This window comes from Rousettus aegyptiacus, unplaced genomic scaffold (assembly GCF_014176215.1).
Source record: "Rousettus aegyptiacus isolate mRouAeg1 unplaced genomic scaffold, mRouAeg1.p scaffold_m13_p_12, whole genome shotgun sequence".
Lineage (NCBI taxonomy): Eukaryota > Metazoa > Chordata > Mammalia > Chiroptera > Pteropodidae > Rousettus > Rousettus aegyptiacus.
Genome location: NW_023416287.1, coordinates 40,798,501 through 41,086,858, shown reverse-complemented (window position 1 = coordinate 41,086,858; position 288,358 = coordinate 40,798,501). Strand labels below are relative to the sequence as shown.

Here is a 288,358-nt window from a genome sequence, read left to right as displayed (position 1 = left end):
TTTCCAGTCATTTTTTTCTTATGTAAATTCAGAATCTAATCTTTTTTTTTTCTCAATTGAATTCTGTCTTCTTTTATTTGACCAGACTACCAACCTCCCAAGGTCTTTTGTAGATTGTGTTTGGCTTAAACATTAATTATTTTCCATAGTTCAGAGTCATGTGGAATTTGAGCATGCTATCACTTGTCTTATCCATGTGTTTCATTAGTGTAATTAGATATTTTCATAAATGTCATAACGGAGAGACAAATTTAGGACTTTGAGTATTCTTGTCGTAGTTTGACATTAGTTCATTAAAACCTTTCTCGAAGTTCAACCTGTTTCAAAGCAACCAAAAATGGTCATTCATCCTGTGTTTCAGTAATTTGTTAATATATATAGATAGATATATAGATATAGATATATAGATATAGATATATAGATAGATAGAGATATAGATATACACACACATGCACATATATATGTAATGAGTAATCAATGACATTAAATTATAATTTATGAATATGAAATATCTTCCTTAAATAACCTTTATGATAATCTCATTCTAATCATTTAAAAACAGAACTGCACTTTTTAATTAAAATTTTTTATTTTTCAATGAGAACTGACATTCAATATTGTTTTATGTCAATTTCAGGTGTATAGCATGATGGTTAGACATTTATATAATTTACAAAGTGATCCCCCTGATTAGTCTAGTGCTCACTTGGCACCACACATAATTATTACAATATTATTGGTTATATTCCCTATGCTGTAAGTCACATCCCTGTGACTATTTTTGTAACTACCAATTTATACTTCCTAATTCTATCAGGTTTTCACCCAGTCCCAAGCACCCCTCCTATCTGGCAACTGTGTTTGTTCTATGTATCTATGAGTCTGTTTCTGCTTTGCTTGTTTATTTTGTTTTTTAGATTCCACATATAAGTGAGATTATATGGTATTCGTCTTTCTCTGTCTGACTTATTTCACTTAGCCTAATACCCTGTATGTATCTTCATTTCATTGCAAATGGTAAGATTTTATTTTTTTAGGACTTAGAAATATTCTATAGTATACATGTGCCACATCTTCTTTATCCAGTCATCTATTGACAGGCACTTAGGTTGCTTCCATATCTTGGCTATTATAAACAGTGCTGCTGTGAAAATAGGGGTGCATATACCTTTTTGATTTAGTGTTTTGGATTTCTTTGGATAAATACTCAGAAGTGAAGTTGTTGGATCACAAGGTAGTTACTGTGGTTTTAATTAGCATTTCTGTTCTCTTTCTGATAGTTCATTATTGGTGTATAAAAATGTAAACAATTTCTGAATATTAACTTTGTATTCTGCTACCTTACTAAATTCATTTACCAGTTCTAATAGTTATTTTGGTAGATTCTTTAGGGTTCTTTCTATAGAGTATCATGCCATCTGTAAATAACACTGTTACTTCTTCCTTTACTTCTTCCTTCGACCTTTTATCTTTTTCTTGTCTGATTGCTGTGGCTAGGCTTTCAATACTATGTTGAATAAAAGTGAAAGTGGACATCCTTATCTTGTTCCTGAACTTAAGGAAAATGCTTTTAGGTTTTCCCCATTGAGTCAGCTGTGGATTTGCCATATGTGACCTTTGTCATGTTGAGGTATATTCCCTCTATTCCCACTTTGATGAGAGTTTTTATCATAAATGGATGCTGGATTTTGTCAAATGCTTGTTTGTTTTACATTTGTCAAATGCTTATTCTATTGGTACGATCATATGATTTTTATCCTTCATTTCTTTTATGTAGTGTATCACATTAAGTTATTTGAAGATATTGAACCAATCTTGTATCCCAGAAATAAATCCAACTTCATCATTGTATATAATATTTTTAATATATTGTTGAATTCAGTTTGCTAATATTTTGTTGAAGATTTTTGTATCTATATTCATTAGAGATATTGGCTTATAATTTTCTTTTCCTTTTCTTTTTGTAATGTCTTTGTTTAGTTTGGGAATCATGTTGATGGTAGCCTTTAAAATAAATTTTTTGGAATATTTTGAGACGAATAGGTGCTAATTCTTCTTTGAATGTTTGGTAAAATTCAGCTGTGAAACTATCTGGTCCAGGAATTCTGTTTGTAGGGAGTTTTTTGATTACTGATTTAATTTCCTTAAAGTAATTAGTCAGTTCAGATTTTCTGTTTCTTCTTGACCCGGTCTTGGGAGATGATATGTTTCTAGGACTTTATCTATTTCTTCCAAATTGTCCAATTTGTTGGCATACAATTGTTCATAGTATTTCCTTCGTATTTCTTTGGAGTTAGTTGTCACTTCTCTTCTTTCATTTCTGATTTTATTTGATTGGATACTCTTTCTTTCTATTGTGATGAGTCTGGTTAAAGGTGTATCGATTTTGTTTATCTTTTCAAGAAACCAGCTCTTGCTTTCATTGAACTTTGGTATTGTTTTTTTTTTCAACTCTATTTTGTTTATTTCCACTATTATCTTTGTTAGTTGCTTCTTTCTACTCATTTTGGCCTTTGTTTGCTATTCTTTTTCTTATTCCTTTAGGTGTAAGGTTAGATTTTTTTTTTCTTTTTGATATTGTTTTTGTTTCTTGAAGTAGACATGTATTGCTATGAATTTCCCTCTTGGACCACTTTTGCTGTATCACATAGATTTGGGGTCATTGTGTTTCATTTTCACTTGTCTCAAGGTATCTTTTGATTTCTTCCTTGATCTCATTGTTAATCCATTCATTGTTTAGCAGCATTTTATTAAGCTCCATGTGTTTGTGTGTTTTCCAGTTTTTTCTTATAATTGATTTCTAGTTCCAATCAGAGAAGTTGTGATCAGAGAAGTTGGTATGATTTAAATCATCTTAAATTTATTGAGACTTGTTTTGTGGCCTAACGTGCAGTCTATCTTGGAAAACATTCCATGAGCACTTGAAAAGAATGTACATTCTGCTGCATTGGGGTGAAACACTCTAAAAATATCAATTAAATACATCTATCTAGGGTGTCATTTAAGGCTACTGTTTCCTTGTTGATTTTCTGTCTGGAAGATCGGTCTGGGTGTCAATGAGATGTTCCCTACTATGAGTGTATACTGTCTACTTCTCCCTCTATGTTCACCAATATTTGCTTTACATATTTAGGTGCTCCTATGTTGGGTGCACAAATGTTTGCTAGGGTTATGTTCTCTTGTTGACTCAATTACTTTATCATTATAAAATGTTCTTCTTTGTCTTTCTTTCTTTTTTAGATGAACTTTTATCACAGTAAAGATTTTTTAAAAGTGTACAGCTGAAACTTATTGAATTTCATTAACCAATGTCACCATAAAAATAATTAATTAAAAAAAATTTTATTACTTTTTATTTTTATTTTTATTTTTATTATGGTGACATTGGTTAATGGAGTTCAATGAGTTTTGGGTATACAATTCAACAGTAATGTATTTTGCATTGTGTATTTACTGCCCACAGTTAGATTTCTTTCTATTACCTCGTATTTGACCCCTTTGCCCCATCTACCTCCCCCCGGTCCCGTCTTTGTCTCTTATTATCACCTTTGTTTTAAAGTCTACTTAGTCTGATATAGACATTGCTACCACAGCTTTTTTTATTTGCATAAAATATCCTTTTCTATCCATTTGCTTTCAGTCTCTGTGCGTCTCTTGATCTGAAGTGAGTCTCTTGTAGACAGCATATGTAAGGGGCTTGTTTTCTTCTCCATTCAGCTACTATATGTTTCAGATTGGAACATTTAATCCATTTACATTTAAAAATGATTATTCAAGGTACATAGTTATTGCTATTTTATTATCACATTTATATTCTTCTTTTCTTCTTCTTCTTAAAGAAGTCTCTTTAACATTTCTTATAATACTGGCTTGGTGATGATGGACTCCTTTAGCTTTTTCCTATTGAAGAAGCTTTTTATCTCACCTCCAGTTTTAGTTGATAGCCTTACTAGGTAGAGTAATACTGCCTGTAGGTCCTAGGTTTTTCACCACTTTGAATACTTCATGCTAATCCCTTCTGGCTGCAGAATTTCTGTTGAAAAATCAACTGACAGTCTTATGGGAGCTCCCTTGCAAGTAGCTAGCTGCTTTTCTCTTGGTGCTTTTAGGATTCTATCTTTGGCCTTATCTTTGGCATTTTAAATATGTATCTTGGTGTAGGCCCGTTTAGATTCATCTTGTTTGGGACTCTGCACTTCCTGGACTTGTATGTCCATTTCCTTCACCAGGTTAGGAAAGTTTTCCATCATATTTCTTCAAATAAGTTCTCAATTTTTTTCTCTCTCGTATTCTGATACTTCTATGATGTGAATATTGTTATGCTTAATGTTATCCCAGAAATCACTTAAACTTTCCTCAATTAAAAAAAAATTGAGGGCACTGTTGCAGGTCTTGGAGATATGAAACAGGCAGAAATTCCTGCTCCCATAGAGCTTATGTCCTGAAGAAGTAAAGAGTGAACAATATTTTAAAAGGATAATATATCATACGTTATATGGTCAAGACTGCTGGGAGGAGAGAAAAAAACGACGTAGATGATAGAGGCTCTGTTCATCCCTCTGGCGACCACATCAAAGTTGTGAAAGAAACAAGGAGCAACAGCAAGGAAAAATTGCCTGGGATCTAGATGAACAAGCCATACAACTAGGAAGAAATTCAACAAAGTACGCTGCAATGGCAGAAGATAGGATGGGGCGAGGACGTGGGGCTACCCGGTCTCGAGTGGCTGAGTGAGACAGAGGCTGTGGCAGCAGCAGCGGCAGATGCCTCTTAAAAGTGCTGCATCTGCAAGTGAATTTTTGTGGTGATGGGCCTGCTCACCCTGAGCACCAGTGCCAATTCAGCTGCATTCAGGGAGCATCAGGGACTTACATGGAGACATCGATTGAGTGAGAGCGAAGGCGAGATTCACTTGGTACAGAAGTGCGAGCATCCATTGTTCCCTGTTGAGCCCTCCCCGTACCAGTGTGCTGGACACAGCACCACCATAACCGTGACATCATCAAACTGGATAACAGAGGTTGCTCTGCCCAGTGGATTCCCTGAAACCCCAACTCGTGGCCCCAACAAGCCACATCGAGGTGTGTCCTCGGCAAGTCAGGTGCTCCTTGCTGAGCAGCACCCAGACTCACACTGGAGGCAGCTGGCCTCGGTTTCTGGTGTGGCCTTTTGAGGCAACTATAAGCACAGCATCTGTGGATTGCTTGCTGAATCCTCACAGGTGGCCCCAGACGGGTAGAGGCTTGGAATAAATGTGGCCTGCAGCTGAACCCCTCTCCAGGTGTCCAGGACTGTGCCGCTGGACACCTACCTCACTAATAAGACTGGGAGACTAAAGAGCTTTGCTTAGTGAATAGAAACAGACACAGAAAGGAAGCCAAAATGGGAAGACAAAGAAGTGGAAACCATATGAGAGAACAGAACAGAGATCCAGAAGTAATGGAGTCAAGTAACCTAACAGATGCAGAGTTCAAAACACAGTTTATAAAGATGCTCAGTGAACTTTTGGGAAATGCAAAGAACTCCAACAAAGAGATAAAAAAACATAAAAATGGAAATGGAATTTATGAAAGGGAACCAGTCTGAAATGAAAACACAATATCTAAGGTGAGAAATATATTAAATGGAATAAACAAAGAAATAAACAAAGTGAATAAAGAAGAGGATCAAATAACCTATCAGAGGACAGGAAAGCCAAGGACACTCAATCAGAATGGCAAGAAAAAAGATGCCAAGACTATAAAAATAATTTAAGAAGGGCATGGGACACTATTAAGTTTCCAAATATTGGTCTGATCAGTGTAACAGAAGAAAATCAAGATGTTGAACAGCTGTTTGAAGAAACAATGATGGAAAACTTCCCTAACGTGGTGAAGGAAATGGGTATACAACCTTAGGAAGCTCAGAGAATTTCAAAAATCAGGGGTCCAAAGAGGCCCACACCAAGACACATCATAATTAAAATGCCAAAGGTTAAATACAAAGAAAGAATATTAAAAGTAGCAAGAGAAAAAAAAAATTACTTATAAAGGAACACCCATAAGACTGGCAACTGATTTCTCAAAAGAAACTATGCAGGACAGAAGGGTTTGGCAAAAAATATTCAATGTGATGAAGACCCAGTATCTACAACCAAGAATACTTTATCCAGTAAAGCTATCATTTAGAGTTGAAGGACAGATAAAGAGCTTCCCAGACAAAAATAATCTAAAGGAATTTATCATTACTAAGCCAGAATTATAGGAAATGTTGGAGGGACTCCTTTAAGAAGAAAAAACATGCATCAAAAACAGGAATAAAGAATGGTAACAACTACATTCCTATCAATAGGTACCTTAAATGGAAAAGAATTAAGTGCTCCAAACAAAAAATAGAGTGGCTGAAAGGATAAGAAAAACAAGACCCCTACATATTAAAAGGAAGGGGATGCAAAAAGATATTGCTTTAATGGACCTAGAATGTATTTAAGTCAGACAGAGAAAGATAAACATTATATGATTTCATTTATATGTGGAATCTAAGAAATAAAAAGAACAAACTAATAAAAAACAGACTCACAAGTATAGTAAACAATTTTGTGATGAACAGAGGGGAGGGAGATTTGGGGGGCTGGGAAAAAATGAGGTGAAGAGTTAAAGAAGTATAAATTAGTAGCTAATGGATGGTCATGGGGGTGGGGTGCATGGCATAGGGAATGCAGTTAGCATTAATACGTTGTCTAGATGAAGGGTCGGGGGGGAGGGAGCAATTAGGAGGGTCATTTTATGAACTATATATATACGTCTAACCAATGTACTGTATACCTGAAACTAATTAAAATTTTAAAAATAAAAAAATGAAATTAAGGAAAGAAACTGAACTGAAAAAAATATTTTTTTCTCTTCACTGTTCTGACTGGGTGTTTTTTGCTACCTTATCTTTCAAATCATTGATTCATTCCTCTGTTTCATGTAATCTACTGTCGATTCCTTCTAGTGTATTTTTCATTTCAGTTATTGTATTCTTTATTTTTGACCAGTTCTTTTTTTATGGTTTCTGTGTCATTTTTGATGCTTGATATCTCTTTGTTGACGTTTTTACTGAGATTATCTGCTCTTCCCTTAAGTTCATTGAGCATTCTTATAATCACTGCTTTGAACTCTGCATCTGGTTTGTTACTTGCCTCCATTTTGTTCAGATCTTTTTCTGGAGTTTTCTTTTATTTTTTCATTCAGAATATGTTTCTTTGTTTTCTCATTTTTGGCTGCCTCTTTGTGTTCATTTCTATGTAATAGGCAGATTCGCTAGTCGCCGAGTCTTTGCCAAGTGGTTTTATGTAGTAGGTACCCTGTGTGATTCAGTGGCACAGTTTCCCTGATCACCTGTGCTGGGTGCTCCAGGAGTATCCCTTGTGTGGGTGTGTGTTGTAGTAGTTAAGCCTTTGTTGCTGTTGGCTCATCAGTGGATGAGATAGACTCTCAGGCGGACTAGCTATGGGGATTGGCCACACCCACAGAGTATGAGCTTCTGTGTGGTGGCTTACCTCCCTGAGTGGTATTTGTCCCAGTGAGCTCATGTGTCTGTTGAGACCACCCTTTTGGTGTGCTACTTGGGGAGTAGCACTCTGTTGTGGTCTAACACCAGCTTTCAAGAGTGTTGGTTCTAGGCCCCTTTGGGATGGGATCCTGTGCAGGCCAAGGTCTGCCACTGCCTGTGACCACATGGTGCTACCTGATAAGAACTACAAAGCCATCCATGGTTGGTTCCTGCCTGTGCTGAACCTGGAGGCAAGTGGGAGAAGCCATGCTGCAAACTGAGGCTGGTTCTCAGTTATACAGGGCCTGGGGCAGCTTAGAAAAAGATCCAGTACATTCCAAGACCTGAGGCTGCCTGCCAACTTCCTGTAAAGCTCAACAGCTGACAAAGTGGTACATGAGTTGGGTTGGGCAGGGTTCTAGGGAGTCACTGGGTCAAAGAAAGTGAATTTCACTAGCTCAATGTAGATTCAGATTTGGTGCCAGTGCTAAACCTGTGACCACTCACAAAAGTCTCAGATCACACTGAGGCTTGCTGCTGCCTGCCTCAGGCCTGAAGACCCCCAAAATTTTTTCAAGAGATACTGCAGCCAGCTTGGACCAGGGTTTGTTACTAGCTACTGAAAGTGTCTTATGAGGTTAAAGAGCTGAGACTTATTTGTTGCTGTCAAAGAAGCCTCTGGTAGAGAATATGAGGTCTAGTCAGTTAGTTACCCAGCAATGAAACTGGCATGGGCAATTTGTGAGTTGAGTGGGGTCCCAAGGAGTCACCAAGATAGAATGAGTGGATCCCACGAGGCCAGTGCAGATTCAGAATTCACCTTGTCAAGGGAGAGAGCTCAACACTGGCAAGATGGTACCAGCCTGTAGGCTGCAGAGGAGAAAGGCTCAGTAAAGAGACAATGATGGCTGTCCCTCTAGCCCTTACCCTGCAGTCACACAACTTAGTCTTTCTCTATGTCTCTGGTGCTCCCACAGCAGCTGTCTCTTTACTGGAGCCCAGAGCAGGTGCCTATGAGCAACTGAATCTGTGCAGACCTTTTAAAGGGTCATCTGGATTTCCAGCTTTCTTCCATCTCACCCAAATGGTTGGAATCCCCACTGATTTTCACAGCCAGAATTTGTGGAGACTCCTCTTCCCAGCACTGGAACCCTGGGCTAGGGAGCTCCAGTGTGGAGCTGGGGCTCTTTGCTCCTCCAGGGGGATCTCCGCAGCAGAGATCTCTCTCTTAATGTTCAACCTGTAGGTGCAGGGCCAGCCTGTTTTGCATCTCTGCCTCTCCTATCAATCTTGATGTGGGCACTTTTTTATCCTTTGTTATAGGAGTTATACTCACTCAGCTAGTCTTCAGGTGGTTTTCAGATTGATTATTCTGTATTTTAGTTGTAATTTTAATATGCCATGAGAGGAGGCAAACACAGTGTTTTCCTATTCTGCCATCTTGCTCAGAACTCAGAAGTATTTCTCTTCATTCATTCAGAAATATTTATTTACTTACTCATTATTATAAAAACAAATAATAAATAATAAATAACAAAAAACAAAACTTTGCAGAAAACTGAAGAGTAGAAAATAAAGATCCTCTGAATTCCCTACCTTGTTATCACAGCCAAAGGATAATCACTAACATGCAACATTTTCTTTTGTATCCACCCAAACCTTTTATATGGATTGAGCTGTATCAGTAAGATTCTTCTTGCTGCAGGCAGTTCAGATGAGCCCCAGCATAAATAAGGAAGGCAGCGTATTGACTTAAGTCGTTGAAAAGCCCAGAGGCAGATCTTGTTTTGTATGATCTGGGAGCTCGGGACTTTCATCAAGACCTGCTTTCTTTTCTTCTTTCTGCTCGTCTTCTGAGAGGGTTGTCTTCAACTGAAACTGGTTTCCATCTTGTTTATCTGCTCCTGAGACCATATAATTTCTTATTCATGTCCAGCAAGAAAGAGAAAGCACTATTTTTCCCCAGCATTCCCAGCAGAAACCTGAGACTCACTTGGATTGGACTGGCTAAAGTTATACCCCCAAACCACTTATATGAGTACACTTGTACTATGCTTATATTCACTTACTTGCTTTCTTATTTTGTACCTTAGATGTATTCAGCCCATGTAGCTCCTTTAACAGTGATCTCTGCAACATAAAGATACAAGGAGAGAATGTCTGAGATAACTGTGTTAAGTTAGACAACATCAGCCAGTGGGCATTCATGCACTGGGAGCTAACAGCTTCTTTTCTTGGGTTTGCTTATAAACTGGGCAACCATTCTGTACCTTGGTCTCCCAGGTACAAAAAAAGGGGGTTGCTGGACTCCATGATTCCAGCTCAAAGATACCATGAAGAAACCTATATCTTCATAAAGACACCTGTCTTTTAGAAGAGGTAAGTTATTTGGGCTAGAGGGTGAGTAAATAATTAAAATAATAATAATAAATATGCCATAAACTGACAGTGGTGTTAGTGTTTAGTTATTTTACTCAAACACACAGTCCCTAATAGTCTAAGTGCCCTCCTGTCAGGAAAGAGACACAATAGCTTTCCTTTTCAAGGATTGAGACAATGTCAGAATACCTCAATCCTTTGGTTCTTCTTGGGTTTAATTTTTATCTTAATTTTTTATCCTAAATTGAATGTTTTTTCATCAAGACTTCTTGACTCTCACCACAAAGTAGTTTGGTTTATTTATAATCCAGAATTTAAAGCCTGAGGCTCATACAATTAATCTGGTTCTAACCGCTTGGGAAATAAGGTATGCATAATTCAAGCATCTTTCCTTTGCAGTTTTTCCCTAGCTGTCCATTTTGGGATTATAAGTGCCCAATCACAAAAGATTTGTGGAAATGACTCTTTCCTTGAGAAGGAGAAGTAGTTCAATGAATTCCAGGAGGAAAAGGGTCACACCAAATAGATAGTAAGAAAAAAGCCAAGAAGGCAAGAGAAGCGTAAGTTTGAGGGCACCTTCCTTGAAACTTCCTGATTTAAAAAGCTGAGAATTGGTTTGAAAAGAAGAATGTCTCTTTTGGAATATCTGTACTATATGGGTCCACAGCAACCCTCCCCTGTGTCTATGGGTCTGGTTGTGTCATAGCCAGGGGAAAAGAAACAGTTTGCTGTATCCCAACAAGGAGAGGGTTGAAGAGGAGGGAACTGACCAGTCACATGACTCTTCCTGACCCATGCTGTGGCCGGGGAATGCCATGTACTTATTGGCTCAGGCAAAGGGAACAGGATCAGCTGATGTTATGCCTGGGGTCAGCCTCTCCTATGGTACATAGGCTGAATCTGGAGGAGAGACTTCCAAAAGAAGATCAGGTGCTGCAAGGCAGGGATGAGGGAGAGTGTGCACTGAGCACACAGCCAACTGAGGGATTCCAGTGGAATCGAGATGTCTATGGAAAGAACCTAGAATGCTATTTCAAACCACTTGGTAAACAGTCGATCTGTCTATTTTGTGAATTGTAACAAAAAAAATTTAAAGATCAAATCTTGAGGAGGTTTTAGAAATTATATTTAATTAAATCCAATCATTATTTTATATAATCATTATATTAAGTGTGATTGTGCTGGTCACTGAGGACACAGAGGTGTGGTTCCTGCCCTCCAGGAGTCAATATTCAAGTCATCAGTATCTTGTTTATACGGGACACATGTGGAACAATAGCACCGCTTCCAGTATAGGCAGTGCCTTCTGTCCCTCTGTTCGTGGGAGGCTTTGAGCTACAGCGGACTCTACTCAGTTAGGACACAGTTGCCTGGGTGCTAAGTTACCTATCACTTAACCAGCTCTGTGACCCTTGGCAAGGCAATTTACTTACCCTTTAACCTCTCTGTTGCAGAGAAAGAGAGAGAGAAAGAGAGAGAGAGAAACAAAAAATAATACTTAACCTTCATAATGTTGCTGTTGTGACTAAACGTATGACTAAGAGTGTTTGAAACAGTGACATTTAGTAAGTGCTTATTGAATTCTATTTGTTGTAGTTGTTATTATTATTATTTTATCATTATCAATGAAGGAATTCTTTAATCCACGAGACCAAGATCTCTGGTTCTAGACCTGATAGGAGAACTGGGCCAAGTGGCTCTTGTTCTGTCCCATGTACTGTTCATTTTCTTGTTGGGTGAGGAGGTATATTTGTCTCTCTCTCTTTTTTTGTGGTAAAATATATATAATGTAGCATTTAGTCTTTTAATCATTTTAAAGTATACAGTTCAGTGGCTTAAGTACACTGATAATGTTGTGTAAACCTCAGCACCATCCAACTCCAGAACTTTTTTATCTCCCCAAAATGAAACTCTGTCCCCATTAAACTCTAACTCACCAACCCTGAGTAACCACCATCCTACTTTCTGTTTCTATTAACTTGTTCTTGGCATCCCATATAAGTAGAATCATACAATATTTGCCCCTTTGCCTCTGGCTTATTTCACTTAGTATGTTTTCAAGGTTCATCCATGTTGTAGCATGTCAGAATTTCATTCCATTTTAAGGCTGGGGTGGATACGAACATACTGGCTACTATGAATAATGCTGCTATGAACATTGGTGTATAAGTTATCTGTTTGAGTACCTGATTTCCACTCTTTGAGTGTATACCCACAAGTGGAATTGCTGGGTCATATGTTTAATTTTTGGAAGAACTGCCAAACTGTTTTCCATAGTAGCTGTACCATTTTCTATTACTACCAGTAATGCACAAGGATTCCAATAGTTCCATATCCTTTCCAACACTTATTTTCTATTTTTTTGATAACAACCTTCCTAATGGGTGTGATGTTTCTCTTTTTTATTATGCTACTACCACACTCCAGCCCCCAAGATACTTATAATTCACTGTTTTTCAATATTATACTTTTGATTAAATATTGAAAACTTTTACATATGCTAACTTTTTTAAAAGCATATTTTGCCTCATAAAAAGGTAAAGTATGTTGTGGAGACGGTTAGGAAGAAGAGTAGGAGTCTGGAAATGCATTAACTAACATGGATAAGGGAGAGGGGATGAATGGCAATGCTAGCTCTCCCAGCCCCATCTCCATGGTTTTTTAGTCTCTCTCTCACAAAGCTGGCTTTTGTTATTATTATTAGTTACAATCAGATTAGTAATTACAGATTACAGTCAACTCCAAAATTCAGCCTCAAGGCCACCACCGTGTTATCAGCTACTCCCTCTTCTTATCCTTGTGCCTAGAGCAAGAAGTCCCAGAATAGGTAAGGCGTGTGCACCCTCCCTGCAATGTGTCCTTGTGTGCAAGTCCATATCTGATCTGATGACCTTGTTGCTCCAAGCACCAGGCATCCTGCCAGGACTGCAGGTGTCTCTCACAATGAAGTAGGTTCAAGGTGCATGACATGTTGATTTAATACATTTCTATATTGCAAGTGATTATCACCATAGTGGTTAGCTAACACTTCTATCCCATCACATATTTCCTTTTGTTGTTGTTATTGTTGTGAGACCATCTAAGATCTACTCTCTTAACAACAACTCAAGCATATAATACAGTATTGTTAACTGCAGTCACCATGCTGTACATGAGATCCCCAGAACTTGTTAATCTTATAGCTGGAGGTTTGTACCCTTTACCGACATCTTCTCATTTCTCCCATCCTCTAACCCCTATTCTCTGTTTCTCTGAGTTTCAGTTTTCCAGAGGTCACATATATGTGAGGGGCAAATCTGGGCCTCCTGAGAATTTAGGAGCTGATGATGACCATAGTGGGCAGTAGAAAAGCATGGCGATGTGAATTGAGCTCTGACTGCCTGAATTTAACTCTGTCTTAACAACATTCGCTGTGGGCTCTCAAACTTATTTCAGCCTCCTTTTCCTCCTCTGAAAAGTGATGATGATGATAGCACCTACCTCATGACTTTTGTGAGGAATAAATTAGCTATCTCACCACAAGCATTTAAAACAGTGTCTATCACAGAATAATGCTCAAAAACTGTTTGCTATTATTATCATTCATGTCAGATCTTAGAATTTTTGCCATGAACCATAAGATTTTTATTGACTAGATTTTGGCCTGATGTCCCCAACTCTCAGAAAACGTTGATGCAAGTATATATGAGTAGACATAAATAGAAAGAAGGATAAAAATGTTCAGATGGGTTGGACACAAAGACAATTCTCCTTTAGCAATTATGAAGCTATAAAAAGAATGAGAGCAACATTAGTCTTCTCAACACATTTCCAAAACAGCTTGGCTCAAGGATAAATTACAGTATAGACAATTGCTAAATACCCTGAAAGCTCCTTTGCACAACCCTATGAAAGTTTCAGGGCTGAATGCATTTTTTTTTGTTGTTTTTGGCAGCAAGAAAAATCTGTCAAGCAGGACTTTGAAAATTGGAATCACCAAGACTGAAACAAAAAGCAAACACATTTCATCATTCTGAGGAGGCATCAAGGTTGAGTTTTGCAGCTGTGTTCCTATATGAAAGAAAATACAGGACCATGGCTAGAAAAATGAAACAAAATTATGTTATGATGAGCTGGGAGAAAATGGCAAAGAAAAATTGTCATGCAAAGTATGATGAATGTTGTTTTTCAATTACAACTCTGCTGGAATGCAGCAGTGAAGCAAAGTGGCATAATAACTTTTCTCTTCCAAATTGGCAAACAGAAATAGAGTGGAATACCACATCTTTTTGTTTTGTGTTTTTTCTTGACATAATTATGTCAGGTTTGTGGAATAGAATATAGAATCAACAATAATGAAAACAAAGCAGATACACCCCTTTGAGGCACAAAGCTATAATTCCATTGAATAGATATATCCTTTTGCTTATTTATATTTTGAAAATTATACCACGATGACAAACTATCCATCTTTGAATACATGGCTTCCTGGTAGAATGGGTTTTATTTACATTAAGTCAGTGCTAATCACATTTTAAATCATGATTTATGTCAAAGTTAGGAAAATTCAACTCGAATCATTAATCAAAGAAACTCGTTTTCTGTTAGTTCATCTGCAAAGGGTGCAGTCTAGTGGTTTGGTTTGGTGGTAAGTTAATGCTCTTCACAGAGGTAGAAGGTGTATCCTGTTTTAATGCAGCATTTTAATTTCATGTTTTCAGATTAATAATTTTATAACTAAATAAGAAATCTAAGTGATGACTTAGATATTTGGACTTAACAAAATTATTCAAAGCATACTTTTAAAATTTACTAAGAAATTAATTTCTAAGTTAACAGAATGACTATGGGTACATGGAAAATATAATTGTCATGCTTTATTTGAGAAATAACTAATGTATCTGAACCATTTCATTTAACAGGAATAACAAATATATATTAAATGTGTAGTTGTATATTTTAAAAGGTACCTTTGAAGTCCAGCACAGGGGGGCGAATTGACAGTTGAAAAACTGGAGGCACAGAGATCAGTTAGGACATTATTTTAATGGTCCAAAATGGAAGCAAGCAGTGCCCGATTCTAGGCAGTGGTGGTCAGCTGGAAGTGAGGGGACAGCCTTGATGGACAAAGAGGAGAGACCTCTGAGTATTACAGATAACTAGCATAGGAACAAGTCATGGGATGCAAGGTTGCATAGGATGTTTTAGAAAAGACTACATCAGACTAAAGTCTTGTTTTCAATACATTTTTTTTTCATTGGGTTGTTACTGTGCTTAAAAATGAAATAATTATTATTATAGTATTTAAAGATTCTAAGCATCTAGTGGCCTTTATTCATATAGTGTTTACTGAGTGCTTTCCTCCATCTTTGCTAGGTCTTTTATCAGTTCATTAAAATTCCAGAATTTTTAAAAATTTATTTATTTTAATTAGTTTCAAGTATACAGTACATTGGTTAGACATATATATAGTTCGTATAATGATCCCCCCAATTGCTCCCTCCCTCCCCTGGCCCTCCACCTAGCCAACACATTAATGTTCACTGCATTCCCTATGTCCCCATTCCCATGACCATCGCCAGCTACTAATTTGTACTTCTTTAACCCTTCACCCCTTTCTTCCAGCCCCCAAACCCCTCTCCCCTCTGTTCATCACCAAATTGTCTATTATATTTGTGAGTTTCTTTTTTGATTAGTTCATTCTTTTTATTCCTTAGATTTTGCATATAAGTGAAATCATATAGTGTTTATCTTTCTCTGTCTGACTTAAATAACTTCTAGGTCCATTAAAGCAATATCTTCTTCCAAACCCTTCCTTTTAGTCTGTGTGTGTCTTTTCATCTGAAGTGAGTCTCTTATAGGCAGCATGTAAGGGTCTTGTTTTCTTATCCTTTCATTCACACTATCTTTTAGTTAGAGCACTTAATTCTTTTCCATTTAAGGTACCTATTGATAGGAATGTAGTGGTTACCATTCTTTATTCCTGTTTTTGATACACATTTATTCTTCTTAAAAAAAGTCCCACCAACATTTTCTGTAATACTGGCTTGGTGGTGATAAATTCCTTTAGATTATTTTTGTCTGGGAAGCTCTTTATCTGCCCTTCTACTCTAAATGATAGCTTTGCTAAATAAAATATTCTTGGTTGTAGATCCTGGGTCTTCATCACATTGAATATTTTTTGCCAAGCCCTTCTGTCCTGTGTAGTTTCTTTTGAGAAACCGCCAGTCTTATGGGTGTTCCCTTATAGGTAACTACCTGCTTTTCTCTTGCTGCTCTTAACATGTTTTTCTTTGTATTTAACCTTTGGCATTTTAATTATGATGTGTCTTGGTTTGGGCCTCTTTGGACCCCTGGTTTTTGGGTTTCTTGAGCTTCCTGGGGTTGCATGTCCATTTCCTTCACCAGGTTAGGGAAGTTTTCTATCATTATTTCTTCAAATAGATGTTCAACATCTTGTTTTCCTTCAGGTATGCCAATAAGACAGATATTTTGACCTTTAATAGTGTCCCATTGGTTCCTTAAATTATTTTTATAGTCCTGGGATTTTTTTTTTCCATTCTGATTGAGTGTCCTTGGCTTTCCTGTCCTCTAGATAGGTTATTTGATCCTCTTCCTTTGTTTATTCTATTTAACATACTTCTCATCTTAGATAATGTATTATTCATTTTAGACTGGTTCCCTTTTATAACTTCCATTTTCATTTTTATGCTTTTTTATGTCTTTGTTGAAATTCTCACTGAATTTATCTACACTTCCCAAAAGTTTATTGAGCATCTTTATAACCAGTGTTTTGAACTCTGCATCTGTTAGATTATTTGACTCCATTATTTCTGGATCTCTGTTCTGTTCTCTCATATGGTTTCCACTTCTTTGTCTTCTCATTTTGGCTGCCTTTCCATGTTTGTTTCTATTTACTAAGCAAAGCTCTTAAGTCTCCCAGTCTTATTAGTGTGGATTTGCGAAGTAGGTGTCCAGAGGCACAGTCTTGAGAGGGGTTCAGCTGCAGGCCAAATTTACCCCAAGCCTCTGTCTTTCTGGGACCACTTGGTAAGATTCAGCAAGCAAGCCACAGATGCTGTGCTTATAGTTGCCTCAAGAGGCCATGCCAGAAACTGAGGCCAGCTGCTTCCAGTGTGAGTCTGGGTGCCGCTCAGCAAGGAGCACCTGACTTGTCGAAGACACACCTGGATGGAGCTTAGGTGGGACCACAAGTTGGGGTAGGTGGGATTTCAGGGAATCCACTGGGCAGAAGGACCTCTGTTAGCCAATTTGATGATGTCATGGCAATAACAGCACTGTGTCTGCACACTGGGAAAGGGGAGGGCTCAACCGGGAACATTGGATACTGCTGGCACTTCTGTACAGAGCTGGTCTTACCTGGGCCCTCACTCAGACAATGTCTCCCTGTAAGTCTCTGGTGCCCCCTGAGCATGGCCAAATCTGCACTGGTGCTCAGAGCAAGCAGGTCTGTCATTGAGAAGATCTGCTTGTAGACACAGCCCCTTTAAGAGGCATCTGCCACTATCTCTGCTGTAGCTGTCTCTGTCTCATTTAGCCGCTTGAGACTGGGTTGCCCCACATGCTTGCCCCATCCTATCTTCTGCCATTGCAGGGTGCTTTCTTGGATTTCTCCCTAGTTGTATGGCTTGTTTATCTAGACTGTTCCTTGTTGTCTGCTCCTTGTATCGTCACAACTTTGATTTGGTTGCCAGAGGGATGAAGAGAGCCTCTATCATCTACACCATTTTTTTTCCTCCTCAGAATTTTTTTTGAACACATAATCATAGTTTCATTGATTTTGCATATAAATAATTCACATTCTATATGTATATAAATATACTTGCATATGCAACACTGTTGAGGATAAATTAAATATCTAAATAAGTGGAGAAATATACCATGCTTATAAATGGGAAAATTTGATTTAGTTAAAATGTAAAATCTCCTCAAACTGATCTAGAGGTTTAATCTGATTCAAATTTTAAAAGCCCAGCAGACTCTTGGAAATCATTGTTGAGTGAATTCTACAACTTACATGAAATGCAAAAACATAGAGTAGCTGAAACAACCTTGAATAAAAGCAGCAAAGCTGAAGGACTCAAGCAGTCTCATTTCAGGACTTACTCTAAAGCTAGTCAAGAGACTCCATGGTATTGGTGTAAGAATGGAAAAAAAATGGATTATTGGAATAGAACAGAGAGTCCAGGAACAGACTCACACATAGTCAATTAATTTTTCAGCAAGAGGTACTAGAACCCAATTTTCAAAAATAGAAGACTTAAACAGACACTTCATGAAGAAGAAATACAAAGAGCAAATAAGCATGTTAAGAGATGCTCACATCTTAGTCATCAGAGAAATATAATTTGAAACAAAAACTAGGGCGCATTATATGCCCAACAGAATGAGTAATATTAAAAAGACTGACAGTGTCAAGTGTTGACAAGGATGTGGAATAATTAGAACTCTGACATATTACTCATGGGAGTATAAAATGCTACCACTACTTTGGAAAACTGGGTATTTTCCTATAAATTTAAGTATTCACCTGCCCAGAAGTTCACTTCTAGGTTTTACCTAAGTTAAACAAAAATATATGTTCACAAGAAGACACACAGAAAAAAATAGTAATAAACAAAACAAAACAAAACAAAAAAACCCCAACAACCTGGAAACAACACAAATGTCTGTCAACAGGAGAATAAAACAATTTGCAACATTCCTACACAAAGGAACAAACTACTGATATGTACAACAGCATGAAGGAACCTCAAAAATATCATGATGAACAAAAAAAGTTAGATACAAAAGAGTACACGCTGTGTGATTCCATTTATATGAAGTTCTAGAACAGGCAAAATAACCAACAGTGAATAAAATCAGAGCATTTGTTGCTTGGAGTGGAGAGAGTTGTCTAGAAGTGGGTATAAGAGAATTTTCTGGGGTGATAAAGATGTTCTCTATCTTGACTGAGTGTTGGTTATGTGGGTGTAGATACTTTTCAAAATGTACTAAATTGCACACTAAGATCTGTGCATTTTATTGTATATAAATTTTACCTCAATAAAAAATGCAAAAATTCCCAAAGAATAATCATTTTATCTAATATTTACATCTTAGGTTTTTAGAAGTCTTCTGATGGAGAGCCTATGTTAATCATGGAGGAACCACTAATAACTATAATTCCATATATCAAAACTAAGAGAACATGGATGTGACCAAAGCTGTTTTAAGGAAAATTAGTAACTTTTATTTAACATTTGTTACTGTATATTAGTACTCTGGATGTCATTCCATCCTCCCATTGGCTGGTAAGAAAACTCTAAAACCCGCTTCCTCAAGTCAGTATTTCCAGGGTTCAATTGGAGGGAGTAATTATAATTCTCTTGATCACTTCTGACTTTAAGTCATTGCCTCCACTGATTTTGTGATCCATCTTTTCGATTTTGCTTTCTTTGCTCTATGCATATGGCTTCTTTTTCTTGGGACAACACCCATAAAACTGGCAATATATTTTCAATTTTCCAAGTACCACTAACTCAAGGTTGTGTGTAGAGCTTATTTGAATGAAGTTTTGCATTCGTGGAGTAATTTAATATTACAATGTAACACATCAAATGAGAAATATGCTTCAGTGGATCTTCCATTGGTCATTTTTTTACATTTCATATCCAGTATCTGGCCATATAGCTGGGCTGTTTCCTTCCTGCTTTTAATATTTTCTCATCTTCCCCTTAGCTTTCTGTAGTTCCCAACACTCTTTCTCATCTTGTGGTTTCTCTACTCACCAATGTAGGCTAGCCTCTCAGATCTAACTTTTGACATGTCAGATGGTCCACTAAGGTATTTTACTGAGCTCCCTGAGACAGATTTTAAACTAATAAATATCTTCCCCTTCATCTACTTTGAAATCAGGAAATATAGAAAATTCTCACAAACGTCCTTCAGTTTGAGGAAAAATGAATGGTTGTGAAGCCTCAGGGAAGAGAGAAGAAAAACCAATGGAAGTGGAATATCTTACATATTACCACCTGATTATAGAAGAAGCCAGAAGAGGTCATTTTCTAGGCTCCTTTGCCATGTTTAGGATCCTTTGCTGTGTTGAGAAAATGACTCAAAGCCCATCAGAATGGGATACATCTCCGTGAGGTTGTTAGTCCCCAATATAAGACACTAAATGAGTGCTCAGAAGAGAGAAGAGTGTTCAGGTAAGGGAGTCAAATGATTCCAGTTGGCTCAGCATTGTCCCCCACCCCCACCCCACATGTCCTCCAGTCAAACAAAAATTGATATAAAGTAACTCTTAGGCTACAGATTGTGGCTGAGAAGAGAAGGTGAATGACTGTCAGATCAGGTGGAATAAATATTAAAGAGAACTTATCCACAAGACAGCAGAGCAAACAGAAGATCTGGGCAGTTGGGTACCATCATAAGTATGTGTAAGATGAAAAGAAATGACATGAAGCTATGAAAATTTGTAACCACAAAAATGCATAAAGTTTACATGGCAATAACAGTCAAATCACTCAGTCTGGAGGAAAACAATCTAAGGAATAGAAGATAACTTCTAGTTGTGTTTCATGATATGAGAGAACTAAAACCAAGATATGAACTCAATAAAATAAGCTCAATGCTAAGGCAATAAAATCACAAACAGATGAAAAGGAAAGAGATAAGGAAAAACAATGAGATGCCAAACACTATTATAGGTCTAATTAATAATTTAGAAAGAACAAGAAATTGAATGGTATGTTTGGAAATCAAATTCTTGATATAGAAAAAAGGTTGGAGATAATCACAGTAATTTCAGAGGAAAAATACAAAGACTAAACCAGTTAAGAAGAAGGTGATAGATTTGAAGAATGAAAAAATGAACTAATACAAGGATAATTATAGTCTCTCAAATACAAAATCCAAGACATTAAACAGGAAAAATATTTATAAATATGATAGAGTAAGAAAAAACCATGTAAGAGAACAATTAAATCTTCTGCTTTGGGGGCACACAGTGTTTAAGGGGGAATTTATACAGAACAATCACCTTAGACCTTGTTAATTTATTAAACTTTAAGATTAAGAAATAATTCTTCAGGCATCCAGAAGGATAAGGAAGTCATTTATGAGGGAAGAAATCAGCCTTGTATTTCTCCACAGCAGCATAGCCAGTAAACAGCAGCAGTAGAGCAATGTTCTGAGGGGACCCACGGTAGTTATACTCAAAGAGTTTTTTGAGCAGAAAGGAAACAGTAAGTCACATTCAAACATGAAAGAATCCACAAAGGTCCAGGCCACAGGTGCTGAAAAACCAACGCAGAGGTGGCGGGCTCCGCGTGTATGCCAGCAGGCCCACTCCCAGAGCGCTCACCTGACCGACCGCCTTTGCCTAGCCAGTGTGAGGTGGCGACAGGTCCAAATGGCCCCCAAGACTCTGGCCCACGGGCTGACCTCACTCTACTTACTTGGGATGAAGCAGTGCAGCAGTGGCTGGTGATAGAGAGGAAGGTGTACAATGCCAGCGAGTTCACCTGCCAGCACCCCAGGGGCTCACAAGTCATCAGCCGCTAAGTAAGGCAAGATGCCACGGATCCCTTTGTGGCAATCCACATCAACAAGGGCCTTGTGAGCAATTCATGAACTGCCTCCAGACTAAAGAACTGTCTCTGGAGCAGCCCAGCTTTGAGCTCACTGAGAATAAAGAGCTGACTGACGAGTTCCAGGAGCTGTGGGACGCAGTGAAAAGGATGGAGCATATGAAGGCCGTGTCTTCTTCCACTTGTAGCTGCTACACATCTTGCTGCTGGACGTTGTGGCTTGGCTCACTCTTTGGGTCTTTGGGATGTCCTTCATGCCCTTTCTTTTTTGTGCAGTGCTGCTCAACACAGTTCAGCCCCAGACTGGCTGGTTGTAGCATGAGTTGGGGCACCTGTCTATCTTCAGCACTGCTAAATGGAACTACCTGCCACATCATTTTCTGACTGGTCACCTGAAGGCAGCTCCTGCCAGCTATTGGAACCACATGTACTTCTAGCAACAGGCCAAACCCAAGTTCTTCCACAAAGATCCAGACATCAGCATGCACCCTTCTTCTTTGCCTTGGGTAAGCCCCTCAATGTGGAGCTTCAGAAACAGAAGAAAACAGTGCTTGCTATACAATCACCAGCACAAATAGTTCTTGACTGGACAGCCAGCCTTGCTGCCTCTCTATTTCCAGTGGTATAGTTTCTATTTTGTTATCCAGCAGAAGTGGGTGGACTTGGCCTGGATGATCACCTTTTATGTCAGCATCTTCCTCATTTATGTGCTGTTGTTTGGATCAAAAGTCCTCCTGGGTCTTTTCTTCATGGTCAGGTTCCTGGGAAGCAATTGATTTGTGTGAGTGACACAGAAGAACCATATCCCCATGCACACTGATTATGACTGGCATGTGGACTGTCTCCACCCCGCCTCAAGCAACATGCAGTATCTACAAGTCTGCCTTCTATGGCTGACTTCCAGATTGAGCACCATCTTTCCCCCACGATGCCATAACACGATTACCATGCAGTAGCTCCCCTGGTGCAATCCCTCTGTGCCAAGTATAGCAGAGAGTACCAAGCCCCTGCTCTCAGCCTTTGTCAACATTGTTCACTCACTGAAGAAGTCTGGGAAACTCTGGCAAATGCTTATCTTCACCAATAACAATGGCCTCCCCATCTGGAAGAGGAGCCTCTGGAGCCAAAGTAGAGGGGAGCTTGAGGGACAATGTTACTACAATTGTAACATTCAGAGGGAATAGATTTGAGGAGATAAAGGCTCTGGCTCAACTCCTTCTTTATCTCCTAGGAAGATTTATAACCCCAAAAGGGTGAAAGAACATGCAAGCCCCTGGAAAAAGGGATGAAGCTGTTGGGGTAGGGATGTGAGTTTTATTGTTCCTTTTTTTTCTAGTTTGTCAGATGCAGATGGTTGGTGAACAAAGAGGAAGTCAGGAGGGTGTTAGAAGAATAGGGAAGACCTACTAAGCCCAGAAATCAGGAAAGAGACTTAGTACTAAACTTCCAGGAAGGGGTGAGCTCATCTTACCAGTCTACTTCTCAATGCCTTCTTCATCCTTGCTTGAAAACCTTAGAAATTCACAGGATCAAGGGAGATAGAGCTGAACATTTTGAGAAAGATGTAGAATTCTGAGGCCTGGCAAAATGCAGAGCCTGGAAGCAAGCTTATTCTAGGCTAGGTGTGACTTATGTCTGTCTCAGGCTCCGGGAGAAGCAATATCTCCACTTTTAGAAACAGGAAGAGCAAAGGCCAGGGCTGTGATGTTGGAGGCATCTGGTCTTGAAGAATCCTGCCACTATTGATTTGGTTTCATGTTCCATCCAGGGTAACAAGAGAGCATCAGGAGCTAGGTCTTGCCAAAATGGCTAGCAGAGAGACTTCCTGGCCATTAAAAATCCCTTCAGCTTCTGATTCACCTCATCTAACTAGTACCCAAGGAACAAAACGCTCCTAGAACAGGGAGTCCACGTCTTGCTCCATAAGTAAGTGAGCAGACAAGGCAACTTAATCTTCTCCTCCTTAGAAAAAAATAGGGGCTCCTAGTGATCTCTCCAAGTTTAAGACAATAGCAGTCAGTGAGCACAAGTGACTAAGTTGGAGATACTGAATTACCAGTTATGAGGAAAACACAAGTTTCAGTTATAAAAAATATAAGGGCTGTAAGAAATTTTCTATAACCTGAATTGTGTTATAGCATTATTTTTGAGCAGGAGCACTTCAGGCACTTTATAGCTCTAAACCAGAAATAAGAAGACAAAAACACAGAAGTTTGTGAACATCTGTGATCATCTTGTTGTCATTAGGCATCTAACTGTCACCTCTGTTCAAGTGTCTTTCTCTGCTGGAGACTAGGTAGGTATTTAAGATAATCTCTTAAACATTTCAGTCTAATACCAAAATGCAATTTTTTAATCTCCTGGTTTTAAAAAACAGTTTAACCTATTCTAGAGAGCAAACATAGGCACATGCCCCAGGATTCTCACCTGAACTCCAGGGCTTGTCATCAGCATTTATACCCTCTTCCTTTCCCAAAATCATGACCTTTCAGTCCAGGTGTGGGGATTATTCACCTAGGTGTTCAACAGCATCTACTGTAAGCATATTGAACATTTTGGAAAGAGGTGGTAGGTGGCAGGGGGAACCTCAAACTAGAAGGACAAAGCACAGCCCTGGGAGAATATGTGTTTGGTTTTTAGAGAGAATGGCAATCAGGGAGATAAAGTATGTTGGGATGGGACTGCAGGTGCCACCTGTCTTGATTTATTAGAGGTTTGTTAAAACAAAGACAGAAAGATTTAAAAACAAACGGATGGGGAGAATAGGTTGCAGAATGTTCAGATTTTTTTCCATTTGGGCAGGACCTGATTTAAAACAGCATAGGTAGGAAAATTAGAAGCAGAATTGAAGAATTCTGTTTTTACTGTCATCCTCACTCCAGGGTAGGTGCCGTTCCTTCTCTATCCCTCTGTTCCTTGCTACCCGAGGTTTGCGTTTGGTGTCACCAGCCTGCAAGCTGGGCTTTGGGTCAAGGCTGCCCAATCTGAGCAAACCAAGTAAGGATTGTCGAGCCAAGTCCAGATCCTCAAACACCTTAACCACTGTGGTCTTCTTTCCTCAGTGTGGTCTCACATGGCCAAAAAGGGACATATCAGTGACTAAAAGTTCAGACTGTTATAACGGTAACACAAGTGATCTCAAATCCAATGACAGATGAGAAAAAGGCTTAGATAGAACAAGCCACCTCTGGTCACAGATTGTGGCAGAACTAACATTTGTACTCATTTTCTAAAAACTCTAACTTTTTTGTTTATCTTTGTGGTTTTCATCTTCTTATTACTTATCTTGAGGCATTTTATTTAATTAGGTCCAATATCAGTACCTTTTTGTACGTGCCAATTTTGTTACATCTTGATGAAGAAAAGATGAAAAAGTGAATTTTGACTAAAGAAAAAAGAGAAAGAATTCAATAAATGTTGCATAAGGTACTTCTTATAAAAATGACTTGTTAATACATAGAATCAATGATGAAATTTTTAAAAATTATTTTTAATTTTATATAGTAAAAAGGGAAAAGGTCGGTGTTATGTGTTACATTCATATAAACACAAACTGAAACTAAGTGATTGTAGAAATGTTTATTGTAAACATTTCTAAATATAAATGTTGTAACACTTGACAAAATAAAAATGAAATATAGCTAACAAAATGTTAGTGGAGAAAAAGTGGAAGAATAAAAATATTCTCATATTTTATACCAGGGAATCAATTGTTTTTATTCAAAATTGAGACATGTAGATAAAAACTGATAATAAATTCAATTTTCTAATAATGTTATAACCTTAAGGAATAATCTTAGAGATGTCTTTTAGGGACATCTTATTTTTAAAAAGAATATTTTCCTAAAGTTCAGCAATTCCTTCAATTTCACACAAGTTTTTATTTTCCTAGTAAAGTCAAATAGTAAATACAAATCTTTTGATTTGTATATATCTTTAGACAGATGTCTAGAATACTATTCATCCCATATTTAACACTGTTTTAGTTTCCTGCTTGGTGGGATTTGGGGAAATTTTCTGTTTTGGTTTTATTTCTTTCTTTTAAGATTTTGTTTATATTTATTGTTTAATTTTTATTTTTCCTTTTATGAAAACTTTAATATTTATTTTTGAAATATTTTGTATGGCCTGCAAGATATAAATAACTTTTCAATGGGAAAGGCCAATGCAATTTAGAAAAAACAACAGTGAAGAGAAATGACTAGCCCTGTGAAATAAAGAAACGTTGGACTACAACTACAGAAAATAAAACAATGTGGTACTGAAGAAAGAATAGGTAGCTATTTCACTGGGACAAAGTGGAGCATATAAACTAACTCATGTTTATATTGTAATTTATATCTGTTAGATGTGGCATATTAAATAAATGGGATTATTTAATAAATTTTGTTAGAAACAATGCTAGATATTTGAAGAAGTTAAAACACTATCTATCTCATTACATATGATACATTAAGTCCATAATGCTTAAAATTTTAAGAGTTTACAAAAGGAAAAATAAGAGAGAGTGGCAAAATGGCATAGATGATAGAAATTTCATTCATCTCCTCATTCAACCATCTGAAAGCTAAGATAGAAACACGGAGCTAATAGCAAGCAGAGTTGCCTGGGAATCTAGATGAACAGAAGCCCTACGACTAGGGAGAAAAATAAGAAATCACCCTGCAACAGGTGGAGGTAGGAGAGGGTAAAGATGCAAGGCTTCCTGGTCCCTAGCTGCTGAGAAGCTGCGGCAGCCAGCAGCAGCAGACAGCTAACAAAGGGGCTGTATCCGCAATCGGACTTTCGTGGTGACAGACCTGCTTGCTCTGAGCACCAGCACCAGGTTAGTTGTGTGGTTGGGGTGGGAGAAGGGGCACCAGGGACTTACAGGGGAACACTAAGTTGTTGGAATGAAGGTCAGAAGTGACATTTTCTCCCTGGCTGAAGTACTGTTGTTATCCATTGCTCCTCTGTTGAGCCCTCCCCTATCTCAGGGTGCCGACGCAGTGCCTTCATAGCTGAGAAGTCATCACACTGGCTAACAGAGGTCTCTTCACCCAGAGGATTCCCTGAAACTCTGTCTCCCCCAACTTGCAGCCCTACCCAAGCCATATTCAGTTGTGTCCTCCTCAAGTCCTGTGTCACTTACCGAGCAGCCCCAAGACTCACACTGGTGGCAGCTGATTTTGGTTTCCGGTATGGCTTCTTGAGGCAACTATAAGCACAGCATCTGTGGATTGCTTGCTGAATCCTAACAGGTGGCCCCAGAGGGGTACAGGCTGGGGCTAAACTTGGCCTGCAGCTGAACCTCTCTCAGGACTGTGTCGCTGGACACCTACTACACAAAGCTACACTGATAAGACTGGGAGACTTAGAAACTTTGCTTAGTACATAGAACAGACACAGAAAGGCAGCCAAAATGGGAAGACAAAGAAGGAGAAACCATATGAAAGAAGAGAACATAGATACAGAAATAATGGAGTCAAGTAATCTAACAGATGCAGAGTTAAAAATACTGGTTATAAAGATGCTCGATGAAATTAAGAGAAGTGTAGATAAATTCAGTGAGAACTTTAACAAAGAGAAAAAAACATAAAACTGGAAATGGAAATTATAAAAAGTAACCAGTCAGAAATGAAGAACATATTATCTGAGATGAAGAGTATGTGAGAGGAAATCAACAGAGTGAAGGAAGAAGAGGATCAAAACACCGATATAGAGGGTGGGGAAGCCAAGGACACCCAACCAGAATGGCAAGAAAAAAGTAATCAAGAATATAAATACAATTTAAGGAAACTATGGGACAAAACTAAGGCTAACAACATCTGTGTCATAGGGGTATCCGAAGAGGGAGAACAAAAAAATATATTTGCAGAAATAATGATGGAAAATTTTCTTAACCCGTTGAAGGAAATAGACATATAACCCCAGTAAGCTCAGAGTATTCCCAAAAATATGAATTCAAAGAGGACCACACCAAGACACATCATAATTAAAATGTCAAAGGTTAAATGCAAAAAGAGAATCTTAAAAGCAACAAGAGAAAAGCAATTAGTTACCTACAAGGGAGCTCCCATAATACTGGCAGCTGATTTCACAAAAACTTTGCAGGATGAAAGGACTTGGCACAAAATATTCAAAGTGTTGGAAACTCAGGATCTACAACCAAGAATACTTTATCCAGCAAAGTTATCATTTAGAGTTGAAGGATAGATAAAGAGCTACCCAGACAAAAATAAACTAAAGGAATTCATTAACACCAAGCCAATATTATAGGAATTATTGAAGGGACTTCTTTAAGAAGAAACAATGTGTATCAAAAACATGAATAAAGAATGGTAATAACTACATATTTATCAACAAGTACTTCAGATGGAAAAGAGTTAAGTGCTCCGACCAAAAGATAGAGAAACTGAATGGATAAGAAAACAAGACCCCTACCTATGCTGCCTACGAGAGACTCACTTTAGATTAAAAGACACACAGAGATTAAAAGAAAGAGATGGAAAAAGATATTGCCTTGATGGACCTAGAGGATATTACACTGAATGAAGTAAGTCAGATAAAGATAAATACTACATGATTTCATGTTATGCGGACTCTAAAGAACAAAATAAATAACAATAACAAAAAATGGAAACAAACTAATAGATATAGAGAATATTTTGAAGGCTAATAGATGGGAGGGGAGTTGGGAGGATGCTGAAAAATGGCAAAGGAATTAAGAAGTACAAATGGATGGATACAAAAAAGTCATGGAAATGTAAACTGTAACATAAGGAAAATAGTCAACAATGTCATAAAAAAATGTGTTAGGAGAAAAGGGGTACCTGATTTAGTGGGGTGACCACCTCATGAGTTATATAGATCTCTAATCACTATGCTGTACAATTGAAACTAATATATTATTGTATGCCAGCTATAATTGAAAAAAAAACTCATTGTACTATACAATGTAAACATGAGCAAATAATTGTCTATTATACTTCAATAGAGCTCAGGAGAAAAGCAAAAAAAAAAAAATCCACATAGTCTCCCATATTTATACATCTAAATAAAATTGGCATTTAGAATAGAAGAAAAAGGAAAAAATAAAAGAAAGAATATTTTTTAAAAAAGAAAAATTACAGGCAATTTCTGGGTAGAGAAGGACTTTACTATGATACCTAAAGAAAACTAAAAAAAAAATGTTAATAAGATTGACTACTTGAGATTTAAAAAGTCTAATGTAAACTGGGGGAAAACTTGCCATTTCACACAGACATGCAACTAATTAATATCTTTAATATAGAAAAAACTTCTACAATTCAATAAGAAAATAAATGGATGACATGAACAGATCAGTTACAAAAAGAAGAAACAAAAAAAGTAAAAAGTGAAGAAATACTTTATTTCACCTGTAGACAGATAAATGAAATTTCAAAACTGTGGAAATTTCAAAAATTTTACAACCCCATTAACCCTATGATTATTTTGTAACTACCAACGTGTACTTCTTAATCTCGTCCACTTTTTCTCCCACCCTCTAATCTCCCTCCCATCTGGCAACATCAAAATGTTCTCTGTATCTATGAGTTTGTTTCTATTTTGTTTGTTTATTTTGTTCTTTAGATTCTACATGTAAGTGAAATCATAAGGCATTTGTCTTTGTCTGACTTACTCCACTCAGCATAATACCCTCTAGGTCTATCCATGTTATTGCAGATGGCAAGATTTCATTCTTTTAGGTTTTTTTATGGCTGAGTACTATTCCTTTGTATATATCTGGCACCTTTTCTTTATCCATTCCCTCCACATCTTAGTTATTGTAAATAATGCTACAGTGAACATATGTATGCATATATCTTTTTGAATTAGTGTTTTGTGTTACTTTGGATACATACCCAGAAGTGAAATTACTGAGTCCTTCTTTGTCCCTTGTTACAGGGTTTATTTTAAAGTCTACTTTGTTTGGTATGTATATTGCAACCATAACTTCTTTTGTTTGTTTGTTTTCATTCTCATGAAATATCTTTTTCCATCCTTTACTTTCAGTCTGTGTATGTCTTTCGATCTGAAGTGAGTCTCTTATAAGAAGCATATGTAAGGATCTTGCTCTCTCATCCATTCAGCCACCCTGCATCTTTCGATTGGAGCATTTATACCATTTACATTTAAAGTATTTGTCAATAGACATGTAGTTATTGCCTTTTTGTTATTCATATTTTTTACCTTTTTTTTTTTCAGGAACTCACTTTGACATTTCTTGAAATACTAGTTTGGTAGTGAGCTCCTTAAACTTTTTCTTCTCTGGGAAACTTTTTATCTTTCCTTCCATTCTAAATAATAGCTTTGTTGGGTAATCTTGGTTGAGGGTCCTTGCTTTGCATCACTTTGAGTATTTCATGCCAATTCCTTCTAACCTGCAAAGTTTCTGTTGAGAAATCAACTGACAATCTCATGAAAGTTCCTTTTTAGGTAACTGCTTTTCTCTTGCTGCTTTTAAGAGTCTCTCTTTGTCTTTAATCCTTGGCATTTTAATGATGACGTGTCTTGGTGTGGGCCTCTTTGGGGTCCTCTTTCTTGGGACTCTATGCTTCCTGGGCTTATATGTTTATTTCCTTCACCAGGTTAAGGAAGTTTTCTGTTATTATTTCTTCAAGTAGGTTTTCAATCCTTGCTCTCCCTCTTCTCCTCTGATATCCCTACAATGCAAAAGTTGTTATGCTTAATGGTATCCCAGAGGGCCCTTAAACTATCCTCATTTTTTTTAGATGATAGCTTTTTGCTGCTCTGATTGGGTGTTTTCTGCTATTTTGTCTTCCAAAATGCTCATTTGATTCTCCACTTCATCTAATCTGCTGTTGATTTCATTTAATGTATTCTTCATGTTGGTTATTATAATCTTAATTTCTGACAGGTTCTTTTTTACATTTTCTGTCTCTTTGTGTAAGTTCTCACTTAGTTCATCTATATTTATCCTAAATTCATTGAGCATATTTATAACAAGTGTTTTGAACTCTGCACCTGGTAGATTGCTTGTCTCCACTTTGTTTATTTCTTTTTCTGGAGCTTTGTTCTGTTATTTCATTTGAGACATATTTCTTTGTCTCCCTAGTTTGGCTGACTCCCTGTATTTATTTCTATATATTAGGTAGGGTTGAGCTATGTCTCCTGTCCTGGTCTTAGTATACTGGCCTTGTGTGGTAGTTGTCCTATGGGTCCCCAGTGGTGCAGTCTCCTCAGTTACCTCAGCCCAGTGCCCCAGGTATGTCCCTTGTATGGGTTGTGTGTGCCTTCCTGTTGTTGAATCTTGTTGCTATTTGCTAGTCAATGGAAGGCTGATTTGTTGTAAGGACTAGCCACGACTACGATGGAGGAGCTTTAGCAGGGCTCTGGTGCACTTTGGGTATGTGATTTGTGCAGGTGATTGGATGATACTCTGGTCTGAAGCTGACCACCACATGTGTTGGTGGTCACTTAAAGTAACCAGTTAAAGAAAAGCAAACAAAGCTCAAAGTGAGGAGAAGAAAGGAAATAATAAAAATCAGAGTGGAAATGAACAAAATAGAGTCTAAAAAAATAATACCAAAGATCAATGAAGCCAAGAGCTGGTTCTTTGAAAAGATAAACTAAATTGATAAACCTTTAACCAGACTCATCAAGAAAAAAAGAGAGGATCCAATTAAATAAAATCAGAAATGAAAGAGACGTGATAACTGACACCACAGAAATACAAAGAATTATAAGAAAATACTATGAGGAATTGTATGCCAAAAACTTGGACAACCTGGAAGAAATAAATACATTCCTAGAAACATTCACTCCCCCAAGACTGAATCAAGATGAAACAAAAAATCTGAACAGACCGATTACTATTAACAAAATCAAATCAATAAAAACCTTTCTACAAATGAAAGTCCTGGACCAGATGGTTCACAGGTCAATGTTACAAAACTTTCAAAGAAGCGTTAACACCTATTCTTCTCAAGCATTCCAAAAAATTCAAGAGGAAAGAGGCTTCAAAGCTCATTTTATGGCACATCATTACCATGATTCCCAAATCAGACAAAGACATTACAAATAATAAAAAAAAAGTATAAGCCAATGTCCCTGATGAACATAGTTGAAAAAATCTTTGACAAAATATTAGCAAACCAAATTCAGCAACACATTAAAAAAAATCATATGCCATGATGGGATGATTCCACCTTGCAAATAAATTAATGTGATATACCACATAAACAAAAGGAAGGATAAAAATCATATGATCACATCAATAAATGCAGAAAAAGCATTCGACAAAATCCAGCATTCATTTTTGATAAAAACTCAGCAAAGTAGGAGTAAAAAGAACATACTTCAACATAATAAAGGCCCTATATGACAAACCACAACTAATATATTCCATGAGGAAAAGCTAAAAGCATTTCCTTTAAGATCAGGAACAAGACAAGGATGTCCACATTCACCACTTTTATTCAACACGACCAGAGCAATCAGACAAAAAGAAAACAAAACCAAGAGACAGAGACAGAGACAGAGAAAGACAGACAGAGAGAGAGAGAGAGACAGAGAGAGATTGAGCTAAATAAAAGGTATCCAAATCAGAAACAAAAAAGTGTCATTATTTGCAGATGATATGATCCTATATATAAAGAATCCTAAAGAGTCCACTAAAAACTGTTAGAACTGATAAATGAATTCAATAAATTAGCAGGATACAAAACTAACATTCAGAAATCAGTTGCATTTTTATACACCAATAAGAAATTATCAAAAAGAGAAATTAAGAAAACATTCTTATTTACAATTGCTTAAAATGATAATAAAATATCTAGGAATAAATTTAACCAACGATGTAAAGTCTTGTACTCAGAAAATTATAAGACATTGAAGAAAGAAAAAGATGAAGATACAAAAAAATGAAAGCATGTACCATGCTCATGGATAGCAAGAATTAACATCATTTAATGTCCATAATACTCAAAGCAATCTATAGAGTCAATGCAATTCCTATCAAAATACCAATGACATTTTTCACAGACTCAAACAACAATTCTAAAATTTATATCGAGCCATAAAAGACCCTGAATAGCCTCGGCAATCTTGAGAAAGAAAAACAAAGTTGGAGGTTTCATGCTACCTGATATCAAACTATACTGCTAGGCTATAGTAACCAAAACAGCATGGCATTGGCATAAAAATGGACACAGAGATCAATGGAACAGAATAGAGAGCTCAGAAATAAACCCATGCCTATATGGTCAATTAATCTATGACAAAGTAGGCAAAAATATACAAAGGGGTAAAGACAGGCTATTTAATAAATAGTATTAGGAAAACTGGACAGATACATGCAAAAAAAAAAATGAAACTAGACCACCTCATTATACCATACACAAAAATAAACTCAAAATGGATTAAAGACTTAAATGTAAGACCTGAAATTAGAAAACGCTAAGAGGAAATATAGGCAATAAAATCTCTGACATTGCTTTTAATAATATCTTTTTGCATATGTCTCCTTGGGCAAAGGGAATTAAAAAAAAAGTAAACAAATGCAACTACATCAAACATAAATGTTTTTGTACAGCAAAGGAAATCATCAACTAAATGGAAAAACAACCTACTGAATGGGAGAAGATATTCACCAATGATCTATCCGGTAAGGGGTTAATATCCAGAATTTATAAATATCTTTTGCATCTTAACATCAAAAAAACCTAACAATCCAACTTAAAAATGGGCAAAAAACTTGAATAGATATTTTTTCCAAAGAGGACTTACAGATGGCCAATAGACATATGAAAAAATGCTCAATATCACTAGTCATCAGAGAAATGCAAATCGAAACCACAATGAGATATCACCTCACATCTGTCATAATGGTCATCATCAATAATAAATCAACAAAGTGTTGGTGAGGATGTGCAGAAAAGGAAACTCTTGTGCAACGTTGATGAGACTGCAAATAGATGTAGCCGTTATAGAAAATAGTATGGATGTTCCTCAAAAAAATAAAAATAGATACCTATGACCTGGTAATTCTATGTCTGGGTATTTATTATTAGAAACTCTAAACACTAATTTGAAAAGATGTATGCAGCCTTATGTTCATTGCAGCATTATTTACAATAGCCAAGATATGAAAACAACATAAGTGTTCATCAATAGATAATTGAATAAAGAAATTGTGGTACATATATACAATGGAATATTTCTCAGCTATAAAAAGAATGAAATCTTACCATTTGTGACTTGGAGACGCTATATAAGTGAAATAAGTCAGACAGAGAAAGACAAATACCATATGATCTCACTTATATGTGGAATCTAAAGAACAAAATAAACAAATAAATCAAACAGAAACAGACTTATAGATGCAGGGAACAAGCTGATGTTTGCCAGATGGGAGGGGGATGAGGGCAAGGTGTAAATGTGAAGGGCTTAAGAAATACAAATTAGTTGTTATGAAATAGTCATGGGAATGTAAAGTAAAGCATAGGGAATATAGTCAATAATATGATAACAACTATGTATAGTGCCAGGTCAGTACTAGACTATTCAGAGGTATTAGTTCAGAAATTATAGAAATGTCTAACCACTATCCTGTACACCTGAAACTAATATAAAATAATATTGAATGTCAACAGTAATTGAAAAATCAAAGAAAGTAGGGGGAAATGTGAAGGGAAATAAGAGCTTCCAACTTCCAGATAAATTATGGGGATCTGGTTTATAGCATAGGGAATATAGTCAATAATATTTTGATAGCATTGTATGTATCAGAGCTTGCTGGACTTACCATGGTGATCACTTCTTTCAATATATAAATGTTGAATTGAATAACCAGTGTACACCTGAAACTAACACAATATTGCATATTAGCTATATTTTAATAAAAATCTTTTCAAAAATTAAAAAATAAAATGAAAAAGAGATACAAACAGAATGTTTTACAGATAGCTATGATGACTGAGATGTGCCTTAAAATAATCTTGGGTGGGAGTGAGTGGGATTCTCAATGGAATAAGATTGGTCATGTGTTAGTAACTGTTGTTAGTAACTGAAGTTCAGTGATGGGTGCATGGGATTCATTATATACTCCCTACTTATGTCGATGTTTGAAATTCTCCAAAATGAAAAATTAAAAAGGCAAAATCAAAAGACAAATGACAAATTTGGGGAAATACTTGCATCACATATACTAGATGAAGGGCTAATCTTTTTAATATGGAGTGTCTAGAATTCTAGAATGAAAAGAGGTAACAATGCATTAAAAACTAGCCAATTCACAGAAAAAGAGAGATGAATGGCCTTAAAATATATAAAATACACTTTGCCTCACTCATAGGGGAAATAAGAATTAAACTGCATAAAGAACACTTTTCTCACCTAGCAGATTGGTAATAAAAAAATCCAGATTAACAGCATACTCTGTTGGTAAGTCTGTGTGGGAAACAAGACCTCTCATACAATCCTGGAGGAAGTGCAAAATGGTCCCCAAGATGATCTGGCAATACCTATCAGAATTACAGATGCGGTTACCCTTTGACTCAGTAACCCCATATGTATCCCACATCATACAAATATGCCTGAAACACCTACGAGATATAGCTTAGTTTATAATAGCGACAATTGTAAAAGCAACGCAGGTGCTCATTTATGGAGGACTGCTCTAATGCACCATTGTACATCCTCTGAATGAAGTAGTGCACCGTGTAAAAAGGAATGAAAAAGCACTCTATGTATTAATATGGGAATACCTCCAGGAGCATATTAGTAAGTGAAAAAAAGAAGAATGATATTATAATTTCATGGGTTGAATTGCATCCCCTCAAAAATTGCATGTTCAAGTCCTAACCTCTAGGACCTAAGAACATGACCTTATTTGTAGATGAGATCTTTAAAGAAGAGACCAAATGGGTCATTAAGGTGAGCCCTAATCCAACATAACTGGTGTCCTTACAAAAAGAAGAAATTTGGAGACAGACTTACGTACAGGTAGAACACCACGTGAACATGAAGATAGCCATAATGAGAAACCTGGAACATATCCTTCCCTCACAGCCCTTAGAAGAAACCAACCCTACCAGTACCTTGATTTCAGACATAAACTCCAGAACTATGAGACAAGAGAAACCTGTTGTTTATACCACCTAGTTTGTAGTATTTTGTTATGGCAGCCCTCGCAGACTCATACATATAGCACATCATGTTTTGTGTAAGCCAGGAAGGAAAATAAGTATACATTTTTTTTTTTTAATATTTGCTTGCATTCGCACACAAACTAATAAAAGTGATTACTTGTGTGGTGGAAAGGAATGAAGTTGAGGAGCAAGTGTGGAAGAACTTGCTCTATGTATTTCTTTCTTTTCTTTCTTTCATTTTTTTGAATCATGCTAGTACAGATTTTTTAAATTAAAATAAATTTTAACTTTCAAAAATCAAAATAAATTGAAGATTTATATTTTGATTCCTTCAGGATCAGTTATCTATTTCAAATTTCTCTTCATCTTTCTCTTTCTTGGTGGTGGTTTTCCTCAAATATCTGGTGACCATTAGTTGTCATATTTATTTGTTAGGGAAGGATGATCCTGGTCAGTGTTGGTGGCTCTGCTGTAGGCCTCTGTCCCCCAGTGCTGGATCTTCTGATGGCAGTTCTATATAACAGGGAGGGAGTACCCATGGAGGGCAGAGGTACCCTGGGTAGTAGAGGTCTAGGAGATGGCTGGCTGATGGAGACCAGGACAGACACCACAGCAAGAAGGGCTGTGTTCTGAGCTGACTCCCCCTTTTCCTCCTGCTTCCTTTCTATGTATCTGTCTGTGCTTTGCTCTGCTTTTATTACAAGGACCTTTTCTTTGGCCCTTCCCTGTCTTTGGCTCTCCTTCACTGCTGGAGACTGTATTTACAGAGGAGAGAAGAGGGGACTTTGATATTCTCAGCAGATCTGGATGCACCTAGATGCCCAAGAGTGGTTCGCTCCTGCTCTCTCTACCTGTTGATACCCCTCAAAGGGTTTCTCCATGGCTCCCTTAGGAAGAATGCCTTTAAACTTCTGTCCTGATTTCTCCATCCATAGGGCTACAACTGCTCTTTCTTCCTAGAATTCTACTTTTCTTATCTGTAGGGGACACTCTTTGTTGTTTCACAATACTATTATAATTCATAACTTAAAAACCAATTTTCTCCCATCATTACAAAGTGATATTAGGGAGCAGGGGTGGCAATTATGTGTGCATCTTAAATAGGTCCTGACTGTGGCATCATGATTACCCTACATTGGTCAAGTCAAGTGTATACACGTTCATTATATTCATTTGACAAGACAGGAAAATGTAACATATTTAAGTAACGTGTCAGAATCATTCAATATTCAAGAATAAAATTAACCTAAATAAACAGAGAGGGACCAAACAAGGGAAATTGGTTTTCAACTAAGGAAGGGTTGGAGGTATGTAAAAAGGGTAGCTCTAGTGCCCAGAGACCAGGGAATAAATGAAGATGTTGCACCCCCATCAGTGTCCACCATGTGATCACCATGTAGTCTAGGAGTGCCTGTTGGTTGTCTCTCTAGATGCCGAGGCTTCCTTTGCTGCTGCAAATGGCAGGTACCTGCTTTTGGCATCTGGGTCACATGAGCACCTTGTTGAACACCTGCAGTTCTGGTGGGATGCCTAGTGCTTGGAGCAACACTGTCATCAGAAGCACATGTGGACTCACACAAGGACACATTGCAGGGAGGGCGCACACGCCTGACCTATTCTGGAACGTCTTGCTCTAGGGACAAGGATATCACAGTGACAACAACAAGAAAAGATACTTAAGAGGAGATAGCTGAGAACACAGAGGTGGCTTTGAGACCGGATCTGGGAACTAGCTATAGATTGTATCCAGCTAATATCTACTGACCTTAGAGTAACAATTGCTTAACTGCAAAGCCAGCATTATTGTAGAACTTAACAAAAAGCCATGGAGCCAGTGGTGGGGGATGCTAGCATTGCCAATCCTCCTCTTCCTTATCCATGTTAGTAAAAGCATTTCCAGACTCCGACTCTTCTTCCTAACTGTCTCCGCAACAATTGGCGCCCAACGTGGGGCACAGAGAAGAGGGTGTGGAACTATACTGGAAACCGAAGGGGTAAGTTGCTCACTGCAAGCGATACCTTCAGCATAGTAGTTTTAGCACTGAAAGGGGCATATCCGCTCAGAGTAAGTGGTACTTTTGGCATAGTTTTTTTTAGCATAGTTTTTTTCTTAGCACATTTCCAGATTACACTGGAAACTGAAAGGGGCAGGTTCGCTCAGAGTAAGCAATACCTTCAGCATAGTTTTAACATAAGGAACGAGTATATGTGAAGAAAAGTCAATTTCATGAATTGTTTTTGTATATAGGTAAACATTGCTACTGGTTCAAGCCAGAAGGAAAATCCCAATTAAACGCTAAAGTGTGGAAACAAGTCATAAGAGCTTTACAGAGACCTTATCAACAGGGGGATCCTATCCCTGTTTCTGCTTAATCTTTATGCACTTTAATTTCTCAGGCTTTACAGCCTCTGCAATCTGACTCTGAGGATGCTGCAACTAACTTGGCAGCATGCCAAGAAGAACCTGAACCTGTTTATGAAAATCCTTAGAAATAGAGTCTAATAATGAGCGAAAGGAATCTACTGAGTCCTCATCTAAAGAGGAATGTGCAGTCCACATTCCTCCCAGTAAAGAGTCATATCAGGTTCTTTTGGCAGAGGTTAAAGCAGCCACAATTAGGGCCAACTAGAGGATATTTTCAAGAACCTAGAAAGCCCTCTGCACCACCTGTAAATACTTTATTTGGGGCCAAGCCTTCAGTTGCTGGTCCTGTTTCATTTACTTTTCCCCTTTCACCTGATTTGACTAAGGAAATAATGGATGAAGAGAGTAGTCGAGAAAATCCTCCTAGACAGACAGCTACTCCTCAGCTGATGGGGTTCCCTATAGTGAGACAGGATTTTCCCCCCAATAATCAATTTCTTCAGGGGGGCATCAATGTACACTATACCCCATTGGACCATAAATTCCTGAGAATGCTTAAGGAATCTATCAATCAATATGGTATGCAGTCCACTTATGTGACAGTCTTTTAAATAGTATAGCCACAGAACAATTGTTAGTAGCAGATTGGGAAGCTATTATAAAAACTGTGTTAGAACCAGGTCCTTATTTGCAAATGAAAATCTGGTGGAGAGAGGAAGGCCAACAGGTGGCTGGTAGAAATGCAGCACGAAACTCTCCAGGGGCTACTCTTGAAGAGCTGACAGGTTCAGGAAATTTTACCACCATTGAACAACAATGCCATTCGACTGAAGAAACCTTGTTTCAAGTGAAATTAATAGTGTTAAGAGCTTGGTCTCAAGTGGAGCCACCTGGGAAGCATCCTCAGTCGTTCACTAAAATTATGGAGAGTTACACTGAGTTTTTGTCTCAGCTAAATGAGGCCTGGCCATTGTCAGGGAGGTGGCTCTTCCTGAAGTCCAAGAATTACTCTTAGAATCTCTAGCTTATGAAAATGCAAATGCAGAGTGTCAAAGGGCTTTAAGGCCTCTGAAAGCCCAATGGGCATATTTGGAAGAATATATTAAAGCTTGTCATGATGTTGGCTCTTTAACACATCAAGCTAATTTGTTTGCAAGAGCTTTACAGAAAGGGTTTCAAAGTTCTCGAATGAAATGCTATCAATGTGGAAAACTGGGGCACTTTCAAAAAGACCTCAGGACAGGGAATAAGGAAGGAGGAAAAGTGGTGTATACAAACCCCCTAGTAGGGAACAGGCCTCCGACAAAAGAAAAATTAGAAGCATTACAGCAACCAATAGATGAACAGTTGGCCAATAATCATATTGAAACTTCCTCTTCTCCATGGAATTCACCAGTATTCGTTATAAAAAAGAAGTCAGGAAAATGGAGAAAGTTAACAGACCTAAGAAGAATCAATGCTGTTATTCAACCTATGGGAGCTTTGCAATCAGGGCTCTCTTACCCCACATTAATTCCTAGAAATTGGTTTTTAAAGATTATAGATTTAAAAGATTGTTTTTATACTATTTCTTTACAGCCTCGAGATAGAGAAAAGTTTACATTCACAATTCCTACTTTAAATAATGCTCAGTCTACTCAGCGATATCAATGGAAAGTGTTACCCCAAGGAATGCTTAATAGTCCTACCATGTGCCAAGCATTTGTGAATATACCTTTCCAAGAAGCGAGGGAAAAGTTCCCTTAGGGACTAGTGTAAAAATATTTTTATTTGGAAAAATTGCTCTGGAAAGGTATGGCTCGAGATAGCTCCTGAGAAAGGATAAGATTCTGTTCCTTACCGATATTTAGGATATAAAATCTTGCAATAGAAAATTACTCTTCAAAAGATAGAAATTAGATGGGATGTTCTCAAAACTCTTACTGATTTTCAAAAATTATTAGGCATTATAAATTAGCTCTGTCCTTCCCTCAGTATCCCCACATATGCTTTAACTAACTTATTTTCTATTTTAGAAAGGCCCACTGCATTAGATAATCCTTGAGAACTAACACCATTGGCCAAAAAGGAATTTTGAATGTTGCATTTTTGAAAGACACTCTTGTAGTCACAAACTTGCATTGCTCGAGTTTCATTATTGTGTGGTAAAAGTTATTCCTCTAACTTGAAATTTAAAAACTATTAATTATTTTCTCTTTCCTCTATTGATTAATTCGTCTAAAACTTAGAACATTTTAGCATGGAGTCAGCAGTGAAAATAACATGATTTTGTATTAGAGGTGAGAAAAGTAATGACTAAATTAGAAAATTCAGTGCTCTTTCAGGTACCTTTCTGTTCCTGTTTCTGTTGACCGGTCTCCAGGGGTCCATAGAGAAACTGGATGCAGTTATATCTCCCGGACCATGGCCAGGCTGCGGGACGCCGCCTCCTGTGCCCTGTTGTCAAAGTCTATTTATTGTCTTTGGTCTTGTCTGGGTTGTAGGTGGCGAACTTCTCTGGGCCCACCTACACCCCAATAATTGTCCTTGTCTGAGTGTCTGTTTCATATTCTCTGTGCAAGCGATGGGGGAAACCAGAGTTCACAGAAGACACCCTTGGGGTGTCTCCTGCAACATTTCAAAGAAGGATAAGCTTATAAAACAAAAAAGGGGAATATGGAATACCCCGAGACAAAGGCTTAATAGAGCATTATATATTTTAAATTTTTTAAATCAAGATGAACAAGGCGGCACAGCGGCTCATCGGCATTGGGTGAAACAGGCCAGTGAGCCTTTGCAGCAGCCAGTATACTACAAGGATTTAACAGGGGGATTGGGTGCCTGCTGAGGTACTGAAATGGGGCTGAGGTTTTGCTTATATCTCTACAGGGACAGAGAAGCTTTGAGTCCCAGCCAAGAATGTCAGGCTCTGGGAGCAGAGAGAAGTGGCAGGTTGTCACTGAGTCGGGGCAGGAGATAACTCCAACTTCTCTATTCCTTGCAATGACAGCCCTGATTATAGTACAGGTAAGTGGGGTACAAGCTGAGACAAGAAATTATTCATATTGGGCGTATGTGCCCAATCCCCCTTTAAATAAGGCCGTGGGATGGGGAGATGCTTCAGTGGTAGTTTATGTTAATGATTCTAACTGGATGCCTGGGCCTTATGATATTAGAGGCTTCTCAGGCCTGAAGAAGAAGAGAGAGTGATTGAGAACTATACGGTGGGAACAGAAGGGATGCCAATTTGCATGGGAGCTGGAGAGCACTGTTTACAGCTGGGTGCTCAAGCATGGTTGACTATTTTGCAGACTTCTGAACAGAATGCTGGGGTAGGTCACTTGTTTTTGTTAAGTATGGTAGGATTTAAAAATGTTACAGAACCTGTGGGTGACACCTCTCCACCTAATTTGCCATGGTGTGCCACTCCAAAAGTTCAGACGCTTGAAAATTGGGTCCAGTGGACCCAGTGTCGAGCTAAACAGGCTCAGGTTTTAGTTAATACTTCCTATGGAAGAGTCATTGATTGGAGTCCTTCTGGCTCCGCCCGAGCAAAGGGAGGAAAAGTAAATTTGCAGTGGCACCGAAAGATAGAGAATGGTTCAGTAAGTATTTCTTCAGACAGAACTAGTAATAACACAAGCGTCTGGCATGATGGAGGGTTTTCCCCCCCATCTCCTCAACTACCCCATCACGGGATACAGAATCATATCTGGAAGTTAGGAGCTGCTTTATTTCCCATGCATGCATGAAATGGTTTCATAGTTCAATCTGGGAGTTCTTCTCATATCACCTTTCATCAGAATGTTACTCACTTTGCTCGAGCCTGTTTTCAGCTCCTGTATATTATTATGAAGGGAAAGGTGGGGTGGAATGAAACGTTAGGTTATGTTTCATGTAAATACTGTTCTTTTTACACTTGTATTAACTCTTCCATTCCTTTTAACAAGTCACATGAAAGTTTATATATTCTTAGAGCTAGAACTGGAGTATGGATGCCGGTTGATTGTCTTGACCCTGGCAGGACTCTCCTGCCACTATGATATTGCAGCAACTGATGGCCCACGTTAAAAGAAGAGCTAAAAGATTCCTTGGCATGCTGATCGTGGCTGTTATGAGTATCATCACTGTTACTGCTGCTGCCGCCGCGGCTGGAGTGGCTCTGCATCAATCTGTACAGACTGCTGATTATGTTAGAATCTGGCATCGGGATGCTGAACAGTTATGCACTTCTCAAAGACAAATTGACTCTGTATTGCAAAGTCAAGTAGCAGATTTACAGCAAGCAGTTATATTGTTAGGAGATCAAATTTTTAGTTTGCAGAAACGTGTGCAACTTAAATGTGATTTGAATACTACTTCTTTTTGTATAACTCCTGTATTATATAATGAAAGTATGTTTAAGTGGGATAAAGTAAGACAGCATATTTTAGGGTATGGCAATGCTTCAGGTTTAATTGCCAATTTGCAAACATATATTGCTGACACTTTTCAAAAACAGCTTCCTGAATTACAGAGGATCGCAGTGCTACAAAGCATGGTCAATAGTATTGAAGACTTGCATTCTATTCCACTAATTCATGGGTTATTGAACTCATCTATCGTTTCTTGGATTGTAATTTGTTTGTTTCTTGTTTTTCTGGAAGAGATTCTCAAGAAGCCAAAGACTAAGAAAGACTCAGGCTGCTGTGTTCTCAGTGATGCTGAATAAAATTCAGCACAAAGAAAAGGGGGATATGTTGTGAGAAATGCCTGCAGTTCTGGCGGGATGCCTAGTGCTTGGAGCAACACTGTCATCAGAAGCACATGTGGACTTACACAAGGACACATTGCAGGGAAGGCACACACGCCTGACCTAATACATGTGGACTTACACATGATGCATTGTAGGGAGGGCACACACGCCTGACCTATTCTGGAACGTCTTGCTCTAGGGACAAGGATATCACAGTGACAACACCAAGAAAAGATACTTAATAGGAGATAGCTGAGAACACAGAGGTGGCTTTAAGACCGGATCTGGGAACTAGCTATAGTTTGTATCCAGCTAATATCTACTGACCTTAGAGTAACAATTGCTTAACTACAAAGCCAGCATTACTGTAGAACTTAATAAAAAGCCACGGAGACAGTGGTGCGAGATGCTAGCATTGCCAATCCTCCTCTTCCTTATCCATGTTAGTAAAAGCATTTCCAGACTCCGACTCTTCTTCCTAATCATCTCCGCAACACACTTTCTACTGGAAAAACCCTTCTGCAACCCTGCTGTTAAGAACATCTGGACAACGGGATTTCTTGCTTCCCTCCCCTACAGTATAAGGAAGAAAAAGAAAGAGTAAAGTTGAAAGACCAAAAATAATCAATTCCCCTGAAGCAACTAAGTTGCATGTAGAATTCATAATAAGATAGTATTGAGCATTGGGGGCTCAGCAATAGCTCTGGAGCCAGACTGCCAGGTTCAATCTCTGCCTCTTAGCAGGACAAGGATCTCTATGCTTCAGTTTCCCCACCAGAGTAGTGATAAGAGAAATACCTCATAGAGTTATGGTAAGGATGAATTAATGTACATGTGGTCCTTAGAACAATGTGGTCCTGAAATATTCATTTTTTTGGTTGCATTGCGATTCCATTTTTAAAACTCTCGTTTGGTGGAAATCAATTTTAGAGAAGGATATTTTGATACTCTTTAATGAAGTAGCTCACATTTTCAAAATTCATAAACTCCTGGGATGTTCTCTCTGAACAGAGAGCCACATAACATGAAATGTGTATGACTGAATTATACCATAGACCTTAAGCTTTAACCATTCCGAGTAATAGTTTTTCCTCATTTTTTTTCACAAAAGCTCTTAAAATAATACAAATGTTTAAAAAATAAAATTAATTTTTACTTATACCCTTCTCTCAAGAAATGCGAAATATAAAAAAGAAATGCAAAATACTGTGGATTGAGAAAAAAATGATAGCTGACTATAATGATGTAAACATTGAACTTGCAATTGAAAACTTGGATCTGGGTCTCAGTCTTGCCTTTTACTACTGTGTAACTTTAAGTCACTTAAATATTGCCTAGTTTTATCTTCTTTCACCATAAAGTGAGGAGGGAATTGATTTCTACAGTTCTCTCAGCCATTTTAGGTTGCTGTTCTACGTTAACCTAGTATACATTGAGATCTAATTGATTCAATCAAGAGATGTGACCCCATACATATGTGTAATCAAGTTGCTTACTGATGAAATAAAGACCATGTGAGGGTAAGGGTCTTGATTTGAGTCTCAAAGTCACTAACTGTACAAATGCTACCCGCTAGTTGTCTCCTGTGCTATCGACCTAAAATGCTCAGCTGTTGATAACTGTGAACAGGCTTGGTTTTGTAGTTAGTACGCTTCACTTTAAGAAGGCAAGGTATAGGTTATAATTTCAAATTTGACATGAAAAAAATAAAGATTAATGACTTTCAATACAAAATAATTTTTGATGTTCAGAACTCCCGTATCATTTTATAAATTTCAAAATAGCCTGGACATTTCATAAAATGTTTGAAAGTTAAAATAATTTGCACACAACTTTTCATAAGGGCTTAGAGATGTCTGATAATTTGAGAATAGAATTCAAGCAACATAGCATGACATAAAATATCAGATCATGATCCAGCCTCTGTTCTCTATTTCTACTCCTCATCCACTCCTCTCCTACCTCCAAAACTTCTCATTCTAACTATTAAGACAACCCCTAGGATTATTAAAACTTAATTACTCTCTCCATCTCCCACAAGACACTTCACCTAGACCTTTCTTAGGGCACTTAATCATTCTCCCTAATGTAGTCTCCTTTGTGGCCACATTTTATGTCTCATTGGCCATGAACGCCTCTGAAGATAGACTTCCTACCTATTGTATCCTTGGATTTCCCACAGCTTCTTCCCATTGCAAGAAGCAGAAGCTCCAAGTTGTTCAAGCAAGGACTGAGGATAGGTATAGAGAGGGCTGAAGTGCCACGAATATGCGTCTGGGGAAGGACCTGTTCAGGAAGAGCTGGTGAGAGCTGACTTTCAGGTGTGTGCTTGTTCTCCTGATCTGTAAAAATACCCACAAACAAAGCATATCATCAATCTGCAGAAGAAGCCATTTCAGCCACCTGCTGAGAGTATCATAACGTGTTGAAAGGGCAGGTGGGGATCAGAAATATGATCTGCATAAAAAATGACAGTTCATCAGGATGTGCCAAGTATGGACCAGGAGAAGGGATGGCCTTTTCAATACCCCTGGTCACTTGTCAGGTGTCGACCCACCTGTGACTTTAAAGGGATATGATCTCTATATTCTCCCCATGCATTCTCAGGGTCCTTTTCTTTAGAAATCACATTCACCAAGATCACCTCTTATTTTTGCTATTTTCCAAGTAGTCTTCTCTGATGAGAAGAAAATTAGGCAACCTACTGACATGAATACTGCAGCATGCTTGTCAGTTACAGTTAGTTTTAATAGTGCTTATTTTTTCAATTATAAAAATAATACATGCTTATAACAGAAAATTGAGAAGTGGTAAAAATTAGAAAGGAAGAAATAATTACCCACAATTTAATTGCCTAGAACACCCATTGTTAACATTATAGTGGATTTCCTCCCAGTCATTTTCTATGAATATTTATATAGATGAATTTATTTTCTGGTACACTCTTATCTTGCACTTTTAACTTAAAGTTGTAACATGAGAATTTGTCTGTTATGGGTAACTATTGTAGATATTTACTATCTAGTTCTTTACTTAAACTTTTCAAAAACATCAGTAAAATTAAAAGTATATATATTTTCCTTTTTACCACAGCAATACAAGTGCATTGTAACAACAACAAAAATCAAAGACAATAGGAATATGTAATTTGGAAAGAGAAAGTTCATTATACTCCCTCTCCACAGATATAATCATATAAACATTTGTATATTAATATACACATAAAAATTTTTAAATTTTGTATTTAATCAGTACATTGTGAAATCATCAAAAGATAGGTGAGTATGCAGAAGAAAATGTGAACAGCTCTGGTGTGCTTAGCCTCAGCACTGACTCTCTTCTCTAGAGATGATAATAGTTAAGGATTCGGAATGTGTTCTTCCAGTTCTTTCCCAAAGCATTTACATATATATGTATATATTCATTAACATATTGTTAATGGCTGCTTTTGCATTAGAGTGGCAGAATTGAGTATGTGTGACAGAGATGGTACAGCTCCCAAAGCCAAGTGACTTGATCTTCACCACCTAGTGTTACACCCATGGATATGTCACTTTCTTCGGCAAAGGGACTTTGCAGAGGTAATTAAGGTTACTAACCAGTTAACCTTAAAATAAGGATGTTTTCTTAAAATCAGGAAAGCTCTCCTTGCAAGAAAAAAATTGTATAACTATGTGTGGTGGTGGACATGAACTAGGCTTTTCCTGGTGATCATTTCACAATGTATACAGATAGGAGTCATCATGTTGTATATCTGAAACAACGTATATATTATATGTCAGTTATATATACCTCAGTTAGAGTTATATAATGTTATATGTCAATTACACCTAAATTAGAATAAAAGCAAAAGAGAAAAGTAGAGAGATTCCAGATATAAGAGGGCTTCAATAGAGAGGGGCCATATGCCAGAAAATGGACCCTCGGTCCTATAACCACGAGTAGCTGAATTCTGCCAGCATGCCAGTTGAACCAGAAGCAGGTTCTTCCCCAGAAACTGCATATCAGAGGGGCCAGCTAATACCTTGATTTTGGGCACGTGAGACTCTGAGCAGAGAATCCATCAGACTTCTGATCTACAGAGCTGAGAGAAAAAAATAGGTGTTGTTTTAAATTAACTACCTTTGTGATTATTTGTTATGCAGCCTAGAAAATGAATCCAGATTTATTTTATATTGTCGTTATCTACTATCTGGCTCTTTGTAGGAAAGGTTTGCTGACTTTGTACTGAACGGTCCCATTTCTTCTCCTCCAGCCCAATTTTTCATCGCCTTTACCTCTGTGGGATGATTATTCTGGTATGTGCCTCCATGTCCCTAAAAACCATTCTCGTATCACTTTTTCCTGCTTTTTCAGATTTCTCCTTATCTACTGATCCTCACTTGGAAACTTAAGGATGGCCTTGTTTTCCTCTCTTCCCCATTCATTACCATCTCATTGTTGTTTTAGCTTGATTTTGGTTAAATTGATGATCAGTATTCATATTATCGTGGCTATGAAATATATTTGCAGTTATGAAACTCCCAAATGTAGTAAGCTGTGATTAACTTTTCCTGCACAACTTTCGTTTTCCTTGGAGTTAATAATCATCTTTTATTTTCATGTGCTTCGTTTTCCATTAATGTATTGTTAACTCAATCCCAAGGTCCTTACCCATTGTCTATATTTCCTCATAATAAGGTACACGCATCAGATACACACTCGGTTCATCTTCCTGGGGCAGTCTCTTCTGGAATCTTCTAAACTGTTCCAATTCGGACTCTACACAGCTGTCTTCTGGAATGTCTCCTCCCTGTCATCTTGTTAATGCCCTTTTGTTCATCTCTATATCGAATCTGCTTTTCTTGTTTCCGTAGTACCTTTTCTTTCTTGGCTGAGTTATTTGTTTGAGGACATACTCCAGGAGCTTCTTGAGAAAGGATGTGTGGGAGGTAAATTTTTTGAGACCTTACATCTGAAAATATCTTGATGTTATCCTTGCACTTGATTGATAGTTTGGTTGGGGAGAGAAATCCCAAGCAGGAGGTGATTGCCATGCAGCATGGAGAGGGCTGCTCTACTGCAGGCTAGGTTTCGCTGTTGCTCTTTAGAAGTCCAATGTTGTGGTGGGCAGAATAATGTCCCCACCCCAGAGACACACAGGCTGTAATCCCTGGAACCTGTGAACATGCTACTTTACAGGATGAATACTTTACAGGTATCATTACATTAAGAATGTTGAAACAGGGAGATTACCTTGTGGGTCGAATGTAATCACAGGATCCTTATAAGAGGGAAGTGAGGGGATCAGAGTCAGAGAAGTAGATGTGAGAGTGGAAACAGAGGTTGGGATGAGGGAACAGAAAGAGAGAAGAGAGAGAGAGACTTGAAAGTGCTACACTGCTAGCTTTGAAGATGGTGGGGCCAAAAGCTAAGGAATGCAGGAAGCCTCTAGAAGATGGACAAGGCCAAGAAATGGATTCTCTCCTAGAGCCTTCAGAAGGAATGCAGCTGAGTCTACACTCCAACTTTAGTTCAGTAAGAACCATTTGGGATTTTTGATCTCCAGAACTCTAAGATACTAAATTTATATTGCTATAAACCATTATTTTTGTGGTTATTTTTTTTATAGAAGTGATAGGAAACTAATTCAAATGCCATTAAATTTGTGGCTATTTTTATAGCAGGGATGGGGAATTAACATAAATGCCATTCTATCAGTCTAATTCTTAACCTCCTCGGTCTTTCTCTGTCAGTAGAAGCTTGTAGGATCTTTTCTGCTTCCAACATCCTGAGGTTTCTGGATGCCATGCCTCAGTGGGCACTTGGTGGGTCCTTACAGTGTGAACACTCATCTTCTGGGAAGTTTCTTAGACCTCTATCCAATCTTTCCCCGCCCACCCTCTCTTTCCTCTGTTTTCTTTTTTCCAAACTCCTATTATTTAAATATTGTCTCATGAATCAGTTCTTTTATTTTCTTAACTTTTCTCCTTTATTTTTCAACTCTATCTTTTGTCTACTTTTTGTTCTTACTTTTATATTCTAAACCTTATTTCAGCTACCATGATTTTAATTTCCAAGAATTCTTTTCTGTTTTCTAAATGTTAATTTTTATTACATGCTGTCTGTTTCATGGTTCCAATATTTTCTTTTATCTTTCTGAGAATATTAATGATTTTTTTAAAAAGCATTTTCCTTGCAGAAGTTTCTTTGCAAGAAAACGAGGGTTTTAAATCCTTTCTTGAGGTGTAGTTTCGATACAAGTGCTGTGCACATTGTAACTGACAGTCCATGTCTTGAATTAGGAAGAAAGCAAATATTTGTTGAACTTCCTCTATGGCTCACATATAATATCTCATTTAATTCTGCCAACAAAGATAATCATCATTCCCACTTTACAGATGAGGTAGTTAAAGCCAAGAACTATAAGTGGTTTGCCCCAACTAGCACCCTAAACCATCTGCTGGGATTCAGACCCAAGATAGTATAAAGTTGACATCTGCCTCATTTCTCTGCCCTCCCCTGCATAGAATTCTGTTCCTGTCTCCTTACTCTGGGGCAGTGCTCATGACTTGCTTTTATAAAGGTAGGCAATGGGTGCAGTGGAGCCCTTGAAACTTCTGCAGGCCAGAAATGTTAGAAAGTGTTTTTTAAGAAAATGCCAGAATTTGTGCTTACAAAGCAGTTGTGATTGGGTCAGCACTCATTTATTACTTGCTGGCATTGAGTACCCTCTCACATCCTGACAATTCTAGTTTTGAGAAATCAAAAAATCACTCTAAAGCCAGCATGTCAGAATAAATTAAGCAGAAAATAAAAGCTGTTACATCAGTTTCTCCCCAAAGCATTCTAAAGATCTCTGGTATAGCATACAAAAGCTGAGGTTGCTAAAGGCTATTACAGTCTTCAGTCTCCTCTTCTTTGTCATGGAAATAGGTCCTCCCACTTTTAATTTGGAAGATGACAGCCCACATGGCTGCCCAGACAAGAACTACATTTTCCAGGTTCCCCTGCATCTAGGTTCTCCTGAGTCAGTATACCATGTGACTGGTGCAATTTCCAAGTTGTACCCTTAGAGGGAAGAGGCTAGTCCTACACTCTGACTTTAGTTCAGTTCAGTTCAGTTCAGTTCAGTTCAGTTCAGTTTAGTTTAGTTTAGTTTAATTCTAGCTGGAATACAAACCGTGAGTGCATGGAAGTAGTAGGGGTGAATAGAGAATGCCTTGTGGCTACAGCCATGGCAAGGATAGAATACAGAGGTGGTAAGAGTAGAATGTAGATGTGCAGGGGTTAGACTTTTTGGACCATATAGACAAGAGCCAACCCCCAGCATGGTGGGGCACTGAGATAGAAGAAGTCTGGGTCTCTGACACTGAGAAGACTTCCTGTCAGCCCTGGACTGCTTATGTCCATAATATAAACATCTTCATTTTTAAAGCCACTTTTATCTGGGGACATTCTTTTTAGGACAGCTGAACCCATGTCCAAACACCCTGCCCTACAATGAACTTTATCTTACCCCTGCTTTCCTTCCTCCTTTCACACTGCAGTTCTCTAAGGGCACATACTTACATACATGTGTTTTTGCTTATATGTTTTATATATACTGCTTCCTCTGCCTGAATATCCTCTCCTACCTGGTAAACTCTAACTCACCCTACTCAGATCTCTTCTCCTCCAAGAGCCTTCCTTTGATGTGGGACAGGCAAATTCCCCGAGTAAGGGGAGACCTAGCTCTGCACCGAGAGAGAAGAGGGTTCTTGGCTGAGAGTGTGGAAAAAATTCGAACACATGCCAAAGTTAGGGTCAAAAGGAAGGTTTATTAGAGAAGGGGTAACACTCCACAGACAGAGTGTAGTCTCCTCTCAGAGAGTGAGAGGACCTCAAAGAGACTCAGAGGGACAGAGACAATAGAGACAAGGACAATGAGAGAGACATAGTAAAGGCACTGAGTGTAAAGACACTGGGAAGGATGGAGAGAAAGACACTGAGAGGAACAGAATAAAGACAGTGAGAGAGACCCCTAGTGTTTAGGGAATTCAGTTTATATATCCTTCATTAGTTCCTGTGAGTTATAGTTTAAAGACTTTGTTTACCCATTTTCCTTTGATATGGACATACAGTGAGGAAGAATAAGAGTATGTATTGTATAAAGGGAAGAATATGTAGGGTGAAAGGCCTGCTGGCAGTTCCCAGCCTTTAATCCATAGGTTCCCCATGATTGTAGCCACAGGGAATGAATGATTTTATTTTGTGTAGGGTGCCACTTAAGGACTCTGTTTCTCCTGCTTTACCTTCACAGGTGAGGGAAATGAGTGTGCTAGCAATTCCAGCAGAATTCTTCCTTTGTTCTGCAGGTGTCCTCCTGGTCTGGCTGCAGGATTGATCAGCATAATGCAGTCTCTGAATATAGCTTAATTTAATATTTTAGTTTTCTTCCTTACTCCCTGACTCCCCTTTCTCCCCAGGCAAGATCATTATTTTCTCTTCACGGAGTCTATAATAAAGTGTCCAAACCTCTATTAGCATTTACCACGAGGTACCATAATTATTTACTCATATGGTGATCTCTGGAACTAGACGTGGTTTTCTTAAAGTCAGGGACCACATTTTATTCATTTTCGTATCCTCAATACTGAATTTGTAGAAGTCATTAATAGAACTCTGGCAAAGAGATGAATGAACACAGATGATATAATTACATGTGTACTTATACAAATCCTCATTCTTAAAGTGTTTCCTTCTTTACTAAGACATCACTTGTGAATAGCACATCCATTCCTCCTAGAGAAATTCAATGATCACAAATTTACTATTATATAATTTATAAATTGGGAGACTGATTATACATGGCCTAAAACTTGCATCATAGATTTGTCAGTCTCCTAAGTAAAACAATCTTGTAAACGGGATCCCTACTCTGGGATTGAATGAGTGCAGAATTCTAAATCAATGCCTTTGCTTGGTTTATTTCTGTCTCCTTTCAGCTCAGAGCAGGCGATCTGGGCTACAGTACTAGCAGTTTCCAGAAAATGCTCAGGCGTGCTCAAAGCTAACAAAGAGACCGGCATGTTGTCCTCTAAACAGTAGAGTTCAAGGGCTTTCCGGCTTACATGTTCTGTTTCAGTGGGTGTCATGTTTTGCTTTTCTTTCATCCTGTGCCAATACCATATCAACTCTAGCAATTCTGCAGGTGCATTTTATACTACTTTTGTGCTTATGCTAATACTAGTATTAAAAATAGGGTTTTTTTTTCCTCTAGAAATACAATTTTAGTATGTCTAGGTTTCAACATGCAACAGGTATGACAAGTCTTGAAGCTGTCTCATGGGAATCTACATTTATTCTGCATATTCCTTTAGATGGTGACCTCTGGATTCTCATATTTAGCCTGGGTATTATTTTTGTAGAGATTTATCTAAATATCCTTAGTTTGTAAAAATCCTAAAATTATTCTCCTAAAAATTTCCCACTGTCTAACTTCATTCCCTAAGCTGTGGATTTAAAAATTGATCAAGAGCATGGATTCCCTTCTCTGAGCATGCAATAATAAAATATATAAAATACAGATAGGATATATTTGTGCACTTATGTCTGGAGGAGACAGAAAATGAGCTCTAATAAGAGAGGCATCTTGTCTTTCATTCTCTGTATCTCCAGCACCTGGCACATAGGAGGTGACCAGTAAATTTATGGAATGAATGAATGGTTGTATCTCTTCTTTTGCAGATGTTTTCGCTGCATATGCCAGTTGCTTTGAGTGAGGGATGCCTGGAATAACTGAGTAAGCAGAGATCTAATCTCCGTGTCCCTCTGCCTCAACCCCATCTTCGCTCCTTAACCTTTCCTTGTCAGGCATGTAGCATCCTCCTGACCCCAGGCCTTTGCTGTCTCTCAGCTGCTAGGCCATGCTGTTTCCCATATATAATGCATGTTTGTTAGTTTTTCTTTTGCATTCTTCCAGGTGTTCTCTCAGGTTAATTAGGATGGCTAATTTGTCCATAAAATGGGTTATTGAAAATGCAATAACTATTCTAGAAAAGGATTAAAGTTATTCTCAGAAAATAGTGTTTTAAAAACATGATTTAAAATCTACCTTAGAAGGGGCTAAATTAGGACAGGGGCTTAGTAAGCAGACAAGGAGGTCTGTTGATTTCTTATGTAATGAATTAACAGAGAGGGAGGGAGAGAGAGGGAGAGAGAGGGAGAGAGATACTGCGTCCAGAGGGAGAGGCTGTATATAATGCTAAGTTTTCAATGAACACAGAGTCCCATTCAACCAAAGTGTACTAAGCCTGTGCCCTTCTAGATGCCAGAACAAGACAAAGTCCCTATTCTTGTGGGATGTTCATCATAGATCACCACTGCCCAATAAAATCAGAATGAAGATCACAAATGCAAGCCACATGTGACATTTAATATATTAGGTTAATCCAAAACATTATTATTTCAATGCATAAGCAAGATAAAAATTATTAATGCTTTACATTTTTATGCTAATTATTCAAAATCTGGTGTGTATTTTACACTCACAGCACACCTCAACTCAAACTAGCCATATTCTAAGTGCTCAATAGCCATGCATGGCTAGTGGCTGTCATATTGGATGACATCATTATAGACAATAAATAAATAAGCAATGATGTAATATATAATAAAGATATTTATAAATCATATAAGTTTAGTATTGAGTATTGTGACCTTTTACTAAGTATGTAAAATAGCAAGGGTATTATGAAGAAAACTACAACAGGACAAGTGACAGAGGGTAAGGGATCTTTTTGGCTTGAGTGTTCAGAGGAGGCCTCTGTGGAGCTGATGCTTGAGCAGAGACTGGAGGGAGCAAGGAAAAGAGCTATGCTAAGGTTGAAGAAGGAGCTATCTAGGTGGAGGTCCCAGCAAAAGCAAAGGTCCTGAGTCAGGACCCAGATAGTGTTTCAAGAGTGAGAATGGGGGAGATGAGTTCCAAGTCATCAGGGCTAGTGTCATATTCCATGGAACCTTGCAGGCCAGGCAAGTAGTTTGTCTCACCATGTCCATACATTGTCTTTGGAGAATGAATCCATGCTAATGTCCCCTAGATGTTCCATTTTCTTCCATGTTGAAGGGTAAAAGTCCTAAAAGCCTTTATCTGATGCTGTCTTAGGATCTTAATACTTTAAATGTAGTTGTTAGTATGTCTTCACTTTTAATATCCCTAATGATGTCTATGTTACAGCAACTGCCATGAATCCACCATGCTCTGGACACATAGACACTGTATCTGGGGTTTGGAGGACATCACATGCCAACCCACACCCACTTAAAGGCATTTTTTCCCTGCAAGATGCCATTAGTCACTAGCAAGTCCTTTGAATATCTTTATTTTACACATATCACAGTCATACTTAACAAGATTGTTTGTAAATGCATTATCAACTTTTCTCTAGGATCAAACAGTTGGAGAGTTTTGTCCTTTCTCTTAACAGCTCTTTTTTATGTTGCAATTTAACTTGGGTCCCCACAGTCTTTGAACATTCCCTGGCATTTGTAGTACTCACAACAACAGGGACCAATAGAGACAGCCCCTAAGGTTGTGCAACAAGTGAGCAGCAGTGGGCACTTGCGTGCTGGGGTACGCATTCCTAAGAGGCTAACTTTCTGCAGAAACTCCTTCCATTGTTTTCTATAGACCTCCTTAGTATGTTACAGATACATTTTAGTCGCCCTTTCTCTCTTCGTCTCCTTCTTTTCCAACCCCTTCTTTTGCAAGTGCCCTTGCTCTCTGGTTTTCTGAGGTGGGAGGTCAGTGTGCATGGATGCCTCCACCTGCTGTTGCTGAGCTAGTTCTGATCTGTCCTAAGGTTGTCTGCCAAGTCATGCTCATCACTCTTAAGGAAGAGAAAATGTTTGAGGGCACCTAGCACAGTGCTTGGAGATAATAGAAGCGTCATAAATGTTAGTTAAAATGTATTTTATTTTGGGGGTTTAAGATGTTACTGGGTCATGTGCTCCCCTTATCTTAGGGGGGACCTAGTATTCCAATTACAACAGCTGCTGGCTATATGAAAACAACTCATTTTAATCCCCAAAAGAAATTCCAAATGTTATAATAATAGCTTTGCCTGAGCTATTATTATAGCTCCTTTCCTACCAAGGCCACCATGTCTTCATGATCTGATGTGCCTGTGGTACTTCATTACAGTACTGTTTTTGGTGCTCAACGCTCCTACTGTTCTGGTCTAAATTCTAAATAAATGCAGGAGAGTTTTAATTTAAGAGGTTATTTCTAACATTTTTGAATTTGGTCTTCGTGATCTGCTTCAGGTGCCAGAATTGAAAAGTTTTGTCTCTTCCAGCATTTTGTTCTCCTTTGTTACATGCGCAGGTCCTCCTTCTCATGTTATGTCTTCTGAGTGCAGAGGGGCAGTAGCCTAGATGTGGGTTGGTACACACCTATCTAATTAGCTTCAAATTTGTGTGTTCTTTTATTGACATATCATACACACACACACACACACACACACACACACATATATTGATATGGTATGTACACTAAAGTAAGAAAGAACAAAAAGATTTTAAAAGTTTCCTGTTGGGATAGCGGCAGTTCAAATACTGTTTTGTTCAGAGCAAGTATTGCTAGATGCTGTAAGAGATGAAACTGAATCTCGGTGGCTTAATGAAATAACAGGTTGTTTGTCATTTTCTTCACACCCCAATGCAAGTTGTTGCTGGTAGGATTTCTCTTTCCATGCAGTCATGGAGGAACCCAGATTTTTCCATTGTGTGGCTTTGCAACATTTTTTAGGAATCCTCCACTCTTCATCTGGCTGGCAGACAGGGGAAGAGAAGAGAAGGGTGGGGCGGCAGGGGGAGGAGAGAAGAAAGGAAGAAAGGAGGGGAGAGAGAGAGAGAGAGAGAGAGAGAGAGACAGAGACAGAGACAGAGAGACAGAGAGAGAGAGAGAGAGAGAGAGAGAGAGAGACACTAGGCCTGGCCAGGGCCCAGATAGCTTTCTCCAACATTCCATTGGTCAAAACAGCTGAAGGAGCCCTCTGAGCTGCAAGGGTGTCTGGGAAATGTAGTCTAGCAGTATGCCCATGAAGAGGAGTGCTGGCAACCACCACCCACCACAAATATGTCTTTAATCCATCATGTGCATCACAGTTTTATCCCATGTAGTACAGGTAGGCAAGATAAAGATGGTTTAAAAACCATAAGGAATGCATTTGTTCTTAAGGGGACACTTTGCCTTAAGTTACTTTGCCAGAGAGTTGTTTAATTCCTAGCACCTGAAAGGTGGGAGGGGCAGGTTCTTGATACCAGTGGTTTTCTAGTAGTTTTGTGGTTTCCTTTTTATATTCAGATCTCTGATCCATTTGGAATTTGTTCTTGGGTAAAGAGGGAGGTGAGGATCTAATGCTATCTTTTAAAACAACTAATCAATTGTCCAGGGCTACTGGTTAAAAAGCTCAACTTTGCCCCAGTGATTTGAGATGCCAACTTTATTAACTAACACATTTCTACATGTGCCCAGGTCTATTTTTGGACTTTCTGTTCTTTTCCATTAATCCTTTGGTCTATTTATGTGCAAGTTACCACACTGTCTAAAAGGGTATGCTTTAATGTCTGGCAAGGCATTCTTGCTTCTGAGACAGTAAATGCTGTTCTCGCATTTTTACAATTAAGATTTTTAGTATCAATTGTCTAACTCCACAAAGCAGCTTGTTATTTTTACTGGAATTGTTTAAACTTTATAAATTAATTTCAGAAAAATTGACATATTTATTATGTTGTCATCCAATCTAAGAACAAGAAATGTCTTTCCATTTGTTCTCATCTCTTTTCTGTGTCTTTCAAAGGTGTTTAATAAGGGTTTTGTATATTTCTTTTTAAGTTTATACTTTATCTTCTTGTTACTGTAAAAAGGATTTTCTCTACCTTAATATCCTTTAACTGATATATGTACATATATGTAACATTTATATATTTTAAGTCTATTGAGTTCTATATGCTTATTTTATATCCTGCTATCTTATGGATTTTTTTAAACATCAGTATTTCTCAACCTGTGAAATTTCTAAGAGTCATCTAAGGAATTTTTTCAGATAAAAATGACCATCTGAAGTCACAGAAAAATGTCAAGGAAGAAAGGGTGGCACTTTGCTTCTCTGGTCAAAATCCATTGATTATGACCCAGAATATGAGTAGCTCAGATCACCAAGTCAAGGAGAGTGGTTCTGGGCTGACCATCCTGTGTTTGATTATGTTGTTCCATGAGACCCAGGGAAAGAAAAACACCTTTCAGTGTGGGAAGCAGGGCATGCGTGTGCAAACTGCAGAGAGACAGAACTGAAAAGGTTCAGCTGCCTTGGCAAACAGACCTGGAGGCTGAGCAGAGCAGAGCACTAGGACTGGGAGGCTGGGCTCCTAAGTGCTGGAGGGAAGTGAGAACCTATGGATGAGCCTCAAAGGGACCACTGCAGTAACTGTAGACACCTGTAATTACTTATTTCTACAGTTACATGTTTAATTTTGGACTTCAGGTGCAGAAGGCTGAGCCTCCTCGTTTTACATCACTTTATCATGGTTGGTTCTTTTTATTTTATTTACGTTTTATTTACTTATTATTTAATTGTCTGCAATTTACTTATTACCATCTATTATTCTTTTTTACTTACCATTTTCTGTATCTCTGAATCCCTCTTCCACTTCTTCCAAGCAAATACAACCTTTCTATTTTGTTTATAGTTCAATTTTCAAAAATACGTTTTGTTTGGCGTGCATGTGTTTTTGAATACATATAAATAGAAGTGTGTTATTTCATTGTTTTTTATTGTGTTTCATTATGTTTTCACTTTGTGCACTAAGTGCTCTGCAAGATCCGTTTTATTACTTGGGTATTACTCTGTCCATTGCTTTGAATTCCGTGTTATTTTCCGTGGAGCGTCCACTGCTCCAGTGATGGCTGCTCAGGATGCAGGGTCAGCCCTCCACAAAGGATTGTGATGCCCCTCTGGACCAGTGTGAGAATGAGACTGTGAGAAGCTGGCCATGAGGGTGCACACAGTTAAGGTGCAGGGGGAGGGGGGCTGTCCACTCACAACAGGGAGGCAGGATCTTTCCTGCAGCCCTGTCCCTGCCACCACTTATCTGAATGCATGTCCCATGCAATACTTGAGACACAGTTATACTAAAAAGTTATTCATTGTTCATCTGAAATTTAAATGTAACTGGGTGTCCTGCATCTTATTGGGCAACTCTGTGGTACATCCAGCCCATTGAAACTTATCCTGACAGTCATCCTGCCCTCCTCCACCCCTCTGTCATGGTCCCTACTAGTAAAAAGGACATGGGTTAGACACTATTCCTGGCTAATATGGTTCAGTTTCTTATCTGAACGCTTTCAAATAATATATCCTTAAATGAATAGCTTAAATTTTGCCTAAGGGTTTAACTAGACTATTGCTTCTCAAGCGTTAACATACTTATAAATTACCTGGGAACCTTCTTAGGATGCATACTGTGGTTCAGTGGATCTAGGGTAGGGCCTGGAGTTCTGTATTTCTAGAAGCTCCTAGGAGATGTTGATGCTGCTGGTCTATGGATCAATTTCAGTAGTAAGGAACTAGGGTCCCTGTGCATGTTCCTAGAGAACTTGGGTATTAAACCATCATGTCTTTTCACCAGAGTGAAAAGCCCAGTGTGACCTATCCATGCTCCTTTCTTCCATGCTGAAACCCTAAAGGGACAGCTGAGTTAAAGGAAAGCTGCAAATCACACCCTAGGAAAGCTCCTGGAGTCTGTTTATACCCTCCTCCTTTTGTCGAAGATGGACGGTGCCATTACATGATTTCTTGTATGAATAATTACTTGCTTCTTTGTAGCCTAACCCTTCCTCCCACTTTCATGGCTATGATTATTTGTTTTATTGTCCCTTTTTCTCCCTGGACTGTAAATCACGTGAGGGAAAGGACAGTGGTCTTTAGCTCTATAGCCTAACATCCAGCCCAATGTCTGGAATATAGCAGCCACTTAATAAATGCAAGTTGCATGAATAAAAGAAAAAAATAAATGAATACTGACTTCTAATTATCAAGACTGTCCTTAAAACAATTTTTCTTTGCATTTTTAAGGGCTTCACGTACAGCACCATTTTTCTGTAGCAATTAGTGGAATTTACTGAGGAGGGAATGAGCCCCTGGAAGTTTTCCTCTTTCAGTTTCTCATTTTTCTGTTTCCCAGTTGTCATCTACAGCACAGCAGCCCCACAACACACACACACACACACACACACACACACACACACACACACACACACTCTCACACTCTTAGGGACTTAAATATGCCAACTTCTTAGTGTGACATAATTCCTATTTCTCATTCTTCCCAATGCTGAGACTTCTCCAGGACTGTCTAAAGAGATTACTCAGTGTTACTCTATTCACAGCTCTTTCTTTTCTTTCCTTACAGACTTTTATATGGCACGCCCCTCAATTCCCACTCCCCATACCGCCAACCATCTTTCAACCTGCTAGGAATTTTCCCAATAGCCCTGAAAGGTTAAGTGAACAGGGTAAGTTGTATCTGTCAAGGTTCTTTGATTGCAAGCAAGAGAAATCAAATCTGGCTGACTTAAGCCAAAGGAGATTCAATGGTGGTCTGTTGGGTTGCTCATAGAATGTACTAGACTGCAGACAAGGCTTGGAAAGAACAAGATATGCACAAGGCCTCTCACAGCCCAAACATGCAAGTGGGAGAATTAGTAAGTGCCTCCTGTGCCTTCCATTCCATGTGCTCTGCTCAAGAGTCAACTAAGGAGAATCCAGGGGACTATATTGGGTCCTGGGCCAACCCCTTAGTTGTGGAGGGTGGGACACTTTGTTCAACAGTTACCGTAAGAATTTACACAGTGGTAAAGAGTTCCTTAAAGGAAGTACAGCTATTTTTAAAGAGAAAGTGTTGCCTAGGGGTCAAAACACACAAAATCAGAGAAAGCTAATGTCCACAGAGACCTCTTATGAATTTAAGGAAAATGAGGGGGAAATCTGACATAGCCCTGTGGCAGAGTGTTAGAAATTCCAAGCATCCTAATTCCTGGTTTCTGATTGCTTTTCATACCTGAAACACTCAGAATCCACTGGGAATGAAAGGAAACAATGGAATTAGTATCAGAGATGCAAAAGGAGAAGCCTGGACTCTTGTTCTAATTCATATTTCATCAATCACTTACTGTGCAACCATGGGCAAGTCACCTCACCTCTCTGGTCTCAGTTGCTTCATCTATAAAATGATGGCTTTAGCCTAGTTGATGTCTAGGACATCTTCCTGCTGTAAAATTCTCCCCAAGGCTTGACAGTTTTGCTTAATGTACAGGGAAATGTATATTTAACATTGTATAAAGTAACATGATCTCATAAGACACAGGTTCTCAAGTATGTGGTAAGTTGGAGGTGAGAGTTGATGCTGTTTTACAAATAATCATAATGATATAGCTTACACATAAAGCATTTGCTATATGACAGGCATTGTACTAAGTACTTTAATGTGTTAATTCATTTAATCATCACCACAATTCTATGACACAGATACTGTTATTACTGCCATTTTACTGATGAGAAAACTGAGGCACAGAGAGCCTAAGTAACTTGCTCAGGACACAGAGCTTATACATCCAAGAGCTGATTCAGATCCCTGAGTCTGTGCCCTTAATGAGCACACCACATGGCCTCTCTGACCAAAACCAGCCAAATAGAAGCAAACCAAAAAAAAAATGCTGTTGTTTAGAAAAGTTGTGTATTGTACTCCCCCTCCTCCCTCTGCCCCCTCTCCCCAACACACACAATCTTGCCCAGATTATCTGGAAATAGCTATACATATGTAGCAGTTTCTGCACTGTTACTCAACTCTCACTGGACTTTCCCCACCTAAACATAACCACTGCCTCATTTGTCCTCAAAAGCCAAACTCTAATGTTAGGTCAGTGTATCTATTTCAAGAGAAGTCAAAATAATGTTTTTCAAAAAATAGAAAGATACACATGTGACTATTACCTACTAGCAGACTCCATTTTATTTGCACATACAATGACCCCAATGAAATATTTTTCAGCATGTATAACTTTTAACAGCTCCATTAACCAGATTAATCAGTGGAAGAATTTTTCCTTTACTGCTAAGTGCAAATTTCATTATAGTAATTGAGCCTAGTTACTAATTGCTGACATTCTGGTTTTGTCAAATGCATTTAAAGAAGGTGGAATGTGGGTGGGAATCTGTGTTTTCATCTTCGTAAATTTGATTGTACTTAATGGTCTTTTCCTAGTATGCCTGGCTCTGGTACTTGACTATATAGCAAAAGTAGACATTCATAGAGTGACTGTTTCTGAGAGGTGGGAGACCATTTAGGCCTTTTTCCTGACACATAGGAAGGTGAAGAGAAATATTGGCCAGAATGGAAAGAGCCTGACCCAGGAGGTGCTGCTGCAGGGTAGAGGAGGAGGGGAGGGCATGCCCGTGTCCACCTCTCCCACCAGGCCAACCTCTGCATGTCCCCAGCCCCAGTTATGGGCACACCATTGACATGATCGATGTCCCAAATCCTCTGTTATTTACTTAATCTCTTTCTTTAAATTAATCCATGTTTTAAAATTCAATTGCTATTTTAAAGGAGATTTTTAAAAATAGAAAATGAACACTTGTCACATATCTAAGGTAACACTACAAATAAATGTATGAGAACAAAGCCAAGCAGTTAACGTCTAGTGACACATGGTTGCCTTTATTAAACAGGGAAATGAGCAAGCGTTGGAGAGTGTTACAGACCCATAAATCCGAATGAAGGCTTTGACTTTTACTCATCAAAAAGATAAAAGAGAACTGAAGGGGACTTCCTCACAGTGATGTTGAATGTGTTTTAATTCCTTGGACATTGGATGCCGGCATCCATCTTTCTCAGCAACCTTGGTCCGTACACCAGTCTGCAGGAAAGGGGAGAACACAGGAGATGGGCAGATGGGGCTCAAGGTTAGGTTCTGCCACTTCTCTACATCTGGCCTTGACCAAGTAAGGAAATGGGTGCAATTTCCTCAGCTATAAAAGTCCATGTTAGAGCTCCCCACAGGATCTGCTGACAATAGTAGCGGCACTGGCATTGGCACCTATTAATTTACTTTCCTGTTTTGATTCCAGTTGATGTAACTTCCATGGAAACCACACTAAAAGAATTCAAAATTCACTGTTTTGTCTTTCCTGCATGATTCTTAGTGGTCAAGGAAAGGCAGGAAGGTGCCTTTGACTGCCCTACCTGCCCCCCTGATACATTTGCTTCCAGGGACTTTGACAACTGTGTCCTCATGAAAGAGTTAAGTGAAAGACTGAGAACTCTCAGGAGCTCTTCTGCACCCAAACACATTTAAGAAATTATACTCGCATTTAATACCCAGCAGTCCTTTCTCAACCATGGGCATCAGTGGCCCCAAATCTCCCATCCAGGAAGAATTTACAAAGAAGAAACGTGAGACTTTATGGAAAAACAAGGAAAGGGATCTAATGCAGAAACAATAAGCACATTTCAATAAGACAGAAAAACAGAATCAATATACTCTATCATAGCAACATTAAGAATATTTATAACCTTTTTAGTCACAGCATTGGGTATAGCTTGTTAATTTGTTTGTTCTGTTTGTCATTTGTAAATTCTTTTCTGTAGATAGTATGTAGTACAAAGTGGTTTCCTTTTTTTCTTTCTCTTCCATCTAAACTTTCAGTGATTTTTAAAAAATGTTTAGATTTTGAACTGTCAAATCCCTTCTCCCAGGTCCCATGGTGATTACGGAGAAAGGATAACTTGGTGTAAAACGGCAAATGTAATGGTTACCTGCTGCATCAGTTAGCTATTGCTGCATAACGAGCCATCCCAAAACTGAGTGGCTTAAAATAACAGCCACTTTTTTAGCTCACGGGCTCAACTGGGTGGTTCTTTCAGTCTCAACTGGACAACTCAGGTATCTGTGGGCATCTGCAGGTCAACATGGCACATGGCGGTTGGCTGCTTATCTGCTGGGGAACCTCAGCTTACTCTATGTGTCTCATCTTCCTTGTACCTTGGTCTTTGCTTAATCTATTTGGCCAGGCTGATTCACACAGCAGAGGAAAGTAAGAGAGATAGGAAGCCTGTCAGGTATTTGATGCTTAGGCTTATACTAGGCATGGTGTCATTCCCAACACATTCTATTGACCACAGTAAGTCACTGGGCCAGCCCAGATTCAAGGCAAGGGAACTACACCCCATTCTTGATGAAAAGAACAGCATAAGCACAATACAAATCTCATGTGGACAGAGAGGCCATTCATGGGCCATTGATGCAACAAACCTCACACACCACTGAGTCGTTTCTCAAACTCTGTTCATAACACCTTTACTCAACAGTCTGGTCCTGCCTCTTTAGGCAGCCCATCGATGTGGAGCCACCAGAAATTCAGCTACTCTCATTCTTATCTGATGCCCTTGCATCTTACTTCCTCCTGTTCTCCTCATCAGTACGCCTAGCCTGCTCCATTCTTCTCAACCTCAGAGCATCTTTGGAAGGCCATTCAAGGACCTGCAGGGCTGGTTGCCTTTGCAGATAGGAACCAGGGCACAGGATGGGAAAGAGACTCATAAGTCATTGTTAACTTTTTGGTTCTCACTGAAATTTGTATCACATGCATATATTATCTTAAGTTAACAATGGTGAAATTTTATTGCACCCTATCTACCAGGTAGGTGCCAGGCATTGCTAAGTAATTAATTTACACTATCGCGTTCAGTCCCATGAACTAGACAGTAATCTGAATTATCCTCGTTTTGTAGAGGAATAAAGAGTACATCAGATGCTCAAGATCATGGTGTTACAGTCAGCAGAAGCAGGATTTGAATGCAGGCTGTCTGGCTCCAAAATCCATAGACTACCACTGCATTCTACTGCCTCTTCACAGAAAACATCTTGAAGAGGTGTCTACACTTGCTGTCCGCACTTATTTCCCACTCACTTTATAGCTCAGAGTAGGTGGTCTTTTGGCCTCATTAATCCATTCACCGGGTTCTCTCCAAAGTCACTTCCCTGTTATTAAACTACTAGACATGTCTTTGTTCTCTTGTTTGACTTCTGGACACCATTAGACTCTGTTAGTCCTTTCTTCTTACGACATTCTTGGATCCTATGAAGCCACAACTTCTAGGTCTTCTCCTCTGTCTCCATCACCTTTGAAAACTCCCCTCCCCTTCCTCTTCCTCCTTCCCCTTGTCCTCACAAGGATCTCTCCTAGGCCCACTTGTCCCTCCAGTTCTCATGTCTCAGGCAATCTAATCCATTTCCATGACATCAATCATCAGTGACTTCCCAACTTTCATTTCTATTCTTAGTCCCACACAACACCTGCTACTGCCCATCATGCCTTTACTTGGATATCCTAGAGAATTCAAACATTAATCTTCAGACATTAACCTTTCTACACCAGTCAAACATCACAGGAAAAACAAACATGGCTCACACCCGCACCCACACCCACACAGGTTTAACAGGAGACCTAGGCTTCTACCTCTGCCTGGAAGGAATGATACAGCCCCAACCTACCCATAACCCCCAGCCTGAAGCAGAGGAGTCCAGCTAAAACAGAAAATTTAAATACGATCCAGAGTCTCACGACATAATACAAAAATGTCCAGGTTTCAACAGAAAATCACACATCTTACCAAGTACGGTAATTGAATTAAAACAAAATAAAATAAACAATGACTGGACGCCAATAGAAAGAACAGGGATTTTAAAGCAGCCATGATAAAAATGCTTCAATGAGTAATTATCAACATGCCTGAAACTAATGAAAAATAAGACGTCTCAGCAGAGAATAGAAGAGCTAAAGATGAACCAAATGGACATTTTAGAACTGAAAAATACAAGCTCAGTTGTTGGGTTCAAAAGAAGAATGGTAAGGACAGAGAAAACAATCAGTAAAGAATCAGTAAACTGAAAGAATCAATAAACTGGAAGATAGAACACTAGAAATTACCCATTCTGGACAACGGAGAGAGAGGAAAGGCTGGAAAAAAAAAAAGTGAACTGAGCTTCAGTGACCTATAAGACTATAAAGAAACATCTAACATTCATATTTTTAGAGTCCAAAAGGAGAGGAGAAAAGATGGTGGGTCTGGAAAAGTACTTGAAGAAATAAAGGCTGAAAATGTCCTACACTGCTTCTCAAAGGCTATTGTTTTATTTCTTGTTAGGTCACAGGGCAAATGTGAACCCAGATGATCTGGACTCTCAGTCCAGTGCTCCTGCTTGTACCCCCTCAAGCCACATTGTCAGTTGTCCTGGACAGTATTCAGACCTTCCCCTGGCCTACGCAGATGCACCACCAGTTTTGTTTGGGGCCCAGCTCCTGGGAGGGTATGCAGGGACAAGGCTTACACCAACCAGTCGGCCTCTGCCTTACTTCCTGGAGATTTGTGCACCCTGCCCCGCCCCCCACCCCGGGAGCTTTTTATGTGTGTCTGACTGTGGATGTCTCCGTGTGGATGTGAGTATGAATGTCTATGTGTGTGTATGATATGAGTGTCTGCTTATATGTGTGTGACATGTGTGTATGCCTAGATATGTCTATAAGTGTCTCTCTGCGTCTGTGTTCCTTTCTATGTGTCTCTGTGGATGTCAGAGTATGTCTGTGTGTCTGTGTGTGTGTGTGGTGTGGTGTGTGTCTGTATGCGGTTAGTATACATGTGTGTCTGTGGGGAGGTTCGTATGCATGTGTGTGGTGTGTGTGTTCCTGTGCGTTGTCTGTGTCTCTATCTGTAATGTCTGTGTGTTATATTCATGCACGTTGTGTGCGGGTCTGTGTGCGCTCATGGTGTGTGCGCGCGCGTGGGTATGGCGTGTCCTCCTGCGCTGAGACTCCTGAGAGCCCAGCTTCTTCAGGGTCCTGCGACAGTTCCCCAGCGGTCGCCCTGGGGCGCGGCTGCCTGAGAGCGGGAGGGAGGAGCACATGGCCGGGTCTGCGGGCTGCGCTCCCGCTCCTCCCCGTGGGCCGGGCACACGTGGGCCCCCGGCACCGCCTCCCCGCGCGGCCCGCCGCCCGCCAGTCTCGCGCGTCCCCACCCACCGCGGGCCACCCCCACCGCGAGCCAGCCTGGGGATAAAGTGGCGGCGCAGACGCTGCGCCCTGTCGCTACAGAGCAGGCAGCGCGCAGCTCGGCCGGGCCCTGACCCGCCTCAGACTAGGACCCGTGGCACTCCGGGAACGCGACAGCGGCGCTCGTGGCCCCGGTAACTGCCTCCCGGTCCCCGTCCCAACCTGCAAGTGCCGTCACCAGGGGTGGGAAGCAGCCTTGGGGTCCTCAGCCCGCTCGGCGTGGGCTCCCGCACCCGTTGTGCGCGCGCGTGTGTACACCAGTGTGTGCGCGCGCGCCCTCCCTGCTCCCTCGCACCAGCCCCCAAACCAACTTATCCGCATCAAGTCCATCTTCCCACTCCGCGCCGCCCCGGTGCGGCAAACCATTCGAAGTCGCCTGGCTTTTCCGGTGGCATTTCCACTGACAACTGCAGGGCTCCATTCTCTGAGAGGTCGGAGACAGGCAGGAAGCAAAGTTTGTTAGGAGCCGCGGGGATGACCTTACCTCGGGGACCCGCATTTGTGCGTGTGAGAGCGGCCTCGGTGTGTCCGGAGCGGTTCCCAGTTTCCTAGGCAGTGGGTGCTGGGTTCCCTGCCCCTCCCTTCTCCAAGCCTCTCAAGCGATTTGTTTAGGAAAAGTGATGACACCAACTAGTCGTGAAGGATCGCAGGCGCTTGTTCCCCTCCCTGGAGAGGGAGGGGAGCCCCGGAGAGCTTGTCAGTGAGAGCTGGAAGCAAGCTCCCGGGCTCAGCACCCCTACAGCCTGAAAGGCAGGATCTGGGGGCCGGGCGTTGTGTAGGAAACAGGGGCTCAGGCTGCTTGATGCCTCGCTATGATCGCGGCGATGAGGGAACAGCCCTTATTTGCCTGGCTTTAATTCTCGAGGCTGTCGTGGTTGTGGAATGCAAGAGCCAGGATATGATGGAAACAGGTTCGTCCACCCGGCATCTTTGGAATTTCAGGCAGAGGAATTAATGAGAGCACCGTCACTTCATTACTGTTCCCCCTTGAAACTTCCTGGGGGGTTTGAAGGTGGCTGGGTTTTCTTGCAGCTGGTCTTTATACCCACAGAGCTGACTATAATTTCCACTTGATTACAGCTAAAATATTCTTTAAGATGAAGTTTCCTGAAATGATTTAAAATAAACACAGATGGGAAGGGGGGAAAGCTGTAATGAGGCACTTAAAAATAAAGTGAGCATTTTCTTAAGAACAAATGGGATTTTTCAGAGTTGGAGAGATTGCAAGAAATATATATATTTTAAAAATCTTTGAATGGGAGGGTTTTATTTTAACTGCTTTTTTTTAATTTAAAAAAAAAAAAAGTGTTACTGACTCTGAATGAGGCTTTTCTCCCTTATTTCTCTCTCTCTCTCTTTTTTTCCCCATGTTTCTTACTTTGGACTACATCCTCCTTTCTTCCAAGGACTTGGAGATCCTTTCAAAATTATGCCCGAGGAAAGTTCTCCCAAGCGGACACCGCAGAACATTAGGTACCAGGACCTCCCTCACTTGGTCAATGCCGATGGACAGTACCTCTTCTGCAAGTACTGGAAACCTGCAGGCACTCCCAAGTAAGTCTCCCCGAGATGCACGGGCACCTTCACACCTACCTCTCCTCCTTTTCATGTAGCATCTCCTGCAGGGCCACCATCTCCATGACCTACTTCACATGCCACTTTAACATTAAGCACAGCCATGTTAATGAAGCTGAGATGTATACATTTTCTTTTTTTAATTAAGAAGCAGGAGTTATATTTTTGTTATAACAACTAGGATAAGGATTCTACCGTATGGCAGTTAACAAAAATTCCACATGATTTTATTTTTTGTAATGGAATTGATTTCCTGTTGCACAGGAATTTTCTTAAAATTAAATTCAACAATTACAGAAAACCGCCTAATCAGATAAGAAAATCAATTATATTTATATATAGTAACCTTTGTTCTCTTTTCCTGTTTGATTATGAGCTTCAGAAGGTGCCATACATTAACTAGGAAGCAAGGGATCTGGGAATTTCCTTCTGATTTCTTGCTAGCTCAATTACTTTGTACATTTTCCATCAAGATTGCCTTGTTATTAGAAACAGGCATTAGGACTACATGCAATACGACAGCTGGTCTCCTGCTGCTCCTCTTCTCTTGTATGAAACAACCCTGCTTGTTTGTGTTATGTAGAGAAAGAAATTATTTGTGGTAACCAATTGGCCTAGTAATGAGTGAATAGTTTCTGTTTCATGGACATTTTACCTGCTTCTTCCAAGGCCTCATGCCTCCTAAGGGAACATAGTGTGGTATGATTATGCCTCCCTTTGGGTTTTGGCAATCATTCAACCCTAGCACAGGTATAAAATGTCTCCTATATCTTCAACAAGGTGTATGATCCAGGTAGCTGCACTTAAAAAAACCAGAGCTAAGGACTGTTAAAGATGTGGCTTAAACTCATAGCTTCAAGGCAGCTATACAAACCGGCTATCATAATGTGTTGCTAATTGTTCCCACCAGTTTTAGCAATATCTTTCTTAAAAATTTCTTCTAGAAATGTGTCAGATGGAGGAAGAGAGGGTCGCCAAGCATTATCTTTATGCTCCATCTGACTTATTCTCCACTCTGACTTAACTGGCTGTAAAATTGCATATTCTTGGTTTAATTTTTAACAACTTAGTGGTGAGTTATTTTTTAATATATAGAAAGAGGACAAAGCATTGAAAGAAATTCTTAATGTCCAAGTCTCAGACTCTGGGTGCTTTCTCAGTTGAATTGGAAGGTTGTCCTAATTCGAGGTCAGTGAAAGAAAGAGGGCTGACAGTCCTAAAATGGAGGCAGGGTGGTGGGTGAGTGAGTTGGGAACAGCTGTGAGTGGTTTTCACAGTCTCCAGGCTTGTGCTGCCTTGCGGGGAGCCCTCTGCTGCTTCACTTTTTTTTCTGTTAGAGATGGCAACCCAATAGTTTAGACAGAGCTGTCTCTCAGAAGTCAATGTTTGTGTGCGGAGTTGAGGAGAATAAGAATAGGGTAAACGGTTGAGGCAGTTGGGTCCTGGGCTTTGGAAGAGAAATGCTTCTGGGGAGATGAGGTGACAGCCAAGGTCACAGGGCCAGCATTCTAACTCAGGTGGCTTGGCCCCAGCTCCAGAGCTCACTGGAGGACCACCCACCTCCAGGGGCTCTGTCTCTATTTCGTGGAAATGATGCAGATCAATAAATTCCCTTTTGGGGTCGGGGCGCCCCTCTGTCAGGGATTATAAAACATTTCACAACCATTATGGATCAGTGAGAAGGTCCTAGAGGCCCGCTGTGGTGACATATGTTAACCCTGTGCTTGCTGCATCTTGGGGAGAGCTGGGGGCCTTGGAAAAGGATGATGGCAGCTAGAGAATGAGGAGGAGGCAGTGAGGGCCTCAGGGCAGAGGTTTATGATAACTGGTACAAAACATCTCCTTATCTTGATAACTGAGACGAGGTGCTTTGTTTCAGCTGCTGGGCAGTCCTGTCTCTTACCTGGTCTGAGCTATCTCTGCTATTGCATTTTAACATTGCTGCCTGCTGCTTTTAGGAAGGGGGAGGGGACCACAGATCACCAATGACTATAGCCTATCCACTCCAGGGACTGTCCTCCAGGCCTTTCCCTCCATTTCAGCTCAGGGTCTTCCCTACTCTACCATCTACCTACGCACAGGCAAACATCACCTTCTCCTCACTCGTCTACCTGCTCCTTTTTGTTTGCTTGTTTATTTATCTTTCTCATACAGGCCCTTGGGACTTCAGAAGCCGCCCCAAGAGACCATCTTACAGTGAGGGGTCTATGCCTGCCTCCATAAATTGGCACTGGTTTGGGGTGGTTTTCTGGTTAACAAGTTGCCTCCATCTTCTAGGGCCTGCTCAGAGTACCTGCTAAAACATTCTGCCCTCAGGAGACTTGCTGAGCTCCAAGACTGGCTCTCTAGGTGGCTCAGAACAACACTGGGTTACAGGTGTCAGCCATGGCTGAGAAACTGGCTTAAATTGCTTATGGAAACAGATTACGTCTTTATAAATGCCAGCCTCCTCACACCAGATCCTGAGGAAGAAGCAAGCATTTCTTGGTATAGTCGTTACAATGTGTGGCCAAGCACAATGCTGTTTTTAATATAGCAGGCCAGAGGCTCATGATTTAGTCATTACGAACCAAGGCAATACCAAGGCAAATTCATCCTCATGTAGTAGCATGGCATTTATGATAATAACAAACATTAGACTTAAGATATAGAAGAATTATCTCATAATAATTGAGTATCAAGTATGTTATCATGTATGTTCTGAGGAGGTCTGTACAAACATGATCTTATTTTATCTTTACATCAACTTGTGAGACAAATATTATTATTGCTCAAGATGACCCAGCCAGCAGTCACGGATGTGGTTCAGATTTTTCTGGCTCCAAGTAAATGGCTCTTCTTAATTGTCTTATAAATAGTGTCTTGATAAATTCTTACATTTTTTTTGTTGGTAAAGAGTAATAGAATAATCAATTCTCCCTAATTATTTGCTCATAATATATTTAAAGTGGGAAATAGCTTCGAGATATGTATTTGTTCTGAAACAAAAGATCTTATGATGGCCTGGGGGACTGGCTGCCTTATCGAGGTTCTTTGGTACTTTGGAATTCTGAAATGTTGGTTCTTCGGCAAATTTTCACTGATGATATTGTCAGGGTAGTGGAGACTGGCCCAGGTGGGGGCTGAGTTGCTTTGCAGACTCTAATGACCTTGAGTAATAGTTAGCACCTTTGAATTCAGTCCACCGAGTGGCCCTCAGTCTATTTAAAGGACAACTTTAAATTAATGTCTGAATATTACTTAACTATCCTCAGAACAGTGAAGATGCTCCTGCTCCGCTTGATGAGTGACTGACTGCATGACATTCTCGGGAGGATGCCGGGAGTGGTCTGAAACAATACTCTGTTTGATGACTCGACTCCCAAAAAGTCCTTTGATTCTGTCTGACCAGGAAGACTGGAGAGCATGCTGTAATTATATGATTATACAGCTGCCACCCGTAGCACAGTTAGTTCCAGATGTGGACCAAGTCACGTTCATCTGTTCATCAGTAAGGCCCAACACGAAGTAAATGAGTGTTGAAAAATACTTCAGTATTCTTCATCTTTCTTTAAAGCCGATACCTCCCTCATGCCATGTGCACTTTGTATCTGGGTAGCTCTTCAACTCTAAAGAGCTGATAAGCTTTCCTTTCTATAGCTTCTGTTTGCAAGAACAACCAGTGTACTGAGGGAGCTGTTTCAACATGCAGTTGTCCCTTTGCTTGCAGATTTCCTAATACAAACCCCTAGGGAGGCGAGCCTTCTCAGCCTTCCGTGGAGAATTGCAAGTGACTCATCTTTGAAAGTTCCATTTAGCATTTTATTCAAAATTCTGCTACATTTACAGAGACCTTGTAGAACACAAGCCACTGGAATTCCTTCTCTAAACTTTGCTGGCTTTGCCCTCTTTTTCTTTCTTGCTGCCAACTTCAGTAATCTAGCTTTTCCATCCAGGAATTCTGCAGCCATGCCCTCACCATGGATGCTTCCTCTTATCTCTCTGGCTCTACCAGTCTCATCTGCTTTGGAGGTAGTCTGCTGCTGGTGTAGTTTTCCGGATTTTCCTCTTGGGGCTGGGATGGGGGGCACATCGTGGAGGATGGACTAACAAGGGAGATGTGGCATCAGTTCTGGAACATCCCCAAGTTTTGAATGGTGGCCATTGTCAGTGGGCCCAGGGTCGGTAAGCCAAGGGTCGCTGTTCTTTATTTCTTTCTCCCCGGAGTGGAGCTCAGTGCACATCCCCTACCTCTGCCTTGTTCTTTCCTGGGTCACATTGATCCCTTTCTCCAAGAAGTCTTCCAAACCTGTATTTGGAGTTTTGGGTTATGCCTTCTTAGGACACTTCTTCCCACCTATGAAAATTTACCTGGAGAAGAAGCAAGTCCCCTAAACTGGGATATATTTAAATGTTAAAAAACATTCTTCCTCCTGCCATTCTCAAAATGTTTTCCTCACATCAGCCTCTAGCTATTAGGGTGTGGCACCAGTGGCTCCAGAAGATAAGGGCCCTTCCCAGCCAACTGGATCCAGACCTCAGAGATGCAGAGTACTCACCATCCGGCTGGACATAATTTCTAAACTCACTGCCTTCTGGAGATTTTGTTTTCATAGATCAGAAGGGCATTTGATTCTTCTCTCCCCCTTAGGCTTTCTACTCAGGTTGTAAGTTCGTTATATTATGCCTTTCTTTTCCCCAACTTAGTTTGCTCAGTGTTCTGGGCAACTGTGCTGCAGGTTCTGCTTATGTCATTTCTGCCTCCTGCGTGGCCCCTGCTGATTCCTGCATGACTAGGTGTTACTGCATTACTTATCTTTATTGATACATTCCCAGAGTTGACCAAATTGCATCCCTTATTTGTCCATTTTGAACTCCATTCTGCTGGTTTCCAAGGGTGTGAAGACAGCTGAGCTTCTCCCAAGCCCAGCCTTTGATCCTTTTCCCTAATTGGGGGTAGCTAGGATAGTTTGGGGGCTCCCCAGAGCCTCCGTAGCAAGACGGGTTTCAGGGGTACAACACTGCGATTGCCCCTGCTTTTCCCACTTAGTTGTAGTCACCCTCCCATTCAATGAGTCAGTTCGACAAACTTGTATTTATGGAAGTCTACGTGTTCCAGGCATTGTGTTGGACACCAGTGTCAAAGACCGCTTTGTTTGATGAAAGGGTCAGGGAGAGGTGAACACGTGGACAATTATCATACGGTGTGACAGGTTCCTAAAGATAGGACCACCGCTTAGCCATGCAGAACCTTTGTGCAAATTAGAAAAGGGAGCCCACACAGCTCTTCAAGTGTGCGGCTTGGTGAGCAGAGTGTGGGTTGGATTTCAGCTCCTACCCACCCTTTCATCCAGAGCCCTTAAACAGTATTCTACCTGAGAGATGGATGTGGCAGGGCAGGGAACCAGGGCAGAAAAGCAGTAGCTGCATCAGCGCGGCTTTACTGGGCATAAAGCAAGGGCAGAAACCAAACGAAGCTAGAAAGGTAGGAGGAGGCCAGGTGCTGGGGGGTCCTGCAGGCCAAGATACAGGATTGGACTTGAACCTTCTGGGGAGGGGGCAGTTTGGACAAGTTTTAAGAAAGTGGTGTAGTCAGATTCGTAACTTGGACAACCAGCTGGTTGGAGGTGTTTGCAGCAATCCAGGGGACCGGTGAGGAGGGCTGAGTCATGGCCTGGTGGCTCATGGTACTACGTGGCAATAGCAGATGGGGAGATGAAAGTTGATCATACAGTGATGATGGGCAGTGGAGAAAGCAAAAGAAAGCTCCCAGGTGTTTTCCTGAATGATGAGCGTACATGGGACGTGGGCTTCTCCTTCCCAACATACACCTCTATTCTCTGCTCCAAAAATGCCAGGGCTGCTCTCTGACATTGAAATCAGGTGAAGCCACCCACTGTGCTGTGGGACACTTCATTAAAGCAGGCCTGGAATACACTACTAGGAGAAAAGGAGGAGAGGGAGTGTGGTCAGGCCACAGAGTTGCATTTCACATGTCAGCAGTAAAATATCGGTGACAGGGACAAGCTCATTTCAATAGAGGTAAGAAAGGAATCATGCCTCACACTGCCTCCCCACAATGAGGGATCAAAAACCAAATGCCTTTGACTTACACGTGTTGTTTCATGAAATTTACACCCAAACTCTGTGAAAGTGGACCTTGCTGTGCATCTTATAGCAATGTCGCATTATTTTTAACCAGATTACTGCCTCTCAGTAGCACCTCAATTTCTTTTGCCTATTTTAAGGTATGAAGCTGTTATTTCTCCCTCTGATGCTTCCGCCTTTGTTGTAGCATAGCAAACTGCCTTATTTTTAAATGGGGCATCTCTTCTGGGCTTCTTTTTAAAGACTCTTCAAATAGCAAAGACCTTTTGATGGCAAGAGGAAAGGCCGGCTGCTATTCTTGCAGTTGATTTTTCCAACAGCTTCGTTAAGGGATAATTTCTTCCGGTTGCTATAAGAATGTTCTGCAAATACAAATCTGGCTTTGTTTTGCAGTGGAGTCCAAGGAAAAAAAAAACAGGAAAATAAGCTGCTTTCTGAATAGCAACTGTTGTCCACCATTGTCTATTTATTGGCACCTTTTTAGGTTTAGATCTTAGTCCTAGATGTACTTTGTCCATGAATGCAAACCAAACCATTGGTTATTGTATAAATGCAGGAACCAGCCTTTAATGATGTGAATTTACAGCTGAGATTACAAGATGACCCTTGTCCCATATTTTAGGGTCATCCAAGGCTCTCGATGGTAGGATGTTCTTTTCATTTCGCACAGCCTCGGGGGAGGGGTGGAGATGCTGATGGTGGTCATTGAGTGGTCCTGGAGGTAACATTTGAGGGTCTGATCAACTACAACAGGGGGCTGTAGGTAGCTAAGAGGGCTGCAGGAGAAGCTGTGCACTACACGACACTATTTGCAGCTGCCCAATTTCATATTTGTAGCCTTCCCCTAATTTGCCTCTCTCCTTGGCTCTGCTGACTGTTTCTTTTCCTGGTGTCCAACAAATTCTACTGTGTGCAGTGACAAAAAGGTTTAAATGCACTGGTTCTCATGAGGTCACAGCTCTATCAGCATTCTGGAAGAAAAGGAGGGAGGGAGGGAGGGAGAGAGGGAGGGAGGGAGGGAGGGAGGGAGAGAGGGAGGGAGGAGTGAATAGAAGGAGAGAGAAGGAAGAGGAAAAGGGGACGAACAGTAGGAAAGAAAGAGGGTTTGGAAAAACATATCCTCAGCTGATGTTTGGTTAGGGTAATTTGACCTTTCCTTGAACAAGTTTTCAAAAACAGTAATACTTAGAAGGTTCAATGGAGCAGAATTAATAGAGATCAGAATGGAAGTAGATCACTCTGTGAAATTACGCCTGTGCAAATTTAAGGTACTTGTGCCTCAGTCATCTCATATTGCTACCTCTGAGAGCAGATTTTGAGGGTGAATGACCCAATAAAGGCTTATATTACAGAGATTGTGATGCACTTTCCCACCAAAATTCAGTCTTCCCAGTGTTTTGCTTCACTATGCATATGTTGTGTCCTTGGTGCTTAGAACAGTGGCCAGCCCTTAGTAATAGCTTAATAAATACGTCGAATGAATGAATCTGCTCCAGCAAGGGGAAAGAGGCATGTGAGCATGTTACTAACAGAGCTAGATTTTTTTCTGGTGGAGAAACTCAGACTAGAGCACTAAGGATACTTTAAGGTATTTTTAAAGCAACTCTCCCTAACCTTAGGGACTTTCCTGAAGTTTTAGGGGGGTTAGAGTCTGTGGACCTTCTGACATCATGAATATGTGAAGAATATATGCACTTTTCTGGAAAGGAAGATAGATAAACTCTACCAGCCTCTCAAAACAGGGAGCCCTATGACCTCAGTGCTCTGTACCAACTGTATTTTGCAGATGGAAAGACTGAGGTTCAGAGGATAAGCATGATGTCTTCTGGGAGCCTGACATGGGGCCAAGGGCAATCTTCTGACCATGTATTTCTTCTGTTCCACACTGTCTCTCAGGTGTTATTCCCATGCCTTCTTATTGGTTTAAACCACAGCTTAGCCCTTACCAGTAGGGATTTGAACAAATGTCCGGTTTGGATCAGAGCTTGGAGAAGTCTTAATTTCACTCCCTTCTCCCTGCCAGAAGCCATTTGACACATCTCCATTTGGGTGGTTCTGTTTTCAGTGGTTAGAAGTATGTGTGGGCACTAGGTTATGCCCAAGGAGTCTGTATAATGGGTGTGGTAGAGGGACTTTAGAAAGATAGCAGGAAACTTACCTAGAGACCAAAAATTGGGATGGGAAGGAGGAAATGCAAGAGGAAGAGAAGCCCAAGAGGCCTCTGGGAAAATAAGAGAAGAATGTGGCAGATGAGGTAAGGAGTCCTCAAATAAAAAGGGGGCAAGCAAGGAAAAGAATATAAAGAGAAACCTTGACATCAAGGAGAAAACCGCAGATTTAGCCATACGTAGACTCTGGTTAACTCTTTTTGTCAAAACAGGTCAGTTTCTCCTGGACATTAACAGCCTACTGGAATAGAGATGAAAGGTCCCTGGTTAGAAAATTACTGCCTTTAGACATTTTAGAAAGTTTTTTTTTTCTTTTTATCCTGTTCAGCTGAGCTTGAAGAGACATGTTTCAGGTAAAACTGTTCCTTTGGAAAGCAAAGCAGTACAGTACAATGGAGAAAAGCTGGAACTGGACTACCGGGACCAGAGCCGGTCCATTTGGACAAGGCATCTGTCTGTGGAGACATTCCTTGACCAGTATGGGCATCAATTTTCATCCTTTAAAATGGGAACTATTAGTACCTTTCTCCCAGGGTGGTGGTACATGTTAGAGATAAGTGTGGAGGACAATGCCTGGCATACAGTAAATGACATGTGTGTTGGTTCTTATCACTTAGTTTGGCCTCTTTGGCTACTTTCATGGTTAATCTGTTGGGCTCTGAGGACCATGTGTCAATCTTGTTTGTTACCTGCCATTATCCCTTTTCACCATGCTAGTCAGTCACAAAGGCCTAGAGCGAAAGCAATAATGGTCTTCACAAACTCCCCTTTACTGCTCTCCCCACTTGATACAAGTCTTCAGGTTATTTCCTTCCCCCCACCCCTTAATAGTTAAAGTCAGTTCCATTTCAGTGAGATTTCAAACTCTTGATAAACTTCTACAGATGCTAGGTGCATAGTTGACGATGTAAATGAAACAAGAAAGCCATAGGAGAAATCGTTAGGGGTGAAATTCTTTTTTGAGATAACACAGAGTTAGGATAATTGGGCACTTTTCTTTTATCTCACATAAAAAAAACCTCTGTGACGTTATTTGAAGTATGACTCCTGACTGGCAGGATAACCAAATAACCTTAGTGGGTGTAGTAAATCTCGGTAAAAGCATCCACTTCGATTTTAGTGGTCTGTGTCTTTGGTTACTTCAGTCTGTAGTGTGTCTTTCTCATTCAGTCCTCTTTGTTAATCAGGGTAGTATGGAGATATTTGTGCTGCAAGGAATGAAATTGTTGCTGCAAGTGCCATCCTGCCATTTACTCCAACACAGTAAGCAGGGTGGGCTGGGTGCATTAGTAATTTTGCTTGCAGTTCTATAGGTTAGGAATTTGAGCTGAGCTAAGCTGAACAGTTCTTCTGCTATTATTGGCTGGACTTCCTAATGCATCTGTGGTCCGCTGCTGCCTCTGCGGGCACTGACAGGCAGACTAGATGCTTGCTGGTCTCAGATGGCTTTACTCACTATCTGGCAGGCTGTTGGTGGGAGCACCTCAGTTCTTCTCCACATGGTCTTGTCCTTTAACAGGCTAGCTCAGCTTTGTTCTTAGGGTGACAACATTTCAATAACAACAAGAGAGCGAACCCCAATGTGTCAGTGTTTTTCAGGTTACTGCTTGTGCCAATTTTTCAAATGTCCCACAATCAAAACAAATCAGCCCCAAGGTGGTATGTGAGGAGGGCACAGGCAAGGAACAAGGACAAGGAGGGAGATTAGTTTGTGGGCATATTTGAAATCTACCAAGTGGGGAAAAGATCTTTGTACTAGGAGTTGGGAAACCATGGTTGAAGGTTTAATTCGGCCTCTTTCTCTCTGAACAATTTTAGACAAGATACATTCTCTTAGACCTTCCAGCAGGTTCTCAGAGGGTTTTGCCTTTTCTGTAACTCTGGGATAATTTGCATCTCATGGTGATAGAACAACCTATGAGCTTCTCCGGGACTTTTATTTTATTCCGTCTTCTCCAGTACTTGGCCCTTGTAGAGTTTCATGTCTGGCACAAAATAAGGGATCTAAACATGTTTTTAATTACTGGATTAAATTACCATATTTAGAGTGAGATGATCTGGCTAGATAATTCTGAAATGCCCTTTTGGCATGGTTTTCTAGGAAAAGAGCAGAAACATTTTCACCAAGTGAGGCTAACATTTTGCGCAGGAAATGGAGCTCTTAAATCCAGAAGTATAATGGAAGGAGTTAATAACACTCGGAATGAGATTGTTCCCTGAAGGTAATCCCATGAGACAGTAGGTGGCTATGTTTTAGCCAATTTATCTTTGAAGTAAAATTCTATTTGTGGAAACGCATCTATGAGTGGGAATTGTAGGATGACAGGAAGTGTTTTCCAGTTAGCACAGAAGTCATTGTGGACACCAGAATCTGGAGATGAGGTCTGTTTCCTTTTCTGATGTAGGAGGATGATTAAACAGGTATTAACTGAGCTCGAGATGTAAACCCAGCTCCATGCAAGACAGCAATGGAGGGTCTGCAAATAGCATGGAGACTTGGGGCCCACTTGAGAACAAACTTCCAAATATATGAGTTCTTTCCGAATACCTTATCTGAGCCATATCTCATTTTAATTTTGGAGCTATTGAAATGAAGATACTCTTTCTCTGCCTTTGAAAACATTTCTGCCCATTTACTGGGGAGGCAGTTCCAACACAGGGGAGTTTGCTTGTGAGGGCAATGCCTTCTGTGTAAGAGTTTTAGAGAAAAGTTTAGGTAGTTTTAATCTGGCTCTTAAAGGTAAAATGGTCCATTCTAGGTAGGAGGGACCACTTTCCCACAGGCATGGAGATATGTTTTAAAAACAACAGTAATTCTTGGAAACTATAGTCTAAAGTACATGGTAGAAAATGACTTTGGAATGGCTGGTTCAGGAGCCTGAATTTGAGGCCATAGTATTAGTCTGCTTGGACTGCTATAACAACATACAACAGAGCCGGTGGCTTAAACAACAGAAAAATATTTTTTCTCCTCTCCAAGATCAAGATGCCGACAGGGTTGATTTCTGGTGAGAGCTCTCTTCCTGGCTTATAGATGGCTGCCTTCTTGCTGTGTCTTCACAAGATCTTTCCTCTATGTGTACACATTCCTGATGTCTCTTTCTCTTCTTATAAGGACCCAGTCCTATTGGATGAGTGCCCCATTTTTATGACCTTGTTTAACCTGAATTACCTCTTTAAAAGCCCTGTCTCTAAATACAGTCATCTTGGGAGTTAATGCTTCAACATATGAATTGGGGGGGGGGGGGCACAGTTCAGATTGTAACAGCTATATTTGACATGTTAAGGGATTTAGGCCTTATTGTGTAGGTTGTGTGGGAACCATTACAGAGTCAGGCATCAGGTTGGGATGGTTATTATTTATAGTCGAGTACATTAGAAGCAATTGGGAAATCTTCCATCCTGACCTCGGATAAGGGCCCAACCTTTTCATATTTGTGCTTCTCTGTGATTTCATAGGGATGTCCAGCCTGTCTGAAGTTGCTGTGTCCTTTTCCTTGATTTCTTGTGTCATTTGCAGCCAGGCTTGGCTATAGGACCAGTCTTCCACCTTAAGACACTAGAAAAAATAGAAAATTAAACCTAAAGCAAGCAGAAGGAAAGAAATAATATAGATTAGAGTTGAAACTAATGAAATAGAGAATAGAAAAACAATAGAGAAAATAAATGAATCCAAAACTTGGTTATTTGAAAAGATCAACAAAACTGACAATTTTGGACTTTTGACTTCTGGTGAAGATGGCAGAGTAGGTAAATGCTGTGCTCACCTCTTCCCACAATTACATCAAAATTACAAGAAAATTATAGAACAACTGCCCTTGAGAATCAGTTAAAGACCTGATAAATAGAATTCTTACAGCTAAGAATATAAGGAATAAGCCACATTGAGACTAGTAGGAGAGGTAGAGACATGAAATTAGCTGGTCCCACTCCCACATGTGGAAGTTAAGAATCATGGGGGTTATCACAGCTATGGAGCTCCCTGCAGAGGAGTGAGGGGTCCCAGTCCCATACCTGGTTCCCCTGCCTGGACCACCAGTGCTGGGAAGATGAGTCCTTATAACATCTGGCTGTGAAAATAAGTGGAGATTCCCTCAAGGTGAAACAGAGGATTGCTGAAGTCTGAGATATTTCTCTTAAAGGGCTTGTGCATGGATGCACCCACTCTGAGCTTTAGCACTGGGCAGAAGCTTGAAAAGCACCAGGGACATACTAGAAGAAATAAACTGGCATCAGAACAAGGGGTGAAGGGACAGCTCTGTCTGCTATTTTGTTCCTTTGCTGAGCCCTCCCCTAACCGAACCTGAAGGTGCCAGCTGGCACCAAAGCTGAATCTGCATCAAACTCACCCGACTCTGGTGATTCCCTGAGGACCCACTCTATCTAATTTCAGCATATGCCATAACTTCTTTCAGTGGCTATTGCTCATAAGCAGCTGACCTCAGCACATGCTGTGGACTTTTCAAAAATCCCTGAAAGGTCCACAAGCCCCAAACAAGCAGTAGCTGGCCACGGCATGCCACATACTTCTTGCTAAATTATCCCCAGCTAGGCACTAGTGGCAGCCATCCTTGGTTCACAGAAGAGCCTTTCCTAGGGGCCCCCAAGTCTAGAACAGGCAGATAAACATCCAAAGGTCACTTTGTAGCTTCTACCAACTGGTCCTTGGCCAGGCACAGGCAGCAGCTGACTTTGGACTGCACTGGAGCCCCTTCCAAGAAGCCCCTCAAAACAATACACCTGGTGACCAGCTTCAGACAACACCAGAACACCACACTACCACTTCTACAAATGACACACCCAAGGGGCAGACTCAGCAGACAACAGGGCCCCACTAAAGAAAATCTTGCTCCATAAGGTCAGCCCACACACAGCAGCTTGTTCATTATAATCACAGCATGTCAGTCACCCACTGACATGTCAACAGCAGTCAGGCTCAAATACAACAAGAGGGCACACACAAGGGACACGCCTGGTACATCCAGCTCAGGTGACAGGAGAAACTAGGCTAAGGTCTCTCCATGACACCTACTACATAAAACCACCCTTCCAAGACTGGGAGACATAGTATATGTACCAAATGCACAGAAACAAACACAGGGAGGCAGCCAAAGTGAGAAGACAATGAAACATATCCCAAATGAAAGGATAGGACAAAACACCAGAAAAAGAACTAAACTAAATGGAGACAGCAATCTGCTAGATACAGACTTCAAAACACTGGTTATAAGACTGCTCAATGAATTTAGGGCAAGAATAGATGAACTAAGTAAGAACTTACACAAAGAGACAGAAACCATAAAAAAAAAGCCTATAAGAAATGAAGATTACAATACTTAAAGGAAGGATACATTAGATGGAATCAACAGAAAATTAGATGAAGAAAAAGAGCAAATCAGTGATTTTGAAGACAAGGTAGTGGAAAACATTCAATTGAAACAGAAAAAGGATTTTAAAATGAAGATAGTTTAAGGGAACTCTAGGACAACATCAAGCATAACAACATTCACATCATAAGATTGCCAGAAGGAGAAGACAAAGAGTAAGGGAATGAAAATCTATCTGAAGAAATAATGATGAAAAACTTCCCTAACCTGGCAAAGGAAATAGACATACAAGTACAGGAAGTGCAGAGACTCCTAAACAAGATGAACACAAGGAGGCCTATACCAGGATACATCATAATTAAAATGCCAAAGGTTAAAGACAGAGAGGATCCTAAAAGCAGCAAGAGAAAATCAGTTAGTTACCTACAAGGAAACTGCCATAAGACTGTCAGCTGATTTCTCAGCAGAGCCTTTGCAGACCAAAAGGGATTGTTATGAAATATTAAAAGGGAGGCAAAGCAAGGACCTATAACCAAGATTACTTTATCCAGCAAAGCTACCATTTAGAATCAAAGGACAGATAAAGAGCTTCCTAGACAATAAAAAGCTAAAAATGTTTGTCATCACCAAACCATTATTACAAAAAATGTTAAAGAGACAGGGAGAAGGAGAAGGAGGAGAAGAATATTAAAATATGAATAATAAAATGGCAATAAAGACATACCTATCAATAATTTCTTTAGATGTAATTGGATTAAATATTCCAATCAAAAAACATAGGAAAGCTGAATGGATAAAAAAACAAGACCCACTTATATGAGACCTAATTCAGATTGAAAGATACACACAGATTAAAATTAAAGGGATAGAAAAAGATATTTCATGGAAATGGAGATAAATAAAAAGCTGGGGTGGCTATACTTATACCAGACAAAATAGACTTTGAAAAAAGGCTGTAACAGGAGACACGAAGGACATCAGATAATGATCAAGGGATCAGTACAACAACCCTTGTCATTATTTATGCATTCAACATAGGAACACCTAAATACATAAAGAAAATATTGACAGACATAAAGAGAGAGATTGACAGTATTACAGACATGGTTGAGGACTTAAACACCCCTTTGACATCAATGGATAGATCACACAGACAGAAAATTGACAAGGAAATAGCAGTCTTAAATGATGCATTACAACAGATGGATTTAATTGGTATTCTCGGAAGATTTTACCTCAAGCAGCAGATTATATATTGTCTTTCAGTACACATGAAACATTTTCTAAGATAGACCACATGTTAGTCCACAAAGTAAGTCTCAATAAATTTAAAAAGGTTCGACTCTTACCAGGCATCTTCTCTAATCAGAACAATACGAAACTAGAAATCAATTATTAAAACACACACACACACACACAAAACACACAAACACAGTGACACTAAATAACATGCTACTAAACATGAGTCAAAAATGAGATCAAGGAAGAAATCAAAAGATACCTTGACACAAATGTTAATGAAAACACAGCCGCAAATCTGTGGGATACAGCCAAAGCAATTCTAAGAGGGAAATTCATAGCAATGCAGACCTACCTCATGAAACAAGAAAAATCTGAAATAAACAACCTACCCTTACACCTGAAGTAACTAGGAAAAGAAGAAACACAGCCCAAAGTTAGTAGAAAGAAGGGAATAATAAAGATCCAAGCAGAAATAAATGAAATGGAGTCTAAAAAATATGAAGGATCAATGAAACCAAGAGCTGGGTCTTTAAAAAGATAAACAAAATTGATAAACCTTTAACTAGATTCATCAAGAGAAAAAGAGACAGGACCTAAATAAATGAAATCAGAAATGAAAGAGAAATGACAACAGACACCTCAGAAATACAAAAGATTATAAGAAAGTTATTTGCCAACAAATTGGACAACCTGGAAGAAATGAAAAATTCCTTGAAACATATAATCTTCCAAGATTGTATCAAGAAGAAACAGAAAAATCTGAACAGACCAATAACTACTAACAAAATTGAATCAGTAATCAGAAAATTCCCAACAAACAAAAGCCCTGGAACATATGGCTTCACAAGTGAATTTTACTAAACATTCAGAGAATTAACACCTATCTTTCTCAAACCATTCCTAAAAGTTGAAAAGAAAAGGAGGCTCCCATGCACAATTTATAAGGCCATAATTACCCTGATTTTAAAATCAGACGACATTACAAAAAAAAAAAGAAAATTATATGGTGATATCTCTGATGCACTAGATGAAAAAGTCCTTAATATGATATTGGCAAACCAAATCAGTGATACATTAAAAACATCATATATGTTGATCGAGTGGGATTTATTCCTAGGATGCAAGACATATTCCACATATTCCACAAGACAATTAATGTGATACACCACATAAATAAAATGAAGAATAAAAATCACATGATCATATCAATAGATGCAGAAAAAACATTTGACAAAACTTACCATTCATTTATGATAAACCCTCTCAGCCAAGTGAGGATAAAGAGAACATACCTCAGCACAGTAAAGGCCATATATGACAGAACCATAGGTAACATCATACTCAATGGTGAAAAGCTAAAAATATTTTCCTTACAATATAAGGATTCCACTTTCACCACTTCTATTCAACATAGTATTGGAAATCCGGAAAAGACCAATGAGACAAGAAAAAAAAAGAAAGGTATCCAAATTGTAAAGTTATAAGTAAAATTGTCATTATTTGCAGGTGGCATGATACCATACAGAGAAAACACTAAAGAGTCCACCAAAAACTGTTAGAACTGAAACGAATTCAGTAAATTAACATGATACAAAATTAATATTCAGAGATTGGTTGCATTTTTGTACATGATAATGAACTATCAGAAAGAGAAATTAGAAATAAATTAACCAAAGAGGTTAAAGATCTGTACTCAGAAAATTATAAGACATTGAAGAAAGAAATTGGAGAAGATACAAATATAGAAGCATATACCATGACCATGGATAATAAGAATTAAAATTGTTAAAGTACTACCTAAAGCAATCTATAGATTCAATGCCTATCAAAATACCAATAGCATTTTTCATGTAACTAGAACTAATTGCAAAATTTATATAGAACCACAAAAGACTCTGACTAGCCAAAGGAATCTTGAGAAAGAAGAGCAAAGTCAAAAGTATCATGCTACCTGGTGTCAAACTATACTACAAAGCTATAGTAATCAAAACAGCATGGTAGTGGCATAAAAACTGACACAAAGATCCATGAAACAGAATAGAGAGCTCAAAAATAAACCCACACCTAGAAGCCCTCTCTTCTGGATATTTACCCTTCAAATTTGAAAACATTCATCCATAAAGATAAACGCACCCTGACATTCACAGCTGCGTTATTCACGGTGGTCAAGACATGGAAACAACTGAAGTATCCTTTGGTAGATGATTGAATAAAGAAGTTGTGGTACATATATATAATAAAATATCACTCGACCATAAGAAAAGATGAAATATTGCCATTTGAGACAACATGGGTGGATCTTGAGATTATCATGCTAAGCAAAATAAGTTAGATAGAAAATATTGAGAGCCATATGATTTCACGTATGTGTGGTATATAAATCTGAAAGCAACAAACTACCATGGCAAACAAAGAAACTCACAGATATGGACAAAAGTTTAGTGGTTACCAGAGAGAAAGGGGTGGGGGGAAGGTAATAAGAGTAAAAAGGGTCAAATACATGGTGATGGAAAAAAATTTAACTTTGGGTGGTGAACACACAATGCAATATACAGATGAAGTACTATAGAATTATATACTCAAAACCAATATAATTTTATTAACCAATGTCACCCCAATAAATTTAATTAAAAAATAAACCTATACCTATAATCAATCTATAACAAAGGAGCAAGAATATACAATGAGGTAAAGATGGTCTCTTCAATATGTGGTATTGGCAAAACTAAACAGATAAATGCAAAAAAAAAAAAAAAATGAAGCTAGACCACTTTCTTATACCATATACAAGAATAAACTCAACATGGATTAAAGACTTAAATGTAAGACCCCAAACCATAAAACTCCTAGAAGAAAACAGGCAGTAAACTCTCAGACATTGCTTTTAGTAGTATTGTTTTGGATATGTCTCCTCGGGAAAGAGAAACAGAAGAAAAAATAAACTAATGACACTACATAAAACTAAAAAGTTTTTGCACAGTGAAGGAAACCATCACCAAAATGAAAAGACAATCTACTGAATGGGAAAAGATATTCACTAATGACATATTCAATAAAGGGTTAACATTCAAGACATGTAATGAACTCATACAGTTTTATACCGAAAAGACAATCTGATTTAAAAAATGGAAAGAAGATGAAGAGATATTTCTCCCAAGAGAATATACAGAAGGCTAATAGACATGAAAAGATGCTAAACATCACTATTCACCAGAGAAATGCAAATTAAAACCCCAATGAAATACCTTACACCTGTCAGAATGGCTATTATCAATAAATCAACAAACTACAAGAGCTAGTGAGGATGTGGGATTGTTGTAGCAAGGATGTGCACTGTTGGTGGGATTACAAATTAGTGCAGCCACTATGGAAAACAGTATAGAAGTTCCTCAAAAAAAAAAAAAAAGAAAGAAAGAAATAGAACTACCATATGACCCAGCAATCCCATTTCTGGGTATTTATCTGAAGGAAAAAAACCAAAACACTAATTCAAAAAGATATATCCATTTTTATGTTCATCGAAACATTATTTACAATAGCTAAGACATGAAAGCAACCTAAGATAAGAGTCTATCGATAAATGAGTGGATAAAGAAGATGTGGTACATGTATACAATGGAATATTACTCAGCCATAAAAAGAATGAAATCTTACCATTTGCAACAGCATGGATAGACCTAGAGAGTATTATGGTAATTTAAATAAGTCAGAGAGAGAAAGACAAATGCCACATTATTTCATTTATATGTGGAATCTAAACAAAAACAAACAAAACAAATGAGCTCATAGATACAGAGAATAAGGAAGAGGGGGATTGGGATGATGGGTGAAAAAGGTAAAGGGATTAAATACAAAATGACAGTTACAAAATAGTCATGGGGATGTAAAGTAAAGCCTAGAGAATATAGTCAATAATGTTTTAAGAACTATGTATGGTGTCCAAGGGCTACTAGACTTATCAGGGAATCACTTCGTAAGTTATTTAAATGTCTAACCATTATGTGTACACCTGAAACTAATATAATATTGACTGTCAACTATAATTGAAAATTTTTTTTAAATTAAAAATAACCTGACAATTTTTAGCTAAATTAAGGAAAAAAGGAAGAAGACTTAAATTACTAGAATCAGAAATGAAAGAAGGAACATTATTACCAACATTTCATAAATAAAAAAGGATTCTAGAGGAATACTATAAATAATTGTATGCCAATAAGTTAGGTAACTTAGGAATGGACAAATTTATGAAATACGAAAACCACCAAAACTGACCTTAGAAGATAGAGAAAATCTGAATGGACTTATAACAAAGCAAAGAGATAGAATTAGGAAACAACAACAACAAAAGGCCCAGAAAGAAAAGCCCAGGCCTAGATAGATTTACTGTTAAAATATACCAAACATGTAAAGAAGAATTAATACCAGTTCTTCACAAACCTTTCGGAAAAACAAGAGGGAACACCTCTCAACTCATTCTAAGCAGCCAGTATTACCAAAAGTAAACAAAAACATTGTAAGAAAGAAAACTAAAGTCCAGTTATTTCTTACGAATATTGATACAAAAATTCTCAATAAAATACTTGCAAGCTGAATCCAGAAATATAAAAAAAATTGTTTACCATTACTAAGAGAGATCTTTCCCAGGAATGCAAGGGTGGTTTAATATCTGAAAATCAATTACTTCAATATACCATATTGATAGAATTTTAAAAAAAGATATGATCATCTCAATATATGCAGAAAAGCTATTTGACAAAATCCAACAAACTTTTATGATAAAAACACTCAACAAACTAGAAGGGACCTTTCTTAACCTCATAAAGGAAATGACAAAAAACTCAAGCTAATAATATACTTAATGGTGAAAGACTGTGGTTTTCCCCTAAGATCAGGAACAAGACAAGGATGCCCACCTAACCACTGCTAGTCATCACTGTACTGGAGGTTCTAGTCAGGGCAATTAGGCAAGAAAAAGAGATAAAAGACGGCCAGATTGGAAAGGAAGAAGTAAAACTATATCTATTTGCAGATGATCTTTATATAGAAATCCTAAAGAATCCACTAAAAGTATATTAGAACTAAGTTAATTCAGTGAGATTGCAGGATACAAGATAAACTTACAAAAAATCAATTGTATTTCTATATACTTACAGTGAACAATTTGAGAACAAAATTAAGAAAACAATTTCATTCACACAAAGAGAATAAAAATATATATGAATAAATTTAACAAAAAAAATGCAGTACTTATACTGTGAAAAGTGCAAGATAGTGCTGAGAGAAACTGAAAAAAATCCAGAGGAATGGAAAGACATCCTGTGTTCATGAATCAGATGACTTAATATTGTTAAGATGGCAATACTCCTCAAATTGATGTACAGATTTTATGCAACCCCTGTCAGAATTCCAGATGAATTCCTTCTAGAAAGCTCTTCCTAAAATTCATATGGAGATTCATTATTTATTCCTTTGTCTATTGATGGACATTTAGGTTGCTCACATATCTTGGCTACTGTTAATAATGTTGCAATTAACATAGGGGTGCATATGTCTTTTCAAATTAGTGTTTTAGATTTCTTCAGATGAACACCCAGAAGTGGGATTCCTCATTCATATAGTAGTTCTATTTTTAATTTTTAAAGGAACCTCCATACTGTTGTCCATATTGGCTGCATCAATGTTCAATCTCCCCAACAGTGCATGAAAGTTCCCTTTCCTACTCATCCTCGCCAGCACTTGTTTGTTGATTTATTGATAGCCATTCTGGCAGGTGTGAGGTGATATCTCATTGTGGTTTTAATTTGTATTTACCTGATGATTAGTGATGTTGAGCATCCTTTCATATGTCTGTTGGCCATTTGTAAGTCCTCTTGAGAAAAATGTCTGTTCAGGTCCTCTTCCCATTTTTTAATTGTATTATTAGTTTTGTTGTTGTTGTTGTTGTTTTGTTTTGGTGTTAAGTTGAATGAGTTCTTTATACGTTTTAGATATTAACCCATTATTGGATATATCATTGGTGGATATCTCCTCTCATTTAGAAGGTTGTCTTCACTTTGTTGATGATTTTCTTTGGTGTGCAAAAACTTTTTAATTTAATGTAGTCCCACTTTATTTTTTATTTTTGTTTCCTTTGCTCAAGGAGATATATACAAAAAGATATTGCTCAGAGCAATGTCAGAGAGTTGATAGCCTATATTTTCTTCTAGGAGTTTTTATGGCTTCAGGTCTAACATTTAAATCTTTAATCCATGTTGTTTATTTTTGTATATGGTGTAAAAGTGGTTCAATTTCATTTTTTGCATATATCTGTTTAGTTTTGCCAATACCACTTATTGGAGAGACAGTCTTTACCCCGTTGTATATCCTTGGCTCCTTTGTCATGGATTAATTGATTTATTTGTGGGGATCTATATCTGTTCTATTGATTTATATGTCTGTTTTTATGCCAGTATATCACTTTGATTACTGTAGCTTTGTAGTATAGTTTGATATCAGGGAGTACGATACCTCCAAATTTGTCCTTTCTCAAGATTTCTTTGGCTATTTGGAGTCTTTGTGGTTTCATATAATTTTAGAATTAGTTGTTCTAATTCTGAGCAGAATGCCATTGGTATTTTAATAGGTATTGCATTGAGTCTGTATATTGCTTTGGGTAGTAAACACATTTTAACAATATTAATGTTTCCAATCCATGAGCAAAGTATATCCTTCCATGTATTTGCATCTTGTTCAGTTTCTTTCTTTAATGTCTTATAGTTTTCAGATAACTTTCACCTCTTTGGTTAAATTTATTACTAGATATTTTATACTTTTTGATGCAATTGTAAATGGAATTGTTTTCTTAATTTTTTCTTCTGACTGTTCTTTGTTGATATATAGAAACACAATGGATTTATGTATATTAATTCTGTATCCTGCAAATTTACCGAAGTCGTTTATTAGTTCTAATTGGTTTTTGGTTGGGTCCTTGAGGTTTTCTACATACAGTATCATGTCATCTACACATGAGATGATTATATATGTGAGTTTTACTTCTTCCTTTCCAACTTGGATGTATTTTATTTCTTGGTTTTATCTGATTGCTGTGGATAAGACTTCCAATACTGTATTGAATAAAAGAGGTGATAATGGACACCCTTGTTGTGCTCCTGATCTTAGAGGAAAACCTTTCAGCTTTTTATTATTGAGTGTGATGTTAGCTGTGGGTTTGCTGTATATGACCTTTATTACATAGATATAGATTTCTTCTGTACCAACTTTGTTGAGAGTTTTTATCATAAAAAGGGTCTTGAACTTTGTCAAACGCTCTTTCTGCATCTATTGAGATGATCATAGGGTTTTTATCCTTTATTTTGTTAATGTGCTGTATCACATTAATTGCCTTACAGATGTTGAACCATCTGTACATCCCTGGGATGAATCCCACTTACTCATGGTGTATAATCCTTTTAATATGTTGTCAAACCCGGTTAGCTAAAATTTTGTTGAGAATTTTTGCATTTATGTTCACCAAGGATACTGGCCTGTAATTTTCTTTCCTTTTTCTTTTCTTCTTTTTTATTTTTTGTAATTCTTTATTTGATTTTGGTTTCAGGATAATGCTGGCTTCATAAAATGAGTTTGGAAATGTTCCTTTTTCTTCAATTTTTTTTTGAGATAGTTTAAGTAGGATAGGCATTCATTCTTCTTTTAATATTTGGGAGAATCACCTATGAAACCATTTAGTCCTGGACTTTTATTTGTTAGGAAGTTTTTTTTAAAAAAAAATTATTATTACTGCTTCAATTTCATTGCTAGTAATCAATCTGTTTAGACTTTGTATTTTTTCTTGGCCAGAAATTTGTCCATTTCTTTTAGATTTTTTAATTTGTTCGCATATAACTGTTCATAGTCTTTAATGACTCCGTATTTCTGTGGTGTTGGTTGTAACTTCTCTTTCATTTATGATTTTATTTACTTGGGGTTCTCTTTTTATTTGATGAATTTGGATAAAAGTTTGTCTATTTCATTTATCTTTTCAAATAATCAGTTCTTAGTTTTATTGATCTTTTCTATTGTTTTATTTTTTAATTTCTGTTTCAGTTATTTCAGCTCTGATGTTAACTATTTCCTTCCTTCTGTTTACTTTAGGTTTTGTTTGTTCTTCCTTTTCTGTTTCCTTTAGGTGTAAAGTTAAATTATTTATTCAGGGTTTTATTGTTTCTCAGGGCAGACTTGTATAGCTATGTACTTCCCTCTTAGAACTGCTTTTGCTGTTTCTCATAAATTTTGAAAAGTTGCGTTTTCATTTTCATTTGTTTCAAGATAGTTTTCAATTTCTTATTTGATTTCCTCTTGATCCATTGGTTGTTTAGTAGTATGTTGTTTTGTCTCTACATATTTGTGGGGTTTTTTTTTTCAGTTTTCTTTGCGTAGTTGATTTTTAGTTTCATGTCTTTGTGGTCAAAAAAGATGCTTGATATGATTTCAATCTTCTTGAATTTATTGAGGCTTCTTTTGTGGCCTACTATGTGATCTATCCTGGAAAATGTTCCATGCACACTTGAAAAAAATGTGTATTCTGCAGTTTTGAGATGAACTGTTCTATAAATGTCTATTAAGTTAATCTTGTCTAATGTGGCCACTATTTCCTTATTAATTTTCTGTGTGAATGATCTATCCATTGATGTGAATGAGGTATTAAAATCACCTACTGTGACTTTATCCCTTTATATCCATTAATAATGGCTTTATATATTTAGATGCCCCTGTGTTGGCTGCATAGATATTTATGATTATTGCAATATAACAATGGATACATATCTTTAAGTCTGTATCATCTTTGCAAAGGGGAAGGAGACTAATCTTCAGAAGACTCAAGCCTGGCACCTTGGTAGATCTTTGCTTTCCCACCCTGAATCTCACAGCACCATAAGGTAGCTAGCATCATTCTTGCTATTTTATTGACATAGAAATGGAGTCACAGAGAGCCACATGCTAATAAATAGCAGAGCCAAGATCTGAACACAAATCTGTTTGCTTCAAAGGCACCAATCTTTCTCCAATAGCCAGTTCTGCCTCGTGAAATACTTACAGAGCCATTCCTATAACCCAGCTGTGTGCACGGGTGCTATTTAAGCTCACAACAACCTGTGGAGGTAGGATGATAACCTCATTTACAGATGAAAAGGTAGGCTTGTTCTGATGAGGTCCCACAGTAGATTGATCAGTCTGTGACATGAGCCCATGGTCCATTGTCTGTCCAACATTCATAGGTGTCCTACTCCAGTGTCCACTCTGATTATGGTGGCTTGGCTGCACTTTCCCATTCATTTTATAATAGAGCTCAGAGGCCTCATTGTGCACATAAAATTGTGACCATTTTCCTTAAAATCTTCACTGTACAATTGTCTCACCTATCCTGCATTCTCAATAAGTTCCTGATTATTTATTGCCATCCGTTTGGCATTTCACCATCCAGAAGAACTTAGAGCCATCTGCAGACTTGGAAAGTTCATGCTGTTCTCCTTTCAGGAAAAAAAAAATGTTACATAAGATGGAACCCAGCACATTCTTTTAGGAAGATTAGGGAGCTACTTCTCTGACTAGAGAAAGTTCCTGTTACCTTTACCTGTCATTTCCTGTTTCATCCAGGTCCAAAAATTCATTGCAGCTATCTTTTTAAACCATTTTTCCTTGGGAAGACTTTAACAAGAATCTAAAGGGCATCCCCATGTCTACATGGAATTGCTCTCTCTTCAAGGTCTCCTTTGGATTCTATGAGGAGAGGTTTCTCTTAGAAAACTCAAGCAGCCTTCTTCCTCTCAGCAGTCTGTGCAGGCCACTTTGTCCTTTCAGCAGGGATGGAGGTTTTCTCTGGGGCTGAGGGTCCCTGTGGACCTTCACTCACTTCTTTCTAGCACCTCTCCAAGGTTGCTGTCCTGGCCTGACTGTTGCCATTTCTCCCATGGCTCTAAAGATAGGGACACTGAGGCACAGAAAAGTTAGGCTCATTTATTCCCTGGAACTGGGGGGTCTGAGTTGAGAGCGCCAAGGGCACCATCCCCAAGAAGCCAGAAGTTAGCAGGCAAGCAAGAGGACAATTGAGGGATAGGTGATCAGTGGGGAAATGTGATAGAAGTGACAAATGAGCAGAGAGGATCAGCATAGATGGCTTTGAGCCAGAGATATCTGAGTTGGTTCTGGACAGGAATCTTCTGGCCAGTGACAGAGACAAGCCTGGAACTGTGTGTCCTCCTGCCATCCATGCTCATCGGCTCGACACTCAGTCTAGTGCTTCCCTCATTGGCAGCAGGGCTTTCTGGTTCCTCAACCCCCTATGACCATTTTGGAAGTTTATCTCAACCAACCACATCTCATTCAAGTCATTTCTGTCCTAGGCCTCACTTCTCGATCTCTATTCTTGAGTGAGTCTTCAAATGTTTCCCTGCCATAGGGAGCAGCCCAGTAGTAGGAGAGGGATCTGGTGACCCTTGCCAGTCAGTTTTGTTGGCTCATCACAGGGGGAAACCCTATGAGCCTTAATTAGATCTGCTTTCCCTGCATCTTGGTTGTTCACATGCCACTTATATGATTCTCACTGCAGCTATTTGAATTTAATAAGATCTCTTCATAGTTTTCTTTGGTGCAACTCTCTTTTTTATTTCAGATCTATTTTAAAAGGAAACATGATTCTAATTCAAGAAATAGGAAACCAATATCAAATGCCATTAATAGAAGGTGACCACAGGAGAAAACAAAACCATGGTACTAAACTCCGGCTCTATACTGGGCTTGCCCCAAAGCTCTAAGCCTGTGGCTTCTCTCTCAGTCCTGAAAATGGAGATTGGCTGGTCTCGAAAAGGTGTTTAAGACAGACCAGCACCTAGCTGAGACCCTACCTTGCATATTCAGAGATGAGAATGGGGTGAACTAAGGATTAAATAATGTTCGCCTGTGCACTTCAATGTTATTTAATGCTGTGCCACCAAACCTCTAATTCATCCTGAGTACCACCAACATGGGAATCTTACAGGTTAAGACTTGTAATATGGGAGTTCTCTTCCCCCAAGATTCATGTTAATAAATGTTGAGGGTTTGTATCATTCCTCTGAGAAACTGATGGTCTAGCTTTTTGTTTTTGCTCTGGTATATATGCATATCTCCTCTTATAAGTCACCCTATAAAAGAGTGTGCCGTTCTCTTTTCCTATGGAATGTGCCTGCAAAAGCATCCAGATGATGCGAGCTTGCATGCATCAGTGAGGTTGCTACAAGTCTGGTTGGCACCTGGGAGGGTGCAGAGTTGCAGCCAGAGGCCAGGGCACTCACTGTGCACCTTCAGATGCCCAGAGGTAGGCATCCCACTGTTGGGAACAAGAGCAAATGCAGGCCCTTTTCTGTGCTATTAAAGAGACTCGAGCATAGAAGATGGAACTCAGAGCTCTCTCACAGAGAAGCCACACCAACATCTGGCCTGTCAGCCTTCACTTTCTGGAATCTTGGGACAGCTGTGAAACTCTTCATTATGGACCATCCTAAAAATCACACCATGTGCCTTCCACAGGCCATTAGTGATTTCCCAGAAGACCAATTCCAAATATTGATTTAGTCAGTGGCCTCTGAGTAGCTCTTTGGCATGAGAATCTTTCTAAAGTTGGCCAGGGTATGGCTGCCAGACAGGTCTCAGAAGAGATTATGCATGTTAATGAAGGTTCTGAATCTCTTGACCTCTTTCAATACAGAACTGCTCTGTGATTAAAACTAAATCATTCCTAAAGGTTGCATATTCCGAAGCATAGGGAATTATGTTGAGGCAGGATATCTCTGATGTGTAGACACTTATAATAATTCCATATAAGTGTCTAATTGAGTTTACATAAGGCAGTAATCCATCTCACTGCACTGGAATGCACTGGGAGATCACATAAGGAAGAGAAAATGTGGGGGAGGCTAATTAAGCCTAATTAGGGAATCCTGGATGTCATTTTTGCTTATTATTCTGGGCACTAAAAGTGTGGGCGCTAAGTTTCTCAGTGGGCCCATATATTTGGTTGCTTTTGCATTTTATTGGCAACAATAAAGTCATGTACTTAAGGAGTGAATTTTTTTCTGACCAATGTCTTTTCATTGTTATTGTTTTTCAGTTTTATTGAGATATAATTCACGTGCAGCACTGTATAAGTTTAAGGCTACAGCATAATGATTTCACTTACATATTATGAGATGATTAACACAATAAGTGTAATTGGCATCCACTATCTCATATAGATACCAAAAAAAAAAAAAGAAAAAATGAAAAGAAAAACAGGCATTTTCCTTGTGATAAGAACTCTTAAGGTGTACTCTCTTAACACTTTACTATATACATACAGCAATGTTAGATGCAGTCATCATGTTGTACATTACATCCCTAGTGCTTATTTATCTTATAAGTGGGAATTTCCACCTTGGACCACATTCTCCCTCTCGCCACCCCCACTTCTGATAACCACATATCTGATCTTTTTTTTCTGTGTTTGGTTTTTTTTCCTTTCTTATTTTTTTTTTTAAGATTCCACATGTAAATGAGATCAGACGGTATTTGTCTTTCTGTGCCTGACTTATTTCATTTAGCATAATGCCCTCAAGGTCCAGCCATGATGTCACAAATGGTAGGATATATTTCTATTTATGGCTGAATAATGTATCATTGTGTGTATATATACCACTACTTCTATATCATCCATCGAAGGACACTTAGGTTATTTCCATGTCTTGGCTGTTGTAAATAATGCTGTTATGAATTCAGAGGTGCAGATATCTCTTTAACACCGTTTTTTGTTTGTTTGTTTGTTTCCTTTGGCTATATTCCCAGAAGTAGAATTGCTGAATCATATGGTAGTATTATTTTTAATTTTATGAGGAACCTCCATACTGTTTTCATAATGACTTTACCAATTTACAATCCTACCAGCAGTTCACAGGGTTCCCTTTTCTCCACATCCTCACCAGCACTCATTATCACTTGTGTTTTTGATGATAGCCATTCTGACAGGTGTGAGGTGATATTTCGGTGCGGTTTAGATTTATATTTCCTTTATAATTAGTGCTATTGAGCATCTTTTCATGTACCTATTGGCCATTTGTATGTCTTTTTTGGAAAAATGTCTGACCAAAGTCTTAAGGCTAATATCTCTTGTATGTCTAGTATTACAGGAAGCAATTCTGTTTTGTGAAGGATGGAGCAAAATATCTCCCTATCCCTCAGCCTATTTTTCTCCATAGTGCTAAACATGGCCTAGCATATATTTATTTGCTACATATTCTTGTTCTGGTTCTAGAATTAAATCTCACAAGGGTATAACTTTATCTAATTTAGATATGTTCCCAGAGCCTCAACCAGTGCCTGGCACAGACAAGGTTCTCAAAAACTATCTGTTAATAAAGAAATGAAGGGCTGAGAGTGTGGCGAGCATCAGGCTGGTGACAAGCAGTCCTGCTGCCTCTTCGTGTCGCACTATGGATATAGTCACAGCAGTCTTCTGGCCTCTTTCATGGGGCTTCATCTTTTCTAGAAAAAAAATGTGAAAATATGTATAAAATATAAGTATACATATTTAAAGGAAATAGATGCTTTGGGAGATATTCTAGAACTTTACATGCATCTGAACTTTACTCTGCACTTCTTACCTGCATGCTTGTTAGGGATTTTGTATTAAAATGGATATGAGGACAATAAAATCAGTTGTGGCAGGAAGACAATAGCCAGCCACACAAGGGATCAACATAAAAGCTGGCACAGGATGACTGACACAGGGTGGCCTGGCTGCGGCTCTACTGGCAGAAAAACATTTTGATATAATGATAATGAAACATGTAGCTTTGTTGTGTGTGTTCCATGTCGTTTAATTCTCACTGAAGGTCCTATTTTTATTCTCATTTCACAGGTAAGGAAACAGAAGTTTAGCAACTTTCCCAAAGTCGAAGAGTTAGGAAGTAAGAGCCTGAATTTGTACCCAGGTCAATATGTTTCTTCTTATGTGAAGAAACTTATTAATGCAACTTTGCATTTATCAAGTTATAGGCTGAATATTGTTAAAAAGAGAACCCCAACTTTAGTGGCTTCTTATATAAGATAGAAGTCCATTTCTCTCTCCCTACCAGTCCAGAGGTAAGCAGTCCAAATCGGCAGGGCCACTCTGCTCCATGTAGTCATTTGGAGTCCCAGGTTCCTTCCATCTAGTTGCCCAACGACTGCTTAGAGTATGGTCTAATGCCGGGTCATTGTCATTTTTGCGTTCCAGACCATGAGAAGGAGAAAAAGTAATTATAAAGCAAGCAAATTGTTTTCAAGTGGGTATTGTGAAAACTACATATATCAGTTCTGCTTATATTCCATTGGCATAAATTAGTCATGGAGCCACATCTAGATGCAAGGAAATCTGGGGAATATGGTCTCTGTATGAGCAGCTGTATATCTGGGTAAAATTCTATTACTATGGAAGAAGGGAAAAATGGAGTTTGGGCAGTCAATTTGCAGCCTGCCATGAAGACCATCTCCTGTCATGAATATTAATGCTAGTCTGTCACAAGGAAAGTGCTATATGTATTCATTATTTTCATGTTGGCATGTGATTATTTACTTATTTGATAAAGATCATTAAGGCTTTCTTTGGTGGGCATCTCTGTGGTGAGCCATTTGGGGATTGCCAAGAAGCTCAGTTCACTGTCTCTGCCTGTGACATAGCAGGGAGATGAGACATTGGCCGTGAAAGAGGATTGATTCATGTTTCATTCATTTGATCACTATCATTTATTTACACATGACTCATTCTAAGAAAGGACTTGAAGTAATGTAATTGCAGTAGTATACAGTTAGTGAAGTGCTGCGTACATGCATAATCTCATTTCTCTTATCTGCCACCCTAAAAGAGGCAGGGTAAGTTCAGAGAAGTTACATAAGCAGCAGAAATCACACCACTAGTGAGGGCTGGAGCCAGAATTAGGAGCTAGATTTCTCAAGTAGGGTAGTGCATTGGGCAAAGTGCAGATTCAAGGTCAGATGGCTCCAAATTCCAATTCCAGCTCTTCTGCTAGCAAACAACCTCCCCTCTTTGAGCCTCAATTCCCTCATCTGTAAAATTGGCGCTAAGGTTACTTATGTTAGAGAGCTATCAGGAAGAATCTCTGGGAAAACAGACTTTTCTTTGGGTAAGTGGACATTCTCTATGTGCGCGTTTCTGTCCTTCATACTTCTTTGGAGCTCTTGGTCTCTGACAATTTGTCCTGCACGCTTGATGTTCCAAGAATTCACTGGGAGAACATTGATGCCATAGATCGGGAGAAGCTGGGTAGATGGCCCTGCCTATTCCTTGAAGTCCTCACTTCCTTGTGAGAATTCTGTTGCTCTCTTTTCCCGACTGTTATTTGTGCCCTTCTGTGGAACTCTTCCATTTTTGCCTGCTCCACCTGTGATTTCTCTTGGTGCTCCCTGGCTTAGCCACCTCATGCAAGGCCTCAGCTCACTGGACACCCTGACCACGCACACCCACACCAGGTTCCCAGTGGCTGGAGCACTCTTGGAAGGCTCGAGAGCAGAGTCCCTTACAATAGGAAGCTTTGACAGAGCTAAAGAGGAAGGGCAGGAAGCCCAAGGTAGGGGAGAGAGCCTGAGGATGAGTGAGAGGCAGGAGCAGAGCCGTGGGTGACTCTGGCTGTCAGCACAATAGAAAGCGGGCTGTGGCAACACAGACTTGAGTGGGAGAGGCTGGAGGGAGAGTGTGGAGTAGGAGCCTCTAACTCCTGGTTATACAGGCCAGGGTGGTTAGGGGTAATGGAGAGAACAAATGCAAGGAAGGTGAGGGTTGAATGAAGGCCTGTCTGGGGAGTTCATCCTGGAACTTGGTGTCCAGCAGCCAACTTCAGGAGCAGAAGCCACAGTCACAGAGGTGAGAATGAGGTAGAGTATAAAACTGGCCCTGAGAAGACAGAAGAGCCAAGACTTGGGGTTTAAAGCAAAGCAGAGGCTAAAATCCCAAAGAGGGAACTCTGAGACCTGTTGCCTATGACAGTATCCAATGAATTCACCTATGTGCTAGTCTGAGGTACAGAAAGCTAGTAAGGAGTTCACACCTGTCTTTTATCTGAATCCAAACTTTCTTTCCACCTAAACCCAAACTGCTCTCTGCTAGAAAGATAAGATTTCCTCTAAACCTGATAAAACCTATCCACAAATATAGTGAGCAGCCACTCTGTGCTAGTCACTGTTCTGAGCAATAGAATCAAGGGAAATAAGGGAGACTGTGGTTTGCTGGCAGAAATAAGGCAACAGGGTGATCACAGACTGTGACACAGCCAAGCCCAGGGGTATGGGAGCCTAGAGAGAAGGGTGACCAATTCTTGCTGGAAGAATTGGAAAGGCAGTGTGGCCCAGAGGGTCACATTGAAACTGGGTGTTGCACAATGAGCAGGAACTCATCAGGCAGAGAAGAGAGAAAGGATGCTCAAGCACATATATGGTCGTGGCCATGTAAGACTGCATCCTGGAAAGCTCGTAATGTACCAGGAAGTGTTCAACCTCATCTATAATCAGGGAAATGGGAATAAAAACTACAGCAAGATTCCATTCACACTCATTCCATTGGCAAATATGAAACATGATATTACCAAGTATCGTCAAGGATGTGGGCAAGGGGATGCTCATTTGCTATTGGCAGAAATGTAAATTGGTCCAGTCTCTTTGGAAACAATTTGTCATCACCTGGTAGAACTTAACATTTTCATGACTTATCCAGTGACTCTACTACCAGATATACATAATAGGGACACTCTTGCCCGGGAGCACTAGAAGACATACACAAGAATGTCTCTAGCAGCATGACTTGTAATATGCCCCAACTGGAAGCAATCCAAATGTCTATCTGTAGGAGAATAGATTAATATTTTATAGAATATTCCTATAGTAGACTATTATACAGTTGTGAAAAATCTGCTTCACATGTCCATATTGAATATTGAATAGAAGAAACAAGACACAGAAAAACTGTTAGAATGAGTATATTTACATAAAAGTTCAAATATAGGCAAAACTAAATAGATCATTGTTTATCTATATCCACAGATGATGAAACTATAAAGAAAAGCAAGGAAGTAATTCAAATAAGAGTGAGGGAAAGTGGTACTTCTGGGGGGAGAAGGCACGCATGTGCTTCTACAATGCCGGTGATGTTCTGTACGTGAATGTCCACTTTTTATGATTATTTAATCTGCATATAGAAATTCATAATGAGAGATCACACTAGCCTTTCTGACCTAGCAGCACTAACTTTGGTGTAATTGTTGTTGAGGCTGGGATGAGGCTGGAGACAAGGGTTGAGAACACGTTGGGAAGGCTATCCTGTACTCTGTAAAAATTTTGATTTTACATTATTTTTCTAATCTGAAATATTTTAGGTTATTAGTGATATTCAGAATATATTAAATCTTAGGCATATAAATAAAGAGTTATGAACAAGCATAATAAAAGGATTGTGCTATATCTCCATCCTTTTGCCCTAGATTTCTGCTTTCAGAGAGGCTTCCAGCTCATAAAATAGGCTATGTGCAGGGTAAGACTAGGTTGAGTCTTGAAAGGTCAAGAGGAAATGTTATTTGGGATACATGATATTCTTGTGCATCTTGGGGACATTTTTCTTTGCTTGCAGAAAGTAAGATTGTGGGCTGAGGAGAAGGCTCAGTTTTGCTCCATCATGCCTGGTCTTTTGGGGGACAGCCACATGGAACGGAGGAGTGAGAGCAGCCCGCTAAGGAGAGACTGGCAGAGACCCAGGAAGGGATGTCCAGAAGCTGAGTGGACAGCAGTCCTGGGACATGTCTTCTGCAAAGAAACAAGGACAGTAGGAGGGTGAGGAACAATGTTGATGTGATCACACAGCTCACAGTGACAGGTGTGTGCATGGCACGACATACGCCCTGTGCCTGATGGCAGTGTGGCATCACACGATTCTATTCTGCCAGCTCTGACTACAGGCACAACACTCAGACACAGGCTCCCACGAAGGCCTGCAGAGTGAGTAAGGCAGTGTTCCCCAACTTTTTTGGCACCAGGGGCCAGTGCTCCTATGAGAATCTAATGCCTAATGGTCTGAGGTAGAGCTAAGATGGTGATGCTAGTGCCTGGGACTGGCTGGAAATACACATGAAACTGCTCCCTCACCCACTCCTCACCTCCTGCTGTGAAGCCCAGTTCCTAACAGGCCATTGACTGGCATCAGTCTGTGGACCAGGTTTGGGGACCCCTGGAGAAAGCCATCGCCTTCTAGAACCTTTTCGTTTAGTAGGCCAGATAAGGCAGGCATCCAAGTGGCCCAGGGAGAAAGCGACAAGTGCGCAAAGAAATATGCTAGCAGTCTGATAAATTAGGTGTTAAAATGCATCAGATTGTCTACCCCCTCTATTTCAAGCTAGTTGATACTGGATTTGTTTTCGCACATTTACACGGAAATACATCTTTGCTATGGCTTATTATTTTCTAGTTGAATGGCCTCAGGGCAGGCCCACTTTGGAATCTAATTATCTTTACACTGGGCAGGCTTTACTGAGGTTCAGTGCTCAGCAGATGGGATGACTCCAGACATCTTGTACCACTTATCATGGGGCACCATTGGCTTCAGTATATTACTATTCTGAGCGTTATATGTTAATGTCCTTTTGATGGTCCAAGAATGAAGATAGACCAGTCACAAACTAAACTCTTCCCTGTCACTATTGTGCAGCAGGGAGGGCTCTTATTGACTAGATTCCTAACTAGAGGTTTTGAAGCCAGACCCTGATTTTGGCCACCTTAATGCATTAGCTCCACAGTGCTTTTTTAGTGAAGGCCTGAGTGAAATGTAAAAAGTCCAACTGCAGATTCATTAAATGCAAGAGGCTTGATGCTACAAGCAGTTGAGACACTTCTAGGGGGAAATTGAGAATTGAAGCTACTAGGAAGCAGCCTTTTCAAAACTAGCATTCAGTGTGAAAGATATGTGATTGTCTAGAGTGTGGTGTTAGAAAAGGCTCAGAGGCTTCCTGGGGTTCAACAGAACAAGAGGATGTGATTGATTAGTAATGTCTTCTCTGAGTTCAGAAACGGGGCTATTGGTCCCAGTGCCATGTGTTTGTCATCTAACTATTTCTTAGATACCTCCCAGGTGTCTAAGAACCTGGGGACTTTCTGTGCTGGGCCTGTTCTCAGATACTCTTTCCCTTCACTCTCACAGCCACTCTAGGAGTAGGTGGTAGTGCTTTTCCTGCAGAAATGTTCATGGAAAGATGTAAGGAATCAAAAGTAGGATTCCAAATGAAAATATGGTACAATTATAATTATAAATAATAATTACAATTATAGTTGTAATTATAAATCCGTAATTAAATTATAAATAACGGCAAACAAATTTCAATATATATGGAGAGGAAGAACCTGGAAGGAAGTATATCACAGGGTTTTTAATGGTTATCATCCTTCCAACTGGAAGAATGATTTTGTACATAGAGAGCACTTAGACCAGCACCTGGCACAGAGGCACTCTGTGTTGTTATGACTTTTTAAATGAAATTATGTTGTAACCTACATACACGCATTACCCATTTTTCTAGTGTTTTGAAAACTTTGGATTATTAGAAGTTATAGGCTAAGTGGGATTCCTGAAACCATGCAGTTTGTGTCATTCTGCCAAACCAGGTTCTCTGTCCTGCCCTGTTAAAACATGTGGGCTGCAGACCAAGACCTGACTGTGGCAGTGAGAGCTGCTGAGCCAGCTGAGGTTTAGGGCAGCTGTCATCGTGCTGCACAACTGGTTTCCACTCTGCTTGCTTGTTTCTCTGCTGGGAGCCACCGTAGTTAGCATTTAGAGCTGGGAAGAGTTCCATATGGCTCACAGCCAGGAAGAGTGGAGAATTCCTTCAGATTTAGGTAGGCTGACAATCATCATCCCTCCTCCCAGTAAAAATATTTCAAGTAATGACCTCAGGGTGTAATCAGGTCCAGTTCACTTTTGACAAAGATGTACCTGCTTTACATGAGTCAGATATATAAAAACCCAAATACACAGACCAGAAAATCAGGACATGGCCTGCCACATAACTAATGGGTTGTCTGGAGGAGCCTTTCAAAATGCGAGCATCCTTTGCCTGTTCTCACGACTTATACAATCCTGACATGCACAGAAGGGGACAAGGAACCACATACTATATGGCATGTGTCGTAACTTCTGGCTGGACATTTTGAGAACATTGATGTTTTAATCTTCAAAACACCTTTGCATTCCTTTTTTATAGGTGCCTACCTGAGGCTGTAAGTGACTTCTTGAAATACCAAGTATAGGGCTCAAACCCAGGCAGAGCTGATTTTTAGAGTTTGTCCCCTTTCCATTACTCCAGGTTTTCTCTAACCCTTTCCCATCAAATCTTACAGAAACATATTTATGGATCATGGCCATATTTTTCTGCTATATTAGTGGTCTGTGAGATAAATAAATAACATGAATGGGTTAATTTAACACAAGTATCTTAAAGCCAGATTGATAGCTGTAGAGATCCATAGAGAGAGATTTAGATATATAGATTTGGACCTAGCAAGTGGCCCCCAGGGGACTAGCATGATGTATGTGAAAGGAGATGGGCCAGAGCAAAAGCAAATAGAACCAGTTGCAGCATGAAGAATTTCCATAAAAGGTGAGGAAGAAACTCCTGGCCTTGAGAGTATAGCATTAGGATAATTGGCACACACTGATGTTTATGTATCCTGGTCCTGATCATAGGAGGACCTAGGATGTGATAATCAAGAAACTCGTTTAATAGTATAACATATGTAAAGTACCTAGCTCAATAAGTAAAAAAATTTCTGATTTAGCCAGAGATGAACAGAGATAAACACAAAAATATCACCAGTGTGGAATAATCAGGGCATGAGATTTGAACTGTGGCTGGGCTGTGATTATCCTGATGGCTGCAGATTCTTTTCTGAGTGCTTTAAAATAAGAGGGCACTTCTGGTCAAGATGGGACAATAGGTAAATGCTATGCTCATTTCCTTTCACAACCACCTCAAAATTATAATTAAACTACAGAACAACCATCACTGAGACTTGCCTGAAGTCTAACTCAACATAAATCCTATAACTAAGGATATACAGAAGAAGCCATCTTGAGACTGGTGGGTGGGTGGAGACTTGGAACAGGCTGGTCCCACACCCACATGTGGCAGCTGAGAATCAGGAGGGATATCTTGAAAGCAGAGGTTTCCTCTAAGGAGTGAGGGGTCCCAGACCCACACCAGGCTTCCCAGCCTGGACTTCCAGTGCCTGGACTTCCAGTCCCCATAACTTCTGGCTGTGAAAACTAGCAGAGATTTTGGCTGAGTGAGACAGATGGTTGCTGGAGTCCCAAGCATTTCTTTTAAAATGCCTGCGTACAGACGTACTCACTGATGGACTCACTCACTCTGAGCCCCAGCACTGGGGCAACAGCTCAAAAGGTACCAGGTCCATATGGAGAGGAACTAAATTGTCTAATTTCAGGACAAGAGATGGAAGGTAGCTTTCTTCAGGCAGAAGTGCTGGCAGAAGCCATTGTTTCTTTGTCGAGCCCTCCTTTAACCCAGGTGACCGCTATATCTGAGTCTCCATCAACCTAACCAACACTCTATCCTGCCATGGTGATTCCTTGAGACCATGCCCCACCCAACTTGAGGGCCAACCCAAGCCATTTCCAGTGGCTTTTCCATACAGATGGCCTGTCTTGGCTCATGCTGCAGACTTTCCTAAAAGTCTAAGGTTCACAAAACAAAAAGAAGCAGCATTTGACCTTGGCATGCCCTGTACCTCTTGCTGAGCAGTCCAAGATTAACATTAGTGGCAGCCAGCCTCAGTTCACAGCTTAGCCTCTCCCAGGCACCTCCAAACCCAGCACAAGTGGCAAGCATCTGCAGATTGGTTTATAGTTCATACCAAGTGGTCCTGGGCAGGGCACAAGCAGCAGCCAGCCTTGGGCTGCACCAGAGCCCCTCCTCGGAGGCTTCAGAACCAACACACTTGGTTTGGTCAGCTTCAGACCACATTAGTACACCACCCAATCACTTCCACAAACCACACAACCAAAGGGCAGACTTGGAAGGCACCAGAGCCCTGCTAAAGGAAATCTTGCTCTGTAGAGTCAGCCCCCACACAAAAGCCCCTCCACTATAGTCACAGCCAGCTTTCTTAATCAATCAGCCTGAGGGTCAGTCCCACTCACTGATGAGCTAACAGCAATCCAGGTTCAACAACTAGAGGGTGTGTACAACTCACACAAAGGACACATTGGGAGCACCCAGCTTAGGTGATCAGAAAAACTGTGCCACTGGGCCCCAAAGGACACCCACTATATAAAGCCACTCTTTCAAGACTGAGAGACATAGAAGCCTACCTAATTAATACATAAACAAACACAGGGAGGCGGCCAAACTGAGAAGACAAAGAAACATATACCAAATGAAAAACAGGACAAAACTCCAGAAAAAGAACTAAATAAAATGAAAACAAGCAATCTACCAGATGCAGAGTTCAAAACATTGGTTATAAGGCTACTCAATGAGAACTTTGACAGAGAGATAGAAACCATAAAACTGGAGATAGAAAACATAAAAAATAAGCAGTCAGAAGAAGAACACAGTAGCTGACATGAAGAATACATTAGAGGCAGTCAGTAGTAGATTAGATGAAGCAGAGTATCGAATCAGCGATTTGGAAGGTAAAGTAGCAGAAAACACCCAAGTAGAACAGCAACAGTAAAAAAGAATCAAAAAATAAAATTAGGATAGTTTAAGGGACCTCTGGGACAACATCAAACGTAACAACATTCGCATCATAGAGGTATTAGGAAGAGGAGAGCAAGGGATTGAAAACCTATTTGAAGAAATAATGATGGAAAACTTCCCTAACCTGATGAAGGAAATAGACATATAAGCCCAGCAAATGCAGAGTCCCAAACAATATGAATGCAAAGAGGCTGATACCAAGATACATCAGAATCATAGTGTCAAAGTTAAAGACAGAGAGAATCTTAACAATGGCAAGAGAAAATCAGTTACCTGCAAGGGAGCTCCCATAAGACTGCCAACTGATTTCTCAACAGAACCTTTGCTGACCAGAAGGGATTGGCACAAAATATTAAAAATGATGCAAAGCAAGGACCTATAACCAAGATTACTCTACCTAGTCAATCTTAGAACTGAAGGACAGATAAAGAGTTTCCCAGACAAGAAAAAGCTAAAGGAGTTCGTTACCACCAAATCAGTATTACAACAAATGCTAAAGCAACTTCTTGAAAATAAAGGGAAAAAAAGATCAAAACTGTGAATAATAAAATGGCAATAACTACATATCTATCAGCAATTACTTTAAGTGTAAATAGATTAAATGCTTCAATCAAAAGACACAGGGCTGCTGAATGGATAAGAAAACAAGACCTTACATATGCTGCTTGTAAGAGACTCACTTTAGATCGAAAGACACACACTGAAAGTAAAGGGATGGAAAAAGATATCTCATGAAAACAGAAACAAACAAACAAAAAAGCTTGAACAGCATACTTACACCAGACAAAATAGACTTTAAAGCAAAGGCTGTAAAAGAGACATATGCATCTATATGTTCATTGCCACATTATTTACAATAGCCAAGATATAAAAGCAATCTGTCTCCAATAGATGAATGGATAAAGAAAAAGTAATACATATACGCGATGGAATATTTCTCAGCCATAAAAAAAATCTTGCCATCTGCAATAATATGGATGGATCTAAAGGGTATTATGCCAAGTGAAATAAATCAGAGAAAGAGAAATACCATATGATTTCACTTAATTGTGGAATCTAAAAAAGCAAAATAAACAGAAAAACAGAAACAATCTCATAGATACAGAGAACACTTTCCTGGTTGCCAGATGGAATGGAGATCGGGGGAGATGGGTGAAGAGGGGAAGTACAAATTGGCAGTTACAAAATAGTCATGGGGATATAAAGTATAGCATAGAGATTAGTCAATAATATTGTAGTAACTATGTAGGGTGTCAGGTGGGTACTAGATTTATCAGGTTGATCACTTTGTAAGTTATATGAATGTCTAATTACTATGCTGTACACCTGAAATTAATATATTTTATATCTACTATAATTGAAAAATAAAACATTATTAAGAAAATAATAAATAAATAAAATAGGAAGGGCCACAGACAAAAACAAACAAACAAAAAAAAACAGGAAAGAAAGGGAGAAGGGTGGCTTTCCAGTGCCTGGGACAGGTGAGGTGTACAAGATGAGCTTTCAGACTCTTCTAGGATTCTGATCTTTCAAATCACCGGGAAGCAAGCTCCTAATTTGGTTATGGAGGTGGGACAAGTGCTTCATGGAAAGGGAGAAGAAGATGGACTTCACCAGGTGCTCAGCCTGCCACACCTTAAACCGGTACCTCAGGGACCTAGCAGTGCTCTCCAGTGGGGAAGGGAATAGTGGGCTGCATGGAAGGACAGGCCTCACACCACTGTGGCCGCGTAAACTCTGGGTTGCATCAGAGCAGGAGTCTGTGTTCTAATTTCCACAGTGGGCCCCCGGGGCAAGTGGGGAGAAGCAGAGCATGGATGGGAGGAGGATTCCAGGATCCTAGACCAGGATCATACAGAAAGTGGGTGGGCAGATGGGGAGCTGAGTAGGAAGACTGAACTAGAAGGATAGGCATTCAATCTGGGGGATGGTAAGAGACTGTAGGAAGGGGTGAAATGGGGAGGCTGTGCTAAGGGTTATTCATAGGTCCCTTTAATGACTAGACACATAGTAAGCCTAGTAAATTTAATGAATGAATCACTCAGCATATTATTTTTTCAAGATTGTAAAATAGAAACAGACCTCAATAATTAATCTCCAACCAATTTGAGGGTGACTAGGCACTTTATGAAGAAGACCCACTCCCAGACAGAAACCATTCACAATCTATCACCCCTCCCTTGCACACCTCCAGGACACAAAGTGTCCCTCTCTATTCCCCTCTCCCAGAAGTCATCTGAGGCAGAGTAGTCCATGAAGGGCATTCAGTATACTGACTAAGAAAGAGTCTTCAAATCAAATTTTCAAAGCTTGGCATGTGTGTAATTTGGGCTAAATATGTAACATCTCTGTTCTCATTTCCTAAATTTGTAAAATGGCATAATAGTAAGTCATGCTTAAATCTTGCCTAGTAAGATAATACTAGCTAATGTGGATTGAGCGCTCACTCACTGCTGGGCACCAGCTTAGTGTTTCATATTATTGACATAATCCTCACAATTCTAGGAGAAAAGTGCTATTATTGGCACCCATTTTATAGATGAGGAAACTGACCCAGAGAGGTTGAATCTGAGGCTTGTGGCTAGTGAGGGGCAAACCCAGGATTCCAGCTCAGAGGGTGTTGCCTCTTAATACATATCAGTAGCACTGTTATTGTTACTCAGGGTGACTGTCAAAGTATCTACTTTTAATAATCTTTACTGAATGTCTTATCTTCACCTAGCCAATATCTTCTATTTTATAGTGTTCCTTATGATAATAAAAAATATGCAATTTGGGAGTGGACAGCAGCATTTAAGGTAAAATATGCTGGATCCAAATTTCTTCTGGGTTTTGTGTTGTGCACATTTTGAAAGGTGTATTAAATGAAAAAGAATACTTAAGGGAGCTTTCCCCATGGCCTTTAAAAAATATTATAATTTTGTTTTCTCTTTGGAAAATGCCTCTATTGAAGATCCACCTTTTAACAAAAAACTAAGGTTGGGTTGGGTTTCAGAGATGATTAGTCTAATCCCCACCATGTTTCTGCATCTTGAATTTCCCTTCCAGGCATAGATGTGTTCCTTTGCCTTGTCAGCACCTCTGAGCCCTTGGAGGATGTAATCAACCATCTTGTTCCCGCAGTGGGGACCTCTTCCCCACTCAACTGAACTTGGTTCCTTCACGCATCAAGTCATTTTACAGCCTCCCCATGAGTCTGTATAGCACCCCTGTCATTCTCTGTGGCTCTTCCCTTATCTTGGCCATCCTTTTCAAGACCTCCTCACCTGTCCTCATTCTCCTCTTCCTGTGGACCAAGTGGCTGTCCTGACCTCTCAATAGAAGCACCTGCATCAGTTGCAGGCAGTAGAAGCCTGTCAAGCCAGGCAAAATGAAAGGGGATTTAATAGGGGGGGAAGGGTCAGATGCTTCCAAATAATTGGAGGAGCTGCAGGAGTGGTCTATAGGCCTCCAGGAATGCTTCCCTAACTATTCCAGTCCATGGTGCACTCTGCCTTCTCTGGGCCTATAACTCACTCATTCATTCATTCATTCATTCAGCATTCATGGAGCAGAGGCCATTCTAGCTGCGAGGGACAGCACACCAGGATGGATAAATAAAACATGGTCCTTATCCCCTAAAGAACTCATGGTCTACTTACACTACCAGATCATGATGAGTACTGGATAAAAGAGATGTGAACAGAGTGTCACAGGGCCCCAGGAGGTAGCAGCTTACTCAGCCTAAAAGCTGGGAAAGATTTCAGAGTTCTGAGAGGGGAATAGTGGAGCCTGTGCCAAATCACTGGGTGCGGGCAGAGGTGATGCTGAGGAACAAGGTGTCCTTCTCTGATTGGTGTATAGGGTAGCTCAAGTGGAGCTGAGCCAGGAGGCCAGAGGACAAGTTGGTCAGGACAAGGGGGCTGTGTAACACCACCTGACTACTCATTGTGACATGCTTACATGGTACCTTCCTCTTACTGAATAAGCACGCAGTGGTCAAGAGTACAGACTTGAGAGCCAGCCCGGTTGGTTTAAATTTGGCTGGGTTCAAAACCTACTAGCTGTGTGACTGCAGACAAGCTGTTTAGCCTCTCTTTTCTCATCTGTAAAATCGAGGAAACAGTGGGGTTGCTGTGAGGCTTAAAAGAGTTAGCAAATAATACACTCAGACCAATATCTGGCCGAAGTAAATCTCAGCTACTGGCATAGGCCATTATGTAATCCCTGACTCTACAGCTAGCATCCAACTGGGTTATTTCCTATAAATTCTCTCAATCAATGCTCACAAAGAGCCCAGGAGATCGGCATTATTGATCTGTTCTACAAATGAGAACTCTATTTTTAGTTCCTTCTATGAAATTTTAGACCCCTTCATAGGTTTTGTTCTATTTCCGTCTCACCACATGGTATTTGTACTGCAGGAGTCCTGCCAGAAAGGGAGGAACAAAATTATCCTGGAATTCTGAAAGAAGAGAAACAATTAAATTTGGATTCCAACAGCGCCTCTCACGCTCCAGCTTTACGTATAGGAAATGTGTCCAACTCAGCCTCATTGTTCCACTTGCACCCAATGATTTTTAAAGTTGTAAAATCTAGCAGTAGGAGTTTGGTGGATGTGGATGACAAGGTGAGCTATACACTGTCTGAGTGGGGGTGCCTTAGAAATAAGCAAGAACTAACAGCATGTATAGCACCCAGAGCAGGTAAGCGAACACCTTTCCACCTCCTTTATTGGAGGACATCATCAAGGTCAGTGGGACTCCCTGAGTCAGATGTCCCCACCTGAGCTGCTGCCTAGAGGTAGGAACGACTACTATGTCCCTCTGACCATTAGTTTCCTTCAATAAATCCTGTTTTCTGAATTTTTCCTAGTAAAATGAGCAGAACATTTCTCGAGTTGGACATCCAGTTCTCCCTTTAATGAAGCCGGATGTTGCTCAGTAAAGGGCAGGCAGGAGAGAAGCTAACTAACGTTTTCTACTCAGTACCAGGCCATGCTAAGTGTTTGTTTAATTCTCCTTATGGCCTTATGAGGGAGGCATTGTGATCCCCACTACGGATGTACAGATGGAGGTGGGGCAAGTCCCAGCAAAGTTCAAAGTCCTGTGAGAAACAGGCGAGGACACCTTTGGTAGAGGTGAACTCTTTTCTTCCCAGCACTGGCCTCTGTCTTCCTGGTGGGGCTGCTGGTCTGTTTTCACCTTTTCAGGTATCCCTGCACAGTGTGGGTCTATGAATAGGCCTCGACATTTGGGGGTGCAAGCAAGGTATAACAGATGGCTGGGAAGGCAGAGGCCTCAACTTTAACCTGCAGAGCTTTTTAGCATATTTTTACATACATTTCCTCATTTCATTCCAAAACCCCAGTGAGGAGGTGCAAGATGGAGAAACTGAGGCCCCCGGAAACCTAGGAACCAGCTCGTGGTAGGCTAGAACATAAACACAGGCCTCCAGATTGCGAGTGGAACATCTGTGTCATCAGAGAAAACAGCTTAAGAGTGGACAGTTGCAGAGTGCTTTTTCCATGCTGGGCAAGAACCCAAGTGTTCCATACACATCTTATTTACCCACAATGCCCTCTGAGATCGGTGGTGTTCATATTATCCCCATTTTACAGGTGAGCAAACAGATGAACCCAGAAAAGTTCATCACTTCAACAATAAATAAGCAAGGCAAATAATAAAGAGAAATTAATTTTTTGATGGAGAAATTCCATTCTATCACACCTGGACATGAATAAACCAGCTTCAGTTTACAAGCCCTGAGGAGATCTGTAGTATGTTCATCTCAAAGGCTGCATATGCTTTATTGGGAGTTGCCCCGCCTCCCAGGGCTGGATGCCAGGCAGACCATCTGCTCCTGAGACCTGGCCTCCCACTCTGACAGTTACTGCCTCCTCCCGGAACGTCTGGCTCCCAACGGACTGCAGCAGCCATTAAAGACAATCCTGGAAAAAGGTCTTTGCTAGCCTCTTCTGCAACCTAATTTCTGCTACTGTGGGTATTGCCTTGTCTGCATAAATGCCCTGTTAATTTTCTGCTGCTGCTGTTGTTGATGTTGGAGGACACTAGGGGAGGAAGGGAAGGAGGGTCCAGCCATGCATATTCCCCATTCCGTGGTCCACAGCACCCAAGCATGCTTCAAAAATTCAGATCAGGTCACTGCCTAGCTCCATACCACTCTGTATGGAGGATCCCCCAACACACACTCCATGCTGCCCCCAGGGCCCTGCAGGCTTTGGCTGCTTCACCTCTGAGAGTTCATCTAAGGCTCCTCCTTCTCCCACAGCCTTCATTCTGTACCTGGAATAGGTGTGCCTATGTTGCCTTGGGTGTGACCCTATACCGGGACAGCTCTGATCCCCACCCATGACTGTCTCTATCTCAGCTTTTGGTTCTCAGCTTCAACACTTTGGAGGTCTTCCAAAGCCCCTCCCTCCAGTCCCAATAAAGCCCTACACGGCTCCCTCTCTGTGTTCATGGCACTTCTCACAATACACATTTACGCATGTATTTTCTGCTGAGTGTCTTTCCTATGAATCTGTCAGCTCTGTCAGAGTAGGGACAATGCTGTTTTTCCATCTCTGTGTCCCTAGGACCTGGCATGTGATAAGCTTTGAGTCAGTATTTCTGGGCAATCTTAATCAAAGGGCCACTGTCACTGCCATCCTGTAAGTGCAGGCTCAGGGTGGCTAGGTGGCTTACCTAGGGCCACATGTGGTGGTGTTGGGAACCAAGCCATGACACCTGGCCCTGTGCTCTTTGTTCATGGCCTCCTGGCAACTGTGGTATTTGTTTACTCAACGTCTTAGTTCCTTAATGCTACATATTTCAGAGCAGAAATATAATCTGTGAAACCCCAATTGGCGGCCTACATACAGTGCGAATGTGGAAGTTCCACAGAAAGCCTCGCTGGGGGCTTTCCCTTTCACCAAAGAGACAAGACTTCAACACACAGACCTAAGGATGTGACTGGATATGTCCATGGCAACAAGATGGAGGAGGTGGTAGGGGCTGGGACCTGGGTGGGCCTGGAGGACTGCTGGTCAGGTTTAGACACAGGGTGGTAACATAAACTACTGGTGGCTCCACCTATAGGAGGAGTGTGGGGACGAAGGGAGGGAGGGAGGCCTGACAAGGGGGCAGGGAGCCATCCTGACAGGTGGCTGTGGCAAAGCAATGGGAAACTCTGGAGCCAGCTCCTTCTTGAGGTCTCTGTCCCCAGGGAATGAATTCTGAACCTGGGGGACCACAATGAGCAGAGGGATCCAAGCCCAAGGGGTCATCCAGTCAGTCAACAGATCTTTACTAATCTCCTACTATGCACCAGCATTTTTCCCAACTGAGAATATAATAGTAAATGAAGTCGATGAGACCTCTGCCCTTGCACAATGCAGTCTAGTCAAGGGAGGCAAAAGAAAATAGCACAGGATAAGTACTTTTAGACAGTGACAAGTGCTGAAGAGATTGCTTCGACTGAAATGATCAGAAGAAACCTGAGATCCAAATGACAGTCAAAGCTAGCATGCCGGGATGGGGCTGGGGGCAGTGGTCTGCAGCAGGGGCTCCTATAGGTGGGAAGGAGCCTGACAACCTGCGTCGGAGCCTGCTTGGACGAGCTCTCTGGAGCTGATGGTTCCATGCCTCTTCTCAACTCTTGGTTCAGGGATGGCACAGTTATAACCTGAAATCGGCCATGGTGAGAGCATTTACACCGTGGAAATTGGAAAATGCTGCAAATGAGGATCATCACCCCGCCCCTCTCCCCCCCCCACACACACACAAGTTCTTAAACACTTAACAGCGCACTGTGGTTGGCACATCTCAACATCAGCAAGGAGCCCAGGGAAAGAAGTGTAGAGGGGTGAGGATGCTATCACAGAGGCAGCAGGCTTTGCTTTGTGGCAGAGGACAAAAAGTCTCTGAAGGGTTTCAAGCAGAGTGGCAACATGGTTTGATTTTCACTTTGCCAGACAGATTCTACAAAACAAAGACTTAGGTTCTGGGAACAGTAAGCGGGGGGAGGGGGAGAGGAGATTGATTTGTCAGAACTAGAGGCCAGACAAGAGCTGACTGAATCCAGGAACTCAGAAAAATCCCCCTTATGGCAGCAGCAGCATAAGACCAGAATGAAGTTAGTTGTCAGAGTGTGTATCCTGCACAGATGCCCGACCTGGGTCTGGAGGGGCAAGGGGGCTGAGCTTGCAGGTGCTGTCTGCCCTATGCAGAGAAGGGCGGCTGAAGCCTCTGCTACCTACTGCGGGACAGCCATGTCAGTCTGTTTCATTTTCAAAGGGATGGCAGCGACAAGCTCCAGAAGCTTCTGCATCTCTACAGATAGAACCTATGGTTTACCCAGTGTGTCCTTCAGGTTGATCAGTGGCTCCAACATGGCTATAAGTCTCCGCATCAGAATGGCTGCATTCTCACCACTTGCAAGTTCCATGTGGCATCTGAGCAGCATCGTCCCCCAAGTGCACACAGCTGTGAGAGCAGGTACTTCTTGACCCCAGGACCACTGGGAGATTCCCCACCCAAGGCCAGTTAAACCCAGAGGTTCTTCTGATGGTGGGACCCAGCTTCTGAAATCTCTCCGGATGATTTCAAAGTGAGGCCCAAGTTGAGAACCACTGAATTAGAAGAATTTCTGTAGAGTAAGAAGCCAGGTATTTTTCCACATGTTGCCTCGAGGGTAGACTATTGATAGGCAAGTCCAGGCTCAGTGACAATGCCTTGCGCCAAGTTTTTTTAGATGTTAAACGAAACCCTGAAGTCCTCTTTCACTGAGTTGGACCCTGACTGCAGTGAGAGGCTGATCACTTGTCTTCATTATCCGTGGGCTGAATCAGTATAGCAGCTGCCACAATTCACAAAGAATTTAAAGTGCTGAACCTTCTCTCGCAGACTGGATACGAAAACTAGGTTCCAGCCATGCTCCTTAGCAGTCAAAAGGAATCCCATCAGCTAACCCCAGAAGTGTCAGGTGGGCAGGTATAATCAGGCAGCTGGGCATTCCATGGAGCAATGAAGAGAGCGGGAAATGTTTCTCTTGTATTTTTAGGAAAAGGGCAAGGAGGACAGATGCCAAAAGAAAACGAGGTTAATGCTGGTACTCTGTGCTCTGCTCAAAGAATAAAACATACAGTATGGTGAAATAAACTGGCTCTGTTCTGCCTCTACACAAACAGCCAGAGAGGAAATGTAGAAATAGCACAGGCTTTCGAATAGTGTTTATTCACTCAACCTGTATTTGCTGGTCCTTGCTGAGTGCCACTAGGCTGGGATACTATTCTGAGGTTTTGCTGGCAGCAAGGTAGGTAAGTTCTTGGCCTCTTGAACTGATCTCAAAGTGGAACAGAGAGCCAGGAACCAAGTAAGCAAGTGGCAAACTGTGCAGTGAGGAACCAGGGAGTCCGCCCCGGGTGGGATGGAGAAGAGACCTTTCTGAGGTGGCTTCTGTCCTATGATCCAAGGATGAAGATCGGCCATGGGAGATCTGGAAAAGAGCACTCTAGGGAGAGGGAGTTGTCAAGGCCAAAGACCCTGAGGTGAGAAAAACTGAAGAACTGCATGCTGCTGAAGAATGAGTAAAAGCCCCTCATGAGGACAGGGAGGTGAGCCAGGGAGATGGCCAGAAGGAATGGCGAGTCAGGCAAGGGACAAGATGACTCATACTCTGAGCCTTCTGGCAGCCCATTGGGTACCCAAAAGCCAAGAGCTGACATTCTCTGATCTGTGTTTTACCAGCTTGCTGTGTGACTTGGGCTATCGACTTCTCTGACTTTTGCTTTCAGCTGTAAAGATAAAGCATAAAATGATTTTGAGGATTAGAATTCTTTTTATATGGAATCGATAGAGGAACTGACACATAGTAAATGCTCAGTAAAATGGTAGCTGTTCTCTTCCTTCTCCTCCCAGACTTATTGGCAGAAATTGGATGGTGTGGCTCACAGCCATCACTCCTTGCTTGAAGAAGACTCTAGCCTCCACAGGTCTTATGCTAAGAATATGAATCTTGAAAATTGTGTATTTAAGAATCTATATGTCCTCTCATTAACCTGCCACTGCTGGGCTGATACCAGCCAGTGTAGGAACTAGGACGAGCCGTGCCCGGTGGGTGCTACTGTTTGTGTCCAAGTAGTCATGCCTCATTGAAGGCTTCCTGGGTTGACCGAATGCCTAGCCAACCTCTGCTTCTAGCTCTTGAGGCTTCTTCTATATAGATCTTAGGTATGAAAAATAGCTATTTATTTTAAAACTCCACACCTTTGTCATTCATTCATTCATTCAAACAGCATTTGCAGTGTCCACCATGAACTCAAAACTCTGCTAGCCACTAAAGAAAAATGAGAGAGAAATCTACATGTTCTCAAGAAGGTTGGAACCAGTGGTGGAGTTCGGCAGAAAACAGCTATCTCTCCTCCTGTAATAGGAGCAGAGAAGAGACTTTAAGAGAGCTGTTTGTAGGCTGTACATCTTTCTCAGAGGGGATCCTTAAGGATCGTTAAGGGCATTGAAGGAAGGGGAAGAGTTTACCAGATGGAGCAAGAGGGAGGAAAATAGGTGCACGAATAATGCAAATGCCAGCAGTCTGTGGAAGAACAAGTGGAGAAGTACAATTATTCCACATAAAAATGGAAAGAGCTGTATATCTATTAGGATTCTTCTCATCATAAGTAACAGAATATCCAGTGACCTCGACAACCACAAAAGGGATGGTGGGGTAAAATATTGGCTTCAGGTCCAGCTGGATTCAGGGTTCAAACACCATTAGGACTTAGTAGTGGTCCTTTACATGGCTCTTCTCTGTTGTCGACCCATACTTCAGTTTTGGCCAGATGGCTGGGGACCATCTAGGCCCACAACCTTTAAGGCTACAGTCTAGTAGGAAAATGAAAATGCTTTCACCTGACCAAAGCTTTAGGGTTGGCTCTGATTGAACCCGGTCAGGTTGGCTTGAGTCACATGCCTATACCTGAGCCAGTCACTGTGGCCTGATCACTGTGGCCTGACTAGGGAGGAAACCAACACCCACCAATGAAGGGCCTGCCATGTGCCAGTGCTCTGCCTGGCATGTTGGCATAAATTAGTATCTAGTACCCTCACCAACCCTTCTCAGAGGAAAAGAACATTATTATTACTATTTTACAGGTAAAGAAATGAAGCTTTGGGGATGGGTACTTTGCCTGAGGGCTCAGAGGAGAGCTCAGATTTGGGCTTCATTCTGTGGGACCTTGAAGCCCAGCATTCCAATTTCATCTGTGATCTAGTCTTTGACTTGTTGCCAATGTCACAAAAGCTGCAGCCTCAACGATCTGCTGCACTCAACGATCTGCTGCACTCCTAACCCAGATCCCCTCTCATCCTCGCAGGGCCCTCGTCTTTGTGTCTCATGGAGCCGGGGAGCACTGCGGCCGCTATGATGAGCTGGCTCAGATGCTGGTGGGGCTGGAGCTGCTGGTGTTTGCCCATGACCACGGTGAGTGCCCCCAGGGATACCAGGGCGGGGTTCCCAATGCTGGTTGGTGCCTGACAGTTTAGGGATCTAGAAAGGTCCAGTCCATCTTACCTCCATCCTTCTTCCTTCTCAATTATTCTCTACTGATTCCTGCAGAAAAAAATGGAAAAAGACATTCTCCTTGGGATGTTTCTAAGTTTTTTAAAATATGTAGTTATGTAAACAAAGAAACATGTCCGACCAGCAGTTTCTGATGAATTCGAGATTGAACACAGGCTGGTTAGAAAACACCACTGAAAAACCGGTCAGGATATATTTATATAAGAACTTTCCCCAGGCCAAGTAATTCTCTCTTACATTTTATAATGTGCTTTCTGTACAAAACGGACCCTGGTTTTTTCTCAAGGGACCTCAGGGGGATGTCATGCAGTCAGTGCAAGTACAGTTTAAAATTCGGTTTAACCACAAGAAGTTTACAAAGCATTGCAAACAAGGAGACTAGTAAGAGTCTCAAAAAGCCATACCAATCACAAGAAAACCCCAAGCACACACACACAAGTACACACATGCATACACATATACTTATACACTCACATTCACACATGTCCCCAGGCCAAGTCTTTGATTCTTTGCCATGTAATAAAATCCACAATGACCATCAAAATGCACTGTCCATTGCCTAAGTTGGTATGTAGTTCCTTAATAATTTCTGTGACATTCTCTATGACTGGGAAGTCTCCTGGTATAGATCTTTCTTTGCCTAACAATCTTTAAAATGAAGTTTTCTGTGACTGAACATGGTGATTTCTCCACAGCTTCAATGTAGAAACCTATTATCCTGGCCCAGATCCAGAAATGTTGTTCCTGTTTTATCTAATTTGAAACCAGATAACGAAGTAATGTTGCTGAAAAGAGGGAGAAGGGAGCAGTGATGGCCCAGGGGTCCTTGTAAAAGGGCAGAAAAGCTGTATCCCTGCAGAGAGATGCTAAATGCAGGGCATGAAGGCTTCCTGAAGCATGCTCTACAAAGAACTGCAGATTTGGTTTAGCAGGAGCCCTTTTCCAGCCAGATATGTGCAAATATCCTCGTAATTGAGAATACTGACTACATTCTTTCTTATTGAGTTTATAGTGTTCTTTAGTGCTTTGTAAACAGTCCCGGGAAAAGTTGTGAGACTGTTTGAGAAGTAATATTCAAGGATTATCCTGATTTTTTCTGTGGGAACTGCGTCATTATTAAAGTTGGCACTTTTTACGCTATGTAAAGGCCCAGCATAGGAACAACTTTTCCTATTGCATTTATCTCCACTAAATTTGTCGCGGTCATCACTGGCATCTGCTCACTGAAAAATATAGGGACATTCTGCAAGAAAAGACTATTTGTGCTATGCAAACACTAAACACCTCCACCCAGAATTTCAAGTATTTGTTTTGAATCTTGGTGTCAGTTATCTTCTTATCAGCTTCCTGTGGCCAAATGTGTGGAAATAAGCAGCTTTTGTGCCTTACTTATTTTGTCGGACTGTAGAACTTGGGGGAAAAAACAATTTTAAAAGGCTTGTTTTTTAGAGTAAAGGGAGAAAAGAAGCAGCCCATCTTTTGATGTTTCCAAATAACATCTGGAATCGAGGCATAGCTCTCCATGGCATTCTCAGGACATTTCAAAACCCGTTGCTGATGTTTACCTGTTTTAAGATTTTTGCTTTGTTGGTTTCTTCCAGTAACTCTGGAACTCTTTCTGGCAAATGGCTAAGGGAGGTATTTTATTTAAGAAATGCACCCAATTGGACGTATGTGACTTTTGTTATCTATGGATGAAAGTGACTATGGCTTACTTAGGAGAAAGCTGATGAATGGGCTGTCATTGCAGGGTCTTCTGCAGGCTGGAGAAGTAGATATCGGTGGCTAGTTATCTGTACTTTATTTCCTTGTTGCTGAGAAATGTGAAGTGGACAGAAGGGATCTAAACCCAGGGCTGCTAGTTCTAAAGGCTGACCTCCTTTATTACACCATACTGATGATTCAGCATTCATACCAGGCATGAATACATACAGAGACAAACACAGGCTCCATTTTTTCCAACGTAGCTTTTAGATGTAAATAAAGTACGTGTGGGGAGAATGTCAGGGTATTTTTTGAACCACAGAGGTACATGAAGGATTAAAAAAACAGGGCTGAAAAAACTGCTTAAGGGCGCACAGCCTCTCCAGTGCCAGGATGGCCCACACCTCCCATGTCTTTAGTCGCATTACCACCTTGCACTCCTGTGTGTTGTCACGGTGCTGGAAACTTCACCACAGATGGAAAAAGGACTTAGGTCTAAGTTCCCACTGGACTGAGATTCTAAACTGTGCAACCTTGGAGACCTTGTTTAGCCATTCCAAGCCTTCATTCTCTCATCTACCAAATGGGCAAGATAAGGGTATAACATAGCAAGGACTGTCATGAGATAATGCATGTAGAGGGCTCAGCAGAGTGGGGTGCCTTCTTCCCATTCACTCTGCTTGCTCTGAGACCCCCTCCAGTTACAGTGCAGGCCAGCTGTGTGCCCAAATGGGGGACCCCAAGGCTCTGAGCAAGATCAGCTTAGCCAAGGCCGGGACTCAGGGACTCTGGCTTCTTGTTCCAGTGTTGCTACCCAGAGCCCTATTACCTGTCAGGCCTACAGAGACTGCTGTAAAGCAAGACTAAAGCTGTAGATTCGAAAATGCTTTACAAAGTAAGCAAAACTACCGATGGCGGTTTCATTGCTGGTTTCTATAACATAATTTGTAGACACACGGGTTTCTATGTCTCTGATGCTAGCTAGACTTGTAGTTAAATCTTATTGCTCAGTTATATTGTAGAACTTCATTGTTCAGATAGAAATCTCGAGACACTGTGGTCGTGTCCATCCGGCAGTGTTCCTCAGCATGCCTGCAGACTGGTGTGCACAGAGCAGTGCTCAACAGTATCTTGTTAAACTTCGTTTTCCATTTTTACCTTAAAATTTTACAGGATGACTTCATAGACATGAATAGCTTGCCAGAAATGAGAATTATGATTCCTGACGTTAACCGAATGCCACCTGCACCCCAGGCTCTGTACTAAGCATTTTTGTACATTATCTCTAACCCTCCTACCAATGAATATTATTACTTCATTTTAGAGGTGAGGATTCGGAAGTTGTATAGCCATGAGAGCTCATTTTCATTGCACCAAAGCACATATAGCTGTCGGGGCAGTTTGCATGCAATAGGGTTCTGTGAGTAAGAAAGAAGTAGAGAATGTACATTGCTAATAGCCATCTCTTCCTCTGCCACACCACACACCAGGGTTATTATTTAAGAGAGCATTTCTCAACCATTTTACTTTATATATTTCCTGGTATAACAGTTAACTCGCAGCATCACCTTTCTATCTTATCCATCCCTATGTTCTTTCACAAGGTTTTGATATCATTAGCATCATCGAAGAGGAGTGGTTAAAGTTTCTAATTGTGCATTAGCCCTCAGTTAGATGTTGTACAGAGAAAAATGCATGGGCATAGTAACTGATGTCCTAACGGTAGAGTGACCTATATTTGCTAGAAAAATTAAGTGGTGCTTATTAAGCATTCAGCCTTGTCAGGGTATTTATTATCCTGAATAGTAACTATTCCTTTATGGCAAATGCAGCAAGCTCCTGGCAGACAGAGTCTATCTTATTGTATCGTGTGCTACCTCTCCCCCGCACCTTCTCATCTGCTATGTGGGACCCAGGACTGAGCAAAGAGTAGAGGCATCGCCAGTGGTTATTGAATGAACAAAGGAGTTTATGATCCAAGATAGGTCAAAACAAAAATGTTTTGAATATCAATAGCAATGTATCCACATGAGTAGGGCACTGTTGAGTCTCATCTTTGTGGAGAGGACCCAGCAGAATGGCCACTAGAACTGAGTCTGGTGGCCATGGTTGGGGCAGGGGTAGCTGTCAAGTGAACTTGAAAGTGATGTGAGTGAAAGCTGAAACAGTGGTGGGGTATGGAAACTCAGAGGCACAGGGCTTTGCTGATTCCTGGAGGGCTGGCGATGTGTCCGGGTCCTGTTGGGTAAATAGGAGCTTGCCAGAAAAAAAAGAATGTGGCAAGAAGCACCGATCATTGAGAACTGATCTCAGTTCTCACCTTGGCTGCCCATTGAAATCACTGGGTGGTCTTAAAAATACTGATTTCTGGGTTCCTTCTTTCCATAGAGACCGTTTCTTGGGTCTTCACTGTGGCCAAAGCATCAAGGTTTCTGAAATCACCCTGAGTGATTCTAATGCACAGCCAAGGCTGAGAACCACCATTCCAGGCTGAAGAGGTCATACAGGCAAAAAACGGATACACCAGATCCTATGTTTATGTCCTATTCGGGTAGGATTCCCTGCCCAAAGGTTTAGCTGGGCCTTGAGGTTTAGGAGAAGAAACAGGGGGAGCGAGCCCCTGCTGGAGAAGCTTAGGGCTCTGTAATGAGTCCCTTTGGACACTTGGAATTCATGGAGAAATTTAAGCCAGGAAAGACAGGATGGCTATTTGAAGCATCTAGAGCCACCAGGAAACTTTTGAACCATTGAGAGATGGGATTCAGGGCAGGGCCCAGGGTGAGAGAGGTGTGGGCCAGCAGAAGTAGAGTTGTTGCCAGGACATTTGAACAGGTGAAAGCTGCAGAGGCTGGGATTTTCTGTGCTGTTCTAAATACAGCACCGAGAAAACTGGGGCTCATTCTTACGTGGTCCCTTGGTTACCAGCTGTTCTTGGTGACTCAGCGGAAACCCCTCAGCCTTTCTCACAAGCAGATGCAACACTGAGACCAGGAGAGAAGGGCGAAGGAGGTGCTGTGGATAGAGGGAAGTAGGACACTGAAGCCTGGTCATCCCAGAAAGAGGAATCTCGGGCTGTCCCCAGGTGACAAGGCTGCTGGCCAGGCTGCCCTTCCTAGCAAGCAGACGGCTTACTCCGTGCCCTGGCCCACTCCAAATTACATTTGCTGGGCTCTCTCTTTATTTGCAAAGTATAAAAGAACCATTCTCAACTGATTAACAATGAATTAATTATCGGCGAATATTTGAGGGTATTTGAGAAGAGGAAGTAAGTTCTGAGGGAATGTTTGTGGGTGGCAGTTATGCCAGAGTATCTTTGGGGAGAGGGGACTACCCTGTCCAAAGAAGGGTATTTAGGAAATTTTGGGGAGAAAGATATGTGTGTTTTCCATACAGGGAGACAGGTTTGAGTCAAGGTCACTTGCTGGATCCATTCTAAAATAGACTGCCACCAGTTATAGTAATATATTTTTGTTTGAAATGTTTGAAAAACGTGTTAACAACTATTCTTGCCTTAGTAGATATGAAAATAAAAATAATGGAGTGCTTGGCCCTTTGATACTTCACAGGGCCCAACTCAGGAACAAGGATAATGAACTTGTCACAAGTGCATAGATATGGGAGGCTGGGTCGTGTAGCTCTCGCCTTTTGCATCCCATTGAGGTCTCCGCAGTTCCCCCCACCCTTCCTGCTTTATTCAGAGTTAAGCATGCTGAACCCTTCCATCTTGGATATAAACTTCCGACATGAGTTTATTTGATTACTTGCCTCTTTTCTGAATAAAACAGGGACTTCCGTGAACCTCAGTGCTCATCTGTAAAATGAGGATAATAATATTATAATACTACATTGTGTTGTGGTATAAAGAAAGAAAGAAGGGTTCTCATTGTCCCTGGAAGGCTCGTGGAAACCCAGATGGCTGGCCCGCACCCCAGGCTGTCAAATTCTGTTGGGCAAATGTCAAGGAGAAAGGGGCCAGGCTTATGACAGGTGTTTCTTGTATAGAATTTACTTTAAATAAGGAGAAAGATGATATATGTGTGTTTTGTAGTTAAAATTGAAAATATAATAGTTGCAATAAGCAGATTCAGCATCTCTTATAGCAGATATTATATGAGAACCTACTGTGTGTGGGGTCAGTATTGGGTGTGGGAATATGAAGATGGCACAGGCTCAGGTACTGCCTCCCAGAACTCAGCACAATGAAGGAGGCAGATGTGCTTTAAAAGAACAGTGAGCGGACGGGCTCATTATGGGGCCCTGATGGAAATGTGTAGGGGGCTAAGGGAGAGAGGGGCTGAGTCTCCCTTGGGGAGTGATCATCCAAAAAATCATCTGGACATGATGCTTGTTCTGTAGAGGACATGATGCTTGTGACCTTGGACAAGTCACTGCTCCTCACTGAACCTCAGTTTCCCAACCGGAGACATAGAATCTATCTGGTGAAGATTAATTAAATGAATGCGGTAGCTGCTGGGCATGTGGTAGGTGCTCAGTAAATACCCGTGTCGCCCTCCTCAAACACAGATCCACTTCTCTCTTCACCACGCACTGGACATAAGAATTTTCTTTTTTGTTTTCCTAAGATTAAACAGTCTCCACCTTTTCTGCAGCAAGTTGCTCTCACTTCCCATTTTATGTAACCCGAGAATGATTCAGCCCACAATGGGACCGTCCTTGCCATGTGTCACTGTCACTGTCACGGAAGCAGGTTCTTCATCAGCATCTGGGGTTTTCCCTTTGATTGTCTGGTGTAGTCACCTCTGACCTTTTAACCCACTGTTAATTTAGTTTTTACAAATATTTAGGAAGTGATTGCTGTGGAAGGTACATCGAGAGTGCTGAGTGAGTCACATGTGAATCAGGCACATGGTTTATTAGGCAAGGTTGTGGTCTCAATCGTGAATCATGAGTCAGTGTTCAGGGCTTTGAAAGCCAAATGAATCCTTCTGAAAATCCAGTACCATCTTTTCTCATTTCAGTGCTGGAGTTGCCTAATGATTTGCCACCTAATTATCTTTCAAAGGGAATTTATTCCAAGGCTATTCATTCGTTCAAAATTATTCATAGAGGCTTTGAGACAGAAATAATTAAAGTTTTCTGGTAAGGAGAAAACAGACATCACTCTACGTGTCTTGAAAGAGCAGTTTCTGAAATGTTCAAATGTTCACTTTTTGGAGGAGAAAAAAAGTCAAATTATTTACATGTGATACTGTATAAAAAAGAAAGACTGAATAATTCTAGAGAAGAAAATTTTTCTCAACACCATGAGTGCTCTTTGCTGTGGTTCAAGAACTGAGAAAACATGCACCTAATTATAGGTACATAGGTTATATTTGGAAATAGAGAAAAACATAGACCTTGGTATCTGAAAGACCTGGTTAGAGTTACTTTAACTACTTACTTGCTGTGTGACACTATGCAAGTTACCTAACCTCTCTGAACCTCAGTTTTTAAATCTATACCAAGAGAAGACTCAGAGTCTCTATCAGATTCATTTGGCTTTCAAAATCTCTATCTAGGGTCAATAATGAGATTAAGTGAGATAACCCACATAGAGTGCCTGGCTCATCGTTAAGTACTCTGTAAATATTGGCTATGATGGAGTGACTACTTATTGGTCTTAGTCACTTAGTAGCCACCTCAGCGATGAGATCAATTGTTGCGGTATTGCAGTGCTTGTGTTCAAGTCACCCTTATTTTACTTCATAACGGCCCCAAAACACAAGAGTAGTGATGCTGGCTGGCAATTCAGATATGCCAAAGAGAAGCCATGAAATTCTTCCTTTAAGTGAAAAGGTGAGTACAGTACCATCAGATATGTTGAGAGGGAGAGAGAGACCATGTTCGCATAACTTTTTTTCAGTGTATATAATTGTATAATTACAATGTTATAATTGTTCTACTTTATTATTGTTGTTGCTAATACCTTACCGTGTCTAATTTATAAGTTAAACTTTATCATAGGTATGTATGTATAGGAAAAAACATAGTACAGGTATTTATAGGGTTGGTACTATCTAAAGATTTCAGGCATCCACTGAGGGGCTTGGAATGTATCTGCTGCAGATAAGGGGCACTGCTGTGCTAGCTTCGGAGAGGCAGAAGGCCAGGTCGCCTGGTAAGAAGGGCACACTGGATTCCCTACACTATCCAGGATGCATGCGGCTGGGAAGTCACCATCGGGTTGGGTGACCAAGACCTGAGGCTTGGTGACAGGGTATGGGCAGGAGTTTGGAGACAACTGTGCAACTCTGGGGAGGAGGGGCAGCATGCTGCTGCCAAGAGCCTCATAGATGGCCCAGACCAAGGCTTCAAGGCAAGGTCATTTGCTGTCACATCAGTCAGCGCCTGGATTCCTATTACAGTCCTTAAGCCCCACACACAGCAACAATGGCCAGGGGTATCACGAGGCCCTGTAGTGTTAGCTGCCTCCCAAACTGCAGCTTTGTGCAGATGCTGGACCAGCCGCTGGCCTGTCCAGTTCCCAGGTACTGTCAGTGCCCAGCAAGCCCAACTTGCAGCCCTAGCTCTCACTCCAGGCAGCTTTTCCTCACCCTCATCACCCTCATGCTCCTGTCACACCTTTTACTTATTTGAGTTGAGGATAGTACTTCTCAGTGTATATTTTTAATTATCTGTTCATGTATTTGCTTCCCCTGCTAGACGCTAGACGCTTAACTCCTCCAGAATCAGAACTGAGTTTTGTGGAGGTTTTTTGTTTGTTCGTTTGTTTTATCCTGCATCCCTAGCACAGCTGAGATCCTGGTCACTTACTGAGGGGAGGTATAATACGTGTGAAATAAATAAGCTTAGTAGCAAACTGAGGACAATGTCCATCTTCACGTCTCTGGTAGGGGTTCCATATCTGAGTTTCAGGATGAGGGGATGATAGGAGGGAGAGAAGGGATAGGAAGGGGGGAGGAAGGAAGCTCAAAGAGGCTCCTCAGAGGGCAGGATCATGGTGGCAGAGCTTAGGGCAGAGGAAGAAGTCGACATCAGCCAGGGTCTGGATGGGGTCACTAGCAGGACAAATCCAGGCGGGCCTTGTGCTTGGACAGGGGTCCCCATGTGAGTCGGCAGGGTCCACGATCAGGCAGCCTTGGCTGCAACAGGCCTCTGGGAGCAGAGGGAACACTCCTAGAAGTTCCTGGAGGCCTCCCATTCTGAGCTGAGTCAGAACTGGCCTTGCACTCGAGCTGCCCATCCTCCGTGACGACTGGGTGCTGGCCAAATGTCGTTAGCTTTCCAGCATGGCCTCATGGTATCAGCAGCATTGATGCTTTTAGTAATTGTTTCATAACACCCTCACTCAGCACTCCAGCAGATGCCCTCACTGGCATCTTAAAAACTCACCTTGGAGACAACATGCCCTCTGGATCCTTTTTCTCCCAAGCAAACCGGTTCCTGGCTGCTGGACCTGCTGCGGGCCATGTGTGCTGTGTAGCACACTCTATAAGGCCAGCTCCCCTGCCACACGTTAGACACCTTCTAAATTTGAACAGTCTGCACCTGGCTTGGGTAATAGTTACCTTGGATTATTATCTTCCCATCTGCAAATACTGAGTATTTTCCTAAAGACATTCAAGTCAGGTGGATCAGTCTTCTGTCCCCGGTCAATATTATGGTCACACAGAGTCTTTCAGCACATGTCGAGACTAAGGGGAGGAGAATGCCCAGGGTGAGACGAAGATTCTGGAGTGACCACCTGGGTTCAAATCTTAGCTCCTCCATTCACAAGACAGGGCAAGGGCTTGACTCTGGAGCTTTGGTTTCCTCCCTGTAAGGTGGAGATGGTGGTAATGTACCTGGATGTAGAGATCCTGTGAGTTACCACCTATAAAGCCCTAGGACAGGACCTGGCCCAGAGGAACATGTCAGCACATGGTACACATGTCAGCACTTCTAACTGAAGCTAAAATATAAGCATAGTGATGATCACAGAGGCCACCGACACAAGCAGGAAGCTGCAATAAATGTGCAAGGAAGGCCTATCTTCTCACTCTAGAGAGTGAGGACAGGTGTGGACTTCTAGGCCTCACCAACCACAGCAGGTCTAGGCCAGGACTCCAGGCCCCAGGAAGGACCACCTTCATGTGCATCTCCCAGGCTTGGAGACTGCCACCGCCCTTTTTAAAATTAATATTCACAATAACTCTGGCTTCATATGGACTAGAAAAAGGAGCTACTCAAATTTTGAAACAGGTGGAGCTGGGGCTGCCTGCATTGCAACATGTCCCAGGGAGAGGCATCATGGCTCTGCTTTAGGCCTGCAAATGGGAATGGAGGGCAGGGCTGCCTGGGGGTGGGGCACCCTTTTTCTGTGAGTTGGAGCCTTTATGACGTGGGAGCTGAAACAGCATGTGACCAGGGAAATGGCTGACCCACCAAGAACTAAAAATAAGTGACTATGCTGCTGCAAACTGGCAGGGCAGTGGGAGAATGCAATTGAGGGGAGCAGACCAGTGGGGCCCAACTCGAACTGAGAAAGGAATCCCATTATGGCAGACAAGGGGCTTCACAAGCCTCTGGTGGTAATTTAAAAATGCACGTGTTACCAGCTTGGAAATCATAAATCATTGGCTGCATTTCCATGACGCCCTTCCCAACTGTTTCCATGGTCTTTATTAATTTCATTTCCGCAAGTCATTTCCAAGGCAGGTGGAGTGATCATCACCTTCATCAGAAATGAGATAACAAACCAGGAGTGGAAGGTCAAGTTCAGAATTCCAACTCACAACCTTGTGAATGTAAGGGAAACACAGGACACACAGAGAAGTTTTAAAAGCAAGCCTTTATTGGGAGAGCGCTCCCTGTCGAGGTTTGCTGGTCCTGAGAGGAGGGGGCCAGGGAAGTCACACCCTGGGACAGGAGAGTGTAGTTTTTATAGGGCTATGTGGGGGTAGGGTATAGAATGGGACCTTGAAGCCTATATCAAGGAATGTTAATTGAGCCCGGAGGCTGTTACGGTAGTGGTGCCAGGGCTTTAGGGAGGGCCCAAGTCTGGATTCTATCTCAGTTGGGAGTCTGGATTCTTGTACCAGGTCGAGATATTCCCAGGCAGACATCTGTTTAGCCCGTCCTCCTACCGACCCAACAGTGAAGCCTCTCTCCCAGTGCTTTAATTTCTTTCCTATTAGTGGTAAAAGGAAAAATTAAAAGGCCACCTGAGGACCAGATACCTAGCACCGGTGGGATCTTATTGGCGAGGCCCTGGGGTGCCATACATATTCCGTGCTCACCTAGACATTCGAGAATGAAGAGGTCTACATCTGAAGGCCAAGCAAGTCCGAGCCCGGAGAGCTGGGCTGCTAGGGGCCAAGCTGGTGAAGTGAGTGGGCTAGACATGTGGGGATCGAAGTGGCCTGAGTGGCTGTGTTCCAGACCTCTCTGGACCTGTTTCCTCATCTGCGAAAGATAAGACTGACGATACCTCCATAGTGGACTGTTATAGTGAGTGACTTATAACACACGGACACTTGGAGAAAGTACTTGGAATGGAGCATGAAAGGCCATGTCCATTCTGTTCAGGCCCTTCCACCTGTGCGTGACCACAGAAGTAGCTTCCTCTGGAGCACCGTGAGCTCCTGCCCTGATTCTGGAAGCAGAGGTTGGGCAGCAGGTGGCACTGCCTGCTGGAGACGGAGAAGCCCTGGACAGAAACCCCCTCCCTCGCAGCATCTCACCCTATCCTCACAACCAAGCCAGCAACCCAATGCAGTACCTAAGGAGAGAGCACCATGGAAGAAGCCAGTGTGCCTGAAGGCAGGGTAGTCTAGTTGTCAGCCTCCCCAAGAACTTTTTCCCACACTGCAGGTCCCTCTCACATCATAGTCAACAACAACTCCCGTGCCCACCAACCATCAGAACAGAGTACTGTCAGAACAGAGCCCAGCTGGCACTGTGTCCCACCTGGTACCTGAACATTTTAGCTGCTCAATGGATGTCTAATGAATTACGAGGCATTTGATCAACAACAATAGTTCTCTGGGTTTTCCCAAGTTCATACTCATGAGTCGTGTATATGTGTGTACGAATTTGAACCAGAGGATTGGAAATTAAATAATGATTTCCCATCTGGGAAAATCCATTACTTCTGTGCTAGGAATTCTTTTCAAGCATCACCCCCATTACATCCTTGCAGCAATAAGACGAGGCAGCCTGTTGTGCCCATTGAAGAAGCAAGCTCAGAAATATTGGAGCTGTCCCTAGTTGTCTGGTACCTGAACCAAGGGTGATTCAGATAGGGGACAGTGGCCTGAAGTCTGAGATCCTGAAAGAGGAGATGGGGTCTATTGGGGTCTGGATTGGTTAGTTTGCACATGAAAGGCACCCTAGAAGGCAAGTCGTTTGATATTCCCTCTGAATTGGCTACCCCTAGGACAGGCAGGTAAGGCCCCAGCTGTCTAAATATTATGATAAAAAGACCCACTTAGTGTACCCTGGGATGATGGCTCCTTCATGTTATCAAAAAAACAGTTTTCTTCAGTCAGCTTTGCTACCCTTCGAGCACCCAGCCTCAAGTTTCCCTCTTGGTCCATGATGGCTGCTAGAATTCCAACCATCACATGACATTTATATTTTGCATGTCAGAAATGATACCTATCATCTTATTAAGAAGTCTTTCTGGAAGTTCCATCTATTAACTTCCTCTCACATTATTCATGACCAGAACTTAGTCACATGGTCACACCTGATTACTAAGAAAGCTAGAAAATAGAGTGCTTTAGCTAGGTACATTGCCTAGCTAAAGTCTGAATAAAATCAAGTTTGAGTTACTAAAGAGAAGGGAGAGAATGGATATTGGGTAGGCAAATAGCAGTCTCTGACAGTTACTCTCTGTTGATGGGAAGTGACTCTGGTTTTCCATTAAGAGTAGTGATAGAAACTCTCTTTAATAATTACATTGATATAAGAAAAAAGATAAGTCTGTGAAATTAAAAAAAAAAAAAAAAGGTAAATAAAAATACAGAGTGTGTGGTCAGGACAAAATTGTAAAGATGGTGCCCTATGATGAAGATTGGGTGACTCTAACTCCTATAAAAGAGGTTTGGGGCCACAGCAGATTTGATGCGCTCGCTAGGGCCCACGGTGAGTCTCCTCACTCTGGGTTCAGAGCAACAGTGACACATGCCTACTCAAACCCACCAGTTTTGGCTACACTGAGTACCAGCCCTGGTTGGTGCCCCCCCCTCCGCCGATGCCGCAGAGCACTGAAGTGCCCCGACCCTGCGTGCGGCCAGAGGCAGGCCTCTCTTCTTGGCATGCTTGACATGGAAATATCCTTTGACATAGTCCTGGCATTCTGTGTCGCTCTTGTGTGGAGACCTTCAAGGTGGTCGGTGCGGAGGGGGCTGTGACACTGGAACACAGCTGGGTGGGAGAGGCATCTTACCCTTTACAAAGCTGCAAGCAAATATTTAAAATTTTTAATTTTACTAAGCACCCCTCCCTCCTTTCACAAAGAATGGCATTTTAACTTTGGCTGTCCCCTGTTTCAGGTCACAGTGGCTCCTGAGAAATGCAGTTGTTTGAGTTAGGGTTTATCAACATTCCCTCTCTTTCCCCATGGTTGATTTCCTCAGCTGCTGAGTGGGAGGGAGTGTGGGGCAACAGGCTGGGGGACAAAGCATGTACCTTCCCTGTGTCCTAGGCCAAGGCTGACCTCCACTCCAGTCCTCAAAGGATGCAGGCCACTCTTCCACCTCCCAGGCCAGAGCTCCAGGACCCTTGCTCCCCTGGCCTGTATGGGAGCCAGCTAGGCACCTGCTAGGACTAACAGCCTAAGGTGGTCAGAGTTGTGGATTCCAGCACTGCCAATCATGTCACCCCTCTATGCCTCAGTTTCCACCTCGGTAAAATGGAGATCAGTAATGCTGCCTACCTAGCAGGGCTCTTGTGAGAATTAATCCAGTCAGTATATGTAAAGAGTTTGAGATACCAGATGGATATACGATATTTCTAAGTTTCTCAATAACCTTTAGCAAGAGGTTTAAGAATTCTTATCTTACTGTTGAGAAAACTGGAGCAGAAGTGAAGTATTTCTCGCAATCTTGGAACATGTTAGTATGGAAATTCATATATATTTCTTTTTTTCTTATTTGCCTTTTATGGTTTTTGAGAATAACAGCAGGACTGCTTCCCTAAAAAGGTGAGATTTTCTCCCTTAGTCAAGAAGATCAGAGGAGCTTGGAGTGAATTTGGTGGTAGTGTGGGTGGCCAAGCCTAGCAGGTCATGAGGATTAGAGGTCACTCTTGCAGACTGTGGGCTGAGCTCACAGAAGGAAGCACTAGCAGGAAAAGGAAGCTCAGAGAAGTAAAGTGAAACCAAGGCCTGTGTAGGCAGAAGAGTGTGGCCTGTTCTCCCCCCAAGTGCTAAAACAGCCACCAACCATAAGTGACCAAAACAACGTGCATGTGGGAGGTGGGGCCCACAGAAATAGGAGAAGGGTACAACATCTTCAGCATCATGGGATTCAGGTGTGGGACAGCTGCCGAAGAAACAGGGAAGCATGCTCCATGCTTCTCCACTGTTCTGTTCTTTTTTTTTCCTTGTGAATTTCTTTTGTACTTACCCCTATGAATATTGTGTCTCCTATTTTTACAGTGATTCTTTTTATAGTCTGTAAGAATCTGGTGTTTATTGTATAATGCAACAGTTTTATAATGCAAAAGGAAATTGTATAATTTTGTTGTATAATGCAATAGTTTTATAATGCAAAGGAAAATGTTTCTCTTTTTTGTTTACTATAGAAGACCACTGACTCAGAAAAAAAAATCAAGAGCACAAGAGCAGTTAAATAGAGGGCAGTTTTACCTCTTCTTAGAAAAATAATGCGACTTCAGTGCACATGCTCTTTAGACTAAGGCAGGAAAGATAAACTCTGATGAGCCCCATGCTATGCACAAGTAAGGCTGTGGGAGGAGAGGAAAGAGGGGGCCTGAGAGAGGAGGGAGGTGACAGAACTAGAAAGCGCAGGGCAGGGGAGCTCAGATGGTTTTGCAGGAACGGTCAGTTTGTTTGTCTGTGAAGTTTGGAAAGTATCCCTCTGCCACGGTCTTCCCTTTAAAATCCTCACTTGACCAGTGATTCCACATTTCTGTTTCCACTTCAGAGGGACCTGACATGCTTGCACCTTGTTCTGCTGAAACAACTCATATGCCCACAACAGAGGAGCAGTTAGATAGACTAAGGCACACTCACACCTTGCTGGTTAAAAAGGAAAAACAGCTATAATTTTGCCTATGAAAAGCTTTCCAAGGCATATTGTCAAGGGGAAGAATAGAGTACTATTTATGGAAAGAAAAAGAAGACCATAACACAAAATTATACAGAGGCGGACATATGCATGTGTGTCTATAGGAAAATGTCTGAAAGAATGCATGCCAAAGTGATAGGGTTGACACAGCTGAAGGTGTTGAGAATTGTATTCATCTATTTGTAATTTAAAATAAATAAGTTTTAAAATTCAACAGATGAAATGCTAGTGGACCAAGTTATTTGTGGCTCTTCACATTGCCACAGTGTTTGATCTCAGAAGGGCCCCACTGTGGACTGGGAAACCTCAGAAGTTCATTACAGAAGAACAATTCTCTCCATCAGAGCCTCATGGACTAAAACAGAATTTTCTGAGGGCCAATTTAAATTGAGCCAAGGTTTTCTCACCCGGAGACATTGTAATAGTAACTACTTCATCAGTTAGCTACTGCTATGTAACAAACCACCCCAAAGCTGAGTGGCTTAAGGTAACAATCATTTATCTAGCTCATGATCCCATGAGTCAGTGAGTTTAGTCTGAGCTCAGCTGCAGGTCAGAAAGGCCCCTCTGGTCTTGGGATCATCTGGCTGTTGGCTGGGGTGACAGAGGCCATGGAGGTCCTTGAACTGGTCTCTGTCATCCAGAAAGTTAGCAGGGATTCCAGAAGCAGTGGAACCCTTTGAGCCTGGACTCAGACCTGGTGAAACATCACCTTCACTGCCTGCACCCTGATTCAGGCCCAGCTGGGAGGAGTTGTTGGGGCACATTGCAGAGGGGAAGAATTGCAGCCATTTTTGCAGGTAGCCTACCAAGTGACCAAGATAAGTGTCCAGGTGTGTTTCCAAGAAGGCAAAGATGGAAGAATAGAATGAACAGTGTTTCTTGGAGCTCTTTCTGAGAATTGCTTTTTTTCATCCAAGGATATCTCAGTGGTGGTTAGGAAATTTTCTTGTGGTTCTGCTCCAGGCCAGCAGAAGCATTATCACTCTATTAAAGGGCTCTTCAAACTGTCATTATTTCCTTCCCCCAACCCCACCCAACTGTTCATCCTCACGTTCTCAACACCTGGCCAAGTTCCTGGCATGTCATTGTCATGCATGAATGCAGTAACCAATTATAGTCATTTCTCAGGAGCAGATATGATTGTAGGCTGATTGCAGAGCTGGGGGATTTTGTTTTATGCTTTATGTATCTGTACATATGTACAAATGTGATTTTCAAAAAACAGCCTTTATTTTTCCTCCAGTGACAAAATGCCAGCTCAGTGTGGAAATTTTGGAAAATACAAAAAGAAGGACAAAATAATTAAAATAACCTTAATCCAGTTACTCAGAGACAGTATAACCTTTCAGCCATTATGTGTGTATGTGTATATGCATGTGTGTGCATGTGTGTAGGTATTTGTGTGTGTGTGTGGTGTATATCGGTCTGTGTGTGTGTTTGTGTGTACGTGTGTGTGCAAAAGACTGAGACCAGAGGTTTTGCCAACAGAATGGACAGACATCCCTGACACATCCCTTGGTGTCCAGCCTGCACTTGCTGTTTGAGGCACTCTCTGTTTCCTTCACCATGATGCACTCTCCCTCAATTTCGCACTTTTTCGTAAGTTGCTCCTGAAATCGGAAAATGGGAGCATAACATTTTGAAGTGTGATGGGAGCAGATTTGGATACCAGATTTGTCCTTGATTGTACAGATGAAGAAACAAAGGCCCAGAGAGGGCAAGTGTCTTGCCCAAGGCCACATAGCAGGTTAGGTACGGAATGGCGACTCTTGATTCCTAGCCCAGCGTCCCACCATACGTGGTCTCCTTGTCACTCAGATGTCTTTTCTATAGCAAATCCAGAAGAAAAGAGGCCCTGAATCTCACCAGGAAGCAAACTGGACAGAATGTGGCTCTTTGGCAGAGAGCCTTGGCCCTAGCCCCACCCTTTCCCTAGGGTCAATTCTCCAGAGGGAATGCCTTCCAGGGAGGGCCCCTCCTCCCTTCTGCACAATCTGGCCCTGATCCGTCCTGCTCCCTGGCTCCCCTCTGATCCCCAGAGATGTGGCTACCATTCAGAAGCCTCCACACTTGCTGTTCTTAAGACTTCTGAATGGCTTCCTCTTACCTCCTGTTCATCTTTACTGAAACACCACCTTCTCATGAAACTATACCCCCTCCCAACACACACACACACACACACACACACACACACACACACACACACACACGCCTGCACTCCCTACCCACTCCCTTGCTCTGTTTTTGTTTGTTTGTTGGTTGGTTGGTTTTTTGGTTTTGGGGGGTTTTTTTTAGATCACCAGCAGACCTACTCTGCATTTTCTGTATTTATTGTCTGATTCCACTGTAATGACAAAATATCCTTTTGGAGGTAGGGTGGAGAGGGATATCTTCTCTGGTCTTGTTCACCGCTGACAGCTGAACCTCCCCCCCTACTTCCGTTTCGTGCATAGCAAATGCTCAGGAAACAGCTGGTTGAATAAAAGATGAAAGGAATTCTAAACGAAGGAGGCTACAGACAAAGGAGTAAACTTTGGTACTGATAAGTTAGAAAATAGTCGCGATCCCTGTGTCAGGACTCAGATTCTGTACCATATCACAGGCATCTCAACAAATTGGTATACAAAGGTTACAAAATATGCTCACGGCTGTAGACAAAGGAGGGAGCAGCTCCTTGTAGAAGTGCAAAGTGTGAGGCCATGGGTGAGGAGAAGGAGACATTCACAAGAAGTTTTGGTGGCTGAGTAGAAGTTTGTGAGGTGGGCAGAGGATGGCATTACAAGTAAAGAAAATTACATTTGCAAAAGAACAGAATCCTGTAACAGTGATGTGTGTTGGGGGAACTGCACACCGCTTGTGGGGGTTGGTGCCATGCATCATAGTCAGCTCTGGCTGCTGTAACAAATATCACAGACAGACAGCTTAAACAACAGAAATACACTGTTGGGTGCTGTCTCATAGTCTTGGAGGCTGGAAGTTTGAGATCAAGGCATTGGAAGATGCGGTTTCCTTCTGAGGCCTCTTTCCTTGGCTTGCAGATGACTGTCTCCTCCCTGTGTTCTCACATGGTTCTCTCTCTGAGTCTGTGTCTTAATCTTCTCCTATTGTAGTAACACCAGCCATTGAATTAGGGCTCACCCTAATGATCTCATTTTACCTTAATTACCTCTTTACAGGCCCTCTCTCCAAATACAGTCACGTCTAAGGTACCGTGATTAGGATTTCAGCATATGACTTTGCCGGGACACAATTCAGCCCCTACTGCCATGATAGGAAGTGAGTCAGGAGAGGCGTGTTAGGCCCTGGGTGCCGGAGCTTTCTCCTGGGAGGTATTGAGGAAGGAACAATGCCAATAGATTGAGATTTACAACCCCAAATCCAGAACTCCAATTTAACTCAGATGATCCTGTGAATGCCAGAGGCCTCTCTGTGGTATAGAAGGAAAACCAATCTGAAGCCATGGAGGGCGGGTGCACTTTTATGGGAAAAATTGAAATCACCCTCCATATACAGTACGGCTGAGATCCACAAAGGATGGTCTTGAGTTATTTGATATTTGTATACAGTTACTTTTAACGGTTGTCACTTGGAAGAATGCCCCTGAATCTTTTTGCTAATTTTCACTGTATGTAATGCCTGTGACATGGTGTCCCCTTTCATCATGAAATTTCACGTGGGCTTGGGAAGAGAGAACGTGTGGTCCCACCTGGCTTGTTTTAAACGTCAGGTCCCAGAGTGGCAGGGCTGCAGCTGAACCCCACTCTTGCGGGGTAAGCCGCCCTTCTTGTGATATGCCTAAGTCAGCTGTTTGTGCAGGCCCACGAGTCCGAGATTGTCCGAGAGACTGCTGGAGCAGAGTGAGCTCCAGCCCTCATCACGTTGCTGAGTGTTTCCTTTGGGATAGCCGGTAGGTTGGTTATGGTGGAAGCCATGGACAGCCAGCTGAGGGAAAGGACTGTGACTCTCCCCACTCATTGTTGGGCCAGACTTGAGACCCTAGAGCCAAATTCCAGTAAGCCTGTTAGTTGACCTGGAATGAACATCTTGTTTGTGACCCAATAAACCACAACCTTTGATTCTTGTTAAGTTCTCTTATTCTGGAGAATTTTCTGTGAGCTTGGCCCTTTCTAGATCTAGAGATACAAAGAAAAGATAAATCACCCTACCCCCTCTCTCCCAGGAGCACACAGTCTCTGGGGAGCAGTTCTACAATGCAGAGGTACTTAAACTATTGTGTGCTAATATTAGAGTTGGGAAGTCTGGGCATACAGGGAAAGGTCAGAGAAGGTGTCCCAGGGGAAAGGCAAGATGAGCGAAGTTGCACTAGAGGTGAGGGAGAGTGTTCCAGGTGGAGCAAAAGCATGTGTAAGGTCCAGGGATGTGGAAGGGTGGTTCAGTGTGCGGTGCCTGGTGCCTCAGGAAGGACTGAAAACAGAGGCCTGGGATGGTGGCCTTGGGTGCTGTCTCTCCTCAGAGCCCTAGGTCATGGAAGGGCAGGAGCTACAGGGGTACTTTAGAAGATTCTCACTTCTAGGTCTGAATGGGAGAGGAGAGAGAGAGACAGAGAGAGAGAGAGAGAGAGAGAGAGAGAGAGAGAGAGAGAGAGAGAGAGAGAGAGAGAGAAAGAGAGAGAGAGAGAAACTCTCTAACACACCTCGATTTCCTCTCAGCTATGTAGCCTAGGGCCAGTTAGATCCACAGGCCGCCTCCTGTGGATCTAACTAGCCCTAGGCTACGTGGCTAAGAAATGATGAAGAGGCAGGAGGGGAGGTGCTGACAAGTGTCCCCAAGCCCACTGACCAGGTAGGCTTTGTGGAGTCCACTGGACTGGAGGAAGAGTTGGGGTAGAGAGTTTGGGGTAAGGGGGCAAGGAGAAGGGCTGGCAGAGTGTGAACCCATGCAGAGGAGGGAATCGAGAGGGCAGGCACCCTCTCAGAGACCAGGTGGAAGAGGGAAGGGTAGACAGTGAGCCTGTGATTCCACTGCCAGCAAAGATACGGAATGCAGGCATGAGATGACTAGGGTGGAAGAGGACCAGAAGGGACTTGTTTTAAGAGAGTGGGGAACATGGGGATGGGACCCAGGAGCCAGGTGAGACAGAAAAGAAGCCTGGGCATCACCCTGTGGCACTCAGGTGTTTGATGTGGATGGAGACTCCAGGGCTGGAGTGGGAGAAAGCAGGGGCAGGATGGAGGAGTGGAGGTGGCGGGGAGGAGGTGATGAGGGACCATCTCGGGCAGAGGAGACAGAAGGACTGGCGGATGTGTGTACCAAGGGACAGGAGAGTTTTATGAGAATGAGGGTGGCTTCCATCTCCACAGGGACGATGAGTGGCACAGAGAAACTTGGAGAAACATAGGAAGGTGATATATGGAGCTGCTGTATTAGAAAACTAGATGGAAGTGACTGTTTTTCTTTTTTGTTTTTTCTTTTTTTTTTGCCTGAAAGAGGGTCAAGAAGACTTGCCCATTTCAGCAGGACTCTGCTCCATTTCCGCAACCATGAGAAAGAACTCTAATGTCTCATCTGACCTGTCAGCCTGCTAGCACCAATGCTTGCTCTCAGTCTTCTCCACTTTCATTCCCATCTATGTGTCTGCCTGAGCCACCTCTCTCCCAAGCTCCTTGCCACTGGATCTTCTATTCTATTTGAATTCTGTTCGCCTTTGCTTCAGAAAAGTCACAATCAGTTTTGTTGTCACGATGGGCAAAAGTTGGACATTTCACAGCCGGTCTCTTAAGAGGTTGGTACCTTCTCCAGCCTGCTCCTTACATCCTCCATGGCCCATCTGCTCCTGCTCACAGGAAGAGCTGATGATAGCAGCTCCCCAAGGGGGGCATGCTTGGGGCCCAGCCACCGTAAAGCCTTGTTTGCCTGAGGGGAAAGGACTATACAGTGGAGGACAGACACACACCATGCTACAAACTCACCATCCTAAAGCAGGCTTTCTTACTCCTGGGGTAAGAGCAAAGCACAAAGGGTGGAAGAAGAAAGGCTAACATTTGTTGGGCCTTGACCTTGTGACTGCTGCTGTCACCTGCTATGATTTTCCAGCTAAATACAGTTGTTCCAGATGGAGATTTTAGCTGATGTGGAGACCTGGAACATAGCAGTAAAGTAGTTTGCCCAAGCTCACACAGTTAAAAAGTAGCCGCAGAATTTGAAACTAGATCTGATGCCAAAGTCTGTATTCTTTTTGGGGTCTTTTAGAAACCCATCCATGGGTTTATGGTATGGAGATGAATATTTGTCAAAACATAATCTCTTTAATCTATTTTCTAGCAAAAATAATGAAATCAAGGACAGAGAAAGTCATTTACAAAGGAAGTATCCTGTAAAATCCAGGTCGGATCAGGAATTTGCTTACTTTGGCATATTGTTGCCTATCCCTTTGACATTTTCTCTTTGTTTGGTTCTAAGCATGTGAAGTTCTTTTTTTATATGAAGCATTTTTCTGAAGTTTCAAACTCTACGATTGCTGATCTTGTGGGATTCTATAATTTGCGTCAAGCGTTATTTATGGAATTTGCAGAACATCCTGTCATTTTGTTACAGATTTTTCATTCTATGATCTCATGGCATCCTGGAAGTTTTTGGTAGTGAACGTCTCTCCCCACCCCACAGCTGTTGCCTTTTTATAAGCTAGAGGCACTTCCATAGATTCATCAGGAAGAGCTGGGTGAAAGGTTTCGCATTTCTGGGTGATTCTTGTTAGCCCAGAATTTCCAAGATCCCCACTAGATCATGAGACCAAAAAAAACAAATAGGAGAACGCCCCCAAGGGTGAGACATGAGGGAAGGTGACACCTTATCATACAGCAGGAACCAGCCTCCTTCAGTTCTCCGAAACCAAGTTGTCATCCCGCAGCATCGCACAACAGGAAGATCCTCTTGTTAGATGCCAAGAACCATAGTTATGACACTTTTTGTCAGGCTGTTTCCTCTTATTTATACAGTGGAGAGTAGGATGTTTTCAAATAAACCCTCTAAATATGAAATCCTGAGAATGCATTATTTCTAAAGCGCTGCACTGTTAACAGCCTTTTAGCTGGTTACATTATAAAGCATATTGTAACAGCTTAAAGAAAAAAATCTGAGCTGAAATGTGTTTCCATAGCCCATATGTTGAATTCTGGCATCTTTATACCTTTTTCAAGTTGTCAATTAGTAAAGAAATGAATATCTGATTTTACATCCTTTGTAAGATCAAGTATGTGCTTTGATGCTGCAAAGAGGTACAAAGGGAGATGTTTTGCTTGGGTTGAAGGTAACTGAGAGCAGCAGTAGTGGGAGATGAAGACATGTTGTCCCCAAGTGTCTGCAATGGATGCCTGGCTATCAACAAACAGAAGAGAAGGAATGGCTCTTGTTGTGGGAAACAAACTGTTTTCTAGGCCAACAAGCTGTGATCTTGGACTTTTTGCCATATGCATGTTTTTTAAAAAGAGAAAAGGAGAGACAGAAACAGAACCTCCTAGTCACATAACATTTCTCGCCTTAGTGAGGGGATGGACATCTGAGTGTGGCAGCGCGCGGTTCTTGTGTGACCTGGACCAAATCGCCTCTGTCGTCCCTTCGCCCTGTGACTTTGAATCTCCCTTTGTTCCCACACTCTCTGCTCTTGAAACCTAACAAAGACATTTGTAGCATTAGTGGAATGTGTCAGCTGACAAACCAACATACTTTTGTGTTGGCAGCAAATGGACATGTGGCCTTTTAGCTTAAGGATGCGATTTCATTACTTTTAACTTGTCGTTGGTCTTATTTCTTTACACTTTGGCATAGAATGTCATTGCTCATGGGATTTCTGCTATTGGATATAACAGGAGCACAGACAACAAACCAGACTTACATTAGAAAATGGGTTTGAAACTGTGATATCTAAATTTCAAACATCGGAACCACATTGCAGCCCAAAGTAAGAAGGAAATACGGGTATGTTGGCATTCTTGTTCCAATAAAGCATTGATGTTAAAGACTGGAAGCAAAAAATACCAACAATCGTGAGGAAATTTGCTGGAACTAGAAGACCATGCTTGATGTGTAGGTGGCCACTGAGTGGGTTTCTGTCGCATCACTTTTTGGTACTTTTGTTATTGCCCAAGCAGTCACACAGATTCTGCCTGAAATTTTGATTTCTAAGTGAGTCAGCCCAAAACCTGGATTATTTTATGACCCATTGTTTGAGTAACATATATGTTCTATAGCTCTTTCCTACCAATGGTAAAGAAATAGGTTGCCTCAAAAAAAGTTGATAAAAACATGACTTGAGCTACATGTTCTTCAGACAAAACAATAGCTTTCCATAGGGTTTTTACCTAGAAGCCAGGCACACAATGGGAAGAAAGTGAATTTACCACCTTCTGTATAAAAAAGCAAAGACATAACCTCCCGTGCTGACAAGGATATGATAAGACTCGAATTTCTGTACTTTGCTGGGGATGATAACAGTTATCAAGTGGAAAGTATTTTTGGTTTTGTGAATGAAAACTCTCCCAAATATTCTTAACTTTTGATCTAGAAACCCCATGTGTATAATTCTATACACGTCTGTAACAAGACGTTCATCTTAGTGTCATTTATTATAGCAAAAGATTGAAGGCAATCTCAATACCTCACCATGAAAAGTAGTTTAGTTTAGTGAGTCTTGATTTTATCCCCTGAAGGGCTATCATGCAGTCACTATAAATCACAAGTACAAATTATATAACAATGTAGGGAAAATATTCATATATATGTTAAGTTAAAAATCAGTTCTAGGCCTCAGTACTTTGCCAAGACCTGACACGTAACACGTATTCAGGGCATGTTGTTCAGTTGCAAAGAGTTTTCACTGTCTTCCTGCACCAGCCCTGATAGAGCAAAGCCTTGTCAAATTGGAGAATGATCTTCTCCCCCACCTCACACCCTAACACATGACCTTCAGGGCCATGAGATAACAAGGTGTTTTGCTGACTGAGCAAGAAGTTAAATGACACTCCCTGGCTATTCTTGCTGGAAGACACATCCATGGCCACCTCCACCTATATACCTTTGCTCCTTTGTAACTCATGTATCATGGGTGTCCTTGCATGAGCTTCATGTCTGGCAAAGGGCAGAGTAATACATACCAGGCAGCTTTGTCTTGTCTAGAAGAAGTTGGGCTGACCCTGAAGAGCTTGAGAAGGCCACGCCAGCATGCCCAGACCACACCAAGATAGCATCCAGAGCCATATGCAAGACGGGTGACACAGTATGATTTTATGGGTTTATTAAAAATGTAAGTGGTGAGCCATGTAGGCATCATTTCACAATTTGAATTTTCTTTCAATGATGTGTCTTAAGAATTCTTCCTGAGTCTGTTCATATAGTTCATGTTGGCAGGCTATTGAAATGAAACCAAACTTTAATCATACGTGTTTCCCCAACTATCCAAAAGTAGAGTGTTTCTACGAAAACTTTGGTAAGCCGAAATGGCATAACGCAAACACACAATTACCATTAACTTACGAAAAAGTTTTGAGCATTCCCAGGCCCAAATGCAATGCATGCACAATGTCTTTATGTCATTCACCACTACTGAAATGATTAGTCATATTGTTTTACACTAAGTGTAACAGCCTTACGAGCTCTCTTAGACTTTTCTGGTACTGTAAGACACATCTTGCTATTGGATCCATAAGATAAATTGAATAAAGGACAGATGCTCACAGACACAGTTCAAAGGCTTGATGCTTGAGATGCTGATGTGCTAAGTGTGGTTCCTGGGGAAGGAGCTTGGCAGGGGCTCTCCCACCGCTTGCTGCTGAAGGCTGACGGCTGCCTGTATAATGGCTGCTGCAAAACAAACCCTGAATACTGTTTGCACTTTTCAGCTTTGTTTCATAAAAGTGAAAATCCTCTGGATTTCTTTTAGTTAGAAAAAAACAGGTACTAATACAGATCTTTAAAAGAGAAGCGATGTGGTCATAAACTTTGAAAAAGCAGGGGTTGGCAAGGATGGAACTGTTTTTGCCTTTTTTTCCTTAAGTTTTCATTTCAATGACTCTAATTTACTGACTGCTTCCTCTGTGCCCAGCCCTGCTCTGAGTACTTTACACATATTCTCTCAATTAATCTTACCAACAGTCCGAGGAAATACTATTATCCCCACTTCGCAGATGAGGAGATTGAGGCTCAAAGAAGTTGAAAATCCTGTGGGAAACCATCCCACAGCGGAGCCAGATTTGGCCAGAGTTGTCCACCTAGCCCTACACTCAGTGGCCACCTTGGTGCCTTTCTGGTTTTCTCCACATACCTACCTTGAACATGTATTACTTCTATAATCAGAGAAAGGACAGGGTGTAATGTTTCAAAGGCAGGCAAACAGATACAGGTGTTTTTCTTCGTGCTACACATTGAAATGAAACCAAACTTTAAAATGTTTTCTTCTGAACAGAAAACATTTTCAGCACTGCCTGACAGGATTTTCTGCGATGACGTGTGTGTCCTGAATGGGCCCTGCCCAATACAGCAGCCACCTGTCAGTCACGTGTGGCTGTTGAGCACTTGACACATGCCTGATGAGACTGAGCAACTGAGTTTTTACTAGTTTTTATTTTAATTAATTTAAATTTAACTAACCCTTATAACTGGTGGCTACCGTACTATACAGTGCAACAGGTGTAGCACCTTTCTCAGTCACACTGCCAGCATAGAGGGACTCCGTGCCCTGCTGGTAGAAGACAAGCCACTGTCCCATCTGCTCACTCTACTCTCCTGTGCATACTCCAGGAGGAGTTGGGCTGGCAGCCGCAGGGTTGGTGCCCAAGCTCACAGGATGCCCTTTGTCCTGGCAGATGGTTTCTGCCAAAGGCCTCTCTGTACCTTATTCCTGATTCTGACAAGATTGAGTAGGTGGAGAAGGCCTGAGGCCTGACTGCAGCCCCCAGCCTCTACCTCCACCATAATCATGCAGGACTACCACCCAGCCCCTTATAAAGTGATTCAGGAAACAATCACTTGTTTGTGCTTCCTTGGGCAAGATTTGCTCGTGTATGTGTTTGTCCACAGGAAAGATTTAGATTACTGTTTCCAAACTTCAGGGAATCATGAGCACTTCTGACATTATTCTCAGGTTCTAAGATAATATTGCCATGTACCATATGTTATTACATAATTACTGCCAGTTTTAAGGAGCAGTAGATGATTTCATTGTATCTTGGAGGTAGTTGGTGATGTCCTGGAACTGAAGTGACATAGCAGATGTCATGTTCCAGAGCAGAGAACATAGGGCTGCTTTGGGTCCCAGCCCCCATCTTCATCATAACCTGATGGTGGCAGTGAGCATGTATTGAACACTTACTGTGTGCCACACACGGTGTTAACCACCTTACACTCACACTCTCCTTCAATCCTTGTAGTACCCAATGGAGTGCCCCTCACTGCTGGTGAGAAACCTACACCTTCAGGGAGCGAAGTCACCTGCCCAGGTCAAACCAACTGGCTTCCACCCTTAACCTCAGTACAACCCTACTTGCCCTCAACTCTGGCTTTAATCTCCTGTTTAAACTGGTTGATGACTCCTCCCTGCAGGTGTGGTTATTACCAAACAACAGAAACCACAGGTCCAGGGAGTTGGCATTGGGTCAGGCATGCAGCAAGTGCTTAACAAATGAGGCTCTTTTCTCTTCTTTTCACTTTCATCACATCTTAGTTGAATTTAGATTTTCAGTAGTGTTCATTCAGTCACAATGTGTGAGGGGCCCTCACCCTGTGGGCCCCAACTGGGTATAACTACATGGAGCCGCTCCCTTTCTTGAAGGGGAGTTTGAACTCTCAAGGGCAAAAGGAGCTATTTCTCATGCCCAGTCACACACACATATTTACTCCCTATGGTTGAGGAAATGCTGACCCATCTGCAGCCTTTTCTGAGTGCTCTAGGATCCTGACTTTAGCTGAGTTTAGTTGTCTACATCTCCAAGGCTTCAGCAAGCTCCACTTCTTAAATATTAAAAATTTCTCTCACATATGGGAGAAATGAATCTGCACTTCTTTTTAAAACAATTCATTTTACCATGTGCAATCTCCTTTGTTTTTTAAAAGTAACATTTGGTACAGTTTCAACAGAAGTTAAACTTGGGTTGCGGCGGCGTTTCTAGGTTTTTATCATGTTTTACCAACCCTATGCTACAAACAACTGTGATAGCACTGCATGGGAACATCTGGAGTCTAGAGGACACAGCAGACGTATCTTACTGTTTTTGATGGAGAGAGAAAAATGTCACATGTTAAACCTGGGAATTTTAAGTTTAAAGGAAGCTGAGCTGAAAGGTAATTTAATGCTTCATCTAAAAAATGTTCCGATTATATTGAGGATACAGACCAGCTAGTCTCCATTTCTTTGGAGAGCAAATCCTTTAAAGTGTGAGAAGTACAGGTTAGACATATAGAAGAATCTCTGACGGGGAGAATGCTGAACACCACAGTCATTTATGAATTTTCTCGTCTGAAGCTGTATATGAGGGGAAACGGGATGGAAGCTAGCATTCGCTGAAGATCTACTATATGTCGGGTATGTTATGCTATTGCATTTATTCCCCCAACAAATTTATGAGTAAATGTCTCCTAGTTTTATAGATGGGCAAGTGAAACTACCATCTTAAAATATGTGTTTCATTCCCTCTTTTTCATTTTATGCTTTTATCACATAATTAGGTATGACTCTCTAAAAAATATGTATTGTTTGCTTTTTTTTAGCTTTGTATAAATGGCTAACCTACATATTTATGCAGTCTTCTATGACTTGCTTTTTTCATTGTGTGTTTTGTTTCTAAGTTTCATCTAATTTGCTGCATGTAATTTTCTTTCATTCACTTTCACTACTGTAGAATAATCCCTTTGCTATAATGTATCCATTTTCCAGGCTGCCATGAACAGCCTGGTACATGTACTCAAGAATTTCTCTTGGGAGTAGGTATATCTAGAGGTGTCATTGCTGGGTTGTAAACAATGGAATTTCCACCTTACAGACACCAAATTGTGTTCCAAAGTGATTGTACTAGTTTCTCTCTCTCCTGTAACATATATGAGTTTGTGACTCCCTTTAAATTTAGAAATGGGCACTCAATCCTAACAGAGCTTTGTGCCACTTTGACACTCATCTACAAGTGGCTACAATTCTCCCTCTGGGTCTGAGTGGCTATGACTTCCACATCTGGCTCCTGCTGGTCCAGTCATGTGGTCTCCAAGGTCAAAGGCTCCACAATGATTGTCTGTCTAATGGGCCTTAACTACACATCCCAGAAGACTGCCCCACTCCTGGGACCTGCTGACTTCCTGTGGGATGGCCAGGAATGTAGGGTGGAAGGAAGTTTCTGTCCTTTAACGACTCACATGTCCCCAGGGAAACCAAAGCCTGCTCTCCAGATCCTTGGCTCTGCCTCAGCACTTGCATCTTCCATGGCTGCCTTACTGGTGAGAGGAAAGATCCCCTTGAAAATCAAGAGCAGAGAAACTCTCTGAGGTGATGTGAATAAATACAATAGCCGGCTAAAGAGCTAATTGTCCCTTGGATCTTTCTACCTGGGCATTGTGGAGTTGGACCAAAACCAAGACCAGAGCCCTTTTTCTAACTAGTTCTTTCTTCCTTTGAACAGAGCTGTTTCCTTTGGCAGCCTGAGCAAATCCTTGAGGGCCAGGAGGGTGGCCTGTAGGGTGGCCTGTAGGATTTGGCCATCTTGGAGAGGCTGGAAATACTCTCTGGTTGGCACGTCCAAGAGAGCAGAGGCGAGAGATGAGGGGGGCTTTCTGTTTGTATAGAAACCCCCAGTAGAGAGCATGTGGTTTAGGAGTTAGGAAAACCGAAGCTGTGGGCTCCACTGCAGACCCTTCACCATAGGGACAGTGGCAGTGCTTTCAGAATGAAGATGGCAGGTGACCCAATGTCTTGGAGAGGCCATCTCGTCATTCTAGACTTGCCTCTCTGACTTTTGTCTTTCAGAAGAAACACATTTGCCTGCATTCGTTTGCCTGCGTTTCTTTTCCCCCATTAACAAAGTAAAATATGTTCAAGGTAGATTTAGGGGAGGAAATAGGAAATCATAGAGGCAGCGACTGAGTCCACAATGGTTAAGAAGTGAGCTATGGATTCAGTCTTCCTCAGATCAAATCTAGTCCCACCACTGCAAGGCCTCATGCAGGATTTACAACTTCTTGTGGACTCAGTCTCCTCATTTGCAAGTGAAGTGGATGATGCTGCAAGCCAGCCTTTGAGTCAAGGGCCGTACCCTTCTGTGTGGGGCTTAGTGCGTTGAGGAAAGACCCGAGGTCTGTCCTCACCTTGGCATCTGTGTCCTTCTTCACTTAGAATCTTTTCTAAATGGCTTCATCTTCACCCTGCCCCACCCAAGGTGGCACTGCACACCCCTAAACTCCTTCCTCTGCGCAAAGGCAAAGCTCTCCCTCCTATCCTCTGGTAGCCTAAGCAAAGGCCACTTTGGTGTTCTCTATACCCAGGGCAGTGTAGACATAGTTGGTAGACAAAGCTTTGGGCAAGACTTTCCATGATGATCATAAGCAAAAGTGATCCAATGAGGACACTTACAAAATTTTTTTTAACATTCAATATTATCTTAGTTTCAGGTGGTTAGATATTTATATAACTTGCAAAGTGCTTCTCCACCCATAAATCTAGTACCCACCTGACACTATACATGACTATTACTATATTATTGATTATATTCCCTAGGCTATACTTTACATTCCCACGACTATTTTATAACTGCCAATTTGTACTTCTTAATCCCTTCACCTTTTCACCTATCGCCCCAATCCTCCTTCCCTCTAGCAATCCATCAGTTTGTTCTCTGTATCCATGAGTTTATTTCTGTTTATTTGTTTATTTTGTTTTTTAGACCCCTCATATAAGTGAAATCATACAGTATTTGTCTTTCTCTGTCTGACTTACTTCACTTAGCATCATACCCTCTAGGTCCATCCATGTTATCGCAAATTGTAAGAGTCCGTTCTTTTTAATGACCAAGTAATATTTTATATATATGTGTGTGTGTGTGTGTGTGTGTGTGTGTGTGTGTGTGTGTGTGTATATATATATATACTTCTTTTTCCAATCATCTATCACTAGACACTTAGGTTGCCTCTACATCATGCCTGTTGTCAATAACACTGCAATGAACATAGGGCTGCATATATCATTTCAAATTAGTGTTTTAGATTTCTTCAGATAAATACTCAGAAGTTGAATTGCTGTGTCATAGGTAATTCTATTTTTAATTTTTGGAGAACACTCCATACTGTTTTCCATAGTGGCTGCACCAATCTGCAATCCCACCAATAGTGCACTAGGGTTCCATTTTCTCCCCATCCTCACCAACACTGTTCATTAATTTACTGATGATAGCCATTCTGATAGGTGTGAGGTGATATCTCATTGTGGTTTAAATTTGCATTTCTCTGATAATTAGTGACATTGAACATCTTTTCATATGCCTATTAGCCACCTGTATGTCCTCTTTAGAGAAAAGTCTATTCAGGTCCTCTGCCCATTTTTAAATCAGATTGTCTTTTTGTGATAAGTTGTATGAGTTTGTTATATTTTGGATATTAATTCTTTATCTTTTCTCATTCAGTAGATTGTATTTTCATTTGATGGTTTTCTTTGCTGTGCAAAACTTCTTAGTTTGATGTAATACCATTTGTTTCTTTTTTATTTTTTTCCCCTTGCCCAAGGAGACATATCCCATTATATATATATAATACATATAATACACACACACACACACACACACACACACACACACACACACACACACACTGCTAAAAGCAATGTCAGATAGTTTACTGCCTATGTTTTCTTCTAGGACTTTTATGGTTTCAAGTCTTATATTTAAGTTTTTATTCCTAGTTGAGTTTATTCTTGCATATGGTATAAGAAAGTGATATAGTTTCTTCTTTTTTTTTTTTTGCATGTATCTGTCCACTTTTCCCAATACTATTTATTGAAGACTCTCTTTATCACATTGTATATTTTCCCTTCTTTGTCATAGATTAAGTCACCATATAGGCATGGGTTTAGTTCTGAACTCTCTATTCTGTTTCATTTATCTATGTGTCTGTTTTTACCACTACTGTGCTATTTTAATTATTGTAGCCTTGTAGTACAGTTCGATGTCAGGTAGTATGATGCTACCAACTTTGTTCTCTCTCAAGACTTCTTTGGCTGTCAAAATCTTTGTGGTTTCACATAAATTTTATGATTATTTATTCTAGTTCTGTGAAAAATGTCATGGGTATGTTGATAGGGATTGCATTGAATCCATAGATTGCTTTGGGTAGATATTTTAATGATGTTAATTCTTCTTATCCATGAGCATGGTATATGCTTCTATTTATTTCTACCTTCAATTTCTTTCTTCAATATTTTATAGTTTTCTGAGTACAAGCTTTTCACCTCTTTAGTTAAATTTATTCCTAGGTAAATTTTTAATGCAATTATAAATAAGATTGTTTTCTTAATTTCTCTTTCTCATGGTTCATTATTGGTATATAAAAATGCAACTAATTTCTAAATTTCATATCCTGCTACATTACTGAATTCATTTATCAGTTCTAATAGTTTTTGATAGACTCTTTGAGTTCTCTCTATAAGTGTCATGTCATCTGCAAATGACAGCTTTGCTTCTTCCTTTCTAATTTGGATATCTCTTATTTCTTTTTCTTGTCTGATTGCTTTGGCTAAGAATTCTAATACTATGTTAAATATAAATGGTGAAAGTGGACATCTTTGTCTTGTTCCTGACCTTAAGGAAAATGCTTTTAGTTTTTCACCATTGAGTATCATGTTAGCTATGGGTTTGTCATATATGGCCTTTATTATGTTGAAGTATGCTACCTTCATTCCCACTTGGCTGAAAGTTTTTATCATAAATGGATGCTGAATTATGTCAGATGCTTTTTCTACATCTATTGACCTGATCATATGATTTTTATACTTCATTTTGTATATGCGGTAGATTACATTAATTGATTTGCATATACTGAACCAAACTTGTATCCTAGAATCAATTACACTTGATCATGGTGTATGATCTTTTTAATGTATTATTAACTTTTGTTTGCTAATATTGTATTGAGGATTTTTACATCTGTGTTCATCAGGGATATTGGTCTATAATTTGTGTATGTGTGTGTGTGTGTGTGTGTGTGTGTGTAACGTCTTCGATTTTAAAATCAGAGTAATGAGCTTGGGAGCCTTCCTACCTCCTGAATTTTTTGGAATAGTTTGAGAAAAATAGGTGTTAATTCTTCTTTGAATTTTTGGTAAAATTTATCTGTTAAGTCATCTAGTCCAGGACTTTTGTTTTATGGGAGGGAGTTTTTGATAACCGATTCAATTTTATTAGTAGTTACTGGTCTGTTCAGGTTTTCTGTTTCTTCTTGACTCAGTCTTGGAAGAGTGTATGTTTCTAGGAATTTATTCATTTCTTCCAGATTGTCCAATTTGTTAGCATATGATTATTCATTAATATATTCTTATAATCCTTTGTATTGCTGTGTTGTCAGTTGTCACTTCTCTATCATTTCTGATTTTATTTAATCGAGTCCTCTTTTTTGTGATGTCTGATTAAAGGTTTATTAATTTTATTTATCTTTTCAAAGAACAAGATGTTGGTTTCATTGAACTTTTCTATTGTTTTTTAAGACTATTCATTTATTTCCACTCTGATCTTTATTATTTCCTTCTTTCTACTCACTTTGGGCTTCATTTGTTCTCTTTTTCTAGGTGTAAGGCAATGAGGTTAATTTTTCTAAATGCAAATGTCACCGTTGTGCCTAAAACTCTCCTTGACACCCCATCTCTCCCAGCAGGGAGAGCTTATACCTGGACAGTGTGTCCCAGCCCCAAGGCACCACACCTTTTTCGTTCTATCTCAGGCCTGAGTCATCCTCCTTCTCCTTTTCCAAGCCAGTCTTCTAGCTCCATACTTCCTCAGGGAGCCTGGGCAGGGAAGTTGCTGACCCTCCCAAAGACCAGTCTTTGTTTCCGTAAAGCTCATGCAGGTGCCCATGGAGCATGCCATGGGGAACATCCTTGAAAGCAGCGAGCTCATAGATTTAAGGTCCTCAGTGAATGAATATTGCTATTTGTTGTATTAATTCCAGTGTCAGCCTAGCCCTTATGTTCCCACTGTACCCACTCTCAAATATTTTGAAGGCTCCCAAAGGACACTTCTCAGTGGTCTCCGTGTTTGCATATCTGCAGACACTAAAGAGTTCAGCCATGTAGTGAGTGAGACCTGTCTCCAGATGAGACCACCAAGCACTCACAGGACTTGCCTCAGGTGTGAGCAGCTCTGGACACAAACTCAAATGGAAGGTGCTAGCTGTGTGCTTTTATAGCATGTCCTTTATCCATTTAGGAAAGGCTTTTCTTTCATTCTATCAGTCTGTGATTTCTCTGCTTCCTGCCCATGTTTTACACTGTGCTATGACAGCGGACGTAATGGATTTGGAGCCCGAAGCCTGCACTCAAGTCCTTGTCCAGGCTCTAACTCACTTGGAGGCTCAGCTCCATCCAGTCTCTCTGAGGGTCAATTTTCTCAGCTAGAAATAAGGGGAAAGAATCCTAGACTCACAGAATTGTAAGGATCCAATGAAATAAACTCTAAGAAAGGGCTTTGTAAATTACACATTGCCACACGAATGTTCGGTGTTATTGCTATTGCTTTTTGAATGTTCGATCTCTCTTTTCTTACTCAAAGCTGTATTTGACCAGGCTTTTCTTCTGTAAGAAAATGAGGAGCTTTTGAGATCTTACTCCCCAGCATATGTCCTCAGTTTGGCTTAAAGGAACTCTTATAAATATTGTGAAAGAAAGAAAGAAAAAGAGAAAGAGGGAAGGTGAGAGGAAGGAAGGAAGAGAAAGAAAGAAGAGAGAGAGAAAGAGAGAGAGAGAATAAATACTAATACCAGTTTTTAAGAAAATGGAAATGAAATGTCCATTTCTTCCTATTCTAGCACTAATAAGATCATCAGCTTTCTGGATACTTCCCAGTGATCTCTCTCTCTCTCTCTCTCTCTCTCTCTCTCTCTCTCTCTCTCTTTTTTGCATGTGAAAAAGAGACTGGGATCACTTAATCATTTAGCAACATGCTTATTTTTCATCACTATAGTACTAGAGTGTTTTAAGGGTCGCTGAGCTTTGTTTTAATCAGGTATAGTAAAAGACACAAATGCAGAAATGACTGTTATGAAGGAATAATTTATTGTACTCACAGATTCTGGGCAACAGGAAACATGGTTCACCATGCAAGGCCATGTGGGGAAACACCAGGGTCAGTTGTGACGAGTGGAAATGTGGGCAGAAGCCTTCATTGTGTTTTCTGAGGGAAGGAACAGGCAAAGCAGGGTATGCAGGCTCAGGGTTGGCTGCTTTGAATCAATTCAGTGGGCTCTGGGTTATAGGAGTTGTCTCTAGTTGTCTGGTTCCTGGTCCTGGGTGATCAGATCAGGGAGCTACTGGTAGGGCTAGCTCACAAGCAAATTCTTGTCTATCTCTAGAAATTAGCTGATCCTGGGAGGGAAAGTCCCTCTAGAGTCAGCTTTAACAAGGTGAGAAAGCAACACTATGCAAAAAAATGAAAAACATAGTATATAACAGAATCAGGGTAAACAAAACTAAAAATACATTGGATGAAGGTCTGTGGCTCAGGGCTCTTTAAAAAAAAAAAAAAGTACTAAGAAAGAATAATTTAATTGCATATGCAGAACTGCTGCTCAGTAGATCAGCTTACATGGTGAAAAAGGAAATGTGTCACATTAGCTACAGCCGGAGTAATGGAGCTGAATCTCCATTACTGAGATGAATGGCCATTATGAAACTACTGCCTAGAATTCACTTCAATTGACATTTATCAAGCCTCTGCCAGGCCTATACAAGGAGCCCTGATGAATATACAGACAAATAAAACACAATCCTTGCTGTCAGCATCAGCTCTGGAAAATATGGGGCACGTGTGTTTTGAAACTACTCCTCTAGTTTATGGCAGGCATCACTAATCACAGGACGGACATCACTAATCGCTCACAGCACTCTTTTCTGCCCTTTCCAGCCAGACTCACCTTAGAATTCTCCGTAGCACAGTGCAGTAGGGGGCCTCCACTTTGCAATCAGAGTTTTTTGTCACCCTGGGTCCAGGGACTCTCTGTCCACAGGGAGAAGTGGTACAAGAAGAGAGAAGGTGGGGAAACTCTAATCAACTCCTGTGTGATAGGGACAAGAAATGCTTTGAGGGTATGGAAGGAAAAACTTGCACTTGTGTTGAGGGAATTGACTCCATAGAAGTGATAGGATTTGAGATGAGCCTTAAAAGACTTTGTTTCTGGCCCGGTGCTGGGGCGAGGGCACCACAGCAGAGGGGTGTTCAATGAGAGGGACAAGGTAGGAAAGTGTGGATGCATTTTGAGAAATAGTGAGCGGTTGGGTGTGGATATGGCTTAGACTGTGCTTTCTAGTGAGGCAGAGGGACCAGTGAGAGCATTTAGTGGAGACCCCAAATACTGGACTGGAATGTGTGGACTGAGTTCTGAAATAGTGAGGACAATCTGTCCACTGCAAGATCAGAGCAGCTTCCAGAGGAGGAAGCAGGACAGTGCAGAGTAGGTTAGAGTAGGGAGAGCTTGGGGGAAACAGGGAACTGGTTGGAAAGTTATTGTTACAACATAGGAGTGCAAAAAAGGAGGCTGATTCAGGAGACTATGAATCCAGATGCAGAAAAATTTGGGGACCAGCTGAACATAGGGATAGAATAAAAGTTTTGAGCCTCAATGATTTGGAAGGATGGGGTGGGGGCGGCGTTAAGCACAATGTGGAACCCAGGGGGAGAGCAGGTTTAGAAGCACTTCGAGGAGTCATTGGACAGCCAGGGTAATCCTTCTGATAGGGGTTGGTAAGGTGACTCTGCAGCTTTGGAAGGAACCCAGAGCCAGAAACAGTAAAACTGGGAGGACATCTACCTTAGGATGAGAGTCAAAGCATGGGAGCAGTGGACATGAACAAGGGATAACTTACAGAGTGGTCAGGGGCCTCCCGCCATAATGCATAGACAGGACAGGCATATATTATAATGCCTTTATAATGAAGGCTGACATTTATAAGCAGACTAGTGGAACTGAGCAGAAATCCAGAAATAGGCTAGAGTGACTAGGCTATCTGTGATAAGAATGACATCACAATTCATTGAGTAAAGAAAGAGTTTTTAATAAATTCTGTTAAGACGGTTAAGACCCATCTGCATTTTGGAGCTTGATTGAGGTGGTGGCTGAGCAACATCATGAGTGCACTAAATGCCACTCAGTTGGTATACTTCACAACGGTTAATTTTATGTTATGCAACTTTCACCTCAATTTAAAACAAAAACAAAAACAAAAGAACCATAGGAAAAGAGATCCCTTTCTCACACCAAAAGTGAAAAATTAACATGTAAAAAATGAAACTGTATCTGGAGATGAATGGTGGTGATGGTCGCACAACAGTGTGAATATACTTAATGCCACTGAACTGTACACTTGAAAATGGTTAATGTAAATTATATGTTATGTGATGTTACCACAAAAAAAAGAGAAATGAAATCATAAAAGAACTCACAGAATATATAGCTGAATTTCTTTATAACTCTGGAACACAGAAGGCTTTCATTAAGCAGAACCAAATTAAAAAGCTATAAAAAGAAAAGATTGACAATCTGACCTTTTAAAAATAATAAGCTTCTGTATACCTAAACACAATATAAACAAAGGCAAAAGACAAATGACCAACTAAGCACAAAGAGCTCTTAAATATCAAGAAGGAATGCAAAACCAAGATAGAAAAAGTAAGCAAAGACATGGATTCTCAGTTTGCCAAAAAAGAAATACAAGTGGCTACTAAAATGTGAGAAGATGCTCAGCCTACTCTTTCTCTATCATATGAGCAAAAATCCAAATGACAAACAAGACACTTTGTTTGTAAGGCTGAAAAGACACTTTGTTTGTACAGGTCCTCTCCCATACCTCACAGGTAGAATAAGACAGCACATCCCACATTGAAGGGAATTTGGCAATACCTACCAAAATGACATATGCACACATCTTTTAACCAAGCAACCCTGAATCTAAACATATACCCTGAAACCACATCTTCACAAAGATGAAATAAAATATCCCAAGGTTATTCATTATAGTCAAATGTTTGATAAACAAGAGATTGGATGATGTAAATATTTGTCAACAAGAGGCTACTTGAATAAACTATAATTCATCCACACAAAGTACAACACATTGAAGAAGAACACCGGGGTCTGTTTGTGTTATGAAGTAATTTCTAGACTATGATAAAATGAAACAAATCTGGTGTAGAGGATAGATGTGTGGCAGCTACCTTTTAGGTAAGAAAGGAGAGAAAATAAGGAGGGATGGATAGATAGATAGATAGATAGATAGATAGATAGATAGATAGATAGATAATTTTCTTATCTTTACAAAAAGAAATGTTTCAAAGGAAAAAAGACAGAAAATAATTAAAATGATTAACTATAGGGAACAAGAGGAGAGAGGTGGAGATGATAGGAGTAGAAGCAAGACTTCAATGGATGAATCTTTTTATATTTGTGACTGTTGTACCAGGTAAATGTTTTTATATTCAGAAAAGAAAATTAAATTAAAAAGCAAAAGAGCAAAACCTATAATTGGAAACAAATTTAATTTGAACTTAATAAACCTAATTGTATATCGAATTAGTAACATGAGAACAAAGAGGAAATAATTATGACATGCGTAATAATTTGAACCCTGAACACAATACTCTGGCCATATTATTATTGAAGTATATTCTAAGGACAAAAGGAAATGCAAAGAAATGTTAGGTTTCCCTCAGTTGGTTTATTGTTGGTGGTAATATTGTGACTTTGAAACTATTCTGTCATTACATTGTTAACACCACAGATAAGTGACTATGTTAATGCTATTAGCAACTAACATTTTCAGTATCAGAGAAAAGAGATAAAATATAAACAGAAAGGTTAAGAAAAACCTTGGAACACTGATTTTTAACTAGAAATATCAATATGAACTCTTGATTTTGAAAAAAATTGTTTCCTAGCTCTTCCCACTAAGAGAGCACAGAAACTACGGCACCCTGATGGCATTGAGCACTCCAATAGTTAAATATTGGTATTTAAACACCATTCCATACTAACAAGATCTGGGGCTCCTTGGCAAAAATGCTTAATTTTAAATCTAGGGTAAAGTTTACAGAAGTCACAGATACTTGTGCCAGAAAGCAAGAAAGTGCTTGATGAATAGTAGGAACACAGGAACAATATGAGGGAAAACCAATCAGATTCAGAATATAGGACATTTTATTGGCCTGGTCTCTTCAAAATAAAAGTGAATGGAAAGTTGTAGATTTAAACAAATGAAAGAAATACAACAACAAAATACAGTGTATGAACTTTGTATCCTGGGTCTTAAAAACAGCTATAAAATATTTGGAGACAACTGGGAAATTTGAATTTGAACTGAATGTGAGATGATATTAGGGAGCTACTGCAAGTTTACATAGTGGGAAAGTAGCATGGTAATTATGAAGGGAATGTGTTTTTTAGGAGATGCACGCTCAAGCGTCTAGGGATAGAGTGCCATGCTAGCTATGACCTTTTATAAAATTGTTATTAGAAATGACTTCAGTTTACTTAAAATTTGCAAGACTAATGCAAAGAACCTTTGTATATTCTCTACCCAGATTTTCCAATTGTTAAAATCTACAAATTACTTTAAATGATTCAGCCCTTTTTGTATTTAGAACTACGTATGCATAAAGGTTCTTTGCATAAAGGAAGCAAAATATTGACAACTGTGGAGTAAAGATGGTAGGCATAGGGTCTTTCTTGTAATATTCTTCCCATGTTTTTGTGTGTTTGAAAATTTTTTTAATGAAAAGTTGGACTAAAAACCAGAGAGAAGCTCTATTTCAAATGTTGAAAAATCCTCTGGATATATTGCCAGGTGAATAAAGCAAGATGCAGATCTGTATATGTTATATTTCTTAATGTTTTAAAAGCAGGATAAAAATCAAGATTTGTATTTGTTTATAAAGAGGTACTAGAAGGAGACAGGAGATACCTTGGGAAGAACTTAAGGGAAGAAGAACAAAAGAGTGGCAAGGAATGTATTCAATTACACCACTTTATACCACTTTGATTTTTGAACCATGTGAATGAATTCTCTTTTACAATGCAATTTTTTTAAATTAAAAATGAATGCATGAAGGTAGTGCAGAAGCTGGCCAGGGAAAGGAGGCAAAGAAAAAGTAGTGAGAGAGGTGAAGGAGAAGTTCATTTCCATGGACCTGTGACAGGATCCACCAAGACTGTGTGGGATGCAATGTGCTGCCAGCCAAGCTGACAGTGGAAGGAGAGCAAAGACTGAGGGAAGACTGAGGGAAGGCCATTGTGCAAGGCCAGCAGGAGTCTCTGGTGACTTAGTGGGGTCAGGGTAGTACCTCCACAGGTTGGAGAGATGGGGTGGGAAAGGGCAGTGAGTATAGTTCACTCTTTGAAGACTGAGGGGAAAGGGAGAAAGAAGTCAATATTTGAAGGGCCTAGAAGGTGAAGGAGGGAGGGAAGAATAGAGCATATTGATGAGGTAGAGAGAGAGAGAGAGAAAGAGAGAGAGAGAGAGAGAGAGAGAGAGAGAGAGAGAGAGAGAGAGAGAGAGAGAACACTGGGAGAGCTGGACAGGAGTGACTAGGATCAGGAAGGGTCCGACCTGTAAAGAAGGAAACCCTCACAGGGGGTGAGGGTGAAGAGGGCCATGTTGGATGGTCCCATGTTTTTAAAAAAGAAAAGAGTGTTAATATCTGCTTGGAGTCAGGAAATAGGTTTACAGGCTTTAGGATAATGAAGACATTTGAAAGAGATGCTGAGGCAAATTTGTTTGGCAGCCGAATATGTGTGAAGAGGCAATAAGTCACCAGCCAGCCCTGGTGTTATTTGGCTCACGCACTCAAGTTCACCCAGCCGCCATGGAATCAGCTGGAAAAGGGCAGCTGTGGACTGAATCCAGAGCAGAAGACTCAGAAGAGCTGCTCCTCAAAAAACTAAACAGAATTACCATACAACCCAGCAATCCCACTTCTGGATATATACCCAAAAGAATTAAAAGCAGAGACTAGAACAGATATTTGTACACTTATTTTCATAGCAGCATTATTCACAATAGCTAAGAGGTGAAAGCACCCCAAGTGTCCATTAACAGTTTAATGGATAAACAAAATGTGGTCTATACATACATCGAGATATTATTCAGCCCCCACCCCCGCCTACCAAAAAAAGGAGGTTCCGACACATGGTGCAGTGAGGATAAACCGTGAGGACCTTATGCTAAGCGAAATAAGCTGGACACACACAAAAAACAAAACTGTATGATCCTCTTATAGGAGGTACTTAGAGTAGTCAAATTCATAGAGAGAAAGTAGAAGAGTGGGTGCCAGGGGCTGAGGGATGAAAATGGGGAGTTAATGTTTAACGGACACAATACTCTGCTCAGGCTGCTGTAAAAAAGAACTACAGGCCTGGTGGCTTAAACAATAGACATTTATTTCCTCCCAGTTCTAGAGGCTGGAACTCAGAGATCAAGGTGTTGGTAGGCTTAGTTCCATTGAGGCCTCTCTCTTTAGTCTGCAGACAGCTGTCTTCTTCCTGTGTCCTCACATGGTCCTCACATGTGTGTCTGTGTCCTAATCTCCTCTTCTTTAAGGACACCAGTCATATCGGATTAGGACCCAAACTAGTGACCTCACTTTAACTTAGTTACTCTTCAAAGGTCCCCTCTCCAAATAGTCACACTGGAGTTACTGGGGGTCAGGACTTCGACATAGCAGTGGGATGTGGGGAAGGTGCAGTCTATAACAATGAATATGGAATTTCAGTTTGGAAAGATGAAAAAGTTCTGAGATGGATGGTGGTAATGGTTACAGTTACACAGCAGTGTGAACATACTTAATATCACTGAATTATACACTAAAAAATGGTTAAGATGGTATTTTTTATCACAATACAAAATTAAATTTAATAAAATTTTAAAAGGGAAAAATCCTCAGTTCTAAGAGGGTGACAGACCAGTGGGCCCTGGGCTGCGTGCAGTGGTCAGAGAGGTGGGTCTGAGTAGGAGAGTGAGGACATGTGGCGGGAGGAGACAGGACACAAGAGTTTGTGATCAGACCACACTGAGGGTGTCTGAGGTCTGGGCGGCCGGTTGGTTCCAGGTAATGATGAGTCTTCACCTTTCCCACCTGTGAAAAAAAGTGTTATTATCATTATTTCTATAATAGCTTTCTCACCAAGGTAGCAGGTCCCTGTTCTCTGGGAGCCCTTTCTTTTTGGCGATTTTCAAATCATCACATCAGCAGCTTTCAGCCTGAATATGGAAGCTGCAGTCAGCATGTCGTTTCTATAGCAACTTATGTCCTTCTCAGAGGGAAAATGTGGAGAGACCCTAAGAAAAGAACTGGGGAAATGAACAGCCCAGATATGTGACAAATAATAAAATCCCAAAGAGATAGAACATGACCTAGTTTCACTGCTGCATAATTGAGAGGATTTCTGGCAAGCACACTTGACTATTTTGTGTTTGTCATGTTATTTTTTATAAAAAGGGTGACACTTTACCTGGTGAAAGGCTAATGCCGAAACACAACTGTGAGGGTCAAGGAACTGGGAAAACCCAGGAAAATTCTGTGCCTCATTAGTCTTACTCCCGGCCACTTACCAGAAAATTAGGCTTGGTAAATTTCTCTTTGTACCTACTTTTCTTTCTTCCTTGGAAATAGCCACAGGGAAGGCATCCCAGCTGCATGGACAGACTTTGCAGAATGGTTCATCTCTTCCTGATTGTGTGATTGTGGGTGAGTTCCTTAACCACCCTGTGCCTTAACATCCTAATCTGTATGATGAGGGGAGACTAATTTCCATGTTCAAGAATGGTTGGAAAGGATTCAATGAGGTGATCCATTCAGGTCCTCAGTAAAGAGTGGCTGGTGATTCCAGTGAGGAAACTGCTGAGCCTGGGCAGGAGTCAACCCCCTTGGTGACTACAATTCTCTTGTCTCTCATTCCCTTCCAGTTGGCCATGGACAGAGTGAAGGGGAGAGGATGGTAGTGTCCGATTTCCACGTTTTCATCAGGGATGTGTTACAGCATGTGGATTTTGTGCAAAAAGACTACCCAGGAGTTCCCATCTTCCTTCTGGGCCACTCCATGGTAAGTTGACCACAGAAGACCCAGTTCAACAAGGACTTGCGGTGGCTGGGCAGTGGGAGAACTCCATGATGAAGAAGGGGTAGCCCTACCTCCCTGCCTCATCCTCCCTCCCTGCCTGGTTGGCATGCCCAGTACTTGGAGTTCCGAGGCAATTTTGTGCTTAGGAAACAAGCCAGGTTCTGAGTCCTGGAGACGGCCCCAGAGCGAGCTCAGAGCAGCCCATCCATCCTTCCTTGCCAGGGTCCAAGGCACCAGGAGGTGGCCCATCCGTTGTTACTGTTGTTACTTAAGAGCTTGGCTGTGGGGCCTCTTGAAAAACTGATCTTTTTTTAAAACCCAATTTCTACCTCAGTGTCATTTCATCGTGAGGCCCTCAAGGGCACTTCTGCTCCCTGCAGAGCCACTTCTCAGAGCGGGGATGGCGCTTTAGTTAGTGAGAAGCGCACGGAATGTGCCAAAAACCCTGAATGCTTTCTTTGGAGCTGTACAGTACAAATGAGAACTAGGCTCCCTGTGGATGCAATTCCTTAAAGGTCATTCATAATTTTCTTTTACCTTTTAAATGTATAAAACCCTGCAGGAATTAACCACATATAGTCTTTAAATTGGGGGTCTTCAAACTGGCAGCACCCAAACTGGAACGGATCTTCCCAACCTGAAGAGTTGGCTGGCAGAGAATTTGAACTGCTCGATTTTGAATATGGTGAAACTTTACACTCCAGGGCAGAGCTTCCAACCCCTATATTACAGCCTGGCTCTGTTCTTGTATTTCTCTTACTTGCCTGGCCCCTGAAAGCATTTGCAATTTCCACCCTTGGTTCAAATTACCTGCAGCTTCAGCAAACAGCCAAGGCCTCAGACCTTCAGCACCATTCACATTTACTATTTTTCTTGGATCTTAAATTTCTTGGGCCTTTACTGAACCGGGGAGGGAAAAAAAGGCATAGTAACTTCTTATTATATGATCAGACTACAAATTAAAAAAAAAAAATCTCATATTAAGCCTGATGGAATGATGAATTGGACATCTGCCAGCTTTCGGCTTGAAATGAAGTAGGAATGTGTTGTTTAATTTGCAGCCCACAAGCAGGAACCTTATTTATATCTCTCTGAAATGTTTGCTTTCGGAAAAAAACGTGTAGTAAAATAATTGCAGACTCAGCTTATCCAACATTCAGTGGTGTCTCTTCCAAGGTGGACCTCCTCGGGGCTCTCGGCCAGGCCCGCAGCTGAGGAGGACCTCATCCATGGGTCTTGTTAGAAATCCATGTGCTGGTAGAAGCTGGCACACAGCAACTCTGCCCATTTTGCATTGCAGGGAGGTGCCATCGCCATCCTGACAGCTGCAGAGAGGCCAGGCCACTTCTCTGGCATGGTTCTCATTTCACCTTTGGTTCTTGCCAGTCCTGAGTCTGCAACAACTTTCAAGGTAAACCAGTTCTGTGAAACTACTGCAGCTTCCCAAGTACCTGGAGCATCCATTTATAGCTGAAGGCTGGGGAAAAGGGCTGGAGTGCATTCTTGAACTTCATGAACATTGTGATAAGGTTTAGACAAATATCAAACATTGTTGCCACTGGGGTTTATAATTTCTAAAGTCAGGCACATATTTCCCCCCAAAGACAAAGGAAAAATAATTTCCTGTTTGTGCATATTTTATTGGTGAACAAAAAAAAAAAAAAAAAAAAAAAAAAAGGAGAGTTGCACTTGTTAGGAATCCAGCAAAGTAACCTTTGTTAAAAAGTCACAAGCAAGGGCCAGTTTTCATTGAATATTTACCAACTTCAGCCAAAAGTGCACTGTTTGTCGGCTATTTGTAATTGCAACATAGTCATGTTCACTCTAGCCCTCCTCCATCCCAGTGCCCTTTCCCCTCAGAGTCTAACCAAGCCATCATTTTGTTTTTCTGGTTAAAATGTTACACAATAGCATATATGTACATCTCTTGTTTCTAGGACTTTGAGCTGCTTTGAAAAGAAAAACAAGCCAATAATACTACCAGAAGTAGAATAGATGCCTTCTCTCCCTGAGGAAGGAGAGGAAACTGGTGGCCTCAGCAGGCCTGCTTAACTGTGAATGTGGGTTGTTGACACATGGTAGACCTATTATTCAGGGGCATGAGGCTTGAGAGAAATAATAACTGAATTAAAGTAGAAAATCCCCACCCTGCATATCCCCGAGGAATGTTCCATCTCACCCCAGTGCCATGTGGGACTTCTGCCTCCTGAGCCAGTACTCAGAACTCTCAAAGGAATATGGAAGGTGAGGTGGTAAGTCAGGTCACAAGGCCATGGGGAACTGGGCAGCTATTAGGCCATGGACTCACTGTACCTTCCCTCGCCTAACCATCAGTGACAATGAGATTATTTAGATCATTGCCTTAGCTCCGATGCCTTCTATATTCCCCTGAGGACCCAAAGAGGGGAACACAGGACAAGGAATGAAATCTTATCAAAATGTCCTCAAACGTTTCCTACAGCCAACAGCTACGGACTTAATCCTGGCCCTAGAGATGGGCTAGCAGGTCCTGTGTAAGGATTTCCCATTACACACAAAAAAATTACACCAATTTGAAATGAGGACAAGCTGAGCAAAAGAGAAACCTGAAACTATCTGATAGTTCAAGCAGAGAACAATTTACTTAATTCGAGGAAGAAGAAAGACGGCTAGCTTCTTTGAATTTTATTCCATTTTAAGGAAATCACCACTGCCTCGTTGAAAACAATTATCATTAGAAAATTTCAGTGTCATGTGGGACAGCAGTGAAGGCAAGGGCTACCATGAGTTGGCCATGGAAATAAACAAGGTCGTCTACAGAATCACAGGTAATGCACAGATGCAAGATGGCTACTTCTTGGCCATTTAAATGTGCAAGAGGGGGCACGACCTTCTAGAGAGCTCCCATCCTGACTGTGATTGACTAATGTGAGCCAAATCAGTTAAGGGTTCTTGTCCAGATAGAGTAAGCAAGAACAGGGTCACGGAGGAGAGGGGACCAAGACATCTGCTGTCCATGTGCTTTGAGTCATAAAGATTTAATGGGCTCGGTGAGTGCCAGGCAGGTGCTGTGCTTTCATGTGCATTATCTCACTTAACTCCCATCAACTAACATAGGAAGAGGTCACGACCTGTGTTTTATGGATGGAACATGAATCTTAGACTGGATGAGTGACTTGCCAGGATCACGAAACTTGCATGATGGATTTGAATCCAGGGCTGTCCACTCCCTGTCTAAGGTGTTTCCCCATAGAAGAAGGTAGAAGTTTTCTGCACTGGACATTTTCCCTTAGATAAAAACCGGGAACTGTGGGGCTTCTCAGATGAAGCACATGAGGAGGGTCATGGCAGCCGAGCTCGGAGGTGGAGCCAGCAAGGTTTTCTCCCCGAGACACTGGTAGATGCGGAACTTCCGGGCAAGGCCATGCCATTGTGACCTTTCAGAGCCCTGCGCTAATGGATCACCTTCTCCAATCAGGAGCCAGCTGTCCCTGGGGAGATGCGGGTCTTTTCTTATCAGCCAAGATGAATTAGATTTCCCACTGCCCTCAGAGGTGAGGGCACATCCTCCCTGCTCTGGGTTCTGCTGCTGCCTCTGGCTCTTGTGCAGTTCTGACTGACAGAGCCTGTGATTCACTCGTCTGCTTACCCCAGCTGTCTTGATCACCCTCCACACATCTGGTCCTGTCTGACAACCTTCCAGAAAGAGTCTTACTGAATCTTTGTTTAAGATTTAATTTTAAAAATTTTATAATAATACATTAGTACAATCCTGGTAAGGTGAGCAGCCAGAATTACAGAGGGGGTGGGGCATCTTCTGTGGATGGACATTCACACGCACTCCATTTGTTCCTGTGCTTTACACAGAGGGAATATGCTTCTTGTACTTTTTGCTTCATTGTTTTGTTCCCTTGGTTGGCTGATAAGTTTTTGTGGGTTTTGAGTTGAATTTGGCTGCTTTGGAGAGCAGTCCTTCTTAGTGCTTCTCTCTATCAGACTAACAAGGGGCCCGGTACAGGATGGGCTCTGGTTAGGTGAGGCCCTGCTGACCGACCTTCAAGTTGTTAGCTGGTTTGCTCATATGGACCCCAAAGACGGACAGTCTTATAGACCTCCTCTTGCTGAGAACGCTGAGGCACAGGAGGGGCCCTTTCCCTGGTCAGTCTCACTGTCAGGGGGCCACAGCATGCAGAGCCTCAGGACTTCTCTTTCAGAGCTCAGCTCAGGACTTTTCAAAGGTTTATTTCATGGCTAGTAATCCCTGCAATACAGATTCCTGAAATCATTAAAGCAGCCAGTGTGAGATTCCAAGCTTTTCAGTACAGAGGAGTACGTGGAAGTTCCCCTGTCCACATAAAAAACAGCGAAACCTGTAGAAAATTTTTATGAGTTTATTTAAGCCAAACTGACAACACATGCTGGGGAGCAAGATCTCCAAAGCTCTGGAAAATATCAATTTTGTAGTTATTTTATGCATTTGAAATTAAGGAGGGAACAACTTAAGCGAGATTACATACATGGTGGTGGGGGAAAGGAAGGCCGGGATCAGGTTACAGGATAGTTAAATCTATTTGCCCTTTAGGTGGTTTTGCCTTAGAAGGAGGGGTCTGAAAGAGGCATTGCAAAGGTGTATTATCCTGGATGCACAGGAATGTGATGGGCAGGGCTTGCTTAAAGTAAAAAGCAGCCTTTTGATAATGAAATTATATGCCTGGGGAGTGACTACCCACATGACTTGCCCGGTTAGGTTAAGATCACACTGTGAGGTTACTTTCCATAGAACCCCATTTTTTCCCACACCCCCTACCCTTAAATGTAAGAACACTAGACCCCCGCCCAGTCCTGCACACAGCTGGTTCTTAACTTCCATGCTCTGTTTTCAACAAGCTGGGGTATATTTAGCCTGGAGGAGAGACAAAGACAGAGGCTTCTGGCCTTCAAACACTTTGCTAAGAATGTGGTTGGACAAGGGAAATGACAGCAGAAGAAATTTAAAAACAAAAATCTAGTGCATCAGGCCAAGTCTCGGCTATTTATGAGGCCATTTCAGGGGGATTATGCCCTGGGGAAGGTAAGGCTGGAGTAATACCAACGACGGAGGGGAAACCCTTGGTTGCCCAAGTAGGAGGTGTCAAATTCTGAGCTAGACTAGGGTCTCCTCACCCTGACCTGTCCCAAGAGGACACGCAGGAACATGCGGCAGGCTGCCAAGCTCCTCCTTTTCCTGCTAGTCTTCCAAATGACGACCTCCACCTGTTGCCTAGAGGTTGTCCTCTTGTGTTCAGGGTCAGATGTAGAAGCCAGCCCAGTGCTTCTAAATGCTTCCACTTCGGTCAACCAGGGCACTTGGCCAAGTAGGGAGAAGTGAGTGGCTGCTATGAACCTAGCACTCCTTGAACCTAGCACTCATGGGGTGACTTCCTTTCCGTCACCACCCTGCAAGGAGGAAAAACTTCCCAATTTACAGACAAGGAAATGAGGTCAATTGTCTCGCTCCAGGCAGGATGCTCCCTTTCACCCTGAAACCCGCCCAGATCAGGTTACCCTGACTTTAGCTCACTTCCTGTTTGAATGTCACTCACCTGTTTTTAGTCATCAGAATCCAGAAGGCCCTTGGAGCACTAGGGAGTGGAGGAGAAATGGGCGGGGGGTATGCAAGACTGCCTCGCTTTCCAACTTTAGACACAGTTAGACCCTGGAGTCCCAGACTTAGCTGTGTCATGAATTTGGCAGTAGCAATGCACAGCAGGGCATTATTACCTCTATCCTGCAGACACCTGCTCTCTAACAACTAGGGGTTCAGACTTCTAGACACTTAGGACTTGAGGAATGCATCATCTCCCCAACATATCTTTGGGGAGCCCCAGCAGCCAGCAAGTGTCCTCCCGTCCTTCCCAGGGGCTTACCAAAAAGGGCACACAGCTCTTTCTATTTTTTGTCTGCTGGAGGATGATGCACTTTCCCTCCCGAGACACTCTGGGCTGTACTCTGACCCTTGCTCTGAAGCCACCCCCATGGAAGGCATGGAGTTCTAGCCTCCTTTTGCACAGGTCAACCTGTTGGAGCCATGTTAGAAGATAGCTATTATAATTACCTCCCCCGTGTCAAGTCTTTCATGGGCAGAAGCTTTAAAATGATCTTAGGGGGCTATTAAAACCTTTCAGATCAATAAAGGCATTTGTGCAAGTCTCTAGTATTTAAAGTGATGAGCCCACAGTTAATCTAAGAATGCTACAGGGCATGTTAAGGACACAAGACATACTCTAGTCTCTTGGTCATCAGAAGGTGGACTTCGTTTCTGGGGAGTTGTTCTCTTTAGTGAGTGAAATAATTTGGAGTTCTAGCTGTGATGTGACATTTGTTGCAAAGCTGCACACCAAGTTCTCTTTTTGAAGTCTCTGAATAACGTTGGCATGTGCTTACTCCTTCAGTCAACCAATGCATATTTCTTGAGCTTTTTCTAGGGCCAAAAGCCAAGAAGGCAGTTAGGGAAAAGCTCTGTGGGAATCAAGTCTCAAGTAACCTTCCCAGCAATGCTTTGAGGTTCTTTTTATTATGCCCATTTTAGAAGTAAAGACATTGAGGATCATAGACTTTCTTGGGGATGCAGAATTGGAGATGCAAATTTGCCTAGCTCCCAGTCTCCGAGTCTGATTCTTTCATTTCATTGCTTGCCTTTCTGGGTCTGGCATCCAGTGACTGTGTGTCCATTTGTTGTGGGTCTTGGCCCCCAAATTATTCTCAGGCAACAAGACCTGGAGTCCCTGTTGAGTCGGTGTCACTGAGAGCTCTGTAGTTCCACAAACCTATTGGGGTCATGATGATGGTGGGAATCTTACCTCTGGGGAGCCCATTTGAGGTCACCCCTCTCTTGAGCTGGATCTGGGGTTCTCTCCACACTCCTGTAGGATTATCAGAAGAGTTCGGTTGAAAAGGCATCAAGAATGGTAATACCTTGTATTCTACTTTCTTTATAGAATACTCCCCACCCCCATACCTGTTCTGTGGCTTCCTCTGTCTTCTCTTGGAAATAGATATGGGGCTCTTGCAGCTGATAGCTGAGGCCGAGGGAGATTATGACCAGAAGCAGCAGCAGCAACTCAAGCAACCTGGACAAAACTGATCCTTCTGTGTGTGGGGTCTGCCAGCCTCTTTCCACCTCTCACTCTTTCCTTACTACTCGACCACAAGACCCCTTTCTCGGCCCTTCTGTCTTCCTTCATTGCCACAATCAATTCACTGCTTCTGCTTAGTTCTTCTGCACCCAGCTCACCCTTTCCTCCTTCATGAGACATTAGGCTAATGAAATAAAACAAACTCTAAAAGAACAGCAGGGAGAGGGGATCGCTTTTGCAACTATGCAAAGTACCTTGCCCCTGAATCTTTCTTGGATCTTTTGTGGAGAAGAAGCTAAGCACCATTTTTTTTTCAAGCTGTGACACTATTGTCATCAAAGGTTTTCTCTACCCAATTAAGTCCTGTTAGAAATGTGGTTTGGAACTCACTATGCAGGTTTAGAAAAAGAATTGAGGGTCAGGGCTGTGCAAACATGTCTTATTGTAGCTTCTTCAGAAGGGTAGCTTGCCCTTCAGAGATATCTGTGACCCTCCCCTCCATCCAGTATGGGTCAGGAACCCCTTCTCTACTCTGGGTGCACACTGGAATCACCTAGGGAGCTTTAAAAAAAGAAAACTGATGTCAGGGCCCTAACTCAGTCAATTTTTCAGGGTGAGGCCTGGGAAGAGGCATTGTGATGCTTCTCTGAAACACACAGTTCCCCTCAGACTTCAGGGCACACAAAAATGCTCCAGGTGTCCTGTGACAATGTAGATCCTGATCTGACAGGCAGAGCTGCTCATGCTGCTGGTCTGAGGGCCACTCTTAGAGCAGGGAGGCCATAAAATATCAGTAAAGGACAGGCTGCCAGATGGGTGTGCTGTGCCCCCTACCAATGTGCTAACCGGATGGAAGGAAAAAAATGTTCAAAACCAAGGACTGTCTTCCTGGGGTGAGGGGTGTATCTGCCTCATGCCTCTCCACGAATTCTCCCAGGTGTTAACTCACACCCAGGGCTTCATAATCATCTGTATATTGAGACTTCTCTATTCTCAGGGTGACATCCTGCAGAGTTTAGTGGCAGTGCCTAACCATGAAGAATGGAAAACAGGCTGCAGTATATGCACACTGACCCCTCATCTATACTTGTGATTGAACAACCATTTCTCATTGCTAGGACACCAGTATATTCCAGTACACTAAGCCACTGGAGTTGTGTAGTCATTTAGGGGCATTCGGCCATCCTGAACCCACCAACACAGCTCACTTAGAGGAGTGAGAACAGCTGCGACCCTGAGAGTCCTTGTGGTCAGAAACATGCAACTGCAGACATCCTCTGGCTCTGCCACCTGCCACCTCCAGTTCTAAGCATGATGTGTCCTTGCCCATGTCTCCTCCTGTTGGTGCTTTGGGCAGTAGGCCATTAGCAGCTGTGGGAGGGGTAATCCTCAGGACTTGGTTTCTTGTACTGGGAAGGAGGAAATAGGTGGTCAACTGATCCTCCAGAGGCAAAACACTTCATTTTCTGCAAAGCAAGCAATCCTCCAGAAATGCCCCCTCCTCTTTTATTTTTCTTATAAAGCTCTTTTCCTAAAAGCTTTCTTTAGCTGCATAAAGTTCCCCTGCTAAAAGGAAGAAAAGACCACTGGCTCAGAGAAAGGACAGAACAAGATGCTTTCTGTAGTTCTCTCCTGGAGGCAGAGTCCTTCAGGCTCTCTAGTCCCCCTCACTCCCTATGAAACCAGAGCAAGGACGGTACCAGCCACAACATGGCCTTTTTTGATCCTTACTGAGCCTAAACTGTCAGCATCTTCTCCTGGAATAGAGACCTTAGCACTTTGGGGTATAAATTTTGAATTTAAGGACTGCTAGCAGCAGGAACATAGATTCAAAGACGAAGGTAAGTCTACCTCTTCACAAATGGCCGCCACCTGTGTGCCTAGGTCCATGCAGAATTAGGTGACAGGCAACAAAAGAGAAATTGTTGGCAAATGATAAATCTGCTGGTGGGTTTTGGGGAAATGGAGCGGTGCTGTGTGGTCTCTCTCCTTGCTTCTGTTTCAGAGTAAGTGCTGAGGCACTATGCCTCTGGGCCTGTTGCTGGCAGTCGGCCATCTCTCCTGGGAATGGGTAGGAAGTTGGCTTGCAGAAAAACAGCCGTGTCCTTGAGAAGGCCATGCCATATCAAGCAGGCAGACAGGCCAAACTGCAGCATTGTCTGGAGACTGACATTTGTACAAGGTTCAATCACACACAGTTGCCTCGTGATTCCTGGGTGTGGCAGTAGTCAACTGTCAGCCCCTGTGTCCACTCAAGGTGCTGTGGGCAAGAGTCATCGAGCAAAGCAGAATGTCCAAGAGTCAGCTCTACAAACTTTGGGATATACATTAAGTTCTTTCCTAAGAGCATTTCCCTTGGGCCACCATTGCTAGAGTAGATAAGTCCCTAAAAGTCCACTGTCGGAGCCCAGTGAAGGCCACAGGGTTGGTGCCCACTCTTCTCTGTGAGCCTACAGTGCACTTCTTATCTGCTGTGTTTTCTCTTTATTAAAAATGTTTAACCTTTGAAAACATAGATACTAATTCCTGAATTTAGGTTCCCAGAAGAGCCCCCAGTTTCTGGAGGTCACACACATTTGATTTGTGTTTGGAAACACTCAAGTCCTTTTCTTTCATAGAGCTCCCAGAATTCTGAGCCTTTCTGGTCCTGTTCTTGTCTGTGGAACTGGCCCACAACCCCATCTTGCCTCTTGAGTCTGCCCAGTAGATCATGTCCATCCGTGAGGCTTCAAACTGTGTGAACTGATTCAAGTGCTAACCTAGTATTCCAAGTTGGATTTTCTTATATTTCTATACTAGACTGTCATCACAGGTCAGCTCAGAGCTTGGAAATAGCGCCTGGCACATTGACAGCAGCAAGTCGACGTGCATGGGGTTTCGCATGCCTGGACACCAGGCTGGGCATGCAATGAGCTATGGTAGTCTTACAGGCAGGACACTGCCATCCTGCACTGAAAATGGAGAGTTGACCATGTGAAGGTCAGAATAGGTATTTGCATGTGTATTCTTCAGGAGCAGAGCCCTGCCTGATCCCTTGCATAGCTCAAGGAGTAGCACATTTTATAGCTCTGAGTGTAAAGAGAGATTGGGCAGTACAGCAATTGTGTCTCCATGGAGAGTATCAGTGCCTGCTGTTTGTGGTCATCCACAGGAAAGGTTAGGCCTCTCCGTTGCATTCATATGGCAGGAAAGAGAGAGAAAAATGAAGGCCGCTGGTGTAAAGGGAAAGAGTGGCCTTACCCAGACCCTTGCTCCCTTTCCAGTTGACTGCACAGTATGGTACCGAGCCTCTGTTTTCTTGTGTGTTAAATCAGGGTAAACCCTTACTTCATAGCATTGGTGTCAAGATTAAAAGACGGTACCTACAACTGTGCCGGATGCACCAAAAGATTGTTACAGTAGAAATCAGTGTCCCCACCCCGACAAGGGTACTGAGGAGACCTTTCTTCTCAGTTCTATGACACGCACCCTCAACATGCAATGAGAATTCAGTGCCACCTTCAATGTGATTCTAATTTCAGCATTTCACAGCTCACTTTTGAAATAGCATCTTTTATCCCCAAGTGTCTATGCACAGTACAGAAATGAGAACAGTCCCCCTCTGCAGGCACAATTGTGAAATCCAGGTTCACGCTTTTCCTGGATAGACACCAGATTTAGCAGGAGACAGAGAGTGGGGTGGGGCAGGGAGGAGGTCTGTACCTGAATCAGGTTCCAGTTCAAGGAGCATTTATTAAGCACCTGTTGTGTGTCCAGTGCTTTTGTACACAGTGGTCCCCCTCGGCAGCTAAAGAAGCAGACGCTCAATGACGGTCAGCTCTTGTGTCCACATGCATGAGACAGCACAGCCAGGAGTCAAGTCTGATCTTGCTCCCTCTGTCACACATCTTCTAAAAAAGCTGGGTGACTATTTCTCTTCCCCTCCAAGAGAAACCATGACAATCGACAGAGTCTTTCTGATCAGAGCAGGTTCCTTTGGAGCCTTCTGGGCTGTTCAGCTTCACTCTCAGGTGACCTAGGTGATTCTCCTCCTGCTGTGCTTTTTCAGGATCCCCTGAGAAGTGGCTTGTGCACAAGAGCTTAGCTAGGCTGTTCCTACAAATAATTCAAAATTATGGTGATGAGTGATTGTAGGGATGGCGACTGCACAGAATCTGGAGCAGGCAAAAAATAGATGTGGCATTCCCTCCATCAGCCCTGGCGGCTGCGTCTCACTGGCTCCCTGTGAGGAGCTGGGCCAGACTAGCTCAAGGCTGTCTGAGTCAGAGCAGGGAGAGTCCCGGGGTGCTCAGCCTCAGGAAACAAACCTGGCTGATGCTCAGTTTGGGTGTCACTTTCCATAATTTGCTGTAAACTGTCCTGTGGGTGGAGCTGGGCATGGATCCCACTGTACTCATACGCGTGTTTTTCCTCCCCGGCTAGGTCCTTGCTGTAAAAGTTCTCAACTTTGTCCTGCCAAACTTGTCCATGGGCCCAATCGACACCAGTGCACTCTCTCGGAATAAGACAGAGGTGAGAGTATTTCTGAAAACCAGGGGGTACCTGGGACTGATGAGGGAGTGAAAGCAGCAGTCCCAGTGGTAAATCTAAGTTTTAGCTGCCTGTGGCATTTTGCTGTCCTTTCACTGTACAAACATGCGTGAGATGCTGTCTGGCTTCAGGACTGGGAGAGAAGGGATGGGTGGTCATGATCCCTGAGTTGTGCCCTAAAGGTGGAAAGGAGCTAACCAGATGAAGTTGTGTGTATATCAACCAAATCTCTTTTGGCTGTAAGTGACAGAAACTTAATGTGTTTTAAGCAAAAAGTGGAATTTATTGGTGAATATAACTAGAGGTTTCAGACATGGGTGGATCCAGGGTCTCAAATACCTCATTCACCATTCATTCTCCCCAGGTCTCATAATCACAGGTTTGGCTTCATTCTCAACCAAACTTTCCTCAAGTGGAGGCAGAGATAGCCACCAGCAGCTTTACATGTGCAACCCCAATGGAAAGACAGCACCTCTTTCCAAGAAAAGTCCCAGGGCTGATTCTTCTTAGCTGATTGTCCAAGCCTGGGTTATTTGTCCAGAAAAGGGAGCAGTGTCAACCTCAGCCAACCTCATGGACCAAGAGGGGATGGAGTGTGGAATTGGGATACAGTAGCTGAGGACAGAAGAGTGGATTCAGGCCAGGCCAAATGTCCTATTTCCATGGGTTGTAGGGGTGGTGCTAGGCTGGAGGGGGGTCAGAGGAAAAGGGTTTGGGGAGAGGGAATAGCATGGGTAAAGAGCCCTGGTGTGGAGAGAGGACAGCACATTTGCAGAACAGCAGATAGTTTGGTTTGACCACACGTAGGGCAGCAGGTGAGTGTTCAGGGGTAAAATGAGGGCGGATCACGAGATATCCCATGAGTCCCATCTCCCGGGAGCCACTGCCCTGCCTTCTATATAAGCAAAACCTGCTGAGAAAAGTTTAGAAAGAAGAGGCAAGGTAGCTTTGGGGGAATAAGCTGGGAAGTTGTGCCATAAGTCAATGTCACCATTTCTTGGACCAGGCACCAAGGTCAACATGGACAAAGGGTCAACAATGTATCTGAGAGACTGGATCTGAGCAGAGTCCCAAACCCCAGAGATTGGGGTTGGTCTATTAAGATGCTGCTCCGTGAACCAACCCACCTCCCATTCAGTGAAAGGCCAGCACCTGTGCCTGCCTTTAATTAGGCCTTAATGATCTGTGCCAGGTGGGTGCTGTCTGCTTACCCATGCATGGCAGCCCCAAATGAGGAAACTGAGACTCTGTAAGATGAGAGGACTTGCCTGGGTCCCCCACTAGTGGGACCAACCAGAGAGTTTAGGTAGGTGTGGTCCCCAGCTTTGCTCTATCTGTGAGGACAGTAAACTCCTGTAGACTTATGGCTAGTGGACAGGCAGCCACCCTGGACATCTGGAAGACACTGAAATTATCTTCAGGTTTAAGTAAGTCATTTTACAACTCTTCTGGCTCAATTTCCAGTCTCGCCTTAGGAATTCGAAGTCATGAAATTGGTGCCTTCCCAAGGACCCTGTAAAAAGGAATGGAGTGTGGTGACTTTCCCAGGTTTCCTTGGAACTTGAGCAGCTAGACTCTAGCTTCATTATAAAACTTGACCTCCTGGCCCTCTGAGTCCCTTAGAGAGTGGGCAACTAAATGTGATTCATCCCTAATATGTAAGAAGGAGACATTCTTGATCAGGGGTCAAAACTCCCAAGCCTCCAGGGCCAGCAGCTGTTATGAATCAGGCTGGTGAGAGGCTCTAGCGAGCCATGGGGCCTGTGAGGAGCCAGAGGGTATCTGATCTATTCAATTTTAATTTTAATTAAATCTAATTTTTAAAACCCACAGTGCCTCTCAAAGCCACATCTTGGGACCAAATTTGACCTACTAGGGTCAAAGAATATTTAAGTAAAGAAAAAAAAAAATGTAATTCCAAAGAACAGATCTAGACGGTGAAAAGGCACAACTTTAGGACCCAGAAAGACCAAAGCCAAACATATGCTGTTTGATTTAATCCTGACATGAATGAGACAGGCATTAATCCCATTTCACAGATGAGGAAACTGAGGCTCTGAGGTTAGATAATTTGTCCAAGGTTGCACAATCAGTCAGAAGCAGAGCTGGGATTTAAACCCATTTGATTCAAAAGCCCATGCTTGAGTGCCTCCTTCCAGCTAGTCTTTATGATCATTAAGCTCTTTTTCCTGTTTTATAATTACTGGTCCATGCAGCTCATGGCTGGGGGCCATTGCTTTGTGTGCAGGACTCACTTTGTGAGGGGAGTCAGTGCAGGGCAGGGGTTCCTCCACCTGCTGGCATCCTGCATAACAGCTCCAGCTTCAAAGTGCAATCTTTAGTAAAACCAATTATTTTTGCAGCAGCTTTGCCAGGACTACAATGAGTGTATGTGTGTGTGTGGGGGGGGGGATGCGGAGGGAGAGAGGGGCCTCCTTGAGATCGCTGAGAGGAAACATCCAGGTGCAAATCATAGTCATTTATCTCATCACCTGAAAGTACTTGGGCAAAGAAGAAAAAAATAATAAAATTTTTCCTAGCCCTCTTTGTTTAAAAATAGCAACTCTCGGAGCTTTTATCTCATTTTTGAAATAATGGAAAATTCCATTGAAGGCCTTAAACTCATGGAAGAGTCTAGTGTGAATATACAGCACACAGGCTCTTCCTGAATCCTGGGTGGCACACCCTCATGTATCAGGTTTCTGACTGGTCAGGTAAATGGGGTGATTCTTTAGAAACACTAATAAACGTCCCTGCTGGGAAGACTGCAAGGAGGGAGGCGGCTGGTCAGCCCCAAGGCTGAACTCCCACTGGAATGAATAGGAACAAGCCTGCCCATTCCCCAGCAGAGAGCATTCGCCCCTCCCCATCCCCGCTCTGAGTCTCCCTTTGACCCTTCTGCTGAGCTTTAAAAATAGCAACGTCCAGAGGGAAATATGCTCAGAAAAGGCACCTCCCAGATCTCATCTGGGTGTCTTAAGGCACATCTTTAAGATATTTTCCATGGAGCCCTGCAGCTAAAAAAGCCTCAAAAAGAAAAGAAACATTTGCCTAACAAGCTTACTAAAGCCAGCCTGCTAGGAAGAGCGCAGGCTTGGGGAGTGTGAGGGGCAGGCTCTCCTGAAGATTTGGAAGTCTGTCTCTGGGGAAACAGACTGGCTCTGGGATTTGAATGTCAAAAGCAGGATGTTTGTTTGGGGTTTGCTGTGGCAAGTGTTCTCACAACCCACCCAGGACTGTTATAGCATGACGCCCTTCACTAGCATCACTTTACAGCTGTCAGCCTATAGACACAGGTTCTCCTGGTGGTGTGGCCTCCAGGAGCATTGCGGTAAATGCCTTGGGTTGTCTGAGCACCACCCAGTGCAGGATGGGTGCACCCTTCTGTGTCAGACTAACCCTTTCATCTCCCAGAGATCTGAGGAGGCAGTCTTATTACCAGTATTTGCATTTGTGAAACCTTGGGCCCAGACAGGGCAAGTCACTTACCAGAGGACACAGCTACAAAATAGGGTTTCTCTGAGCCAAGTGCTCTAGCCACTAAAATCCTGGGAACAAATAAGTTGCTACTCAGGCATTTTTTGTATATCTACACATTTAGAGTCCCTGGCCAGAAAGAACACTGGAGTACTGACATACTGATCATTCTACCCTCTGAATGTGACGAATCCCTCCCACTCTGAAAAGGCTTGAATGTTCTTGTTAGCTCTCTGACCAAGGACTCAGGGGAAGAGGTGAGGAAGGGAGCTGCTCAGAGTCTCCTCCTGCCCTCACACCACTGCTAACCAGTAATCACTCACAAACAGAATGCACTGCTTTCTTTCCAAGCTCCAGCCTTTGGCCTATGAACTGGGTAGAAGCTGGGAGGAAGAGATGCTGTGATTCTGAGCTCATCTTCCACTGGGGATGTGCACTGTTTTTATGTCTTAAGGCACTCTGTCTTCTAGAACCAAGTCTCTATTCTCTATAAATACATTGGGATCCCCGCCAGGAGCATCCTGGCTGGTTTATATCACACTGGCAGGCCATATGGTGAGAGCGTGAGAGCTGTGAGGAGTGGCCAACCCCACTTCATTTTATTTCTACAGGCGGGTGCTGCTCCAGACCCCGTCCAGTGTTTCAGATGTGCCAGATTCAATGATTAAGCCCCCTGCTCCCCAATTTCCTGCAGAGCTTCAATCCACATGCCGGGAGGCCACCTCCGCCTATGGTCCTTGGAAGGCTACTGCCAGGTCTTGGAAAGCTTAGCTACATGGAGGCTTTTGACTAATTTTAACCACAGCTAAATATAGGCCCCAGCCTCCCCTCTGTCCCCAGGATACAGCCTCCCACAGCAGTCCCCTCTGAGAACCAGTTATTAACTTTCCAGTACTCCTGGTTTGGTTAGCCAATTTTATTTTGTGACTCTCCATCAGTCATTCTTATATTCCCCACAGAAGACTTGTCTATTTCAGGTAGCTATAATTTACCAATGCCTTAAAAAATAACAAGCCGTTAGAACGTTTCTTGGTGAGTATAAATAGCTCCACTGGGGGCAGCCGGCAAATGGGTCTGCCTTGGTCTTGTGCCCTGTAACACGGGTCTGTTGATGTTCCTGCCTCCCACCCCCACCCCAGATGTTGTCTGCTCCCAGCCCTCCTCCTGCTGACTCTGGGAGAAGCAGCTCTGGGCATGTGAGAGGCAGGTCCCTGAAATAAGCAACTTTAATAGCAGCAGAAAAGCCAGTGTCTCTGTAGAGAGATTGTCAGAGGTAATCTCAGCCGTCGGCCAAACTGAAGACAAAATGAGGCATTCTCCTTGCCCCACAGGCTGCGCTAAGATTCTCATTCAAATACCTTCACGTGGTCGAAGGAGAAGGAAACTGCACGCTCAGCTGGGCTCATGCAGGAACACAGCCTGGGCAAAGCTATCTCAAAGACGCAGTCAGACTGAACCCCCATTCACATGAGACTCTGATGCAACTGAATGTACTATCCTCTAGGTTCATTCCCGTTGTAGCAAGTGTCAGAATTTCCTTCCTTTTTAAGGCTAAATTCATTTATTCATTCGTCTGTCGGTAGACACCTAGGGTGCTTCCATCTCTCAGCTATTGTGAATAATGCTGCTATGAACATGGATGTGCAAATATCTCTTTGAGTCCCTGCCTTCAGTTCCTTTGAGTTCATACTCAAAAGTGGGATTGCCTGATCATTTTGATTTGCATTTTCCTAATGATTACTGATGCTGAGCATCTTTTCACATGCTTCTTGGCCATTTATATATCTTCTTTAGAGAAATGTCTATCAAGTACTTTGTCCATTTTTTAAATCAGGTTGTTTGTTTTTGTTGTTATTGAGTTGTGTGAGTTCTTTATATATTCTGGACAGTAACTCCTTATGAAATATGTGATTTGCAAATATTTTCTCCCATTCCATGTGTTGCTTTTTCAATCTTGGTAGTATTCTTTGATGTGCAATAGGGTTTCATTTTAATGTAATCCAGTTTATCTATTTTTTTTGTTGTTGCCTAAGCTTTTGGTGTCATATTCAAAAAAATCATTGCCAAATCTAATGTCATTAAGTGAATACTTTGTTTTGGCTGAATCTTTAAAAAATAAGCTTCAGACACCATCATCCTTAACTCTTAAATAATTCAGCATATGTTGCCCACGAGGAAGAACCCAGAATAAGAACATTCACATATGCAACCCCATACAATTATCACACTTTGGAAAAGTAGCAATAATTTCCTATCATTATTCTCTATCTAGTCCATATTCTGATCTCCTTAGTTGTCACCAACTTTTAAGACGTGAGACTGTATGAACTTGCTGTTTGTTACCAGCATTTATGGAAGTGCTCCTGCAAGATCACAGTAAGGCTCTCTTGTTTATCTTATTACGTATTCAATCCTTGGGCCTCGAAAAGGTGGCCATGGCTAGTGTGATTGGGTAGAGAACAGAGAGGCTGCTTTCCTCTTCTCTCGGTGACCACCAAGGAGCTATGTCGGGGTCCGGGGCTGCACTTCAGGGACCTCCATTTCAAAGGAGCAAGCAAGGTTGACTTTCTGCTTCACTTCTGGTTGTGAAGACCCTCAGTCCTCCAGAAGGAGGCCCCAGTACCCTGAGGTAGATGTATGCAAAGTGCCTGTGCCCACATGTCTGGGGCCATGACCTACCAAGATATCCAGGAGTTTAAGCCTTAATAGCAAAAAGTAATTCTTGGGAAAAAATGTTTAGTGATTCACAAGACTTTGATTAAGTGGCAATTCAAATATGCAGGCTAATCCTGATAAATCCTCTTTATAGCCAACGTAGAACTGCAGTGTCTTTGTTTGTGATGGTTATTATCTGGCTCAGGAATTTCCGCGACCGAAACTGGATGCCTACTCCAGCAATCATAGAGGGAACTTGGGTCCCCTGGTAAACAGGACTTACTTTGCTCAACTGAGCTGGGGAGACTTTCTGCCAAGTCAGGCAGGGCTTTTACCTCCCCTCTGCCATCCTGCGGGCAGCATGTCAAGTGGACAAACTTGCATGGAGCTCCCACCTCAGGCCAGGCCCAGAACTGGAGGCCAGTGATAGCTGATAAGTCACCTGTTTCCTGGGGTCACAGTCAGAGAGGGAGAAAAGCTCACCAATGGTTCTGTTACAGAAGACAAAGATGCAGATGGCTTGGTAGGAAGAGCAAAAAGACCTGAGTCTGGACCCGGCTTTCCAGCTCTGTCTCTTTGTGCCACATTGTGACCTTGGAAACCATACTTCATGTCACTGATCCTCAGGTCCCTGGGGGGGCCAGGCTGGAGACCGGCACAGCATAGATTCTAGGGTAGATGGGAGCTGTTGTTATCACAGCTGTTTTTAAAGAGGTATCTGCAGAGATACAGGAGCCCTGGGGAGACAGGTGACAGTTTCATTAACAGTGTCTGGGTACCTGTCAATGGCAGGAAACACTTGAACTGAGCCTTAACGGGAGATAGGGATTTGCTGGCAGACTAGAGTAAGGGTATGGGGAAAGGGCATTCTGGAAACTGAAAACATCAGGGGCAGCCCCCAGTGTGTAGGTGCAGAAGATGAGCACTTGAAAGGAGTGGGTAATGGCACAGTGCCCCTGGGGAGGACAGGGGGCTTCCTGGAAGAAGGGGCAGGCTGAGTTAGGTGTCAAATAAAAGGGGAAACTCTACGGGCAGCCAAGGCTGAGGGGACAGCCACACGGGGGCCCAGAGTTACAAGGGGTGGGGGGGGCAGTGTTAAGGAGGAAAGTGGAAGAGTGGTTAGAGCCCCCCACACACACTGCCGTCCTCAGCCACATGGTCTTACAAACTATGGGAAGAGTTTGAACTTGGCCCTGCAATGGGTGGGAAGCAAGGCAGTGCTGTCAGGGGCAGGGGTGTGCAGAGAGAATCTTGGCGTGGTATGCAGGGAGTGGCCAGTTGGGGGCAAAATTGGTCAGACCCAAGAGGAGGAGGGGCATGTGAAGAGAGGGAACATGCACTGGTGTCACCAAGCAAGGCTGTTTCCAGTGCTCAGTATGTTCTATATTCAGGTCAATTTCTCTGCTAAATTATTTTTTGCATTTAGAATATTCCATAAGCATGATTTTATGAGACTATAGCCTAGTGAGCCACAAGGAAACAATATGAAGCAGCTCTAAAGAGCCTACCTTTGGGCAGTGGATAGGGGGAGGGTCCTCTTTCATGCCCAGTCATTCTTTGTCTAATGAACTAATGAGGGACCTTTTCCTCTAAGGCCCATGGGTGTCATTCCAATGTGAATAGCTCCTTTTCCAAATGTCAGCCAGTGAGCCCAGTGCAGAGGTTCCAGCTTCCATCTGGTCTATGCAGGGCTCCCAGGGCCAAGGTGCTGCTTCTCAGGCTGGGCTAGAGAAAGGTCAGCTCATTCATTCTCAGTATTTACTGAGAGCCTCCTGTGCCAGGACACAGAAAAAGCAGGATAGACAGAGCCCTGCCCCAGGGCCTGACACTCGAGTCAGGGACCGGCAGGAGCACAAACACCTGGTTGAAGACCAGGATGAATGTGGGGCCAGGGAAGGGCTGCTAGCCACAAGAGCCTGGGGAGTCATGAAGACCTCCCTGAAGGGGTGAAGTCTGAGCTGAGGTCCAAAAGAGGACCAGATGTTAATTAGTCTGAGATCAAAGGGCTGGAAAACCCGCTTGAGATGGGCAATGGAAACCATTGTACATAGGAGAGGATTTTCTATTATCCAAGTCTTTCCACAATGAATTGCCATTCAAAATAAAGGTGGGGAATGGAAGAGATTGTCTCTGCAAAGACGCCCATTCATTGTAGAGTTCCTATAGGTTTCTAAGTTTCACAGAGATCACTTGGGTAGAGTTGCTGTGTACTCTTTCCACTATGCCAGAGAAGGCTATCCAATTTCCCTGTGATGAATGGATGGATTAAGAAAGATCTAAACAATGGAGGAAGAAAGTAGGAGTCCTGGAATGGGCTCCAAAGCACAGGTGGAAGGCTGAGGCTTGCATAATAAAAGGGAGGAGGCTGGAGGGAATGAGGGTCAGGAGAACATAGCTGTAGAAACATGTAGACACCTGAGGGGAAACTGCAGGGGATTAGGCCTGCTGGGCTATATTTCTCTGTGAAGTGGGAAACAATGTCATGTGAGGAGGGCACATGTCTGTCTGTGCCCAGAAGGGTGCCCCATCCCCTTTGGCAGTCTGTGAAGGATTACAACCTGTGAGACCCACCAAGTCATTTCACTATCTGTCAGGCCTAGATGTTTACGGTCCTCACCTGGGATCCACCCTTTTCTTTTCCGAGGAGTGCCACCTCCATAGCTCCTGGCTCTCCTTTGAGTACACGGGACTCACCTTTGCTTTCTCTTGTCTGGGTAGGTAGCAGAGCATGGCGAGTGGTTAAGAGTGGTGATAGTGGAGACTGACTGCCTAGATTCATTTCCTAGCCTCGCCCTTTACTTGCTGCATAACCTTGGATGGATCACTTAGCCTCTCTCAGCCTCTCTTGCCATGTGCAAAATGGTGATAATAATAATGGTTCCTACACTGGGTTCTTGTGAAGATTCAGTGAGTAAAGTATTTGACACGGCACCTGGCACAGAATTTAAGGCCAATGTGTTCATTATTTTAAATATTATTCCAATTAAAAATGTAAGTTTGCACTCCATCCTGGAACAGATTTTTAAAAAATAGGTCAGGGGATTTGACTGTAGGGGTGGTGCCTAAATTTTGCTCAATCAAGTTTAAGAAAACTCTCAGCTGTGGATTGCAGACAAATTTACTGTGCTTTATGGCAAAGTTTCTTTTGCACAGAGAGACAATGTTCAAAAGTCAGAAGTCCCAGTTGGCATGTTTCTGGCTGTCAAATTCAACATTGTTGAGAGCTCTCAGAGCCTCAGAAAACAGTGAAGATACTAGAGTATCACTAAAACACTTACAGGAGGCCAGGAAAACATTCACAGCCTGTGAAACTTAAAACCCAGGAGGAACCTTCGAGGTCCCCTGAGTGGGAAAACTGAAGCCCAGAAGAAGTAGGGCCTCACCTAAGGTCATGTGGCTAGGCGTCTCTGAGGCAGAGAGGCCTCAGAGAGGCCATGGAGTGGCTCTCCTCCCTTTGTTCTCAGTGTTGAATTCAGATGCAACCCACACATCATCAATCTCGTTGTAGGTCCAGACCCTGGGCCTGGTACGGTGGCTACATCATCTTATGGAGTCTCCCTAGCGTCCTCTGAGGCACTTTCACTACCACTCCATTTCACAAAGCAGCACCCTGAGTCTAGGAAAGAAGAGCCCTGTCCAGATCATGGCTGGGTGCTCCTCATTTCTCTGGTCTCCCTCAAATCATCAGTTGACCCTCCCCCCCCCAAAAAAAGATTTCAAGTCTCACCCAGTAGAAGCATTCCCAGAGGTCAGTCATCTGCAGCAAAAATGTGGTCACTTGCACCCAGACCCACAGCCGCCAGCCGACATGTCCCCAGCAGATGCTGTTCTCAGCTGGCAGGAACAGTTGTGATCCAAAAAAAAATGGGTGGAGGGGGGTACAAGAGATAGTGCCAAAGACTGGATCTTTGTTATATGTTTTAAGTAAACTTTTTGTTTTCAGATAATTGTGATTCACATGTATTTGTGAAAAATAATACAGAGGGATCCCATGGGCCCTTTACCCACTTCCCCCCAATGCTGACATCTTACAAAGCTAGAGGACAATATCACAACCAGGAAACTGACATCGGTATAGTCTAGCCACAGAACATCCCATCACCACAAAAATCTCTCATGTTGCCCTTGTGTAGCATGCCCACTTCCTCCTGCTCTCCACTGACAATCATGCTTCTGTGCATCATTTCCCTAATTTTTTTCATTTCAAGAACATCATAGAAATGGAATTGTACAGGAAGTCATCTTTTAACATTGACATTTTCAACTTTGGTTTTGAATGCACTTGTTAGTTGATCAATGGTCTGGGCTGGGGCCTGGTCGAGGAGGGAGAGCCCTGTCCACCTCTTTCCGGAGAGCAATAGGACATATTCTCACCTCTCAAAGAAGACTTTTGGTCAATTTTTATGTTTGCTCTCAAAAAAAAAGAAAAAAAAAGAAAAAGAAAAGAAAAGCTGCAATGTTTGTACCAGAATGGTTACTTAAGGGGAGGGGGTTTGGGCCCTCTAAGCCTCAGTTTCCCCACTAGGTGTGGCCTCCCTCTTCTCTCCAAATCCCATTTTCCCTCTATCCCTCACCTCCAACCTTGGCTGTGGCTCATATCAGGGTTTTGCCCTTTCCCTGACACATCTGGTGGCTCCTTCCCCAGGCCCAGAAAGAGCCATTGTGTAATCAATAGAAAATGAAACCAAGAACAGGAAGTTACTTGGGCTGTCAGTGCAATTAGGTCCAAGAGCAGACTCCCCAAGGGGCCTCCTGTGGCCAGGATGTTTCAGGTCAGCAGGGCAAGGTGGAAGACCACTTCAGGCAGGAGGTGATCTAGTGAGCTCTGGCCTTGGGCACTCATAAGGACACAGCCCCTGCAATCAGGACCCAGCATCATCGAATGGAGTGCTATTAGCAGGGCTACCACCCTGCCTAGACCCAGACCCCAGTGACAGGGACTTAAGCAAGAAAGAAGCTTCTTTCTTTGCACAGTGACCTCAGTGTCACCAGCCCCACATGCTCCAGTTCATCTTGTTGCTTGTTATTTCTGGGGTGCGGCCCTCGGCCATGGGGCCCCAACTGCCTGTGTTCTGGTAGGTGGGAGGAGGGAAAGAGGACAAGCCTTGACCAGAGGGTGCACACTGTGCTGCTGCTCACTTCCCATTGCTCGCTTCCCAGAATGTGGTCCCACACCTACCTGCAAGGGAGACTGGGAAATGTTCTAAATGAAACATCCAGGGTTACATAGGGGAGAACAGGAACTGAGTAGTGAATAACAACCAGGTTCCTCCTCTGCAAAACAGAGATAATGAGAGAGCCATTCCTCAGACAAAGTACTTATGAAAGTTATGAATGTTAATTGGGTTAAATACTTGGTACACACACATAGGAAGAAAGAGCTCAGAAATGTTAGCTATTCTTACTTCTTTTCACTGAATGAGATCGTACACGTGATGCCCTGGCACCGTGTTAGGCATAAAGTATGTATTTAGCAAGTGCTGCTGCAGTTGCCATTGCTCTGTTGTTAACCTCAGTTCTCAACAGACTCTATGCCCAGGGCTCTTTTCCCAAAAAAGGCTCCTTGCAGACTCTGGATGAGCAACGGCTGTGACCATGCACTGCCCATGTACTTCCACTGCCAGTCTCTTCTCAGCCCCTAAACAGATGGCCTGGCCCTGTAGGATTCATACCAGCTCAGCTGCAAGAAGTGGCTAATCCATCTCATGTGGTTTTGTTTTGTTTTGTTTTCCAAATGGTCTTGTTTGCCTGCTTGGTGCCCAGAATGGGAGAAATCAGAAATGGTAGGGGTGACCCAGAACAGCCTGTCTCCTCTTGACATGGATCTGGAATTATGGCCTAGGCCCTGTTGAGTGGTAACAGAAGAGAGGTGTCGCCCCTACCCTTGGAGAATCAGGTTGGAACTCAGTGGACACTGGCAGCCATGGGGCAGCTGGAAGCACATTTCCTTCCAGCTATCCCTGTGGTCCTTGTTCTCGTGGTCCCTCTGCTCCCTTACTCAGTTTCAACACCATGTGGCACTTCTCCAACTAGCTGAGAATCCACTGGCAAAGATGAGGGAAATGAAAGAAGGGGAGTTGTGGTCTCACGGTTGCCCATGTGGGCCCGAGAGAGTTCTAGAGACTTCTCACCTAGATTTTGTGGGACAAGTCCCCTATCTGGGGCTACAGTGAGCAGGCAAGTCACTCTCTCCTTAGAGGCAGGAGGAGTAAAGCCAAGGAGAACAAGGATAGGTTGTCAGGGTAATCCCATGAAAGGCTGGGTCAGATACTGAGCCATAGTAGGGAGAGTGTCAGAGCTACATCTCAGGCAGACTGATGATTGAGGAGGGAGGACTCAGCCCCTGAGCATGTCCCCTAGAGGGGCAGCAGGTGTCCCTGTCAGAGTGACAGACAGCTGCCCGCAGCCCAGAGAACATGGAGGCTGGAGCCCACCACAGCCCACAGCTGCCCTGAACTTCGCTCCTCCTGAAACCCCTCGCGTGATCCCCTGCCAAAGCGCCTCAGGGACACTTTGAACCAACCTCAGGCTTCCACCATGGCCCCCATTGCCCCTGCATTTTAGGCATGCCCCTCACTCACTTCTACCAGGTGGATATCAAGTCATGGGAGAGAGATTTAGAGAAAACAGAATCCACTCAGACTAACACCAAAACATCTTCAGTGCTATTCTGAATGAAATAATCAAAGCGAAGAATATGATGCTGCCTATATAAAAATATATGTAAGTTAATTCTCGAAACTGTCTACAGGCACATGTATGAATGTGGAATGCACAGAACAAAACCTGTGAAGAGAGACATCGAAAGTAGCATAGGTCTGTGTCATGGAACGGGGCTGGCCACACTGCTGGCTCTTGGCAGCTATGCCCTAGACCAAGCTGACTAAATAGAATTAGCTCTTCAGACCAGAGCAGAAGGAAGAGCTAACAGGAAGCAGAGGAGTCCCCTGCCCATGAACTGGTAGAACCCTCTCTTTTTCTCTCCAGGTCGACCTTTATAACACAGACCCCCTTATTTGTCGGGCGGGACTGAAAGTGTGCTTCGGAATCCAGCTGCTCAATGCCATCTCGCGAGTGGAACGGGCACTCCCCAAGCTGACTCTGCCCTTCCTGCTGCTCCAGGGCTCTGCCGACCGCCTGTGCGACAGCAAAGGTGCCTACTTACTTATGGAGTCTGCCAAGAGCCAGGACAAGACGCTCAAGGTGAACAGCTGCCCCCTCATTTCCCTTAGGTGGGGAAGGTGGGGTTCCATTGGGTGCATCTGCTCAGAACTCCCAGATCATCCCCAGGTGAGGCATCTCAGGATGGGGCCAGCCTGGCTCTACTGGGAAATAAGTACCAGGAATAGAGGCAGCTGTTAATTCTAAGCAAGCACACAGGCCATTAGCAGATTGTTTGCATGAACAATATTGAAAAGAAGAAAGAAACTCAGAAGGTGTCCTGGTCAAGAAAAAAAAACCACGACTGGGCGCTGGGCAAAGAAAGTCTCTAAGAACATGTTTCCTGCTTTGTCACATCCAAGGTCCCAAGGTGTGTGGCAGCCCAACCTCCCCGCGGATTGGTTCTCTCCAACAGCAGCAGCAGCTTAGGGCCAGCTGCCACCACCGGGGGCTCTGAGTGCACAGGTGCAGTGGGACATGGCAGAGTCCAGTCTGCAAGGGGATCTGCGAGAGCATGTCCCGTAGAGGGAATGGGACCTGAGGCTTAGCCACATGGCCTGTCAGACACACAGACCACAGTAGGCTAACTCAGAGGGCCTTTCAAGATGGGAAATGTGGTTTTAGGGTCCAGATATTCCTGTTTATGTTTTTCCAACTGAACAGGGGAGAGCCCCAGCTGAGGGGATAGGAAGGAGGAAGAGCACCTACCATGTACCTGTCAAGTGACAGTTGACTCCAAAGGTGGCTCTTTGTGGTCAGTAAGGCAGACCACAGCCTGATGAATGGATGTGTCCCCAGACTATCTCACTGTGGCCTGTTCAGTGAGTACATAGAAGCCCTGAATCCAGGGCCATTTCCTGCTAAGTTATAAAGAGAAGAGGCAACTTACTACAGATGCCACACTTACCGAACAGTGGGGTCAGGATTCAAACTCACACCTTCTGATCTGTCTGAATGCCCTGGCCTTCTCCATTCCTCACTATGCCGACAAAGACTCTCATGTCTTTGCAAACTATCAGGCACTCCTGTCACACCATTGTGAATTGCAGACCCTGGCCTTCACCACTACCAGATATAGACTCATCGATGAAGGAGAAAGAAGGAGGAAAAGGGAAAAAGGAAAACTGGCTCTTTCTAATGCTGGAGAGTATAAAACACCATGGGCACTTTGCAGTTTGGGTGAAGGCACCTCAAAGATCATGCCCTTCACTGGCATGGAACCTTGGTGACCCTACTAAAGGAGGCCGTGCCTAGTGCTCATTTGTCCACTCACTCTCTATTCATTCATTTCTTTTTTTAATCCAAGTTTTCATTAGGCATGGACTTTGTACCAGGAGAACAAGATAGACAAAGTCCCAACCTTCCCATGTAGTCTATGTCCTAACAAGATGAGCAACAAACAACCAGCCAGGATGATGATGCAGAGGGTCAGTGCCCTAAAGTAAATTAAGCAGAGGGTGGGGAAAGGGCAACCAGAGAAAGGGACAGCAAGCCTGAGCGACAGTGACTAGGAAGGGTGGAAGAACATTTCAGACTAAGGGGAGGGCATTCAAAGACCAGAGTCGCAGAGTTCTTGGTGTGTGCAAGCAATCAGGAGACCATTTGTAGTGGGAGTGTGCTGGGCAGGGCAAGGGCGGTGTATGACAGGGGAGGGGCCTGCAAGCAGCAGAGGAGTCCCGCCTTTCTTTTTCTTAGTTCAATAAGGAAGCCACCAGAACGTTCTGAGCTGGAGAACAACATGCTCTGATTCCTGTTCTCAAAGCATTCGCTAGCTGCCACATGGAGACAAGGGTGAAGACAGGGACACCAGGTGGGAGGATGGTATTGTCGCCCAGGCCAGGAGGATGGGCTTGGCCTGGGGTGGTGGCAACGAAGGTAGGGGACAGCCTGGCAGGACCTGGAGAGACAGTGACTGTGTGGAGATCGAGTGATGAAGGGTGAGTCCTGAGCTGGGGCCCTCACCAGTGAGGACACTGTGCCCCCCATCTGAGCTGGGGGACACAGGATGACACAGATGTGAGGAATGTCAGGAGTTCCATTTTGAGGTACCTGTTAGAGATTCCACTGGAAATTTTGGAAAAGAATGGAAAGAAAACACAAGAGGAGAGTGTTTCTAGACGGTTAACAGCTTTTGAATGATGCTAAAAAGTCAATATGAGGGCAAAAATGTTGCCTGGCTACAGGGACTGAACATCTTCGGAGCCTGTGCCGAGAACAGTTGCTGTGGGTTGGTGAGAGTGAAGGTAGACTGGGATCAGTTAAGGTCCAAGTGGAAGGCAAGGAAGTGAAGACAAGGAAAAGAAATTACCTTTTTGAGGGAGGCACTGACCACGTCCACGGATGGAGAAAGAAGCAGAGTAAAGAGAAGGTGTGTGTTGATTTAAGAAAGGAAATGCTAGAACATGTTGGGACATTTTAATTAATTTGATCAAACAGCATTGGCACCATAAAAGACAGGAGTCCAGAGGGGCATGAGAAGAGTCTGGGGACTCTGTCCACTGCCCGTGGTCTCCCTCCTTGCACCTTTTGCTTCCTGTAGCCCTGATTTCCTGTCTCATCTAATTGCAGATTTATGAAGGTGCCTACCATGTTCTCCACAAAGAGCTTCCTGAAGTAACCAACTCTGTCTTCCATGAAATAAACATGTGGGTCTCTCAAAGGACAGCAGCAGTGAGAACTGGGTCTCCACCCTGAGGGCACTGTCTGGGCAGCTGTCCCACAATTGGGGAAGTGGGCAGAGGAAGGGCAGAAGCTGGCTTCTTAGATGTGACTTGCAAAAAAAAAAAAAAAAAAATCACAAATTGGAGGAATCCCTAGCATAATTTACTAAAGGAAAAAAAAAAAAAAAAGACATCTTTGTCTTATGTTAGGCTGACCGTCACTGGATCTACCTTAAAAGGTAGACACTTTATGCTGAAACAGAGAAGGGTCAAAGGCAGTTTTCCAGGGATGAAATGTCCTTAAAACAGAGCGCGGTCTCTGCCCAGCCTCTCTCCTAGCTCCCTCAAGGTTTCCAGGAATTCCCGGTGTTCCGTGACACCTGGCTGCAATAATTGGAGGAATCCCCCTCCTTCCCACCTCTCCAATCCCCACCCTCACACCTCCCGACCAGCCTCACTCTGTGGCCTTTCTCTGGCTGTGGTGGGATGGAGTAGCTGGCGTCAGCGTCCTAGGCAGACTCACGTGCCCTCAGAACGCATAGCCCCTCATGATCCTTGTCAGCTCCTTGTCAGCAAGAGCTAGGCTTTAGGGCAGCATGAGGCTTGGCACAGAGACAGAAGCTGACGGAAGACTCCTGCTTCCTTCTCACCAGGGAGCCTGAGGCTGCTCACTGAGAGCTGTGTATTAAGGGGCTGCCTTTCTTTGTGCGACTCAAATTTTTACAAAACACTATGAGAGGATGATTGTATTGAAAAGGAAATGTCTAATATATAACATATATGCTAACATAGAGATTATTTGGGTGGGTAGGACCAAGGGGCTTGGATGATACTTCGGCACAGGATTGTGCTCAAGGTGTGAAGGCACAGCCTCCAGGAGGCAGGGTCTGGAGCACCAGCATTGGTGGTGGGCGACTTCTCTCCGGTTTCCACCAGCCTGGGCCCAAAATCACCCTGGGAGCTCAGTGCTGATAGCACAGCTACCCCTGGTGGCAGGAGAAGGGAGTCCCAACTCAGCGGCCCTGAGGCCACAGCAGTATAGGCAGGTGAGGCTGGCTGACAGGGCTGACTTTTCCCAGCCAAGGCCCCGCAGCACCTGACCAACCTTTCTCAGGTGCCAACCCTGACAGCCCATGGCCCTCACTTAGTGCCAGCAATAAATGGAGATCACTGCCCACCACGGGAATACCTTCACTCTCAATGGGACTCAGTGTGACCTCATGAAGCTCCTTAGTGCAACTATGACCATGGAGAGGGACGGGCACACAGGGCCATTGAGGAGCTGCTGCTCTGTGTTAAACCCCATGGAAGCTGCAGGCCGGGGCCTCAGGCTGCAGAAGAGGCAGTGCCAGGGCCTCTGACACTAGGAGTTGGGGCCCCCATCCTTTTTCCACAGTGGAAATGCAGCCCCTCACCCACACCCTATTCTTCGGAAGCATTTTCTGGGCCCTGGAGAGGAAAGCCTCTCCACTCTCCCTCCAGGGACCTGCCTAGAGCTGGAACTGATCCCCCTCCAACAGGCAGCCAAGTCATGCTTGCCCAGGGCCCAGGCTTGTGTTCTCCTGTCCCTGCCCCTCAAGAGAGGCAAACTGTCCAGGCACCCACCCCTTGGGGTGCAGGGCCCAGATTCCCACAGAGAGCCTCTTCCATTGTTCCATCTTATTTCTCTCGCTTCTCTCTGAGGGAGAAAAATGTAAGAAATGCACTGAGAGAGAAAGTCAGTGCCTGTTGTCAGACGTTGGGCAGCCATGTGAAAGTTTGTGCTCCTCAGCTGAGGAAAAGCAGAAACTACTGCAAACTCCCAAACCTGCAAGACACTGAGCCCAGACCTGGAATTCCTGCTGGAGCTAATAGCTCAGGTCGCACAAAGTCCCCATGCCTCCCACCCTCCCACCCTCCGCCTCTCCCAGAAGCATGTGACAGCAACCACTCCCCAAATTACTTATCAGGTACATGGTTTGACCAAGAATCTTTTGGATGCATGAATTTATGTATATGTAATCTCTTATAGAGATAAATTCAGTTGCATTTACATATCTGGTTAAAGAATCACCTATGTTAAAAGAAAAAAAAATATTTTAAACCGAGACTGACTCACAATCTAGGAGAAGGGACAGGAGATGGTACCATGCCACACCTGCCAGCTGCATGAGGAGCGAGAGCAGGAGCCAGACACCAGCTGTGTCTGAAGTCTTACCTGGGTACTCCAGGAAAACCGTGTGAGTCTCCAGTTGAGTTCATTCTCAAAGCTGACAGCCCTGTACTACCATCCAGAGCTTCAAAGTCGTGACATGGTGGCGGAACAGAAGAGCTGGGTTTGGAAAGGGAGCTAGGTCACACACAGCCTGGCCTTGGAAAGGTGAGAGGAGGGCAAAGCCTGGGCAGGGAGGAGACTCTGGAGATGCACCCAACCCAAACTCAGCTGGCAGTTCAGATAAATCAGGATACTAGGCCCAAGTACTGATGGGAACACACCACCTTCCTCTGTAACCCAGAGGTCATGCTGGTCCATTACAGAAATGGGTTTTATCCCTGAAAATCTTTCTAGGCAAAGATGCCACCAGCATCCAGTGGGAGTCCCAACCCCACCAGACTTCATTCCTTTGCAGGGACAGGGGGTGGATGGGCAGCCTCCCTGCCACCTGGTGATGACCCCAGCTTCCCTGCTCAGCTTCTGAGGAACACTGGGGCTCATAGCAAGGACATGAAAGGGTGCTCTGAACACTTACCTGGCTCTGCTTGGCACTCCATGGCCAGGCCCCAAGCTACCTTTTCTTTCTCTTGCCATTGCTAACATAAACCCATTAGGATCACAATGATTTTCCAAGATATTCACCTGTTTGCTATTGTCACTGCCGCTTGACATACCCCTACGTGTATGTTGTTAGTGGTTATATACGTATCAGTTTAGAACTATTAAACCAATGTATGCCACAGCTAATCCTAATAAACCAGATGTTTTCTGACTGGTGTTATCTGTTTGTCTGATCTGAGACTGTGACAGTCCCTGCAGAGAGAGCAGCACTGAGCAGCAGCACTGGGCTGAGCCGGTCATCTGATACAAACCCATATCTGTGAACTCGACTTCTGCCCCAGGAGCGGACTGCATGCAGCTGTGTTGCAGACGTGGCCCCCTCCCATTCCCAGGGAGCTGGGCTGCCCCCAGTTCCGGACTATAGTTAGCCAAACTGCTTCCACAGTTCCATATAAATGCCGAACGTGTCAAGAAACAAGCTCTGATCTTCACTGCCCCTCCAACTCCACCCAGGCCTCATCCATTGCAGCACAGGGCACCCCAGCTCTCTTGCTGAGCAGGTCAAAGCTCTGGACAGCGTCCTCTACTCCTCTCGGTCCCATGTCCAAACCCAGACCAGCAATAAATCCTGTTACCTCTGCCTCCATTTCCATCTGGCTCCAATGGCCCCCAGAGCTGTCACCATCTCTTACAGCTTCAGGGGGTACCCCATTCCCCCCTTGTACCCCTTCAGTCTTTTTCCACACAGTGGCTGGAGAGGGTGTTAAATGAGTCAGTGGTCTTTTTATCGATCAAATTCTTCCTGTGGCCCCATTTCACACAGATACAGGCCACAGCTCTTACCAAGCCTACAGACCCTGAGTGTGCCCACCCTACCTTTGCCCTTTCTCTCATGTCTACTAGCCCTGCCCCGCCCCAACCACTTTCTCCTTAAAGCCGTTCTCTACCACCTTGTCTAAAGTCACCACGCCAGCCTGGGCCCTGCCCTGCCTGCTCTTCTTCCAGCACATGAGTGTCATCTGACACCACCTATGTTCTGCTTATCTGCTCAGTAGCTCTCTGTCCCTTCCACCAGAATGACCTGCAAGAGGATGTGTCCTCGCATTAGACCTCTGCCTGATTTCCAGTGGGTCCTTGATAAACATCTGTCCAGTGAGGGAGGGAAGGAGAGAGAAAGTGGGAAGGGGTAGGGGAGGGAGGGACAAATGTCATCTCTGGGCAGGATCAACTTTGTGTGTGAGCAAACCATGCAGTCCACGCTCAGAAGGCCCCATGTTTTGTTTAGTACTCTGACCAACGTTGCTGTCTTGAAATTCTCAATTATTTCTGGGCAAAGGACCCGTGCATACATTCTTTACTGGGCCTCGCACACATGTGAGCATGGCTGGAGCTGGCCCTGCCCTGGCCCTGTCCTCTGTGCAGAGGTCCCTCCAATAGCTATAGACCTGAAGGACAGTCTGCTCCCTCCAGGTCCTGACCAAATTCTAAGCCTGAGTCAAAACTGGCCTTTCTTGTACCTTATGAGCACTTGGGACCATCAGAAACTCCCCACTGAGCACCCAGGATGTGCCTGCCAGGCACTACCTCTGGCCCTGAGGCTGCCTCACAAAATGAAGACATCATGACACAGACTTGCCACTCAAGCATCTAACAGCAAAGGGGCAAGAAGAGAGCACACAGTAGGTCCAGCCCAACAAACCAGCATGCTTTCTAGAGGCAGCCCTGCGGGAGAGTGAGGGGATAAGAGGGAGTGGGGTGCACAGAGCCTGCGGCCAAGGGGTCTCAAGGTGAGACTTAGGGGTAGAAGATGGTCCTAGAACTGGGACTTTCGGGACTGATGTAGGAAACCTAGGGCACCCTCAGCAGCACCGAACCAAGGATAGGGTAGTGAAGGGACCCTGTGGAGTAGATGCGGCACTGGACCAGCCACAGGGGGGAGCCGACAGCCCTGGCCTAGGGAGTGTTGCTGCAACACAGAGAGAGCTGCCCCTGTGATAGGCGGGCACCTGCCAGGCTGGGGCTGCAGATGAAGGACACAGCCCTGACCAACATGGAGGCTAGCAGGGAGGAAGCACCCTACCTCCTTCTCCTGCCATCTTCCTCTCTCCTGACCCTTCAGCCTGAAGCATGATCTTTCTGGCCCATAGTCCAAAACGGCTGTTCTAGCTCCTGCACACATCCTTGTTCCTGCCAACCAGAGGAAAAGAAAGGAAAGAGCAGGTGTGCCTTTGGAGGAATAAAGCAGAGATCACATCTAGTACTTCAGCTCACATCTAGAAACTGAGGCAAGGAAGGCTGGGAAAGGAGTCAGGTGTCTGCAAAAGGGCTTAGGTATCAGGAACAGCCCGCGGGTTGTGCTCAGGAATGAAGTGTGCGTACTGAGGCTTTCCCAAAGGGGAGACCCAGGCTCAGTATCTGCCTGAAAAAAACCAACAGGGCAGTGAGAATGGGCTGCAAGTGAGGCAGGGCCCTGACTAGGACTATGGCAGTGAGGACAGAAAAGTGGGGACTGAGCAGCAGCTACTGAAAGGGTAAAATCAGCAAGGTTTGGTGACCAACAGAGTTTGAGGGCCAAGGAATAGGGAGAGAATATAAAGAACGTGTGTCTCTCTCTAAAATGCTCTATAGATATAAAAACAACCAAACCTCTAGGGAATTTTATGAGTTTGAGTCAGACTGAAAACATATGCCAGGAGCAAGATTTCCAATGCTCCAGAGAATAACAATTCTGCACCTTCTTTTATGTATATAAAATTTTGAAAGGAACATAAGGAAGATTACATGGAGGTGAGAGAAAGCAAGGCAGGGACTAGATAACAGCATAGTTAACAAGATTACGCACTTTCCTAAGGGAAGTTAGGCCTTCAAGGGATATTACTTCCTATTACTTCTGGCAATTCAAAGATATATTAACCTAAATGTACAAGAATAATGGACAGGGCTGGCTTAAAAACCTTTCACTAAAGAAGTTATATGCCTGGGGCATAGCTACCCACTATGATCTTCCCAGGTAAGAATTTATGATCAGATGACCCTGTGAGGTTAACTTTCTGTAGAACTCCTTTATTCTCCACATAAAGAAAGGTTTCAAAATCTGCCCAAAGTTCTTGTTATATCTTCCAGGAGAGCATGGAAATTCACATTGAAGTTCACATTGGTTGACCCCCACACTGGCTGGGTGCTTCCTCATTGCCCCTATGTAATTTTCTCACCAGCTTTGGGTGGTTGGTATTGTTGCTCCCATTTAGACTAAGAAAACTGGGGCTCTGAGGGATTCTGTGATTTGCTCAAAGCCAGATGCTGCGTTCCAGCCCAAGTCTCTGGACTCAGGTACCGGGCATCCTGCTGCCTCTCAGACAAGGAAGGCATGTGACAAAGCCCCAGATGCAGAGTGCCAAGGCAACTCTCAAAACTTAGCCGGCCAGCAGGGACTGGTATTGCCTAGGGGTGTCTTCCTGGCTCAGAGGTAGAAACTCTGAGGCCTGAGGGACAGCCCCAGGGTCTTTTCTTTCAGAAGTCCCTCCCTCTGAGGCCTTTGGTACAGACTTTTCCCAAAGTGAGAAATTTTTATGCCTTCAAAACGTCTGCTCCAGGGTCAAAGGCTGGCCAGAGGCCTGGCAAGGGCACTCCTAACTCTGTGATGCCAGTGGGCAGATGGCAGCCTCACCGTGTTTTGGGTTCCTCATTCTGCTGCAGTGAGAGGGGGCACTGAAGACTATGTAGGAGTTCTCCAGGTAGAGGAAAGAACACATGATACAAAGTTTTCGATCCTTGTTTTTTGGTTTTTTTTTTTTTCAGGTGGGGAGGATATTATAGGATGGGTGAAAAATATTTTATTTTTTTATTATAGTCTTACCTCACATAACAACTGTTTGGGTCAGCGCCAGAACTAGAGTGAGAAAAGTGAGGCACTTACCTCAAAACAACTTGTAAGGAGATACCAAAAATCTTAGTAATCGATATAAGTAACATTGTAATTTTTAAAATCAAAATCAATACAAAAAAAATCACAATGAACCAAATAACATTTTAAATAAAAATACAATCTGGTCTTTCTTTTTCCTTCCAATTTCACTATGCTCTGGCACAGCACTGCTACTGATCTCTGCCCCATCCCACCATCACTCCTTTTCTTTTCTTGGGGGTGCAACGAGCTATCTCTGCATTTTATGTACAAGCTGTTTTCTTTCTTTTCCATTGTTGCTTATTTTGTCAGTGTTTGATTAATCTGTTTTTCCATCTGTGAAAAATATAGGGACATTTTGAGTTGGGATAGAATGCATATATTTCCCAATAAAATTTATGAAAATATTTTTTCATTCGGCAGTTTTGTACTTAGAGGCAGGAATGAACTAGAGTTAAGCGAAGGATAGATGTGCTTTTTCATTTTAAAAACAATACAGCCACACTTTGAAAACTACATCCAAGTCAGATGAACTTCTGCCTCTCCCCCAGCACTTCTCCATTCCTTTCTGGGACCATGCCCTCTGTTTCAGAGCCCAGGGCTGTAGGGCGCAGCCATGGCAGCCTGAACGAGGCCGCATTTCCCTATGCACACAGAAGCCACACTGACATCTTTATGATCGTGCCTATTCTACAATTTCCTTCTGCATTTACAACTCAAGGGGATATTTGCGTTTTTTCCTATTTATTTGCAACACTGAACTGGGCACCTTTGTACAAAGTCTTTCCCCATCTTAGACTAAAAGTAGCATGAAAATGAGGGCAGTGTGGCAAAAAAAGGGATGGCAGTCCTGGGGACTGCGACTCTTCTGGACCTAATGCCTCTGGGCTGCAGCACCTCACTACAAGGGCAGAACCAGCTCAAAATGGTAGTATTCTGTTGAATGAGATACTGAGTTGCTTTTCGGGGACAACAGACTGAAACTGCAAGTCATGCAGCCCAAGCATGCGCAGAGGAGAGAAACTTTGACCTCCAGCTGCACCAGGAAAAAAGTCTCACTTCCCTTCTCCACGGAACTGAAGGAGCAGGACATAACCGGAACTTGCACGCTGGAACCTTTCCAGAAAGCCAAGCGTCTCTCTCCCGGAAGATCCGGTGTTGATGCCCCTTTACTATAAATGGCCGAGTTCCAAGGTCCTCTGATTAAAAGTTGCCCCACCAGCACATCCACATACCTGTTTCCTCTAGTCTCTTAAAAACCCTTAACCTAGTCCAGTGAGCAAGATGAATCTGAGGTACCATTAGGTCTCCCATCTTCCAGGTTGGCACCTTCTCGATCAATAAGCCTTTCCTTACTTCAAACTGATATTTCGAGTTTTCGCCTTTCGAAGTATCAGGCACATGAACTTTGGCCTGGTTACATCATCATTCTTGCTCTATAAATGAATCACCGATGTATCAGCTCCATAGTATTTTCCCTTAAAGTCCCTCCCTTATGTTTTTACTTGTTAAAAACAAAATTCAACCAAGTAAATGTGAAGATCTAATTGTCTTTATTAAACGATTCATGATAGCCTCCTATCTAGAAGGGCGCTCTAAGAAAATTTACAAAATGGAAGGATTTTATAGGAGGAAAGGTGGGGAAAGGGAGTTACTGGGGAAAGAAAAGACTGTTTTGACCCAGACATCTATTCTTTGGGTGAAAAGAACAGGAAGGACTTTTTTATCATGTAGATTGCCTCTTCTTTCTATTGCGGAAAGAGATGGCCTATGTGCCAGATTACCATTCTGGTGCTTGACCAAAAAATCCCAGACTGGTAGATTACAATTATGTTTCTGGGAGAGGTTGAAACTGCAGTTAGATTAGGTATTAAGTCTGAATTCGATATCATGGGCTTTGGCAAGAGTGACACCTGTGGCTTTTCTTTTTCTTTCTTTTCTTTATTTTTTTATTTTTTAGGTGAGGCAACCCTTTGTTGACCTTACAGATAGCATTGTCATTTTACAATCCCTTATTTTTTTTATTGTTCACACCTACAGTGCCTGGTCTTCCTAGGTGGTCTCCCATCCAAGCACTAACCAGGCCCGACCCTGCTTAGCTTCTGAGATCAGACAGTATCAAGCTTGTTCAGGGTAGCATGGCTATAGACTTTTTTTTAACATACCTAAAACCTGCTATAAAATAAACTTTATATGACTTCAAATAACATCTATAAAGAAAGATATGCTTAATGTACTAGTTCATTTCCGCCACCCCCCCCCAATATCTATTAAAAGAATTACATAGTAATTTTAAAAAATGTCTTTAATGTTTAAACCTCTTACTATATAACTTGGCACAAGCAAGGTTAATGTGTGGTCTTAGGTGGGACCTAGGGCTCTTGGGTCACTAGTATAGCCTCACTCTTCCTGTCTGTGTACCCCAGGGCAACCGGAGTGAACTTTCAAAAAGGAAAGTCAGCCCCATCACTCCTTGCTCACACCTCCTTCAGTGGAGCCCAGCATTTACAATTCACCAGGCTCACTAAACCTGTTGCTACACTGAGCCCTTCACAAGCAGTAACTCACTTAACACCTCAAGCAAGAAGGGAATCACTATTGAAATCATCTCCAATTTGCAAACAGACAAACTGAGGCACAAAGCAGTGAACGGGCAGTAAGAGGTAGAGCCAGGGTGGGAACTCCTAGCTTCTGGCCCTGGACCTGAGCTCTGGCCATGCTGACCCTTCCGGCCTCACCTTGGGCCCTTTCAGGCTCCCAGAACCTTTGCACAAACACTGCCCTGTACACAGCAGGATTACCTGCCACCTGCTGGGCAAGGCCCTCCACCCCCACCCTGCCTGCCTGCAAACTTGTTCAACTAATCACTCATCCTGGTCATTCAGACCTTATAGCTTTCCCCAACACAACTAACACACTAGACCAACACATTGGAGAGGGAAAGGAAAAGATTCCAAAAGTTCTGGAAACTGATAACAGAGAGTGAAAAGGTGTGAGGGGGAGCAAAACAACTGCAGTGAAGACCAAGAGGTCCTGCATTCAGCCTGTGAAAGATCAGTGAGTTTCCAACTCTTCCTCAGGGCTGTGCACACCACTCTGATTTCAGCCTGCTTTTCCCAGGGCAGAATGGAGCCCAGAGGCTGGGGGTTTGGCCCAAACTGGGGGTGTGGGGAGCTGTAGGCCTGAAGGGCATCCTGAGAAAGCCATCTCTGACCTCCTCAAATAATGTCACAGTCCTGGAGGAGGCCAGGAGGGCCTCCTCAAGGAGGAGTTTGGCCTGGCCTAAAGGAAAATGGAGGTTCAGTCCTCAGCCTTTTCCTAGAATGAGGCCCAACACAGCCAGTGACTTGTAGGATGGGTAGTGGAGGGAGCCAGACTGGGCCCAGGCTGGGGTCGGTGGGCCTCCTGCCCGCTTTCACTTCTCTATACCCATTGCTCCCTGACCTTCATCCTGGGACTACAGAACAAACCACTGCCAGGCTGGCTGGGGCCTTTCTCCTCTTGTCCTGTCTGTGACCAAGCCTCAGTCCCTGTCCCTGTGAAATGCAGGGCAGTGAGGGTTCGATACTATAGCTTTATGAACAAACTTTAGTATATAGTAAATGCTCAAAAATGAGTGCTGGAAATATGTATGGCTCCGAAACCAATCCTTACCTGGTCTAAGGTTCGGGAAGCAGCCTCTGTGGCCTCAGTCAGCTCTCCCCACTAAACTTTTCCCCAGTCCCCCAAGAGTACATAGGTGGATCAGTGTGACTTTACCAAGAGGAGCCCAGGGGAAAGCAATGCCCTGAGGGGAGTCCCGCCATGGGGGCAAGGGGGATGAGAAGCCCAGCTGCGAGATTTCAGGGCCCCTACAGTTGAACAGGGGTTGCCTACTCAAGACCTATAGATAAGGGTACCCCCCTAACCCCTGAGGAACCCCTGCTGGGTATCCGACCTCCCCTGATGGGTCCCAGCTCCATAACTCCCCTGCCACCCAGGCTCAGGCTCCTGCAGTGTAGTCAAGCTTTATTGCCACAGACTCTCCTGGGTGTCTCCGTCCCCAGCAGAAGCCAGCTGGCTTGGTTTTAGGAAGCACGCAGCCAGAGCCCAGAGAGGCAAGGTAGGATGGGTGGGGATGCTGGGAGAGGGAAGCCAAGAGACCCACCCCAGGTTTCCCTGAGTGGTGTCCAGCCCCAGGGCCTTGGGGACTGGCTTACACATTGGGGGATGGGGCTCATCCCTAGGTGACCCACCCTGGGGCCTCCAGGCACATCAGGGTAAGAAGTCCCACTGAGGATACAAAGAGCACACAGATGGCCACACATGTGTAGCCCACAGAGAGCCCCTGGCCCAGTGGTGGTCAGCAGTCCAAGCCAATGGACACCAGCAGGTCCTCAAGCACATGTAGCTGGTGCTGCATCTCCTCGATGTTGCTGTAGGTCTGCACCCTGCTAGTTATGTGGAAGCGGATGTCATCGACCAGTGGAATGGAGTCCTGCTCTTGCCGGGCAGCCACAGTCGCCGCCTCCTCCCTCACGGCTTCCTCGAAGTCTTCCCGCTCCACCAGCTGTGAACAGGCTGGCTCAGGGCATGCCTGCTGGCCACCACCCACCAAAGTCTGCCCCCTCAAACTGCAGCTCCCACTGGCCCACCTTCTCAATGACCTTGGCCATGTACTCAGTGCACTGGTCCTCGAGGCGGGCCAGCCGGAACAGTTTGGCCACACGCCACACGCCTACCACGCTGTCCTCATCCAGCAGCTGGGCCAGGCTGCGGCCACACAGTCGCTTTAGGCCCGGCAACAGGTATATGTCAGCCATGCTCAGCACATCATAGGCCACCTCAGGAGACAGCTGAAGTGAAAGAAGGGGTGAGGGAGGGTGTAGTCAGAGTTCACCAAGGCCTCTCAGGGGCCAGGCAGCAAGGCTGGGACCTGCTGGGGAAAGGGCAGAGGCCATAGGCAGAGCAGGAGCTCTCTATCCATGTCAGCCACCCAGCCCGGATACCTGTAGATATCCACGGAATCGGAGGAGCACAAGAGTCTGGGGTTCTGATGCTTCAGACAGAGCAGAACCTGAGCTCTGAATCACACAACACTGGGTTCAGAAATTCTAGCTGTGGGACCCTGGGCAAGTCAGTTTACCTCTGTGCCTCAGATCCTCTGCCTTGAAAAGCTGTCAAAAAAAAGTGACAGAAGTTTGCTTCTGTCAAAACTGAGGCAGGAGCCCTACTAAGGAGGGAGTAACTATTTACCTGCTCCCTTCTACCCACAGATGCTGTAGAATTCAGGGCACAGCCATCATTGTACTCTGTGCTGTGAGAAACCATGTGCTCAGCTCTGGTCCAGACTTTGGACAGCCACAGGGAGCACACTGGAAACAGAGTGGACAGGACCTCTGCTGGCCCAACACAGGTCACACACACAGTGCTTATTTGTGCTATGCACTGTACTTGTGACATGTACATTCATCTGTACAAAACCTTAGTAGCTAACAACTACTGGCACCTCCATTTTCTAGAGGCGCAAAGCAGCCCAAGATAACACAGCTTGTGAGGGGCTAACCCAGAGTCAAACCAGGTTCAAAGTCCAAATTCTCAACCTGAGTCATTAAGAAGCTGCCCTCTGTGTAGCAAAGCTCCTTCAGGGGTCAGGATGGGCCAAGGTGGATGCCAGGTGGCAGGGACCAGAGAGCTGGACTTCGCTGCTGGAGAAATGAAGGAGGTGGGAGACCTCAGCAAATCTGTTCTCTACAGCGCTAGGTGGGTCAATACTGCATGCCATAGGATCTCCCTCACAACCACTCAGCTCTGCCATTGTGCAAAAGCAGCCATGAACTAAATGGGTGTGGTTGTGTTCCAGTAAAACTTTATTCACAAAACAGGCTGGATATGGCCTGCAGCCCAGGATGGAGTGGACAACCTGAGTCCCAGCAAGCTTGCCTGCCCAGGGGCACTTACCTCAACAGGAAGAAGAAACAACCCTCTCTTCTGTAAGTCACCATATTTTGGGATCGCTTTATGACACTGGCCTTTACACACAGACACACCCATGCATGCATGCATGCACACCACCCCAGCTGAGCATACTCTTGCCACTATCTGCTGCTGCCCACATCACCCTGTGTTAGGAGACCTTGAGGCAGGTGAAGATACAGGGAGGCAAACGGGATGGAGAATAGAGAACCCCAGGGGTCCGCAGCAATCCAGGGGCAGGAGACTCAGGGCTCCCTGCTGTTGTGGGAATCCACTGGACAACTTAAAGGCCCCATACAGCTGACACTAAGTTCCCAAGTGTCATGTGCTCATGATGTGGGTCTTGTCACTCACACCTGTTCTAGAACCTAACAAGGTCCCCTCTGCCTGAAAGGAAAATCCCAAAGGGCCACACATTCCCTCTCCAGCCACATGAAAAACCTGCCCCTAGGAGCCAATCAGGACCTTGGCAAGCCCTTGAAGCTCCACGGTAACACAAGCTGTGTAACTGTCCTGATCATTACTGTGCCCCTTCCCCCAATCCTTGGCCCAGTGCACACAGCCCATCCCAACTCGCACCTCTGTGTGATCGCTGTATATATAGTAGAGCACATGGGTAAAGATGTCAGGCGAGAGGCCGTGCAGGGTGACAGCCGGGAGGCCGCCAGAGGCCTCAAGGCCCTCATTCTCTCTGAAGTGGTCATCCAGCAGGGCCCGGAAGTAGTCGCTGCGGCCACAGAAGAAAGCCTGGGGAAGACTGAGCTTAGAAAAGACCAGGCCCAGGGCTGTGCCCAGAGGAACTGGCCCAGAGCTTAAGGCAGGGGGTTGGGGGGCTGGAGGGTAGATGGCACCTTGTGGCAGAGAAAACTGCAGCCCTCTACTTGGAAGCAAACATCAGGGCAGATGTTGAAGCCATCAGGGCAAGGGAAAGGCAGCTCCCCAAGATCACCCTGGGAGACAGGAGAGGAGAAGCCATTAGAGCAAGTGGAAGAAGGCAGAGTAGCCAGCCTCAGCCAAGAGCCTACTCTAGTTTGATCCTGCGGGGTGAAGTGACACCCTATGAGCAAATTTAAATACAAGACAAAAAAACAAGAAGTAAACAAGTAGACTCAGAAAAGGGAAGTGACTGGCTCAAGGCCACACAAGAAACTGAACCCAAACGTGGGGCATCCCTACCACAGTCCTGTCCCTAGACAAGCCTCCTGCCCACCAGGCCCTGATGTTCTTACTTGGAGCTCAGGGGGCAGGGCACAATGAGCCAGTAGGGCCAGGTCCTCCTGGAGCCGGAGGTCTTCTGGGGGGGGCCTGATGCTCAGCACCTTCACATAAGTGCCTGGCTTGGATGCCACTGCAGAGGAGAGAGTGCAGCTTCAGGGAGCTAGGTTGGCCCTGTGAATTCCTGCCTAAAGCCCTGGACCCCAAAGCCTGAACGCACCAAACTCAGATACTTCCTTGCATTTGGCCTCCAGGTCATTGAGCAGGTCCAATAACTGGCATTGCTTGGCCAGGCGCTCACAGTCACTGATGTGCTCCACGCCGATGTCCAGGCAGCCTGGGTGCAGCATGTGAAGCTCAGGGCCTGAGAAAGGCCATTAGCGGTACCCAAGCACATAGTTTCATAGGTCATCCCTCCCACACGGCCACTTAGCTGCAGGGCTGGGATTTCTAGGCCTACATGCTGCCTTGGTTCCCTTATCAAGAGCCACTGCCTGAGTTCTACAGGCCCCAGAGCAGATAGGAGAGTCTCAGTTTGTGGGTCAAACAAACTCTTGCTTAGTAGCAACATCAGCTCATTGCCTCCCAACCAACCCAGAAGGCAGCTAGAACCATCTTGCACTGCAGGGGATAAAGCGCCAGGCAGTAAAAAGTCAGCCCAAGACCACAGCTTGGTCTGCTGCTGGAGAGAAATGTATCCCCTTCCCTGCCTGCCAGACCCAGGCCTGGGGGGGGTCACCTGTATACAGGTACTGCAGCAGGGCCCCAAAGGCCATGGGGTTGATCTGTGGGCAGAGACAGCCAGGAGAAAAGGTCAGAACTGTAGCCCAGCACAAACCCCCTGCTGTCCCTCTGCTACCCCCTCCCAGGGAGGGACACACCAGTGGGTGCCTGAGGACCACAATGCTCTTGCCCTTCCATTTGGTGTCCAGCATGTTGGCAAAGTAAGTGCTGCGTGCACCCAGGATGCAGCGATGGGCCTGGAAAGGTTTCCCATGCACCACGAAGACCACATCGCTGTGAATGCCCTGATCCAGAAGTCTGGAAAGGGGCAGATGGACAGGGACTCAGCAGAAGATCTCTCCTCAGTCTGACCACTCTAGTTCCCCGGCCCATCCCGCAGGGCAGCCTTCAGCCCCATGCAGTCCACAACCACCACAATGCACTGGGCAAAAACCATCCTGATGCCCTATACTCCATCTCACCGCTGCAAGAAGTCGTAGTAGTCCCGCCTTCTGCAGGAGGTTGTCACTTGCTTATAATCACGCAAGGCCCGACGGATGGTATCACTTGCAGCCCCATAGAAGCAGCGCTCACCCTGGAAGGTGTTGGCCTCACAGTGGGCTCCTGGGAGTAACAGCACTCATCAGCAGCAAGACCATAGGGCTGCATGCTCCAGCTGGGGAGGGGCCTAGGGGCCTGAGGACTTCCTAATCCCCATCTTCCTTCTCTTTACATGTGAGTCCCGTAAGCCCTGAAGGCCCCTTTCAATAACCCTGGGCTCACTGACTCCAGCATCCACACTTCCAGGGCCTAGGCACATGGCATAGCCCTGTACACTCACACGCACATATTCACTCACACATACCAGAGACTACACAAAACAGAGTAGGCCCAGAGGTTGGCTCTGTTCTATACACTGGGATCACTGCCATAAACAGACAGGTCCACGTCCTCACTAAAGTGATACTCCGATGGGGAAGAACCATAAACGGATTAACAAATGATGTTAGGTGCTATGAGGAAAAACAAAGCAAGACGAAGGATGACACTGATGACAGTTGCCACACAGGGAAGCCACAGAAGGGCACTGTGGTGGTGACAATGTGCAGAAACCAGAATGAAGCAAGGGAGTCAGCCATGCAAAGATCTGGGAAAGGGCAGTTTAAGCAGGAGAAATAGCAAGTGCACAAACCCCGAGGCAAGAGCAATCTTGGAGCGTTGGAGCACCAGAGAGGAGCCCAGTGTGGCAGGAACAATAAGCACGTGGGAGAGCCAAAGAGGAGAGGCCATAGTGGGAGGAGCAGGCCATGTAACAGCTCCTAGGAAGAGCAAGGCATGCTAGTTCTATGCTAAATGCAGTAGGAAGCCATTAGAGGATTTTAATAAGCCCTAACTGTTGAGCCCCAATTGGCTGTGATATAGAAAACAGACTGCAGGTGGGGGCAGAAGGGGCAGCCGTCAAGACCAGTGAGGAAGATGGCACTGTGTCCAGGCAGAGATGGTCCAGGAAGAGATGCTGTAGCTGGACTGGGCAGGAGCAGAGGTGATGGGAAGTGGACAGAGCAAAGAACAGGTTCTGAAAGTAGAGCCAAAGTACTTGCTGACTGGGTATAGGAGGGAGAGGACTCAAGGGTGTTTGCAAGTGTGTACACATGCCATGGAGCCCTTGTACACGTGTACACACACACACACACACACACACATACACACTGTCCCTGTCTCCTTCTCTCACCATTGGCCAGAAGGTAGAGAACCAACTCCTCATGCCCACATAGGCAGGCGTAGTACCTGAGAGGGAAGAGAAAAGGAGTACCAGGAGGCAGCTGTCACGACTGAAGGCCCCACCCTACCCAACCTGACCACCCATCCACCTGGCACTCACAAGGGGGTGCTGTCCCACTTGTCCCATACATTCACATCTACATCTCGCTGCTCCAACAGGTACCTGGGTGGGAACGGGGGAGGTTAGAGCGTGGGTCAGGACTGGCTCACAGTCTGGGAGAGGAGACCCACGGAAGAAGAAGGAAGACATCCTTTTTGGATGAAGGAAGCCTCCTCCAGCTGAGGGCAGGTGACAGGCAGACCAGAGCAGAAAAGGAATTCCACTTGAAGGGACCAGCAAAAACAGGGTGGGGAAGTGGGAACACAAAAAGCAGACCCTGAAAGTCAGAGGCCAGGCTCCAGAGCTGAAAAGGCTGAAACTCTGGCCTGAAGGCATTTGGAAGAGAGAAGGTGACTGGGCCTCTGCTTCTGCCAGGGCCTGCTGGCTGCTTGGGGCAGTGGGTTGGCTAGGGGAGGCTAGAGGCAGGGGGACCAAGGAAGAGGCTGCTGCAGGCATCCTGATGGTATAGAAGTGTGAAGAGTAGATTCTAGAAGGTGGAAGTCAGGAGACAGGTTGCTGATGGAATGTCAAGGTAAAAGGGTCATTATGGACAGTGGTGGAGTTATCACTGAGCGGGGCGGCCTGGGGGAATGTCCAGGTTGCATCAGGGAGTAGAGTAGCATTCAGCTTTGGGATTTATCGACTAACTCCGAGTGGCACCTTATGCCAGGGAGGGACCCAAGAAAGCTGTGGGAGTAAGTAATGGGGAAGAAAGGGCCAAGGAAGAGAACCCTCTCCAAGCTCATGGAGATGGCAAGTTTAGCAGCAGATTTTCTATAACCGCATTCAGTAGTTTCCAAATCCCCGGGGACTAGAGGCCCATTCTGGGCCTTAGGGTTCCCAGCGCCAGCTAAAGTGGCATCAGAAAGAAGAGCCACGCTGGGAGTCCCAGGGCTGCCCCCAGTCTGGCCTTGGGCCCCGAGTGCTCAGGAAGCGAAATGCCTCTTCTCTCCGCCCACTTCTTCTTCAGGCCTTCGCGAGGCAGTCTTCTCCATAGGCCCCCCAGTACCCTCTGGAGTAAATCATCGCCAGCACCCCACCCCCGTTTGTAAGGCTGCCGTAGTCCTCGCCTTTGACACCCAGGCGCCTGTTGACCTGTGATCTGGGGCAGGTACGGCAAGGCGCCCGCCCGTCCCGCGGCCGTCCCCTGCCCGCCCCAGGCTAGAGCCGCATCCCCCGCACCCTTCCCAGCCGCGGGGTCCTCACCGCACTCGACCCACGTCCCCCTTCCTGCAGCTAGAGAAGAGGTCGCTGGTATCCATGGCGCGGGAGGGGTGGACACAGGCCGATCAACCTCAGGCAGCAGAGAAGGCAGCGGCGCCCGGGCCGGATGTAAACAGGCGCCGGCCCCGCCCTTCCCACCCAGCCCCGCCCGCCGCGGCCCCGCAGCAAGAACGAGTCGGGCAGGCGTACGCGCTGGGCCGGGACGCTCCGGGCGGCTTTAATCAGGGGTCTCAGGAGCGGCCCCTCCGGGCGTCGGGTGGGAGTAGGGAGGGCTGTGCCAAGACTGGTTCGTGGGTCGGTGGGAAGAGGAAGGAGCCAGTACCGGAGGCCGGGCTGCAGGGAGCGGCAGGCCGAGAAGGAGGGGACGCGACTGTGCGCCCCGGGTCCGCCTCGCTGGTCCTGGCGCAGCGCTGGCGCGCGACCTTACAGGTGCGTGTCCTCCTCGAACACGTCCGAGTCCTCAGGGTCCCGCTTGCCCACCATGAGCGCGCTCCAGCCCCCTGGGCCGTTTACGGGCCCCCCACCGTTCAGGCTGGGCTGCTTCTCCTGCATCTCCGACTGGCTGTCGCTGGCCACGTCCAGCGTGGGATTGTCGTGGCAGCCGTTCTCTACGAAGCGCAGCTCCTCGCCGTGTGACTGCGGGCCGGGACAGGGCTGCTGGATGAGTGCCACAGGCCCTGGCCCTCACCTGCCCCACCAGCTGCACCCAAGTGCCCCGTTGACCTGGCCTGCTACCTTGAACAAGTCACTTCACTATTCCTTCCCTAGTGTGTAAAACCCTACAGAGGGAATCCCATGGGACCTTTGACAGATGGCACTTCCCTTCTGTTCTGTTCCCACAGCTCAACTCCTTTGTTAAAACAATTCCACCGATCCTTTGACTAAACAAGCCTGTAGCCTCCCTGACACCAGCTGATCCCTCCCAACAGCCTCCTTATAAAGAGACTCCAGGGGCCTCCTGGGAACATAGGAGTCGTGCTCTGGCCTTTTCCTTGATCTTTAGGCACTGTTGATTCAGGGCTTCTCTGGTGAGACATCCCATGAGCCCAGACCTTTAGGGCCACCATGCCCAGGAGGGGCTGATGCCATGGAGGTTATTGTGAGTGGGGCTAATGCCCTGCACAGAGGGAAAACTGGGATGCAGGCACTAGACAAAAGGCCTTGCCCGCAGTACACCATCCCAGGATAATTACTGCCAGCCAACCTAAGATGCAGACAGCTCATTGGGCGCTCCCATCTCTACCAGTACCACTCCAGCCCAAGACCCCTGCTCCACCTGCCCTCATGCTCACCACATGTTTGAGCTTGGGCAACCGGCGCTGCCAGCAGTTGTAGAGCAGGCCCAGCACAATGATGATGACGCAGATGGCGCCGATGACCACCAGCACCACAAAGAGCGTCCCATAGTCGCTACGCACTTGGCTGGCCCGGGCCTGGCAGCTGCTTGTCATGGAGTAATTCTGGATGCCAATCTGAGGGTGGGAAAGGCCAGGCTCCTCAGCTGAGGTCCAAGGGCACTATGGTTCCCCATGGGGCCTGTGGGGTCGGGGCTCAGGGACAGGGACAGACTTTGAGAAGGAGCTGACACTCCTGGCTCCTGAAGCTCCCTCAGAGGCCTGGACCTGTGCTCATAAGAGACTCTCTCAGCCTTATACCTACTCCATTCACCTGAAGGCAACTCCAAGACTCTCTACCTCCCACATCTCCATTCCCTACCTCCCCTCACATCCCTACCATTGCTCTGCCTGACATGGACCCTACTGGAACAGAAATCTGCCTCTAAACTCAACTGGTTGTGGCCCTGATAACCCACTGAGGCTAGCCCCTCCCATCCTGCCATTCATGATCAAAACTAGATGGAGTACCCACACCTGTCCCACCAGTTAAGAGAAAAAAGACAGATAAGGGCAACTGTGGTCCCCTTTCCACACATCCTCCACCACATACTACCACTGAATCAGTCCCCTGAGACACAGCCTCCATCTTGGGGGTGGGGTATTCTGGTATCATTCCGGCTATATGGGGCAGAGACAGTACAGGAAATGCCGGGGACTGCCCACATTAAGGGCCACTCCGAGCCTCCCAGCTTCTTCCCTTTTCCCACTGGAGTGGTCACCAGTGGTATTTAGCTACACAGCCCCACACCCACACTGCAGGCTGTCTTGGGTGGATGGACCTACTTTCTCTGGCCCAGAAGCTGCTATGCCCTGACCTGGCCCAGCAGATGTTCTCTCCACACACCAGCATCCAGACAGAGGGGAACAAGAAAGATGAGGTGCCCTCCTCAGATGACAGGTGCCAGGGTGAAGGTGCTATCTCCTGAATCCCAGTGCAGAGACCTGAGAGCCTGTTTCTGCCTTCTGCTCCCCTTTCTAAGACCAGGAGGTATTCAGCTCTTTTTTGGTTTCTGTGTGTATATTTCCACTACTTTTCTGTATTGACTTTTTATCAAAGGTCCATTTTTCTTGCTAGAACTTGGTAAATTTGCCCACTAATGTACTTCCAAAGGCCCAGCATGCCTTTTGGTTGGCTCTGTCAGTCAAAATGAAATGTCCAGTAAAGCCAGAACACCCAGGGGCTGGGAGAAGAGACAGGAGGGTCTGTTCCCGCCTGCACCAGTGTTCACAAAACCAGAGGTTCACAACCAGAAAGGCTCTCAGCAGCCACCTGGGTGGCAGGAAAACAGCATCATGATGAAAGGCCAGGGTCTTGAGTCATTCAGGCCTGATCCAAAGCCTGGCTCTACCACTACTAGCTGTACAATCTCAGATGAGTCACCACCCTTCTCTGGGCTTCAGCTCTCATCTTAAATGGGGTACCAACAGTACTCAATAGAGCCTCACTTAATGCTCATAAGCCCTGGGGTGGTGGTGAGGGAACCCCACACAGTATGGCCTCAGTAAGCACTCAATATGCTTATCAAAAAAAAAAAAAAACAACCCCTATGTGATCCAGCCCCTCAGCCTTGCATGTACTAGATAAGGAGGCAGAGTCATGTATGGCTCATTTTTGTTGTCAAATACTGCACAGCCCTCAAGAAGGAGGAGGACTGATGACAGGTCACTGGGTTTCATAGTGAGTGGAAGGGGTTTTGGTGGAAATGGTGACTGTCCTCAAGGAGGGAAGTGGAATTAGGAGCAGGAGGACCAATTGGGATCTGCCCCTCCCATCATCCCTGAACAGGAGCTGCAGGCAGCTCAGAAGGAGAAGCTGGCCAACCTGTCTCCTCAGCCCAGGTCTCCAGGACAGGTCAGACACTAGGTCAGGTATGCCTCTCAAGAAGGCAGGGCTATCCACTGTGCTCTGAGTCCTGCCACTCAAAAAAAAAAAAAAAACAGCTTGTCCCCAGCTGCAGACTCCCATGGGTTCTGAAGCCTGCCCAAGCCTCTGGTGCTGTCTCCTGTGGTTCTGGAGCTATAGCACAGGCTCCAACGCACCAAACTTCTGAACAGTTCCTTGGCCAGACATGGTATTTCTCCCACTGTCTACTCAGAAAACTCCCACCTACCTATTAAGGTGCTCCTCAGAGGTCCCCTCACCTGTGAGTCCTCTCCTGACCACCACCCCCTCTGCAGCCTCTTTCTGGCCCTGACACATGCCTTGTGTAGTTGGTAGTTAAGTGCTCACATGTCCCATGGAAACTGTGCCTTGGACACCTGAAAGGAAGAGCTCCAAGAGTCATGTTTTGCTCCTTCTCACTGCATGAGGCAGGCTGCCTCTTGCCCTCAGGGAAGGCAGCTCTGTGCCCAGAGCTTTAAGGAATGGGAGGGGAGCTTGTCCCTGCCCTTACCTCCACAAGACTCCTGCGGATGTCACTCAGCATAGAAAGGACATCTTGAGTTGGCACCACCCCTGGGGGGAAACACCATCATCAGCACAGCCCTGGTCACTGAGGTGCACCCTCTGTGGGCTCCTGGCTCCCTGGGACAGCCTCTGGCCTGAGCTTCCAGAACCTCACTCCCTGGCTCCTGACCACACACAGACCTAAGGTGCATGTATGCTTCTCTGCTTACTGCCCACTAATTGGCTCATTACAAAGATTTAGTGAGTGCCCACTATGTGACACCAGGTTGTGATACCAGTCACTTCCACAGCCTCACAAGGCTGTGGACCACAACCCTTCTCAGCCCTCTACACGGTGTGCATTGCACTGTCTGGCACCTGTGCTAAAACCACACCTCTTCCACCTCTTGTTCTCAATGTTCCCACCCCCCTCCTCCTATCTTCAAGCTTGTCGTTACTCTAAGCTAGGGAGTTGAAGCAGCACCTCATCTTGCTATCCCAGAGGTCCACGTCCAAAAACCATGGCTGCATTTTTCCACAGTTCTGTCGGAGAGCTTCTGTGGCCTTGGAATATGTTTAATGGTTTAGCCCACCTTCTGCTGCCTTCCTGGGCCCTATCCCCAGACATGTCAACACCCCCCATGGCCCCCACCCCCGCTCACCCTGATCGCCCACCAGGGTCATTAGAAGGTGCTGCTCCTTCTCACTGGGCTTGCTCAGGGAGATGTGCCAGTCCCCATGGTGGCCGCTGCCATGGCGGGGCAGCACCTCCTCCACCAGGGCCAGGAGCTGCAGCCCCCGGTGCTGCCGGAACACCTCCTACAGGGGCACAAAGAGAGTCTATGCTCAGTGAGGGAGAGGGCTCTACTCACTTCTGCCTCTAGACCCAGCCCCTCCTCCAGCCCCCGCCCAGAGGACAAACACTGGGAAACACCATCTGGCTATTCCAGATGTGGCTGCTCTGAACCACTTGAGAGTCAGTCAGCTTGGCCTTCAGGAGGACTATGGGTTTGTTTCCTGTAGGCAGGCATCCAGGTGCTCCTCCTGCCCTGGCTTTGTGCCATGAGGAGGGTGTGGGGTCTACCCAGGGATATACCCAGTTAAGCTGAGAGGATACCTGCCCTCATGGCAAGTCCAAGAAGTAGGTGTATAGCATGTGAAAGAATATGGAAGACTGCTCATGGTGCCTATTTGTTCAAGTGTATAGTGCAAGGGATAAATATATTGGGGGGGGGGGGGCGGAGGTAACAGCCATACAGCCACCTAACCATGCTCGTCTCTCATTTGTCATTGCAGAGATACAGCCCAGAGTTGAGGAGTCAAGACAGATGTCTGAGTACTCCAGTGATGGTAGAACTAAAACAGAGATGTTTAAAATGGTAACCTCCCCAGAAGCAGTGCTGGGAGCAGCAGGAGGGGTATAAGGAGACTTCTTATCTGATACTCTCTTGTACTGTTTAGATTCTCTTGACCCTGTAAATATGTAATTACATAATTTAAAAAAAAAAAAAAGAGCAAGAGGCTGGCACAAAGCAGGAACTCAGTGAGTGGCAGGAGCTCAGGCTGGGGCTGGAGGCCAGGACCCTGCCTCTGGCTCCAGCCTGCCATTGTCCCTACTTAGCTGTATCTGGGAAGAGACCCTCCTTTGGCCCTATGGCTGCTCTCTACCCTCCTGCCCCATCTCCCTTGACCCCCAGCCCCTCTCCAGTAGTGTTTTCCCTCCTGTGCCTGGAAGTCAACAGTCCCCTGCTCCTAGCTACGAAAGCTCCCAGCCAGACACCCCTCTCCCAGCTGCTCAGCTCTCTCGAGTGCTCTGCTCTGAAGCTGCAAGCCAGGGCTACCCATGAGGCACAGGCATCTCACCAGGCTACCCCTGTGGGACCTCCAATGCTCCTAGTCTCCTTTCTGCTAGGGCCCAAGCTAATGAGCTTTCCCCTGGTTGTCATGCCAAACTGAAGGTCACCAGGGTGACTGAAGTTCCTTGTTACCATGACATGTGCCAGTTTCAAGCTCAAGCCTTGGCACTCATTGGCCTAACAGAAACCCAACTCAGTTCTGAATTTGGGAGAGTGGTACCTGGAGATAGCTACATGTAGCTAGGAAAGCCACCATTCCTGAAACAGTTCTTACCATCTTGATGTGTGTGTATGTTTAGGGAAGGGGTGCACTCCTGCACCTGTCTGAGCAGGGTGCAGGATGAATACACTGTGATACATTAGCCCAACTGCTTGAGGAAAAAACACCCTCCTGCCACAGGCAGTGCCTCCCCGCCATGCAGTAGCTCTGTACTCCACAACCACAATGTGTGTGTTCCCCACATTCTTCTGGGTCCAACTGTCTGCCTGGCTTAATCCTCACAGTAAGGTTATGGTGTTAGGATGGGGAAAGTCTCAGAGAGATGCAGTATGTTGCAAAAGGTCACAGAGTTGATAATGGCAGAATCAGGATTTGAACCCAGGTTATTTAGATTCCAAAGCCAAGGCTTTTCTCCCATGCCACTGACACTCAGTTCCCACCTACAAAATAAATGCTATGAAATATATAGTCATCAGACTCTCCTAGAACGGATATTGTGGGTCTATGGGCTTCAGCCAGGCAATCCATCAAACTGTACACTTAAGATCTGTGTGCTTCTCTGGACGTATATTGTAAGTCATTATAACTTTTATTAACTGCAGTATACTTGTAGGTGTAAATTATCTTTCCTGCTGATCCTTCTCACACATCACATAGTTTTTCCCACTGTAGGGGCTCCAGCTCCACTGGTATGGTCCTTACAGCAAACAGAAAGGGACATGTCATTATCTATCAGATCATTTTGACTTTTGGCAGTATGACAGACAGAACAGATGAAAGTCCTGCTCTCCCACCTTGTTACAAACACATAGAAATACTAGATAAAATACAACAAAACAGTGAAGGTGTTCTAAAAGCATGTTCAAGCTCAAGCTCAAAGGAGACAGAAATAAAGGGTACTCAAAGCCAGAAGACACTAAAACCACACACAGTAATTCCTAGGGATCTGGGACCCAAATAAGGATCCAGGAGCTGGAGACCTGGCTTTCAGTGCTCATATGAGATAGGAAATGTGCTCCTGGCCCATGTGAGGTGGAGAACTAGAGCAGGACACCAGTGAAGAGCCTCAAAGAGCAGTCCTTTCAGAGAAATGGGGGCGTGAAAAATTCCACTCACCTGGAGGAGCTGTAAGGGGTATACCATCTACCTGTGTCCATGAGTAGGAGAAGAAAGGGTTATCTAAGATCAGTTAAAAACCCAGGCCTGCACTTCACCCTGATGTAGAGTTCAAATTTGTAGTGCTTTGTGATACAGAAGTCCAAGCCAAGAAATTAAGATTAAAGCTGATCTAGGACTATTGGAACTCTTGATGGTTCCCTGAAACCACTCTGTAGGAATTCTTTCACAACCTGGGGTTGAAGATGAGGTCACAATAAATTATGAGCCATAAGAGGGAATAAGGCACAAATGTGACAAAGAGGAGAGCTGACATGCCAAGATGTGGTATTGCTAAATATGAGAGATCATAAAATAAGTATGTTTAAAATAAGTAAAGAAGTAAAAGAATAGAAACCATAATGAAAGGAGCAAACAAAATGAAAAAGAAGAGATTTGGGACAAACAGAAATTCTAAAAATATAAAATAGTTATCTATATTAGATTCAATGAATGGGTCAAACAGAAGATTAGACACAACTGAGGAGAGTGACTAACTTGGAAGATAGAACTAGAAATCACCCAGAATACATCAGAGAGATTTTTAAGACATAGAGAACAGAAAAGTGTTATTAAAAGCCATTGTAGATAGAAAAAGAAGACCCAATAAACTTATAATAAAAATGAAAGAGAAATGGGAATTTGGCAATATCTAACAAACTGCATATGCAATCCCAGTTTGGAGAATTACTCTAAATATACATCTGAATGACACAAAAATACATGTACACAACGTTATTATTGCAGCATCTTAAATATTACAGAATATTGGAAACCATGTAAATGCCCCTACAAAGGAAATTTGGTGAATAAACTGTGGTACATATACATTATGGAGTATTATTCACTTGTAAAAAAAAAATGATTAAGGTTCATCTCCATAAACTAACATAAAATCATTTCCAGAATATATCATTAAGGGAAGAAAGCGAAATAAAAGAGTATTATTATGAACTGAGTTGTGTTCTTTCCCAAATTCATATGTTGAAGTCCCAACTCCCAGTATGTCAGAATGTGACTGTCTTTGGAGACAGGGTCTTTAAAGAGGTAATGAAGGTAAAATGAGGTTATTAGGGTACGCCCTAATCCAATGACTGGTGTCATTACAAGAGGAGATTAGGACACAGAGGCAAACAGAGGGAGGACCATGTGAGGACACAGGGAGAAGACAGTCATCTACAAGCCAAGGAGAGAAGGCTCAGGAGAAACAAAACCTGCCACACCTTGATTTTGGACTTTCAGGCACTAGGACTGTGAGGAAATAAATTTCTATTGTTTAAGGCACCCAGTCTGTAGTATTTTGTTATGACAGCCCTAGCAAATGAATACAAATATAAATAGTATGCTATCTTTTCTGCAAGAAAGAAAGAAGAAATTATACAACTGTTTATTTCTTTAAAAAGAAATCCAGGAAAGATAACCAGAAACTAATGAGATTGGTTACCTAGAGGGAATGGGTGGAGATGGAGCAAAAGAGATGATAGGAGAGAGTGATGTTTCTCTAAGTATACATTTCTGTATCATTTAAATGTTTAAGACCACAGTAATGTTTCACATACCCCCCAAAATACAATTAAATAAACAAGGATGAGGGGAAAAAAATTAAATTGAACACAAACAGAAAGAAATAAACCTAATTATATTTCTAATGTATAACTACACCAAAAAGAGGAAGAGAACTATGACATCTCAGGTAAAATGGGAGGAGCCACTGAGTCTGCATTACTTTTTCTAGATGCTGAGGATCCAATTTCTCAAACTGAAGCTCGAACTTGTGAGACTCCCCCCTGCAAGACTGTGAACACTTTTCTCCCCATCTTTTCCCAAAGACATTTTCTCTGTATATCTCCATCACTTTATATGCACAATACTCCTATTACTCTTTGATAATGTCAAGGTCATTAAGCACAAAGAAAGGCTTGAGGAACTAATGTTCAAGATTAAAGGAGACTAAAGAGACATGACAATTAAATGCAATGCATGATATTGAATTAGATCCTGAACCAGGAGGGAAAAAAGAAAGCTAAAGAGAACATTATTGGACCACTGGTAAAATTTAAATAAGGTCTATAGATTATAGTTTTGTGTAAGTGTTAATGTCCTGATTTTTATAACTATACTGTGGTTATCTAAAAAATAAATTCTTATTCTGAGGAAATACACACTCATAATTAGGGGTAGGTGTAAAAGAGAACGATGCCTTCACCTTACTCTCAAACAGTTTGAAAAAATGCTAACATTTGGTGAATCTAGCTGAAGGATATATGGATTTCTTTGTACTATTCTTTCTGTAAGTTTGAAATTATATCAAAATAAAAAGTTATGAAAAAAGAACGTGAGAAAAATTAAAGACATTTTTACATAAACAAAGACTGAGATATCTTTGCAGAAAGCTCCATTAAAGATAGATTTCAGGAAGAAGGAAGTTAATCCCAGAAGAAAGGAGTGAGGATATGAGAAGACACATGAGCAAAGGAACAAATAAATATGTGGATAAATATGTTGCTAAATAAGCATTGACTATTAATAATAATGACATGCTCAACATCACTAATCATCAAGAGAAATACAAATCAAACCCATAATGAGGTTCTACCTCATACTCATTAGGATAACCACGATAAAACACACACACACACGCACACACACACACAAAATAACAAGTGTTGGTGAGGATGTGGAGAAATTGGCACCCTTATCCCTGTTGATGAGGATGTCAAATAATAGTGCAGCTGCTGTAAAAACAGTATGACAGTACCTTAAAAATTATAAATATAATCACCATGTGATCCAACAATTCCACTTCTGGATAAATACCCAAAAGAACTGAAAGGAGGGTCTTGAAGAGATATTTGTACCTATGTTCACAACAGCATTATTAACAATAGCCAAGAGGTGGAAGCAATCCAAATATTCAATGATGGATGGATGAATAAGCAAAATGTGGTCTACATACAATGGAATACTATTTAGCCTTAAAAAGGAAAGAAATTCTGACACATGCTACAACATGGATGGACTGTGAGAACATTCAGCTAAGTGAAATAAGCCAGTCACTAAAAAACAAATTTTGCCAGGGATGGAGAGAGGGTGGTAAAGGGGAGTTTCAGTTTTGTAACATGAAAAAGTCCTGGAGATATGTCTCACAACAATGTGAATATAATTAATACAACTATGTACTTTAAAATGATTAAGATGATAAATTTTATGTTAGTTTTTAACACAATAAAAAAAATCCACCATAAAACAATGACTATTTAGGTGGATATCACATATTAGATGAGAACAATAAAACCAAAACAGAGAAAGCAGAATGAAAGTATTTTAATATCTATATGTTACCTGAAAAGAGAAGGTATTATCTTTAGACTTTATTGTTCAAGTATTTAAGGGTCCCCACTACCTTTATTGTAACCTCTAAATACCATTTTTCAATAAAAGAAATGGGAGCTTGGAGAAATGTTGATTCTGTGTCTGGGGGATAGAACTTACAAGATGAGCCTGGAACATCTTATTAGCAAGGAAACTACCAAACACTAAACAGGTTGGTCAAAAGGACTCAGAAGCCAACTCAAACAGGCTTTCACTGATCAAACACAGGGCCTCTGAGCATCAGTAAAAATAATAACTGTGATGAATCAAAACACATCGATATGTTAAAATCCATCCATTTAAAATGATTCTGGAAAAAAGAAAAACCTCATTGGCCACTTTTGTATTAAATACACGCATGTACTTTCTCTTTCCCCCATACCCACTAAGCAGGAGTAAAGATTTTTTTTTTTAAGTCTAAAACCACAAAGACAAAACCAAAATAAAATAGAAAAGAGACAAGAGCAACAAAATCTAGACACTGGAGGCAGATGAATGAGTTAGAATTTCTCGATTTAGCAAGCCCCAAAGAGCAGAATTCTAAGCCAAAACAGGGAAATTGAGAAGCAATTGCTTAAACTGTTGAACTCCTCAAACATGCTGAAATAAGCAGCACTGGTTACTTGGCAAGTGGGAATGAAACTACTAAAAATAGGAAAACTGTCTGAAACCTATTTAGGCAGCAGCTGGATCCCTAGTTCCTCTCCCCAACACTGCACAGCTAACAAATGTCCCTTCCCCCTCTAAGCAGAAGATTGGAAGTTTATTATTTACAAGGGTAAAATAAAGAGTCTCTGACCTAGAAGACACAGGCACAACTGAGAGGGGGCTCACACTATAAACACCGATGTAAATGAATATATTTATGCATACATGTTTCTAACAGTGAGATGCCCAGCCTTTTCCCCACCCTAGCTCCCAGAACACTGGCAACCAGTGCTTTATACTCTTAGTAAAACAGAAGTTCCGTTTCAAAGAATCTAATCACCCAAGAGGAAGGACCTAAAGATGTTGAGATTAAAAATTTCCAAATAAAATGACCCAGCCAGACCACCCTCCCAAGAAGCCATAGCTAAGAAACTCTACCATCACTCTCAAAGGTTCCAGCTAGCTTTCTGATGGTCTTCTTTAAATTGCAGTGAGCAAATGCCACCAGACATTTGAGGAGAGTATGCATGTGGAAAAACTGAATGGAAACAAAGAAATGGGGAAAGTAACCTATGTGGGGAGAAAACATTTTAAAAAATAATTTCAATATCCTCAGAGAGATAAGACATTGCACAGATGAGCAAAAGTTTGCCTTTAAATTAAAAACAGAGGGGAACAAGAACAAAAGAGCCCTTGAAAATTAAAAAATATAAAAGCACTGTCGTCTTAGATGTTGGTGGGTGCTGGTTCATCCTCCAGATTAGGCTGGCCTCCTCTGACTTAAGGGCTAAGCATCCCATCCCCTCCACTGCCCGTTCCCCAGTGCCCACCCTCTTCCCCCACTCTGCCTGCCTGCCTCCAACTTCTGCCTGTGGTCCTTAGCCTAACTCAGCACTCACACAGTCTATGTTCTCTGTCATGTTCAGAATGATATAGTTTTTCCCAGCTAGATTGCTCCAGTCTTTGCAGATCACCTGTACAATGAAACAAAAAGAAGGGTGACAGTTAAAAAGGCATAAGAAAAGGCATCCAGAGAGAGCATAAGTGGAAACTCTTTGGGAAGCTAGGAGGTGAAGGCCAGGTGTAGGTCTATAATAGCTAGATGGGAGCGGACAGCCTCTGCAAGGTGACATGGCCAGGATCCAACCCAAGGTTTCCAAATGCAGATGTCTTTAGGAACCAAGTGAGAGGAGGAGGCTAGGAATGACAGAAGAGAAGATGAAACTGTGCCAAAAGGGCCAGACTGCAGAGGGCTTGCCCCAGCTAGAGACAAACCTGTTTTAACATTCTGTAGGCCAAACAAAACATGCCTGTGGGCCAGATTCACAGGCTGACAACTTGGAACCCCTTTCCTTTCCTTCTGGTGTTGGGGGGCATGAACAACGACTTGAGCCTATATGCATGCATGTGCATCTGTATTTGTGTGTACTAGAGTGGGAGTAATGGGGGAGGAACAGAGGGCAACTGTATATATGGTGGTGGGCATGGAGAAGGTGCTAGAGAGAGCACAGGTCAGGCATCAATTCTCGCCAGTGTCATAAGCAGTGGGAAAGCCAAGGATAGCAGCAGTAGCACCTGAACAAATAAAAACCAGGATAGGGTACCAAGCTCTTTCAACTCTTCTACATTACAGGTAAGTGCAGTGAGGCTATCCACTGTTGGGCCATGAGGTGTGCATCCCGAACAGTTCTGCTGAGGATCTATGTAGTGTCAAGCACCTCCATCATCAGCCTGGAAGACCTCCCACCACTGCACAGCCCTGGGATTTCCAATGGCCCACACGCGCCTCCACATTACCTGAGTAGAATCCCAGGGGATTCTGGATTGAGCTTCAGTGGCCTGCCCTTCTTGGGGTTGCTGGCTGAGGTCTTCTTTTCCCAAGATAGCAGAGGAAGGTGTCAGCTCCATGTCTTGGGGGGTCAGGGGGAAAGCAATCGAATTTCCAGGGTAAAGGGTGCCTTCATTTGGGGTCTCAGCCCCACTGGGGGCTTCTGCTTGAGGGACTGAGGCTGAGGACAACACCTCCCCTTGCTTGCCAGCCAATCCGGCTGTTCCCACAGTAGCCTTCTCACTTGCCTCCTGAGGGACCTCAAACTCTACCTCATGCCCTGTGGCTGGTAGCATTGTGACCCCTGCCTCTTGGCTGGTGAAGTCCTGACCCACCAGAGTCACTGTACTTGGGGTGACTGAGGGTGGTGACAGGCTTGACTCCATGCTGCTCCCCACCTCCACATCCAAGGGGGCCTGCTCCCCAGAATCTTCATGCCTGTGTTTGGGGGGCCCTGGTGTCTGGCTGCTACTGGTGGGAAAAAAGTCATGGGCCTGAGTTTGGGTTTCTTCTTGGGCTCCATTCACAGGCAGCAGCTCCTCCTCTTCCTCCTCTTCTTGCTTTTCTACCTCCTCCTTCTCCCTCTCCTCCTCATCCTCTTCCTCCTCTCCAAGAGCCATATGCCAGGGTGGGTCCACCAGGTTCATCCTGGGCAAGGAAGAGGGGAGGCTCGGTGCCTCTTGACCCTGGCTGGTGTCTTCTATGGAACCTGCCTTCTCGGTTAAGTCTGGGAAACCATAATCTAAGGACAGAGATAGAAAATTCACTCACTTGTTTTATCATTTGTTGATTTGTTCAGTATTTGCTGAGCAGATGACGTGAAAGAACTATGAGACTTTCAGTGGGACAGTGGGGCGGTCACACTATTGGTCATGTCAGAAAGGAGTGGGAAATGAGGTTGGGTAAGGGGAAGGGGGAAGACTGTAGGGGAAACAAAGGTCAGGCTGGTTCTTGTTTCCTTCACGATAATAAAAATGACACAAATCTGCCACAAAAATTCTATGAATATAAGAACGTATAAAGTAGAAAGTGTGTATGATTGTACCCCTCAGAGATTGCCCTTGTTAGTTTGATGGATATCTTCTCCATTGTTTTTATAATGTGTTTGTGTTTCCTCATCTGGGGATTTCATCAAGAAGACCCCATTACAACCCATTACAAAACATTCCCTTTATGAAGTCTGAGGACCTGTTTATCATAGGAACAAATAAGACCCATAGATTATGACTACTGTTCTTAAACTGTTATCTTATTTTGAACTCAGGCCCTGAGTGGAAAATGAAAAAGATGCAAGGAGAACTAGAGAGAGGCAAGGGGCTGGGCTCACTGGTTTTTATAGCCTTCTAGAACATACAGGGGCACAGCTGGCAGTAGAAGAGGGGATTTTTATTCTCCATGCTATTCTGAGAATTACGTTGTGAAGCAGAGAAATTAGGAGTCCTCTTAGAGACTAAGACATTTTCTGGCTTTTCAATGAACCCTATGCCGTTTCAGGATAATGACATGAAATTCATACACCAGTTTTGTCAGAAATTCATTAGAAATATCTGAAGCTATATCTAGGTAGCAACTTTTATTGGCTGCCATTTTGTTTCAAAATAATAATATCAAAGACAGTTTTAAAATACTTTTTAGAAACAAGAGGTGGGAATAGTTTAAGGTGGTAAACTAAGTCTACTCATTCTCCTCTTCCTAGTCCTCCTCTTCTTCAAAAATTTATGTCAAATAACAAAATTTCTTTCCCTGTCAAAATGAAAGTTTTAAAAGTTTAGATAAATTTCTGGGAACATGGAAAGCATATGAGATCATAGGAACAGATAGCCCTTCAGCCAAAACAGACACAGGAAAAGACAGCAGTGGAGGAGGGAGGCTCTTACTAACAGAGTTAAAGGACAGAGGACAACTGCGGAAATAGCAAGGGTGTAGAACATAGAAAATTCAGGGACTAGAATGTAATTTTAAAATTCCAATTAGTATCCTCAGAAATATCCAATATTGTATCCCTAAAATAAGAGCAGGATAATAAGAAAATTAAATAACCCTTAAAAAAGAAAAAGTTCTTGGAAATTGAAATTCAATTGTTGAAATGTATATATTCAATAGAACAACTAGGGGGAAAAAAGTCAAGAGAAAGTCTCCAGAGAAGAAGCAAAAAATCACAAGATTTTAAAATAATTTCTGAAAAGACAGAATCAATAAAATGACGAGAATAAATAGCCAAAGAAAGAAGAAAACTTCCCAGGCCTGATACCATGAACCTTCATATTGAAAGGGTATATAAGCAAGGTGAATGATAGAAGACTCACACCTAGCCTCATACTTAAGACATTTCAGAATTCTAAGGGGCAAGAGAAGATCCTAAAAGCTCTCACAGAAAGAACAGATTACCTATAAAGGGACAAGTAACAGATTATCAAATTATCCTCAAGCTTCTAATTAATAACACTAGACTGAAGAAGGAAATCGAAAAATGCATTCTAAATTCTCAGGGAAGTTTATTTTGAACCTGGAATTTTATACCCGACTAAACTATCATTCAAGTGTGATTGCAAAATAAAGACATTTTTATAAAGGTTTTACTGTCCACAGATTTTGAGATAATTATTTAAAGATGATCTCCAAGAAATCCCAACCCCTCCCCCACCAAAAAAAAAAAAAGACATAGGAAATCAAGAAACCTGAGAGAAATGTCATAAAAATAAATCTCAGTATGGAAGCTATGCAGGCCTATAGAGCAATTATTCAAATTAGAATAAGGATTCAGAGAGCTCTGAGAGTTATTACAAAAAGAAATATTGATTTTCTATAAGAAAAAGTCTGATTTTTAAAAGCTGAATCATTTAGTGATAATTGAAAGCTCACTATAATATTTTAATGAGTAATTAAAATACCCTACTCACCCCACTTTTGTTAATTATACAACTCTTTTTGAGTAGTACAGACTTAGTAACTGAGATCATCCATTCCTCTATCCCCTGCACACACTATAGGCAAGTATACCTATTCCACAAACAAAATAGTCAGTCATGACATTCAGGGGAGAGGCCTGCTGCTGGAACAGTGACCACAGAACTGCTGAAGGAACCCCTACCAGACTCTAATTCTGAGGAATCTAGTATTATGTTTATATATGAAAGAACAATCAAGGTTCACAGGACATTTCAGGAAAGTTGGATTCATGAAAATGCATGAAGGTGAGAAAGCAAAGCAACTGACCTCTTAGAGAAGAGTTAATCTAGTAAACAAAAGAGAACTTAGAAAATTTTCTTATTAACATCTTCAGAGATATTCAAGAGGAAATTATACCCATAAAACAAGTCAAAGTAGCATAAAATATTTTACTTCAACATAAGTAAGAACTTTATAATAGAAAGATGTATTTACAATGGAAATGCAATGCATAAAAACAACTGAAAGGGCTGAATGACCACTTGGAAGAAATACTATCGAACAGAATGTCACATGGGTGCTTGGGAAAGAAAACAAATACAATCATGAGATTTCATTATTTTAAGATTAATCTGACAGCAATGTGCAAGAATTAGATGAAAGAGGGGATGGATGAAAACAGAGAAAGAATTAGGGACATGGTGCAATGTTCCAGGAGAGATAAATGAAAGTGATATTGAAAATTTTGAGGGAAGAATAAATTCAGGACATGCCCCTGAGGTAGAATTGATAATATGTGAGTTGGCTGGCTAACAGGAAGGATCTAGCACATGAGCTGACTGTGGAAGTCACTGTGCCATAATAGAAGTGGTAAAGTTTAGAGGAAAAGTGCATTGAAAACCCTCAAAGAGCACTTGAACAATCTAACATATTAGAGGAAGCCTTGAATGTGGCAGGATGGCAATGCACTCACCAACAGAATCCCACTGGGGTGGAGGTTTCCCACAGGGCGAGCTGACTAAAACAATCTCTCTACTCAATTTGACAATGACTTTCCAAAAGTCAGGTCTCTATACCTCCAGAGAGAGCCTGGCTCCCAGTAGAATTCCTCTCTAAGGTGGTTGATGATATTAGTCATGCTGTTGGTGACATGATCTGTGAGCCAGAAGACTTAGCCACCAACTAAGCAATTCTCTGGGCTTCAGTGTTTCATATGATAAATAAGGATGCTGATATATGTGATTTCTAAGGTCTTTCTAGCACCGATGTCTAAGTTTTGGAGACAGTTTTGATAAATATCTTATACAGAAGGGATGGCATTAAGAAAACTCTACTATCCAAAATAAGAATAAAATAGGGCTCACTAGATTACAAACTCTTAGTGACAGAGCAAGGTGGTTTTCTTCATCTCTATATTCCCAGCACCCAACACAGTGCCTGGCCCAGAGTAGAAAAAACAGGGATACATGTTTGTTAAGCTCTTGATTCTCATCATCTGCCTCCTACACCCAGAACCTGTCCCTTTATGGAGAGAAGAGAACTACCAAGCACAGTACAGACTTCTTCGCTATCTGCACAAGTTCCTCTCCTATCTCCATAAATGTGATCTCTCCCAAATGGTCGGCCTCGACTCATCATTTCTACACTTCTTTCTCACAGAGTTCACTGATTCCGAACACTTTATCTATTGTTTTGATGCCAAAGTCTCCCAAATCTACATCCCCCACCATCTCCCTTCACCCTTACGGCCTCTGATCTCCAGTAACTTGAAAAATCACTAAATGATGCTCTCTGGCACTTGGAATCAGCAGGAATTTTCCTACTTCTTTACCACCTCTCAGCATCCAACATGATTCTTTTTCTTTTTACTGTAAGATCTCAGTTCCACCACTTATTTAATGTGTTGACTTGAACAGGTTACTTCACCTTGTGTGTTACTTATGTGTCTCCTTTTCCCTATATGTAAAATAATAATAGTACCTAGCACATAGGGCTGTGGTCAGTATTTAATGAGATAAAACCTGGGCACAGTCCATAGTACAAAGCAAACACTCAATTAATTTTAGTTATTTCTCTTCCTACCTTTCCCATTATTATCATTAAAGTAATTTTTATAGTGTAAAATCATAATAGGAAAAAATAGCACTATTCTGGAAATCTGCTCCAAGAATGAGGAGCAGGATAAGCACAGAATCCAGGAAAAAGGGCAGGATATGAAAAGACTGACCATCCACCAACAAGTCTAGATATTATCTGAATAGCAGAAATGTCTTAGCTCAGAAACAAGAATTTATTAGGAGACCCAGCAGGGGCACAGATTATGAACTGAAGGTGTGAAGGGAAGTCTGCCAGAAGTAGCTGTGGGACAGACCAGGGTGAGATGAAAACAGGGTTCTCGGGAGAATGGGTAGGGACAGGACCCAAATATGAATGTAGATTAACAAGTAAAGGAACCAAGCTTTATGATTCTGAGAAATGACTGAGAAAGATGCAACAGCACTTCTATGACATTCCTGCCCAAAATGCAGAACCTGAGTCTAATCATGCAGAAACAGACAAGCCAAAATTGAGGAGTATTCTATAAAATAATTGGTCTACCCCCTTCAAAAATGTCAAAGTCATGAAAGACAAAGAAAGGCTGGAGAATTTTCCAGAATATAAGAGACAAAAGAGACATGACAATTAAATGCAATACATGATTCTAGACTATATAGTAGACTAGAAAAAAAAATTTTTTTGCATTTGCTATAAAGGATACTACTGGGAAAACTGGCAAAGTCTGAATAAAGTTTGTAATTTTACAATAGTATAATATCAATATCAATTTCCTGATTTTTGATTACTTACTATGTTTTGTAAGAGAATGTCTTTGCTCTTGAATGCACACTGAATTATGGGCAAAGGACCGTCATGCCTGCAACTTACTGTCAAATGGTTTAGAAAAAAAACTATGTCTATATGTCTACATACACATACACAGAATGATAAAGCAAATATGGCAAAATGTTAATAATGGGGGAATCTGAGTGAAGGACATATAGAAATTATTCTGGAAAATTTTCTGTAAATTTTAAATTTAAAAGAAATAAGATGGGAGAGGGGGAGTATATCACTTTAACTAGTGGCTAGTGAATTTGCTGGGACCATTAGTAGAGAAGAGAAAGAAGGTGGGGACAGGGCAGGCCATCTTGGACTAAGAGCTCAGAACACTCCAGGAGGAAGGAATACAGTTGCCGTGAGACAGACAACAGCCTGGTGGACAGGAATAGTGCTTTTCCCACTCAGGTGTCCAAGGCAAGAAGACCAGGCTTCCAGAAACTTGCAATAGAGAGGGGAGAGGAAGCCTTAGCAGTCATTTTGGAGGGGGAAACAGAGTAAATTGGCAATGGAAGAAGAGAAAAAAAGAAGTAAGATGGATCAGGAAAATGAGAGACCTAGAGATAAGGAGAGAAAAGAAAGAAAGAGGAAAAGATGGCACCAACAGGGGTGAGGAGAAAGGAGGAGAAAGGAGGAAATAGGTCTCCTCCCCAGGTAAGGCAGGCCACCTCCCAGGTCCCCAGGCTCTTTATGCAGCGATGGACTGTAAATCCCAGGGACCCATCCATGGCTGCCATGGAGAGCTATAACTTCATAGGAGGAGATCCTGTCCCGTTTAGTGCCCCAGGTTCTGCCTTCCTGTCCCATCTCCTGCAGGCATTTGGAGGTGGGACAGTAGAGTCCCAAAACCCAGAAAGCCTGCCTGGGATGAAGACATACCTACAGAGCACTTCCCACATGCCCCATACCTGAACACAGGTATGAACAAGCAGAGATGCCCAAGTAACACACTGAAGACAGAACAAAATCCAGTCAAAGTCTGTTCCCAGGAGGGTAGTGACACCTGGGGCACTGAAGAGATGTGACAGGTTCCCCACAGCTAAGGCTCTCCAAGGGGAAGCTCCAAAGTGTGGAAAATGAAGTTGCGATTAAGCTGAAAGGGGAATCAGAAGAAGTTAGTTCAGTTCCCTCACTGTCCTTGAGATACCAGAAGACAGATAACGCCTTGCCCCACAGGCTGATGAACTTCCTTCCCTCACACACCTGGTAACAGCACTGTGAAGCTGCAGCCCCCTAGAGGCCATAATTGGAAACTACATCTTCCTCAGAGCCCTGCGGAAAATCTGGTTTCCCATTCCAGACTCCAAGTTATCTTATACTAGATAGGGGCCCTGTGAAATCCAACAGCCCATCACCTCCTCTTAAAGATGACAAAGCAAAAGCTCAGAGAGTGAAGGATATTTTCTCTAAGCTGTGAAGCTAAACTTGTCATGCCATAAAGTGTGGTCAGAGCCAGTCTTTCAAGATACCCTCTGGTCAAGCCAGCACTCAGACTTGGCTTCAGGTGCAGAGGAGCAAACTGACAGCAGTAACATTACCTCTCCTAGTTCATGGGCACCTCTGGCTACAGCCAATCTCTTTAAAGCTAGGCTTAAATCGCCAGATTGGTTGACATGTAAGAACCAAGGCCGAGCTTCAGAGTACAGCAAGCAGGGATTGGAATTCTAGATGATCACCCTCTAGGCTCTGTACATTCACCCCTCTGGGACATGAGGCTAAGATGAAATGAAATAATAAATTCAAAACACCTAGCCTATGAAAGGTACTCTTTCTCCCCAAGGCAATCTCTGAAAGTCACACTACATGTCTTACACTCCTCTGCACTTTCTGTACAATCCAGCTCTCAGCACATGTATCTGTGCTCAGCTATTATTATAACGAGACTCTGAGGAGCTTAGGGTCCTAACATTAAAAGGGACTTAGGAGGCTATTTAATGGCCTTGGCCCTCTGGTAGGCCTAGAAGAGGTGGGCTGGCAGTCCTCTCCAAGAAAACATCTTGATAGTTCATTTACAACTTAAGCCCATTTGTTTTATCTACTAAGAGAGGAACACCTGGGAAGCACCTCGCTCAGGAGAAAAAAAAACAACTACATATTCTCTTAGTGCCCTCAATTTAGCCTTCTTTTCCTGGGGCTAAACAACCAACAGTAATTATTCCTTATTCACAACACTTTCTGTTGTCGATATTTTTCTCCTCTTGTGAAAACTTCTGGATTAACTAGTTTCAAAAATGGTTACAAAATCAACAGAGTAGGTACACAATAAATATTTGTTGAATGAATTATTGAAACCAAACAAGACTCACTAACTAGAGGCTACCTGAATCAAAATGTAAAGTAAGATTTCCTGACTCAAGTAACATCATTTGAATTTATCACAGCACTTAAGCTGCATTCTCCCCATGTGATGTGATAGAAGGCTCAGAGGCTGCTAAGGTCGCTTTGATGAAGCTCCAGGTCTCTGGATAACTTGGATTCTCCAGGTTTTTTCTTTCTTTTTTAATTTCACTATGGTGCTGACTTTTGTTCCCTAAATAGATCATGCTGCATTTTCTTCCTCCTATTTGTCATCATGGTTTTGTAGGACTCATTCCCCAATTTATCAAGGTCACACTGGACTTTATTTCTTCCTCCCAGGGTAGCCCTATCTAATGGATGATCTTTGGCATCAGCTAAAATATTAATTAACTGATTCCTCTGTTTAAGATATGAAATGAAAACAGGCATCGGGGCCAGTAGCCTTGAAAGATCACTTTAAATATCCCTTTAGATTAATGTCAAATCACTGAAAACTATCCCCTGAGTGCAACACTCAAGCCAGTCATTCAACTGAATGCTAATATAAAAATACATAATTCATAATAGATTTGTATAAAACAGAGATGCAAGGGAAGAAGCTCTCAGTATAATTAAAAAATATTTTTTAATGGCTAACCTCAGTAGTCATAAAGAAATGTAAATAAAACAAGATGATAAATTTTTGACCTACCAACTTGACAATATATGTATATATTTAAAGATAATACCCAGTATTGGATCAGTGCAGAAAACAGGCTCTTAATCCTCTGCTGATGGGAACAGAAGTGGGGCCACATTTCAGAGAGGGAAGCAATATGAATGAAAAGCTTTAAAAACAAACATTCTGAGCCCACAATTTTACTTCTAGAAGTGTACCCTAAGGAGACAATTAAGGTTGCTCATAACGATTTGGTTTTAAGGATTCCCATCATGGCACAGTTCATATAACAAAGACTGGAAACCATCCAGCTCTCACTCAGCAGGGGGTGAACTGAGCCCATCACACTTAAGATATTATGTCAGCCTTAAAGCTGAGGTTGGAGAGCTGTGTTTGCTGGCTTGGAAAGATGTTGGTAAGTGAGACAGCAAGATCTGTACACTATAATTCCATTTTTTTTTTCTAAAAGCATATTTTATATATTTCCCATATGGGTAAACAATTCAGAAAGATATGCTTCATGTTAACATTTGTTAACTCTGGGTGAAGGGATTATAAATGGTTTTTATTTTCTTCTTTTAACTTGTTTGTCTTTTCTAATTTCCATATAATGATATTTACTACAGTGTAAAACAAAAATACAAGTTTTTTGTGTTGTTTTGTTGTGTGTGTATATATATGTATCTAAGTGAAAGTGCTTCTGTCAACTGGTCCTCCTCTTAGTAAATATGACTGATGTGTGGGCAGTGACACAGAAGATCAAATCATTCTATAATAGATACAATCTCAACAATGATTTACTGAACAGAAACAATGTCCAGGTCCCAGCAGACAGTTACTTTGATGATCTTTTGCCGATAAAATTCATTATATGCAATAGGAATTAAAGTGGTCTTGTGAATGATTTCATATAGATAAGGAGCATCAGATCTTGAAGTAGAAATCTCATATTTGAGACTTAGCTCTGCCACTTAGTACCTGTGTAATTTAGTATCACTTTTAAACCTCTCTAAGCCACTTTCCTTAGCAATAAAACAGTAATACTAATTGTGCATGCTTTTACAAATTTCATCAGGTTGCTGTGAGGTAAAAAACAATTATGTGAAATGATTTACAAAATATAAGTACTTTATGAATGCTCCTTACTCAAGTGCAATGTGGTTTATGCCCAACCATCGCTTCATTCCTCTCTTTTTATTAATGGCACCTCAATTCTCCTTTTGGAGGCACTCCTCCCTTCTTCTTGGTCTGGGAGTGTGAGGCCCTACCTCTGGCTTCAGGGGGGCTTAGGATCCACTCTGGGCCAATAAGAGAACTCTGTCCCCATGGCCTCAGGATTGGTTCAGAGATGGGCTCATGACCTAGATCAGACTAATGAACCTCCCCTCCGAGACTTTTCAGAAGTAATGGGGACACAGAGTTCTCTCCTGCTAGGGTTACTGTGTAAAAGGGGGATAAAATGCAAACACAGGGGGGCTCTCAAAGCCACCACACAGGAACAGCTTGCCTAAGAATGAATCCAATAGGGAAGGCAAAGCACGATGAAGCAATGCAGGCTCTGATGCCACCTCAACCCCTGGACCCTACATGCCTGGTGCTCTGCAGTTACTGAGCCAGGAAATACCTGTGAGCCTGTTTGAGTTGGGTTTCTAGAACTTGCTGACCCTGAAGAGTAATCTCTTTTCTTGTAGAAAACCAATTAGCTTGTTTACTGGGAAAATTAAAACTGCATGCAGAGAACTTAATTAAGGAGCTTAGGAAATGAAAGGGGTGGTGGATGACAGTGGGGACAGTTGTGAGATGAATAAGTTACCTGAGAAAATGTTCTTAGCCATTAACAGTCCTGCATGAATTAATTGGTCAGGCTTTAAGATGCCTTGATGCTAGCTGGTGGAGTGGTAAATTTACATTCCATTTATTTTTCCCTACTTTGTTTAGACTACTCTTTTTACCTGAAATGTCAGAGAATCATAATATTTAAAGCAGTAAAAGACTTTGTCTATCATTCTCAGATGAAGAGACTGAAACCAAGATTAGAAAAGGAACCCACTCAAGGTCACACCACTCATCAATAGTCAAGCAGAAGCCCACAAGCTGTTTTTGCCATTGGACACCCTGAGGATCACTGCTACAGAAATGAAGGCACCAGCTCTAATTCTTCTAGGCCCAACAAACTAGAAATGAGATGTATAACAATACTACTGACAATAATTGGTTTCCTTTCTAACACACACCATTAACGGGCTGCCATGGCAAGAACCCAGGTCCACAGGCACCACTGCACAGGAGACACTGATTCTAGACTCAGCTCTGCCCACACAAGCCATGTGACCTTGCTGTAGGCAAGCAGATCAATCAGAAGATGAGCAATGAGGGAGTCTGGACAAAAGGAAGCTCTCCTTCCTCCATCTACTCTGTACCTCTTGCCCATTCCCTTTGGAGGGCACTTGTGTCCGCCCCTCATAGTTCTTCAGGCATGTACAGCAGATACAAGAAACAGATTCACAGATTCACATCGTGGAGCTGGTGTGAGCATTAGAAAGAATGCATGCAAAGTGCCCATTACATGGCCTGTGTTCATTGAATGACGGGTATTTTTATTATAATGAGACCTAGAGAATGAGGCAAGAGAGACATGTAAAGGACAACGAATGAGGGAAGAGGAGGCATGAGAGTGCAGAGCAAATCTGAGTTAATCAAAGCCAGGGGCTTCCCACTGTGATCCTGAGAAAGGTCTAGGTGCACAAATATTGTTTTCTCAACCGGGTTCTCTGAGTGACTGTTTGTGTTACACTAAAATCTCAATAGTCTGAACAAAAGGAAAAGCCCAGAGAAAGACTAAGTACATATAATTGTCAGGGACAAGGTAACAGTGAGACTTCTTTTCAAAAATGAGAGGATAGACTTATCAATGAATGTTGCTGTGGCAATAGGTTATATATATGGAGGAAATTAATTAGATTCCTATCTTATATCATATACCAAAATATATTACAGCTAGAATAGAGTAAAATATAAAAAAATTAAGCTCAAAAGAAGAAATAATGGTACATATATCTCAGGGAGGGAAAGGCTTTTCTAAACATAAAGCAAAAAGAAAATCATTAAAAACATTTCAAAAGAAATATTGTTTTAAGCCTATAAAAATTAAACGTATGTATATCAAATATTACTATAAGAAAAATAAACATAATTCATGTTAGATAAAAAGTTACTATCCTCTTTATATGAAAATGTGTACAGTGATAAAAAAAATTAAACCTCAGTAGAAATAAATGAAAAAGTTATAATAACAGCTAATATTTATGGAGGACTTACAGTGTGCCAAGTGCTTTGCTAAGCACTTTAAATGTATTATTGGATTTAACTCTCATAACCCTATGACACTACTACTATCCCCATATCCTAAATGAGAAAACTGAGGCTTAGGTTGTCACTTACCTACGAATCACATAGGTGTTCACTCAGCGCTAGAACTGTGAAATCTGCCTTACCAACTCTGAAGCCTGTTTTCTTAATTATGCTTCACATCAAACCATTGAACTATAAATGGACAGAATATGTATATATTATGTAGAGAATATATAGAATATGTATATAACATATGTATGTGAATATACAAATATAAGTTAAAATTTACTAGTAATTAAAGACCATTATAATTTTGCCTATCAAATTGACGAAGATTTCTAAATGACAAAATTCAGGAGTGGGAAGGGTTCAAAACACTGGCATTCATTCTATCTCTGATGGGTATGCAAACTGAAAGTACCTTTCTGGAGGATGATTGGAAATATTTAACAAAAGCCTGGGGAAATATTCACATCCTTTGTGTCAGACATGCTCTGCCTCCAGCAGATCCACTCTTCACCCTGGAAGACTGACCCAGTGGATTACATCAACAGGCTATGCCTTGCCTCCTGACCTGATGCCTGGGCAGAGGAAGGAAGAATGACAGGGACCCCAGCAGAAGATGGGAAGAGAGGGAGGTTGGGTATTTATTCTCTTGGTTCCTTCCCTGTTGCGCCACCTATTCCCCACCACTCTCTATCCTTGCAGATTCCTTTTATCCTTCCCTTCCTCTGTCTCCTTGGGTGTAGGCCATTGATTGCTCTGCTGCCACTGGCCCCTGCCCACACCTTTGTAAATTCACTGCTCCATAAATAAACCCTCCTTAAATTATCTTGGTTTGATTGTGTCTTCTGTTTCTGGGTGGCATGCTGACTGACAATTTTATTTTAGAAATTTATCTAAGGAAACAATCAGAAAAGTACAAAAACATAAGAAGATATCTGTAGCAGCAATTAAAACTGAAAACAACCTAAATATTCAACAATAGAGAACTGGTTTCATACATATGATTATCCATATGATGAAATGCTATGTAGTCATTAAAAGTTAGGTTATAAAAGAATAATCATGTGGAAATGATTATGAAATATTTTGAGTGAAGACATTATGTCCCCTGATTCCAATTTTGCATATAAAAGTGACTAGAAAGATGTATCCCAAACTAGTCATAGTAATTATCTTTTAGTTGTGAGATTATGGGAGGATTTTACTCTCTTATTTGTACTGTTTTTGTATTTTTCATATTTTCTACAATTTTTATATATTGTTTTTGTAATTAGAGAATATAAATCCAAAACATTATATATCTTAAAAATAAAAATTAGGGCTAAATCTTGTAACACCCTGTTCCCATGTGCAAGTGTGCATATACTTACAATTTGACAGTCCAACATTTCAAAATGGGTTCCTGCTGGCCAAGGACATGTGCACAGCTGCTGTAGCTGGAAGCATGACGAGCTCTGCCATATCTATAATCAGCCATGGTACATACATGCCTGCTGAGCCCAGGCCCCACATGTCCATCAGCCATGCTCTATAAACCCAGAAACCAGCTCTGGTGCATGACTGAAGGCAGAGCAGTTAGAACACCTTGATGCGGCTAGAGAGACCTAAGGAGGAGCAAGAGATGTGCTGACCTCTGGAAATCTTCAACAGAGACAATATAGTACAATAGGAGAAAACAAACAAATGAACAAAACTCTAGACCTTGAATATACCTTGGTCTGAATCATGACTGAACATCTGCATAGTTTTAGGACCTTAAGGATGCTTTTAACCTTTCTAAGGCTCAGTTTTCTCATGTGTAAAATGGAGATAATATTATGAGCAGAGAATACAGGCTCACTAAACAGCAGTCAGTATTAAAGAGAAAAGGGCCTTCTGAGCCAATAGGTCACTCAGAATCCCAGAGACATGGCTCTGATGCACAGGAAAAACTGGTATGGAGAGAGAAAAGATGTGATTTGAGCAATAAAATGGTCATTTGGCACTTTGCCAAGACTGCCTCACACCCAGCTACAATAAGTACATACTCTTAGGTAAGAAGAGCTACCTGCAGTGGGTCCCAAGTCCAGACTAGAATCATTCAGCTCCTCCTCCTCTTCCCAGAAGTACTGTGGTGGCTGCAGAATGCGGGACTCTTCACTCTCTTCACTGGGGAAGCCCGAGCCAGGGGCTCCAAGTCCCATGGCCTCACTGGGGTCCTCTGAGTCCAGTGGCTCCAGGCCAGTGGGCAGAAGAAGGTCTAGCAGAGAGGTGGAAGTGAGGCCCTCTGAGCCAGGCTCATCAGATCCAGTTGCACACATGCCCAGGGACACTCCTGCACAAACACAAAAGCCAGATGATTATAAAAGGCTAGAGAGGACAGGCTGGCATGGGGCTAAGATATGTCTCTACAACAAAGAACCCAGGGTGGGAGTGGGATTTTGGGGGACACTCCTAACTCCCAGGGGCTTCAAGGGAATTCTGAGGTACTAGCCTCATTTAAAAAGAGCCAAAATGTTTAGCCCTCCCTGTGGCCAAGACAAAGGGAAGACAGAGGGAGACAGGTAGGAGAGAATGAGAAATCAACTGAACTCAGCATCCACTGGGCATCTATCTGCTCACTCGGAAATGGAGACCAAGTACCCATTCTTTGCCACAGCTGTGCTAGGTGCTGGGGGCACAAATGCAGCCAAGAAGGGGCCCCTGCTTTTAAGTACCTTGTGTGGACATTGTTTCCCAGGCAGCAATCCTAGGCTGAAAATTTTCCAAAACTGCATTAAGAGAGAGATTTGTATTTCAGCAATATGGGATCCTGAACACAGTCTTTAAAAACCATGTGAGGTCACACATTGAACTCATTTAAGGTTGGTAATGACATGTTTTGAATCTCAGATCTTTCCTAATTTACAAAACAAACAGACAAAAACAATAAATTAAAGGACATCTTTGTTACAAAATAAACAAACAAACAAAAAAAATTAAAGGGCATCTTTGTTCTCCTCTCTCTCACTCCCATTCACTAATAGGAATTCAACTATATTTGCCAGTTTCACAACTTAATTACTAACTTAATTATATATGAATATTACTAACTTGCTATGTGTCTTCCAGAAGCTGCTTAAAACCTCTAGGTCTCTCAGTCTCCTCATCTGAAAAAAGAGCAAGTTAGATGAAATGACCTCTAAATTTTCTTTTCCAAGACTAACATTCAGTGATGCAAGAAAGAGAGAATTTCAGGAGTTATTTCCTGTTCTGCCCCTGTTATACACTGTACCTGGTTTGACAATAGTTCATAAGTGATGCTAATAATAAAACTAAGAGCCAACATTATTGGTGCTGTGTGCTAAATGCTTTGCAAGCATTATCTGAGTTTTAATCTTTGCAACTACCTTATGAAATAGTAAGCTGTTAAGTTTGGTATGTGCCAGCAGTGACGGCCACTGAAGAAAACAAGAACATTCCAGACTCAGAAATGAGTTCTATCAGAACTAGAGTGAGCATCCTGAATATGACAAAGTCTGTGTGTGCTATGCACAGTCAGACAACCCAGGACTATAAATTACATCTAGTCATAAGGACAGCACTCCATCATAGAGTGAAAGGGGCGTAACAAAGTAAAAAATGTGCAGATGAGGATAAACAGGTCTTGAAATCAGGCACAGAAGGATGTTCTGGTAGAGAGAACTAGGTGCCGGGAAAGCAGGTTTGTATTCTGGCTTCCCTAGCTGAGTGACTGGGTAGCTAGTTCACTACCAGCAGCCTTAGTTTCCTTGTCAGTAAAGCAAGGACAATAACTCCACCAGCTCTCACAGATGCGGGGGCATCAAATGAGGTAAATTCCACACAGTGTGTGTAAACTGCGCTACAAAGAGCAGATTGTAGTCTACAAATGTAAGTTTTATTGTCCTATAAAAAGAACAGAGAACTGGGACATTCTTGACCAGGAAAAGACAATGGTCAGTATCTTCAAATATATTAAAATAAAAGGCTGATGTGAACAATAAAGATCAGTTATTCTATGTGCCTTCAGAGGAAAAACTAGGACTAATGGATGGAAAAATGGGACAGCATCAGAGCCCCCAAGAGCCTTTAAGCAGAAGGTGGCAATGCTTCTGATCACCTTCACCCACCCACCTAACTCTTCCCCCTGTTCCCAGCTCAGCTTCCGAGAAGTATTCTCTGGCCAGTCCTAGTCTAGGCAAGGTACCACTCCTGTGACCACAGCCTTCTGAACAAATTACTTTCTTCAATGAACTCTAACAAACCATCTTCCAGACTCTCTCACTAAATAGTAATGCCACAGCCAGCATGTCCTGTGTCAGATTCAACCTTGTCATCTAAATACCTTGCTAGTCTCTGAAATGTAATATGGGGTCAATAGATGTTTGAATAAATGAATAAATAACCTTCTTGTTTTACAGATGAAATAACTGAGGCCTCAAGAGATTAAGGTCAAATAGCTAGTTAACAGGAGAGCTGTAATTAGGTTTTGCACATGCTCCACAAAGGAAACTGGAAAGCTATTACTTACTAGGCGGGGCACCCTTCTTCCAAAGTATATGTACAAGAAGAGAATAATCAAGATAGCATAAACACTTCACAGGATTTAAGGAGCAAGGAAAGAGGTAATGTATATTTGATCTTCAGTGGTTTTGCAGGGCTGAAGCTGAAAGCTGAAAGACATTCCTTTCTTTCTAGCACTCTGCTCAGGGTCCCCATGGCAAATTCAAACCATATGGTGGCTTAGAGTACAGGAATTTCTCCTCTTACAAAAGACCTCGAGTCAGTAAAGTGGCTCCCTATATTTTCACCAAGAATCTCCTTCACTTACATTCCGTGTGAACCCTATGTTTGGAAACATATCACCTATAAACTGTACGCATTTAATAGTTACTTTCTCATTTTTAAAAAGTTAAGTCATGTAATAATATGTCCATCAGATACAATACCAATTAGAATCGAACTTTGGTTTTAATTAGGCTGCAGTGTCTTACTGGAGGTAAAATTTGCATTAGACTTTCAGTTACTCAGAAGATTATGGTCATCCTGAGCTCCTATTCTGTGTCACGTATTACTCCAGGCCCTCTCTGGTGATACAAAGATGAGCACGAGGCAGCCTCTGCCCTGGAGGAAATGATCATTATTTGGAAAATGTAATCTAAGTTTTATATAAGATACTAGCTGACATAACAGCCCTACTCTAGAGAGGTGATGTCCCTAAGGTGTGGGAATCAAATACAAGAAGCTAATCTGAAAAAAACGCATGTAGTTTAGGAAGTAAAAAAATTCAACTGATGAGAAATATTTGTGGTAATTAACAAAAATTTTACTGGTTCCAAGGGCACCTGAGCAGCCAATCTTTGAAAGGGCCATGAGGTAAAGATCTTTATCTACATATACTAGTCTGTAGCAGGTATATTGGGAACGACATTACTTCAGCCTTTTTAGAAAACTGCAAACAATTTTAATTCTAGGAATTTTACCCTCTACGAACCACTGAGGATCAAATATACATTACCTCTTCAGAACCTAAGAACTGTCTCTCTCAGAGTTGAACTACAGTGTGGTGACGGAGAAGTCACCACCATCTAGGCCTTGGTCAGGCTCCCCAGAACAGCTTGGACTGTGAGAAAACTGTATCTGCCCTCCTGAGGAAAGTCTGACCACCAGTATTGTTGATTTCCCACCTTTGGGGATAAAATACTTTTTAGTCCATGAAGGTCTTTGTGAAGAGGACTGTAGTCTGATGAATTCACTGGGTCTGTTCCTTACCATTTCCATGACTTCAGTGATTCCTCCATTCTCTGAACCTCTCTCCTCCACCTGTCAAGCGGAGAAGACAGTTTCTCTACACCTTTTCTCCCCCTCCTTCCTTGTCTTCCTTTCCCAACGATCGGATAAGGATTAACGGAGATTTTGATAACTTTGCTGAAAAGCTGTGCATGAAAACAGGAATCTGGTTTTTTGTTCTTTCTCCAGTAAGTGGTTCTATGATCTGCAAGTTATTTTGCCCTCTGATGATTATTTTTTCTTTTTATGGATCTTGATATTTTCATGAGCCTTGACAATGGGTAATTATTTAGGTAATTACGAGAGGTTACTTATTTTCAAACTTGCCCACCAAAATAGCAGCTGAGGCCTAACCATTCTGTGTATAATTACTTGTACACTTAATAACTAATCTGCCTTAATTGAGACCCCATCTGATTTAAAATTTCAGAATAAACTTTTTGTAATTGATTTTTTTCCCCTCTAAACCTATAATCTTCTGTTATTTATCATTCCCAGCAGAGAGAGCAAGAAGAAAAGAAGGGACATGAAAAGTATTCTGGATTCGGCCTCAGAGAAGTGAAATCTGACTGAAACACACTGAGAAAAAGAGCAAATGAAGTAAGCTTGTATCTTAGGGGATGAAGAAACAAGTCTTTAGTAATACCATGTTTTATCTCCTTGGGGCTCCTGATCCAAACTTCCTTTTCTGATTTTGACCATCAATTCCACACCACTCTCCCTCTAATCAGCAGCTCTGAAGTCCAGATCTCTCTAAGCCCTTGCCAGACACCAATACGGGAGCTGCCTAGCAGCATCTGTCACACAACCCCCACACCCTTGTGTGTCAGCTACAGAAATTGTCTAGCACTGTCACCTGACCACACTCACATTTATACCCATGTATGTGTCTGTACATGTCAGAGAAACAATGCTGAAGGGTCTTTGTAGGCTTTCCACACAAAAGTATGTAAGTAAGAGACATACTGCTAGACATGCACGTGTCGCCCATGCATGGGGGTAATAATATGTGATGAAAGATGTATATGGGAGGGAGGACGAGGAAGAAAGAATAGAAGGGAGAAAAGCTGCTGGCAGTAATCCATGGCTAGCCATATAGGGTACAGGCAGTTACAGCTGTGCATGGACCCTGACACACTTTGCTGGGTGGTTCTGGTGTGGCTCACACAAGAAAAGTAATCAATATTTAATCTATTTGTTGAATCTTACCTTTTTCAAAGAGGTTTTAAAGTATGCAAAGCTAGAGGGAGGTGTGTGTGTGTGTCTGAGAAAAACACTCATGCATGTTACTTCTGTGCATACCACTCATCTCCTTACCCATCCTTGACTGACAGTGGAGAAAAAGTACCCCAGCTAAACTAAGCCTTCCTGGGATATGCTCAGCAGTGGCCCCTTTCCCCTCCCATTTTCCTTTGGATTCTGACACTATGAGCCATGGCAATGGGCCATCTCATTGCCACCATCCAGCAAAGACTCCATGGTAAGAGACCCTTCATAAGTCTCTCCTTCACTGCCACCACACAATGTCCCCATGCCTTTGTGGGTTAACTCCATGGGAAGTGCCTGCTAACCAATGTCCCATGCACACTTCTACTGGAAGTGTGTTCACTGGAAGTGGAATCACTCCAGCTACCTGATAATGGAGCATACACACACACACACGCACACACCTGTACACACAAACTCACTCTCCACCAACACCAATTACCAGTCACATCTCAATATATGTACTCTCCCCGTCACTCTGTCAGCCACATGGAGAGGCTGTAGCCATGTCCTGATTTGACCCACCCTTGTAAACAGCCCTTCTCCCTACCCCCATTCTGTGGTGGTGGCCTGTGTCATAGGCTATCACATACCTGTGCCCAACCCCCCATGCACACACCTAAATTCCAAGTCTGCCACTCAGAAGCCGTTCACAGGCTGTGTCTCTCTCACAGGCATATTCATTTCACACCTGCTCCCCATCCCCAACCTATCATCACCCATACCAGTTCCCTTGAGTAGCTGCCGGATGGAAACCCATCTCGGACGCTCTTTCACATATCCCTTCTGTCAGCTGAGCAGGGGCTGGCTATTCAGCAGTGTCATTGTCACAGAGACCTTCCCAGGGCTGTCATATGTTTTTTGTCAGCTCCTAATAAAGTTGCCCAGCACGGCCTAGGACATGCATTCACAATGACACACCCCTTCTCCTGTCCAGTGACACCACACATGTAAACACACTCCCCCACTGTTGCAGGCTCTTTGGCAGTTCCTGCTAGCAGCCACAGACGCCCCCGCCCCACGCTCGCTGTAGCGGCTCCAAAGGACCCTTAAATGCTGTCTCCCAACCCTGTGTGGCTGTCACGGAGGCTAGCGGGCGGGTTCATCCTCCTCTCAGCCAGGATCTGTTCGCCTCGGCGCCCCTCGTGCAGCGCCGCAGAGAGCGTGTTGAGGCGCAGGGCCACACTCCCAGTGCATGTGTGTGTGTGTGTGCGCGCGCACGCGCGTGCTTCTGTGTATCTCACGCGTGGAACCGCTCACACCGCAGGCACACGCAGTGGCCCCACGCCCCCCACTGCCTGCGACTGCTTATGTAGCGGACGGACCGCGCCGCAGCCCAGGCGGACCGCGCTGCGGCCCCGCACGGATCCTTTGTTGGAAGCCGGGAGCTGTCCAGCACTGCGGCCCGCCACACGCCCCCCGGGCCCCGCCGCCGCCCGCCCGCCGGCGCGTACTCACCCCAGGCCAGCAACAGCAGCAGCGGCGGCAATCTGGCAGCTCGCAACAGCCGACCCATGGTTTCGCCGTCGCCGCCCGCAACCGCAGCGGCGCGGCGCCTGGGCCAGCGACAGGGACCGCTCTGGCGCCGGCGGAGGCGGCGGAGGCGGCGGCGCGCGCCCGCCCCATTGGCCCTCATAGCCGTCACTTACCCCCGGCCCCGCCCTGCCGCGTGCCGCGGGCGCGCCCCCGCGGAGGCGAGGCGGGCGCGCGGGTGGCCGCCCCTTCGTCTTCTCAGGAGCCCGGCCGACCAATGAGCGCCATGAAGGCCTGGAGGGGCGGGGCCGCGACCCCGAGGCCGGGAGTCGGCGGGCCTCGCACCTTGCTCCTTGGACCAGCAGCGGAAGTGAGTCCCCGGAGCCACTCAGTGACTCATCCGCTAGAAACATTTCCTGCGCGCCCAGGAGGCAAAGAGTGGTCACCTGCATCAAATGAGACTCAGAGGACAGTGGAGCGGCCACCGACACTAATGATGTGGTGTTGCTAATCACACATTACGAGGTTGAACAAAGGCTCCAGGATTCTCAGGGGCACTTGGGCGCCTGAGCCATGAAGGCGAGGTAAGAGAAAGACAAAGCAAAGGCCCTGGGCCAGGAAGGAACAAAGAACCGGACTTGGAGCTGGTCTAGTGCACATCCTTACTTCAAATAGGCTCTGAGAGCTTGAGTGAACCTCTTCGCACCTCTAGGCTTCAGTTGCCTTAGCTGTTAAGTGTGGGCTTTGGATTATTAGTACAGTGTTTCTTAACTTTTGTTAAGTGTTTTGTCCCTTTTGGCAACTAAAGTTCATTCAATCACCACGGTAGTGAACAAAATAGTTACACCCACACTCATAGTTTAGTCTAGTTGAGAAGACAAAGAAAAATCAATGTCTCACATCTGATCCCATAATTACAACTGTAGTGAGGTTTGTCAAGAAGTACAAGGGGCAATAAGACAGTATAGAAGGGAAGCTTTACACTTGCCTTCCTGAAGAAAAATTTAAACACGCCCGAAAGGATAAATGCATAGGAGGTTGGGAGAGAACCTTTATAATGGGAGAGAACATTATAGGCAGGGAGAAAAGGTATCAGCAATTCCTGAGTTTGAAAGGAGCTCAGCCTCTTTAAGGAACAGAAAAAAGTCCCAACTCTTCTGGAATTACTACAGTCTGAATATCTCCAGCAGTTATAATTTTGTGGAATTTTATTCTCTATATAGTCTATTCAGAAAACATTTCCTTAAATTATTATATTGAATCATTTTTTTTTTCAAATGATATCCTTACCCCTATATACATAGGTATATCACTGGGCATTGTAGAGGATCTCAGAGGACACTTCCAGGACTAAATACTTAGGGGAAATAGGAGTTGGGATGGAGGATGATAGGGCAGAAATGGGTCCCAGGCAAAGTAAATAACATGAGCACGATGTAGTACAGTGTGATAGTACATGCGATATCAAATTTAGGAAATGATGAGTTTCATGATGAGGATGGAGCAGAAGACAAGATTAAAAAGATAGATGACTTAACTAGCTAAATACATTACTGAATTTTTGGTTAATCCATACTAAGTAGTAGGCCTTTATATTATAAATGAGGCAGTGAAACACAAGGAGAAGTGACAAGTCTAAGAACACAGTGAAAAGCAGTACATAACATTAGAATGTTTAGGTAAAGATGTTCTGATTTAATTCATAGAACTACATGATTTCATTTAACTGGTGGTCACTTTAAACTCTACAGCCCATTTTATTTGATAGACATTGTGGGTTCTAATAAGGTAGGTGAAAAGCTGGTAGTAAAGGATCTTGAAGGTCATGATGAGAAGTTTGGACTTTATATTCAAAAAATTAATTTCTTATACAGGAATCATGGCATGGTTAGGTCTGTATTTTAGACAGACGATTCTGAGGGGGAAAGGGAGGAAGGACTAGAGATGGAAGAAGAAAGAGCAAAGTGGCCAGTGGAGAGATTGCTGCAGGAGTCCTAGTGGCAGATAATGGAAGTCTGACCGAGGGTTAGCACAACAGATTTGAGAAGATGCCTCAGAGGCAGCACTAATATGATTCAAAGAATGACTAAATTTAGTATTGTTGCCTATGGTTTTTGCTGCTATTCTCTATGCAAGTATAAATTAGACAAGATCTATTTTATAATGGTTCACACAAAAAGCCCAGAGTAATGAATACAAAGTATAAAGCAATTGTGGACTTAAAATGAGTAAGTACAGTGTCCAGAACAAGGAAGTTAATAGTCCTACTATTTTGAACTGTTTGTACTTCATCAATATTATGCTTTTATAGTAACCTTTTTTTTAAATGAAAGACTAAGTAACAGGAAGAATCCAGTAAGATATAAAAAACAACTGTTAAAGCTGAGAGAATCTGGCTTGAAAAAGAGGAAACTAGGGTGCATCTAGCCCCATCACTTATCTCTGTCTTTCCTCTGTTACAATGAAGGAAGCATCCCTTCTTTATCCTAGGCCAGTTTCTTCCGCTTGGGCACATCACTGCATTATTTGTCTCCTTTTCAGGGACTCATTTTGGGTGTCTCTTTTCTGACAGTGTCATTTTCTCACTCTTCTGGATCACGATCATTAAGTATGAACATGACCCAGAATCTCTCACCTTAAAAAAAAAAAATGGGAGAAATGAGATCATGCTACTGGTACACTAAGCACAGTGCCTGCTTTCCTCTCCTGCTCTTGACCTTAGAAATTATAGGAAAGATACACACACACACACACACACACACACACACACACACACACACACACACCTAAGTCCAATGCAGCCCTGGAAAACAAGACGAGATCAACTGGTGGGTCTAAAATGGTGAGGAATCACTTGAAAAATAAAAAGCAAATGAGTTTTAACTGACAGAGAAAACCACAGTGCAAAATGCATGCCCTTCTAAATAACTCTTAGGTTAAAGAGTAAATCACAATATAAATTTTAAGTCTTTTTAGAAATTGATTACAATGTGAGAACATTGTATATCAAAATCATGGGATGAAGTCAACAATTCACAGAGGATATTTTATAGCCACAAATATATTTATTAGGGAAAAAAAGACAAAGTAAATTAACCAAATATTCAATTTAAAAAGCTTTAAAACACACACACAAATCAATCAATTTCTATTGCTCTTAAAATAACAACAAAGCCTAGTAGAACTAATTGCTAAAAGTCTGTTATTTAAAAAAGTGAATAAAGCAGTCAAAACTTCACAAACAAGATAAAAAAGAGAAGACATAAGTAAATACCATTAGGAATTTTTTTAAAAACTACAAAATAAGATTTTTAAATTATAAGCAATACTTAACATATAATTTATTAATACATTTTAAAATCTAATTGAAATGAATACTTTTAAAGAAAACACAAAATACTGAAATTGATGCAAGTAGTACAAAAGCTATACAAACCAATAAGTGGGGAAAATTTAAAAAAAAAAAACCGTAAAAAAATCTATCCTTAAAAAGATATAAGGCACATTTAGAATGAGTGTATTCTATCAAAACTTGAACATAAAAACTCTCCCAGAGCAAAGTTAGAAAGCTTTTCAATTTACTTTATGAGGCTAATATAACCCTGATGTAATAAATTAATAAATAACCCAAGAAACAATAACAAAAAACTAAAAATAATACAAATAGAAAAAACCCTAAATCAATCTTACTAAACACAGATACAACTTTTATAAAGAAAATATAAGCAGGTTGATTGCAGCAACGTGTTAAAAATATTGATATATTCTGATTAAGTAAGACTTATCTTAGGGATTCAAGATTGGTTCAGTATTAGAAAAAGCCACTAATTTAATTCTCTGAGTTAAGAGAGTCAATAAAATAAAAACTTTAGTAAGAGATGTCCATCCCCAACCAAAGACATGCAATGAAACTTAGCATCTACTCCTGCTAAAAGGAACAAAATAAACTTTAGAAACAAACAAGATATAGAAGGAAACTTAATTCAATGGAGGATATCTCCCACAAACCTACAGTTAATGAAGTATTAGAAGCATTCCCATTCAACTGAGGGACAAGAAAGGATCATCATTACCACCATAAAAACTGAATATTTTGTACAAGGCAATGCAATAAGGCATGATAAAGGAAATAGATTTAAAATATTTGGGGAAACTTGGTAAAACTAATTATTTGGAAGTGTACCTAGAAAATTCCAGGCAATCAATTGACAGACTAATTGAAAACTAATGAGTTCAGTGAGATTGCTGGATACAAGATAACATACAGAAATCAATAACTTTTCTATGTATCATCAATAAGCAATTAGGAAATATAGTAGGAGAAAAACTCCCATTCACAACAACTATCGAAGCCATGAATAAACCAAACTAGATGTATAAAATCTAAATGAAGAAAACTCAAAGGTTGATATAAGAAAAAAGAGGAAAATGTATCTTGTCCCTGGATAGGAACTTTTAATATTGTAAAGGTGTCCATTTTTCCCAGGTAATCAACTAATTCAATGTAATACCAATAAAACTCCTAGTAGAATGTTTTTGGGATTTACAAGATGATTATAAAATTCATCTAGAAGAGAAAATGTTCAAGAAGAGCCAAAGACATTTTCATCACAGTAAAAAATACACAGAAATTAAAATTATATGGTAATGAATCTGGAATAGATGCATAAATTAATGAAATAAAAGAGATCAGAAACACACTCCCATACACATGGAAATTTATGATAAAGGAAGCTTTTCAAAGTAGTTGGGAATGACTACTCAATAAATAATGTTGTGTTAATTATATTTGAAAATATAAATTGAGTTTCATACTTTACATCATTATGCTGGTTAGACTGAAGAACTAAATGTAATAATTTTTAAAGCTACTTTAAATAATTAGAAGTATTTAAATATAGGAAATATATCACCCAAACACAAAAGGCATAAAGGAAATTATTGATATATACAACTGTATAAAAATGAACACCAAACGTCTAAAGAAGAGTCAATACGAAATTCTTCACAAATTCTTCCCCAAAAAGTAGAAGAGCAGAAAATGCTTCTTAACTCATTATATGAGGCCAGTATTACCCTGATACCAAAACCAGATATAGATGTTAAAGAGAGAGAGAGAGAGAGAGAGAGAGAGAGAGAGAGAGAGAGAGAGAGAGAGAGAGAGAGAGAGGACACGAGAGAAACGACTATGGACCATTGTCTCCTGTGAATGTAAATGCAAAGTGTTCAACAAAATACTAGCAAACCAAATCTAGCAACATACAAAAGTAGTTTTATACCATGACCAAGTAAAATGTATTCCAAGGATGCAAGGCTAATTTAACATCTGAAAAACAATGAATGTAAGACACCATAGCAACAGAATAAAGGCTAAAGCCCACATGATTATCTCTATAGATGCAGAATAAGCATTTGACACAATTCAACACCCCCTAATGATGAAAACACTCAAGAAAACATGAATAGAAGGGAACCTTTCAAAACCTGATAAAGATCATCTACAAAAACCCTACACCTAAGGTCATGCTTAATGGTAAAAGACTGAAAGCTTTCCCTGAGGATCAGGAACAAGACAAGGATGTCCACTCTTGCTACTTCTATTTAATATTGTAGTAGAGGTTCTAGCCAAACAATTAGGCAAGAAAATGAAAAGGAAAAAAAAAAAGTCATCCAGATTGAAGAGAAAGAAGTAAAACTATCTCTATTTGCAGATGATGTGGTCTTGTATATAGAAAATCCTAAGGATTCATTCACTAAAAACTATTAGAACTAATAAATGAGTTCAACAAGATTGCAGGATATAAAGTCTATATGAAAATATCAAACGTATTTCTATACACTTGTGTGGTAGGCAGAATCCTAGCATCTCAAAGATGTCCCTGTTCTAATCTCCAAAACCTGTGAATACATAACCTCGCATGACAAGCAAGAACTTTGCAAATGTGATTAATTTAAGGATGTGAGATGGGAGATAATCCTGGATTATCCAGATTGGCCCAATGTAATCACAAGGGTCCTTACAACTAAAACAGGGAGGAAGGAGAGTCAGTCGGAAGAGATGTAACAATGTAAGTGGAGCTCAGAGTGATGCAATTGCTGGCTTCAAAGATGGAAGAAGGGGCCATGACCCAAGGAATACAGCCAGCCTCTAGAAGCAAGGCAGTGAATTTTTCCCTAGGGCCTCCAGAAAAGGTGCAGTTCTGCTAACACCTTGATTTTAGCTAAGTGAAATCCATTTCAGACTTCTGACATCCAAAACTATAAGTAAATAAATTTATGTTATTTTAACCCACTGAATTTGTAGTAATTTGTTATAGCAGCAATACAAAACTGATACAAGCTGCAATGAAATTAAGAAAACAATTCCATTTACAATACCATCAAGAAGTATAAAACTTAGGAACGAATCTAATAAAATAAGTATAAAGGTTATTCTGCAAACTATGAATGTTGTTGAAAGATATTAAGGCAGACCTAAATAAGCGGAAAGACATTCCATTTTCATGGATCATAAGACTTAAAATTGTTTAAATAGCAACCCCCAAATTGATTTATAGATTCAGTGCAATCCTCATCAAAATTCCTTCTGACTTCTTTGCAGAAACTGACAAGCTGATTTTAAAATTCATATGTAAATTCAAGGGATCCAGAATAGCTGGAACAATCCTGAGAAAGAAAAATGAAGTTGGCCTTGGCACAAGAATAGACATACTTTTGGAATAAAATTTAGAGTTTAGAAACAAACCCTCACATTTATGGTCGATTTTTGACAAGTGTGCCAAGGCAATACAATGGAATCAATAATCTCTTCAACAAATAGGGCCGGGACAACTGGTTATTCGTATGCAAGAGAATAAAGTTGAACCCCTATCTCACACTATGAAAGTAATGCCGAATAGATCAAATGCCTAAATGTAAAAGCTAAAACTATAAAACTATTAGAGGAAAACACAGGATAGGGGGATCTCTTCATGACCTTGGATCAGACAATGTTTTCTGAGATGATACTAAAAGCACAAGGGACAAAAGAAGAGATACATAAATTGGAGATCAAGAAAATCAAAAACTGTCATGCTTCATAGTGTTTACTAGAGTGAACCGGTACTCAGTAGTTGCCAGCCAAAACAACTCCTAGATGATTTTATGACAAGGAACAAACTTTATTGTGAGCTAGCAAGTAAGGGCACATTCCAAGTGGCATGTTCCTGAACAAAAGATTGTATTCCTCTTTATTCAGGAAAATCATGCATAAACATCAAGGTGAACTTCATCATCACATGTATATGTGGGGACATTCCTGTGCATGTTCAGTTAGAAATCATGCCTATACATACATTGCATGTTCAAAAATGGTGGAGAATCTTCACCCCTGAGAGGAGATTTTAGTATTATAATGAGGGTATAATGAGAAAAGTTCATGAACTGGTTACTAGAGGGTCTTCTACGCCACTCAATCCAGACTCAGGCAGTTTCAGCTGGATCAACCCCTTGGTCCTGCAAAATATCCTGGGCTTGTACCTGAAAAACAACTTTGGTAATCATCCATCCATGTCAGGGATGGCGTAGGCATGGAAGGAAGTTTAATCAAGTCTCAGCCTTCTTCTTAAACTCTTAGCAAAGTATAGATATGGTTACATAAACCTTATAAAATCTAGAAAAATCTAAGAGGGTTTACAGGTTAATCTAAACAAAGTTATGAATTCTAAATAAAAGTCTATGCTATGCTATCTAGTAGGATATATAGTAAATATGCATATATACATATATATATACATATATACATATATATATACACATATACATATATATACATATATATGTATATATATATATATCATAGATGAGAGAGAGAGAGATCCTAACCTGTATATATAGGTTATAAAGGAGGGACACCACCAAGGAAGTGAAGACAATCCACAGAATGGGAAATAATGTTTGGAAACCATAAATCTGATAAAAGACTTGTGTCTACAATATATAAAGAATTATTTAACTCAATAATAAAAAGACAACACGATTAATAAATGGGCAAAGATCTGGATAGTTCTTCAAAGAAGATACACATATGGCCAATAGGCAAATGAAAAGATGCTTAACCTTATTAGCCATCAAAGAAATGCAAATCAAAATCACAGTGAGAAACCACTTTACATATATACTAAGATGGCTAAAATCAAAAAGAAAAATAACAGCATTATACAGGGTCTGAAGAAATCAGAACCCTCATTGCACTGATGATGGGAATGCAAAAATGGTACAGCTGCTTTGGAAAGCAGCTCCTCAAAAGATTCAACACAGAGTTGCCATATAACCCAGCAATTCCACTTCTAGGTACATATCCAAGAGAATAAAGAACACGTCCACAAAAAAACTTGTTACAGGAATGTTCATAATAATGGCATTATTCATAATACTCAAAAGGTAGAAGGAGCCTAAAACTGTGACATATCTATGCAATGGAATGTTATTCAGCTATAAAAAGAAATTAAATACTGACACATAGTACAACATGGGCAAACCTTATAAAATATTATGCTAAGTGAAAGAAGCTCATCACAAAACATTGTCTATTGTATAATTCTATTTATATTAAACGACCAGAATAGGCAAATCTATAGAGACAGAAAGTATATTTGTGATTGCCTAGGACTAGGGGTGGGAAGGTGGAGGAAGGGGAGTGACTATTAATAGTGATGAAAATATTCTAAAATTGATTGTGAGGATGATTGTACAACTCTGACTATGCTGAAAGTATTAAATTGTACATTTAAAATTATGTGGTATGTAAATTGTAGCTCTATGAACCAGTTATTAAAAAACATAAGAATACACAAGTGTACATGTTATATTATCTTTTATATACATATACATAAACAGTATGTGGTATCATATTTTAAAATTTATGTATACAATATCACCCTTTGGCATCTTAGTTTTTTACACAAAATTATTTTTCAGATTAATCCATTAATAAGCTCTTACTGCATGAATAAAAACTTAAGTTGTTCAATCCTAAAATAAATACCAAAGGAAAGCTTTCCCTTGATCCTATCTACCTTGCCAGAAATATCCCATTTCACTACTCCCCTTCAGAAACAAACTTCTCAAGAGTTTTCACATATACAATTACTCCCTTACTTGCACTTTATTCACACTGCATTGAGACCACACTTCAAAGTCACCACCAACCTCCACGGTCCCACAAATACCGTATTTCAACTTAAGATGCACATTTAAAACAATTTTCTAACATCTCTGAATTGGAATGTCTTATGGTTGATGGCATCTAATCATTCTAAATGTTAGCATTTTTAGTCTTAGTTGCACATAAAATAATGGTGATTCTTATAATAGATGGCACTTATATTCAGTGAAACGTGGTATAGTGGACAGGTTTGTCATTTTACCCGATCTTTCAGTGACATTGGCTCAAACCGACCTCAACCTCCATTTTTTTTTTTTTCTGGCTTTCAGAAATACCCTCTCCTCCTACCCCAGGCCCATTCCTAAGTGTCCTTTGCAGTGATTACTGAAGGAGACCCAAGTGTTCAGATGGGCACTTGGGTCTCCTTCAGTGATCACTTGTCTGTGATAGCTGTCAGTGGATTACAGTTCATGCCTAATCCTTTCCTCAGCAGTTCTGTCTGCAAAGTTCACTTTTCTACTTGGATATCTAAAGTTTTTAGCCAACATGTCTGAAATGAAGCTCCTGGTTCTTCCCACTGAATCTCAATCTATTTCTCAAGCTAGAAATCTGGTCATCATACATTTTTTTCTACCACTCCTATTTTTTATTCATCACTAAATCTTGACTAATCTTCCTGCAGAATATATCTAAAATATGTCCACTTTCCCCATCACCCAAGGCCAGACCACCACCATCTCTAGGCTATACCACAGGCTTCCACTCAACTCTTCCTCTTTTCTCCCTTCAGTACAATTTACAATCAGATGGGATCACTCTATAAAATATGTTGAACCACGTTACTTTCTTGCTTACGACCCTAAGGCTGCCTACTAGTCAGATTCAAGGCTTTATTATGCATGTGTGATATTGATAAGAAATGTATATTTTGTTCATCTCTCGTTTCTTGCCAGAACACCCTTATAATTTCCTAAGAGGTAAGAGCCATAGAAGCATCTTTTGTTGTAATATTTGGGTTTTACCATGTTTTCTGAACCAGCTCTGCAAACAGCTCATGTAGTAAAGGCGGTTTTTTTACCCATGACGCCTTCAACCACAACTGAGTTTTTATATTAAGGTCTTTTGGAAAGCCCCTAAAAATGGAGCTTGGTTGCCAGGGAAAGCAATCATGTGATTGATCAGAGGGTTGGAACTTTCAGCCCTAGCCCCTGACCTCTGCGGAGAGGTTGGAGGTAGAACTTCACCCCTAATGGCCAATGATTTAGTCACCATGTCTACCTAATGAAACCTCAATAAAAAAGCCCCAACTTAAAGGTTGGAGAGTTTCCAGGTTGGTGAATAAGAACACATACATTTGTGGAGAGGGTAGTGCATCCCAAACTCCCTAGGGACAGATACTATGCTAGGGGATCTTCCAGACCTCACCCTATGTATCTCTTCATACCAAATAAATCAGTAAGTAAACTGTTTCCCTGACTTCTGTGAGCCTTTATAGTTATCAAACCTGAGGATGGGGTGGGTGGGAGCCTGTAATTTGTAACCAAATCTGATAGATGTTGTGATTACTTGCGACTTGTCTGACGTGGGGACAGTTGTGTGGGACCGAGCCCTTAACCTTTAGAGTCTGTGCTGACTCCGGGTAGTTACTGTTAGACCTGAGTTAAACTGTAGGACACCTGGTCTGTGACCGTAGAGAATTGTCTGGTGTGGAATACCCACACATCTGTCACAAGTGTTCTGTAAGTAGAAGAAAACGCTTTCCTTTCAGCCTGCAAGCCCGGCATGGTATGGTTCCACCCAAATCTGCCATCACCTCTTGTTCCTGCCATGCTTCAGCTGCACCTACTCTTTCCTTGTGGCTGGCTCCTCATGAAGACGTCTAGGAAAGCCTGGGTTATATTAAGACAGAATTGAGACCGACAATACCAGCATTTAGATTTTATTTTATTAAAAACTTAAACCACAGAAACAAAGTGAATGTAAAAACGAGAGAATGGATAAATGGTTAGGTAGGAGAAAACAGATGAACACAGCAATGGTGAGGGGTAGTCCTAATTACTATATCAGCCCCTCCGACCCTTCCTCCCACAGGAAACCAAACTGTGTCATTACAGAGCATAGGAGGGTTGTGCTCTCTTCTGCCCACATGATTTCTCTATTTATAGAAAGCTAGAGAAACCTGCATACGGAGTTTAGAAAAACACTACCAATACCTTAAACTTGTTCTTCAGCCAAAGTAGCTGAAGCAGGCAGGACATATAACTCACTCCAAGAAGGTAATAGTTCGCATAACACCCTTATATGCTCAGTCACCTAGAAGATTGTAGGTATTTTGAATACCTAGGACTTGATCTAGGACAAAGTGGAGGCAGACCTCCTTTTAAATGGTGGATTACCAAGCAGTTGAAAAAGAAATACTGGCAAAACATGCCCATCTAAAATAGTGAGAGCAGAAAGGGAGCCTGAGAAATAAATTCCACCATTCCCAGCCACAGCCTGAGCCCAGGAGACTGGGGGAAGCCAGACAGGTCAGCGGCCAGCACTGACCCCCATCACACTGGGTCCCCCAGCAGGTTGATTTTGTGTCCCTGAAGCAAAGGGAAGTGAGTACCAGACTGATTTCCCAGCCAGAATCAAGAGAGCTGCTGTGGAGGCTCAGAACTGCTGAAGGATCATCTTCCGCTTCAGGTCATGGCTGAACTTGTTCATCTGAAAGAGCTCACTGTCATAAAAGGCAGAGAGGTTGTAGATGTTGATCTGACGAGCCTAAAAGGCGGAAAGATCAAGTGAGCTGTGGGAATGGTCTCCAGAAAGCCCAAGTCCACATGGCCTTAGGTTCGGTGCACTTTCTAAGGCCCATTAGCTGCAGGCCAGGCAGGGCTCCCAGCTCCATTATAGGGAAAGTCAACCAGGGCAGAGGCTGTCTGTGTCAGGGTCAGAAACTAGACATAGGCCTGCTATCTCAGCTGTCAACTACCTTTGAGCTCAGATGAGTTAGTTACTCATTTGACCTGTACTGTCTCCTCTGTAGGATGGGATGACAGTAAAAGGACTTATGGTTTTTGGCTGCTATCAAGACTTTAAGTGCATGGAACAGTACTTAGCACTTTATAAACACTCAATAAATAGCTCTTCATCTAAGATCCACACGCTCACTGACACAGCAAGGACCAAAGATGACTAACAGCTCTCCAGGTAGCCGACACCGCCCTCCCCGCCACCTCCAATCTGTGTCCGTACCTTGTCCACCAAGTCCTTCTCAGGCACTTCAATAATGTCCTGCTGGGCCCCAAAGCGATTACGTTGATACATCACCTGCTCTGCCACTAACTGCTTCAGTATGAAGAGTAATAGCTCATTGTTATCACGACGGAATGAAAGGTAGCGGGCAAAGGTCTGCATGAGAAAAGAGTAAAAGTCACCATTTTTCCCTAATGGGACTCTCAGAATCACTACAGGATGATCAGACCCGCTCCTGCCACACTCTTCACCACAGGTGAGAGCAGGCAGATGAGGAACCTTCTGCAGCCAGGCAGCACGGTAAAGCCTCGCATCTAGGCTAGTGCCTCAGACGCCTAGGTGTGGCTCCTGTGGCCTTGCCTTAGCTCACACCCACCTTCCGCATGCCGCGCATGACGCTGAATTTCTGTGTGTCGATGAAGCTCTCTAGCATCACACGGATGGCCATGTTGACATCATCCTCTATCACGTAGTCCCGTAGGTGGATGCGCGCGTGGGCCTCTGCCATGCGGATCATGGACTCGATGTGCCGCACCGTGATAGGGATGCTGCCTGTAGCCTGGAGAGGAGGAGAGCATCAGTCTTCTCAAGCAAGAAAGAAAGGCAAGGAAAATGGACAGTGGCACTGCTAGCAGCCCCAACTCATCTAACCATCCGCAGGCAGAAGTGCTCAACAGAGCCACCAGGTGAGCTCACACTTTCCATTCCTTCTTAAAGTGTGGTGGTCCCCAGTGGATGCCTATGCTATGGCCTGACACTATTATGCCTGTACATTCTGCTCCCACCAGTTCACTTACATGCATCCCAGAGTCTGTTATACTAGTGGCCAGCTGTCCTTGTTACTGTCATGTACAAGTACTATATAATCCAGTAAGTGAGAAACATAAGAAAATAAAGCTGTTGTTTCTAAGAAAACTAAGTTGAATGCTCTAAGACTTGAAGTTAAAAGGTTAAAAAAATGGGAAAAGTTGCTGTCTTGATTAGGTGGGTGAGAGGTCAGTCTACAAGGATTCTGCATTCCAACTGCTTGCAAGCTGCCTTTAAATCCTCACTTCACTGCAAAACTGAAACTAGTTCAGAGCACTGTGTTCATGTGGATGAAATTTATGCGAAGTCAACATGGAACTTAATCGATGGCCATCAAACGACCTTGGCCCTATACCCACAGAAAAAAACGCAGGCACATTTAAGTGCTGTCTAAAACAAAAGACTTAGGACAGGTATGTTAAGTTTCTTTTTTAAGGTCTTCCTGCTTTATCACTTTTTGTATTAAGTGACTTCGTGGATGGGAAAGCTGCTGCCTGCCTCTCGCCCTGCCCAGCCCTCCAGGTCCCCGGGCCCATACCATGGATTCTTTCCTCAGATCACTGTACATCTTGGCCACCTTGTCCTGGTCCATCTGGTTGAGCTTTGGGTGGACCTTCTCCTTGGCATAGATGATGTACTTCTTCAGGACCTCCTGCGGCAGAGGCTCCACGCCATATGTGTTGGGCATGGCAGGCTCTGGGGCGCCGCCCAGCCCCTCCTCCTCCTTGTTGCTGGGGTGGTGTCTGACATGGCTGCCAACCACAAAACGGGCCAGCATCTCATCCTAAGACAAGAGGGAAGAGAACAAGTAGGAGGGGAAGTCTTGTGGCCTGGCTGAGAAGTCGGCTAGCTGGAAGAAGTGCAGGCTGATGCGCTCGAGAAGGATGTTCTCTCAACACTTATATCCTATGCCTATTATGTGCCAAGCAGCTCCAGGTGCCAGGGTCAACCGGTAAGCATGACTGAACCCTCTCAGAGCTTACCTTCTAGTGAGGGGAGATACACAGTTTTTAAAATTAACTATAGAAAGTAACACATGCTAAGAAGAGAAATAGGGCAATGGGTGAGGACCTGAGGAGAATCTTCTAGCTAAGGCTGCCAGAGTGCCTCTTGTCATCTGACAATCCAGGAAAACAGTATTCCAGGAAAGGAAAAGAACAAGTTCAAAGCCCTGGCATCTTTAAGGTGCGACGTGAGGAGAGCAAGGAGAAGGCACAAGCGCAGAGACGATCTCACAGGGCCAGCAGCCACAGCAAGGATGGTTGACTTTCAAGAGTTACAGGGAAAGTTGCTAGGAAAGGCATGACCCAACATGCTTTCAAAAGATGGGCTCAGGCTAGCTTCTAACTGGTAGTCTAAATGGGAGTGAGAGTGGAAGCCAGGAGACAAACCACGAGACACCGCAGTACTTCAGTCAGAGCAAGAAAAGCTGGGTCTCTAGTTGTAGTAGAGAAGCGGCAAGAAGCAGGTGGACTCAAAAGGTTGGACCAACAGGACTTGGTGGCAGAGTGTGGATGGGTGTTGACTGTGTGGGTGGGTGGCTGGGAAGAGGCGGACAGTGAGGGAAAGAGATATCAAGGATGATTTCTGAACATGAGAAAGAATGAAAACCACCATGGTACATGTGATACCCATTTCTCCATGCCTGGCACAAGATAGGCTCTAAGTCTCACTCGAGTCCCCAGAACTTACTGCACGGAACCTGAGACACAGGGTTGTGTACCTGTACTGGGTCCACTGTGTCCCTCACCACACATAAAATGTCAAAGCGGGAAATGATGGGCTCTGTGAGGTCCACATTTTCTGAGAAGGTCAGTGATGGGTCATAGCGGCCCCCTGTAACACAAAAGCACTCTCCATCAGGGTTCATGCTTCCCCAGATCCTCTTCCTTCTAACCACAAAGAGTTTCCTAATCCCAGTTGTTTCAGTGACAGAAGGGGAAGGACTCTGGCAAAGGAACTAGAAGAGGATGGACTTTCAGTGCCTGCTGTGTCAGGTATTCCAGAAAAGACACAGAAAAGGGACTTTCCCCCAAGCAACAGCCTGAAACAGCCCTGAGACAGAAGAAATAGCCGTCTAGATAGGTGAGGGTACCTGGGATCTCTAAGCACTTGCTGGCTAGGACCAACAACCAACTCCAACCCCACTCAGTCAACACGCTAGAGCCTTCTTCCAGGTCTTTTGAGAAGAATGGTCACAGGTGGTTCTGAGAATATGGCTCAACAAAGACCCAGGGGTCCTACTTCCCTTTAGCAGAACACACAGTAAGAAGTGCTTTTCGTTGCTTATATCCTAACTCAGAGCTGTGACGGGATGAGAGGTGCTACGGGTTCCTAATTCCTGAAGACAGGGTCTGAGTCTTGCCCACTTTAGCAAGCCCTGAGCCCCACTGGCTATCGTGCCCAGTGTACCTATGGGGTTGGCAGCAGCAATGACAGTACAGCGAGCCTGCAAGGAGGTGACAATGCCAGCCTTTGAGATGGAGATACTCTGCTGCTCCATGGCCTCGTGGATGCTGGTTCTGTCCTGGTCATTCATCTGTAAGAGTCAAATGCTTGATTCTCCCCAACACATCCCAGTAACCCTTGTCTCCCCACAACCGAGGGCTAAGCCAACAAACCCTGAATCACACCACTTGCATGAGTGGACCTACCTTGTCAAATTCATCAATAAGACACACTCCTCGATCAGCCAGAACCAGGGCTCCAGCTTCTAAGGTCCACTCCCGGCTGACAGGGTGCCGTTGGACATATGCCGTGAGGCCCACAGCTGAAGCTCCCTGGCCAGTGGTGAAGATGGCACGGCTAGACACTTTCTCAATGTATTTGAGGAACTGAGACTTGGCTGTGCCAGGATCTCCACATAAGAGCACGTTGATGTCGCCTCGCACCTTGTGCTTGCCCCCTGGAAGAGGCAAGGATGGGAACAGAGGGAGTGGGGACAAAAGGGAGGTCAGGAGTATAGGGCTTATCTCCAATTTCTCAGACTATTATGAATGGCAAAGGGATATTCTCTCCAGACAAGGATGCAATACCCTAGGACCAGAAAACCCACTTCTGAGCACTAAACTCAGAAAAATGGGTGTATAAGTATATATAAAGATGTTCTTTGAAAAAATTAGAAGCAATTTAAATGTTCTCCAACTAGAAGGATAAGAAAATATACTATGCTCTACGGACCATGATACAGTAACTTAAAAAAATGAACTTGCTATGTATGCACTAATACCAAAAGATGATGTGTTACTGAGAAAAAGTAAGCTGAGTATTGTATGCATAGTCACTTAGGCACACATACAGGAAACTGTAAATAGAAACATACATGTGTTATGAAACCCTGTTTTCTAAGTATGCATATGAAGCTATGAACAGCCAACGGTCGGGGAGTACATACAGCACACTGATGAGAGGAGTAACCTACAGGAAAGGGACTAGGATTAGAAAGAATGGTCAACAGTGACTTTGGCCTTTCTGTGACATCTAACAATTTAAGAGAATATAATGTAAATACATGTTCGAGTATTACTTTTATAGTTAAAACTTAACTTAAAAGGTAAAAGTTTTTTAAATAAAAGAGTAACAAAGGTGAATTTGCTAAAATCACAAAGGAAGACAGTAGTGGAGCTAGGGACACCCTGATGCTCAAATTGCCAGGTCCACGGGCTATGTTCCCCTGTGATGACCAAGCCGCAGTCTGGCCTCTTCTTAACACATGCTTTCTCCTCTAGCACCAGGGCTTTAAATACAGAGTCCCACCTCATCTGACACCTAGAACCTGGCTCCTACGGAATTACACAATGGTCCCCAACCTTTTTGGCACCAGGGACCCGTGCTCCTATGAGAATCTAATGCCTGATGATGAGAGGTGGAGCTGAGGTGGTGATGCTAGTGCTGGGGAGTGGCTGCAAATCCGGATGAAGCTTTGCTTGCCTGCCACTCACCTCCTGCTGTGTGGCCGGGTTCCTAATAGGCCATAGACCAGTACAGGTCCATGGCCCAAGGGTTGGGGATCCCTGCTATAAGAGGCTGCTCACCTGGGTTTTTCGGCTCTCCTCCAAAAAGAGCCAGCGCCAGGCCTCTCTTGATGTCTTCATGCCCGTAGATGGAAGGAGCAATACTGGCAAAAATCTAAGGAAGGGAGGGAGAACCATGAGAACAGGATCTCTGCTCTCAAGTCCCTGCCAACTTGACATGCACAGATCACCCAAGTGTTCCGTCCGGTCTCAGGGGATTAGGATGTCTCCAACCCTAAAGTACTTCCTACCTACTCCACCGGGCCCTGGCATTAAGCCCTGCCCTCTGCCTTAGGGCCTTGTCATTAGTTGGCTCTGAGAATCACAGAACTTTAGAGCTTAAAAGAACTTCGGTCTGACTCCTTTATGTTGTCCCAGTTCAGAAAGGACTACCCCAAGGTTGCAGACCAAGACACAGGCTTGGACAGCAGGAAGATCTGTGGCCTGCCTGAGTCTCAGTTTCCTCAAATGGAAAAGAGATACTACCCAATTCACAGGAGTATGTGAGCTCTAAGTGAGGCATTTATACAAGTGTCAGCTCCTGACTGGGCTGTGATGGAGAAAGATGATAAATACTAAGTCTGGCATAGAAACAAACGAAGTTCCTTCAATGGATGAAGGGATAAAGATGTAGTACATATATAAAATGGAATACTACTCAGCCACGAGAAGATGAAATATCTGTGACATAAATGGATCTTAGAGTATCATATCGCAGAGTGCAGCAGCCCCACAGGACCTCCACCTGCCTTCTCCCCGATCTGCTGGTCCTTTGAGAGGCTGACAATCATCTTCACATCTTCATCAGTCAGTTCTCCTACGGCAACCTTGTTGTCCTTCTTGGACACGTGGTTGGCTAAGATGACTGTGGCAAAGACAGGGAAGCCATTGGCAGTGTTGAGGGAGCCATCATAGTTGTTGTGGTAGATGCCAGTCAGTTCCTGGGGAATGGGGAGACCATGTGGTCAGGGGGACTGGCCCAGGGTCAAAGTGGGAGCTGGGCCCACCTCCACACCTGGTTTCATCCAGTTATTTCTCTTCCAACTCCTCCATGCTACAGACAAGAGAAACTAGCAAATCTAAAGCACAATTAGTCCTCAACCCAGTGTTCCAGCTGGCCAGTCCAGTACAAGGAGCGACTTAAGAACTCATCTCAGCCGACTACTCGGCTGTCATTAATCCCTCCCTGCTGCGCCACAAATGCTCAAACTTCCTTAAGCAACTCAGTTCCCTCCCGGCCTACTCCTGGTCACGTACTATCTCATCTCCTGGTTTGCAGCTGTCCACCAGATCAGCGAGGAGAATAGCATCCTTGGAACGGGGCAGCCGGCCAGCCGCCACTTTGCCGGGACTCTCCTGAATGCGGATGCGCTGGTAGTTTTGATAGATGGTCTGCAAGGGACAAACAAACAGTCACAGGGCCTGTCCTTGTGTGGCAGACTTCAAGGACTGAATTAAGTTGCCTGACCTTGACTGTGGCCCCATGACAGAGAGAGCAGTTAGTGTTGTTATTCTCATCTAATGACTAGGAAACAGAACCAAAGACGACAGGGAGTGAGCCCACTGCGACCAGCATATGAGCAGACAGTCCTCACTCCTACTACCACCCCTCTGGATAAGTCCTTACTGCTGGACAGTCAAGCACCTATTAACATGCCACAAAGCTAAGCCCTTATGTGTATAATGCTGGAGCCAGGCTGCCTAGTTTCAGATCCTGGCCCTGTGGCTTATACTGTGTGATCTTAGGCAAGCGAATCAATCTCTCTGCACCTTCTCTGTAATACTAATTCTCTGGAATGCTAATACTGCCAACTGCAACATTCCAGTGAGGCTTAAATCAAGTAATACATACAAAACACTTAAATTGATGCCTGAGAAATGGCAAATTATATTAGTTTGGGCTGACTGTCAAGCATCATATGCCACCACTGTGCCATGCGATTTAATGTCTTATTTAACTTACTATCTAGAAAAGAGACCACATAATACAGCAGTTAAAAGCATAAACTCTGGGTCAAAATGCCTAACTTCTAATCCTGAGTCACTTCCTGGCGGGGGAAAGCCAGCCAGTTTCTTCATTGGTAAAACGGGGTAACAGTACCTGCCATATAGCATATGATGAAAACTGTTTCACCTGGCACCTGGCAAGTAAGTACTCCAGAAATGTCAGCTATAATTATTAATCCTCTACTAATTACTGTCTTAAGTTCCCTAGAAGCGGAGCCCCAAACTCTGCTCTGGTGCAAGAGACATTTGTGAAAGTGGAATGTGTAAAGAAGGAAAGCTAGACAGGAAAGGGAAACCTGGGCAGAGGCATGGGCTCAGCTGAAGTCCAGTTTTGCAGGTGTCTCCACCAGGCTTGGCACACTTAAACTTTTAAGCAGATTTTTAGCAGTAGGATCACAAGTACAACCTCCCAGGCATCTTCTGGCAAGGTGGCTCCAATAGGGCACTTCTCAGAAGCATAGAGCAGTAGAGGTCAGCAGCCAACACTCAGGGCCACCAGGCACAAAGGCTGTCTAGGCATGGACTGCAAGTACCATGATGACCTCAACTTTAAGATGAAGTTGTTCAAGTACAAAAGCATATGTTACCTGCCTGGGGTCTTAAGGTCCAAAGGCTTCTGGTAGCATCTCTTGAAGAGGGCATAATAGTGTCTAGGTGGTTACAATCCTGGTGTCCCCAACCAAACATCCAGAGATGTGGGTACCAGATATGTCAAGAGGAAGTCTCAATGGGACTGCAGGTGCCTCACGGAATGAGGGACTAGAAAGCAGTTGCCCTACTAAGGGTGCAGTTTACCCAGATCTTCCTATTTTTCAAGAGAAGCCAAAAACTTGGTTGTTTTAAACAAATCATCTCATATTTAAATACTGACTTGAATTTTTAAAAATACGTGGGCCAAACTGAACATGTTGGCCGACAAATCTGGTTGGCCCCAGGTGTGGCTAATATACGATGCCTTCTTGCTTCCCTCGGCTGCCCATGCTGGTTTCCAAACTGTCTAAGAGGTTAGGCAGGCCCTGAGTACTGGGGACCCCTCAGATATGAATGACAGCCAACAGCCAGTGCTGTGTGCTTGCTCACCTCTTCCATGTTGACTTCAAAAGGGCCAGCTGACTGGCACTCAGGGCAGGAGCCGGGCTTCACCTCTTGGTTCTGTGACTGACAGAAGGGCCCTAGTACGAAGCTACACTTGTTGCAATTGTACTTGACCATGCTAAGCTGGGGCAGAACACCTGTGCAACTGGTCACTACCCCGCTGGTGCGAATCAGTTGGTTCAGGTGCAGCTGCCTGTGGAGATGAGAGGGCACATCAGAGGCCTGGAGCCCCAATGCTTGACCCATGCCCTCTGGAGAGGAGTTCCATGTGAAGGCATTCTAATATAAGATCCCAAAAATTCAGGGCCCATTGCCACCAGATCCCTTGTACCCCACCCCTGTGCAAGCCAGAACTCAGAAGTGAGGGCTTTCCTTGGCTGCAGCCGTCTACCCACACCACCCTCTTGAATGCTGCCTGAACTAGAGTACAGAGGACCAGACCTCAGCCCCCACTTTGCCCTCAGCTCACCTCAGTGAGCGCAGCTCCTCTACCAGAGGCAGGTGGGAGATGCGCACATGGATGCGGCTGGCTATACGGTCATACTTGGGGTACATGGCCAGCACAACCTCCAGGGCAGCCTCGTCAAAGATCTGCAGCAGCTCTGCTGGTGCCTCTGGCAGGAAGTATGCCAGGACATGCTCCCTGGCTGCCAGGTCCTCATAGTTCACCACCAGGCTCTCCCGGTTCTCTAGAAGCAGGAACAGAGACTGAGCACTGAGTCAGAGAAGGCAATTTCCATCTCACTGTGCGAGGAGCCTGCTCACCCAAATCCTTGACTTCGAGCAGGAAAGCTTAGCTCTCATTTCTAAGGCCACCTTGCTTTAGCTATGTGACTTAGATTTAGAGACACATCCTGAGCCTCAACTTCCTAATCTATAAAATGGAGATGTCACACAGGGTACAAAGTCACTGGAGAGATTAAGTAAAATAACACATGTAGAATACCTAGTACAGCAGGGTTGCAACTCGAAATGCCTGCAATGGCCAGGAAAGAAACCAATGAATAAACTGTGTCAAATTTAAGACAAATAGAGTAGAGGGGACAACAGGAAACCAAGATTTGCATGTCTCCTTTTAAAATTAATTCCTGTCACAGAGAAATATGCCGTTGCTTTCTGATCAAAGTAGTAATCAGGTCTTTAGGTAAAATCTGCCAAATTTTAAGCATGTTAGAAAACACTCCATGGACAGTTGGCTGGAGCATCCTAGTACAGACTCACAATACTTTTCGTATTTGTCTGAAAGATGGACATCATGGGTGCCAGGTAATAGCTCCTGTCAAGCAACAGGCAAGTAATTTAATGTTCCTTGTACTTCATGTCTCTATTAAATGTGCCCTTACAGGGCCAAAGCAATAACTTCTGCAGGAGAGTTTTGTAAGGTGAACTATAGTAAACAGAGGCTGGAAGTACAGAAGCCTCACCTTTACACATGTCACTGATGCGCTCCTTAAAGACGTTGTGGCCATGGCTGTCCACATGAGTGCGCAAGAAGTTCTTGAAGCGGTGGTGTATCTCCAGCCGGGGCCCTGCCATGCTCACCCACTCGCGCACAGAGTGGCCCTTCAGGTCCTCCAGATTCTCAATACTCTCGATCATCTCCTCATCCTCCTCACCGTCCTCTGTGGCCCGCTCCACCTGGCGGCGCTTCCGAGCAGGGCGCTCTTCATCCTCCTCATCGCTGTCTGAGGGTGAAAGGAATGTCCTCGAGTTAAGTCTTCCTGAGCACTCCTTCCCAGCTCCCCTCAGCACTGTAAGCAGGACCAGCCCTCGGGGGTGCAGACATCTCAACCTACCATATAGAAGCCCGCGGCGCATGCGGCCCAGGCCCCGGCCAGCCTCACGGTCACGCTGCCGCATGGCCCGCTCCGCTGCTTCTCTCTGACTGGCTGTCAGCTCTTCTACATCCTCATCATCCAGAGCCAGTCCATCAGCCTCGTAAGTGTCCAGCTCTGGGATGGCTCGGTAGTCCCTGAGAGACCCCCAAATGTTAGCATTTAAAAACAAAAACAAAACAACCCCAACACAACCCAGGAACTTGGTCTGGTCCAGGAGGCTTAGGAGCCCTGGCCTGAGCAAGCCTGAAGAGTCTCCAGGCCAAAAACAGAGAAGGCTCAAAAGGATCTCCAATGGATAAACCAAGTGTGGTCTACCCATACAATGGACTAGTATTCAGTCTCCAAAAGGAAGCAAAGTCTGATCCATGCTACGACATGGATGAACTTTGAGGACACTGTGCTCAGTGAAGTAGGCAAGTCATAAAAAGATATATAATGTATAATTCAGTTAGGCAAGATAAAAAAATTCTGGAGATGGTGGTGATGGTCGCATAATCTGAGTGTACTTAATGTCACTGAACTGGACACTTAAAAATGGTTAAGATGGGAAATTTTATGTATGTTTATTTTTTCCCCAATAAAAAGAAAGGGGGGGGGAGGGCTCACCATTCAGCTTTAAGCACCCAATAAGAATTGGAGGAACCACAAAACCTTCACACAGAAAGGTCTTTCAGAGAGCCAACCCCAGCTCCCCCACAGGGTAGGAATTCTCTCTCTCTCTGACAATGCCAAACTCCTTTTAAGTCCTGAGGTCTTTTATTCACATCAGCCAAATCAGCCTCTCTGAAATGCCCACCCACTGGCTCAAGCCTCTCAGCTCCTCTAAGACCACCCCTCCCCAACCTCCACCCACCCCCCACCTCCCCCACCCCCTCCCCCCTGCAAGGACTCATTTTCCACAGTATCATCAGTTTATTTAAAGGGTAAATGCCTTAAAAAGGAACTCCTGAGGGCAAAGCCCTGCTCTCTCTTTTCTGCAATTCCTGGAGGTGGACACCATTGTTCCACCTAAAAGATGAGGAAAATTAGCATTAGGGGATGATGTGTCTTTTGCCAATGGTCACTCAGCAGAGCTAGGTGTCAAAATACAGTCTAACCACAAATCTCAAGCTTGTTCCCTGATACCACATTGCCTCCCCAAGATAATCCTCTTAGAATTCTCTTTTTTTCAGGTACGTGGTGATCAGGGGACTACTACTATTTGGGTTTTTTTATTTGTTTTTTGCAGTAAACTGTCAAACTACATTCTCAGAACAAGTAATCCCATTGTGGTGATACCAGAAACAGTACCCAGAGCCAGGTAAATTCCTGGACTGATCCGTTTCTGAATTCTTAAATTCTCAGGTAAAAGGTATCTGACTCCTCAAAAAAATTTTAAGTCACATGAAATGTCCTCAGTGAAATTCTAATTGGGCCATTAAAAAACTGGTAAATTGGACTTCATCAAAATTAAAAACTTTTTCTCAAAATATACTATTTATAAAATAAAAAAGATGGACCGTAGATTGAGGAGAAAACATTTGCAAATCATGGATCGGATGAATAACTTGTATCCAGAATAAATTTTAAAAGACTCTTACAACTCAATAATAAATAATGACCCATTTTCCCAAAGATATGTAAATGTCCAACAAGCATGTTAAAAAGTACTCCATATCATTAATCATCAGAGAAAGGTAAATTAAAACACTAATGAGATACCACCTCACATCCATTAGGATGGCTATTATCAAAAACCAGAAAGTAACAGGTGTGGAGAAATGGGAACCTTCATATATCACTTGTGGGAATGTAAAATGGTACAGCTGCTTTGGAAAACAGTCTAGCAGTTCCTCAAAAGAGTAATCACAGATATAACCCAGCAATTTCATCCCTTGATAGTTGCTAAAGAGAATTAAAAACATATGTTCACATCAAAACTTCATAGCAATATTATTCATAACCGCACCAAAGTGCAAAGGACCTAATGTTTATCAACTGATTACGAATAAAACGTGGTCTTGCCAGACAATGGAACATTATTCAGCAACAAAAAAGAATGAAGTACTGACACATGCTAAAACACAGATGGACTTTGCAAACCACACTAATGCAAAAAAGTCTATCATAAAAGGTCATGTATTATGATTCCATTTGTGTGAAATGGTCAGAATTGGCAAACCTGAAGAGACAGAAAGTTAGATTATTGGCTGCTTAGGAGTAGGATGGGAACCAGGAGTAACTGTAAACAGGCACAAACGGTTTTACTGGGATGAACGTTCCCAAACAAGGAAATGTTCTAAAACTAAAGTGTAGCGATAGTTGCCAAACTCAGAAGACTGACTAAAAAGCAATGAACTGTATTCTTACGAAGAGTGAATTTTATAATATATAAATTATAGATCAGTAAACTTCCTTAAAAATCCACAAAAACAAAGTCTAACTGGGCCCAGCTACCAGAGGTAGCCTCAGGTAACTATCAAGAGGTCCCTGCAAAGGGCCTCTCCTCTCATTCTCTGAAGGGAAAAAGCAAGGAGATGGAAACAGGGAGTAGAGGATAAGGGAGGATAAGAATAATTCCACACTGCACAAGGACCCATCCAGGGCTGATTTGTCCCAAGACTCCTTATTCCCTCTACAGTCTGGCATATACTGCACACCCAGTACAGGGCGGCAGTGCTTAAAGCAAAGATCCAAATGGTCCAGAGTGCCCTTGACAGTTTATAAGATGGCTCACAAAGGGCACTCCTTGTGGAATGTGGGATGGCCTGTACTGTCCTTTTCACACACACCAAGTTTGGAACCCCAAGTCCCAAAAAAGAAAGGCCCAAAGGAGGCTCCTGGGCATTCACACGATTCTACTGACGCATCTACCAAATCCTGGTTGTAAATATGGGGTAAGGCTGCAGTAGAAATCTAACTTTGCTTCCTTGTAGAGCTTACTCTACTGTCTTAGCGTTAAGCCTCAGTAACCTTTAATACATGTTTATAAATTTACTAATAAGTGTGAAAATATCTAATATAAGCTCTGGTACAGATTAGGCACAAATAACTATTTGCTGAATTGAATCTAAATCGTAGTTAATCAGCCACATTCTGTTTTTTTTTTTTTTTTTTTTTTGAAGCTACAGAAAAACTCGGCTGCCTGCTTCCTGTCCTCCCCAGTTGGCAGCCTGATGTGATCCACCAGGTTAGAGACCCCTTGCATCCCCTGGAGTACACATCTTATGGAGTTGGGGCTATCCAGGCCTTAGGGTGTAGTCGTAGATACAGCAAGTTACATGGACCTCCCTTGTGGCCCCATGAACCTGTCTCTCTTCCCCCATACCTGAACCAAGATTCTCCCAAGGGCAAGATACTCTAATTTGTCTGCTTCCCAGAACCCAAAGCAAGGTTGCTGACACAAAATGGGCTCTCTGCAAAACTATCTGCTGAGTTCGGGATGAAAGTACCTCTCCATGCCATCTCCGATAAGTTCCTCTCCATCCTCTTCCTCTAGGGGCCCCTCTGTGCCTAGCAGCCCCTCAGATTCATCCTCAAAGGGAGGAAGGTCTCGGCCAGGGCTAGAGGTCAGGGCATCTGTGCGCCGGGAGCTTCGCCTAGGGCTGGAGGCGAGAGGATCATTGCTTCGCCGACGCCGAGCTGGGCTGGAGGCCACGGTGAAAGACTCAGATGATTCCTGCAAGTGAAGATCAAGAAAGTGAGGGTTGACTTAGTTTCCTGTAAGGTGGTCCTCCCTACCAATTACCCTGTGTGCCCTCCACCACACCAATCCCCTTGCAGCCTCAAGACTTTGCACTTGCTGTTCCCCCTACATGGAATGGTCTCTGAGCTGAGCCAAGGGTTTCTCACACATGAACCAGCTTAGATATCACGTCCTCAAACATCCAGTCATTCATAATACCCTGTTTTCTCCATGACAAATAACTAGGATACCTCATTTATGTACCTATTTATAGTCTATTCCTCTCAGTAGCATGCATTCCCACCCATGTGAGCACCAATATTGTGCCAGACACCTCTATACAAGGGCAACAAACACAAAAGATCTGATACTTAGAGGTTGGTGGAGGGGTCAGACAGCAAACAAGACAAAAAGACCAAAAAAAAAAAAATTACAATAAGGACTGCACAAAGATGCAGGACCCTGTTTTGTGTACACCCAGCACCACGCACAGAGAGGGCGTCCGACAAGCATGTGAAGAGTGACTAAATGATAGTGGCCAGGCGGGCTGGGTTCGTTCGGGAGACTAACTCTCTCAGTCAGGGGTATGGGAGGCGGCATTATCAGGACTTGATTGGTGTGGGGCCCGCTGGCTTTGCACATCCCAAGAGAAATCAGTTCCCAGCCAAAGCCCAGCGGCCTAACCCCAACTGCAAGAACGATCTCGGACGGGCGCAGAAGAGCAGACAAGAATGAGGACGAGAGGCGCTTAGTGCCTCCCTACGCCGCGCTGCCCTTGTTGCTGGCACGCGCCCCGCACTGTCCGCGCCCCAAGCCGTGAAGATGTGCGGGCCACGGAGACCAATATCGCGCCCCGCACGCGCACACTCACCGCCATTTCAGCGCCGCGCTCCACTCCACTTCTTCGACAACCAGTTTTCGCGCGAAAAGTGGCTCACGTGACCTGCCCGAGCCGGGGAAGCGTCTGACGGAACATGGCGTCATGACGTCCGCACCTACTTGCGTCACTCAGGCGCGCGGGGGGCGGACGCGTCCACGATGGCTGAAGACCCCGCCCACGAAACCCGGAAGCGCCCTGCTCAGGAGGTACGCGGCCGCGGGCGCAGCGCTACCCTGACCAGAGGTTTGGGAGCTGAAGCTGCTGGTGCGAGCACTTAAGACCAGCTCCACTTGCTGACTGCCTGACCTTGGTCACGGTTTGGCCGTTTTATAGATGAGGCAACTGAGGTTTAGAGCCTTGTTTTCTGAGGTCTTTTTACCGTCTGAGTGGATAGTCAGTTTCAGCTTCTCCAAAAGCTCTGAGGCTGATTACTTCAAGCACAGAAACGCTCCAGGATTGTAGACAGCCGCTTCTGATGTTATAGTAGGAGTTAGCCTCACCAAGAGGAGCAAAATGCAGGGATGTTCTAAATATAGGAAGAACGACGTTTATAAAGATGTAGTGAGCATGGCACAGTGATGATCTGCAAGCAATGCCACAGTTCCGATTACACAGCTTGTGATGCCCAGGAAGACCAAGACTTGAGGTTGGAGAGCCCAGCTCACAAAAAGTTCTCCAAGTCTTTCTAGGGAGTTGAAGCTTTATTCTGAGGGCAATGGAGAGGCACAGAAGGGTTTTGAGCAGGTGAGAGGATAACCAATGTGGGTTTTAGGAGAATACTTTAGGCTGCCCCTGGGAGATGGATTGAACCAGGTTGGAGGTGTTGCTGCGGTTTTTCCTCCAGTTACGTGTGGCTCCAGCTAAGGCAGGTCCCTTGGTGAGCTGGGGGAGGGGATGGGCTGGATCTCAGCCCTCTTGATATTTTTGTGCAGTGAATAAATATCTCTGAGTGGGACCCAGAATATAGGGCAGGGGGGATGATGAGGGCTGAAAATATCCAAGAGACATTTAGGAGATGGACAACAAAAGGGAGGCATCCAGGATAATACCAGGATTCTGCTTAGGAGATGAAGTGGATGATGGCATCACCTCTGAGACACAGAATGCAGGAGGAAGACAAGTTTTGGGAGAAAGATGATGAGTTTATTTCTGGCTGGCTGCGTTGGACATGGCCTCTGAGGCTCAAGAGGGAGTTTGTGTCATAGCCATAGATGGCCTTAGGAGTGGTTGTATAACCAGATAGTGCAGTAAGGAGAGAAGGCCCAGACCTGGGACCCAGGAAACTTTAACAGATAAGAGGCACCCAGGATGCTGGACAGGAGTTAGGATATTGGGAGCCACTAAGGGAGAAGCCAGAGAAGAGATGGTGAGTGGGATTCTATTATCTATTTCAGCATAACAAATTAAATGGAAATCTAGCAGGTAAAAACAATTGCCATGTATTACCTCAGTAGCTGTGGGTCTGGATGTGGGCTCCGCTTAGCTGGTTCCTCTGCCTCAAGAACTCACAGCCTGCACTGGTGGTGCTGGCCAGAGCCCTGGTCTAATCTGAAGACTCGGCTCAGGCAGGCCCTGCTTTCAAGCTCCCTCATGTGGCAAGATTAAGTTCCTCCTAGATGGTAGGAGGGTTTCATACTGGCTCTTGGGTGGGGGCCTTCTCAGTTTGCCATGTGAGCCTCTCTGTAGGGCATCTCACAAATTAGCAGCTGGCTTTGTTTAGAGCAAGTGAACAAGAGGGTGAGAGAGGCCATACACAACAGAGTCCATGTTCTGGAAGTAACATTCCATCACTTTTGCCATATTCTGTTTATTAGAAGTAAGTCACTAGGTTCAGCCCGCTGTCAAGAAGAGGAGATCACTGGAGGCTACTTGGAGGCTGCCAACCAGGGGAGACAAGGTGGTAGATGGAAACAGCAGGTGACAAGCTGCCAAGAAGTCAAGTTTGGCAAGGACCAGAAGCCAATGGGTGGCCCTGGCAAGAGCCAGTCCATGCCATAATCAGTGTCAGACACCACATTGCAGTATGTTAAGGAGTAGGGTGCAGGGAGGTAAGAAAGGTGAATTTGGACAATTATTTGGAGAAGTTGGGATATGGGCAGTATAAAACTGGAGTGTGATGTGGGTCTTTTTTTTGAGATAAGAGACACTTGAGCATGTTTAAATGCTAATGGGAGGAGGGAGAAGAAATGGCAAGATGGAAAAGGGTGGGGGCAGTCTCTATTATGGCCTGCAATGATCTCTACTTCTGGTATTTGCACCTTGGTGTGATCTCCTACATTATACCAGAGTTGGTCCGCATGACCAGCAGCATATGACAAGTGATTAGATGTTCTTCAGAGACTAAATTATAAAAAGCTTTGTTGCTTTGCTTTCCTCTCTCCCTCTTCATCAAATAACTCACTCTAAGGGAAGCTGGCTGCCATGTCCTGAGGACACACAGGCAGCCCTGTGGCAAGCCTACAGAGTGAGGACCCAGCCAATAGCCATGTCGGACTCACTCTGGATGCACATCACCTTGGGGTTTTATTTTGCTCACATCAGTGGGCATCTAGCACTAACATGATCAAGGACAAGTCTCCTTCTCAACTTCCTGTTTCATCATCTTCAGCCTGCGGCTTTCATTCTCAAGATCTCAGAATGGCTCTCCTTTCCCTCCCGCCACCCCCAAGGCATTGTATCTGATAAATGATGCAGCTCATTTCTGATAAAGCTTAGCCTTTTCCCTTATTTGTCAGCTGGTCATGAGTGACCCCCCCCCCCAACCCCAAGTCAGCTGTAGGTGTGAACAAGGGAGAGGCACTGGTGTGACAGCGATAGATGATGTACATCTACAATGGGTCACTTAACAGTCTTAACAGTGGATGACTGCTGGGCCCACCTGAACTCACGACTTCGTGGGCCTGATAGAACTCAATTTATCAGGGGCAGCTCTTCCCTCACAGTCACTTGATGTCCCCTGGTCATCTCTACCAGGGTGCAGTAGCCTGGCAGAGTTGTATTTTGAATTCATATATAGTTTTCTGCTGTAGATGTCCTGGCCTTGCTCTAGAACCCTAGGGGTCTACACTGTGGTTTCCCCATATGAAAGAAAAACAGCAAAATGGAGTTGGTATTGGAGATAGCAATCTAAAATGGAGCCAGGAGTCTTCTATGAAGGTAAGCTAATATACCCTCTCTATATGAAACTGAACTGTTGAACTGGGCTAAACCAAATGGCTACATCCTGATACAGTTCATGGAACTGGCTCTGCATCATTGAACTCTATTAAAAAATAAAATTTTCACCTAGCAATAGATATAAGCAATTAATTATGTATAGTATAGTGTAAGTCTCCTTGCCAGCACCCAGTCACACACAGCTTTTTCAACGCAGCTTGTGTAATCTCTTTAGAAGCCCCCCTTTTTTTTTGTCTTTATAAACTGTCTTTTTCTTTCCTCTTCAGAACACAGTTGGGTTTCTACCCTAATCTGTCTCCAGGATTTGCAATTCTAAAAAAAAGACAAGACAAGACAGACCAGACCAGACCCCCAAATAAAGCTTTCATAGTTCCAGTTCCAGTCAAAACTGATTGATATTACGTGGTCTCAGAAGTAGGATCCAGAATGACTTGCTTCCTCCTCCTATGTCTCTGTGGATTCGAGTAAGGTACTTTTAAAAATCCATTACACTATCCTGGTCCTGGGTCCTTGTGGTAAGTCCTCCCAGACCTGAACCTCCTGCCTCAGCTGAGCTTCAGGCTCTATCTGGATGTCCTCTGTTCCTGGCTTTCTGTCTACGGGACTTACGGCGCTCATTTGGTAATTACTCTTTTGAAAAATGGGAAATATGCTTCTTGAGAGGCTGCTGAACAGCCACTTTCTGGAACTCCTACTTGATTTATGTACAAAAATTACAGGTCCCCATCTTGTAAATTTCTGTCTCTCTGGATCATAATCACCCAGGAGGATTTACAGTTAAACTGGCCACATTGGGGCTCTTTTGAAATCCCCAAGTTAATCTATCTGTGCAGTCAGTTGGAAAAAGACTGAAAAACTAAGCACCCTGAAATGGAATGCATATTTTAATTTGCATTTTGAGGCCTCCAAACATATAAGTAATTCAAAGGTTGCTTCCCTCCAAGACAAATTCTAAATTAACCAAAGTAAATTCCAAGTTGCCTCAGAAATTCACTAAACTTGAGGAAACTTCTAAATGTTTGTCTGACATCTCTTTATCTGCATCTTGCATTCCTTTGCTGCCTGCCTGTTTTCCCCTTCTTTACTCTTTACTCACTGAACTCATTTTTTATAACAATGAACTTGAGGCTCCCTGCTCTTACCACCCCATTTAATGTTAAACTGTCAGATGGGCCTAGCCCAGGACGACAACCCCTTTTTTTCTTATACTCCATTGACTAAAGCTGAGCTAAAGAATTCCCTAATCTAATCCCAAAGAGGATCCCCATTGAGTTTGCTAGAGATTTCTGCTCACTATCCAAACATGAGCCAAGGCTCTATGACCTCTATCAGGTCATAGGAAAAGGTCATGCCAGAGAACAGCCAAACAAGGTGAGATGTCAAAACCCTATGAGAGACTTTAGACTTTACCCTTGAGAATGAGAAGCCATGAACAAAGCCTCAAAGCTGTCTAAAGGGCTTCATGAAAAGACACCTGAGGCTTTCCCTTGAGCTATTTTTTGGAAGAAAATTCAAAAATATCTTCAAAAACCAGATTAAACTGTTTTTGATAATTATGATAGATTTGAAACAGTTTTTAAACAGTATTCTGGCATGGATGAAGTCAACGATGATGCCTCAAAGTTTTTTAATCCAACTTTTGTTAAGGGCATACAAGACAAGCTTATACAACAGGTAAAAATATTACAACTTAATTGGACCACCATGCACACCCATGATTTAGTTCATTATGCTGAGCAGCTCTCCAAACTATCTAGAAAGTTACTAAAAAGAAAGCTACACAAGCCCTAAATGCCAAAATTCAGGCAACTTAAGTAATAAGCCTATAAGTACAGCAATTGATGGCTAAATCCACCTTCCAAGGTTCCTAAGGCAAACCACCATTCAAAGGGGTTGGTAATGGTAAAAAGCCTAGACATTGGGAAAAAAGATTATTTAAAGCACAAAAGGCAATTACAAGGCCAACAACCCATAAAATTTGCAAATCCTTCTTAAGGATTCCAACCTAAATTTTCTCAGGGATAGGGCTGCTCTAAGGATCAAAAGGGGATTGTCCCTATGCTTGTAATTCTTTAGGAAAAATTGCTCTATTAGCAGTGAGGTAACTAAGGCCCTAGTAGAAACCAGAGCTACCTTATCAGTTCTTAACCCCACCAGCCTCTCCATTTCCCTTCGTGGAGTACTGAAACCATATGAATGGTGGGGATTTCCAATCAACCCATGACTATCTCCAAATCCCTTCTGATTCTTTTCATTTTGGACCTATTCAAGGAACCCACTGATTTCTTTTGGTTCCCTCTGTATTTCTCTCTAGGGGAAGATTTTCTATAAGCTCACAAAGCCCATATATTTTCTTCTCTCAAAAGGGGGAAATATTCTTACATCTTGAGCTTCTGCCTATTGACCCTCAAAAAGACTAGATCATAGTATTCCAGTTTTTTTTTTCCCCAGTCACATTAACTGACTCAAACCCTCTTAGATTCAATTCCAAATGAGCTTCAGTTGAAAAATGCCACTGACATTGGTTGCATTTATTCTGCAACAGAGATGAAAATTCAAATTTACAAAAATAAACTTATGCCTAACAGCCATCAATATTTATTAAATGCAGAGGCCATTCAAGGAATAAAACCTATTGTTGAGGAATATCTCAAAAAAGGCCTCATCGTTCCTTGCACAAGCCCTTGCAATACTCCTATCCTCCCTGTTAAAAAAAAACCTTGTGGGAGGGGGTGGAGATTTGTTCAAGATCTAAAAGCTATAAATAATATAGTCATGCCTTGGCACCCAGTCATGCCTAACCCTTATACCTACTCTCAGCCATAGCACAAGCAAGTAAATTCTTTTCAGTTATAGACTTTTGTAGTGCTTTCTTAAGCGTACCTAGTGATCCTGAAAGCCAGTTCTTATTTGCTTTCAATGGGAAGGACATCAGTAATGCCTCAGGGCTACACTGAAAGTCTGACTTACATTTCCCAAAATTTAAAGGCAGATATTGCCCATATATAATTCTCATACCAGTCTACCGTTTTGGAATGTGTGGATCACCTTCTCCTCTGCTCCCTCTAAGGAAGCATCCCTGGAAGATAGCCTTTGCCTCCTTCAAGAACTAGCAAAAAAGAGACATAAGGTAGCTAACGGAAAACTTGAGGACTGTAAGACTCGAATTAATAATTGGGGACATTTAATTACTGATTAAGACATTTGGCCTTCCCTTGGATTCTGATAGGATTCAGGGCATTTTAACTTTTCCAATCCCTAAGACTAAAAGGCAGCTCAGGGATTCCTAGGTTTGGCCGGATAGTGTGGAAATTGGATTCCTAGTTTTTCAGTCATGACTCAACCTTCTATTCTCAAGGCTGACCAGACAGAGCCTCTCACATGGACTTCCGTAAAGGGATCCCAGAAGGCCTTCAGTAAAATAAAAAGCAATCTTTATATTCTACCTGCTTTAGGACATCCTAAATATCTATTGCCTATTTTTCTTTTTGCCCATGAAAGAGAGAGAAATGCCTTAGGTTTCTTGACCCAAAGACATGGAAGCCAACATGAGCCCATTGGATAATATAGACAACAATTAGATCCAGTGGCCAAAAGTCTTCCTCACTGTATGAGATCCATTGTGGCCACTGCCAATCTACTACAACATGTAGAAGAGATAATAAAGGGTTCTCCACTGACTCCTCATGTGCCTCATTCATTGGGAACCCTACTTAATTCTCAGCAAACTCAGCACTCCTCTGCTAGCTGACTAACCTCCTATGAAGTTCTTTTATTGTCTACATCTAATGTGACTCTTGCTCTGAGTCAGGATAGTTACCCTAGGGAAGTTCCCCCATCCCTCCAGAATGTGGCTCTGGAATTTTTCCTCAGTTCTTTATCCAGTCTTCTCCCTGTTTTGATTTCAAGCATGAGGCTCCAGCATTAGAAACAAGCCAAAGTCAGAAGACGACGTAGATGACCTTGGGCCAACTCCTCTCCTCCAGGTGGCATGGAAAACCAGCCAGGAGTGGGAGGCAGGCTGGATAGCTTTGGAACACCCCTCACCCCCAAGAAAACAAAAGTCTGTATTTCAGACATCTTGGGGCAGACTCTGAGCTACCCACACTTTTAAGTGTGTACTTTCGCTTTAATAAAACTTGTGCTTTCTTGCTTGCTGTTTGTCTTACCCTTGACTTGTTTCTCGAGGCATAAGACAAGAACCTGGTCACCAGAGCTCTGGGGTCTGGGTCCCTCTTTAGATTCCCACCCCGTTGAGCTCTCTGGCGTCATTTCCATGTGACTGAATCCTACTACTCTCCTTCCTCTGCCCTCTGAAGAAACTCCTTATGACTGCCTGACATTAGCAGACCAACTACTAACTCCTTGAATGATTAACAGGAAACACCTCTTGAAAATGCTGAATTTGTTTGGCTTACTGATCGTTCTTACCTAAAATATGAAACAGGCCACTATCAAGCAGGCTATGCAATTGTCTTTAAATGAAACCATTGAGGCCAGTCCAATGCCCCAGGCAAGTTTAGCTCAACAAGTGGAGTTCTATGCATTAATTTTAGCTTGCAATTTGGCAAAAGGTAAAACAGCATTTATACTAACAGCAGGTACATCTTTGGTGTTGCCCATGACTTTGGTATGCTCTGGAAACAAAGAGGATTCTTGATTTCTTCCAGACAAAAGATAAAAACAGTTTATACATTTTAGAACTCTTAGGAGGCTATCCAATTACCTAAATTTTAGCAATCTTTTGCCTGGATATTCAGTGGCAAACATGGAGGAAAGTAAAGGTAATCATTTGGCTGACACTGCTGCTAAATAAGCAGCATTAAAACAATCTCAGCTCCTAATGGAAGAACCTGTGCTACCAGCTGAAGCAATTCAAGATTTTTAAAAGATAATGTTAAGGAAGAGTAGCATTTAGATGTTTGACAAAATAGAAAGTAGTGTTTAGAACAAGGCTGTAAATTTGACCTTAGAAGATATTTATGGGTAGGTCCAAATGACTGATCCCTTCGTCTTGATTGGATACAACATCATATATTACAATATGTATATGACTTAACTCACTGGAACACTGAAAAAAAAAAAGTTTTCTTGGGGAAAACAATATGACTGGAAGTCATCTCCAAAGATAGCTCCCTAGGTATACCAAAAATGCCAAATCTGCCCAAAGCACAACCCTGGAAAACCCATCCACACTTCAATAGGGCATTTTCCCTTGCCTTTAGACCCCTTTGAGGTTTGGCAAATGACTTTATTCAGTTGCCTCCTTGTCAATGTTACAAGTATGAGTTAGTGATGATTTGTATGCGTTCGTATTGGCTGAAAGCATTTTCATGCAGCAGAAGCACAGCCATAGCACTAAGTAAAATACTCTTTGAGGAGATCTTTCCAACTTGGGGAATCCCCACAGAGCTTCATAGTGACTAGGGAGCTCAATTCACAAGGCAAATTATACAATCTGTAAGATCTGGCTGATTTTGGAACATTTCCATTGTGCCGATCATCTCCAGACCTCCAGTCTTGTAGAATGGACTGACAGGGTTATCAAAATTGAATTGGCAAAACTCGTGGGGTCTTTTCATCTGCCTTGGCCTAAGGCTCTTCCCTTGGTATTATTCAACCTAAGATCTACTCCCTTTGACAAACATAGACTATCTCCTTTTGAAATTACTGACAGACTCATGAGATTCATCCAACGAATATGTGAATCTGCACTGCTGAAAGGAGACCTCCAGATTTACTGTAAAGAACTCATTAGAGCACTTAAGACTAACTCACAACTCATGGAGTAATCTTTCTATAATACACTTCTGGGAGGCAAAGATCTACAATGTCGCAACCTCCGACTGGGAGATTTTGTCTAGTGTAAAGGCCACCTCCATAAAGATGGCCTTCGGCTCCAATGGAAAGGGCTATGTCAGGTATTGCTAACTAACCCTTGTGCTGCTAACCTTAAGGGTATTGGCGCATGGACTCATGTTTCTCATTTGAAAAGTACACACACCTGAGTGGTCATATCAGCCTTTTGGAGATCCTAGCTAAAAATCTCTGAACAACCCAAGACTGCCACTAGAATTCTCATTCTGGAATCAAAGCAGGTGGCATGTGATGTATGCACATGGTGACTCTTGCTGAACTCCAGACCAGGCCAGTTATACGTGATCCCACCCAGCAACCCTCACACTTGGTCTTTCCTTTAACTACCTTTATTTCATTTATTGATTGTATTGCTATCATAACATAATTTTTGCCTAATCAAAACTCTTGAGAAAACATTCTTCCTTTTCTTAGCTCTTCAGTCTAATATCAAGACGAACATATTCAGATTTTTATCTCTGCTTACTACAATGAATACCCTGTTTGCCTTTCAACACCCTTTTGTTCCTGCTGTCCAACAATTATCCGACAGCACCAATTTAACTGTCAGATATGCACCTGAGCTAACTTACTTAGGATGACTGGAATTAGTGGCTTGGCCCTTAAGCCTTGAAAGCTTTTGAAACCTAACTGGACATAACTCTGGATATAAATTCCTTCTTTATTCTCAACCCTCAAAAAATGGAATATATGACCTTCCTGTAGTCAGATTCATCCATATGGTCCCCTCCAACCCAAAAGAGAATACCCATAAATGCAATCCGGACTCTTACTGATAACTTGTATGTTTGAAAATACAAGTGGTTCAGGCAGAATCTTGAGTTTTGTCCATTTAAAAATGCGTAACTACACTCTTGTATGATTCAGACAACCATGATTTTACACCTCAGTGGGCCTTATTACTTCTTACAATGTCTCCCTAATGTGGGGAAATCAGGACGTAATGCCACACAATCTTGGAAGGTAGATGTCCTTTTGCTCTTAAATACTACTAGGGGACTAGATAAAAAATCTGGTATTTGATGGAAAACAGGTAAAATCTATCTTTTAGAGAATCCCAGCCCCAAAACTTAGAACAATCAAACCCATGCTGATATTTCAATCTTAACTCAAATATATAGAAACCTCAGCTGCTCTTTTAATTACACTCATAAATCATAAATGATGACTTTAATGCTTTCTGTGTTGACAGCTATTATGATCATCCAACATATGGAGGACATGAAATCCCTGCCTCAAAAATAAGCTTAATACTTCCTTTACAGTCTGGGTTTAAGGGCCTAATTGCACACTCTCAGGTGTTTCTCTTTGTGTGGTACCCAAATATATGTCACCTTGCCAACTTGATGAGCAAGGCAGATGTGGTATTGTTATGTTAGTATCTCGTGTTGTCACTGGAAAGACTCTCCTTTCCTCTGCCATTATCCCCAGTTTAGGTACTCTTGTCTATAGACTGACCAAAATGGACCAAACAGAATTGGGATTTTGGGCATGGTCTTTTCAGTCCTCTCCCAGCCAAAACCCCATAATAATCAATGAGGCTTTGGGCATGTCTTCACTAGAGTTTTCTTTCTTTGGTATGGAGTAGTTGAATTAGAAAAGTCTATCAGAAATCTTTCTATTCTTGTAGCGCAATCATGGAATGTTATTGCAACTACTCTTGAAGAACTACAAAGAATGATTGACAGTTTGGCTGAGGTAGCACTACGAAACCATAGGGTTCTGGATGTGTTAGCCACCTAGCAAGGCCCCACCAGGAAAGGAATGTTGTTTCTGTATTAACAAATCAGGCAAAGTGATTCAATGGCTTGAGGTTCTGAAACGAAACATTAAAATCCCTTGAAAAGACAGAACATTACCCTATAAATTGGGACTAGGCATACTTATTTAGATGGCTGGAATAGAGAGTTGGTTTTGTTTTATATTACAAGCCTTAATCATATTGGTTTTGTAATTATACTGATCACTACTTTAACTAGGTGTTTTACCAGGTGCATTTAAGAATGACTAATGGCCACTACCAGAATAATAGTAGCCCAAGACCTAGAGATGTTACAACCAATAAATCCAACTGAGACCACCTCTACATGTGACTTAGCTCTGCTTCCAATGAGCCTCCTATTGCTCAATTGTGTACATAAGCACTCTTACTGTACACACAGGAGACTACTTTCCCTTTACATGGGACATGACATACCAGCAATGAGCCTTCCTGGAGAAGCGGGATCGATGTTGCTTTTTTTCAATAACAGATCAGCATTACTTCTCCATGGTTGATCATCAATGCTTTCTTAGGAAAGATCTTGATCAAAAAGGGGAAATTTGAAAGGGAACAGCAAAATAAAGTTGGTATTGTCAAGAGAGCAATCTAAAATGGAGGCCTCTAGGAAGCTGGCCTCTCCACGTGCAGCCGAACTGTTGAACTGGGCTAAATGAAATGGCTGCATCCTGATACAGTTCTCAGAACTGGCTATGAATCACTGAATCCTTTATTTAAAAAATAAAAATTTTATCTAGTAATAGACAAAAGCAATTAATCATTTATAGCATAGTATAAGTCTGCTTTGCCAGCACCAGTTACAACTCTTTCAAAGCAACTTGTGTAACTCCTTCGGAAGCCCCTCTTTTTCTGTCTTTATAAACTCAATCCTTTTCTTTCTCCCTAGGAACACAGTTGGGTTTCTACTCAAATCTGTGCCTCCCTGATTTGAAATTTCTTTAAAAAGAAAACCCAAATAAAGCTTTTATTTGCTTTGTAGTTCTCAAAATCGACACCCAATCGGGCTTGCAAAATCGACACCCACAACATCTTTTCCCACCACATATGCCACTAATATCATAGGATCTGAGAGTCCTGTGGCCTATGGGACAGCCCTTTCCCGCTGTGAGCCTCGCTCTAAGCTGGAAGCCTTTTATGTCACCCTGAGATGTATGGGCCAGAGCAGCATTGCCAGGTGTGGAATATACTTCTTCCAGAACCCAAAGAGTAGGTTCTGGCAGTGTTTCCTTTCCTTTTCATTAATCTCTGTTATTTTCCCTGGCATATGATATTGTTTGTTATTTATTATTTTGGCTGAGGTGGGTGGGTGAGGGGAAGAAAGTTTCAGGGACTTTCACTTGACCTTCATCTTTATAAAAACTCTCGCCACTCAAACCAAGGAACCATTGTGGACATTTTGTTGACTGCTGAGTATGTTCATCCCGGTGATCTATTCAGCCTTCTGACTACTACTCTGACTTCAATGGTTATATGATGACTGCACCCACTTACAGCTGAGCATGACCATCTTGTCTCTATTATTTTGGGACCTCCATTGCTAAGAGTGAACCAGTTAGTTCTACAGTAGAGTAACCTTCTATCAGCCATGGCCTAGAGAAGATGACTGTCCCTAAGGCCGGTGAGGGGCAAGGAAGAGAACTTGGAAGTCAGATTTTTATTACGCTTTTATTTATTGAAATTTGCTAATGCTTCACTCTATCCTGTGTGTGTGGGATACTGCAGTGAAGAAGCCACTGCCTGCCCTGAAGGAAGGGAGTGAAATACAAACTCTTATTTATTCCACAAATAAAATCCCACAGAAACCTACAAATGGGGCCCAAAATTCAGAGTATAGAATTTATTTATTTCATAAATAAAATCCCACAGAAATCTACAAATGGGGCCCAAAATTCAGAGTATACAATATAGAATTGTACATTGTAATAGTAATATCAAACATTTTTTCCTCTCAAGAAGTCTGTCTCAAAAAGCATAAAAGTAAAGATAGAAGGTAGGCATTTGGTCTGGTCACAGATACTACATTTCTCCACCTCTAGCACATTGTAGGAGAGAAGTTTCCTGCCCCTGGAGGTTAGAAGTGGCTTAGGACTTGCTTTTCCCAATTAAATGTAAGTTGAGGTGATATGTGTAACTTCTTGGCAGAAACTCTAATTGCTGACCTTGACTCCCTATAGCCCATACATGAAGGCAGGCATCCACATGGAGCACAGATTCTGTTGGCTGCTACGGAAACTGCATGCAGTCCTACTGCCAGGGTGGGACAGTCCCAGATAACCCAAGTCCCGAATGGTCACAAAGTGGTGACATCATAACTTCCCATTGTTTTAGAACAGGAGCTAGGTGAAGAACAGAGCCCAATATCATTCCAGACCAACTGTGAAGCAACTTTGTTATCACGGGGTGTGTATCTTGGGGTTCCTATGGGTGTCTACAATTGGCAACAGGCACTGAGTCAGCCTCAGGACGTTGCAGGGAATGTGACATGCACGGTTCTGTTTTCATGACACTGACGTTCTTGTGGGGAGAGGCTGATGACCGACCAGGAAGCAAGTAAATGAATATAATCATGTCAGTGAGACAGTGCTCAGAAGGAAATCAAAGGGCATTATTTAACAAAGACTGGACAGCTACTTTAGCTAGAATGTCAGGAGGGAGGAGGTTATATGACAAAGAGCCAGCCAGACAGGGGCCAGATACAGAGGACAGCAGGGAGGAAAACGCTTGGTATTTAAGGGAGGGAAGCAGAAACCAATGAGGCTTGAGCATGCTGAATGAGAAGGGGGTGGGTAGGAAATGAAGACTTGGTTTTAGGTGGGCATGGGAGTAGGGGCAGACCATGAGGGGACAGACAGCAGAAGAGCCAGGAGAGAATACAGTATAGATGTCAAGTATAGATGTCAAGCATAGATGTCAGACGGGCAAAGATGGGGCAATCAGGGAAGGCTTCCCAGAGGAAGTTGCCTAAAGAATTGCTGAAGTTAGAAATAAGGGAAGGAGGGGCAGCGTCTAGGCTTTGTCATTTCCAAGTTGTTTGGCTTTAGGTAAGTTACTTAATGTTTTTAAGGTTCAGATTCCTTCTCTGTAAAATGAGACTAGTAATAACCAACCTGCAGGGTTGTGAAAATTAGTGCCTGGATCCTGTACAGTTCTCAATAATGCCAGAGCTCTTTGATGTTCAGGCAGCGTGGCACGCTGATGGAAACGCGTCCTTCCGGGGGCAGGGTCGTCCCTACTCTGCTTTTCTCGTCCAGGTGGCCAGAGGTCACCTGGCTGCACTGCCGCTGAAGGGCGCCGAGGGCGGCACGCCGAGGGGACGGTCCCTGGAGGATTCTCCCCTGACCGTCAGGCTCAGCTAAGCCCGGGAGTTGGAGCACTGGCTGGAGCGAGCTGGTCCGTTGACAGCTGCTGACCGCTGGCAGGCGCGGGGGCCAAGAGGTGGCAGCGTCCACGATCCAGGCCTCCTTCTGGGTGAGAAATGCCGCCGCTAGAGTTCCCCGCAGCGTCTTTCCTTCCTCTCGGTGGCTGCGTGCTGTCTCTTTAAGAGGCCAGCGGGCCGCTCCGCCTTCTGGACATATGATTGGCCCCTTCTGCTGTCCGCACGCTCTTTTCACTGTAGCTTCATTCTTATAGGTTACTGGGGCTGGGGCGGGCCTGAGTGCCCCTAGTAGGGACTGTGGGTGTTTTTTGCAGTTTTGGCTAAACGAAAAGAACGCGTCCGCTTACCTGGTCTTCGCTACCGGGAAGCGCTGCACAGTGTCCTGGGGTCCGGTGGACCTAGCTAGCTGACCGCACCTCGCCTAGCGTCCCAACCTACACCCATTTCCGCTGAGCCCGCGGCCCGCGGCTGTTGCGCAATGCTTCCTGGCCGCCTGCTCTAGGCGCTGAAGGCCGGAGTTTCGTGGCCTATGCTGGGTCCGCGCACCAGCAGCGGCAGATGGGCAGCTAGGGGAGTGGGACCTGAGCGCGGCCTGGGACCCTCAGGTAAGAGGGGACCCTCTGCCCGCTCCTGCCACAGCGTGAAGCCCTACCGCAGGGCTGGCACCTCTACTCCGGAGAGGCCCCGGCCTCCGCTGCATCTACAGCCCTTCCTCGACTCCTCCCCGGCGGGGAGCCTCCTCACCTCCACCCCGTCAAGCCCGGGTGCATCTATGGTCTACCCCGCAGCAGCTGTGAGGGAGCCTGGAGCTGATCGGGACCCCAACCCCCAATCCTCACATCTGGACTGGGGCCCACCTGTCCCCGCTCCTTCCTCCAGGGAGTGATCCCTTCCCGCTCAGGGCACAGGCTCAGAGGACAACCTCGAGGAAGTTTCAGAGGGCGAAGGGGGACCCTAGTGTGAGGACTCATTAGAATAGGGGAGGAGGTAACTGAAAGTCTCATGGGAGATGTGGGCAGGGGAAGTCATTGGGAGGGGACAGTGAACACATACAGATGCACAGGCCTTCCTTCCGGGGCTGTGGGGAATGATCAGGGCTTGTTGACCCTGTGGCTTGGGGTCCTCCCATCATTCACCACTCTCCAGAAGGGCTTGGCTGCACTGTGCTGGAGATTCATTTGTCCACATCATAACATTTTGTTGAGAACTGATTTTGTGCCAGGCACTGTTCTAGGAGATTGGGTCATGAGCACCAAGGCGGACAGCTACTAGAAACATAACACACAGCTAGGGCCACTTCAGACAGAGGCTAAGGGCTGTAAATAAAACACAAGGTGGGCTAGTTGTGAGAGATGGTTAAGGAGGGCTGCTCTGAGGATGTGGCTAGAATGGTGAGACAATGCTGAGAGAAGAGCAAGCACAAAAGCCCTGAGATATGCATAAGCTTAGCAGCTAGGAGGACAGAATGAAAGCCAGGGGCTGGACTGTGGAAGGCAATGAAGTAGACTAGAAGGCGGGGGTCAGATCAGGTTGGGCCTTGAAGGAGAGTGTTGAGGCCCAAAGCTCCTCTTCCTGCAGGTCTCCTGCTTGGGCTGCTGGCAGCTTACTAGGAGTGGCCTCTCTTAAGACAGTGTCCACCAAGGCTAAAGGATAAGGGGATTTAAAAGCTCAACAACATGCTAGGTGTTGGGAGGACTGAGGGAAGCTGTGAAGAGCTATAGCCTCTTTCCTCAGGACTTTCTGTTTTCCCCAGGTTTCTCACCCACTAGCTCTGGGAAGTCTTGGTCAATTCTATCGCACAGATGAGAGACAGGAAAGCTGAGGCCCAGAGAGGGGAAGGCTCTGTCCAGGGGCTTCTGACAGGTCTAGTAGCACTGTGTGACCTGAGCTTAGCTGGAATCTGACCCCACAGTCTGGCCACAAACAAAGGGAGGGAGGTAGAGGCCCTAGCAGTGAGTAGGAAGAAGTCCTCTGGAATGTTAATGAGGTCGGGAGAGTCCTTCCCAAGTGGAGGAAACTGTGACAATTTCCCTGGTCCTGAGACCCTATGAATCCCCTTCTCCATTCCCCTTATTTGGGTTCCACTGCTTCCTCTTGTCTTGGCTCCACCCCTTCCTCTCATGCCTTAAGCAAGCCTTCCCACCATCTTTGTTTTCTGAGCTTGGAGACCCCTCCTCTGTCTCTGCCCAGGCTTTTGCCCCAAGGCCAGGAGCTTACTCATGGTTGCTGGGAAGAGAATGTGGGACAGTGACTTAACCCCTCTGTGCCTCTTCTTTCTTCCTCTCTACGATGGGGACAATAGTAGTTCCCTTTTTCTTAGAGGCTAGTGTGTTGTTTAAGTACTCTGCCCTGTGTCTTATTATAGTGTTCATAGTTGTTTTATCTTATTTTTATCATTGTTTCAGTTATTTTATAAGCTTTGACACAGAGTAGCAGTTCTGGTGTAGTTGAAGACCACTTAACTCAGAGCAGCAGTAGTACCACCTGGGAGTATGTTAGAAATGTGGACTGTCAACCCCAGCTCAGGCCTGCTGGATCCAGACAGCACTCAAATCTGTGAAGCAAAGTTTTTTAATCTTCAGGTGGAGAAACTGAGGTCTGAGAGGGGCACTTGGAAAATTGCTGATTGGGGGCCTGGACTCTGGAGACAAACTGCCTGTGTTGCCGACCCCTCAGGTAGCTGCCCGTCTCTGAGCTCTGTACAGTGAGGATAATATAAGTCCTTTCTAGGAGGGTCGGAGGGCTTGAGAAGGGTCCTCTGATGTTATTGCTGAATAGCAGGGGAGTTGGTGGAGGGAAGCAGCTGACATTCTTCCTCACATCAGACCTTGTAGCATGTGGAGCTTCGCAAGGGGCCCTCAGACCCTTAACCCAAATCCTTCTCCTTTCTACACCACCCCCAGCCCAGGCTCTCCTCTGGGAAGAAGAATGGCAGTTAGCTTTGTGTGTGTGACCTTTTGTAGACATTTACTTCTTTGGTCTTATTTGGTCCTTATGGCAACTTTGTTAGGTAAGTGTTATTGCACTACCTCCCTCCCATGCATGACACTCACAGAGGGGAAATGACTCACCCAAGACCATAACAGCAAGTAAATGGCAGAGCCAGAAGTGCAAACCAGATTCACCCAACTCTCTCTATAACCTATGTAGCTAGAACATTTTTGATGGTAAATCAGAGAAATCAGATTCAAACTAGCCTAAACAAAAAAGGGAATTTGGGATTTTATAACGGAAAAGTCCAGGGGGGTAACTCGCTACAGGTGTGGCTGGATCCAGGCGCTCACATGAGGCTCTGTCTCCAGGCTCTACTTCCATCTGTCTCTCAGTTCCCCATTCTTCTGTGTCGGCTTTATTCTCACATGGGTCTCCATATGTGGGGGCAAAGTGGTATAGCTCTGGCTTCCTGCTGTCAGCAGATACTGTATCTCTTTCCTAATAATTACAGCAAAAGTCTCAGGGCTGATTCTCATTGGCTAGGACGATGGTGCATCCTTGTTGGCCAGGCTTAGATTGCATGCACATTCCCTGGAGTTGTGGAGGGGTAGAGTCAGCTATACTTAAACCTCATGGATGGAGACTAGGGGACCTGAGGTTTCCCCTCAGGAAAATGGGGTGCTGGTCAGGCAAATCCAAGAGAAGCCCTTCTAGACACCCCACACTCTGGACTATATCCAGCTCTTCCCACTCCTAGCCCCTGTTCATCCCCACTGGCTTCTCTTTGCCACAGGGGCCTCTTAGCTACCTCGTGGCTGCTGGGTGCTTGGCCTATACCCCAGCCCCGCCCCAACTGGGGCTGCTTAACACTCTATCCTAGGCCAGAGCTGGTGTGGGGCTGCCAAGTCCAGAAGTTTGCCCCACAGGGAGTGGGGAGTGAGGCAGAGGGGACTGGTATCTTTCTCCTTGAACTCACAATCACTTCCAAGTTATCTCATATCACCAGAAATTTTGAGGGAGGTGGCACAGCCCATGCCATCTATAAGCTCCCTGTACTCAGTGTGGTGGCCTGGTCCTCACATGGATACAGCATGGCCACAGTTCAGACATCATACGTCAACCCAAGAGCTACATACAGGCGCAGAGAAGGGGGCCTTTGTCCTTGGGGGTATTTGCCAGTCAGGGAGGAACACTTTTCTCAGGAGACTCCCTATGTGGCATCATGTATTCTTGCCTAACCAGCCGCTGACAGAGGAGAGAGGGCTCACCCTTCTTGACAGACCAGAGCTCTGCAGGGCACTGTTGGCAAAGGGGAGGATGGTCATTCATTTGGTGGACTGTCTCCTGCATCGCAGGACATTTGGCAGTCCTGAGCCCTGTCCACGAAAAATGCATAGCACCTTGCCCCTGTGTCAAACTAGAGCACTGTGTGCCCTGCTTAGGTGTCTGGTACAGTTCCACACAACCACCACTTACACTCATTAAGGTTCAGCTTCTGGCGCTGGGGAGGCCCTGTCCTGAATGCAGGGCACCATGGAGGGGGTTCCTGAAACAAAATAGCAGCTCATTAGCAAGGAAGAAGAGGGCCGTGTCTGCTGGGGACGCCAATGACAGTGTTGGCCTCACTGCTGCTAAACATACAAGGGCTCAGGCCAGACACCACGATATCAGCTTTCTTTGCTTTCTTCCCTCCCTCCAGTGGGAGGTCTTGTGGCCTGACCTCCCTAAGGTATCTCACTGCTTTCACTAGTTAAGCCACTGTCCGCATGTGCCTGGACTGGTGTGCAGTAGCTCCTGGGTCTCTCTGCTTCAGTCCATTGTCCACGGCAGCTAAGCGAGCCTCTCTACAGGGAAATGGCACCATGTCATCTGCCTTTGGAAAATCCTTCTCAGTACACTTAGAACGAAATCACGTTGCATGTGGTCACAAGGCCCCATCTGACCTGGCCCTGCCAACCTTTCTGATTTCGTGTGTAGTCACATTGGCCTTTCAGCCCTTTGAACAGGTCAAGCCTGTTTGTCTTGGGGTCTTTGCATCACTGTCCTGTCTCTGGTATGCTCTTTGTCTAGATTGTTCCAAGGCTGGCTTCTTCTCAGTTATTTGGATCTCGGCTCAAATGTTACCTTGTCTGACAGCCCAATCTGAGGCAGCACCACTTTGCATTCCCTGGGACTCAGCCTTAGCCTGTGAAACAAAGGCTGAGATAACAAGGTAGAGGATTCTTCCCGTCTGTTGCATGACAGTCTTCATGCAAGCTGTCCAGGACGTGAATGGAACTCCACTGTGTCTGAGACCCAGACACCTTTCTTATTGCTCTGTTATCCTCAATCCATGGCTTCTGTCTTGTGGTCTAAGATGGCTGCTCCTGTTTCTACGACCACATTCACATTCCAGCCAGTCGGAAGGGAGAAGGGTACAACCTGAAATTGGCAAACCTTACTGCTTATGTCTGGCTGGATAAAACTTGGTCATATGGCCATAACTAGGGGAGGCTGGGAGAATAGCCATTGCTCTGGGAAGCCATGTGTGAACTAGAATCCACAGGCTCTAGTACTCCAGGAAAGGGTGTATGATGGGGGCCACAGCAGTTTCTACTGTGTTTCCTGCCCTGTGCTCTTTTCATCTCAGCACTTATCTCTATGAAGTTTGCTTTTTAAATATGAGGTCTGTGTTGGCTGTTGACCTCCCCTCTAAAAGGAAGGTCCCACGGGAGCAGGTGTATTCCAGCACCTGTACTCTTGGCTCAAAGCGGGTGCTCAGCACTGCCTGCTGCTGGTGGAAGATTGCACAAATGAAACAAGGGCAGATTTCTTTGGCTGCCTTTCCCATTAGTAGAGAATAAGGAAGGAACCAGCTTCTTTCTTTGGACCTACTATGTGTCAGGCATGTGTTCTCTTTAATACTCCTTGCTATTGGTATGTTCTCAAGTTGCAGGTGGGCATGTAACCCTGGAGCCAGTCAGTGGCCTATTGGAGAGAGGGATGGAGGGGCCTGAGCCCCAGGTCTTGGCTTACCCCTTCCTCCTATGGAGTCTTTTTTCCTTTTCAGCCAGAGGCAGCACTCAAGTTCCTGGCTATGAGGATGTCCCTGGTTCCCTCTACCTCTGCCTTGGGCCTGCTGTTTTTCAGGGATAGTGTTAGTTGACAGACAAGCAGGGATTCCCATTGCATTGCTGCAGATCTTTCTTGCTAAGTGTCCTGGGCTGTTCCTTGCTGAGTAGAAGACCTGTGCTCTTTGTGTATAAAAGAAGACCTCAATTTTAAAACAACTTCACTGAAGTATAACCCAAACAGATGACAAGTATAGGAACTATAGGTCTGTGGCTCAATGAATTGCTCACAGCGAGCACACTGGTGCACCCACCACCCAGATCAAGTATCCAGAAGCTGGCATGCCTCCCTCCACCCCTCTACCCTCCATCCTCCGAAAAGATGACCCTCACGTGGCTATCTGCGTAGGGTCAGACCACATGTTCACTTGGTGCTTGGCACTTGCATTTGCGAGGCCCTTTAATGTTGCTGTAGCAGTAATCCATTTTTTAAAAATGATGTCCACAGTGTTCCACTGTTGTTCATGTGAACACTGCCATTCACGTGTGTGTTCTGCTGATGGGCATTTGGGCTTCCCCCAGCCTGGGGCTATTGTGAATATACCCCAAAGTGGAGATGTGGGTCATAGGGCCCTGTTGGTTCAGTCATTTTAAACACTGGTGTCTGCAATGTCCAGGTACCCAGGCCATGCCTGGCTCACCTTCCCTGGGCTCCCCAAGCTCTCTATGGAAGCCACTGCCCCTGTCAATGTGGGCCCAGCTCTACTGCTGCATCCCTTTAGTCCTGCGGCCGGCCCATGAGCCTGCCTTGGTGTCCAGAGTGGCTCCAGGACCCCAGACAACCAGTTCTTGTCTTCCAGGCTGGAGTCTGACCTCTCATTCTCAGATCATTAGGTGGGTGCTTGGCTGTGCCCTTCCCCCTGGACTCCGGTGCCCCCAGCAGCTCCCTGCTTTGCAGGTGCAGCTCCCTCCACAGCACCTCCTCTTTCCTCATCCTTTCCACTTCTAGGCATAGCGCAAAATCTCCTCCATTTGCATCTGACTTTCCAGGGTGGTAGCAGAGGGAGACAAAGGCTTGAGGGCCATCTGAGGTATGCACAATGCCCTGCTCTGACACGTGGTACCTGTGACCCCACATGTCACTCAGCCTCCAAATAGGTTCTACGTGGGTGTGGAGGGTTGGAGCCAAAGCTCAGCTACTGAGGACTTCATGTGTGTGGGCTGTTGGAGGTGCTTCATGTCATTTATCTAGTGCTCACAGGGTGCATACTATTGTTACCCCCATTCCAGGGGCTGGGAGAAACCAAGGCACAAATAGGAAAAGGAAGTAAAGGCAGGCTGGGACATGAACCCTGTTTCTCCCCTAGACCCTCGGGATTGGAGGGACTAACCGGTGATGCCAAGTAGCTTGCATCGCTGTGCCTGGCACGGAGGCAGGCTCAATCACTGAAATGGGTACTTTTGCTATTTGAGGGTCATGAGACAGCCTGAGACGAGGGACTGGGCCCCTGTGTAGGGGTTGGGTTGTGATGTGTGAGATTGCCACAACTTCCCTCCTGCCTGGTGTGTGGGGGGGCAGTGGGCAGATGCCCACTGCGGGTAGCCCCTCTTGTGTTCCACTGGGAACCTGAGACCGAGAGGCTCAAGGCCACATGGCCCCTGTGCTGCTAACATGGTGGCTCACTCCCCCAGGGCCGCTGCTGGTGGGATGGACACCCTGCAGGAGGTGAGTAGGGCCAACGGGAACCCGGCGCTGCCTCTACCCCTGATGCCCAACATCAGTGTGCCACATCGTTGTCTGCTGCTGCTCTATGAGGACATCGGCACCTCTAGGTGAGGCAGTCACGGCCTTTTTGGGCTGGCTGGCTATGTGTGAGCAGGTGTTCCTGGTGTGTGTGTGTGTGTGTGTGTGTGTGTGTGTGAGAGAGAGAGAGAGAGAGAGAGAGAGAGAGAGAGAGAGAGAGAGAGAGAGATGGGAATGGGGGTGGGGTGGGGTGCAATCTCACCAGTAAGCTGACTTCTATACCCATCTGCTAGAGTCCGGTACTGGGACCTCTTGCTGCTCATCCCCAATGTGCTCTTCTTCATCTTCCTGCTCTGGAAGCTTCCATTTGCTCGGGCCAAGATCTGCATCACCTCCAGCCCCATTTTTATCACCTTCTATATCCTGGTGAGTTCACTCCAATTGGTGACAGAAAACCCAACTCCAACTGGCTTAAGCAAAAAAGAGAATTATTAATTGCCTCTGTAATAATAATAATAATAATAATAATAATAATAATAATAATAATAAAGCAGCTCTTTAGGTATTGCTGAATCCAGGGGATTAACCAGTGTCATCAGGATTCTGTCTCTCCGCATCTCTGTTCTCCTCTGGCCTTACCTCAGATGAGGTCTTCCCGTATGGTGTCAAAGGTAGCCAAGAGCAGCTTCGAGCTAACATGCTGCCTCCATACCTCTTTCCTGATTGTGCCAGTATAGACCTGGTCTGCCCTCTGATTGGCCCACCTTAGATTCTCTGGTAATCCCTGAGCCAATTACTGTATCTAGTAGGGAAAGGGGTACTTTGGAGCTGGGAGGGTGGGGTCAGTTCAATCAGACCATAGAAGGATGGTGGTCCCTGGAAGGAAACTGAGTAACCACTACTGGAGGGAAGAGGAATGGATACTAGGTGGGGAAAAAAATGCCAATGAGCCTCCACCTGTCCATCTGTCCATCCATGCATACATTCTATGAGACTTCTTTGGAGCAGACTTCCTACCTGTTGGGAGAGCCTGCATTCTCTTTACTCAGTGGTTCTAGTGGGTGTTACCTGTGGAGAGACAGCAGGGTTGTGGTTGAGAAGGCAGCCCAGGATTGGACCCCAGATATTGACCGTCCAACTCCCTTGGTCTCAGGCCTGAGTGATTGGAGTCCTCCTCTCTCTGTGCCTCTCAGCTAATGCTACTGGAGAGCTGAGTGGCTCCCCGGTCTCTCTTTTGTGGCCTGGGTCAGAACTCCCCAGTCAGAGGAGTGAGTAGTGGCCAGACAGAGAAGCAGATCAGAGGAGGTTGTGCGGAACCATGGAGGCCATTTCTCCCCAACCCCCGACATAAGGTAGTGGTGGGAAGGGGTGGGGACCAAGGTCTGCTTTCTTTGCTCTTTCCTACTGCCTCTCTGACCATTTACTTGTTTGTGTATTTATTCAACAGATATTAAGCATCCGTTGTATATCAGGCAGATGCCTTTTCTGAAGGAGCTGGCAGGGAAAAGGGACCCAGGGCCAGTGCCCAGGAATATGAGGCAGGGCCAAGGGTGTCAGCACTGGCCTCGCTTTCTTCTGGGAGATTTCATCCTTGAGAGGAGGCAGTGATAAGAATGCACTTGGACAGACCACCTCTGAACCCAAGCTGTGCTGAATGACCTTGAGCCAGTGCCTTGACTTCTCTGTGCCTCAGTTCCCTCCTACATGATGTGTGTCAGATTTGCTTTAGCTCGAGGTGCTCCTATGAACACCAAATGACAGTGTGCATAGCTCCTGCCCAGCAAGGGTTTGGTATACAGTAGGGACAGAGCAGTTTGTTGCTTCTGCAGCCTGCCTTGCTAAGTGATGTTGGCCTCCCCAAGGCTCAGACATGGCTTTCATGGCACAAAGGATGGAGTGTGTATGAATCTGGGCTCTTTTGTTTGTGTGTGTCAGAAAATCAAACTTAAACACACAGAAGCTGGAAGGAACATATTGACTGAGAAAGTGACAAGTCCCAGGGCTTTGGGCATGGCTGGACTCAGGGGTTCAGTGATGCTGTCTGGCACTGTCTCTGTCTTTCTCTCAGCTTGGCATCCGATGACCTTGTCTCTAGCAGTCTCCACACTCTTGGCACTCAGGCAGCCTCAGCAGCTCCGAGTTTGCATCCCCTCAACTTCCTTTCCCAGTAGTTACACCGGATGTCCTGGCTTGACTTTCACTCAACTTCCTTGGGTCTCCCACCCCATTCCCAAACCAGGA

At 43.1% G+C, this 288,358-nt stretch overlaps 6 protein-coding genes and 2 pseudogenes across 11 annotated transcripts in view; 4 read left to right on the top strand and 4 right to left on the bottom strand.

Moving 5' to 3' along the window:
* The first annotated feature begins 21,289 nt into the window (after nt 1-21,289).
* Nucleotides 21,290-22,554, top strand: LOC107498623 (annotated as a pseudogene).
* A 14,917-nt stretch (nt 22,555-37,471) lies between these two features.
* On the top strand, nt 37,472-42,636 carry LOC107498622 (endogenous retrovirus group K member 18 Env polyprotein-like). Its single transcript, XM_016121952.2, has 3 exons — nt 37,472-37,575; nt 40,815-40,952; nt 41,950-42,636. The coding sequence occupies exons 2-3, from the start codon at nt 40,845-40,847 to the stop codon at nt 42,634-42,636; spliced, it is 795 nt and encodes a 264-aa protein (XP_015977438.1). The 5' UTR covers nt 37,472-37,575; nt 40,815-40,844.
* Nucleotides 42,637-65,795: 23,159 nt separating this feature from the next.
* MGLL (monoglyceride lipase) lies at nt 65,796-186,517 on the top strand. 3 transcript variants are annotated; one of them, XM_016121951.2, is made up of 8 exons: nt 65,796-65,926; nt 67,199-67,346; nt 116,344-116,450; nt 158,652-158,788; nt 160,107-160,217; nt 170,323-170,412; nt 183,550-183,765; nt 186,292-186,517. In XM_016121951.2, exons 2-8 carry the CDS (start codon nt 67,222-67,224, stop codon nt 186,415-186,417), a joined length of 912 nt encoding a protein of 303 aa, XP_015977437.1. In that variant the 5' UTR covers nt 65,796-65,926; nt 67,199-67,221; the 3' UTR covers nt 186,418-186,517. The 3 variants fall into 3 exon arrangements, with proteins under 3 accessions (XP_015977437.1, XP_015977435.1, XP_015977436.1); XM_016121949.2 differs by lacking the exon at nt 65,796-65,926 and adding an exon at nt 66,479-66,703; XM_016121950.2 differs by lacking the exons at nt 65,796-65,926; nt 170,323-170,412 and adding an exon at nt 66,573-66,703.
* Nucleotides 186,518-195,073: 8,556 nt separating this feature from the next.
* Nucleotides 195,074-195,192, bottom strand: LOC118610570 (annotated as a pseudogene).
* Nucleotides 195,193-195,329: 137 nt separating this feature from the next.
* Nucleotides 195,330-204,156, bottom strand: ABTB1 (ankyrin repeat and BTB domain containing 1). 2 transcript variants are annotated; one of them, XM_016121954.2, is made up of 12 exons: nt 204,024-204,156; nt 202,818-202,880; nt 202,668-202,723; nt 201,418-201,559; nt 201,094-201,253; nt 200,952-200,997; nt 200,433-200,549; nt 200,227-200,345; nt 199,849-199,947; nt 199,577-199,744; nt 197,677-197,877; nt 195,330-197,591 (listed from the first exon to the last, which is right to left on the bottom strand). In XM_016121954.2, the coding sequence occupies exons 1-12, from the start codon at nt 204,077-204,079 to the stop codon at nt 197,385-197,387; spliced, it is 1,434 nt and encodes a 477-aa protein (XP_015977440.1). In that variant the 5' UTR covers nt 204,080-204,156; the 3' UTR covers nt 195,330-197,384. The 2 variants fall into 2 exon arrangements, with proteins under 2 accessions (XP_015977440.1, XP_015977439.1); XM_016121953.2 differs by having other exon boundaries at nt 200,952-201,253.
* Nucleotides 204,157-204,236: 80 nt separating this feature from the next.
* Nucleotides 204,237-237,599, bottom strand: PODXL2 (podocalyxin like 2). Its single transcript, XM_016121970.2, has 8 exons — nt 237,476-237,599; nt 231,030-231,296; nt 216,873-217,645; nt 215,975-216,049; nt 208,487-208,643; nt 207,832-207,893; nt 205,334-205,513; nt 204,237-204,677 (listed from the first exon to the last, which is right to left on the bottom strand). The coding sequence occupies exons 1-8, from the start codon at nt 237,531-237,533 to the stop codon at nt 204,465-204,467; spliced, it is 1,785 nt and encodes a 594-aa protein (XP_015977456.1). The 5' UTR covers nt 237,534-237,599; the 3' UTR covers nt 204,237-204,464.
* A 10,959-nt stretch (nt 237,600-248,558) lies between these two features.
* MCM2 (minichromosome maintenance complex component 2) lies at nt 248,559-264,271 on the bottom strand. Its single transcript, XM_016121963.2, has 16 exons — nt 264,171-264,271; nt 263,067-263,293; nt 259,594-259,769; nt 259,222-259,482; nt 258,267-258,486; nt 257,783-257,990; nt 255,953-256,087; nt 255,445-255,636; nt 254,717-254,810; nt 253,337-253,587; nt 253,095-253,221; nt 252,406-252,518; nt 251,221-251,466; nt 250,252-250,434; nt 249,876-250,031; nt 248,559-249,401 (listed from the first exon to the last, which is right to left on the bottom strand). The coding sequence occupies exons 1-16, from the start codon at nt 264,174-264,176 to the stop codon at nt 249,291-249,293; spliced, it is 2,706 nt and encodes a 901-aa protein (XP_015977449.1). The 5' UTR covers nt 264,177-264,271; the 3' UTR covers nt 248,559-249,290.
* A 13,621-nt stretch (nt 264,272-277,892) lies between these two features.
* Nucleotides 277,893-288,358, top strand: part of TPRA1 (transmembrane protein adipocyte associated 1) — a 14,897-nt gene continuing 4,431 nt past the window's right edge. Inside the window, exons 1-4 of one of the 3 annotated variants that reach the window (XM_016121967.2) lie at nt 278,608-278,994; nt 285,383-285,464; nt 286,066-286,206; nt 286,411-286,543. In XM_016121967.2, the coding sequence (XP_015977453.1) occupies nt 278,919-278,994; nt 285,383-285,464; nt 286,066-286,206; nt 286,411-286,543 (432 nt within the window). In that variant the 5' untranslated portion in view covers nt 278,608-278,918. Of the gene's footprint in view, nt 278,482-278,607; nt 278,995-285,382; nt 285,465-286,065; nt 286,207-286,410; nt 286,544-288,358 lie in introns of those variants that run through there. The other 2 variants (XM_036229755.1, XM_036229753.1) reach the window with 2 other exon arrangements.

Excerpts from the sequence above, each read along its gene's own strand:
- LOC107498622 (XM_016121952.2), top strand. The coding sequence starts at position 40,845 with ATGTCAGGCTCTGGGAGCAGAGAGAAGTGGCAGGTTGTCACTGAGTCG. Across the intron at positions 40,953-41,949 it reads CAGCCCTGATTATAGTACAG|GACTCTCCTGCCACTATGAT; the intron begins GTAAGTGGGGTA and ends TGACCCTGGCAG.
- ABTB1 (XM_016121953.2), bottom strand. The coding sequence starts at position 204,079 with ATGGATACCAGCGACCTCTTCTCTAGCTGCAGGAAGGGGGACGTGGGT. Across the intron at positions 200,346-200,432 it reads CAAGGAAGTATCTGAGTTTG|TGGCATCCAAGCCAGGCACT; the intron begins GTGCGTTCAGGC and ends TCTCCTCTGCAG. Across the intron at positions 197,878-199,576 it reads TATACAGCGATCACACAGAG|CTGTCTCCTGAGGTGGCCTA; the intron begins GTGCGAGTTGGG and ends CTTTCACTTCAG.
- MGLL (XM_016121949.2), top strand. The coding sequence starts at position 66,595 with ATGCCTCGCTATGATCGCGGCGATGAGGGAACAGCCCTTATTTGCCTG. Across the intron at positions 66,704-67,198 it reads CCAGGATATGATGGAAACAG|GACTTGGAGATCCTTTCAAA; the intron begins GTTCGTCCACCC and ends CTTTCTTCCAAG. Across the intron at positions 160,218-170,322 it reads AGTCTGCAACAACTTTCAAG|GTCCTTGCTGTAAAAGTTCT; the intron begins GTAAACCAGTTC and ends CTCCCCGGCTAG.
- PODXL2 (XM_016121970.2), bottom strand. The coding sequence starts at position 237,533 with ATGGGTCGGCTGTTGCGAGCTGCCAGATTGCCGCCGCTGCTGCTGTTG. Across the intron at positions 231,297-237,475 it reads GCTGCTGTTGCTGGCCTGGG|GAGTGTCCCTGGGCATGTGT; the intron begins GTGAGTACGCGC and ends GTGTTTGTGCAG. Across the intron at positions 216,050-216,872 it reads TCCCCTGGGATTCTACTCAG|GTGATCTGCAAAGACTGGAG; the intron begins GTAATGTGGAGG and ends TTCATTGTACAG.
- MCM2 (XM_016121963.2), bottom strand. Across the intron at positions 258,487-259,221 it reads CATCAGTGACATGTGTAAAG|AGAACCGGGAGAGCCTGGTG; the intron begins GTGAGGCTTCTG and ends TCCTGCTTCTAG. Across the intron at positions 257,991-258,266 it reads GAGGAGCTGCGCTCACTGAG|GCAGCTGCACCTGAACCAAC; the intron begins GTGAGCTGAGGG and ends TCATCTCCACAG.